We start from the raw sequence: 288,358 nt of genomic DNA on the forward strand, positions 1-288,358 counted from the left end.
TGCCACCAAGAGTGGGGATATAATAGGCAAGATCCGAAGGGCAGGCAGTTATGGGAAGATTTTCACGAATTAAACCTCACCCTGCAGACAGACTCTGGCTGCCCGACGAGGGTGGGAAACAGTGTGAGCAAAGACACAACCCCAGACTTAACATTTACCAAAAACATAGAGGAGCTTAGGTGGAACAACACAGAGCTCAACTTTGGAAGCGATCATTACGTCCTCGAAATAACGCTTAAACGGGGAGTCAAAGTAAGACGACAAAAGATCATCAGCGCAATCGAATGGGAGAAATTCAGACAAATTAGGGAATCTGCCAACATGGACCAAAATATTGAAAATATCGACGATTGGGCAGAAACCCTCATGCACCACGTTAAATCCGCTACCATTACCCTAGAGGGGGACGATGCACCGAAAACAGTCGACAGGAAACTCCTACACATGTGGGAAGCAAAAAAAGGTATGGAAAGACGCCTCCGGTGTCAGAGATGGAACCGAAACCTAAGGCGAAAAATAGCCAGGCACAATAAGGAAATTGAGGATTATGCAATTAAACACTGCGAGCAAAACTGGTGTAACAGGTGCGATGAAATGGAGGGCAACATGAGCCTTTCAAAGACGTGGAGCCTGCTACGATATCTTCTTAATCCCGACAGTTCGAAAACACAGTCAAACACAACAATAGCAAAGGCAAGACACGCGTTCGAGGGGACTGACGCGGAGCTAATAACTACCTCATCAAACATGTGGCTTGAGAGGCAGGTCAATACAGTCTGAGTCTAACCGACATGTGGCGCGTACTGTTTTGCAATATTGCTGTGGCGCTTACGAGCACTTGGCGCTGCTGCAAATTGACGTGGCAAAGGCGTTTGATCGTGTCTCATCCATTCCTTTTTTTTTCTTTACGACTGGATACTTTTTCTGCTCACTTATGTCGAATGCAGTGCTTGCTCGCTCGACCATATGCAGCTTTCGTGAAAAAAAAAAAAAAAAAAAAAAAGAGAAGAAGAAAAGACTGAAACAGTGACAGCGCGCTTGTTTCAGTTTTCACCCACAGTGACAACAACAGGTCGTTAACCTTAATCCTTTGCTTTTTGAGGAAGATTCACCGCACGGTCGTAACTGATTTTTCCGTGCCGTGAAGCATCCACAAGATGTGACGGGACCATTTGCGAAGAGGCACCACTAGCTGCTACTGCTGCGTACTGCAAAAAGCGCCTTGCACTGATGATTCTGGTAAACATAGGTTGTAATAGTGTAGTTTTTATATGCATTGATGTGACATTGTACCTATGTGTAAAAGTGAAATATAAAGCAAAATGTCTGAATGTGTTTTATCCCAGTGAAATCAGAACCGAAACTGAATGCACTCAGTGTTTTTCATTTCTTCAATACTGTTGTTAAAGTGCTGGGCCCCGTCACTTTAGGGATCGAGCCTCGGCTTAGCCATTGCGAAACAAGCGTTTTGGGTATAGTGAACTAGTTTCGGTAGGGACTCTAGTTTCGGGGTAGCGCGGCTGGAAACGCTGATTAATCATATGACGTCACAGACAACGTCATAGGTCACGTGATATTTTATGACGTCATGTTTGGATAAAGGGCGCACGTGTTTTCTTTAGACTGTCCCTGGATTCCCCATGCTTTTCAGAGCGCCCGGACGCGACCCGGCGGCATGGCCGGCGGTGTCGGCGGCGCGCCGCAAGCAAACGGCAGCTGCCCAGCCGATGGCCGTCGGCGGAGAGGCGCGAGGCCTAGCTTGCGTGCGATGCGGACACCGTGGAAACGGCAGCGACGTCAAATAACATATGCACGCTTCGAGCCGCGAAGAGGTTTCCGAACCAGCTTGTCACACCACACGAATTGCCGGGGAAATCACAGTTTAATTGCTTTTCCTTTATCTAGATCTGTGTGAGACCTTTCGGCGACAAAAACAATCCAGGTTCGCCAACAGGTTCGCCAACCTGTTCGTAGGCCGGCCGGGCGAATTTTCCTGTGACAACTGTACACCATTTTTGCGGTGATTCCGCTCTTCTGCACATTTCGTATATTTCAAAACGTTTCCTTGCAAAATAGTTTTCTCGGAGCGACGTCTTTCAGGCGCGCAGGCTCTCGGCAACGGTCGGGCCGTCCCGATATAATTCGGTGTTTTAACCAGAAATGCGCTTGGTGACCGCTCTTATTGGCTAAAAAGGGCCTAATTTCCTCACTCCAAACTAATGCACCGGCGAATGCATATGATGCCGGCCGGCAACACCGCGGCGCCGGCGCTATTATAAGCACATCCTAGCTGCAAAGGCTAGCTGGTCGATAACTGTAGGGGGCAAAAAAAAAAAAAAAAAAAAGCCTTGAAGACAAAGGGAATAGAGATACGATACTAGGTCATTCAACTCTACAAATTTTTAAGGTCAGAATTGGGATGCTGGGAGTGATATGTTGATTAGGAAAAAAAACTAAATAAGCTTTAGTATTATTTAGTAATACTACAGATGACCTCTCACTGTTTTGGTTACCCTGTTGCCAAAAACAATTAGGTGCCTAATGAATATCCTATTTTCATTTGGGCTATGATTATTATAAAACTATGTAAGTCATTTCACATTGATCAGGGCTTGTTTTAGATTGTTTAATAAAGCAAATCCCCATCTTGCACTTAGAGCATAATGCCTTTGTACCTCAAATAAAGTTGATGGAGCATATCATAAAGTCGCAATTAATACAACCGGATTTCAGAACATTCAGCCTCAGGATTTCAGGCTAACAAGAAGAAATGTTGTACATTGTTACTAAGGAGGTCATGTTATATTTGGGTAACTATAGGGGCATTATAAGATATGTACTTTTTAAGTAATACAGAACTTTGCGTAGCCTTTAGAAAACATGAAAATATTGCAGTGTATATCACATGAAGAGTAATGACATTGTATGTTTTGTAAGTGCCAGCATATGTTTGCTGTCAAATTGAGATCCATGTGATGCATGCATCTTTTAATGACTTAGTGCTTGTTCTAATGCAACGCATGGACCATTTCAGCTTTTCATGCCTTCGCATGTCTAATATGTAATAAACAGCGTCTTACGTCTTCTGCATTTCTTTCACGGCAACAAGTTTTGCATCTGTCATATGTGTCAATTGTGATTTTTAACTGAACCAGTAGCCTGAAACAGACTGCTGACTGCCATCACAAATTTGTTTGTTATATATTCAAACACTGCATTTATTTTTGTTCATAAGAACATGGAAATGCTTTAATAACTTTCATTGCCTTGAGTAAATATTTGTCATTCGTTACATTGATTGCTTGCAGTCCAGAAATTCTTCACATTCTTATTTGGCTGTACCTTACACTTACAAACACCTATAAAGTTATATATGTGCTACACTATTTTTCCTTCAATTTAGTATCTCTTTCACACAACATCAGAGTTAAAAGACAATTATTTATCAAACAGCACTTGTGAATATATCCAAGTGGACACTTTTTAATTGCAGAATGATGGCATAATGCAATGAAGAATAATTGTTAATATGGTCCACCACTTCAGTTTGCAAAAGACTTATGAAAGAGAAAGGTAGCATGCACTATAGCCAATTTTTAACAAAATTTTCTGGGCATATGCCACCTTTTATGCAACTAATATGCCAACAGCAAAAAAAAAAACTTTCTTATACATTACTAAGGTGCAAAGATGAGTAAAACAAGTATTTGCTGAATTTCAGGCTGTCCAGACATTGTGGGATTGCTTTTCAGGATATAAAAAGGCATTTTTTTAGTATAAAGGAGGGGTTAGAAACCTTGCTGTCTCTATAGGGGTGTGTGGACTGCACCGGGTGCAATGCTCAGGGAAGTGTGGCTGAGAATGGGGGGGTGGGGGGGGGGGAGGGTCAGAATGCAAAGAGAAATGAGTAGGCATGGATGCTTTTTTAGGAAGTGCAGTTAGAGAAATATATGCAAGACAATTCACATGCTGCAATACTGTGGGCCTTAAGTTCTTTTCTTCAAGAGAATGCTTTCTCTCTTTTGTTGCTGTAAGAGAAGGTTGTTGTTAAAATGAGAGATACAAGTCAGTCCATCATGAAATCAAACCTGACGACCCCCACTGTTACTCCGCTGCTGAAGACCAATGAGACTAAATGTATTCTGTTAGTTAGCAAGGCATCACTGCTCATTGGTAACTTTTTTATTTGCATGGAGGCTACAGTAGTCTGTGACATTGCTTTTCTATGTTGCTTGCACCTATAGCATGCAGTACCTGAAGCAGTAAATGCTGCACAACTTCATTTGCAGACAAAGCAACTATACCTTCACAAAGTGATGGCAAACTTGGATGATTTAAAGCTCTTTCTCAAAGATGATGTGTGGCCGCAGTGTGTAACGCTATTAGCAGAAATACATAAAATCAATTGAGCTCAGGATATCAGTAGACAGGCCCCAGAAGTTAAAAAAGAGTATGGCAGGGGAATGTGTCTGAGGTTCAGGGTTTTCATTGCAGGAAGAAAATAAAAGGGGTGATGCTTGACTGCACTGGTAGATTTTATGCCGAGCTCTGCATTAAATCAAAAGCGACTTTAGAAGCCGCAGAATATATCTGGTCCTCTTGAAGTGAAGAAATTTCTTTATTCTACTGAGGAACCTCTCAAGCTTTAAAGTATGTATTCCGAAGCTTACATCCTTCTACGACAAGCTGTCTGATAGAGCACATTTCATAGAAATTCATTGGCTGAGGAGACACCTCAAATTAAAGTGGCAAGCATTGAACTCGAAGAGGCCAAAGTTGGGCAGCATTGGAGTTCCCCAGATTGAGATTTTCTAGAGCCTCTCCCCAGCCTGCAGCTATTCCTAATATATGAGTGTCTGTTGTATCCTGTAAGAGGAGGAGGTTGTACCCTATGAGGAGGAGGACCTATGATGAATCAGTGCACGCTTTCAGATCTTGCATTATCATCTCTCGAAGGTGAGCTGGCAAAAAACATTGATTTTGACAAGCCGAGTAGCAGCTTTGAAGCCTTAAAGACCGGAAAATGAAAATGCTGGCATTTCGGGTTTTTTTTTTCTTTATGCTCTTTAGAATCAATACCCGCTTTCAAAACAAGATTTATAATATCTGAAATTAGTTGCTCAAAGCAAGATGACTTCAGTGTTTCCCGCTTTTTGTACACAAGCAATTTCTATAATCGATCGAGGGGTATGCTTATTTCATTTGTGCGGCAGGCTTAATTATGCACTTGTCCCTCTGCAAACTTTGTCCTTTACAGCGTAGTCGTTGAAGGCCTCAATTATGACTGCTTGTTTGTTTTTGTAACTTCGGTTCTTTTCTGTGTGTTCGAGTTGTCCTTTCGCTATTAGCATATGCTTACTTCTCAAATGGCATTTCTATGCCCATATTTGCATGTAAACGCTCAGTCTAACATTCTAGCTGGTTCGTATTTACTTTATTTTTGTCACTGTGGCCAATGTAATTGCAGTTGTCTTGTGCATGTTCAAAGCTTTCAACAGTCCTTATGAAGAGTTTGTGGAAGCATAAAAAATATGAACTGCAATACAGCACATTGGCCAGTTCTCGAGGCTTTTGCTGGCACTGCGCTATGCCTGATGTAAATGAAATAGTTCACAATGGCACCGTGGTATAATCCTGGTCGCATCTGCCAGTTTGCCACTCTTTAGTTACTGTGCGTGTTACCAAGTATTTCTACACGCTCAAAGTTTGCAATTCTTGTGGTTTTTATATGCCCTTTTATTTGTGTGGTCCCAATCTAGAAATTCATCTGTCAAAAACCTCTATTTAGTTCTTCACAAATGCGCCTTTCTTAAGAAAAGAAAAAATATGACATGCCCCTCGTAATATAGCTTATTATCAGTTGTGAGGTATGCTTGTTATGATGAAGCCTTAAGAAATGAAGGAAAAAAATGCCTCGGCTTGCACCATGTTGTGCGATACGAAAAACGAACTTCCCCCATCGAAGAAAGCCTTGACGAAAAAGTAGGTGATGGTATTGCGCTCAGGTGTGTTCATGAGAAGAGGGGGGGGGGGGGGGGGGGGGGGTGCCCCGCGTTATTGAACCGGATGTCGCAGACCTACGCCATTGGGGATTAGAGACAGAGTGCTTTCATGGGATACAGAAGAACGAATACAACCGGTCATGGAGACTGCAAACATGCACCTTATCTGCACTTGTGCCCTCATTTTTTGTGTTCTTTCTAAGTTGTCAACCCTCAACAGGTAGCAAGGCGTGCATGCAACGGGTACCTTATACGCATTAACGTTGATCCCAGTTGAATTCCAGTTGGGGATCCATTGTTATCCAACTGGTATGAACTGGAAGTTTGTTCCTTAAACCAGTTACACCAGTTATAATTTTTGCCTGGGTTGTTTGTCAGTGTTGTTCAAATTACTGCCTATGAAGCAATACAATTTTACAAAAAAACAATGGTTGTGACCCACCTCATGCATTTATTTTTTCGTTTTGAAAATGTTTCAAGCTACAATAATTGCCATGTCGCTTTGCGTAAAAGAAGCTATAGCTTTTTGCAGGAATGGTTTTAGAGTGTGCTAAAGGAAGTGTAAAGAAAGATGGAATAGTGACATGTGGCCTCTTTTATGCCTGATGTGTTTGTGCTGCACATGAAGTGAAAAGATATCTCTGTTGGTTAACGGCTTTGCAATCAGTGGATTAGTCATGCAGTGTTGCATGACAGACCACCGAAGGCCCAATACATCCTACAAAAGACTAAAAATGAGAAAACATGACGATGAAGCTGAAGGCCCATGGTCTGCCAGGAAACAATGGGGTGGCTCTGAGGACTTTTATATTGGCAGTAGTAATTAGGATGGCAGTCCTCTGCTTTGTGGCTCTTCACTTTGCAGTGACAACATTGGTGTATACTGCACTAACACCTACTGTAGTTTTGCCCATGCTGTCAGTTATTCTGAGAGCTGCGGCAGTGAGCATCAGCCAGTGCTCTTTAAGTTTCAAGTGTTCATTTGTAAAAGGTGTGTTCTAGATCCTGCTAATGAGTCTTGCATTATCCAATTGAGTTTCCACAATTTACACTTTCTCTAGAAGCCCTCATTCCATTTAGGCATCTTTTCATTCTTTCCAATTAGAATTTTCAGCCCTAACTGAATTTCCATAATCAAATGTCTTCCAGTTTCCAGATGACCTCCCAGCTGGAATAAGTACTTAGTCCCAACTGCATAGTTTTAACTCTCTGTAAACAAGCAATCTATTTTCATTATAGGCTGCTAAGTTATGGTCATCTTACAGGTAAGAATTGTTATTCCTAATGAACATCCAACCTGAATAGACAATTGTTATGCATGGTGAAACTGAAATCCAAACTACATTTCAATGATGCATTGTGTGTGTGTGCTGGCTACGATGTTAAAGGAAGCTGGTGCATTTCGCTCCCTAGTAAGAATACACCCAAACATATTAGATTTCAATAGGCTTTGCAGTTAAAAATTTTGCAACTAATTTCAAAGTCCAATCTGGAGTCAATGATTTCAATTTGAGCATTATAGATAGTCTCGAGAGCTTAAATTAAATGTTTCAGAGAGCAACTCATGCACTTAGGTCCTGGACCCATTTACAAAGGAGCAGCAGACGTTAGCTGCAGAGTAGGATAAAAAAAATTACACATTTAAAAAAAAGTGAAAGAATTAGAGACCCTGTGTCTAGAAGATCTATTAATGTGAAAGTATTACTTCACTATGTTCACAGATTTCTGCCCGCAGACCGCGTCCGCATCCGCAGAACGTGTCTGCAAAGTAATGTCCGCACAGTTGTGAGTAATTGAAAAGTGGCACTAGAGGTTAATGAGTGGTGTCAATCGATGGAGGGTGATGTAATGTTGCAGCAGCATCCATTCTTTTGCATTGCTCCAATGCAGATTCTGCAGTGCTCTTTAACTTTTGCAACATTTCTGATTTTACAGCCCTAAAAAGTGTATTCATAGCTGTTTTCACAATTTCAGGAATACCTGTTTAAGTTCACTCAGTGAGACCATTAGATTTTTTATTGATTGCAGGTTGCACCGAGTGTGAAAGTGCGGAGAAATCAGAGGTCGGAGTTTTGAGTTAAAAACGGAGTGGCTCTAAATTGCAGCAGTGCCATCGAGTAAAGAAAGCTTTTACTGTCCTGCCAAAAAAATAGTAAACATGCAACAAGTGGTACTCATAGTTAAAGATAATTATACTGCATTCTGCAAGGAGGTGTCATGTCATCAACCAGTGGTCAATATCGGTTATGTGAGAAACACACATTTAATTTACTGACAATTATCATTTTATTAATATTTGCTCTTATGGTGCTTGCCCACATAAAACTGCAATACCTTATCTGTGTGGACTTGCATAATTAAAGGCAAGGACAGTACCACATCAAGATAAAGCTCACTTACTGAAGAAATCTTTTTTTTTTTTTTGCAGTGTTGCTTATATGAATTTCCTATCTCAAATGAAAAAAATTCACACTAAGACTTATGCGAGTTTCTACAAGGTCAATATTTTTTATTATAGATCGGTAGCCATCTCTTACATCATTTTCTTATTTCAGGCTCAAAACAAAATAGTTTTTCTGTGTTTATTTCTTCATGAAATTGGACCAGGCAAACGAGTTTTCAAGTAAATAATTTCAATTAAAACAGTCTCATTGAGATCAAAGCCAGTAATAAACACACTATTATCAGCATACACGATGAACTGAACACTGTTGTCAATATGAATTATGTCATTTATGTACAAATTCAGCAAAAGTGTGCCTAATATTCTTCATTGAGGTACGAAACAAAATATATAAAGGATGATTTGTTTTTGTTACTCTGATTTCTTGAATGGGACTTGATTCAATTATTTCCAATACCTTTGCGAGTGCTGGTAATTCAAGAAAATATCTCTACGAACGTGTGCTCCATGCTCTAGCAGATTTCATAGAGTTCCCTGATAGAATATTGAGCATTAGCATTGCATGACATGTTAATTGGATGTGAAGCATGTTTGTTTGATGTTCACAAATGCATGCCATTTCCGTAATTTCGACTCTCTTAATTGTATGAAATGTTGGCACAGAGCTGAACTGTTGCCATTGAATTGGACTCCAAATTGTTGACTGGGGGCCAATATCCAAGTTGGAAATGGTCATTTCTGATTTTGATTTGGCCTCAACTGTTTCGTTAAACTTGGAACAAAGCCATACTGCCGCGGTGCAATCCATCGCTACGTACGTGGTTCGGCCAGAGCAGCTCTTTAGACTCAGTGACAGACACAGAGACCAATGACAATTTTTATTTAAGGAACATATCAACAAAAGTTAACTGAAAACATGGCAACCGCTCACCCCATGTATGGTTACTATACAAAGGCACACTGCACTTGAACCTTGTCTAAGACGCCTAGCGCGTCGGATGCTTTCGTAAAAAAAAAAAAAAAAAAAAAGAAAAAGAAAAGAGAAAAAAAAAAGAAAAACACGGCGTTGTACATGACCTCAAATCCTGGTGCGTACTCTTCTGTTTTTTCCCGTGCTCTCGAGTTGTGATCCTTGGATGGCGACTGTAACCTTCGAAATGTGATGCATTTATAAAAAAAAATAACAACGGCACAAAGCCACGCTGTATATTGTAGCCTATCGCGAGGCCTATAGTTTGTCGTCACTGCAGCACTGGAGAGAACGACGCTGGCCACGTGCTAGCTGCAGCAGCTGTGGAATGCACGAGGTAAGTGGGAATTAAGCAGTACAGTACTTTATAAAGCAATATTCAAGACGATTGTGCAGTTATTTAAAATGTCGATACTTCCATTAACATCGCTGAACAAAGCCGCACCACACTTAGAATACTCTAGCTGTTAACCCTGTTGTATAGGCTTAGTTAGCGTTCGTCGCGGCAGCAGAGTGACGCTTGCCACGTGTTCTGCAGCTATTGCACGAAGACTCGGAAGAATGCGTGAGGGAAGCAGGTAATAAGCACTGTAGCACTTTATTAAATCAAATTTGACACGATTACGCATGCGTGTATTTACGTATAAGCTGGTAAAGAGGCCTAGCGCGCAAGTTTTTTGGTGGCCGCGGCGATTGATACGAAGCCACGTGCAACATAGAGAGGGAAGAGGAGTACGGGATGTACAGGTCTGCGGGTGGCCCTGAAAAGGGCCGTTTGGACAACGCCCTGCACTCGTCCGTGGCCCTTTGCCGTGCACCGTGGTGCACTACGTCGTACACAGCGCCTGGTTATGCTGCCCTGGATGCTGTAGCGATGCTTCCACTGTTGACATTTACGAGGGTTGCGGCGATGATCTTGGAGAGCTGATCGATGCCGCGATCTCTGACATGGGCTGCTGCGTACAAAGAAAATCCTCGGCCTCTTCGCAGCATACAGGAAACGGTGCTGTAAACGAGTAGGAAAACGTTGCATTACGAACATAGCGATTTGATGAATGCTCAACATATGACAAAACTATCGACAAAGAAATCTGCGTTCTTGCACCTCAATCAGGGTTGAGAATGCGCACGGCAGACGTGCGCCTCAGCATAGCAGTCAGGCAGCGGTTAGTTGCTGACGGCGGATGTTTTCGTGGAGGTCTCCATAGCCGTGGCCCATGATTTTTATTTTATTTTTTTTTTTGAACACGAGGAGCATCCATGCCACGAGCTGCTGCTGCATGAGGCCTTGGAAGCACGTGGGGAGGGACAAGCGACCCATATAAATAAGCAAAATGCGAGACAATTTTGCGCAATTTATACTTACCTTCACGGTGCTTGCGATCTCCCGCAGGTCGTCGCCATTATAAACGTCATTCCGCCCAACGTACAGCACGGATCGGCGTGCCGAAAGCGCTTTCACGTAAACGCGCAGGCCCGCCATCGTCGCAAGATGCTCTCATGCAGTTAATGCTATTTGCTTTTTGCCACTACAAAACTGCATGTTTGTGCATGGGCGCGCGTGTGTGCAAATAACTCATGCGCAGGTACTCAATATATTTGCGGCCCCGCATAAGGTCAGTACTTTTGCACGTTTTCATTGTAGTGAGGAAGCAAACAATCCCTGCAGCGCACTGCGAAGAGGCAGACTCGCGACTCGAAGTCCCTGCGTCGCTTCGCCAGACCACCGGAAGAAAGAGAACGAAAGCAAACGATTGCGAACGCACAGAACCTGCGCTCACTCTTTCCCCGGGGGAGGAAAATTCTGTTTTAACGCGATAGCGTTAAGGGCCCCGTGTCGCAGAAAAGTTGGTGTCGTTGTCGTCGGCGGCCGCCGTCCCACGTCGTCCTGCGTTGGCCGTGAGCGAAAAATCCCAGAAGCATTAATAAATAAAAACGAGTAGGAAAAATCATCGACCTGGGGAATCGAACGTGGGCATCCGGGGTGCGAGAGAAGTGTATTGTGGCGTTTAATAATAATTATGAGCATGTAAATTACAGAATTAAAGAACACGCAGTGAAGCGAGTGGCAAATTACTTTTCCGCTGTACTTCCTCTTCGCTTGGCGTGCACGTAGCGCCATCATACATGTGGCGTGCGGAATAAAATAGACAGGGCATGGCCTCCCAGATCTTCATCACGCCGACTCGGATCGGCGTTGCCGACGAACTACGACTGCAACAAGTAATTACCAAACAGTCATGCTTTGAACAAGTTAACGAGTGTTGTATCATGTGAACTACGTCTTTGTGTCACTCAAAACCGCGACAAGCAAACGAGTAGACTGTGCGAACGGGGCGCGAAAACGCTGTCGCGTTCCATTCTTAAAGGCGAAGCGTAAGCATCCTCCAAATTTTTCTGCTGCCCATAGTCATGTCAGCACTGCTAATAATAATAATTGGTTCACACCCTTACATGTAATAGCTCCAACAAGGCTGCCGGAGCGCCGACTCCGCTCTTTGGAAGGGTGAAATTTTGCTACGTCATAGAAAGCTTGGTGGCGGATCCGATAGATGGCGCTAGTATTTATCACCGACTCTGCTGAAGCGTGCCGCCGCCGCGCCTCCGCTCCGGCGGTTCCGTGCTGCCGCCGCCTCTGTCGTCTGCTTCTTGTCGCTGAATATGTACCGCCTGCATCGCCGTGGGGAATATATCCCTTGAAAACGTGTTGTTTGCATCTTCGAGCTGCACTGAGGTGTCACCTGTTGCCTGCCTCATCACTGGAATATATCTCTTTCAGTCCCGTTGCGCTCACCTGCTTCACACAGCTCACCAATTTTCCCCTTGATTCGGAGCGCTCAATTGCTTTCGGTTCTTGATTTTTTTTTTTGAAATACGGTGGGAATAGAGGGTTTACAAAAGTACGTCTGGCAACCGTGAGCGGCACGCAGATCCCGCGCTGGCCGCCATATTTTGTTCGCTCCGTTCGCTTCGTGTCCGTCCGTCAGCGCTCGCCATTCTGTTCGCGCTTTTCACGTTCTAACCTAGAGTGCTGTGCTTGGACCTCTCTTCGGTCCCTGGCGGTTTCTGTTAGCGACGCCTAGAAGCATATTTTGGCAGCCGAGACGTGGCGGGGCCCACCGGCCGCGCTGCCGAGCGCAGTTACAAATTGCTCTACGAGTCGTGCATGGGCCCCTCGGCAATCCGCAGCGTCATCCCTATCCAGGTACAGTATCCAGAGTTCTGTAATGTGGATTTTTTTTTTGTCTGTGCGCCTTTGCTGTTTGCTTAAACGCCTATGAGAGATCATCGCGAGTTAGTTTGCTTGGTTTGCGCAATCACCGTCGCTCATCCCACTGGAAGATACTTGGTTGGTGAAATGAGCGAGGATGCATTTTATTTTATGATAAAAGAATCATGCGTAATTTGACGTAGGTTGGACTGGCGCTTAGCACTTTCCTTCCCATGCCGTCGACGCAGTAGTTGGCATTAGTCTCAGAAATAATCGGGGGCTGCGTAAAAAAAAAGTGTCATGGTAATTTGGGCTTCCAGTGATTGAATATTGATTGGTGTGTGATATTTGATGACGAGTTAATAAAATCTTTGTAATTAATTGATCAATTGATGAAATAAAGAAACGAAAAAAGGAAAAATTGGAAAGTAAGGATTTAAAGGTGTCAGAATGAAAAACCAGTGCTTGGTGATGCTAAGGAAGAAAATTTAGAATGTGTAATTGATTAATTGAAATAATTGAAGAATGTGTTCAAAAGCCGATTGTTGCTGACGCATGCGTATTGGTGTATAAAAATATAAAACGTCAAAAAAATAAAAATAAATAAAGAAATGATAGAAATATAACATAACATACGTAACAGAAATATAACATACATAACAATATATAACATACTACACTTGTGTGTAGTATGTTACTTTTGATGAATTCATATTTCACTGCATTGTATTATTTTCGCCCCTCCTGCTAGGGCCCAGTTAGGGCTTGCAGTAATTGGTTAAATAAAATAAATAAATAAATGAGCTAAAATATAACACGTGAAGAAAGTAAACATCGTGCCTGTGTGTCTATGAGAGAGAGAGAGACACTATCGTGTTATACCTTTAACGGCGGAGCTTAAGGGACCCCCTAATTTTTCTATAACGATATGATATAATATAAATCTAATTTTATGAACACAGCCAGTTGAACAAAGCACAAACACTTCGCAGTAATGTGAGTTGACTTTTCAAATTTCTTTTCGTTTCAGCCGAGTTCCTCCTCCTCCGGGTTCCTCGAAGCTTCCAATGTTAGCGCTTTCATACGAGATTACGCTTCAAATGTTTACTTTCTGACAAAGGGAATAAACAAGAAATCGACATATTTAAAAATTTCAGTGAATTTCAGGTAGCTCTGAATTAGCGAACCATCGGGTGACTCGAAAAAACACACAAAAGTGAAGCGCACGCTTTGTTATTTTATCAGCCGCGCTGGCAGGTATAAAACCTGAGCTGCGCGCTCTGGACGTCGACCGGTCGAAACGGGCTGCACGGGAGCATGTTACAACACACTAGTGGGATGTCATCTTTTCCTGCTTTTCTAGACGCCGCGGGTTTGGCAGTCGCTTGCTTTTGCAGCGTGAAACACGCACCTCGGGCGCACTAGACAACCGTATTGCTCTCTGCACCAAGCACTACCATTTCGTACGACTGTGAAAAGTAGTTTCGGTAATCATGTCCGTGTCTTAAATCCAATACACAATGGTAAATGCAATTTACGTACAAAATGTTTCAAAGAACGTATTGGCACAATAGCGTTCGTTATACATGCATTTCTCCTTCTCCCGTGTCCTCCATCGCAGCATAAGCTTATCCTTCAAGTTCGCAAGGCTCCATAGCGCGCAAAACAACCTTGCTGTTTTAGGTGATAGCACATTTTGTGAGCTAGCGCCCAGTAATAGGGACGTGCAGTAATGCTTTACATGATTCAAGTGACCCTTTTAAAGCCGATTAGGACTGCAAACGAACGGTAGAATACACGCGTATACCTTGATTCCGTGCGCGTCTACGACGGTACGCTGGCTGCAGAAGGGCACGCAACAACATGCTGGCATCATTCCGAATAGAGCGTGGAGCTAACAGCGACTGCTGTGATGTTAAAAGATGAAACAATCGCTTGTGAGCATTCCAATGCATCTTTCGGTGCATGCACGGGTTCTACGAATGCGCACGTTGACAGCGTACTCGATGGAAGGCGCGGGCGGACTGAGCAAAACATGGCCGCCGCGCACAGTTTGTTTCTTTCACTAGATGGCGCTAACTTTTGTAAAGCCTCTATTGTACCCTTGACAAGGTGAGCCCGTTTTTTTTTTTTTTTTTTCAATACGTGATACGTTTCTTTTACAGCTGCTGTAGTATTTTAGAGAAATTCATCCTTGAAATGCCGTGCACACATCCTGTGCTTTTGAGTTAATTCCTGGCCAATCTGGGGAATGTTCTGCTTCCATTGCTCAAAGAGCTTTGAACCAGTTGGCGGCCGAAACAAGGGGACTTTTTCGTTTCCTTTGCCGTTCGCTGAATTACATCCAACGACAGAACACTTGATCGCCTACCCTACCATCCGCATATAAAAAAAAGAAGCAGTGCACAGTACGCGCTCCTCACACGTATGTCTTGCTGTGTGCCGTTCCGTCTGCGTACTGGTGATCTCGTTGCGTGGTTTGTCGTCTGCATGCCCCTGTCGACTCATTCTCAGGAGAATACACAGACAACAAAAAAAAAAAAAAAAAACACTGGCGGAGCTTTATCTGAAAGTTTTACTTAAAAAAGATATATGTTGATGATGACTCCAATTCCACTTGTGCGTTTTCCGGCTAGCAGACGACGCGCAAAGCTTCCCCTCCCTCCGTCTGCTCTCCGCGCGTTGTACGCGACGCTCGCGCGGTCGCCTGGATCGAGCTCGGATGCATTTCGTTTCGCAACACTGTTGACAGCTGGCCCACATATTTGTCTCTTTCTGTAAGAAGGATTGGGGAGGAGGAAAGCGTGACCAAAGCCGCGTCGGCGAAGAAAGGGGAGCGGAGGGAGAGATAGTACAGTGCGATGCTGAGCGCCGGACGCGGACTCGGGGTTCGTGTAGCAAAATCGGCCTATGCTGAATGCATTGCAGCGCGCCAGTCTGCGCTCCTGTCTTATCTATCTTACTCCGTGGTTCACACGAACGGAAAGGCACAGTATCTGTCACACTTGTTCTGTGGACACCTGAACCGCGCCATTGGGGAAGGTGGGAGTGAAAGTGGAGAGAAAGCGGTGCTGTAATGGAGCGCTCCGGAGTAATTTCGACATCGCACAGCACATGAACGCCACCTCCCCACCGTAGTGGTGCAGCGGTAAGACGCCCGACTACTGTGCTGGAGTACCCGGGTTTGATCCCGACCGCTGGTGGCTGCGAGCTAGACACGTGTCAGCAGTGCTTGGAGCCATGGGTATGGTGCCTAGATACCATGGAGGAGTGGAGAAGACTGTGTTGGAGTAGCTAAGACCCATGGAGAGGACAAAAGAAACTGCCGCGAGCGCTTCCATAGGGAACCAAAGCTGGAGTTTGCTCCGCGACGCCAGCGCTCGGTTTCCAGCGGAGCAGAGAGGAACTACAAAACCTACGCGCATCCGCGCCCGCGCTGCGCGCGGCTGTCTGCTGAGTCTGCGCAGCCCGCTCGCTCGGGAGCGCGTGCTACAGGCAGCCGCACGTGCAAGCGGAGCGGGAGAAGGAGAGTGAGGACGAGGGGGGATGGTCGTGCGTCTGTGCGCGCAAAGCCGGCGCTCTTTGCCAGTGGTGTTTCTTATTTTTGCTTTTTTCTGTGCCCCGGCTGACATAGAGGCTGGCTGGAGGCACGCTCTTTATCGGCGCTTTCGAAAGTGAGAAATTATGATTAATTGATCGCCGCGGACATTGTTTTCAAAGAGCGCTTGTTGGCAGGCTCAGACAAAAAAAAATCATGAACGCGAGTTCGGTACTCGAAGGCAGAGGCAAGCGACAGGTATATTGAAGGACCTGAGGCGGCACCTCTTGATGTCTCTTCCATGTTGTTCACAGAATGAAGGGTGCAGCCTTCTCGTTGAGAATTGATACGCGTGTACACAGCGACGAGTGTTCCGGCCGCTGGTTGGGGAGCTTCTTTTCTATTTGTGACTGCTCACTTGAAAAGGGCCTATTCAACTCTTTGGGGACAGACGTTTTAGGCGATGCTGCCGGCGCCGTGGTGCCTGCTTTCGGCGCGTTTAGGACGCGTTCCCTACAAAGGCACAAAGCATGCCGCCTTACCCTTTGGTTCCTGCTGACAGCGGTCAGGAGGAGTTCGCTGCTGTGGCGCTGCCATCTGAAATCAATGACTTATCTACCTTTAACAATGAGAGGTTTCTTAACGACCTGGATCACTGACGAGAAGCCGAGGCATGCCATTTTTTCGGCAGTTTCCTCTCTCCGCGAGACGAACAGCGAGGAAATGCCTGACGACTTTTCATGCAGGCGGGGACATCTCTCCAAGTAAACCGTTGTCTTCTTAATTCCACAGCTACGCTGTGCAGTCCCTAGTTCAGTTATCTCCTCTAGCGAATGCGCAGTTTTGAGCTCCCGAAGCAGAATCGCGTATGAGGATAGATCGAACGATTGACGTATGTGTTTTTCCTTTATAAGCGCCGAGTGATGGCATTAATGACATATATCTGTTTCTTGAGGCCGACTTGGTTCTGCGATGGCTGCTGCGGCACGGCAGTTACAAACAGAGGTGCGAGATACCTAAAAAAAAACAAATACCGACAACCATCGTTTCAACACGAAAGAGAGAAGAGAGAAAAACACTTTCACGAGTTTTGCGAAAAAGCGCGCCGTCACTTTTTCATTGCAGTTTTTTTTTTCTTGCCCCCTTTGTTGAAGCGCGACGGCGGCCAGAACGCGGCAGGAGGAGGAGGGCGCTGACGCACATAGCGGCGCAGCGCCTCCTGCCTCGGGCTATAGTGTTCTAGAATTGAGAAGTGTGCCGTCTGCCGCCGGCGAGTTGGTCGTTTCAGCGATGACAGGAGAGAGGGCGCTGTGTGCAGAAAGATCGTAAAGTCCCTTGATAATTTGAAAGTAGCGACACTCTCCTCCGCGCCGCGCTTTCCTCCTCGATTCTCCTCGCGCGGCGGCGGCGAGCGCTGCGCACGACACGCTTTTTCCCCTTCACGCCCGCCGGCCGGCCGCAGCAGTGAGTGAAGCGCGAGCTTTTGGGCCAGGTCTGCGCTCCAGGAGTGCATAAAATTTTTGAAAAATTGCAAGAAAAGCATTGAGAATGCCGAAAGTAAAGTTCGTGAATTGATTGGTTTCTTCTTAGAACAGTTTGAATGGGGAATACTGATAAACAAAGCTTTCAGGCGAGTTCTGTGCTACAGACACTTTTTAAGTCTCATGATAAGGTTTTACTTTGTGCACTTAATCTAGTACTCCTCTGACTTTGTGTTTGTTTTTTTTAGAGCGTGAAATCTGTCACCGCGGTAAAACTTCAGAAAACGATCCAGGCTCGTGCTTTGAACTTCAAGATTAGAGAAGGTTAAAGCAGGACTTAGTCTATTTCGCTACTGTCAAGCTATCTCTCTAAGCATAGTATATGTCACGTGATCAACCATGAGATTGGATTATTGGTTAATTGTACATGTATTTCGATCAATTACTGGGCCAAATTAATTGATATTTAGTAAATTGCAATTAAAATCTAAATTTTAGCTGCAACATCGAACCGTATACCGTTGGAAAGCTTAGGCCAAGTGTAATGGCACTGTGCTAGTTAGCGATCCGCGATAATCTGCGTTCATTAGTTAATTTTGTATAAAACCAAATTTTGAGCTGTTCCTTGCTGCTTCGAGGCAAGGAACAGGTTTGCCACGGCAGTCTTGATATGATGCTGATGGAGGAATTAAATAATTTTATGAGTACGCGGCCCCTCACTGACTTCGCGTGTGGTTAAAAGACAGCAGGGTACACTGGGAGAAGTGGTGGGCCCTATTGCCGATAAACTGAAGTTCTGGGGCAAGCATGCTGTGGTCTCATGCGCTGTGTAAAAGAGCTTAATTTCACTGAACGCAACAATCAAATAAAAAAATTACAAGGTGCACATAGGTCTTCAACGTGCGGAAATGAGAAAGCATATAACTGCCAATTCATTAACTATCGCTATCCTATCTATCACTATATCTACTAATGCCAGAGACCTATCGTAACTGTCACTATCCGCAACGAACACTATCACCTCACTATCCGGGCCTATTACTATAATTTACTATTATTATCCGTAACAGTCACCATCATTACCTATCACTATTCATAACCATCACTATTTAATCTGATGCCGTCCCATGACCCATTGATATACTTCAATTTCCATTGACTTATGTTGTCAGTCATATCTCTATTATCTCATATCTGACGAGACAACTATACATTGACTTTTAATTCTTATACTTTCTTGTTTTCTAATAAATGAAGGTGGGAAAAGAGCAAGCCACAGAAATAACTGACTACTATCAGCGCGAGGTTCATGTCTCTGTCGAGGAGGCTTCCTTCTTCAGGACAGGTCGGTGAGAGAAAATTGATGGAACTGCGTTTGGCCTGTTCTTTTTTTCGAGTTCGTGTAATATTGGCGGCTCAAACTGGTCTTCAGTGAAATGTAGCTAGAACATAGAGCGACGAGATAATTACTCAGGCTAGGTGAAAAAAAAACATCTTCTTGCATACAATTGAAATGAGTAATATGTTACAGTGTTAACAATTGTTGCTCGCAAAATGTTCCCCTATTTTTACATAATAACTATAATCATTATTGATTGTTTAAGTTTCGTAAATACAGAAAATTGATGCAATGATTCCGGCTGATTTGACATCGATGGGATAACTTTTCTCGCAATAAATGAATACGCGGAATCGCGCTTTTTGAGCTTCAGCTTTCAAAGCGAAGGTAACCTGCCAACGCCTAGTAGTGATGGTCAAAGTGAAGCGTGTGTGATCATATGAACACCTCCTGCACATTGGCCGTATCCCTGATAAAACGAACGCATATTTTTTAACCCACGCGTGCGTCGAAGCAAGACACATTCAAGAATTGAAAAAAAAAAAATGCCGTACGACCTAACTAGTGCAATTACCCGCAATACCTCGGGTTTACTTGCCAAAGAGTTTTTCAGGGCCAGTATTCATTGCTCCCGAGTAACTGACGCACACTACAAGTACAAGCTGGAAAGGCTAGCTCCTCTACAAGCCCGAATTTTGATTTTTAGTGAAGGAAGCCAGGGATCCTAGCATAATCGCGACAAATGCAATCGAGAGACTGTAATTTTCCAGTTATCTCTGACAGCAAAAAGCAGATTATAGCGCCCTGTTTCTGACTGTACAGAAGTCGAAGCGTGTTAAATGATGGAGCCTTGGAGCCTCGCAGAATATTCAGCATGCTGCAGAGGACAACCTTATTTTTATACAATGAACATGCTGCCGCCGCAAAAATATTGAGGAGCAAGCAGGAATAAAAAAACGCAGCGTCAGGTGACGCGTTATTACGGGGAGTGAGAAAGGCACCCGACGTCGCAAACAACTCTGTTCTTTCTAGGAATAAACGTCTTTCGACTAATCTTGTGAATCCATTGACTCGTGCGCAAGCCGTCACGCTTGCCTTGAGATATCATGAATACCGCATAACCATCTTCATTCAGGCCGCTTGCTGCAGTTGTACGCGCAACAGCACGGCATAGAGCTTGCACGCTGCAATAAAAGCACAGCGCGCAATATTCGCTCGCCGAGACTAGGGGAAAAATGGCGCGAAGGAAAAAGAAAACACGAGGAAAACGCCGGACGCGCGTCGGTTTCCAAGGGCAACGGCAGGGAGACCAATCGTCGCTCAGGAAATCGGGCGGAGAGCCGGCCTTCAGCGAAGGGGCGCGCAAGGGGCGAGGAGGAGGCGAGGAGGTAGCGCGGCGGCGGCAAAGTTCTATCGTTGCTTTCAAAGTATCAAGGGGTTTTAAAAGATCGCAGTGAGCGTGGAGAAGACAGCTGGGTGAACCGCTTTCGTCACCGCTAGGGGCTTGCGAAACTCGATGAAGTCGTGAGCTCTGCTGTGTAGGGCCACCCAAGATAGACAGGTCACGGCAGAGAGTTCTGACAAAATGTGATTCACTGGAGAAGGTAATGGCAACCCACTCCAGTATTTCCTGCCAAGAAAACCCTATGGCCAGTCAACAGCCATGAAATTAGGAGACGCCTGCTTCTGGGAAAGAGAGCAATGGTTAGCCTTGACCGCCTAGTAAAGAGCAGAGACATTAGTCTGCCAACCAAGATCCGTATAACCCGTGCTATGGTCTTTCCAGTTGTGATGTCTGGATGCGAGAGTTGGACTGTGAAAAAGGCTGACTGCCGAAGAATTGACGCGTTTGAATTGTGGTGCTGGCGAAGACTCTTAAGAGTTCCTTGGACTGCCAGAAGATCAAATCAGTCGATATTGTCGACCATAAACCCTGACTGCTCATTGGAGGGTCAAATTCTAAAGTTAAAGCTCAGCTACTTTGGTCATCTGATGAGAAGAGAGGAGTCGCTGGAGAAAGATTTGATGTTGGGAAAGGTTGAGGGTCGCCGGAGAAGGGGTAGGCAGCGAACGCGATGGTTAGATGGCATTCTCGAGGCATTGCAGATGAAGCTATGTGATGTTAAGAAGATAGTGAGAGACCGGAAAGCGTGGCGTGACATGGTCCATAGGGTCACGAAGAGTCGGACACGACTGAACGCCTGAACTGAACTGAGTTCAATCGGACTCCGAAGGCGCGTAGCAATAAATTGTGTCGCTTGTCTAAATGTATTAAAACGGTTATGTTCATGAACAAAACAACTAGTTCCCTATAAAATAAGCGGCCGTCATCAGGGAACGGCAATACAAATACAGGCAATGTAAGATATAGATTACCGACGAACTGACAAGCAACGGCAAGATATATTTCCTGAACGTATTGGGTGCTTTATTTCTCGAACACTAGCGGGAGGTTCAATGACGAATGTCTAACGTATTTCTATGATCACGCAAATTTTTAATATTGAATGCAGCGGTTTATGCGGGCTAGACTGAAGTCTTCCATCGACGCTCGCACGTACTGAAAACGCAGTGAATGGTGTTTTAGGCTAGGCTAGCGTACTTTTTGCGCCACATGTAAATAGAGGTATGTAAAGATTGCTTGAAGACAGAAATTATGCCAGCGCTTACTGATGACTTTATTTAAATGTGGGCGAATACATATGAACTGGCAGTCCTACTCAAAACGAAATGAATGAATGGAGCACATAGCAATGATCGAAACCACATAATGGACGACGTGAAAAAAAAATAAAAATCGCGACTTAGTGCAAGAATATGGTACAAACGTATAAAACTGTACAGAACTATATAAGAATATTATGAACTGTACTAGGCCATGAATAAATTAGGCTGCTAAATTTGAAAACACACAAGAGAAAGGCAGAATGATTAAAATCCTCAAACACGATTACTTGCACCTCCTCGATCAGCTTTAGGTGCTTTACCTGCTCTGCTTTAGAGGTCTGCTCTTGGTTTAGCGACTTGGCATAAAAACGCAATCGCATGAGGACGTAGAACTTCACTATACCAAGTGTCATTTCTTTGTCATGAGTAGGGCAACCAAACTTAGAAATCGCTGCGCTTTGCAAAAACAAAGCAAATTCACGCATGTTATTTGCGTTAATCTTTCTTGAACTAAAAAAACAACCGTGAAAGACTCTTCCAGCGTGTGCACGAGCTTTGCAAGCTCCGAGGACGGATAAAGGAGACCTCCGTGGTCGAAGTTTGAGATAAATTGATTTTCTTCTTTTTGTGCCGAGCACGATTTACTTGAAATAAGATAAGCGGAGCAAGTAGTGCATTTTTTTTTTTACTTCTTCATGAACTTTCTAGCGACATATCCTGCAATATAAGCTATGAGGTGGCTAGAACTGTGCCTATGTGACGTATCTGTGGTCATCTGAAGGAAGGGAATTCAAAGTAGCTTCGACGTCCTCGAGCCTTCTCTCGTCAACCAAACGGTCAAGCTCACCAATAGGATTTGAAAGAAGCTGAGTAGGTCTCTCGCTTGTACGGCTAATTCCAAGTAAGGCATTTACAATTTCAGCATTACAATTTCCTGTCTTTGGGGGCTTCGCTAAGTTGTAAAATGCCAGGGCATTAACTGTCACTAAAAATTGAGCCGGCGTGGGATGATCGTTGCAGCCATTAAATTGCCTCACGATGCTGAAGAGGTTTTCTTGTTTGTCTTGGCTTAGTCTCGATGTGATAATGTATGTAAAACCGCATTTTGCAGATAAGTAGTCAACGGGGTCGACTGTGGACTGCAAAGTTACCAGAAGGCCTTCCGCGGTGCTGTTGCTTAGCAAACTATGCTTTGAGTCAACCATGCTTGGAGTGTATTTCGAGAAGGGAAGGGTTCGGACAGGGAAGACAGCAGAAAGAGCGCGCAATGAGCAAGAAGAAAGAACGAAAGGAAGGAAAAGAGCATTCAGTAAAAGAGGGGGGGGAGTCATACGAGACGGACGGAACTGTTACTGTGCTCTCTGCAAACATGTGTTTTCCTGCTTGACCAATCATCGCTCTTCGCCCAACAACGCGCCATAGTACAACAGCCAGAGAAGCAACGCGATGCAACAAAATTCACGCAGGAAACGAGCCGCAGAAGCAGACGCCCCAAGCGTTTCCTCTGCGGCGCGCGCGCTTGTGATGCGCTCCTATAGGGTGCCTCGATGCCCGCGCCTCCGCTCAGGGTGAGGACAGCTGCGTCGTCTGCTACGGCGGCCGCCATTCTCGCGCCCGCGGCATACAGGTTTCGTTCTCGTGGGGGGAGGTCTGCTCGCTTCTGGCTTGCCGCGGGCGCTTAAAGTAAGAAAAATAAGGAATATTCTGGTGCGCTTTTGTTTTACATGAGAATATAATACTTAATTTTGTTGGAGAGCCTGCCTTGTGCTTTTAAAAACAGGACAAGCAGCCAACATCAAGGCGTCGACAGTAACAATGAAAGCGGGTATGCAAGATATGCGCCAAATATGTCAGTGAAGCTCTCCTAGAATCTATCGCTAGAGTTCAAAACCTATCTCTTATGCACTGAACCCTTTGGTGCGTGGAAACAGCAACCCGTCCCAACATAAATTTGCGTCGTCAGGTCGCTTACTCGAGTGAAGCGACCATACTCCTAGAGAAGCAGAAGGAAAAAAAAAATCCTGAAAACGTTTATTTACCAAGGTTTGCGATAGATTCCGATGAAAGGAACCGTTACTAAGCAGAGAATCATGAAATAAAAAGTTTTGAGTCGCTTTTCAGTTAAATCTCGATGACGGTTATGACAAGGCGTATTCTGCATACCACCACGGGCATTGGCAGCCCTGTTGGTGTTATCATTCCTGCGCATGTTTAATGTCGAGAACAAAACGCTTGAAAAATGCCACAATCCACTGCGTGGAGGAGGGGGGGGGGGGGGTTGAACATTTATTTTAGATCACATCTCCCTCAATTGAAAGCATTTAATTCTGTTCACTTGTTTTGTAGTTAATTTCAAACTACTAAGTTTATTAGAACTGCTGGAACACATCGGGTGATTTCTGCCCAAGCTTCTTTGGCGTTCTTTATTAAATTTGTAGCTATGAATGTCCCAGTACAGGTGACTGCAATGGATGGGTAAGAAAACTGAGCAGACGCGGTCAATGACACAGCGTCTTGGTTTCGCACGTTCTGAAAAAAAAAAACGATTATCAGCAACGGTAATAAAATATAAGCACTCGCCTGTTCGTCTTGGTATACCTGGATGAAAACAAAAACTGTTACCCAAGCAAACATGAAATCGTTTATTCAGTGGTTATGAAAACACACAATAAAGTTACCAATATTTCTGCTTATGGGAACGCGACCATTATTGCACTTTTTCAAAGTAGACATCTATGTTAAATAGATGACTGTAATTGACGAAACAGTTGTGATTGCATATATACATAGATGCAGAATTCAGGTTTCGAAGCAAAACTTTCGCGGAACTTCATATTCCGGCTTGGTTACGCAAGGCTGACTCCAGCACAAGTTTTGCTTCCGTGGCCACTAGAATGAGGGCTCGGAATTTGGCGAAGATGAATTCGGAGCCTCACTCTGGCATACGCAGCAGTCAACATTTTTCTTATTCGCTCTTTGTGAGCCATGCAAGTCTTCACAAGGGGCTTGTCTATCTGTTCAAGATATGCGATCAAAGAACGAAGTGGCGACTTCATGGTGAAAAATGTGCCGGTACACCATGAATTGACGGCGGTAAAATGCTCTTCATAGTTTTTCAATGTTTTCATTACATCCCTGCTAGGATATACGAGGTTTTGTCCATCCCTGACGTACTCCTTGAGTGCAGTGAGGGAAGCATACTCATCGTCAGGGTTGCCAAGGAGAGCAGCCTTGCACTGCGCACAAGTTATGCATTTTAGAATTCCTTTCAAAATAAAACCGCCAAGGTAAAACAAGATACGGCACTCGGTTGACGTGAGCTCTTCAATGAACAGGATTTCCGAATCATTGATTTCATCGATTTCGTTTTCTGTACCTTCCTTCTTGGCGTGTGCAAGCAGATCGACAAGGTATTCCCGGTCGTCAAGCTCGTAACTTGTCGACCTAGGAGTGTGAAGAAAGTGGCTGACGCTGATGAGTCGAAGTGCGCACTTCAAGTCGTACGCAGTGGGCACTGGCTTCATGAGCCGCACCACAGAAAAAAGGTTTTCTAGGCAGTCTTGCAACAGCCTGCTCGTGAGAAGGAATTCATACCCTTCACTGCCAAGAAGCACATCTTGAAGGCGAAGGACAGCCGTTGTTGCAATTAGGACCCCTGCTTGCGATGGCTTCCACTGAGATCCAGTGCCCATTTTGAGTTCTCTGATCGTGTCTATTGCCATACGCAGTGTGTCTAAGGCGGCATGATATTTAGTCATGTTTCTGCGGCTTAGCGCCATGGTGGGATGACGCGCTGACATAAGGGCGTACCACCTAGAAACGAGGTCCATAAACCACGCTGTTGTTTCGGCCTCTGGCTCAATCACTCCTTTTATTAGGAACCGAATAGCTGGCGGGGCTTCGCGGAAGAGCTGGACAGCGACTCCAACTTTCATCTTGGTGAAGTGTCCACCACTAATGTGGTTTTCTGATAAATTTGGTGCTACCTTAAGTTCATTGGCAGCATCATAATCCAAGACGGCCTGTACATGCTCTAGTTTCACCTTCGAGGAAGGCAATCCGTTCTCGCTTACTGTATCATCACTCAGTGTGAAAACTTTAGAGCTTAGAAGCTGTCCTTTCAGGTTCTTAAGGACATGTGCTGGGTCAGAGATGAAAAAAGTTCCTTCCCATCTAGGGTTGGGTGGGGTATTGAGCACGAAGTTGTTGAATGGCGGTGACTCGAAAAGCCAAATTCTCTCCACATAGCGCGGTTTGCTGCACCCATGTCACAGGTGACTACCCGTACTCTTAGAGAAATCTGGCTGCATATCTGAACTATTTCCAGGACATATGTCTTGAGTACAGAGCCGTCCACGTGCCTACCAGTAAATTCATAGGCTATCACTTGCTTCCATCTTTGGTTTACCCCACCTAGCATAAAGACCAAAGCATGGTTGGCTGCCTCTTCAGGCTTCGAGGGCAAGGTCGTTCCTCCCAAAAGCACGTCTTCTCCACGGTCGAGTTCAAATCCGGGTGCTATCTCCATTTCATCTAGAAAGAGAACGCAGTCTTTTTCCACATCCTCCATTCCCTCTGCTTTGGACCTCATTACGTCGATCACTTCATGCAGGATACCTGGCAGAAACTTCAGGATCTCAATTCTTCTTGCTAACGTTCTGCTTGATGGGAGAGGGTAGCCAATCTTTCTGAGCGTTTCATACTCAGTGGTTCCACACGCAAATTTAATTTTTAGGCCTTGCTTTACTGTTTGCGCTGACCATGAATTGCCACGATTGTTGTTCCGAGAAAGGGCACGAATTTGGTCTTCATTTAAAAACTTCGTATTTCGTGAGAAATTAGCTGCCTCTTTCTGCAGCTTACGATTCTGCTTCTGTAGTTTTTTTACAGTGTTCTTAGATTCTCTGTGGTGTTGTTTCAGCTTATTATTGGCTGCTGTGAGATCTGCTATCTTCTTCCAAAGCTCTGCTGCCCCAGAATCAAAGGGTTGGGTCGCACGAGCCACTGCAGTTTCTTGAGGCCGTACATCCGTGGTGGTCGAAGTAAATTGCTCACTAGCATTGCTTTTTTCTGTAGCCACCAATGTCCCATTTATCACTCCGTCTGACGATGAATCTGCTGGAGGATCTTCTTGCGTATTTAAAGGAAGGACGTTTGTCACTTCTAGCGAAGAACCTTGTGCGGCAGCGTCATCACTAAATAATGCAGGCATGTGCACACTTCGGTCCCTCGGTGGTCTTCGCTCTTTAGGAAGTTCTGGAAGCATATAAATAAGGAAAAATAGCACATTACATATTTAAAATAGTGGTCCTTTTGCAAAACTCCGAAGTAAGCTTTTCTGCATTGCAAAGGACTCTTCACCATGGCGGCCCATCCTAAACGTCAGGTGCAGCTGTTTTTCACCCTCCTTCAAAAAAAGGAGTGGCTAGGCAAAACTGGTTCTAATCCCTTTATCCCGACAGCGTATCGTGTGAAGGAAAGGAACGCCGCATTGTTCAGACTATATATGTTTGCAGCATTCTACATTTTTCTGACTCCAAAGCTGGTTTGGCGGCCAAGGTGAAGGAATTTTGCTGTGCCAAGAAGCTGACCTCCAAAGTTTTGAAAAGGGTCCATAGAAGACGCGGCAGAAAATTTAACACGTATGCAAATCAACCACTTCATCACGTAAAATTTTCAAATGTAGACGACGAGGCGATAAGCAACATGGTAGCAAACACCAAGGTTAGGAGGTATCTGACCTTTGAATGGGAACACCGTTGGGACAGCATTGGGCTTGAGTTTTTTCCAACCGTCCGCGCGGTTTTGTTCGAAGCTCTTGTCTTCGAAATGAGCCTGCAGATGAATGTGTTATTGGAATTAGCCCCACATTGCCTGCTCGAGAATGAAAACAACAGCACGCAAGACAACAGCGTAGTCCAAATATATCAGTCGAATCAATCGAATGAGCTCCTTAATCTGCACATAACAACATATACTGTTTATCTCATTCACTGAATTAGTGCGGTGTCGTTGGGCGAAGCATAGGGCTAACAGGCAGCGCAAGCTACCCAACGCAGCATACGTGTCAAAAACTCAAAAAATCGTAAGTAAATGAATTCATGTTGGCTCCTAGACGACCCAGATGCAGAGTAATTGCCACAGCTTATGTGCCCTCGCTTGTGGTCGTGCTCTGTGCCTTGATTCGTGCCGGCCGCGGTTCTCTGACAAGCGCCTCGTAAAGGCAATTATTTTTTAATGAACAGAAGCGGCGAAAGCACGTTTGGTACGCATTCACGAGCTTAAACATTGTGTCATGCAATTTCGGATGCAAACAGGCAAGCAGCAGACAATGACCGGTTCGGCGCGGAAGCGTGCCTTTTTATTTACGCCGAGCAAGACGAATAGTGCGAAAATGACATCTGACCAATACAAATCTTGCACTACACTTAGCTGGCTAAACGCAAAAGCGGTAAATCGCAACAAAAACAGCACTGAACCAACATGCGGCACTTACACTACAGACACATGAGGAGCTCGTCGGTTGCCACTTGTCACGCTTGATCCGGACCAGCCACAGAAGCCTTCTTTTCGGGTCTCTGGGAAAATGAAACATCCTCCAACCATTTCTCGCATGGTTGGAGCATTGAGGAACACAACATCCAGGCATTGCACGGCGATGAAAGCCGCGCGAACGCAGGCACTTAGCAGTGACGCCCGCACGACAGCAGAGCGGCGAGGTCGGCGCGGGCAACACAATGGCGGAGGGAGCGCGCGAAAACAGTTTGAGGCGGCGTCGAGTGGTTCAAAGGGTGACCTCACCCTAAGCGGGGGCGCGCGCATCGAGGCACCCTAGCTCCTACGGCTGACAGCGCCATCTACGCTTTTCATCGCTCCGGCGACCACGTCGCTCCCATTGCCGCGCGCCGAAGACGGCACACTTCCCCAATTCTAGAGCACTATACTCGGGCTGTCGAGGCGAAGCAGCCACGTGAGCACAAGCGCGAGGCGCACGTGAACCAGTTCTGCTAGGAGCATCGGGCCACCTTCGGGCATCCAACGATCAAGCCTGAAAAACGTTGCATGCTCAGCGGAAGGCTTTTCCCCACGGCACTGGCCTGTTTGTGGCCATTGGATGTATCCAGTCTGAAAAACCCTGCATGCTCAGCTGAAGGCTTTTCCCCACGGCACTGGCTTGTTTGTGGATGTATCCAGCGGGCCTCATCGGCGATCTAAGCGCTCACCACCATGACGTGTCATGGCGTCGACAGACTACGGCACATCATCCAGCTTCCGACCACAGGTCCAGGGCCGTCCGTCACCACGCACGCCCGCCGTCTAAGCAAGGAGTCGGGCCTGATATGTCGGGCCTCGCTTACGCCAGGACAACGAAGCGACACCGTATCGTGGTCATCCCGGAGACCTCTCAGTTCCCGAGCAACAACCGAAGCTCCCCGTGCGCCACGTCACCTGAAAAAAATTACAAGCGAGGGCAGTGTCCTCATCAAGCGGCCCACCCAGGGAAGTACAGCCGCATCGTGTAACGACGAATGCATAGCCATATCCCCGACATGTGCCACGATAGACGGGAGAGGAAGCAGCAGCTTATTGTGGGAATTGCGCAACTTGACGCCGTACTATGGCTGCTGCACCTGTGCAAGTGCTTGCTGCTGGTATGGCGAGCATTACTGCGTGTTCGTGCATAGCACGATGCAGGTGCCCGCCTCGAAGAGCGAAGAGGCCACAGACTCCGGAAGTGAAATGGAACCCCGGGGGGTCCTGGCGGTGCAGCGCCGCTTCCGCAGCTGCCCGGAGGCCTTCACCGTCAGCCATCTGCAGAGGTTTATCCACCTGAAATGCAGCCTGGAGGCCCGGTACCAGGTTGACATACTGTATATGGATGACATACTTTACCAGGACTACTCCTTGATGGACATTGCCTAAATCTTTTCGCTCGTATAATTAAAGTAGTGTAATTGTGCTTCTCTTCTATTTCTTTCGATTGGTGTCTGAACACATTACTTCACCTAAAGTCGGACATATCTTTGTCTGAAAGCAACGGTCTGCTTACTACTGTGTATACGTGGAATCTTACCTGCACTCACCTATGGGGCTGAAACGTGGAGTTTAACGAGAGTTCTACTTATGCTGAGGACAACTCAGAGGGCTATGGAACGAAAAATGGTCGGTGTAACGTTAAGAGCTGGGAAGCGTGCAGAGTGGATCAAAGATATAACTAGAGTTAATGGCATTGTAGCGAAAATCAGGAAGAAATGGGCATGGGCAAGACGTGTAGTGCGAAGAGTAATGGTCACTTATGGTAACAAATTGGATTCCAAGGGAAGCGTAGCAGGGTGCGACAGGAAGTTAGGTGAGTGGATGACACAGGACCGGGTTGGAGTAATATCGGAGGTTTGCATATTGCCATTCCCCAAAAACTGCAGCTGCGGAAGTTGCGGGCAACTAACAAATAGAACACAACAAAAAGGAAGTCAATAAAGCTATATGTTTTGATGAGTATACAATGCAGTGCATAAATTAAAATGCATACGCGATAAAATAGTTAGCTGGATTTAAGTTGGATTTAAGTCCTCTGATCATTCCAGTTGCGTCCGTCGCACTCAGGAGTCTAATATAGGAAGTGAATTGGACACGGAGATTGCCCTGCAAGCTTTTTTACAATATGTCTGTCTCGCTCAGTAGGCCTTTCGGCAGGTGCTTTCTGCTCTTTAAAAAGAATTTCTCTTTCTGACTTTATGCACCAGGTTGACGCCAACGGGGCGTTATACGTTATATGTTGAGACTTTTGGCTGGATGGCGAATCATGGAGGCTTATCATTGCATATGCTTCAAATAATCAGAAACAGAGAGCAGCCTTTTCAGTGATATTGCACATCTCCTAGAATGCGATCGGTGTTTGGTATTAATGGGCGACTTCAACTGCATATATGCGACCCACATGACAGTGCTGGGCCATCAAAATAAGAGCCCTGGTATTTTATCATGTATCACTAAAAATGCATTTTAATTGATACTGGACTGTCATCCACATTCACATATATTAGAGGAGCTTCATATTCACGTTTTGATCATATTTACGTCTCCGCAGAACTTCTAAAACGGCACATTTTATGCAATGTCAGGCAGATTTCTTTCTCTGACCATTGCATGGACACGTGCGGATTGGGGAAAGTCCCTGTTCAAAGTTTCTGCCACAGTGGGCCCTATGATAATGCTTCGCCGTTAAACGAGAAAGACTTTGCACAGCGCCTGAGGACAGCTTTGGATTCTTGTTTCGTCTTGAGTCTGTCATCATCTGCAGCTTGGGAGTTGTTTAAGCAACAAGTTCGGAACATAGCTATAGAGGTTGGTTCAGTCAGGTCTTACTTCAAAAACGGTGAAGCGAAACAGCTGCTGCAGAGCCTTTGTAATTTGCATGAGCTTGAATGTGAGGCTCCTGGCTTATACACAAAGAAAATTGCTATTTAAAATGCCACTTTCAAACGTTCGATGCAGAGCGCTTTCGGGCGGCCCATGTGCGGTCCTGTAGCAATCGTGCTTTGCAGTCTGAGGAGCCAACTAGACAGGCATTGCTTGATGAGCGTCGCCATTGGCTGTCAAACATGTCTCTGAATTCTATTGTAGTGGTGCCTTGCTCACTAATCTGGTGCAATAGTAACCGAGTTTGAAAATAACTACTTGTCTTTTTTCTGCCACTACATCTAATGGTGATGACGTTCGTGGGGGGCACCTTGTTTCTATGATTAAGTCACTTTCTGAGGGTGAATATAAGGTGATAAGTGCTCCATTAACCTTAACTGAAGTGGAAGACGCAATTGACCGTTTGCCGTTTTCTAAAACTCTGGGTCCGGATGGTCTATGAGGTGAATTTTACAAGACATTCAATTCTACTCTCTTCCGTGTCCTAATCCAAATTTTTTAGACTAGTTTTGATCTGGGGTTTCTGCCAGTCTTTTACCAAAAGTCATATTGTGTTAATATGAAAATCTCTTGATAAAAAAAAACTCCGATTTGTGGATGGCTACAGGCTTATTATGGTTTCAAATGTGTTATAAGATTTTTGCTAAAATTTTCTCAAATCTGCTACAGATTGTAATGTCTACTTTGATTGGACCTCATCAAACATGTGGCTTGAGAGGCCGGTCAATACAGTCTAATCGACATGTGGCGCGTACTGTTTTGCAATATTGCAGTGACGCTTACGAGCAGTTGGCACTGCTGCAAATTGATGTGGCAAAGGCGTTTGATCGTGTCTCATTCATTCCTTTTTTCTGTCTTAAATCGTGCCAATCTTGGTTCAATTGTTTCTACTTGGATACACCTTTGTTACAAAGAATGTTGCGCATGATTGATTGTAAATGGATGTCTATCATGACCTGTGCCCATCGAGTCCTCAGTTAAAAAAGGAGGCCCGCTGTCCCTGCTCTTGTTTGCTCTATACATGGAGCCGCTTTGCATAAGTGTCATAAACAGCAGAGCAGTTAGTGGTTTTCGTATTATGGGTCACGAACTGAAGGTTTTAGCTTATCCAGATGACCTCGATTTTTCTGTGCTGACAAGCCAAGCATTGATGAGGTTATTCGTTTAACCGAGAACTTCAGTTTGGTGTCAGGTGCTCGAATCAACCAATCTAATGTTGAATTTGAATGGCAGGTTATAAGCACTTGGTCAGATCACAAATGCAGAGTGAATCACTCCGGCTAAGATCCCTTCTTTCACATTTGCCATTGGAATGTGTTCGCTCCCGCGTGTGAAGGCTAATTAATTTTTGCCATGTACTTCGTTACATAGCTGCCATCAAATGGGGTCCAACTGAGCGCTCCTTAATACGGCTTTACGAGACTGTTTGTTGGCTACATCCGGTACAGTCTTCCAATACTCTCTAGTATGAGCATTTCATGCTTGCGGACTTTAGAGAGCGTGCAATCGCAGGCACTGAAAATATGCCTTGGACTGCCTAGATGCACCTCTAACAAAGGCACAATTGAAGAGGCACATGCTCACCCAATATCCATATACTTGTCACACGAACCACTTCGTGTATATTTACGAGCACTTACAAGACACAGTTTTCACCCACTCAGCAAGATTCTGGATGAGAGTCCGGACTGCAGTTTTACAAGTGCACTCCGCTGCCATCAGTCGCAAGTACCGACAAGATATGCCCTCCCATATCGTCCCGCCCAACCACCATGGACGATGAATAAACCTTTGGTGCACCTTCGTGTTCCCGGAATACTTAAGAAATCAGTGGTGCCAATTAGTGGACTCAAACAACTTACTCTGGCGCGCATCTGGTCAGAATATCCTAATTATATTCACGTATACGCCGTTGGATCTGTGTCAGCACAGGCATCCACTGCAGCTGTGGTCATACCAACTCAGAAAACGACTCTGCATTTCCTTTTGGGACATACCTCTACATCAACCGCTGCTGAACTTGTAGCCATTCGGGAATCTATTTGCTACATATGTGGGGAACCACCTCAAAAATGGTGTATATTCACGGACTCAAAGACTGCATTACAAATTTTGGAAAACTTCTTACGCCACACTACCTATCAGTCCCTGGCACTAAACATTATGGAGCTTCTCACATCTGCCCAGCTGCAAGGCCACAGGATATTGTTTCAATGGATCCCTGCCCACTGCGGGCTCAATGGGAATGAACAGGCCGATGTTAGCGAAAAGCGCACTCATCAATGGCCTCGAAACAGCTGTGCCTTTTTCAAGAGCGAACACGACGTGCCATGTTACGAGTTGTATGAAGAATGCTACAGCAGCTTACTGGGCCCAGCCAGACGCCCGACACATTCGTCTAAGAAGGCTCGATCAAACATTAAAATTATATGTTCCGCGTGATATTCCGCGTCATCAGGCATGCTTACTACATAGACTTCGTTTAAACGTGGCTTTCACGCACAAGTACTTACATTTAATTGGACAGATAGACTCGTCGGAATGTTCAACTTGTGGCATCCCAGAGACTGTGGACCATATATTATTGGTGTGCCCAGCATATGCGTGCGAATAAAGTGCGCTAGCCGCTTCCTTGAAGCGTTTAGACAAGAGGCCTCTGTCGGAGGAACTGCTGCTGGGCGCTTGGCAGGACAAGGGGAAGGGTGTCCAGGCAGTGCGTGCTCTTTGCAGTTTTTTTGTCCGCCAGCGGACTTGATTCGCACTTGTAAAACAAGCTACTGTGTCTGTATATGTATTTCATATGCCTTCTCCCACATCGTCACCCATCATGACCTTCTTTCTTCTCTCCTCCCCTTCCCCAGTGCAGAGTAGCAGGCCAGATTTGAATTATTCCGGCCAACCTCTCTGCCTTTTCCTTTCAATAAATCCATCTATCTATCCCGCGGGACATGCACGTCGGTGGACATAAGCCAATCCGCGCGCACACTGGTTCTCGTGGCTATGGTAGTCGTGGCTCCGCTCTCTGCAATGCTCTGACTGTCAGTGTTGCCAGACTAAACAGCACCTGTTGCCAGACCAGGCTCAGTACAGTTCGCTGCTAATCAATGTAACCAGACAACGTCTCTTTCTTTCTCCTCTCAATTTTTTCATCTCTATCGCCCGCGGACATGCGCGTTGCTCGGAGCGGCGTCGCCTCTTTCTCCCTCTCTTACTTTTTGCATCCGTCCTTAATTCCCGCTCGCGATGTGCTCTTGCCAGCGGAGATGCACGCTTCTTGGAGCGACGGTAGCAAGGGGTGTATGTCGCCAGCGTACGCACGTGGAGTGTTCAAATGATCTAGCAGTGAGCGCTCGCGTGTTTTGTTCCAGCGCATCTTACCGCAAATACATGAGTGATATTCTGACCTGACATTTCCTTGCTCATTTATGTTGAATGCAGTGCTAGTGCGCTCTACCACGCCGTTTGCGTGATTAAAAATTGCGATAGCGCGCTTGTTTCGAGCCGGGGTGGCCTTCTGTTCCCAGGCTAAAAGCTGGAGCTATTTCGACTGCCAAACAAACGTGTTCTTTCGTCTTCCCAGCGTCTTCCACCTCTAAAAAAGCGAAACGAACAGCGCTGTGTAGTGTGTATTAATCCCCGAAGCACGTGGGTACGCCTGCCGAAATATGAAGCCAACAGCGACATTGGCGGCCCACTACAGCAAACACAAGTGTGCAGAATTACGACCGCGCACTTTTTCTGCTCACCTTATGTCGAATGTAGTGCTTGCTCGCTCGACCATATGCAGCTTTCGTGAAAAAAAAAAAGAAGAAGAAGAGATTGCGACAGTGACAGCGCACTTGTTTCAGAAGCTTCACCGCACGGTCGTAACTGATTATTCTTTGCATTGCAGTGAAGCATCCACATTATGTGACGGGGCCATTTGCGAAGAGGCACCACTGCTACTGCTGCGTACTGCAAAAAGTGCCGTGCACTGATGATTGTGTTAAACATAGGTAGTAATCAGTGTAGTTTTTATATGCATTGATGTGACATTGTACCCATGTGTAAAAATAAAATGTAAAGCAAAATGTCTGCAAATGTTTTATCCCAGTGAAATCGGAACCAAAACTAAATGCACTTGGGGGGGGGGGGGGGGGGGGTTCATTTCTTCAACGCCGTTGTTAAAGTGCTGGGCCCCGTCACTTTAGTCATCGAGCCTCGGCTTACCCTTTGCGCAGCGCTCGTCATGAAGTGTGCTGTGTTCAGCGTTCGTAAGCAACTCTAGTAGGGCGTTCGCTCGTGTAGCGCTGTCGAAATGCGATATTCCACGTAAAGGGCCATTTCGAGTCTTGCTAACTTATCAAACTTAGTGTGTGTGCTTGTGTATGCTGCGCTCATTCTGAAGGATGGGTGCTCTAGTTTGAAGGGATCGGAAGGAGGAGAGTTCTATTCAATGCGACTACAAGTTGGATCTGCCAAATTATGCAGCACTACTTTTGCTGAACTTGTATAAAGGCAAACAGCTGTCTGCATGACTACGCAGTTGTCTTTAGAGGTAAGCAATGCTTACAATCTGAATTTGAAGTTCGACGACATATTGTATCGTAATGCGCGCTAGTTTCCGTATTCCTGTGTGTGTTTTTGTGTTCGTGTCCGCCCGTGCTAGCTTAAATTTATAGTTGGTGGTCAATATAACAGCAGTGTTTTGTGACACAGGTACTCAGATCACTTTAAAAGCATGCACGTTTTTGGCTGTGTCTTTTGACTGCTGGATCAATCCAACCTAGGATTGCGATCCTGTTGGTATTACAAAAGTTAATTTCTCTGCGTCTGGATTTACGTTTCTCATCGCATGAATTTTTTTTTTTTTTTTTTTTTGTGCTCATCTTGTGTCTGGTTGCCTAGACTGTAGGCTCTTACATTTTGATTGCACCGGATTTGTTATTGGTTTTGTGCTCACTATGGTTTTGGACAGGCATTGACAGGTTTTTCTCAGCACGATGATCGTGCTGCCCAGACAAAGACAAGTCTCCTTGTCGAAATGTTGGCTTGGCTTGCAAACTCAGGCTTCCCTACAACATTTGCTCAGTGCTCTTTCATGCCTTAGACATCTTCTTTCTTTTGTTGTACCTTTGTTTTTATGGGTCACATAAAACGTTGAGTTACCTTTCTTTCTTTTTAAATCATTGCTTGAAACAGATTAATACAGTGCAGTATAGTGATAGGGGCAAGGAAGACTGATGCAAACACAGGAACAACGCAGTTTATAGACTTGAACCGGCTTATAGAGCCTCCAGTTCCAAGACAGTACAAAGAAAAGAAACAGCAAAACACATCATGCAACTGTTACTTTGTTGCTCCAGTCCTTCCCTCTAATGTTTAACATGCTCATGGGCATATAATAACAACCCTTTTCCGCTCAAGTGCATGGGCGGCATGGTAGCATACTTAAAAAATTTTGAAATGGCCTCAGCTTCTGCCATCAGTCTTGTGTTTGTGTCACAGCATTTGTGCAGAATAGCTGCTCTTTTAAAGGCAGGTTTGCATTTCTTACACTTGCTGCAGTGTTTGCTTACCTTACCCGACGTTCGATCTGTGTCTGAGTTTTCTTGAGTGACATATATCCTGCTCTCCGAGACCTCATTTCTCAAAGGTGGAGTTCAGGTATGTCGAAAGCAACTCCAAAAAACTTGATCTCCATCTTTGTTCATACAGTGTGAAGGTCATATTCTCTCTCAACGAAGTGGAATTTGTATTGGTAAATGCTTTGCGCCTGTCTTGAGTGATATATATGTCTCTCCAAGACTGCAAGTTTCAGGATCAGTGCACCAAGCGTGATGTAAGCCATGGTCTTTATGTTTAAGGATGCTGTCCTTGCAGTTCTGAATGATGTCAGTGGGGTGCTTTTAGACATAAGTGTCCCAAGTTGTAACCATGTTCACTGTCTGCCTTCAAATGTAAAGGTAACCATTCAGTGCCCAGCTGATGACCACATTAGGTGTCTGGATTTGTGCTTGCATTTTGGCCCCAAGCATGTATGCTGAGCCTGGGAGCTAAGGGGCAACAAGCCAGTTCTTGTGCATGCCTCGACACATTCGAAACTGGTAAAGAGACCTATAGTAAGTTGTTTCATGAGCGCTCTTGAAAACTCATGTGCACGCCAGCAGGAAGATGCATTTCAGAGCCAACTGCGCCGTTTTAAAGAAGCCAGGTGTTCAGCGAATCTTCTTTTCACTGCTGTAGCAGAGAGCTTTCTGCTATCAGGAAGCGACTTAAAGCAAACAACAGTTAAAGGAAGGTGTCTGTGATACTGTGTTTACAGACTGGGCAAAACGAGAGAAAGAAGATGGCTACACAGTATAAAAAAGCACTGAATAGGGGTTGAGGAGAAGCCTCAGTTTGCAAGCCGAGCCAATGTTTTGACAAGTGGACCTGTCTTTGTCTGGGTGCAGATGAAGACAAGTCTTCTTTTCGAAATGTTGACTCGGCTTGCGAACTGAAGCTCCCCGTCAAACCTTGTTCAGTGCTTTCATATTGTGTCTACATACTGTATCACACAACCTAAAAAAGATTGTAAAGAAAGCATGAACTGATGTTGTCTTCTTCGTGCCAAAGAAATGGAACCAGTGGTGCAAAAAAAGGTAATTCTGAGAGCATTGTAGAACCCGTCTGTGTGGCCAAACATTGCCCGTGTCAGCTAAACTGCAGAAAAAAAAAAAAAACAAGTATTTCACTTTCTTGTTAAGTGGAAATATGTATATCAGCCAGAGGGGCGTCTGAACAAAATTTTGCAGGAGGCTAGAAGGATCTGAAAGAGATCAACTTGGGTGAGCTCAGCCAAATTTGCAGAGTCTCTAAGAACTGCACACCTGCCCTTGGAAGAACAGCTGTTCTGTACAAAGACTATGACACCCCCACATGAGTAACAGCAAAAGCTCAGGCTTTTTCAAATTTCTTTGATAAGTGTGTCAGCACACCATCAGTGCACCTGACAAGAAGAGTTGTTTTGAGCACCCCCAAACATTTGAACCGAACAACTGCCCCACCCAGTGTAGGTGTGTAGGATGCATTTGAATTGGTTTTGCACCCCCCGCCCCCCAAAGAAAAAAATTCCTGCTGACGCTCATGTTATACCTCTGTCACAAGAGCAATCTCAATCTCCATTGAGTGAATGGCGATTGACATTTTCGGTGGTCATCGAGATGCACCACTGCCACAATGCGAATTTCAATGGTCATTGAGTAGTGAGCATGTGACCCGACAGATCAAGCCGTGGGTAACAACATCTAGTAAAAATATGAACTGAAATAGTATTAAACAAGGTGTATATCACACTAGTGCTCTTTTTGAATGAAAGTTCGTTCAGAGAAGGCTATTCAAATACCTCACAGCACGGCATAACCCACAGGCATTGCAGGCGAGCAACGCCGGAACGACGACGAATGATTTGCATTTGCCGCATCCATTTTGTGCCAGGATTCTGACACAGCTCCGTGGTTGATTTCGCTGCGTTCGTAGTTTCTATCGTTAAAAGCACATATGGGGCTCTTCTTTGTCTTATCTGTCGGAAAGCGTGGTAAAAGGCGAACATGAGCAAAACGCTGCAGCATGCTGCACTGCCATTTAAAAAAAATCGTCAGTTTGTTTACATCTGAACACCGCACATTATCTAGAGCGATCATTTTGACTCCCGAAAAACTAGTTAATGAACTGTTTAATCTATACTCCGTTTCATACATCAGGCGCAACGCAGCGAAAGCTACACAAGTAGTCCGCAAGAAAAGAGAAAGAAGCGTATCACTACGTGCTCGTTTCATGGCCGAGTGGTTTCTGCGGAAACGGGCTCTGTTCCGAGCATACACGTTTGCAATAACCTGCTTCACGTGCCTGGACATCTTCACAGTGTGGATCTTATAGAAAAAATCTGCTCAGATATCGCTGCGTTGCACTGCTTGAAGGTATGTGAAGGGCATCGTTGGCAGGGTTGCGAGGCAGCGAAAACGAGACACGAACGACAACGCGAGGCACCGAAAACATGACACGAACGAAAATGACAAACAAAACATACAAACTCACCGAATCCGATTTTTTCTCCTTAAAAAAAGGTGATTTTTGTGGAGTTGATGGCAAATACAAGATTTATTAAGCTTGCAGACAAAGCAACTGTTGCAAATTTGCAAGGTCGCAGCAGAGCACCAGAGTAAGATGACCAGCGTGGCAGGCTTCTCATTCTGAACAGCCCGTGCCAAGCTTGCGCTCCGAGCACGCGCTGTACATCTTTATTTTCCTCTAACACGGCTGGTAACGGTGATCTCAGCGCCTCCGCTTTATTCGCCGCGAGATCGACCTAGAGGTGGTGCCATCGTTACTCCGGTAGTGTGGATTGGCAGCCGGCGGCGCTCGCAGAAACGCACACTGCGTAGGTCTGCTTCCAAGTTTACGGCGGGTTTGTTGGCGATGAAAACATGTCTTGTGCAGTATTTCTGCAATATTGCCGAAAGAAATCCAAGGATTTCGCCAATGCAGCAGAAGAAGAGCGGATTTTAGGAAAACAAAGCACGCAACCACCAGTCTTCTAGATTTACTTTGCACGTTTCTTGCGTTGTAGCGCGCTCACGCGCCTAATGCTTGGGCCTGCCTAATGACAGCTTTTTCTTATCGACTTTTAAACAGTTTGCGCGTGTCTCATGCGAGTGAGACCGGCGAATTTAGTGTCAAGCCCACGCAGATACAAGGTTCGTGCTCTGACCTGCAGTAATTTAGATTTGAATCGAGAAAGCCTGGTCCATTATATCGTACTTCACTCGAGGATTAAGCAGGTTAAATGTAGCATTGGCAGCGCTTTGCATGGTGAGTTGCTTTAGACTGAGTGCACATCAACTCTGGCCCAGACAACCGCGTACAAGTATTCCCCAAAAATGAGATCACGCCGACACTATACAGGAAACCTCGCTGCACTGGAAAGCTGATTGTTCACGTGTACAGCGCTGAGTGGGTTGAATTTGCCTAGATGCTTTTTGCGGCCTCTGTCATAGAATGTGATAGTGTATTAATTCATGCGCCACTAACTGTAAATGATTTCCTGAAACCGAGGAAAGTATAAGGGATTTTTGATGTGTGTGATGTTATATAACGGTAAATTAGTAGTGTAATTATTTTGTTTTGCAATGCGAATAAATTTCACCATGTGAGAGAATTTTTACACACTTGACAGAATTTACAATAATCAGCGATTAATTTTCAGTAACGTTAAAGTGCAAGCTACGAATTACTCGCTGCGAAGACATTGTTATAAACTGCGCATGGGCACTGTCATGTTCTGGGAAGCAATTTTACAGGCTGAAAATTTCTCTATCACTAATTATTTAACGGACTAAATCTTATGCGAAGTAAAATATTAGGGTTGCTTCCAAAACAGATGCCGGATATAAAACTATTCCGAAAAAAATGGAGGCCATCTTATCATGCGTCTGTAAAAATGTATTTATCCCCGAACTAAACTCTGATATTTAAGCCCGCATGAAGCTGTTTTACTCCCCTTGTCAGAAATGACGAGTTTTGTCGGAAGACAGCACTTGGACGAAAAGGGATTATAATGATTATATTAGGCTACCAGTAAAGTACATTGATCTAGGTGTATTATGTAATATTTAGGGTAACAATTAGGTGCAGGGAATATGTTTACGAAACATTCGAGCATTTCTCTAAAGCAAAATGTGCTCACTAAAACGTTTACGGATGCACTGAAGCTTTAAAAAAAAAAAAAAAAAAGCATATTGGCCCGGGTTTAACGCATGAAAGCGGCATCGGCTATGACGGATGATTGCAGAGGCTGGTTTTGGTGTCGTTTTTTTTTTTTTTTTTTTTTTCATTATTAACACCACATTTACCACGTGAGATTGTTTATTGTGCAGTCAAATCCAACAGCAGGGGAACGCCTTTCGAAACGGTTGTGATTGAATCCCCCGTTCTCGAAATCAGCATTCGAGCACCCTTACCATTGAGACACTGCGACAGAGGTTTAAAAGCAAAAAAAATAAAGAGTACTCACACAACTCTATCGTGCATACAGACGGCATAGTAGGCATAGAGTGGTCTGTTCAAACTGCATTCTGCTATATAAAGCAGTCTGCGGTGGCATATGTTTTAGTAGCTGCGGTATTCCAAACAGAAACGGGAATATGCGATTTCTGATCGTTTGCATTAACTTTTATTGACGGAAACGACCTTTTTTGCTTTGACACGGCGGTAACGACAGTACCACTTCGTTTGAGACATTGCATTTCAAAGGATCTCATGCGCCAAAGACCGCGATGGATGATGTCCTTATCCAAGCATGACATGTTCGATACGGACAAGTATATATTTTTTTAATGAAGTGTGGGGTTATAGACTTCATATTTATTTTGCAAGAGGCATATAGGTAAGCAAAAGCTCACAGGAACTGCGAAACAAACAAAAACACTACTGTGCACTTCGCATGCGCGCGCGTAAATCACTGCGGGCTGGCACGCGACGCGAAAACTCATCCACACTGAGTAGGTTTCACCGCTGAGCCGCAAGGTGGCGACTCTGCTCGATCTTGAGGCCAATAGCATCGGCGGGCGCTATAGGACCCCCCCGCCTAGACGGAATGGCGAAATGTATGCGCCGACGAGGCACAGATGGGGGTGGAACGGCGGCCAGCAGGTCTGCAGATAAGCCGGAAACATCTGAGGAGAGCTCCTGGGGAGGTGTCCCGAGGTACGCGGGTTTGAGGCGATCTAGAGAGATGACCTCTTCATGACCATCCAGCAGGATTGTCGCCGACTTTGTCGTCCTGTTGAGGACGCGGTACAGGCCGTCGTATGAAGGGGTAAGAGGCGCCTTTACAGCGTCTCGTCTGAGAAACACATGCGTCGAGGAAGCAAGGTCTGGGTGCATGAAGACGATGGGCAGATGAGCGAGGCGGCACTGGGCGCGGATGCTGAAGACAGTCTTGTAGGCGATGAAGGTATTGTAGGGGCTGTGACGAGGGAGCCGAAGATACGAACAAGTCTCCGGGAAGCCGCAGGGATGTACCGAAGACGAGTTCAGCCGCCGAATAGCCAAAGTCACGACGCAGGACGGCACGTAGGCCTAGGAGCACCATAGGGGGGTGGTCGACCCAGTGCTCGCGATCTAGGCGCGCAGTGAGGGCAGCCTTGAGCTGGCGATGGAGCCGCACGACCATGCCGTTGGCACAGGGAAGGTATGATGTGGTGCGGCAGTGTTTAGTGCCGAGTAGCCGTGTGAGCGAAGTGAAGAGGGCACATTCGAATTGGCGGCTGCGATCCGTGGTAACAATGCCGGGGCAGCTGAAGCGGGAAACCCACGCTGAAACGAAAGCTCTGGCAACTGTTTGCGCAGTAATGTCCGGAATTGGAACGGCTTCGGGCCAACGGGTGAAGCGGTCAACCATCGTCAGAATATACTTGTAGCCCTTCTAGGGTGGAAGCGGTCCAACCAGGTCAGGATGAATATGGTCAAAGCGCGATCCAGGCGGCGGGAAAGACTGAGGGGGAGTCTTGGTATGGCGTGTAACTTTGGCGGACTGGCAAGGAAGGCACGAGCGGGCCCACTGGCAAACGTCGGTGTTAATGTTCGGCCAGACGTACCGCTGGGTAACGAGGCGCTGCGGGGCTCGAATGCTAGGATGGCAGATGTCGTGGAGGGAATGGAAAATGGCACGACGAAAGGCCTCCGGGATGAACGGTCACAGTAGGGCCGATGATATGTCGCATTAGAGCGATCCGGGTACAAACAGATGAGGCACGAGCTGCAGACCTCCTCGGGGGTGGACACGAAGGGCTTGCAGCTCAGGGTTTTCAAGCTGCGCCCGGGCCAGAGATTGCCAGTTCACAGCAGGGGAAGACACGCCGATGGTGGTAATGCGTGAAAGTGCGTCAGCTACCTCATTGTCGGTGCCTTTGATATGTCGAATATTGGTTGTGAACTCCGATATGTAGGCCAGCTGACGAAGTTCACGGGCGACATACTTCGAAGAGTTCGTGCGGAACACATACACCAGAGGCTTATGGTTCGTGAGAACGTAAAATGGCTGGCCCTCCAAGAAGTGGAGATAGTGCTGGATGGTGGAGTAGATGGCAAGCAGCTCACGGCCAAATACGCTGTAGTGAGTCTCGGCAGGCTGGAACTTCCGAGAGAAGAAACCCAATGGGTGCCACTTGTAGTCGATCTGCTGCTGGAGGACCGCACCAATGGCCACGCTAGAAGCATCCGCCATGATGCGAGTGGGCGCGGAAGTCCTAGGGTGGATGAGGACGACTGAATCGGCGAGGGCTTGTTTTGCAGCCGTGAAAGCGGCCTGAGCTTCGGGAGACCAGGAAATCGTGGAGGATGAGGACTTGGTGGTGCGAAGAAGGTCAGTCAGGGGGTGAAGAAGCTCGGCGCAGTGCAGAATAACACGGCGTGAAAAATTCACTCGGCCCAGGAACTCACGGAGCTTGCGTAGGGTAGTGGGTGCTGGAAAGTCCTTAACAGCCTGGACGTGAGAAGGCAATGGACGAATTCCCAGCACCGAGATGTGGTGGCCCAAGAATTCAAGCTCAGAAGAGCCAAAAACATATTTCTGGGCATTGACGACCAAACCAAACTCTTGGAAGGGTTGAAAGAGTTCCCGGAGGTGACGCTCATGATCCTGTGGAGAACAACTCGCGACGAGGATGTCGTCGATGTAGGCAAATACCGCCAGGAGTCCACGCGTCACTTCAGCAATGAACCTTTGGAAAGTTTAAGCTGCGTTGCGTAGCCCAAATGGCATGCGCACATACTCAAACAGTCCGAAGGGTGTAGTGATGGCCGTCTTCGGAATATCGGCCGGCTCAACAAGGATTTGGGGGTACGCCTTGACAAGGTCCACTTTACTAAAGATCTTGCAGCTTTCCAGATGTCCAGTGAAGTCTTGGATGTGTTGAAGGGGATAGCTGTCGTGGACTGTGTGAGCGTTGAGAGCCCGGTAGTCGCCCCACGGACGCCAGTCACCCGGTTCTTTCTTGGGCACCAGATGGAGTGGTGAGGCCCAAGCGCAGGAGGAAGGCCAATAATACCCAGCTGGAGCATGTGGTCGAATTCCCGTTTTGCAATAGCCAGATGCTATAGGGAACCTGCGCTGCCCAGGGGGCACGCTTAAAATCTGACACCCAGCGCCGCCTGGTTTCAAAATGAGCAAGCGTATAGTAGGACGGAGTACGCCGCTCGTCGTACCGTGGCTACGCCCATCGGCGGATCTGGAACTTTCTATTTCGTGCATAATGCTTTTATCGCAAGTTTATTGTTGTGAAGAACTTGGAGTTTTCTTTTTAATTGCTTGAAGGCGCCACCGGACCTCCTCAGTTGTATGCCAGCTTGGCGACGAGTCGAGGCGCTGCTGGAATATAGAAGCTAGAGAGTCACTGCGCGTAGGTTTGAAACGGTTGTGAGTTCAGTCTTTTTTTTTTTTTCTTGCTATTGGGCACTTGCAAAGTACAGCGTCTCTGCACTGTGAATTACGGGCACACTTTCTGGCAAATAATATTGTCCTGCTATGAAGCATCGCTAGTGGAGGGCAAATATATCACAGCAAAATGAAACGACCTCCCTGCTATATTAACATTCAGTACGATTTGGCAATACTGCGTGCGTTAAGAGCATTGAACACATGCAATAATTACCTACTGCCAATTTAAGGAGTAGTAATGATTCAACTAGCTTCGTGATGAGACAATTTATCAATTAAATTGGTGTCTCATGTGTCACGAAATATAATGCACTGTTATTAGGGTGATGCCGTTGAACACTTCTGTAGGAAAACAAAGGCCTGCAGTCGAATTTCGGCACTTGCCTATTTACGTCAACAAACGACATGCAACTGATGGGTTTATTTGTCTTTTGTTTATTCTTCGAAGCGAATAACACAGAGATCAGCTGGGAAGCATGCATCTAAAAGGCTCACGCTGCTAGCACTGTAAAACGTTAAGTGGCCGCAATTGTCCTGTTCATAAATGTTGGCCGGAAATTATCGGTGCCCTACAATATGAGAGCGTTGGGGAGAGTTGTCATACTTTAAATCTCCTTAGTCTAAACCCGTGCTCTCTATCTTAATAGCCAAGAATGAACTACATCGTAGGATGGGATTAGTATTGGGGATGGTTAATGCAGAAAAAAAAAAAAAAACAGTACGAACTTTAAACAACAAAGTTGCTATGCTTTGTTCCTTGCACAGGATGAAAACTGTAGCAGGCACCATTTAACGGTGGGATGTGTGCGGATACACTGACGTATCCTCCATCCCACTTTCTCGTTCCACCCGCCTCGTGCGCCGACTGCGACTGGAGATTGGCGTATCTATACTATTTCATGCCCAAATAAACGACTCGAGCACTCATGGTCAATTATCAGCATGTCATTCATGGTGAAGCAGCTAGATCGTGCAGCGCGATAGGCAAGTTCTGGATTGAATATGAAGAATATCTACATGTTAATTTGTAGGTGTGCTAAAACAAATATTGCATGAATGTTTTCAGCTGTACTTCAGCCAGCAGACTAAATCATCCAACTTAAAAACAAAAAAGTACTTTCTTTGACGCAATACGCCTTTTATTCGAAGCAAACAACGAACGAATTAATTCTCTAATTGTAGAGCTTTTTTAAATCAAAGCTCATTTACTGACGCATTGAAAAATTGTTGAACGGTCACTAGGTGAGTTGCGATAGTTTAATGCAGAAAGAAGTCTGAAGGCATGCCGGTGAAAGCATTACGCGACTCTGCAATTCCAACGAAATATTATGTATTCGGATAGGTTGCTAACTCTCTCGGTTTGTCATCTAGATGTTCGCATAATGCATATCAGGATGCCACTTACATTCGCCCTTTGTTGACTTTAAGTTGTCGTCCATCTTGCAAAGGCCCCACTCACGCCCAGTTCTAAAAGGCGCCCTTCACAAAATGTTCTCATCTGGTTGCGAAACTGATAAACGCAAATAAACAGAACTTTATATCTACAGGTGCAGACAGAAGTAAACGGAGCACGCTTTTAAGTTCAAATTAAAATCACGCTTTCTACACTGGTGATGAAAAAATATTTGTCCTAGTGAAAAGGCACTGACGTCTAGTACCGGATCGCACATACCACGACTGCCAATTTCAATTATGCAATGCATGAAAAATAATAGAAGAAAGAACAAAGCGTGCTCCGCTTACTTTTGTCTGCAGGGGTACGGTACGGCAGAAGCCACGTTACGAAGTGCAATGAGCAGCGCTCAAACGAGAAGCTCAACAATCCCCCGTACTTATCCAGTCTGCTGAATCGAGCTGAGTTCTACCACGGCTGTGTTTTGTACAGCTGCGGTGGAATAGAGTACAGAACAATCTTTTTATCATAACCGAGCGCTTCTAAACGCAGAATCATGCCTTTGGTTTCGCGATAAATTAGACGCTCTTCAGTGCCTCCAGCCGCGGCAGCTTCAGCCGTCCTAGCAAGGCAGTGGCACGACGGCCACCAGGCGGCGCTGGTGGTACGCGGAAAACTAAGCAGGGAACTCCTAAGCAGGAAACTCCTGTGGAACATATTAAAAGAAGAAAGTATCGGTTATGAGATAATAGAGTTCCTACAGGAAATATACCGGGATAAAGTAGAAATTACGTGGGAAAGGATAAGAAGTACGGAGGATGTCAAAGTATGCAAAGGATTAAGACAAGGCTGTCCTCTATCACCGGTGCTGTTCATGCTTTATATGATAAACCTGGAACGGAGGACACAAGACAGTAACCTAGGTTTTAACCTGTCATATAGATTAGGTGGAAAGGCGGTAGAGCAGCGCCTCCCTGGTTTGATCTATGCAGACGATATTGTGCTGCTAGCTGAGAGTCTGGAAGAATTGCAAACTCTAGTTAAGTATTGCGGAGACGAAGGGGGCGCTCTAGGCTTCAGTTTCAGCGCAATTAAGTCGGGTCTGATGATTTTCAACGGCTCAACTGATCAGGGTCTTAAAATACAAGGCCATGAAATACCCAGAGTAGAAGAATATAAATATCTGGGGGTATGGGTAAACAAAGGATTGGCATACATTGGAAAGCATGAGCAATCACTTAAGGCCAAAGGGCGAAGGAATGCTGGGATAATGAAGCATAGGGCAATGTGGGGAAACAACAGGTATGAGGTTTTGAGGGGTATTTGGAAAGGTATTATGGTGCCCGGACTTACTTTCGGAAATGCGGTTTTATGCCTAAAATCAGAGGTACAGTCGACATTAGAAACAAATCAGAGATCCGTTGGACGATTAGCACTAGGTGCCCACGGCAAAACTACAAATGAGGCGGTACAGGGAGATATAGGCTGGGCATCTTTCGAAATATGGGAAGCTCAGAGTAAAATATTATATGAGGAACGCCTGAGGAAATTGGACAGTAACAGATGGGCAGCTAAGGTATTTAAATACCTGTACCTAAAAAGCGTTGACTCACAATGGAGGAAAAAAACTAGGAAACTAACTAGTAAATATGCTAGTAACAAGGACGGAGAAATAAAGAGCATTAAGCAACAGGTGAAAAACACAGAAGGTAAAAATTGGATAAATTCGATGAAAAAAAAAAAAACAGAGTGTGGAATTATACCGAAAGTGGAAAATGCAGATCAGGAAGGAAGATTTCTTTGATAACTCAAGAGGCAGTGCCCTACTTTTTGAAGCTAGATCAGGGTGCCTTAGAACACGCAGCTACAAAAAGAAGTTTAACAATGGAGATGACGCATGTACTGTATGTGGAAACTCCAGTGAAACAATTGACCATATTATACTCTAATGCAATGGTATCCATCCGGAGGTTGATGCAGGCGCAATCACTGTTCCTGAAGCTCTGGGGTTTAGAGATAACAGTGGCCGGGTGAATAAACCGGCGGTGGAAACTAGCAAAAAACGGCTGGAAGATTGGTGGCTTAAAAGCAGAGAAGTGACATAATGTTAGTAATGTAGGAGCAAAATTTAATAAATAGAATGATGGTTTAGTTAACCATTCTAAATCAATAATTAAGATATATGGAGAAAAATGAGCATGGTAGCTACTGCTACCACCCCGTTTCAAAGGGGACGCTCCTATATTCCACCCATTCCACCACCATCCAAACTCCAGCGCAGGTTCCCTATACAACCATTATTTCCCCTCGTCAAGAGCAGGCACTATTTTTCATCACGGGTGCTGGGAGTGAAAACAAGGGCTTTAGCTTTTGCAGTGTTGCACTTGATGTATGAAACAGAGTATAGTGTCAATAATTTAATCCAGAACATTTTTGCTTTTTCTTTTTTATTTATTTTTTCTTTTTTTTTTTGGTTTTTCACCTTAGGGTGAATGTAGCGCTGCTCTCAGTGTTCCTTGGAATTCCAGTGGTTATTCTTGAACCTCTTCTGATTGTGTTCAAGTGTCATTGAAAACCGCTGTGTAAAAGTGGCCGATCCCCATCAAGTTCAATCTCCCATCGACTCAATGGGCATTGAAACTCTGCCCGTGTGACAGCAGTATTAGTGAGCGCCTTTTTTTGCATCTGTCTACTGCTATGCTGTATTCTGCTGTATCATGAACCAACATGCTAGGTAGTACATACTATTGATTGGAGCTGTTCAAATAGCTTCACCCCCATATATTTACCTTTATCTGCAGGCCAAATAGTGGTCAGAATTTCCTCATGTGGTGATTAGAACAGTATGTCCACTTTTCCTGACCATATAGACGTTACGTTTTACGAATGAAGTGTCCAATATGTGCATGGGTGAGGTTGCATTGTGGGTGGTGTTTCAACAAAACACATTGAATCAGTTGTACATGCGTGTCACTTTGTGCCCTTAAACAGTTCAAAGCTGTGAAATGGGGCCTGTGATTCAGCTCACAGGTAGATGGATGAAAGAGTGGACAAGTGAGATAACTTTTATGTATTGTTTCCTTTTTCAATTATTAAGCAAATACTGTTTTTCTTCTCTATGCCATTGTAATACCATATCAAACTTGCCATGATTACAACAAAACACAGTGGTTGCTTTTATTTTCAAATTTCAGTTTGAAGTGAAAAGGCTTGCGGCATTCACAATCATTTGAAGCTATTGTAAAGAGGAAGATGTACATTTGAAGATGAAGAAGGAGCGAGCTTCTGTGCACTGTCGCCAGTGACATCGCTATCGGTTTGTACTCTGGATCTGCTCGTACATGGACTGTTCCTGGCGTGCTTATAGATCGTGTCCCAGTACCTTTATTAAACCCCCATCCTACATTTGGTGAAGTCTTGGGTTAGAAACGTCGGTCCTGGAGCTCCATAGCCGCTCTATTCCTGCACTTGCCATTCCAGACGACGTTCAGCACCGAGGCATGCAGGTGGGTCCAAGTGTCATCTGTGCTGGCTCCCTTCGCCAGCGGGATCCGGCTATCTTCAGCGGGACTGATGAGCACGATGTCGAAGACTGGCTCACTTCTTACGAACGGGTGAGCCTCTACAATAAATGGGGCGACGAAACTAAATTGAACAACGTCATATTTTATCTCATAGGCATGGCAAACTTTTGATACCGTAACCATGAAAACGACATCCGTACATGGGCTTCATTTAAAACAACGCTCGTCAAAGTTTTTGTTCTTCCAGCTGTCAGGAAATTGCGCGCCGAGCAGTGCTTGCGTGAGCGGAAGCAGCAAGTCGGCGAAAGCTTTACAAGCTATATCGAAGATATCATCGACCTGAGCAAGTGTGTGGACGCGAATATGTCAGAGGCTGCAAAAATCAAACACGTCTTGATAGGTAGTGGCGATGACGCCTTTCAGATGTTTTCAGGACGCAACTTGCGTAATGTCAATGACGTCTTCACGCTCTGCCAGAGCTTCAAGGAGCTGTGCAAGCAGAGGGTGTTGACGCGTCAGCCCCAAGATCAGGTGAATCGCTTGCCGGACTGACACCTGAAGCCGACTACCCATTGTTGCTGCAGCAAATAAAGCATTTATTCGTGAAGAGGTGGCGCGTCAACTTTCCCTGCTTCCTAGCCCTCAAGAGCAGTCACACCATTTGGCCCTGGCATTGCGGCAGGCTATCGAAGAGCAGGTTGCTGAGGCGCTTTCACGTGTACATCCGCCATCAGTTGTCGCTGCAGCTCCTCTGACTTGCGCTGACGCTACTCCAAGACCTGTTGGCGCTCCTATGACCTACGACGATGTCACCCCAAGGCCTGTCGCCGGTCCTTTAACTTGTGCCGAAATGGTTGCAAGACCTCGGCCGCCAACTTACACTCTACCGTCAGTGCTTGTGCAAGCGCCAGCACCCTATTCTCGACCGGGTCCAAGACCACGCAATCCCTGGCGCACGACAGACAATCGGCCAATTTGCTACATTTGCGGGCTGGCTGGGCATATTTCTCTTTATTTCCGAAACCGTCTCCCGGTATCACCACCACCTACCCAAGGTTCCGAGTACTTGTCTTCGACGCCACACTATTCCGCGCCTACTGAGCCTCCTCCAGTAAGCCATCGTTTCTCACCAGACCGCTCAGCCAACTCCGACCGTCATTCACCGTCGCCGCGCCACCGCTCTATCTCTGATGTGACGTCGACCGAATGCTTCACATGAGGAAAACTAGAGGCCGCAGTTCCTGAGGCGAGAACTGCGACCCCGTCGAACTTTCCAAGTCCTCATCTATCGCCAGCCAATCTCATTGAAGTTTTCATCGAAGGTGTTTCTGTCATGGCCTTAATTGACACTGGTGCTGCGGTTTCGGTAATGGATACAAAACTTTGTAGCTCTTTAAAAAATGTGAAGACCCCAATTCCAGGACTTTCGTTGCGAACGGCCAGCGCTCAGCAAATCAAGCCTTTAGCAGCGTGCACCGCTCGAGTAGTGATCGAGAATAGCGTATATATAATGAAGTTCGTCGTGTTGCCAAGTTGCTCACAAGCTGTAATTTTAGGCTGGGATTTCCTGTCGCATCATGCTGCTATAATCGATTGTGCTCGCGCTGAAGTCTGATTTTCTACGCTGCCCAAGCCCGTGTCAGACAATGCTCCTTCTAGTCTATTTAAAGCCCTCGTCACCGAAGACATTGACATTCCTCCTCCTTCGTCCCTGCTTCTAAATATCACCTGTGTCTCTGTGTGCGATAAAACCGTCCTCTTCACGGCAGCACATGCATCTGGATCTGCTTGTACGTGGACTGTTCCTGTCGTGCTCATAGATCGCGTCCCAGTACCTTTAATAAACCCCCACCCTACACTATTTTTGACAGCATTTCATGAGGCTCAGTGTTGCTTTCTTTTTGAGAAAAGCATTCTTTGTTACCCATTTTGTAGCAGCTGTGGGTGCCAACATATAGCCTGTGATCAATAGTATACTAGACAAGTTGGCTTTCAATTATGCAGAGCAAACTAATCGCAGATAAAGAGAACTTTTCATTTCATTATTTTCTGTTCTCTAACTTTTGTGTCAGAAAAGAACTAAGAATTTAGAAGGTTCCACTGCGGTTTTCTGTAAGCAGGTCAATAAGAGGAAGCCGCTGATCAGCAATTATGAATCAGTTTGCAAACACACAAGATGCGTCTGAACTTTCTTGCTTTGGAAACTTCATGTGTGGTTGACCCCACATGGTGCTTTTCGAAGCAGAAATAGCTAGCTGGCTTTATTTTTGGAAAAATTGATACATAGTACATGTTTTTCTGCAAAAACTTGTTGTTCCTCTTGTTGAAGTAACCTCCATTGATAATATTAGCTGTAAGCATGCTATTTACGGACTTCAGATGCATGGCAGTAAGGCCCAGTACGTTTGCAATTTGACCTCCTTGATGATGTTTAACCCCTTAACCATTTCGGATGAGCTGCGCTCGTCCTTGCCAAGCCGTCCCCAAACCGTTTCGGACGACTATAGCTCGTCCTCGCTGAATAGGTTCTTCTCTTCAGCGTTTCGGACGAGCAGCGCTCGTTTGTGGCTTAGATGACATTTTGCTCGACAGATGGCAGCACTGACCTGATAATTTGATTTTTTTCTACCACATAAACGTCTTTTTCGTATGACAACATGGGTTTTAAAAGTGGCATCCGGTGGAGGCGACGCGTGCATTGCTGGCCCGTCTTCTCGGAAACGACGCTTTTCTTCGTCGTCATCTTCTTCGAACGATGGTGATTCAGACACTGAAGTGTACATTGTTTCAGGGAGCGAGGACGACAGTGATGACTTTGTGCTGAGCAGTTCTTTCGTATTGTGAGAAATAATAAAGTTCAATATGCTAATTTGACTTCATGTTTGCTTGAAAAATTTTTTAAAGATCGAATGCATGCTTTTTATTGCAATAATAACCGAAATCAGGAATAAAAAAAATAAGCAGTTTTGTTAAAAAATTCGTTGATATAACAAAACGGTGAAGGGGTTGAGTCTTATAAAAAGCAAAACAAGGTCGCGCAAAGCCAGAAAACAAAGAGCACAGAGTTTAAACTGAGGTTTATCAGTTTATGCATGGATAGTATGCGAAGGAGAATTGTTTTTGATGCATGAAAAACATCGCAAAAGAATATTCATTTACTGCCACATGCAGAGATATAAGGGTGAATAAATTAATGTTCATTATCATTCATACCAGAAGCAGGCTTGATTACAGCTCCAGTGTCAGATTTTTGAGATTGTAGACATATTTCTGGGACTTCAAATGACATACAGGCAGGAGACCAGGCAGTAGGTGACTATGGCATTGGCTCGAAGAATAGCAGGGGGGAGTTACTAGTTGAGTTTGCTGAGCGCAATAACTTAAGAATCATGAATACCTTCTATTCAGTTGGCATTTTCTTGCTACCCTTTTTATTTTCTGTGTCAGTAGATTCATAACCGCACACCATGCATCCTTCTTTGATTTATAACATGTGTTTCATGAGACCCACTCTTTTGTGGACAGGAAGTTTCCAACACATATTTAGCAATTATCTCTTCTGCCAATACATGAAGGCCTACCATTTTTGGGAATAATGGAAATGCCTCTTCCTTTATTACTGCTCATGGTGCCTTCAAAGGGTCTGCGGCTAAATGATTAGAGGAAAGAGATTGGGTCAAAGCCATTTTTAGAATTTTTTGCCTTTGAGACAATTTAAGCAAATGTTGGTTCAAGCGACTGTTTAAACAGCTTGTTTGATCGAAAAGCCGTCAGCATGGCAGTAGTGGTCTGTGTAGTATCAGAAATAATCGGGGGGCTGAGTAAAAAAAAACCATATAGTAATTTGTGGTTCTAGTAAATTGATTATATTTGTTTTGTAGTTGATGACAAGTTAATGAAACCATTGCAATTAATTGTTGAAGTGAAAAAATACGGAAAGGGGGTTCAGAGGTGTCAAATTTCCTAGAATGAAAAGCCAATGTTTGATGGTACTAATTAATGAAATTTAGTAATTGACAAATCAAATAATTGAAAAAATGAAAAATGCTTTCAAAGTCGTCAAACTTCTTGGAATGGAAAACAAATGTTTGGTAATGCTAAGTATTTCTGTAGAAAAGTAAAAATTATAAAAGAAAAATTTAGCAAAATAAAAGCAAAAAAGGAAATATTTGTGTGTGAGAGATGCTGTCACATCATACCTTGAATGGCTAATTTCTAGCATGGGCATAACCACCTGCTATCTACTGTTCGTACTGTGCTCTAAGGATGAATGTATAACTAATTCAAAATGTCAGTAAATAGCAGCTCTTTATAAACATATTCTACTTTGAAGCAAGCTATAGGGAACCAAAGCTGGAGTTTGCTCCGCGACGCCAGCGCTCGGTTTCCAGCGGAGCGGAGAGGAACTACAAAACCTACGCGCATCCGCGCCCGCGCTGCGCGTGGCTGTCTGCGGAGTCTGCGCAGCCCGCTCGCTCGGGAGCGCGTGCTACGTTCAGCCGCGCGTGCAAGCGGAGCGGGAGAAGGAGAGTGAGGACGAGGGGGGATGGTCGTGCGTCTGTGCGCACAAAGCCGGCGCTCTTTGCCAGTAAGATTTCTTAATTTTGCTTTTTTCTGTGCCCCGGCTGACATAGAGGCTGGCTGGAGGCATGTTTTTTATCGGTGCTTTTGAAAGCAAGAAATTATGCTTAATTGATCGCCGGACATTGTTTTCAAAGAGCGCTTGTTGGCAGGCTCAGACATACATAAAAAAAAAATGAACGCAAATTCGCTGCTTGAAGGCGGGAGGCAAACGACAGGTATCTTGAAGGACTTGAGGCGGCACCTCTTGATGCCTCTGTCCATGTACACAGAATGAAGGGTCCAGCCTTCGAGTGCTCCTTCCTTTCCCTTTGTGACTGGTCACTTGAAAGGGGCCTATTCAGCTCTTTGGGAACAAACGTTTTAGGCAATGCTGCCGGCGCCGTGGGGCCTGTTTTCGGCGCGTTTAGGATGCGTTCCCTACAAAGGCACAAAGCATGCCGCCTTACCCTTTGGTTCCTGCCGACACCGGCCAGGGGAAGTTCACTGCTGCGGCGCTGCCATCCGAAATCAATGACCTAGCTACCGTTAACGATGAGGGGTTTCTTAACGACCTGGGTCATTCCCCAGAAGCCGGGGCATGCCATTTTTGCGGCAGTTTCCTCTCCACGAGACGAACAGCGAGGAAATGTCTGACGACTTTCCATGCAGACAGGGACATCTCTCCACGGAAATCTTTGTCTTCTTAATTCCACTGTTACGCTGCGCAATTCCTAGTTCAGTTATCTCCTATAGCGAACGCGCAGTTTTGAGCTCCCGAAGCAGGATCGCGTATGAGGATAGGATGATTGACGTAAAGTGATCGCATTAATGACGAATATCTGTTTCTTGAGGCCGACCCGGTTCCACGATGGCTGCTTCAGCACCGCCAGTTAGAGAAGTACGACACACGAACAGTACGAGATATCCCCCCCCCCCCCCCAAAAAAAAAAAAGGAAAAAAAGAAAGGCCCACAACCATCCCGTTACCGTTTCCACACAAGCTTCGCGAAAAAAGTGCGCCGTCATTATTTTCCTTCTAGTTCTTTTCTTTCTTTCTTCTTCCCCCCTCATTGTTAGAGCGCGATGGTGGCCACAATGCGGCCGGAGGAGGAGAGAAACAACCGAGCGCGCGCGCGCGCGTAAACACTTGCTAGAAAGCAGCGCGGAGCAGACGACAACATGCTTTTCTATGCGGCGGCTAGCAGACGACGCGGCCAGGCTGCGCGCATAGAGTTTCTTACTCTTACCTAGAGGGAAAGCTGTGCTGCCGTCTATGGGCGTTTACATGGAGTTTCCAGACGGCCAGTTCAGCCACCATGGGCGCTCAAAGCATCATGGGCCGGAGAGCTACCGAGTGCAGAACTACAACTTTTGGCCAAAACTAATGAAAAGATAAACGTTGTTCTACCGTAAATAATGTCCTAAGATTGAATATTGTGACTAAAAATTGTAAAGAGAGAGAGAAACAGCATGTCAGTGTGATATTTATCCAATATAAGCGATGGCTCTTTCTCCTATTGGCTTAGTTTTGAGCAGCACAAATACCAATATTTCGCACTTAATAGGCAAACTTTGAAATAAAAAAACGTTATGAAAATATTTATGGTTGTGCCATCCCTTAAGGAAGTTTTTAGTGGCATTTCGGGAAACAGAAACCATTTATTGGCGACGTCTGCTTTTGCGCCTTCGCTACTATGGCTTTCGCGGTCTATGTACGCACCTTCAGATGATGATGATGACGAAAAAGAAACATCGCAGTAACGCCACTCCACGTACCCGAGAAAAACCGACTGTCCCGCAACAAGTAGCACACCGGCCCATGATTCTTAGCGCGCCCATGGTGGCTGAAGTGCAGCGCCCTCAGCTTTCCCTCTAGTTAGTGTAAGGAACTCTATGGCTGCGCGTAGATTTTGACGGGGTCTCCATGGAGGGCACTGACGCACAGAGCGGCGCAGCGCCCCCTGGCCCAGGTTTTCTTTCCTATCGAAGTCATCCTTTTTAATGCAGGTTCTGCTTTGAAGCCTTGCCTAGCTGCGACTGCTTCACACCCTCAATCCCACCGCCACTTATCTGGGTATGGCTGCTTTGGTGCTCCCAGTGACCATCTAAAAAGCATCTGAAGGTGGAGTGCATTCTCTGCATCCAGATTCGCCGCTTGGAGCCTGCCCCACCTACACAAGCCAGCGCTCTTCTGGGACTAATGGGGTATGCACCTACAATGAATGTGGCCATGCAATAGACTTCTTTAACATAGGTTTGTTACCTACCCTGCTCCAGTTGGGTCCAGATTAGTCATCCAATTTGTGGTTTTAATTTCTTGTTTCTTTGGCCTTTCTGATTGCTACCAAGAGTTTTATGACTCTCATACCTTTATTGCTTTGGTGCACATGGCGTATGTCTCTTGGTTGACCTGTCATGAGACAACTGACTGAAACCATGAGCGTGAAAGACAGCTCACCTGTATCCCTTAAGTCCATCTAAAGACCTTTATTGCAGCCACGATTCATACGGAATGCCATCCTAGCTTAACTTCTAATATATATAACACAAATTTGAAAATATCGTTGGCTATCAGCCAATCCATTCTTTCTAGAAGGTCGATACTACTGCAAAGAAGACATGACAACCAAACAAACGCATGTGGCACATGCAAAGCACAACTTTCAATATTTTTCTTATAAAGAAGCTACATTACTGCAGCACATATGTCACAAATATGGCAAAAGATGAATGCCTGCTTTATTCAATTGGCAGCCTGTTACTGGGTATAAGAAGACCGGATGCAATGTGTAATGGAGATGAGGTACCCCAAATTAAGCAGCTGCAGCATCATTTAAAAATTCATGAACTACCTAGAAAAAGCAGGTGACAGTAAAGTATGGAATGTCCATCGTAGCAAAATTGTCATAGAATAATTCAAAAGTATCAACAAGAAAATTGGCTTGTCAGCTGGGTAAAAAGTGTCCCAGCAAGGTAGATTGAAAGGTAACTGACACTAAAGCTACTTCAAGCAAAACAAACATTAAAAATGCCAATGCAAAAGCGTATTTATTTAGCTATTTATTTTGCGTGCCCTGTTGTAACGGGGAGCGACATCAATAAGGTCAAATGTGGCTGTCTTGGGTCTGTGCTCAAAAGTAAAGCTGAAACAGTGCTTAATTGCTCATAACATTTAGTTACATGATCTCAATTATTTCTTGCTAAAGCTTTTTTTTTTTTCTTCATGTGCCAGGATTGTTGCCTCTGTATAGAAGGTGCAATCTTTCATTGTTTTTATTCTTTCATGTTCATACAGTCTGCTGTCAAATTCACTTTCTCATTTGTCGAATGTATATGCAACCACAGGTAAGAGCAAGGCTGTACACAACGTTACTGGTGCATTCAATGTACAGTTCCTGATTTTCTTTTCACATATCTCTCACTTCTTGTGTAGGAGGGTACGGATTCTAAACAGTTGATTAGAGGTGGAAAAAAGATACCATCTGGGGCCCATCTTTATGTTGTGGGAAATGTAATAGAGATAAGGAACAAATTTCATGCAGTGTCTTACAGATGCATTGTTTGGACCCTCTGTTGGTTTCTTATACCTTCTACTGTAGACACACTGACATTGCAGAAGATGTGTTTTTTGGAAAGACCAGGATAAACTTCCTTTCAGCAGATAATTATTCTGGTTTTGAAACTGTCATTCATAAACTGTGGAAAGATTTTGGTCAGTATAGTTTTAAGAAAATTAGCAACTGTTCCACATTTTATCAGCTTTTAATGGAAGCTTTCATACAGATCGCTTTTTTGTTCACATTCCTTGAATAACACCTTTGAAGTCTAGCTTGAACTTCTTGAGAAAGTGGGTTACGCTCAGACATCATCTGCAGTGTTGCAGCATATCTTCTCCAAAAGGAAAAAGAAGCCAACCAGGTTTGAGGCTTGCAGTCTGAAGACAGTGCGTGAAATAAATCCTAATCTCCATGAAATTTCCCGCAATATGAAGATGCACAACAAATTTTATGCCAAGGTGCTTTCCTCAACTACTAAACTGCTGGTATTCTGTCCCATTTTGACCAAGATATGAGATATATGTGAAAAGAAAATGGTAGGTTGAAATACACCACTAAGGTTGTGCACAGCATTTTTCTGAGCTGCGGTTGTATACACATTGTACAAAGGGGGAAGTGTATCAACAGCAGGCTGTATGAAATGACTAGGCAACAGAAATATGAGATGGCACATTCCTAAAAAAAATCAAACCTCAATACAAAGCCTACAATTCTCGCTGGTGCCAAAGCTAAACCTTGGCAATAAATGATTGAAGCTTTTGATAGAATTCTGGGGATGTGTTTCCTCAGAACATAAATTAGCTTCCTCCGATGGGCACGTGTGATGGCTGTCATTGCTGTACTATATGCTTTTACAGCGACTTGGGCCTTGCTATGTGTATGGCAGAAAAGGTTGCATGCCAAGTCGGGGCATGAACTCTGTCGACTTTGTTCTTGCCTCACAACCAGACTTAACCCAGAGAAGCTCAGAGGCCACAATGCAATGCTATTCAATCTTTCCACTCCTATGCCAATGTTGTGACCACAAAGTATTTTGGGAGCTGGAAGCACATTAGTATGTGAGAAATAACATTGACTAGCAGATTTTCCAAGTGCAACTTCTGTTGGTCTCGGTTAGCAGCAGTAGTTGGTGTTAATAGACCTTCAGGAATAAAATGCCACTCTTTAGTATATATGTGCCCCTATTATGCATTGTCTGTGATGCAATGAGGCTTTAATTATCTGCCAGAAATTCGTTGCAGAATAAAACAACTTTTGTATGAAGTGAAAAACCATGCTTTTAATGACAAGGTTATCTCATATGCCTAAAAAAAAAATAAACTTTTGACTGTAATGCTCCGAAAGAAAATTTTTTCATCAGCACATGCTAGCCAACATTTGACGTAACTCTCAAAATTCTTGGATCTGCTAATCGCTGTTATGCACTCGTTTTCATTTTTTTTTTCACTAATCATTTTAATTTCTAATTTCTGTCTCACCGGCAAGCTACTTAATGAATACCCAATTTTTATGTGCTCATGGGCTGAACTAGATTTGCGTGATTACTTTTACCTAGGCCTCGTTTTCTCAGATGCTTGAGATTACTACTTTTCATGGTATCTGCGAACTCATGAACTTATTGCGAGCTCATGCATTATGTGCTGTTATTATAAACCTTAGCTGCTTAAAAGGGCTAAAATATGTTGACCAATTTTTAATTTTCAGCCAGCCCTTTATTTTTTTCCCTCAGACTCCTTGAAACTATGCAGAGTGGTGCCTAGAGCTGTTCGGATCCCTCAGTTATATATTTTTTTTAACATTTTGCATGGACAGCTTCAGGATATAATCTATTTACATGACTTTTCCCATCATAATTCTAACATTTCTTTTTTCTGTTAGCAGTTTCCATCCTGCGTGTGCAAAAAAATTCAACTGTGAATTCACAAGTTTTTCACCTGAGTTTTTCATTGTAGACTGATATTCTTTACATTGATTTCAAAACCTGTTAGCCATGTTCTTGATTCACTTTAGCTAAGCTGTGATGCATGTGCTTTGGTCAGGCATTATTATCATGGACTCATTTCTCATTGTCTGCTAATAGTACACTCCTGGTGTAGAGAATGGCATATTCCCTACTACACAGTTATTGGTGCAATATTCATATATGCCTTCAAGCCAAGTAGAGGTTATAAACTAGTGTTACAGATAAGTGTAAGGCTCTTTGATATCTGCCTAGTGAATTATATGTGCTACTTTTTTATTGCACTGGATATCACTACACTGTTTTACAATGCATTTATGAAATTATGAAACTAACAATACCATTTTTTCTGCTCTTTTCTAGCATGGCCATGTGGAAGAGTACAAGACACGACACATATCTTTTGCATTTCGTCTTTAGAAATAAAGACGTTTGTTATTTCACCTTGTTATTGCCCATGTGCATGTACTTGGATATGTCATGTGACACTTATCCTATAAAAATTCATGATTTGCAAATTACTGTTGGAAACAGGACACGCTTATATAATGTGTGCATGTACTCAGCAGCTTTTGTGGGGACAGGTGCTTCTGCTTAGTTACTGGAGGTTACATAATGTGTATGTGTATTGCATCTGTAATGAAGTGATTTGAGCTGGGCCAGAAACAACCTGCATTTTAACATGTGCACTGCATCTTGGGCCATTGGTGGGTCATGTCATTTATTGATACCATGTTGCCACAATACTGGATCATATGATGAAGCTTTTATGTAGATTGTATTGTGAGGTCTTTTTGTGTACCTCTCAATAAAATCTCCTACATCTTAATCATCATGCCCAGTATTTGTGGCTGCACAGCATGAATAAATTAGGTATGTGACTCACTGGTGACCAGCTATGTAGTGAACATGTTAATATTCAAGTCATTTCTCCTTCAGCTCAACTGACTGTTATGGAGGCAATACACATGCGTATAATGTAATCTTCAGTAACAAGAAAACCGAAGCATCTGTCTCCACAAAAACAAATTTTCTCCATTGCATGCTATACGAAGCCCTTCAGTACCAAGCATACAGAAATAGTTATACGAGGTCTACATTTCACATATTTAGTCTGTGAGCACATTGCGTAGCTTTCCAGGAACAATAAAACTGAAGCATCTGTCTTCAGAGAAACAATTTCGTTCTGTGGACACTGTGTGAAACCTCGATTACCAGGCACACAGAAATTGTATGATCTGCACATATGGTCCGTAATTAGCACACAGAAAACTCTTCGGCAACGCATTACCAGCAGGATTTTATGTGAAGCAGAGCTTTTTTTTATAGTGTGACTGCCCCAATACAAGCCTTTTCAGCGTATCCTTGGTTCAATAAAGAAGCAAAAAAATTGTGTTTTCACAATTTTATTGCGAAAGCAATATTACGCCCATCAACGGCCTTTTGCGTCACCATCTACGAGATGGACTACCAGGTCTAGTCGTCGGGCGATCCCGGATCGTGCCACGCCAGCCGACGATTCTCCCGCTAGAAGCGCTGCGCTTCCACTTTGAGTGACGGTATAAAAGAGGCGCGCTGCTCCTCGTTAGACGTTGTGGACAAGGAGAAATAAAGATTGCACCAGGTCACCGCTTTGCTTTCGCAACCTACCAAGCTTAACCAAAGCTAAGATCCAGTTAACTTTTTTTTTTATCATGAGCTTCGTTTATGTTTTATTCACAATGAATTTTACATTGCTCACCTGTTGGTAGAGTTGGTGCCAAAAAAAATTTTAATTTTCTTTAAGACGTATGTTTTGGGAAAATCAGTCTCAAAGTTGGCAAAAAACGATACTTTTATTAAATTGTGAGGTAAACTAAGCATAAAGGCCCTCAAGATATAAATACGTAACATCACTCTTTAAATGCACGAACTTCTCAGCTTATGGGCTGGTTTGGGCTGGTTTGGCCTGAGCGGCAGTGGAGGGAGTGCTGAAGATCTGCTGTGCGTGTGTACTTGGCTCAATCGGCCGTTTTGCACCTAAAATTTACGCCTTAATTATGTGAAACAAGTATATATATATATATATAATACGTAGTGACGCAAAATTGTTTGTCCATAAGATAAGTACCATCTTGTATAATTTCACAGCTTAATTCCAAACATCAACGTTAACATGCAAGATGCTCTCATGCAGTTGAAGTTATTTGCTTTTTACCACTAGAAAGCTGCATGTTTGTGGGCGCACGTGTGTGCAAATAACTCATCCGCAGGTACTCAATGTATTTGCGGCCCCGCATAAGGTCAGTATGTTAGCACGTTTTCATTGTAGTGAGGAAGCAAACAATCCCTGCAGCGCGCTGCGAAAAAGCAGACTCGCGACTCGAAGTTGCTGCTTCTGGTAGCATCACTGGAGACATAATTTCACTGCTGGTAAATATCAATGGGCTCCCCATATCAAAGAGTTCAACAAAACAGTTCTGGCCCATTTTAGCATGAGTTGCAGAGAATGGCAAGCTACAGCCATTTGTTATAGCTTTGTTTGTAGGCAGTGCAAAACCCGACAACGTGCAGGAGTACCTAGACGATTTCATTGTGGAGATGAGTACCCTGCAGACAGAAGGTATAACTGTAGGTGGACAAAAGAGCGCAGTGAAAATGCATGCATTCATTTGTGATGCGCCAGCGAGGGCATTTTTGAAGTGCATCAAGGGCCATGGTGGGTATTACAGTTGTGAGAAATGTACTCAGGAGGGAACCTTTTCTGCAAGCACCAGGAAAGTTATCCTCCCAGAAGTCGGGTGTCCACTAAGAACAAACGAATCATTCCGAAACCAACAGCAAAAAGAACACCATCACCAACAGTTTCCACTACTTGCTTTGCAAATTGGCGTGGTGAGGTATTTCCCACTCGAGTACATGCACCTTGTCTGTTTAGGTGCAATGAGGAGGCTTCTCCACTACTGGGTGCAGGGAGGGCCACACAAGGCATTGCTGCCGGCACGTCTTCAGATGGCCATTTCAGGAATCCTAATGGAGTTTCAAAAGTATGCACCTCAAGAAATGGCGCGCAAGCCCAGAAGCCTTTGTGAATTGGAAATATGGAAAGCCACGGAGTTCAGAAACTTCCTCTTCTACTTTGGTCCTGCAGTACTGAAGAACAACATTGAGAAGAACTACTACAATCACTTCATGCAGCTTAGTGTTGCACTGTCCATCCTGGCATGCCACAGACTTTGTCAATTAAAATTAAATGTAGCTGAGCACCTCCTAAGAGATTTTGTTATGGATGCTGAGAGCCTGTATGGTGAAGGAATTTATGTATATAACATACATTCCCTAGTGCACCTTCCTGCTGATGTGGAGAAATTTGGACATATTGATTCTTTTTCTACATTTCGTTTCGAGAACTTCTTGGGTGAACTGAAGCAAGACCTGAAGTCCGCAAACCGGCCACTCCAACAAATTGTCAAACGATTTTATGAGCGAAATCGGTTCCCCAGAGCATGTCCAGTTAGGCTAGCAAGTTTGCATAAGCCACGCAATTCAGGCACTACACCAACAATGTTCATCATCATCATCAGCCTGACTATACCCACTGCAGGGCGAAGGCCTCTCCCATATTTCTCCAATTAACCCGGTTCTGTGCTAGCTGCATCCACTTGACCCCTGCGAACTTAACCTCATTCGCCCACCTAACTTTCTGCCGTCCCCTGCTACGCTTTCCTTCCCTTGGAACCCAGTTTGTTGCCCTAAGCAACCATCGGTTATCCTCTCTTCGCACTACATGTCCTGCCTATGCCCATTTCTTCTTAATTTTCACTAGAATGTCAGTAACTTGAGTTATTTCTCTGACCCACTCTGCACACTTCCTATCTCAATGTTAATTACCCCTACCATTTTTCGTTCCATAGCCCTCTGAATTGTCCTCAACTTAAAGAACCCTCTTGGTTAGCCTCCACGTTTCAGCCCCATAGGTGAGTACAGGTAAGATGCAACTGTTGTATACGTTCCTCTTGAGCGATACCAGTGCCCTAAGCAACCATCGGTTATCCTCTCTTCGCACTACATGTCCTGCCTATGCCCATTTCTTCTTAATTTCCACTAGAATGTCAGTAACTTGAGTCATTTCTCTGACCCACTCTGCACACTTCCTATCTCTTAATGTTAATTACCCCTACCGTTTTTCGTTCCATAGCCCTCTGAGTTGTCCTCAACTTAAAGAACCCTCTTGGTTAGCCTCCACGTTTCAGCCCCATAGGCGAGTACAGGTAAGATGCAACTGTTGTATACGTTCCTCTTGAGCGATACCAGTAAGCTGCTAGTCATAATCTGCGAGTGCTTGCCAAATGCGCTCCATCCCAATCTTCTTGTTATTTCCTTTTCATGGTCCGGATCTGCGGTTACTACCTGTCCTAAGTAGACATATTCGCCTTCTACTTCCAGTGCTTCGCTACCTAACGTAAATTGCTGTTCCTTCCCGAGGCTGTTGAAGATTACATTAGTCTTCTGCATATTGATTTTTAAGCCTACCTTTCTACTTTTCCTATCTAGGTCATCAATCATTATTTGCAGTTCATCCCCCGAGTTACTTATCAAGGCAATGTCATCAGCAAATTGCAGATTACTGAGGTATTCTCCATCTACCCTTATCCCTTACTGCTCCCATTCCAAGTCTCTGAATACTTCCTCTAAGCAAGCTGTGAATAGTACTGGGGAGATCGTGTCTTCTTGCCTAACACCTTTCTTTATGGGAATTTTGTTACTTTCTTTATGCAGAACTATGATTGCTGTGCAGCCACTTTATCATCCAGCACTTTCACGTACGGCTCGTCTACCCCTTGATTTCGCAATGCCTGTATCACCGCCGAGGTTTCAACTGAGTCGTCAAATGCTTTTTCATAATCAATGAATGCTATGTATAAGGGCTGATTATATTTCGAGCATTTTTCTATCACCTGGTTGATGGTATGGATATGATCGATAGTAGAGTGTTTCCGAAAACCTGCTTGATCCTTTGCTTGATTGCAGTCTAAGGTTGTCCTGATTCTATTAGTTTCAATGTTCACTGGTGAACAATTTCGCAAAATTGTTCTCGCAGATATGGTTGTTGAAATTAATGCTGCTGATTCGTGCCTTCTCATGGAAGATGGCAATGTGGTTGTTGCAACAAATGTTCTGTCCCATGATGGAGACATTGTGATCTGTGGCAGATTTTTTACACAGCTCTCCAACTTCCACCAAGGCATTGCAGACACAACTGAACTCACTACAAGGCTTCTGGCCTCTCGCCCACGAATGCAGTGTGGCCCGTCAAGCAGGTCAGATCAAAGTGTGGCCGTTTTCTTTGTGGACATGGGTTTGTGGTCATGCCACTCCTGCACACGAATTAGTTTGGCCTCCATCTACTGTAAGGTGATTATATGCTCCATCTGAACATTACTGTCAGACACAATCAGAACAGACACAACTATTGTCTCCTTTAATGCTTCTCACATGCTGCATTATAGTTTCTAAATGACCAGCTAGGATAACTGCCACATATTGGAATATACTTCGCATCCTCCTGCCTCTTCTACCATCGACAGGAAGCAGCCTCAAAGGCAATGGTGAGGAGATTTTCCTGTGTGCAATGAAGAAAAATCAAAGCAGGCATTCATGCAAACGAGCTCCATGATGGTTGTCAATAGCAGCACCAGTAGCAGGATTTTGGCTGATGATTTCAATAATACAAAGACAGCTTCCACAAGGGGCCCCATGTGTCTAGCATTCCTTGGACAATATGGCTTCCATTTTCAATCATATCACCGAAAAAATTGTGCACCGGGCCAGGCAAGTTGCTGCAGATACTGGTAGCTCCTTTGCAGCAGCAGCACTGGGATTGGGCCTTGCACCTCTCGCACATATGATGTATATGACATTGTGCCATGATAATTACTCAGAAGATGGCACTCTCTACAACACAGGTAAATAGTATACTACTTTTCTGAAACCATTCCATGAATCACATTGCCAGAACTAAAAATGTTGATCCCGAAAAGCACAAAAAACACTCGGACAACAGCAAAAAGACTGACACAAGAGCACTAAAAACACATTGCAAAACACATTGCCACAACTTCTTGGTGACCTTAGGCTATCCAGGAAAAAGTTGCAGCCCCTTCTGCATGAAACGCTGCATATGTTAATGTGGGGACTGCTTCCCACAAAGAACTGCAGATTGTTTGCTCTCATATTGCAAAATTTGATGCTTATGGCACAGAAGCTCAGAAAATTTGGCATCTAAGCTAAACATCATTTCCTCTCTGTGCAGTTAGCCTCAGGCACATAAAAACCTCGTAAAATGCCACTGATGATACATGAAGAGTAGGGCATTTTTGTAGCTGAAGTACTACACAAGGGGCATAATAACTTGCCATGACCTGCTGAAGTATTCTCGTTAAATGATGCAGTGCGACAACCACTAGAAAACACGTTTTTGCAACTGGACTGCATTTACATGTTCAGGCATTGCTTATGTTAGGTTCCATACTTTCTTTCAATTCAAATAACATGCAGCTTACACAGTCTGTTATTTTCCTGTACTTGTTATCTTTTTCATTTACTTACATAATATTCACGTTCTCACAGTGGACCCATGAGCAAGAGGAGCAATAAATATTGCATCAAAGAAGCATAAAAAATGTAACAGTATACTTGAGAGGATAGCAAACACAACTCTTGGTATGCAAAATAATAATAGTAATAATAAAATTTATTATTTCCTTTTTCCAGTATAAATGCAGGCCTGCCAAAGCCTCCGGAGGCTTGAATGGCAGTGCCCGGCAGTAGCCAGCATATAAGCCATGCACCGAGCAGACATGCAAAAAAAAAAGCAACAAAAATTAAAAACGTTATGATCAAGCTATCAGCAATCCATTACTTCAAAGTAAATGCGGTTTCTTAATCAATTGTGAGGTTCCACTTATCTGTACAGTGGAGGTCACTGACCTAAGTAGGTTAAATCTAATGCTCTGTATAGCCTCACTGATTGAGTATGACACTCCAATCTTTCATTCTACACAGTTTTGGACCAAATTTTACTTTTGAGATGTTCTCAGTCATACACTTCACAGACTAACGACATCGCTACAATACCATCAGCTTGGGTGCATAAAAACAGCCTTGTGGCCACCTTTCAAGAGTTCGGCAGCAGTTTGCTTGCAGAGTCCTGTCAAGCACAGATAAGATATATAGACCGCTAAAAATGTCATTAATCAAAAATTACCTTTCTGCTATTTGAGAAGGTAACACTACACAAAACTTCCCAGCTTTAGCTTCTTATTTCACGAGCAGCCTGGCAGTGACCAGTCAGTGACCTGAGAATGAGAGCAGCCCAGCCCAAGAGTGGCAACACGAAGGTGCACAGATATAATTCCATTTGAGATTAGACACGCAAATGCTATGGTAAAATGAGCACACAGTGCACTAGCACATATGCCAAGGCATTACAGCTTGTACCTGACACCACCAGGCTAGAGTAACAACAGCTGCATAATATTGCTTCTGAGCACTTATTGAAACTACAAAATGTTCTGAATTTGCACAACAGCACTTTGACAAGTTAAGATGAGAAAAAAAGCAAATTTGGGTGCATGATAGCCTCAGGTGCAGCTTGACCTTTGGACTTTGGTGCATGCACCTGTATGTTAAATTTTGTTGTACGCTACTGTGTATTGTGTAGGCAAAGTGCTGCATTGCTGTAACATTTAGTATGGCTAATATTTAACACTTTGTCACTGGAACTATTTACAAGAGCCACTACAATAAACAATTTTAATAAACTGTGCTTTTATGCCTGTATTTTGTTTTCTGCTTTGTTTTTGCATCTTATATGCATATAATGTCAAACATGGCTATATACTGCTACTGGCTTTTTGTTTGCAGTTCAGTTCAGTTCAGTTCAGGCGTTCAGTCGTGTCCGACTCTTCGTGACCCTATGGACCATGTCACGCCACGCTTTCCGGTCTCTCACTATCTTCTTAACATCACATAGCTTCATCTGCAATGCCTCGAGAATGCCATCTAACCATCGCGTTCGCTGCCTACCCCTTCTCCGGCGACCCTCAACCTTTCCCAACATCAAATCTTTCTCCAGCCACTCCTCTCTTCTTGTCAGATGACCAAAGTAGCTGAGCTTTAACTTTAGAATTTGACCCTCCAATGAGCAGTCAGGGTTTATGGTCGACAATATTGACTGATTTGATCTTCTGGCAGTCCAAGGAACTCTTAAGAGTCTTCGCCAGCACCACAATTCAAACGCGTCAATTCTTCGGCGGTCAGCCTTTTTCACAGTCCAACTCTCGCATCCATACATCACAACTGGAAAGACCATAGCACGGGTTACACGGATCTTGGTTGGCAGACTAATGTCTCTGCTCTTTACTAGGCGGTCAAGGCTAACCATTGCTCTCTTTCCCTGAAGCAGGCGTCTCCTAATTTCATGGCTGCAGTCTCCTTCCGAGGTAATCTTGGCGCCCAAGAACAGAAAATCTGTCACAGCTTCCACTTCTTGTCCATTGATGCTCCAGGACTTGATAGGGCAAGACGCCATGATCTTCGTCTTTTTAATGTTCAGTTTAAGCCCAAACTTCTCACTCTCTTCTTGTACGCGCATCAGAAGTCTCTTGAGATCCAATTCACTTTCTGCCATTAAAGTGGTATCATCCGCATATCTAAGGTTGTTGATGCGTTTTCCAGCGATCTTCACTCCAGCTGAAGACTCGTCCAGACCGGCCTTCCTCATGATGCACTCTGCATATAGGTTAAATAGGCAGGGCGACAGTATGCAGCCTTGCCTCACCCCTTTCTCAATCGGAAACCAATCAGTAAGACCATGCCCAGTTCTGACTGTGGCCTCTTGCCCTTCATAAAGGTTCCTGAGGAGACAGATGAGGTGAATTGGAACACCCATCTCTTGGAGAGCTTGCCACAATCTGCTGTGATCTACGCAGTCAAACGCTTTCGCATAATCAATAAAGCAGAAGTAAATGGGTTTCTGGAACTCTCTTGCTTTTTCCATGATCCAGCGAAGGTTGGCAATTTGGTCTCTAGTTCCTCTGCCCTTGCGAAACCCAGCTTGCACGTCCGGAAGCTCCCGATCCACATACTGCTGCAGCCTACCTCGCAGGATTTTTAACATCACCTTGCTAGCATGCGAAATAAGCGCAATCGTGCGGTAGTTGGAACAATCTTTGGCACTGCCTTTCTTTGGAATGGGGATGTAAACTGACCTCCTCCAATCCTGTGGCCACTGCAGGGTTGTCCAAATCTTTTGACATAATGTATGCAGTGTGTTAACAGCGTCGTGGTTGAGGTTTTGAAGCAACTCAGCTGGAATACCATCAATTCCGCTAGCTTTGTTCTTAGCAAGGCTGGCTAAGGCCCATTCAACTTCACTCTTCAGGATGCCCGGCTCGAGATCAGTAATCACAACCGTCCTATGTTGGGTTTGCACATCCGGGTCCTTCTTGTACAGTTCTTCTGTGTATTCCTGCCACCTCTTCTTTATCTCTGAGGCTTCAGTGAGGTCCTTGCCTCGTTTGTCCTTTATCACGCCCAGCTTAGCACAGAAGCTTCCTTTGATATCTTTGATTGTCTTATACAGAGCTCTTGTGTTCCTTAATTGGCTGTTGTCCTGAACTGCTTGACACTGTATGTTCAAGAAGGCATTCTTATCTCTCCTTGCTATTTTCTGAAAATCCGCATTGAGAACCTTGTATCTTTCTCTTTCCCCCATACCTTTTGCCATCCTCCTTTCCTCAGCTATTTGCAAAGCCTCTTCAGATAACCAGTTTGCTTTTTTGCATTTCTTTTGCTTTGGAACTACCTTAGTAGCAACTTCTTGTATTATATCACGAACATCAGTCCACATCTCTTCGGGCTCTTTGTCTTCTAGATCTAATTCTTGAAATCGATTGCTCACTTCCACAGCATATTCTAATGGAATCTGATCCAGATCATACCTGAAAGGCCTTCTAGTTTTCTGCGTTTTCCTCAATCGAAGCTTAATTTTGGCAACAAGAAGCTGATGATCGGTGCCACAATCGGCCCCAGGCCTTGTTTTTACTGCTTGTATAGCGCTTCTCCATCTCTGCCGGCAAATAATATAATCGATCTGATTCCTGTACAGACCGTCCGGTGAAATCCATGTGTACAGGCGCCTCTTGTGCTGTCGAAAATGAGTATTCGCTATGGTCAGGTTGTTTTCTTGACAGAACTCTACTAGCCTCTGCCCAGCTTCATTTGGCTCACCAAGACCGAACTTGCCTGTAATTCCGGATATTTCTTCACTCCCGACCTTAGCATTCCAGTCTCCTATGAGAAAAACGACGTCTGATGATGGGGTGCGGTCTAAAAGGCATTGTAGGTCCGCATAAAATCTCTCAACGTCAGCTTCTTCAGCAGCAGTGGTCGGTGCATAGACTTGGATAACTGTTATGTTGAAAGGGTGACCTTGGATCCGAAGTGAAATCATTCGGTCGTTTTTGGGGTTGTACCCTAGCACTGCTTTGCCCATTCTTCTGTTTACTATGAGAGCGACCCCATTCCTTCTTTCCGATTCGTGCCCACAATAAAAGACATAATGGTCGCCGGAGTTAAATTCTCCCATTCCGGTCCACTTGAGCTCGCTGATACCCAAGATATCAATGTTCAATCTGTCCATTTCTCGCTTGACGATATCCAGTTTACCTTGCGTCATAGATCTTACATTCCATGTTGCTATGTGATATATCTCCTTGCAACATCGGACTTTCCGGTCGCTTCCCGACACATCCACAACTGAGCGTCCTTTTGCTGTTTGCAGACAGCTATGAAATCGCACGCAGGCGGGCTTTAAGAGCTGAAGATCAATCGGACCTGACATCAGAACCGGAAGCAGGGAAAAGGACTCGGCGACCACCAAAGCAACTCGAGGATTTCACTTCAGATAGTGACACGTCACAATACGACAGCAGCCATGCATCCAACGATGACTGCACACAGTTCCTTACGCAGCCTCCAAAGCCGCCAACACCAAAAAACAATCAGGCTCACTTACTGCACTATGATGCAAATTTAAATTATAAGTTTGTCAGTTAGGGCTTAAAGTCAGGGGGTCTTGGGGGGATCTGATGAGACCCCCTCACCAATATTTGAGAGCAATTGGCCCATAATTTGTATTGAGGGTACTTTTTTTAAGTGCTTATACGTTATATTCGTGGCTTTATTTTTCCTCATTAAGCAGTATGCAAAGTCATCCCTCACATTATATCCACGGTCGCTTTACATTCGAGTAAATACTTAGACATAAATGCATTACTGAGGCATAAATGAAGTTCGTTAATAATTTTATAAATGCAGCTAGTATCCTTTACATTTCGAACTTGGTTGCAATTAATAAAGTTATTACTTATACTGTACGTGCAGATCATATCTCTCAAGCAGCTCCGCCCTCTGGATCTGCTTGTAAACGAGGGAGACCTAGTATGGTCTCTAAACAAGACTCATCCATGCGAGACAGGTAAGTAGACACTTCTGTTTTATTGAAGTAACAAAATACACAGTTTCAAAAGCAAGCAGGGACATTTTTTTTTTTTTTTTTTTCATATGAATTGTACGGTTCTGTTACTCTTACTGAATTTGCTTTCACTCAGAACAACTGGCAGTCTAGTTAGCAGTGAACAAAATCATACATATTTCCATTTTACTAAAACGGCAGCTGTACAGCTATGTTTCTATATAACAGCATGTGCATGATATCTTACAATACTGCAAGTATTCCTAAAGGTCAGTGCTTTGTACTCATACTAAATTATTTTTTTCTGTGCCTAGTGCCTTCATGGTAAGCACAGGAAACCATATAATTTTTGTTTTTATTGAGGTCATCAAAATTAGATTATCATGCAGACAACAGTGAAATTAGAGAATATTGATTGCTTACATAAATTAATACTTGCCTAAAAATTGAAGTACAGTAGATTGCTTAGAATGTGAGCATGACAGCAGTGACAAAAAGAAACATTTGTCCTAATTCATAATTGGTTTACACATACCGTCCCTGTCTATATATGTTACATTTTAATTTGCTTCAAATTTTTCTGAAACTTACAGATCACAAACTTGTAGTAGTCAGCTTTTCTCTCTATCAATTTTAGCAGTCTTATATAGCCCTAAGCATTCTATTTTCTAGCTCTGGTCAAAATTCTCCAGGAGCTCGAGCTAATCAAGGTGGAGCAAGCACGACAGGCAGCTGTACTTGCAAAAATAGCTGCTAAGGTCATCAGTGAGCCACAGACCGCAGATATGTTTGCGCCGGATGACATGCCTGTTTACCCAGTGAAGACACAGGAAGAGCTTGATATCCTGGAAGCAAGCACGAAAGATACAGCAACCTTTGCTGCACTAGTAAGTCAAATATCCTCTTCTCCCCCCCCCCCCCCCCCATCTTACTCTTACTCAAAAATAATAGAAGGATTTGACATATTTGCATTCTTGGTTGCTTTATTACTTTCAGGTGAAGGCTCTGGGCCAAATTGGTGGAACAGATGTTGCCAGTACAACAAGGCGGGTGTTCAGAAAATTATTTTCTGATGATGTTGCCGTTCAGTACAACTGGACAGGAAGGAAAGAAAAGAGCAGAAAATCTGGCCATCATTCGCATTGTATTTGGTAAGAGTATACCTGGACTTCATTGGCATTTTTTTTCTGTAGAAACAGCTGTATACGTGAGATTGGTGGTCCTGATCATTGAAAACGTTGCTTCCAGCTGCTGTCCGTGCAACCCGCAGTGCAACAGACGAGATGGCACGAGCACTTGCTGACTGGCTGCACTTTAGCAACTCGCGGCTCACTGTAGCCAAGGCAAGTAACAATCACTTTTGCATGCATGCTAACATGACAGTATTTAAGAAGCAAACAGTTTAGAATATTCATATATATTGTTCTATTGTTCTCACATTTTCAAGTTCCTGGTGCACAAGTTTCACTTGTCATTTCTTTTTGCAGAACAATTACCAGCATTTGCACTTTTTGTCATTACCAGATGTTACCTAAAACTCACACTTGCTCTTCAGAGAAAAATCACATTTGCTGACAGCCCACCATGCTTAGATGTTACATGTTCGGCATTACAGGTCAATTGCATGGAAGTACAGCAAATGAAAGTTTGGTATCCGCTTCTCACTTGCTTGCATCTGTTTCGGTGTCTGCAGTGTGATTTGGCCACTGCAAAATACTGCACGTCTGCTTCCACCTGTATGTTCTGCTGTATGAGGAAAACTCTGAATGTTTTTTGTCCTCAGTAGAATGATAGCTGTGCCTTTTACAATTCTGGCTATTTTTCACAACAAGAGACATTTTCATTGCTGATAAGTTCACAGTGAAAATTAGCATATTCAGATTCTGATTCACACCTGTTTTTAACTTGCACTTGAATGCTTTTGGTGAACGTGCAGTTTTTTTTTTTGCAGCTGGACTTTTAGATGAAAAGAATATATTGCTGTGCTCCTTTCTATCTTTAAGCATGCATCGATACAAATATACATATACCCAGCATCTACCTAACTTGCAAAGCGTTTTGTAATGTGCAGTTTTGGTGGACGGCGGTTTTGCTCCGTGTTGTCTGGCCTTTTTTTTCTCGGCTACATGGCTCCGTCGAAAATAATGCTCATCATCTCAGCTCATTCGTGCTGCTGCTATAAAGACATAAAATATACTTAAACTATCATGCTGCAAAGCGTTTTCCAATGATTGTAATTATATGCAAATTAGAAAATGGTCTTCAAGAATGGAGTATTGTCAATTTTTGTCATAAGGGAGAAATTAAATTATATAGTTAAGAACTGGATTGCATAACACAGCACTTGCAATAAAAAAAAAAATACAGGATAGAGAGAAAGTTCAACCGTCACTTGTATTCTCCCAAGAAATTGCCAGAAATAGCGAATTTATTATTCTGCTTTAAGCAATCATCAACAATGCCAACAAGCAGAAAACGACTTTATAAGCATTTAGAAGGCTTTGGATATTGCATATTTTAAAATGTAACTAAATTCAGCAGATACTAAATCGAACTTTGTTGCCTAGTTCTTTAGGGGAAGCCGTGCACTTCTATAGAATGACAACATGCATTCAGTTATATATTTACTTTTATATCTTACTCTGCATAGTGCAATACATTTTACTTGGGATTCTTTTTAGGAGAATTTGATAAATATCGAAGATCCAGTAGTTTCTTACATTCGAGTCAAAGTTGTCCATTTATTTACAATTTCAAATTTTGGTTGATTTCAAAATATTATAGAAAAGAAGAAACAATTCTAGAGCTTCCAATTTTTGCAGAAATAGAGAACTAGTCCTGAAAAATAAGAAGTTTCAGCTGAAACACTTCATTAAGTCATGCCAGAATGTAGGGCTCAATATTGATAATCTTCAAAACCAGCCCTCAGTTTTATATACTTATTTTTATAATGTTAAACAATATAATGCAGCACTTCTTTAGGCCGTAATACTTTTGAGGTAATGATGATTCTTAATTGAGAAGGATGTTCATGAAAATTGATGGTTTTTTTAAATTGGAATCAGAGTTGCGCTTTTTTGCTGTTTTTGAATCTTGGGCAAATTTTCTCCATTGTACAGAACACACCTAGCAGTCCAAGGCTCCCAACTTTCCTTGAAATGAAGGAAATTATCTGAACAAAAAATAAAAAACATACCCGTATTCAAGTTAAAAATTGACTGATTTGTAGCTCGGTTCTTCAGAAGCAATATTTGCAATTTCTTACTGCTTTGCTTTACATATAAATCGACTTCTACTTTCGCTTTTTGCTAAATCAACTGCAAGAACAAAACATGTTTTTAATAACTCCCATAAGCAAGTTTCATAGATTTAGTGGGCAAGAAAGAATAGGTAATGAAATTTCAGTATGCTAGCAACAGATCTCCAAACTTGGAACCTTTTGAAACGGCAGAAACGTTTTCCACCTGTAGTGATATATGATTTTTTTCCGAGAAACATACACCATATCCTGCAAAACTGAACCCCATTTTTTTTGTGTTGAGACATTTACCCGCTACATATAAAAATTTAATATAAAACAAAGCATGGTCATGGGACCTCGATTAGTGTTCTTATATCTGAACACACCCATTATATATATATATAAATATAAATACATCGGCGCGTTGTTTTTCCTTCCGCTTTGCATTTAATGTTCTTTATTCCAATAATCACCCTAAGACAAATTCCTGTAATTGTTAACAGTATAAACATAAAAAAAAAGAAACCCAGCGTTTGCCTTGCACCCGTAGACTGTTCGCTCCTTTTATTATATATATATATATATCATATAATCTTGTCATGCAGCTCACTTAAGATGATGTTGTTATAATGCTTTGGCTCTGATAATAAGGAGCAGATTTTTTTACCCAAATACATACTCTTTCTTGGCCATGACAAATGCATCACAAGCTAATTTTGCTGCTCCAATGCTTTATGCTGTGCTAAGGTGAACTTCAATCTTTCAACCACTGAGAGAATAAAATATTAGCCTGAACCTGCTCAAACCACAAAAAGCAGTACTGCTTAGCAGTGTAACTTAGAGCCATGGTTGAATTGATGCATAAGTACATATAAGAATCAAGATTGTCACGTTGCTGGCATCATTCTTTTTTTCTACGGATGAAAAAGGTGTGATCCAAAGGTGCACGTCCAGTACCAGAGGGTTTTCTGCCTGCTGCCATTCTTCAAAATGACTTATTTTTTCAGTCAGTAAGGCTTGTGTATATATTTTGTATACTATATGTTCTTGTTTGTATAACTTACAGAAAATTATTATATTATTATATTATAGCCTGTAGTGTATCAGTTCACATGTCTACTTACTCATAAGCATTTTTGCACACTTCTTAGTTCAGTACCTACTGTTCAGTACAACAGCATATTGCACCTAGTTCTTCATTTACAAATGATTCATCAATAAAAGATTTCACAGTATTCCCTGCAGAATCGACTGAATATACAGAAAATTATTATATTATTATATTATAGCCTGTAGTGTATCAGTTCACATGTCTACTTACTCATAAGCATTTTTGCACACTTCTTAGTTCAGTACATACTGTTCAGTAAAACAGCATATTGCACCTAGTTCTTCATTTGCAAATGATTCATCAATAAAAGATTTCACAGTATTCCCTGCAGAATCGACTGAATATACTTGAAATAATTGCATGCAGTTTGGTGTGCCTATTAATGTTCTGGTATTATGAACAGGGTCTGCTAGTGCCTTGATATATGCTGCAAATAGGTATCAGTATGGAAGTCCTCCAATTGTTGGTAAGGTACTAAGGTATAGTATATGCTTACGACGATCTTGAACGATTTCCAACTTTTCCCAGTTAAGCGTTTCATTAACATTTTCTTAAGGTTAGAGAAAATTTCATAAAGCTTCAGATAAGTAGTGTGACTGTTGTTTGACTGTCTTTTAAGCATTTCACTAACATTTTAAGTGCTTAGACAAAAATTCATTGAGGTTTCGGGTAAGTAGTGCGACTGTTGTTCGACTGTTTTTTAAGCGTTTATTCATTACTTTAGCATAATGTTTTCCTCATGTTACATATACGCAGTAAAAGTATTTGAGTTGTTAGGCAAATATTATAGGAATGTTTATTAGTAACATATGGGAATGCTACAAAAAATGACAACTACCTTTTTATAACGTTAGGTTCAAACAAATATGTAACGTTATGATAACGTTTCTGTGCTACCTGGGTAAGTGTAGACAGGGACTGCACCTTTCCTTTCTATATAAACCAATTTGTACTATGTATAAGAAAAAAATATGAATCTTGACCTGGTTAGGTGTAAATGTCCACAATTCCATGGAGTCCACTCAAAATCATAAGGCTCCTTCCTTTCCCCAAAACCTAATTTAAATAAAAATTATGAAAAAAAAAACCGCGGATTGAAAAGCGGGTGTTAAACAGGCTATCGCTGCAACACTCAGCTTTCGCTTATCACTAGGTTCAAGCCATCATTAAACCCCCATAATTTTTTATAAATCAATTGATAGAGCTCTGTAAACTTTCTGCAAAGCGACTCCATTCGCGTGCTTTCCTTCAGTATGGTAGTGTTGCCACAAACAAAACGAGATGACGCCCCCATCGCGGCAGACGATGCAGATATTCAACTTCTGATCGGACCAGACAAGTATTGCAAACCAAACTTTGTATAATAAAATACTGCCGACAAAATGCCATTTCTGTGCAAAATTTTAGCTCTGAGGATTCGATGGTGTAGCTGGGAGAAGCAATGTACGGCACACGTATAATTGCACAATGCGCTGTAGTGCTGAACCGCCAAGCAAAACCATATTCCAAACTTTCCCACATATTCATCAGTTTAGGCGTGGTTAAACCCCGGCTAGTATTTGCTTGGGGTAGTGGCCCTGGCCATAGTTCGAACCAAGACCTTCGAATAGACCCGCAAGGACGCTACGTATGCACGCTCGCAGCATCCATCGAAAGAACCACCGCGCGTACGCTGGTCACGTGCGCAGTCTGCGCGGTGCGCTCTCTCTGCATTACCTGCCACATGAGTCTCCTCTGCGCATGCCTGGCCGTTGCCTAGCAACGGAGACGCGAAGCGCGGGAACAGATGCGTGCCTTATATGGCCATATGCCAATCAACGATCAATCACTAATTTCTAATAAATTAGTAATTACTCATTATAGTGCCAGCAGCTTAATTATTTAATTACTTTTTAAGGCCACGCACCCGGTAAAATAAACCACACAACAGTAAACGTAGAACTGCGAAGATACAAGGAGCACGACCTCGTCGTTACCAAGCAGAATAATTCACCATGTCCTCGAATATGAGACCGTCTGTGCGCAGTGATATGTTAGCAAGAAATAAAACTACAGATATATTCTGAATCCTTATACTCAATGGTCAGCAGCCTGCCCTCATTCTATTGCACTCTCGTTATACCACTGTAAAGAAATAAAGCGCAAAACAGCCGATGTGCCAGTAGATTTGGTAAGGAAACAGGCCAATTTGCCTTCGGCCTGCCAGTGTTAAAGTGATCAGCGCGGCTGCTGGTGATGTCTTAATTTTTATCTTTTGTTCGAATTGCTTTGCGCACTCACGCGCAGAACGAGCCTTGGGTGAATTGGAGTCGTACTCGCGCTATACATATGCGCTTGCGGGCGCTACTTTGAGGAGACGCAGCCGCTATCGTCTCCCTTCATTCTAGAACACTACACCTCCACAGCCGGACTCAAGCGGCGCCGCCCCGCGTACATCGCCGCTAAAGCCCCTTCGCCGTCGCCGTCGAGTCCGGCAAGCTCTCCGACTTCGCGTTGAGCAGGAGAAATGAGAACGAAAAAGAGCAAGAAAAGCGCGCGTTTCCGTTGCTAGGCAACGACAAGGCATGCGCAGAGCAGACCCATGGCCGCGCATGGCATAGAGTTAATACAAAGACTTTGTATTAACTCTATGGCGCATGGTCCGCGCCGTCCGCGCGATTCAGATCCACCGGTGAGCAACATGGCGCCTAAAGCTAAGTTCCTGGACGGTGAGACTGAATTATTCATTGATATACTGCTTTACTCGCCAGCGTGAATAGTTGTCAATCCACTCAGATTAACTAACATAACGTTGCAGTCCTCTTGAGGCTGATTTTGGTCGCGAACTATGTGGCTACTTGTATGCTGTCTTTGTTTGCATGTGCGACAGCGATATACGTTCGCATGTCGTATATGCCCGAAACGGTTTTTTTTAAAGTAGTAATAATGAGCATCTTATCCTGGTGTATAGCTGATCGTAAAGGACGCTTTGATTTACTTTTAGGTGAACGAGTACTATGTTATCACGGGCCGCTTCTGTACGAGGCTAAGGTGAGCTGTTTTGACATGTGTAACGCGTTCAATTTCTTTGTTCAGCAGTCACATTTTTTCGTTTTCGTTCGTTTACTTTTATTCTAGTGCATAAAAGCCCAGGTTAAAGACAAGCAGACCAAGTATTTCATCCACTACAGTGGTTGGAATAAGAAGTAAGTGTTTTTACGCGCGTTCGGTCGACTGGTCTTTGGCTGGTCTTTGTCCCCACACAGTGGTTGGAATAAGAAGTGTTTCCACGTGCATTCGGTCAACTGGCCTTTGTGACCGTTGTTTTTGTTCTTTTACAAGGTTTTCAATTTTACATTTGACATGTGGCTGCTCTATTAAGGTGGAGAATGGAAAATTGAACTTATCACGCTACATGTATTTATTTGGTATGTTCACGACGCAGTTGGGACGAGTGGGTTCCGGAGAGTAGGGTCCTGAAGTTCAGCGATGCCAACCTTCAGAAACAAAAGGACCTCGAGAGGGCGCATTTGTAAGTTTTTTTTTTCTTTTCATTTCTTGTGTGCGTGCGGCATTCACATATTGGCTCTTGCACCTTCATTTTTTTTTTTTTTTTTTTTTTTTTACTTGTCAGCGAATGTTCGTGCATGCTTGGCGGATTCGGTGTAGCGCTGAATTGAGCAATGGATGCACGCAGGTGCCACTGTTCAACGCTGTTCTGTTTACTTTTGTTTATTTTTCTGCTTCTGCTCGATAGTGCAGCGCTGCTAACAGGCACCTGCTTCTGCACACCCTGTAAGGTTGCCATAGGTGTGCTTCTCAATGCCTCAGTGTTTCACATTCCGCAGCTGACTTCAGGTAAAAAAAAAAAAAAATTAGTACAAAGGAAGTGACAGTTCATGTTGCCATTTAACCACTTGAAGACCGTCAACAAGGTGTCTCTAAACTTCTCAGTTGGCTGGATTATAGATTTGTCAGGGGCACAAGGGCTGAAAATTAGGTTTATGTAAGTAAAAAAATAAATATAGCAACAATAGTGGCAAACCTTGGGTATAAATAACCATTTCTGCTTCTTTTTTTTTTTTAGCACTTGCACGTGGTTAGGGCGCTCGGCTACTGTGCCTAAGGATGCGAGGTCGAATCCCTGCTCCGGCGGCCACTTTTTGATGGAGGCAAAAAGCAAGGCGCCTATGAGCTGTGTGATGGCAGTGCACATTAAAGAACTCTAGGTGGTCAAAATTTCCGGAGCCCTCCGCTACAGCGTCTCTCATAGCCAGAGTCGTTTTGGGACGTTAAACCCCATACACTAATCCAACTGAACGAAACTCAACTTGTCATGGCAATATGCAACAACTGAGAATGCTCAACAAGATTTGATGATTCTTTGTACTACAGTGATTGCATATTGTCAGTGCGGCTGTCACTGAGCCTCATTTGCACTTGGCATTAGTACCAATTTTTCTGTGAAAATGGGTGCACACGTAATAAACTTTACTCTGCCCCTATGAAATTGTCCAGAAAGACGCTTCAGACACGCTACACTTTATTGTGTGCTGCTTTTGCTTATTTTTCAATATTTCAGGCTCAGTCCTACCTATCCAGTGTCCCTAATTGCAGCAGTGCTATATTATGATGAGTGTGCCTGAACACTAGCTTTTGCTTCATGCGTTAATGTCATAGTTGAGCTAATTAGTATGTATCTATTTTTACCAAGCGTAAAAAATGCATCCTTTCATTATGCTGCCAGTTCTTCAGGTTGATGGCATGAGCAATTGGTTAGTATCCTACACATCTCAAGCAGAGACCACATTCAGACATCAGAAGGTCACAGTCAGACATCAGCTGTTTGGAACTGAAGGCACTTAGGTTATGGTTGCAGGTTCTATCTACATGAGTGAGCAAATAGAAAACATGCACTGCTAGGCTTGCATGACGCCATGTGAATTTAAAAGAATTATGCTTAAGAGTTCTTGACCCAATGTATGCAAAGAGACCAAGCCTTGTGTTCACCTTGTGGTTGTGGCTGGCCGTCTGAACAACATCTGGCTTGCGGGTCACAGGAGACTGTTGCTGTAAACCATTCAATAAAATTGCATGGCGTCTTTTATTAGAAAGCTGCATTGATAAAAGCTGTATGACATGTAGCTAAGCAGTGATTGTGAACTGAGGTGAATGGTAAAACTGTCTGGCTTGGAATCTGAAGATGCCCTATGAGTATGCTAGAAATGCAAGAGGCACTGTTATTTGGATGATGCTAGCTATGGTAGTGACTATAAGAAGCTACAGGAGGTCCTTCAGTCTGACCACGCTCCCATGTCAGCATGAGCACAATCATTTCTTCACACTGGCTCACGTAATGTCAAGTCCACTACAGGGTACCCACTCTGTACTGACTGTTGCAACAGTTAACAGGAATCTTGAAATTCTTCTTTCGAGTAAAGCACTTTTGTATTAGCGCACATATGGCATATGACTGTTTTATCTTTTTCAATACCCGTTTGGATAGTGTACTTGCCTGATTCAATCAGAAATTTTTAAAAATCTGTTGTGTGCAGCATCAAATCAATGTCTCAAAACAAGTAGCTTTTGCATCGTTGATATCAATGGGGCCATCCAGTGCATATCCATGAAACAAACTTTTTTATTCCAGCAGCCATGAACTGAACTTGTTGACTTTCAGGCCAATTTGTGCAAACAATTTTTTTCTGAGCTTAATATTGTAAAACAGTTAAGAAAGTACTTAAATAAGCTGCTCACACAGCACCCCTAATTATTGGACCTTCAAAGGTGAAACAATAGTTCCATGGATAGTCTGTCACTCGATGGCGTCACAGGTGTCAGCTATGCAGAATGGAAGTGCTGCCCCATTTGCTCCATTCTGCTACAATCCGCTTTCCCTGCTTCAAAACTGCTCCATACCTGCTGCTTGCGGTGTTTTACTATCAAATTTTAGTTCAATATGGGAACAATGGCAGCGCACTGGTGGCAGAGGTATAACACATCTTGCACTGAGCTTAATACAAACAAAAGGTTCAAAAGCTAAGGGAGCATAAAGCATAATAAATATTTGTTCGTAAGTAAATTTAATATGATCCGCAAACAACTCAATGTAATTGTGAAAAAATGCACAGTGCATCCGACATAACACGTCCCAGCCTTTTGAATCACCGGTGGAAAGAAGCAAGGGGCACAAGCGAAGCAAGTAGTGCATACTACGAACCGTTAGGAAATTTGTTTGGCTGCGAAAGCTACACAGGTTCTTTTGCTGTATAAAACAAGCTGGTACTCCACAATCGTGCCTGCTTATCAATGACAAGCTTGCCAGGCCTTTGTCATACAAAAGCATATTTGAAGCGTTGTGAGGTGCTGTGCCAGAAATACCCATCACTAGAAACCTTCTCAAGAGTGTTGGAAAGCCATGCAGGACATATTGCCAAGATGTTCAAACTGAACCATTGCTCAAGCGAAAACGTGAGGTTTTGACAGGAGGCAGTGAAGGAAAGAAGGTGAAGGATGAAAGCCTACCATTCAGTGCCCTTTATCCTCTGAAGACACTGCTGACAAGTGCTTGGGATCAGTGCAGATGTAGAATAAGGAAGGATATGCACAAAAAATGTCGGGCCCATTGATGTGAACTCTAGTGGCGCTGGTTATATCAAAGTGGTAGACTCCATGTTTGAATCTATCAAGTCAAAATAGGCAAAATCATTAGATCAAACTTGGTGTTCGGTTATGAAGCGCATAAGCAAGCATCCCGTTTGCTGGAAGTCTGTTCCGAATTGTTGCTTAGGTCAGCCTATGTTCGAAGCATCTTTAAATGTTTGGGCTGTTTGTCTTGTCTTCTCAGTGGTGGTTGTCTAGTTAAAAGCATTGGAATCGGATTGGGGATTTTGTATGTCAGGAAAAGAAAACTGCAGTTATCAAATGCACTTGAGCTGAAATCAGCTCCAAAATGCAGTTAGAATGCTCCAAAACTTCTCTTTTACTTCTCCAAAACTGCTCCAAAATGGCATTATTACTGCTCCCTAAGCTGCTCCAAAATGCTCGAGCCTGCATCCCTGGCTATGTGAAAGCTGATTGTTTTGGGTTGTCGATGCTGCATACAACGCAAATGTCAAATTATTTGGATTGAACCAGGCAAGTACACCATCATCCACACTGCACATCAGATTTCAGCCTGAATAAGTACATGGTTTACCCGATATATTTTGCGGTTCGCATATAGCATTTCAGCAGTCTATATACATCCACCTCCCATATTCTTTGTGGAGCTCCCTGTGTGGGTGAATGTTGCATCAGCGCTGTTCGGCGCTGTGATATAACCGCATTAAGTGTTGCTGTTTATTGGCTACTCTGTGCCATTGCTTGACAGTCTTCATCAGCTGCATTGCATCAAGGAACTCATTTTCATCTTTTTGGGGGCTACTCGTACAGGACATGTAGGGAAACTGCCTAAATTAATTACTAGTGCTCCAAGTTGGAAACTCGCCACAGTGGCATATACATTTTTAGTGACTGTAGTCAGTGAACTGTTCAAGTTTTTTTTCGGTGCTATTGAAGCATTAGAGCAGAATGTCTTAGTGGCTTTATTTTTGAGACGGAACTGGTGAGAAGGTAGTTCCCCATGCACGCAACATGAATGGCAGGCCCAGCAAGAACGTTTTGCCGATTTAGTTGGTGTAGTGTGCACGGCCTCAAATGCACACAACCTGTAATCAAAGTTCTGTGCAGCAGCAGCAGTGTGCTGCGGTTCCTGTAGCACATCCTTTGAGGCAGATGGAAATCACAATTTGTGTCAGCTATGTGGACTGTACACGTTGCCTCCTCTTTGACGATGGCACGGCAGCCATCAGCAGACTCCGTCACAGTTCTCGGACTCGCTCGCTTGTAAATTTCCAAATTCTACATTTTCATAGGTTGGTGCACATTAGTTTTGAGGTGTATCGAGACACATAAGCCTTTTATTAGATAACCTTAAATATATGTGCCGTAAACCCACGAAGGCATTCATGCAGCGCACACTGCTTTAGCATATTCATAGTTGCTTTACAGGTCAGTGTTTTGCAGATGAATGTTTCAAGGTATCTGTTCTGCTCCACACACGCTTAGTCATGTACTTTTTCAAGATTGTCACGGATTATCTGTGGCCAGGCGAGCAAGACTGCGGGAGGTCACATGGGTTTAACTGGTGCAGTCAGCTGCAGCATGTGTGAGAGTGACCACATGCATGGCAGGTAATGCGCCAGCTGCTAGAATTCCTTGCGGATGATGTCGGGAGAAGGCATCCTATCTGCTTGCACATGCTGCTCTGCATCATGCAGTGGCTGACCACTGTTTCATACCGAGCCGGTGCTCATATAGCGTAAGGTTAAACCTGTTGCATGTTCTGCTTTGCTTTTGCTTTGATTGCATGGGCCATGCCAAAATTGTTCACCCAGCCTGATTTAGTGGTTGATTTGCTTGAGCTCTAATCGCTCGGCAACAGTACGCAGCATGTCGTATGCTGGCTTAGCAAGGTTCCCATTTTTTTTTTTTTTAATAATTCCCACTTTTTAGTTTTATATCATTATGCAGGCCCCCTAGTATTATGGGGGCAAGGTGCAATAATGCATGAATAATGGCTGTTTTGAAAGGGAATTCATCACCCAGTGTGCTTGTGCTGCCTTGTGGGTCATTGCTATGTTTTAGAGCGCAGCTCTTATGTGCCTGTTGTTGCCATTGTTGTCCGTGTAACCGAGCGAAAGAGAGTTACGAGCCAAAGAAAATTTCTCGGAAGAGAAAGAAGAGCCGAGTGCTCTCATAGCTCTTTCTTTTCTTTTGAGAAATTTTCGTTGGCTAGTGAGAAAAATAAAGTGTGCTTTGTAACTGCACATGCATACATACAAGCATCTCAAATTCTTTGCCTCACATTGCAGAAATGATCAACTAGCTGCTCTCAGATTTCATGTTAAGGAATATCGTAATTGTCCTTGATACTTTTTTACTGTCCCTCAACAGTGCTTTGTAGCACTTATGTGTGGCAAGTCATCTATAAATGATGTGCGCTGCAACGTGATGGTGACAAGGATTGGTTTATAAACAAAGGGCTTCAGGCTTTGAAGCTACATGTGCGCAGTCTTGGTAACGGCTTTATTTATCAATACTACAATCCCCCAAGGGATTATTGCGGGTGGGTACATGAATACAGAATAAGATAATTTACAAGTACAGGTGTCAGAAATTTAAAGAAGATCGGACATGAAGTGTAAGCTTGGCAGGAATGCAATAGTTATGTATGCAAACACACAAGAGCCTTGTCTTGTTTTAGAACAGTAAAGGAAGTGTGGGAACTGAAGGATTGATTGTTGTATTGCAGGTGAGCTGTGTGCTAAGTGTGGTGATATTTGGTGGGTTGTGTGCTTACATTCTCTACTTGATGGGGATTGCGTGTCTGCCGCTGCCTAAGTTTCAGTGTGTTGCCGCCAGCAGGCACTGAGCGAGAGTCCTTTCAGCAACTTCTGAAGGTGGAGTGCGTGACAGGGAACATCATTCTGTTGTCATTAGTGTGGTGGCCTGTGTTGCGTCAGCTTTCATTGTTTGGGGCACTCTCACCCACAGTTTGTGTGTATGTGTTTGTTTCTTGGATGACTCAGGTCTGCCGCATCTCAATCACACTCAGCTGTGTAAGTACCAGCCTTCTACCTATCACTCAGTTCTGGCCATAAGTGTGCAAGAGTGTGCTGTTGCCTGCTACTGTGGCTGGGCTCTCCCCTGTGCTGTTTATCATATGTTGTGCACTCAGTCACCACTTGTAGGACTTGTATATACAACCGTGCCTCTTTAACATGGACACATTGGTTTCCAATCAAACTGTTCATAATGCGAGTCGTCCATAGCAACGAATCTTAAAGAAATATATTAGTCTGATGGAGTAGATTTATAATATAGGAATAATTACTCATTGACATCCACCCAAACACAGTCATATGGCTACAAAAACAAGCTATAATGACTATATATAAATATATATATATAAATATACTATATGATATATTAAAAAGCTGTAATTACTGTCCGCTTTTGTTGATAGTGGTGGGCACTGAAGTTGAATCTAGTCATAAAATGGGGAACTACAAGCTAATTATCTTGGCCACCTTTATGCTTGAAATAAAGTAGCGTATCTTGACGAGTCTAGTCGTATATAGATATACTTCATAACGTCTCATGGATAAATGACGACTTGTATTACAACTGTTCGCATCCCACAAGCTGCTGCATGATATCAGCACTCAGTAGGCTGAAAGCTGCTTAATTTGGCATTCTACTCCACACAAGCTGCTGTGAGAATTTTCTTTTCAGCCATTCATGTAATACAGAGAATGGTAATGTGCATCAGCTAGCTAGGCAACTTCACTCTGTTTGCATGAAACCAGGAAAGGGGCATTACTTAGTGATTGGCACTTGCTAAATGCATTCAAGTGGAAGATACTCAAGGTACCGAAGTGTACATTTTGGGCGGGGAAATATAGAATTGGTTCTCATTTCTGTCTACATTAACGCAACAAAACTACACGGGCCCCAGTGATATGTGTGCATTTTTCCCTTGTCCATTGTCTGGACAGAGAGTTTCCCTATTAGCGAGGTGCAAATACGTTGAACAAGTTTGGTCCTCAGAGATATTGCCCATAATTCGAGTCGTCCATATTAATGATGGTCATATTAACGAGGCACGACTGTACATGTATATTAGTCATTAATCTGGTGTTGCATTTTGATTACATTTCTTTCATCATTAGAAGTGCCTCCTCTGACTTGCTTTTTGAGAGAAGAGTGCATTCACAAGAACGAGGGCAAAGCAGGAAACAAAGATGCAGTGTGATGGCTAGTCATTGAACAAGCATCAGCAATATTTCATTTGCTGCTTTTGGTTTTGCTGTAGTTCCCATCATGCTGGTGGTGCAAAAAGGGAACACAAACCCTAGGCTCAATAGGTCTCTTCTTTAATGGAAAATAGCTTAGGGCTGGCTGCTTTAAGAGACGGCATGCGAAACATTATTTTTGTCTCGCAGAGATAAACCTGTGCACTTCATATGTTCTCAGGAGAAAGTGCCTTTTGCAATGCTTGCATTACATGTAGCTTCTTTCAAAATTTTTATTTCACTTCCTGATGGGGTCAATGGTGCTGTCGCAAAGGATGTTCGGGTTGCTTTGGGACCATAGTAAATAGTAACACTATGCAGAAATGCTTTTCTAGAGGATAAATTTATATAATTACGCAAAGTGCACTGAAGGTAGCATAGTGATGCTGAACTTCGCTTTTGAAGCAAATGCTGAGTGCATGAAGCCTTTAGTGGCACTTAAGGGAAAAGGGCAGTTCATGCCTGAGCAGTGTGGGCATGTGTTTACAGGTCGTCATAAATTATTCCTGTTGTTTTTCTTCGTCTTGAGCTAGGTATTGCTTCATCTAGCTCTACTTGGTAGCTCTACAGTACAGTTCTTAGTACATACTGCTTCGCAGTTGGTAACACCCGATCAAAAATTATTTTTGAGACAGAATGGATGCGTGCTTCCTTAACAAAGACTTGGTTCTATCTCATACTGTTTGCTAACTTCTTACACTGCTAGTCCTTATGGCATCGTCAACCGAAACCGATCACTGTGTTTAGTATGTGTGCACAACTGTCAATACATAATCGGTGACTGGCAGTTGTAGGGAAGAAATTCTCTAGAGGCTATAGGCAGGCATTTTCTGGAGGGAGGTGCATCTGGCCATTTCTTTAACAGTATGGTGTATCAACAACTGGCCATCTTAACAGCACCTCACCACAGTACTGAGCGTCGAAACCATTGACTGTGCCTGCACAGAAGGCTTCGCCTGCCACAAGTATATTTGGCCAGTCTCTTCCTGGGAGCACGACTTACTGCCGATTTTCTTGATGTGCAGCTTCCTATACGAGCTGAGATAGCAGAGGTGCGCGGAACTAATTTTTTTTTTTGGCATATGTAGGCCATATTTTGCCATTTCAGTCATATTAGGTCATATAGGTGTTAACTTTGCCTTGCATGTGCATGTGTCATGGGGACACGTGCCTGTGTGCACAATTGTGAGCCCTAATTGCTTTGTCAATTCAGTACGGCTCCCCAGCTACATGCCAGTACATTATAGACTTCCTCGGCCAGGTGGCAGTAATTAATACACAGTTGTAGGGGTGTTGTCATCAGTGGTGCATTTGTAGTGCATTTTACAGCAAGGTTGAAGCGAGTGACGTGCATGAAACCAAATCAGGCAGCTGCTTTCTTCATATTCGCTGCTCTTTATGTTCTTCCTCACGATGCAGCTGTCATTGCCAAAGGAATGAGAGGGAAGAATGAGGCCACGCCTGTGTCGGGCCAATAAGACGAGCCTAGCGGGCAGCTGTCACTTTAGGAAGAAACTTGTGCTCATATGCTTATTGCTGGTTCTGCCACTGGGTATCGTAGTAAGGTGCTGTTAAGACAATGAGTCAATACTCACATGATAGTATTAAAGAATTTGGAGGGTGCACATCTAGCATGCTTCAAGGGGTGTGAAAAACTTAAAGGCACTGTTTTTCTTTGTAGCCTTGAATGTACATCACCAAACTTCTTGTTGTAATACAGTCCTTGCATATCTTTGTTATGCCGCCGGGGTGGCGCAGTGGTTAGGGCGCTCGACTACTGTTCCCAAGGGTGCGGGATCGAATCCCGGCCCCGGCGGCCACTTTTCGATGGAGGCGAAAAGCAAGGCGCCCGTGTGCTGTGCGATGTCAGTGCATGTTAAAGAACCCCAGGTGGTCAAAATTTCCGGAGTCCTCCATTACGGCGTCTCTCATAGCCTGAGTCGCTTCGGGACGTTAAACCCCACAAACCAAACCATATCTTTGTTTTTGTAAGTGTTGCGTATATACATTTTCTTTTTTTTAGAGATGAGCAGCATTTGGCTGCAGCTAGGTGCGCTAGTCTGAAATTTATGTTCTGTAACAACACCTGATCACAGGAGTATGTCTGCTTTTACATTGGGCAGCTGAAAGCTTATGTTCACTCGAGCACTATGTGTACTTTCAGGAAAGGAAAAAAGACCAAAGGCACTAAGTCAAAGAAGGAAGTGGACAAGGAGCGCTCAGCTCCATCCCAGACTCAGAAGCAAAAAGGTGTGTATGCTTTTCTGCAAACATTTTTTTAAAAACGAATTTACCCTGCCTACAGTGATATCAGTGACTGGCAGTTGTGACAAATTTACTGACATGCTTTCTGAAGTGCATTTCTGCTCTTATTACATGTCACTAAAATATAAACAGTATTTCACAGAATGGTATACTTGACATTAGTCTAAGATGGAGGAAAAAAAAACTGGGATGGGCGTGTCACTTGGTGTCATTGGAAGCTACCACTTCTGCTTATCAGCCCAAGCATAACTTGTGCTGATGTAAAAATTGGTTAACACTGACAACATTTAATCTGATAAAGATGCATGGAAAGTGCCCAATTGACAAATGTAGTGTCAAATGGAAGAATGCCATCATTATAATTTAGGTGGATGACTGGTGTAGCAAAAATAATTAGGTCCTAAAATTGACCCTTCTGGTGCATTGCTGTCAAGTTCCGCACACGGGAGAATTTTTCACAATAGCTCCATATTACTCGTTACTAGGGGATTTACATTAACCACCCAAAATACTTGCCTGCCACATTGGCTCGGTGAATTTGGCTGCTAAGTTTAAGGTCACAGGATCAAATTCTCACATTAGTGGCAATATTTTGATGGAGTTGAAATGCAGAAACAACTGCATTCTGTATTATATCAGTGCACGGTAATGGACACTGAGGACAGGCAGAAGTTGGCCTGTATCGATGGGACACTGCATTCCAATCTCAATGATACCTCTCTAATTCCTCCTCCTCCAGGGGGTAGCACTGCTGCACCATTTGAGCCATTTTGATACACACATTTTGATACACTGTGTTCTGCGATACACAGTTTTCTGCATTAAATTTGCAGAAATTATTCCCGTTTGCACCAGAAAGGTCAGACAAGCACAACACTTCTTTTTTGCCAGGCGTATCATGTCTTCCAGAAGTGTAAGAACACTCAAAATAGTTAGCAGTAGTGATTGCTATTCCATTCGTACCGCACTTAGTGCATATATTCGATCAATCTGGATATTCGGAAAGTTCTAAATTTTTCATATGTCCGAACTCGTGGCCAATGATCGCAGATTCCAACAGCGTTCATTGGTTGCAGCATTTCACAACTGTTGCGTCAGTGAACTGGCTCATCTTTCACTGGCTCTGGTTAAGCGAGAAAGCGATGCTTTGACCGCATTGAGAGCAGGGGCGGCGGCATGAGTGGGTGAGATGTGGTGCAGCGTGGCAAATCATAGCGTCGAGCTACGGTGCAGTCAACGAGTAAGGATGAGCAGCAAAGAGGGAAAACGGGTGCCAGTATTTCGATCATTTTCGATCACTGTACCGCGAGAGACGCGCCACCTGCGGAACATGTCTTGGGAACATTGCGGAACGGCTAAAGCACTTACACATGCACTCCTGTGGTCACTTGGTAGCTACCACTTTAATCCAGTTTTACTAAATTCTGTCAATTCAACCTTTGTTAATTTGGACTAGGAGTGCGGTCCACACACATGTAAGTCTGGCGTGGGACAGCTCGTGCTTCCAGATATGGGCGAGCTCGCACAGGTCAATTTAGACTAGGTAGGGGGTTGAATTGAAGTATGACTCGCACAGCCAGCAGTCACCGATGTAGTTGTCCCGAATCCAAATTCAATTTGATGGAACAGTGGTGCGCAGGCACTCGTCCATGCTATGGCAGGCATGATGACGATCGGAGTTCCCCAATTCCAATGTACAGCTCATTGGCATAGTTCTGGTTTTATCTTCACGCTATCCCTTGGCTGCGATCAGGCGTGTGCATCGCCTAGTCGGGCTGTTTTGGAGGCTCCTTTGCGTGTCACTAGCCTTAAATTTTTATTTTAGTATGGCGTCACGTGTTCTAACACCTGCGCATATTCCCCTCGCTTGTATTCAGTCTGTGCATTTAAGTATCTTCAAAGCGCGACAGGGCCGTTTTGTAAGCAGGCGCCACTTCTACTCCCATTGCATTGCGAAGAAGCAGGTTTGACTGCATGCCCTCCAGTTGCTCCAAAATGCTGATATTGCTGCAACGGAACGATTACATCTCTGCTGCATAGCTGCTCCAGGATGCACATTTTCTGCTACAAATTTGCTTCAAAACGCATACTTTCCTGCTCCAAGAGCTGCTCCAAAACCTTTTTCTCTCATCACCTGTACACCTGTTTCTCTCAAGAATGAAGCTGGGATAAGCTAGAGAAGACTAGAAAATGAAATGCAGGCATTGCTATCGCTGTCGAATTTTGCAGGAAAAATGTGTTGCTTTAACACTGATTTCTGGACACTGATCCCAGAGGCTGTGCTACACCATCATTCACTTTGAAAGTGCAGCAGCTTATCCTTTTCAAAGGACAGCAAGAGTCTGAATTGACTGGCAAGAAGATTTTGCTATCTTGTTTTCTTGGTGATAAATGTCTTTTGCTGCCGGTGAAATGACAAAATAGCCAAAAGGAGCCGGAGAATCAGTTTTTCCTGAGAGCAGCAGTTGGATGGGGTTGTCCTCACAGTGCCCCTGGTAATGAGTAAAGATGCCAAACTTTGGTTGCATCTTTTCCTCTTTGCAGTGAGGCTTAAGATTCAGCCATACTTATAAGAATTTGACTATCACTCAGACTGCATTTGTAGTATCGCAAGTTTTGTAGCGAAGGGTCGTACCTGATGCATTAAAAAAAATGCTACCAAAGTGGCCTTTATTTCTTTAAAAGCCCATTGTGCATGTTTACTTTTCAAACTAGAGCCCATCATACTGCTTTATAAGCTCCCCAGATTGGTCATTCCTGACACAGCTATTTACTGTGGGTAGGCAGCACAGAGACTGAATAATACAAATACCGTATTTACTCGCATAATGATCGCACTTTTTTTTTTTAAAATACTGACGCAGATTTCGGGGTGCGATCATTACGCGGGGTAAATTTTCTACAAAAAATTTTCGAGCACCGAAAACGCGAACAAGTTGCAGGTCAGACATCTTAGAACATATATCTCGATTACAACCAAAAATAAAAGCTGAGTAAGGCTTACCTTCGCAATAAACACGCACATTAAGCATCACATGGAGTGCACAATGCCCATTTATTTTTTTTCGTCAGTACTCTAATCAAAGTCTGAATCCTCGCCATCCTCGCTTTCACTGCTGCACGACTCATCGGAAACGGCAGTGTCGTCGCTGGGAGCATCTTCACAATTCCGCAGGAAGTCATCTTCCGTTCCATCCAAAGCGTTAGATATGCCCGTCTTCTTAAAACTCTTAGCCACTACCTCGTCGGGGATACTGCTCCACGCTTCTGTGATCCACGAGCACAGCATCACCACGGATGGCCTTCTAATCTTTCCGCTCGGCGTCAAATCATGCTGGCCCATCGCCATCCACTCAGCATAAAGTCGTCGAACGTTGTCCTTGAACGGTTTGTTCAAAGACACGTCGAGAGGCTGCAGCAGCGAAGTCAGGCCGCCAGGAATGACTGCAATGTCCGTGCGCAGCTCTTTCAGCTTGGCACGCATGCTGTCCACAAGGTGACCCCTAAAACTGTCCAAAACCAGAAGCGAGGGAAGCAGAAATGCTCCTGGTCTTCTTCCCCAAACAGTCTTGATCCAGTCGACCATCAGGTCTGCAGTCATCCACCCTTTCATCTGTGCACGTATATGGATGCCACGGGGAAAGTTTCCCTTCGGAATAGTCTTCCGTTTGAAGATCACGTATGGTGGCAGCTTCCGCCCGTCGGCCGTCACAGCAAGCATGACTGTGCATCGCTGTTTTTCTGCGCCAGACGTCTTCACGAGGATGCTCCGAGCACCCTTCTCGTTCACAGTTGTATTCCAGGGCATGTCGCACTTCAGTGGAGTTTGATCGGCGTTTCCAATTTGCGACATGAGGGCAGCCGCATTTTTCGCGAAGCCTAGTGACGAAGTGATGGAAGTCTATCACTTTGCTTTCATACGCGGCTGGGAGCCGCTGGCACAACGACGTCCGCCGCCTCAGGGAAAGTCCATTCCGTCGCATAAAGCGAGTAGTCCAACCGGAGCTAGCACGGAAATCCTTTGCGGCGATTCCCAGCTTCCTGGCAGTTGTGCGCGCCTGCGTCTGTATCATTTCTAATGACACTGCACAACCATCCTTGCGCAGGTCCCTCACGTATCCTAGGACCGCCTACTCAACACGAGGGAACTTGCCTGTTTAGGGTCCACGGAAAGCCCGCCGTGTCTTGTTCGTAGCCATCAGCTTCTCGCGCTGCTTCTTCCAATAGCGTATCCTCATTTCGTCCACGCCGAAATGCCTACCAGCAGCGCGGTTGCCATGCTCCAGTGCATAGTCGACAGCCTTGAGCTTGAACGCGGCGGTGTAACTGGCATACCGCCCCATGGTGAAATGGCGTAAACTCGCACAAAAACACAAAGCACGCTACGACGCTGCCGAATTGCAAAATGGCGAATGCCGCAAAGCATGGAATCATGGGAACTCCAACGTTACTAGACTAGGTTGGGAACTCGTCGGAATGCATTCGCTGCGGGATGACTGCAGATCAACCACCAGGCGGCTCCATGTTCGGGGTGCGATCATTACGCGGGAAATTTAAAAAATGGAATTTTGACCTCAAAATTCAGGGGTGCGATCATTATGCGAGTAAATACGGTAGCGACCGAGGCATCAGAGGTGATAGGTCGGCATTTTCATCCTTGATCCTTGGCAAGAGAGAAAAGAGATCCATCTAGGCATATATACACACACCCCGCCACCGGTTTGGGGCAGAGCATACCTTGTGACTGGTGTTCAAACTTTTCACCCTGCCACGTTGGATTAGTTGTTAGGTCACTCGACTGCTGATTCCAAAGATGCAGGATCAATCTCAGCTGTAATGGCCGCATTTCAATGGGAGTAAAATTCAAGGCACCCACATACTGTGTGATGTCTGTGCATGTTCAAAGAACTCCAGGTGGTCGAAATGTCTGGAGACTGCCGCTCCAGCGCCCCTCATAGCCGATGTCACTTTGGGATGCAAGCTTTACAAACTGCCGTGATTGGTTGATCACTGAGCATAAAGTAAGTTTCATTTTCAAAGCTGTGTCGTGCGCTTGTCATGCTTCTTTCACTTTAGTTGCTTTTCCTAGCAGCACAAACGTGTGCATCGAATGACCGTGTAGTCTGCCAGGAGTACACTGACTGGCGGTTAATGCCTCCTATATTTTATTATGCAGCAATATTTTCAACTCATCCGACCAGAAAAGCGTCACACTCACGCTAATTCATGTCAGCATTTTGGTGCCTCGTTCTTTGTGCAGCATTCAGGGTGGTGTCGTACCATTTCGCTTCCCATTTTGCATCCGTCTGCAAGTCGAGTCTATAGGGATTAGAACCAACGGCATAGTGCACCTCCAATTGTGTGCCGCTTATTGTAAGCATAGGTGTCCACCGAAAAGTGAGGTAGGTGTTGCGCCTTCCTTTCCACAAAAGCCAAATCAACTAAAGATGGTGAACACTTTTCCAAGCTCTGTGCTGGTCTGTCAACGCAAAAGGACCTAAAAGGCGGTACCGAAGGCACGTCTGCTCTTAAGGCGAAGTTTAAGCGTCTTCCCAATTTTGTTGAAGGTCTGCACATTTTTTGGGGGGAATCATGGGAGCTTGGAGATGCTCTTCAGTCCGCGCACTAGTGGGAAGCACACATCTTTCAATAACGGGCAAATTCACAGCACCTCCTCGTTCGATATAGCAGCTGTGTGACCACACTTTTTGTTGTACCAGAGCTGCAGCACCATGGGCCTGATAAATATTTTGACTGTAGCTCCATCTTCGCTTTTAATAACAGAGTATTTATTGTATTGTAAGTGGGCTTCACTATATTACTATGTGTGGATTAGTGCCCAGAATTTGTCTACAGCTGCTAATTTATCAAAACTTTTCTCATCCTGATTGCCCCGCCACAGTGGTGCAGTGGTACTGTGCTGAAGTGCCCAGGTTCGAGGCCGACTGCCGACGGCTGAGTTTTGATGTAGGCGAAACGGAATGGCATCCGCGTGCTGTGCGGTGTCAGTGCCTGTTAAAGAACCCCAGGTGGTCGAAATTTTCAGTCCTCCACTACGGCGCCTCTCATAGCCAGAGTTGCTTTAGGATGTTAAACCCTACAAACCATACCAAACCAAACCTTTTCTCATCCTGGTTCAATTTCAGGAGCACTTTGGCATCAAAGAAAGGTGTAATATAATCAGTGCTTCTTCACTTGCTTTTTTATTTTGTCTTGAGGACAGCTGGCTTTATTGTCATAGTTATGGATGAAAATATCTCTGAAGCAGCGATTATTTTCCAGCTTGTTCCTGTTTCACGTGACTTATACTAGCCTCCAATGCCATAGCAGTCATGTGGCTGTTAAAACTGAAACAGCGTGATAGAAAGAATTCTGTTACAGTTGAATCCCGCTATAACGAAATTCACGGTGCACGAAAAAAAATTCGTTCTCGCGGAACTTCGTTATCGCAAAAATTTGACGTGAAACGCAGAAAGAATTGCCCAAGCAGCAGCAAAGGCGTTTAATGCCAAAAATCTGTAAGCTTGGTTTGCTTACGCTTCACGGCGAGCAACGCCGTCACGCGATTTTCGCACTCGGTCAGCAAACCCATTGCAACATCGTCGTCTCGGACAGCAACGAAATTCCTGATGACATCAAAAGCGTCCATCACCTGTATGGCGGTTGCCGCAGCCGGCGCTTCCTGTACGTCGTCGTCTTCTTCATCGGAAGAGTCCTTATCATTCCGGGCAGCTTTTATGATCTGCTCATCACTCACATCTTCGTGAACAACAACACAAGCGTCAGCGCCGATGTATTCGTCGAGCTCGAGATTAGGCGGCACGGTTCCTATTTCTCCCAGCGTTTTCCAGGCGGCCGCGATCCCCGGAGCCGGTGACGCCTCTTCGTTGTCGTCTGTAACGCATGGTGTTAGGCCAGCAGAGTGTACGGGTCGACCTTCGGCAAATCCGGCGTGCCTGAAACAGTTCACAATTACTGAGCACCCCAGTGTGCTCCAGGCAGCAGACATAATCTGCAGTGCCACCTACAAGTCCACCTTCGTGTCTCGGCCGGTTTCAGTGTTAAAAAGCAGCCGCTGAATTAACCTCCCGCGGTAAGCGCGCTTCAGGCTAAGAATCACGCCCTGATCGAGAGGCTGTAAGACAGACGTGCAATTGGGAGGGAAAAACCTCAGCTCCGTGTTAGTGAGCTTGACTTCGTCGGAGTGATGCGCTGAACAATTGTCCAAAAGCAAGCAAACTTTACGGCCCTGCCGCTTCATGTCGCGGTTGAATGCCATCATCCACTCGGTGAAAATAGCGCGGGTCATCCATGACTTGTTGTTCGCCTTGTACTGCACAGGTAGGCTACGAGTTCCCTTAAAACAGCGCGGCTTGGCACTTTTGCCTATGACTAACGGCGGACGCTTGTCCGAGCCATCCATGTTTGTGCAAAGCAGCACTGTGATGCGTTTTTTGCTGTGTTTGCCGCCGTGACAGCGCTGCCCCTTGAAGTCGAGCGTCCTAGTCGGCAACATCTCGTAGAATAGCCCGGTCTCGTCGGCGTTGTAAATGTCTGCAGGCGCGAAGTTGCTTAAAATTCCGGCCATGTTACTCGCCTTCCAAGCAGCTGCTCCGTCCACGTCTGCTGACATTGACTCGCCGCACAACACTTTTCCAACGATGTTATGGCGGGCCTTGAAACGGTTTAGCCAGCCAATGCTGGCTTTAAAATCATCAATGCCAAGTAGGCATGCATAGTTCAAGGCTTTCTGCTGGACGATGCTTCCGGACAGGGGGACGTTGCTGGCTCGTGCTTCCACAAACCACGCATGCACTGCTTTGTCCAACTCTTCATGGAGGGGCCGCGTCACCTTTTTGTGCTTCGAGGATGTGCCTGAAGCAAGTGCCATTCTCACGCTGTCCTTATTGCCTAGAATCGTTGACAGCGAACTTGCAGGAATTCCGAAGTCTTCAGCAATTGCCGCTTTCTTCCTTCCGCTTTCTGCTTGGGCGATTATTTGAGCTTTTTGCTCAAGGGAAAGAGTTTTGCGTTTTTTCACTTGCGTTGCCATCGTGTCCTGTGGATGAAAACTCGTCGTTGTCGAAGAGAAAGGCAGCGAGTGAACAACGCGACCACGACACAAAGCCAAAATGGCGGAACTGCAATCACGTGATTTCATACTTAATGTGGCTTTGGATTTGACTTGGACTTCTCGCCAATAAAACTAGTTTCGGTTTCGATTTTGAACGCGAAAATTTCGTTGAAGCGGAAACGCTCTGCAAAAATGGTTCGTTGTGCAGAGAAATTTAGGCCATTAATTCTTATAGGATACTCGCGGGGAATAAAAAATTATTCGTTGTGGCGGTATTCGTTGTGGCGGGATTCAACTGTATTTGTGAGGAAGAAAACAGACAGCCAAATATTAGGTGCCTAAACTGCTTTAAAATCCGTGGTGGTCAGAATTATCCTGGAGCCCTAAACTATGGATTATCTCAGTCCATGTGTTACTGTGGAACATTAGTTAGCACCCAACAACAATCATAATTTGCATTTCGGCTACATATACTAGTTCTTTTACTCATGCTATTTCAGCCACCCTGTCTCACAATAGGCTGCAAGAGAAGTCATTGCAAGCAGTTGAACATTCTATTTTATAGCATTCATTGTGTTAGTGATGTGCTTCTGTTTCCACCAGCACAAAAAATCTATTTTAATTTCTCCTTCTAGGGACTATAAGAATTGTTCGAATTAATCGAAAGTTCGAATTAGTGAATAGGCCTAAAAAACTTTCTTAAACTGTTTGCATCTCAGTAATTTTACCTAATGAACATCTGTACAATGGCTGCCTGCATTTGAGAAGAAAGCCAAATGAGTATGACAGTTTCTCTCAGTCTCTTCGGGTGCTTTGTGCACACTGTCGAGAATGTCATAGAATTGCTGTAAAATCGTGCAGGCTTCCATTACTCTCTTTGCAGTGCGGCGCTGTAGCAGTGGTGCTTCTTTGCAAACTGCCGCCTTTTAAGGACACTTTGCTCTGTGAACTGTGGACAGCATGTGACTAGCATGCAGTTTCAGCATGTTGGAAGCAGCACGTGGATGCAGGCAAAAAGAATAGGCATAAACGTCAAAGCAGCGTGACGCCATCTCAAAACAAAAATAAAGGACCAGTGACGCACGAAGCACCTTCCAAAACTGTGTGACCGGCTGATGCATGCCCGCGATGGCAGCCATGGGATGGCACGAGGTTAAGGATAGAGCCACCAAAGCTATGCAGCTGAGCTGTATTTCAGAAATGGGGAGCTTCTGATTGTCGTTGTGCCTGCAATAGCATGAATGAAGTGGGGGGGCACCACTTTTCTATGCAATTCAGGTTCAGGGTGGTCTGTTTCAGTGGTCAGCGACTACTCAGGCCATACCTCAGCATGGTCCCCTATATGAATTATCCGGTGTGAGCCTGCCTATGTTTGAAATAATGAATGTCTAACGCCATAGTTTCCACTGTTCAGTGTGAGGGCTTGTTCCAGGAACCCCTGAATTCCACCACCAAAACATTGCAACTGAGCTGTATTTCGGAAATAGGGGGCTTCTGATCGTCTAACCTGCCATTGCATGAATGAACTGCGCAGGCACTACTTTTTATATAGACACACTATCTATGTTTTTTATGCACTACTTTTCTATGCAATCCAGGTTTGGGAAGGTCTGTTTCAGTGATCGTTAATCACAAAGGTCACATCTCAGTGTGACCTGCTCATATGAAGTCTTCAATATGAGCCTGCCTATGTCTGATTGAGCGAGCATTCAATGCCATAGATGCCAACGTTTTCAATATGAGGGCTCGTGAAACCCCTGGATTTCGCAGAACTTAAGTAGAAGAGTAGTGGGACAAGAGACAGGGGCAGCGCTCAAAGTGAAAAGTGAAACTGCATGTAGCGCACGGTGGTGGTCAGCCAATGGCTGTATTGTGAGAAGTCTAGATGGCCATAATATGGTGTTGATGACCTCACTCAACCTCACTGGTTGTGGTCTCCTGAGGTGACCTTACCTCAATTTTTCATACAGCGCTAGTGATTTCACTCAACCTCATCCCAAATTCGTTTGCGAGGTTGAGGGCAGATGCTCGACCTCAAAGGACAAAAAAAAAAAGTAAAGCCAGCAAATGGGTTATGCACTAAAAACTGATGAAAATTCATCTGTCTAGAATTTTAAGATAATACCATTATAACTACTTATTACGACAGTAATCTTGGCTGTGTTCAGGGTGTTTCGGAGAATTTTACATTATTGGTGCATCACATTAGACTAGGACGAGAGGAGGCACAGACAACACTGTGTCTGTCTGTCTCCCCTCTCGTACTCGTCTTAACGCGCTGCACAGATATTGTCTAACCAACGTGCCCAAGCGTTCACCTTGGCGGTTTCGGAGAACTTGAGCCTAAAAAGCGGGACACTGTTCCTGGGTAAAGTTAAATGCATATTGCCATTACGTGGCACTACTCATAATATTATTTATAATTAGTTGTATAATTAAGAGTAATGACTCACTTTTTTATATGTTCCTTCTAGGATGTGATGCGCCTTGTTAAAGGTTCACTGAAAGGGGTCACCAAGAAGGGTAAACAATGCCATAACACTGATAGGCATTGAACCACCCATCACTCTCCTGCAAAAATTTTCGATCTAGCTTCTGCAACACCAGAGATATCGGCGATTAAAAATGACCCGTCCAGTTTTCCCTCTCAACTCGTACGCCGAAGGGAGCCATAAAAATAAAGAATACAAGCAAGTTCAAAGCTCCGCTCAGACATACGTCACTTCGACGAACTTCCGGTTGCAGCGCGCTCGCTCGCTGGCGTACTAGCGTCAACCCGTCCTCGCTCGCACACGCCTGAGGAGTTCGCCAGTTCGCGCAGAGACTGTTAGGGTAACCACGGGTTCGCGGTTACACTATGTTACACGGCGGACCAAACCATGGTTACACCACTAACCGCGGTTACCGCAAACAGAGCTTGACGACCTCGGTTTGCGTCGTTAACCGAGGTTATGACGGCGTCTGTTGATGGAAGCTACTTGTCTGCGCCCGAGTGCGCGAAACCTACCAGCGGGTCTGCTTCACAAAGTTATTCATTTGCCCACTGTATCACGTTTAAAGATCGATGTATAGATTATGGCGCCGCCCGACGTCTTCGATTACGGCCGACAGCGCAGCGACTGCGTACTGAAGCCTTGTCTTGCCTGCAGTATCGTTTGAACGGCTTGTTGCTGAGCAGAACGTGAAAACATACGCGGCCTTAGCTATGAAAGTACAAGAGTATGCAATGCTTGCAGCACGGGATGCCGCGAGCAGGCTGAGGTACGTTACACAATTACCGCGGGGGTGGGGCGCGCGAACGACGGCGCCGTGCGTGACCGTCCCTAGTCGTCACTAGGCCTAAATTGTTTCGCTTCGAAGCTGCGGCAGTCGACGCTTTGGAACATGATCAACACTGTCGTAAATCGTGTACTTATGAGACTGCCTTATAGTGAATGCTATCCTGCCATAGTAAAATAATTATAGGATTAACTGACGACGCATTAATCGCAGAGCTGGTACGAGCAGATCGGATCAGCCGAAATGCACCAGCGGCAGCTGGCTTGAGCAGAAACTAGCTTGTATCACGGCTATCGCTCTTACCAGCAATTTGCTGCTGGTCAGCGATCCTCACAAGGGCTTCATACTTGATATTCGGCTCAGTATTCCAGACGCCAACAAATTTTAGCACGCTTTATTTCGGACATCGGTGCTAACGATCCGCCGTGTCATTCGCGAACGGTATGCGGGAGGAGGGGCCACAGCGGCAGTGTTTACGGCGGTCGAGGAGGTGCTGCCATCATGCGGTGCTTGACCGTGCTGTTGACGCCTCGTCGGACGACACTCCGGTACTCCTGAAACAACGTTATATAAATAAGATATTTGTAAATGCAGCTTCGTTCTGCCGATCTCTGCATCGCTTCGGTTGTTGTACTTAATAGGCAATGGCCACCTAACCGATAAGGGCGGCGAGCTGTGTAACAGCCCGCACAGAGTTCGAGCAGCGCACGAGCAGACGACTTTCGCAGCTACCGGAAGTGTGTCCGTGACGTCATGGTTGCAGTGGCCGCAGCGAATGGCAGCTTCTAGCAAGCCTTGCCAGTCAACTCACCCGTGACGTCCCGCGTTAAGGAAATAGTTCCATGCGACACCGCCAAGCGACATTCTCTCTGCCCGCGATTTTTAAAAATTAATAAATCGCTGGCTTTGTTCCAAGGAGTTATACTTTGCGTTAATGCTCAAAAGGTTGTGTTCTACACACTGAACACGTTTATCAGTGGCTTCTTGGGGGCCGTTTTCATGGGCCTTTAAGCTAGCTTTATATGGTCAAGGAACAGCCAATACAATTTTTTCTATCAGTATATTACCCATGAGGCCCTTTTTCTGGCATTTAAGAAAAGCCCACAGAATACGAAAAAGAAAGGATCTGACCGTACACACTTTGTTGATTCAAAAAGTTTTTCACTGTTAAGCAATACGGTAGTAAGAGAGCAATCATAGTTTCTTAACAAGTTATTAAGCGCTTCATAAATCACGAGGACACAGGAAGAAATAAACTGGATGGGTAGAGCTAGCACTAACTAGCCCTGCAACATGTTTTTTAAGAGAGCAATCACTTAATTTTTTTTTTTTTTTTTCATATTTAACACATTTTCTTAACATGCTGGAACCACATGTGGGATATATTGGTGGAAGAAATTCTGTCTGCATTTCCTTAGCTCCCTCTACTAGTTAGCAAATCGTATTTGACTAAAGCAAATAAAAATGCATGATTGATTTTAACCAATTATCTAATTAACCAGAGTTTAAAATAGTGTTAAGAGCACTACAAGGCAGGAAGCAATGGGTTGTTTGTTGCATCCAGCTGTGGTGAAGTGCTTTTTTTTTAAAGCCTTGGTTCAAGCTGCATGAAATACTCTGTATGCAATGTGTAATGCAGATTTGCTTTTTATCGTGCATGGTATGGGGTTTTGGCAGGCTTGGCACGATTTGCATGTGGAAGAGCCTGCAACTCCTGTGGGGAAGGCCCTGCATATAGTTTGGTCAATAGACCCCTTTCGTAAATGTTAAGTCAGCTTCACCTCTATGCTGCATTCCCTTCTAATGGCGGAACAGCAATGTATTGAAACATTATATTATGGCCATAATTCATATCATTTATGCATCAGAACATATTCGCATAATTGCTCTATTACCACTACATGCATCTGTGTAGAAGCAACATGCGATTTCAAGTCTATATCGCTATTTTTCTGACGGCCAGTGACGCCATGTTTGGGGAAAGAAGCAGCGTGGGAAAGCCTACTTAACGATTTTTGCAAGGGGTCCATCATGCGCTGCTATAATGCCTTACGTATTCAATATTCTTGACGATGACACTGCCACATTTTTATGGTGCAAGAACCCTCGAGAAAATATGATTTACAGCTTTCCAGTATGCATATTTCTGGAGAACAGAAATTAGTTTATTTTTTATTATTATTTTTTAACGTATTATTATAGAAGCCCAATCGTCAATCTTAGTGGGGTGGACACGTGCCACCTTCCTCTGTTGGTGCACAAAGAAGCCACTAGCTACCTTCTATGGTTGGCAGGTAGAAAAGTAGGGAGAGAGATAGCTCCCTCTCCCCATTGTAGGGAAAGAGAGTTTAGTCGAGAAAAAAATTTGCTAACAGCGTAAGGTTAAGGCTGGTCCTCTGCGAAGCAGCTTGCTAGCCTAACTCCTACGATGTGAGCTAATTGTTGGTTAGACTAACAGTGAACGAAATGCAATGAGTGGTAACAGGGCTCTTTCCAAGAAGACTGTGCTGTAAGCTTAGGCTGAATTTAACACTCCAGAAGCACCCAAAGTTTGGACCTCCTAAATGGGGAAACTGAGCTCCACAGAGTGGCCCTGGTCACCATGGTGGTGCACTTGGAACTACAGTTCGGAAGGAGTGCTCGTCAGTGTAAGCTATGGTAACTGCACAAGGCCTTGACCTCAAAAGCCAGCCTCAGCGAGAGACAACCTTACTCAGCCTCAAACTCACGCATGGGGTTGAGATCCGATTTCCTGACCTCACTCAAAAACTCAAAGAATCTTCCCTTGTGGCCGACCTCCATGAGGTTGAAGTCGTTTTAAGGCTGAGATCGAAACCCAATGAGATTGTCCACCTCTGGTCGGCATAGGTCTCGGTGAAAACTGTGAAGGTTCAAAAGAGCCATGCTAGTCCTTTTTGGAGAGGTAGTCGGGCACAGTATACTCATTTTACAACATCAAAACCACTTTTCTTATTTTGTATTTTTGACTATCTAATCCACTTACTACGGACTTGATGAACGAACATAATCAGCGCGGTGGTCAGGGCTCAACTGTTAAAGAGTATTTCTTTCATTGGATAGATAAAAGAGGTTTTAGTTTTCTGTGCAAGTGTTAGGTTGAAAGATTGAGAAGAATTACTACTGCACTGCAAACAGGACATAGAGTATGTAACCCTCATGGTGCATTGCTCTCTGTCTCGTTTGTGTTGTGCTTGCAGTTCCTTTATTTAGCGTATTGTAACTGCAAACCCCCACATCTTCAGCTCAGTAAATAATGAGCTGAATCCAAACACAGTGGATAGTACTTCGTTTTCATTACTTGTTTGGTCTGCCAGCGCTTCCTCTATTTTCTATGCCAGACACATTGTGCACTTTGCAGAGGGAGCGACTTGCATGCTTAGTTCAGCTAGCTGATGCTCTGTGTTACCTGTGGCCAAGTTTGGGTCTGCTGGCCGCTGTTAGAGTTTGTCCGCTTTCTGTCGTGTGGTGCTATTCAGCTGGTGTTCTCCCCTACAGATATGTAGTGCAAGTGCGAAGGCTGGCTGATGGTGAAGAGTATGAAAAGATAGGGGAATGAGCTTTGGATTGACTGTATCTGTTCCACATTGTAAGATGGAGAAGGCGCGGGCTGTGCTCTAGGACGTGCACAGAATGTGTATTATGCTTTCGAACTGGGAAAAGGAGCAGGGAATTTCAGTAAAAAAAGAGAAAAAAAAAGGATTATGATGGCACTGTATCCAAACTGAAGCTGTGTGATGGCCAAAGTATACCTAATTTGCCGTTTTTATTCCTTTTTATTGGCTTCAAAGATATGCTTGCAAAATGCAGGTATTAATAAGCGTTAGCTGCACGTGTGTTTTGAACTTGTGTTGCCCGTACAACTGCAGGCACCGCAGCGTCATCTTCAGCCACCACCCAACAGCAGGGTACTACTAGTCAAACCACAGAGGCAGCTGGGGAAACCCAACGAAAGAAACGAAACCGCCAAGAGCCCCTAAATGCGCCGGTAATTTTTTTTATGTGCTGCATGAATGTAACAAGAGCTTTTTCAAGGACACAAGGTATTATTCTTTTCAAGTGGCCGGTTTGCCGCATTTCCAGTATGAAGCGGTGCCATTTTAGGCAGCTGGCAGTGCCCCAATTTATTTCAAGCCACCCATGCATGGCTTTACTTTTCTTGTAGGAGGGCTTCCCAGCCGAGGTCACCGTGAAGGTACCAGAGGAGCTCAAACCTTGGCTTGTCGATGACTGGCACCTCATCACTTGGCAGAAAAAGGTACGCTTAGCAATGATTATACATATTTAAGACCAAACGACGCTTGCTTTTCGAATATGCCTCAAATAATGCAGTCATACATTAGCAGTTCAAACTGCAAACTTTCATTTGTGCAGGCATAGTAGTGTGTGTTATCTTACTCTAAAGAAGTATTTTGTACAAGACTGCTTCTTTGCTTTGTTTGTTGAAAAAAAATTTACACTGAGTTCATTTGATATGCATCTATTGTTTTTGGGATTCTCACAGCCTATTCTCATGCATGCAATGTCCAGTTCAGAGCTGCACTTGAAGGGGCCTCGATTTTGTTGCACGGAGATCCAAGTTGAAAGTAGTAATTTCTCATGATAAATTAGGAAATTTTGCTTGTGCTGTTGGGTATGCCATCCAGTTATTGCAGCATTTTAAAACACAGTGCACTCTTGCTGAGAACTTGGTCTTCCAACATGCAAAAGGTGTGATAATATTTGGTAGGTTTGCCATAGGCAAAATGTAAAAAGCTAGCCACCTTATATAAAGTTACTGACTTACTAGACAAGTTAGTGTCAGTGACATTGATCCCACATTTTGATGTGAAACAAGTGGGGCAGCTGTAATATGACTGCTAAGTGAAAGAGGCAGATGTCACTGCATTTTTACCCACACATTGCTTCAGAATGTGGCGCATATAGATTAGAGCATCAGTTGCACATCTTAGTGCTTTGGCTATCGTTTGTGCTTTGGGGGTGTTAATGCAAATCTTTCATATTGCGCTAAACCATTTCTTGAATGCAATTTGTTCTTTTGGTACATTCCATTTCATGAATTCATCACAGAGTTGAAGATGCAGCTAACAAAGAAAACAAGCACAATTTGTTGCATTGTTGTACAGGACATACTGAGAAAAAGAATTCTGGGAAAATAGCATTTGAAACGAAAAGCACGTTGCCTTTGTTTGTTATTGTGCAATTACAGGCGTAAAACTATAAATAGGGGTTGGACTTTTCGGTTAAAACCGAAAAACGCCGATAAAGGTACGCCGAAGGCATTTTAAAAGATTCGGTTTAAACCGAAAAAGGTCAGTACCTTTTCATGCATGCCGCGAGCTCTCGAAGATGGGAGAACATTACATTTGGATCGTTGGTTTAAGCACAGCGGTTGAGGATTTTGAGGCATTGTTCATGGCTTCAAAAATAGGGAAAGAATGGCAGCAGTGTTTCCCGACCCTCATAAACATATCAAGAGTCCAAGGAGGGGTGCCTGCAGCAAGGCGGTCACTTCGAGGGGCGGAGGACAGACCAGAGCATTTGCAGCGCAAGTGCTTTCAGGAAATCTCGAAGAAAAAACCCGCCAGTTTCTTGCCATGTGACACTTCTCAGACACAAGCCGAGAGAAGCGCATTTGTTTTTGAAGCGATTTGGTTTATCCAAAAATTTGATCGTAATGAATAATTCAGTTACTCCTTTGTCTAATGGTGGATTTGTTTTACAGTTTTGTCATAACGCTAATTTTCATCGAGACAAGAGCATTTTCTTCCAGGAACTTAGCTGTATATATGACCAACTGTACATTAAATAAAAGTGCAAAGAACAACATGCAAGAAAAAAAATCTAAAATGAACACTACGCCTCTTATCTCACCAGAAAAAAAACTTTCTTCAGCAGAAAATAATATTAACCGAAAAAAAAAAAACGGAAGTTGTGTTTACAAATAAGCACCGAAAAAAGTCACCCAAATGCTTTGAAAATAAAAAACCAAAAACTTCAACCCCTAACTATAAACAGCACATTCGAAGTTAAAGGCTGTAGTTTGCACTGAGAAGGGCTTGTTAGCCTTCCTTCCGCATTTCTTTCTGCACCCGCTGAAACCGGCTTACATGGAATGGTCTCCCATGGCATGTGTGCTTTTATTTTTTAGTCTTGTGCGTAGAAGCAGCTAGGTCAAAAGGTTACGTGTTCTTTTTTCTGGTGCCTATACCTTCACTTATGGCGCCGAGTGATCGATTTCATATAATTGCTTTACGAAATGGCTTTCGCTATTGAAACAAAGGCCACTTGCCTCATGACACATTCACCCTCCTTTGCTTGTTGTAGGCCATGCGAACAGAAAATGAATAAATAATTGGGCTCTATGCATGTCAACAGCTTTACGTGAGCATCCCTCATAGCCTGAGTTGCTTTGAGACATCAGCTTTTTCCTTACTGTTGGGGAAAATGACCGCTTTTTATGGGTTTTAGGTTGTTTTTTGTGCAAAAGTTATTAGACTTAATATTTTATGTAACACATAAAAAGGAGGCTGCAGAAATGTGTTATTTATTCAAGTTTGAACAAAATCTTTGTTGAAACACAATTTTAATTGCCAAAAGGAAGACTTTTACAGAAAAAAATGAGCGAAACTTCTAAACAAAAAAAGTAATAAACTTGCTCAAAAAGTAGAGGAAGAAAGAGACGTGACAACAGGATACCTCTGCTTTTTCCGCAAATGTATTACTTTTTTAGTGTGAACCAACTCGCCCAGACAAAAGTACTTATTAAAACTTGCAAAGCTACACGTGTACCTGAGAAGAAGAAAAAAAAGGGGGAAAATCTTTCTGGTATATACAAAATGTTTGCCCTCTTATTGACCACTATCTGTGAATAAACAAGAGCTCCAAGTTAGATAGTTTTGTTGGCACAAAATAATAACTGCACGCGCAAAATGAGGCCAACTACTAAAACGAAACTGGTGCGCATATTGCGATGTTCCAGCCTGGTTTTCATTGTCGTCACTTTGAAAAATTTATTCCGACAGTAAATATCAGAATGTTCATACTCTCTGCTACTTGGGGTGTCGATAAAAACAACCGCAGTCTAGGCGAAGTCACAAGATTTGCTATGTTTTCAAGCTAGCCTTTCCTGTTCATGACTTGGATACTACCGCACCGTTGGAAGGCAGTCGGGAAGTGACGCCTCGAGGAAAAAAAAGAGAACATTGAAAATGAAGCTTCAGTTGTGTTATGGGCTAGGTGGTTCAGTGTCCATAAGCAAAACGGATAGTTCCGAAAATGGCATGAAAGTCACTGTTAGTGGACTAATGGCTGTACCGTGTCTTCCGAGTGCATTCGAAAAATGGTGCCATGAAAAAAAAAACGCACAAAAACAGCACACTGCATTGTAACTTAAACTTCAGTTGTCTGATTGCGTGCCAAATGCCGCAGTGTATCCCTACACAACGTGAAAGGCTCCTCAATTTTCGCGCGAATTTATCGTTTATTAAGGTAACGATACTCGATGGGTCGGTAAGGAAAGTTAAATCAAACCAGCTTTTTTTTGGCTACAGGGGCAGAGTGTTTGTATGTGTGACATCCCAGCTGTAAGTATGATGGATAGAACAAGAGGTGGGAGCATCGAAGTGCCAGAAAGGTAACACCAATCCGGGACGATGCTGCACTGCTCTTGACAGAAGAGAGACTCCTTTGTGCCACTGAGATTTTGCTATCTTAGCCAGTGCTGTCTTGTTTTTGAAACTTCTTTCAGTGCCTAAAGAGTGTTCTAAAGAAGTGATCAAGTCTCTATGAAGTTAGCAATGGGTCTATTCTGCAATTAGGCCTGCTTATCGTGTGGTTGACCGTTAGCATAGCACACAGGTCTGCTTCTTTTGGACAACGCAGCTTAAAGAATGACAAAAGATCTTGCATGCTGGCAGTTCTTTGAGTGGTAATTGTGCCATTTTTAACAGTTAAACTACTATAGGCAGCTCTTTATATTCACGCATTGCCTGTTGCATGGCTGGAGTAACGAATCGCGAGATGCTCACCAAATAAATGTGAAATGAAATTATTTTCTCTAATTACTGTTTGTTTCGGCACGTAAGGATATTTACTAAGGCTAGAAAACGCAAACAAAATATTGGTATGCAATCACTCATCTTCACTGTGCAAAAATTGAGCTGGTTTAAGTAACACCTAAAAAATAATGCTCCTTCCCTCTCCATCAACTCTGTGCGCGCTGACATGCCCTGTCCCGCCCACGTCACTTGGGCGTGCACCCAGACAGCAGAGTTGACATCAGTGGCAAAGGGTGGCTAAGAACATGCGGTGAGGTGTTAATTTTATTGGTTGCAAAAAGCAAATTTTTTTTTAAACTAAATTTTAAGACGCACATAGAACATTTAAATTTGACTCCAATACTCACAAAGGCCACCTCCACAGATCTGTCGCATCAGTTTATGACCATAAATATCTTTTCAGGGTCTTAATGAGAGCAGTGCATTTTTCTGTTCTATAAACGAAGCATCACTCCGAGCTTAAGAAAGCACATTCTATTTGCCAGTACTAAATTTTTTCAAAGAGCTTGGTGCCGAGTGATGGCTGTTTTCACTGGGGAAAAACGGAGAAACTTTTTTTTTTTTTTTTTTTTAGTACATTATGGCGCACAAATCTAGGTAAAAATAGCTCACAGAAAATTTTGTGTAACCTATCACTTTGCGCATTTTATAGACATAAAAAAAAAACGATATGGTGTGTACAGTGAATTTAAAGTTTAAGTCATATGTGGGTGAATAATTTAGGGTCGGACGGGAGAAAGCAGATGGCGACACAGTATGAAAGAGCACTGGACAAGGGTTGAGGGGGAGCCACAGTTTGCAAGTTGAGCCAGCGTTTCGACGAGGGGACTTGTCTTCGTCTGGGCAGCGCGATCGTCACTGGCGGGGGATTAAATAAACTCTTGCTTCCTAAGAAACACCAGGGAAAGGGGGGGGGGGGGGGGGAGAGAGAGAAAAATGTTTCCTTCCATATGAAATTCTGAGCCTGGAACCAATGATCCAATTGCTTGAAAAAGAAACTAAAAGCAGCAGCAGCAGGAAGAATACAATGCGGGGTGGATAGTAAGTCAGCACCTAAAGCAGGTTCGATGCTGACACGCCTTTCTCGAAAGAGGACAGGCATTTCAAAGGGTCCTGATAAAGAATGCAGCTGCAGGAGAATAATTATCAAGAGTTTTCTCCAAGGAGGGGAGAAGGACAAAGAAACAGAATAATAACAAATGAAGTGAGCCATACCTGCCACACCTTACATTATCTGAAGAAAAGGATTCAAGGGGGAGCCAAAGTAAGTGATAAGAAGGAAACTTTTCGAAAAACACCTGCAGCTTATGCTATTGCGGAGGGAGGGGGGATAGAGTATACATGTGCTGTGAGCAAACTGTACAATTCAAGCTATACAGAATTATTTTCCTGACTAGTTATGGCACAGAGGGATTATATTTAAGGGATTCTAATGTTCCTTTCGAGATATTTATTCCTGCTGATTCCACTGTTATGGACTAGATATATGCCTCTCTATTTTCTATCCCTTGAAGATTTAAAGCCCGATTGGAGAATAATTTCATTTCATCAAACTTACTGTCTTTCTGATTGAAATGCTGGGAAACTGCTTTTGGGAGATTTTTGCCTGTGTCTGCTGGATAACATTAATTGCTCTGTCTCTCCGATTGATTTTTTATGACAGAATGAGCATTCTAGAAGGTAGATAACATTTGGCAATGTGCAATTAAACCCCGATTTTATGTGGAAAGTGAAATTGCAGTACTTCAGACCATGCTGTCTTTTTGTGGATGTTTGCATGTCTTACATCTGGGTCGAGAGCAAGGATGTGCTTGTTTTCGAGTTCAACACAAACCTCGGAGACATTCTAGTGTACATTTTACATTTGTATGGTACCCTTGGTGCCTCCAGGAATATTTTCTTCGGGAGTTTGTTAGACGTTAGCATGGAATGGTATTTCTGCAGAATATTGTTTATGCTTGAAAAGGCATCGGTGTATTTCGTTACAAAAGATGGTTTGCATTCAGTGTTGGCTTTTGGTCGATTCGTGAGTGCATCAGTGTGGTTTAAAATGGTTGCTTTCTTGAGGCCACTTAAAGGGGTCACAAGGACAGTTTCTGTGAATTACTGTTGCTTTCATTGAATGTAGTACTTCGTTCAAGTAATCATTATCATTGCTACATATTCTTCTAAGCCGTGTCGCCTGTTCTACAAATATTCTTTGCTTACTGTGTCTCGGATGATGAGCGCCACGATCAAAAGTACTGCAAGTGATTTCGCTTTTCACATAAAACCAAGGTTTAATGGCACATCGTCAAATGTTATCTACTTTCTAGAATGCTCTTTACAATATGTACATTGGAGAAACAATGCAATCAATGAACATAAGGCTAAATGGTCATTGAGCCATCCATAATCCCATAATTTTCGTGTAATGGAGCTAGTAAAGCTTTTGCTGTAAAGGTGATGACGTCACACTGGAGTCACTTGATTCAGGATCATCAGCAGCAAATAATGCTAATACTTTTGCATTTCTCCACTAAAACAGAACTCGGTGGCGCCTTAATTTTTTGCAAAACATTAGGGTTGTCGATAAAATGGTATAGTGAAAACTTAACACACCCTGTGTTTTTGTTCGCACAACTTGTAGCAAGCAAACAAAGGTGAACTCATTGTGAAGCAATTGGCTTTCACCTCGACTGTATCGAAGTGCTTGTTGCCATAAAAGCCAGCTTAGAGGCAGCTCCTACATTTTGGGCCAAATTTTAGAAGTCTTTTTTTAGCTCAGTGAGGATGCCTAAGAGCAGTGTGTCATCTTTTGGTCATGTTTTAAGTATGCCCTGAATGAGGGTACGCCACTGTTAAGGTATTGTTGAGGTAACGAGCCTTATAAAATTCAGCCCTTTGTCCTCATATCTCTACATCATACCGGTAAATATACCTTGGTTGTGTCTCTAGAAAATGAAAAATTTCATTTTAGAGAAGCAAGTAAACAACCTAATTAACCATTGCGTTTGTGTGCAGCTTGTTCAGCTGCCTTGTAAACTCACGGTGGACCAGATTTTTGCTGATTATGTGCAAGAAAGGACTTCAGCAAATGGCATCTCACCTAATAAGTGAGTAGCTTTGTATTGTGCTTGAAGATATTTCTATTTACGTTCCTGTTGAAATAAAAACGGACAAAACCGGTGATTGCAAAAATGTGTCTGTCAATTCATTGCATTTTGCTTTTCTTGCAGGGGAAAGAGTGTAGTTATCGAGGTGACAAATGGCCTGAAGGAATACTTCAATCTTATGCTGGGAAGCCAGTTGTTGTACAACTTTGAGCGACCGCAGTATGACGATGTAAGTCTACACTTCACGAAAGTCTGTGCATCTGGGAGTGCCTAAAAATGAGAACGCTATTGTAGGACATTGTAAAATATTTTCAGGATAAATATGCTGTTTGGGCATTGAGCAGCTTTATTGAATGCAGTGCTGTGCCAGATGTTCTCTCGTTATGCATTCTTGTAGAGGCATTTGGCTTAATAGCTTCTTGTTAAAAGTATGCTCATGCAGCAGTCTTAACTGGCATATGTTTTTCACAGATTCTGAATGATAACCCAGACACACCCATGTCAGGAATATATGGTGCCACTCACTTGCTGCGCCTCTTTGGTAAGTTGCATACTTGGACATTATGGGCACTTTCTCAGTATTTTTAAATTTGAACAGATGTTACAGTCATTGTGGCAGTTAACTCCATGGCTAAAGTGAAATGTGGCAGTAGGCTGTCATTAATTTTAACTGGTATAATCAAGCCAAGAAGGTATTTACGATGCAACAAATCATGAATACCTTCTCGAGCAAACAGGAGATACGAAGTGGACATGGAAAAGCCCGAAAGGGGAGACAAACTTCATATCAGGTTCTAACCCTGGCATTGTACAGTATGTGGGGGTAATCGGAAAAGTAAGATGTAGTGACCACAGGATGGCAAGGTCTTAAATTAGTCCAGGTTTGAAGAAGGAAAAGTGCAGACCAGTATGAAAGGAATTTATCAGTAAATTAGCTGTGAGAGGGATGGTAAAAGAACTCTATCTTGCTACAGAACTTTCAGCTTTAACCAAGGAAGGCTACATTAGTCTGGAAGCATTGAGCGATAATTTCAGAGATATTACTTAGTGCACGATGGAAGTTGGCGGTAGGCTAGACACAGTCCCAGTAAACTACCTAAGCAGACAAAAGACGTGATTAAGAAACGCTGAAGCAAGAAAGCCTCCAAACCAGTGGGTAAGATGAAACTGGCTGGGCTATCAGAGCTAACCAGTAAGCGTAAAGCGTCTGACATAAGGAAGTATAGTATGGAGAGGATCGAGCATGCTCTAAAAAACGATGGTAGCCTGAAAGCGGCGGAAAATAAACTAGGCATACGCAAATATCAGATGTATGTGCTAAGGGACAAGGCGGGCAATGTCTTTAATATTAGGGATAAGGTAGCCAAAGTGCCCAAGGAGTCCTGGGCTGATTTGTGTAGTAGTCAAAGTAATCAGGGTGATAATGGGATTGGCGGTGCTGAGCGGCACTGAGACGTTCCGCCAAAGTGAAGGGAGAGGTCAAGAAAGCTTTAACAGCTATGAAAAGAATGAAAGCAACTGGGGAAGTTAACAGCAGATTTATTGAAGGACGATCGGGATGTTTTGCTAGAAAAATTGGCTACCCATACTGTCTCTAACTATTGTAATGTTTATTTCCTCCAACATCCGCAAGGGTGCGGCCTTATCAGTTTGCTTGTAACACGCAGAGTGATGTAGGCAATGGCAACAACTAATGTCCATTCATTTTCACCTTTCTGCATTTGTCGCCTATGGCATTGTCTCCGTTCAGTGACAGTATGCAATTCCTCTTGACATCAATGATATTGGAATCTTGAAAAAATACTAACATTCTTTTAATCCATAAGAAAGGGTATGCTAAGGACTTGAAAAATTAGACTGATCAGCTATCTGTTACGTACAGGGTATTTACTAAGGTAATTGCTATTAGAATCAGGGCAACATTAGACTGATCAGCCAAAGGATCAGACAGGTTTTTAAATGGGTACTCTTCTATTGATCATGTCAATGCTCTGTATATAACCAGCCCTTATACATAGCAGTCATTGATTACGAGAAAGCATTTGAATCACCTTAGAAAACCTGAAAACCTCAGAAGTTATGCAGGCATTGCTAAATCAATGTGTAGATGAGCTATATATGGAAGTACTGGAAGATATCTGTAGTGGTTGCACAGCAACCATAGTCATCCATAAAGTAAGTAATAAAATTCCTATAAAGACAAGTGTTAGGCAAGGAGACGCTTGCTTAGAGGAAGTATTTTGAGACTTGGAATGGGAGCAGTTAGAGACAAGGGTTGATGGAGAATACCTCTAATCTGCGATTTGCTGATGACATTGTCTCGCTAAGTTCAGGGGATAGGTTGCAGAGAATGATTGATAACCTAGACAGGAAAAGCAGAAAGTTAGGCTTACAAATCAATATGCAGAAGACTAAGGTAATGTTCAACAGCCTCGGGAAGGAACAGCAGTTCACAATAGGTAGAGGAGCACTGGAAGTTGTAGGCGAATATGTCTACTTAGGACAGGTAGTAACAGCAGATCCAGACCATGAAAAGGAAATAAAAATAAGAATGAAATGGAGCGCATTTGGCAAGCACTCGCAGGTTATGACTAGCAGCTTACCGTTATTGCACAAGAGGAAAGTATACAACAGTTGCATTTTACCTGTACTCACCTGTGGGGCTGAAACATGGAGGCTTATGAAAAGGGTTCAACTTAGGGGTTCTACTCTGCGTTGTCCTCAAGGACAATTCTTTGGAACAGAAAATGGTAGGTGTAACATTATTAAATAGGAAGCGTGGATGGTGGATTAGGGAACGAACTCATTTTAGTGACATTTAGTGGAAATCAAGAAGAAATAGGCATGGGCAGGATATGTAATATGAAAGGAGGATAACCATGGGTCAGTAAGGATAATGAAATAGATTCCTGGTAACACTTCCCTTCAAGTAAAAGCAGAGGAAAGAATATAGCTTATAGCATTTATTTAGCTCAAAGGGAACCTGATATGAAAGTGATGCAGTAAGTGTCCCGTACGTCGGGGGTTATTGAGCAGCATTAGCTTGAATCTACCACTCCAAAGCAGCATTCACTTGTAAGAAATGAGTGCATGTGAGGGTGTGTCACTCTCTCTAAAGTGTTTAGGTGCATTGCAGGCAGTGTGCAGAATAAAAAAAAAAAAAGAATCTTCTCTCTCTTTTGCTGTCTCTGCTTGAATCTCCTGTTGACATACCCAAATTGGCTGGTTAACCCTTTAACTGTTTTTTGCCGTACGAATACTGTTGAACGCTGATTTCAACGGTACAATCACACACCATGGGCGAGATTCGTGGTTTCGGTTATCTTTTTGCGATCGCAACCGAAGCGCGAAATTTGACTTGTCTTTGCTGGGACTCTTGCTTTTTCAAGGAGGTGCTCCTGCAACCTTCAGCAACTTATAAAAAACTGTTACAAAATTGCTCGTGCTACAATTTTGTGGGGGAAAAAATTCCATTTGTGACCTTCAGTGTCACGAGTGGTTTCCGGTGGCTCGCCCGCGTGTGATCGCAACGGAAGTGCCAAAGTTGATTTCTGTCTTTGCCAGGAGCCCTCCGGCCCGGGGAAACTGATCTTTATCTTCATTGAGACTCTCGGCTTATCAACCCTCACTGAGTGTCATTGCTGTCTGGTTTAGTTAGCTTGTGGCAGTTTGTGTGCAGAGTAGCACTGCGTTACAGCGGCACATACTGCATTCTCTTTTGACAGCGACAGTGATGACTCTGATGACAGGGCAGTATTGAAATTGTTCATCGTTTTCATTGATGCTATGCATATAATAATCTCTATAGTTTTGCCTATTCAAACTTTGCCAGTTTTGTTTGTTTGAAATCGACAATAAAGAAATTTGACACTGGGGGTGAATTGTTTTCGGAATATTCGACACTCAAAGGGGTAATTACTGCAGTGTAGTCTCTTAATTTGCATTGCTTGTGCGGGTGAAGGACGTGCAGTGTTATGTAAGGGGAGAGCTGGAGACATCAGTGGAATGAGTCCATGAATGCTCTATGTCTGAGAAAAAATGTGCGGGTAACAGGAGAATCATGCTATCAGCTTTCAGCAGTAGTTCAGAGTGGTCACGACACATTTTCTTTCTTTTCAGTCAAGATTGGCGGTGTGCTGTCCTATACAAAATTGGATGAAAAGTGCATTCAGATTTTGCAGGCCGAGACTCGCGAATTTCTCACGTGAGTAATGTGCCCGTAACAGGGCTTCCATATAGGGTCTTGTGTGTGTGCCATGGTGGAAGCAGCTCTTGTTAATTTAGTAGGTTTTGTATCACTGCATTATTTAGATGCAGATGCACTTTGGAGGGTAAAAATTTCAGGTAGACCTTTATTTTGGGGAGTAGAGTTTCTTGTACTTTCCTTTGAATTTTCATATTTAAATAGATCCCTCAATCAGTTTTTGTTAAGAGACAATTAACCCAGGTACACTCATGCAACACAGCTGACTCCTTGTCTAAGTTTTGTTCCATATCAGTGTCCTTTTTTGTAGCAATAGGTCAAGAACCAGGAAGGAGTGACTTCTCTTGAATAGAAAATGTTCCTGTAGTTTCATCACACAGGAATGTGACGACAGTGGCTGAAACGACGGGGACATTTTGAATTCCCAGTCAAGAGGAGGCACTCCTTGGTTCCTGACATACAGTCGAACCCGGATATATCGAATTTTGGTTATATCGAACTCGCGGAATATCCCCTTGAAAATCCCATGTAAAAGTATAGGAAAGCCGTGTCCTATATCGAACTCAATTTCACCGGTCGTTCAATATATCGAACTCCGCACCACACACTGGAAAGTGCCTTCCCCAAAGACGATCGCATCACCCTTGGCCTTTTGCCGCGTGAAGTTTTTAAGCCACGCGCGGAAGGAATAAGGGGGGACAGTTCGTCGACTGCTGGTCTAGGGCAGCGTCGCGCCCATTCCCCAAAGGCGTGCACATCTCCGGTTATTGTTTCCCGTCTGCCAACCCGTGAAGACGTTTGCAAGCCATGTGTGTGAATGAACCAGAGAGAACTGGTGGGAACGAGAGGGGAAAAACGTGATAGAGCGAAGCATTCTTTTGCCGAGCTATCTCTTTCTCTCTCTCGGCCTTCATTCGCAGTAGCACGTGCTACGCATGCGCCAAGCCAGCTCAGCCCGTTTTCAGGCAGAAGGTCTGGCGCTTTCTTCAGCGTGTGTTGGGAACCCTCTGCGCGCGGCGACTGACGTGGCTATGTCACCTGCGGACGTTGAAAAGCGGCAGATCTCTCTCTCTCTCTCTTTTTGCGAGAGTCCATTCCATTCTTATCACTGTGCTGTACGTGCGGCGTAGCGTAAGATATGGTGGCTGCGAATGTTAAGAAGCTGCCTTTTTTTTTTTGCGGGAGGAGTCGTTTATCTTGGTATGTATGAATCAACAAAAGCACGCGGTCAGCTGTGATCATGACACTGGTTTTTGACATTTTTCGCTTCAAACAGCATTTAACTACACCACCCTATCAAGTGCTTCTGTTGCCTGCAGCTAGAAGTAGTAATGGCTATGGGCACCATGCAGAAACCCAGGGGGCAGCACTTGTGGCGAACAGGCAGTGCCACGAGTGGTACCAGAGAATTTTTGTAGTGGGCGCCAAGGCAGGGCGCACGTTTAAAAGAGGCGGGCGGCCGTGGGGATGAAATCGTGATCCGCGTAGCGAAATGATGGCAGTTTCGGCCAGCTGGAGTGATGTCGCGAAGCATGAGCAATGCAGGAGCTACACAACACAAGACAGAGACAGGGATGAGCCCTGGCTGCCCTCTGGGCGTTTATTTGAATGCGCCATTCCCGTTGATTACTCTCTGTATTGTATTGGTACTCATTTAAGGGGAGACGCGGGTTTTGAAAGTCGAAAAATCGCGAAAAAGTCGGCTTTTCAAAAAGTACATGTCTCGGCTGTATATGTTATAAACTACCTTTCCTATAATTATAAACGCCTAATTCATCGTGGAACTGCTTTAAATTGAATATACAACTGGGCGCGGCAGACTTAGAGTCGCGAGCGAACGGCAAAAGTACCTAAACTTCGTTCGCGCGCCATTTCTCTGCCGCTGAACCGAGCGCCCCCATCTTGGTCTTGTTTTGTTTGTGAATGCTTGCCCTTTTCCATATTGCCTTCGCCGGCGGCGTCCGCGGCGTAGCAGAAGCATGGCTCACTTGGGATTGGGGGCCTCACAGGGATTGTTGAGCTTCCCGCGTCTCGAATTCGGGCTGTAATTGGACAAAGCGCGCCCTCCGTGAGAACGCGGGGGATCGCGCGACTGCTATTGGCTGCTGCGCGCGCTGACGTGGTGGCCCCTCCCCGGCACGTCGTCTGCTCCGGCTGCCTACTGAGCTGGTGTTCTTTGTGCACTCGCTGAATCGCTTCATGCTTCACCATTTTGAGATCACCATGATCATCGCTCGTTACGAATTCTGGTGGCGTGTTTTGAACGGTTATGTGCACTTTGTGGATTATTGCACGGTCGGCCACGATGCACGCTAAGAAGTTCAAAACACTGCATACGTCGTCGTTCTGCGAATGCCGTCCGAATCGCGAAGTTAGCGAAAAGCGTTGCCAACGGGCGCAGAGACGCTTCTATTAGTGCTGCGTCTGCTACATCACTACTAGATCGACTGCACTACCACTTCCAACTGCGTATCTTTCGCGTCAACGTAAGGAGCCGCCGTTTGAAGCGTGCCTGCTGTACTGACCATATCAACCTCGGCGATCTCAGCCTCCCATATCTCGTCTGTCATCGCAAGCGATAACGCGTCGTCAGCGTCGTCCGCTGTTCGAATGAAAATGCACTTTCCGAGGGAATCGGGGAGGTGGAGGCACAACGTGCTGCAGTGAAAAACAAACTTTAGACTTGAAAATGCTGTTTTAAACTTCAAGGGCCATTTTCTCAGAATGAATTTTTTTCATGGTATGGTTGCTTGTTCCCGCAGTATTTCTGGAACCGCTAATCGGATTCTCACCTGGTTTTTTTTATTGTGTGCCTGAATAAATTTCCGAGGGCAAGACAAGCTCATTTTTTCAAATTATTGAGTCTGGAATTTATAATAAACAATCAAAATTAGGCTAATGCAAATCCAATTAGTGGCACTAACCTCAATGCACTGCTAAAATTTTTCGGCAGGGAAATTAAAAAAAAAAGGGCTCTGTCTTGCCCTGCGGTACCTATTCAGGAACCTTCATAATGAATTTCATAGTGCCAACACATTTTGCAAGTTCACCAGGCTTGGAACAAGGAACCCATGTGAACCATTCTGATATACTTCTCTAACTTGAGTACCAATGTGCGCAGCTCCATGAAACTTTGCAGTTATTCAAATGGCTGTGCCATGAGTCTACCCTGAAAATTTCATTCAATTATCTCAAGAAACAACAAAGTTGGCATTCAAAGGTAGCCTCCCCCTTAAGCTATTGTAGACAGTGAAATATAGACCACAGGACACCTAAAATAAAAATTATGCAATGATCAACTGCATCCACAAGCATGGCCCACTGGGCGCGCACGGTGGTCCCAGTAGACATACGTTCCATTTGTCGGGCACGCCAATTGGCACCATGCATGTAGTGCTGATGCCTTTGAGTTGCCCCAATTTCTTTTATTTTTTTTATAAGTTGAGAAAGGCTGCTAACACAGGTGAAGGTAGTGTGTCCTCTTTCGAAAACACTAGAAACGGAAGACGACTAAAGGAGAAGCGCGCATAGTTGGAAAAGGCCGAGCGAATAACGAGGGGGGGGGGGGGGGGGACAGTGAAGACATAGAAAAATAAAAAGCATTTGTGGAGAACACCCCTCCCTTCACGTGTGGTACAGCTTCACAAAGGCCAGCCTCAAACACTCAAAGCTGGATTTGTTGAGAAAAAAAAAAAAAGGAAAGCTGCGGGGAATTGAGTGGCCGAGAAAGAATGAATATGGGAGAATAGGAATGAATTAAGCTGGAACCGAAGAGGAGAAAAAAGCCTGAAAAAAGAAATAATAAACAACATGAAAAGCCTGAAAACTCGAGAACGATTACCGGGGCTTGACAATGCCGCAGGTGCTTATATTACGCAGAAGACTTGAAAACCTTTAGTTGCTTTTCTGGTGAGGCGGTTGCACTTTTCTCGACGATAAAGGAAAGGATGGCAGATTCACACAGATCACTGTCCACGCGGTGCTCGTGCACGCGGTTGCTGATACAGCGACAGCAATGAGAATTGAAAACTCCAATACAGCACGCACAACAAGCAACCTACTGTTCCCAATACACATGCATGTTTTCTTCGCTGTCAAACATGTCGGAATTGTAGCATGCCTACTTTTCTCTTTCGTTGAAAAATAACCCTGCCTGAAATCCCAGCTTGAATACTTTTTTTTTTTTTAAACGATCCCGGGGTGGAAGTGCTGCTCCATTCTGTTCCGAACTGCTTTTCCTGCTTCATCCGGCTCAAAAATGCAATACTGCTCCAAAACTGCTCCAAACCAGCTGCCTCGATGTTCTACCGTCAAATTTAGCAGAACATGGATTTTTGATGCACAAGAGGTTATTTGATAGTTCCTCAAAAATATGTGATGTGATGCAATTTGATTAAGTACTACTGAGAAGCACATCGAGGCAGCGACATGCTGTTAGTTTCATGTACACGCTCTAGGGGCCGTTTTAGTAGAACAAAGGCTGGACAATGATGGCACGGTAACTTTCTCCAAGCCTTTTGAATTGTCAGGAGTGAGAGAACTGAGCAAAGCAGTCATGGCGGGGTTGATCTCAAACCATTGGGAAAGTTGTCCGACAACACAAAACAACTCAAGTTGTTCTAAGGGTTCAGCTGTGAAAACAATCGGTACTTCAACTGCACCTCTTTGTAGTACCAAGAGTGCCAAGCTTACATCAGATAAAAGCATACTTGAAGCATAAAGGGGAAGGGAAGGATGGCAAGAAAAAAACGTCAGGCTGGGAGACGGAGAAGGGAAGTATAGCAGCATAAGCGTGGAAGGAAAGGGTGTAGAGGAAAAAAAAAGGAACAAGCTGAGAGGGAGGGAAAAATAAGGAAAGCAAAAAAAGTTGCCAAGACAAATTCGTGAAACTCAGCGCAAGACATAGTAAATGCGCAATTAAAATGCGCCATTCCCGTTGATTACTCTGTATTGTACTGGTACTCATTTAATCTATTGTAGACAGTGAAATATAGACCACCAGGACACCTAAAATAGAAATTATGCAATGATCAACTGCATCCACAAACGCAGCCCACTGGGCGCGCACGGCGGTTTACAAGTTGAGAAAGGCTGCTAACGCAGGTGAAGGTAGTGTGTCCTCTTTTGGAAAAAATGCTTTGCGGAAAATCTGGACGCAGCAAGTCCGGGCATGATTGCCAGCTCACTGCTCGTTGGACGGCAGCGATCCACTCTCTTCTCTTCGTAAAGCTTATTTGGGTACAGAAAAATATTTTATCAGGCCAGTGAAAGTGTGTGCAACAGCAACAACCCAGGGACTGCAATCTAGGAATTCATTTGTGACCATAGAATGCCGCGAATCAAAAGAACGAATGCGACGGTGTTTTGCACTCGATGGTAGTGTGCTACACAACAGTTTACAACGGCGGGAAATGAATGGAGTGTGTTCCAAGTATTTGTGCGCAAAGTTTGCAGAGTTACATGTTTGCATACATTTTAGGTATTGAGATAGAGACAGATCTGCCTAGCTGGTAGCGATTCATTCGTGGCAAAATGAAAATGAAAGCCCAAAACGGCACATCACGATCACAGGCACACACTCATTGAACATCCGATCACAGGTAATAAGAAAATTATTGGTCTATTACCACGTGTTACACCCTTAAAGATTGGCCTAGTAAATCGTGCACCAGACATTAGAGCTTGGACAGTGTTAAGAACATCAAATTTTTCTTGGTACATTGTACTCTTTTTTTTCTCCCGCCTAACTCAATTTGCAATTGCCAGCATCTGTGCCTTCTTGTGACTTGGATCGGTGCAAGTACAGTAGTATACTTTTTTCATAAATTCAACCCCCGTTAATTAAAAAAAATTGAATAATTCGAACTATGACCGTGCTCTCAACTGAAACCCACGCAAGTCTAAGGCGTCGGACAGTCTGGCCTCATTGGAAGTGGGTCTCCTCTAGTGGTTCGAGCACAGGTGCAGAGGGAAATAAAGATTGAGAGAGAGAAAGCAGCTGGCGGCCTGCTTTGCACATTATTTTATACAAAGGGGAGAAATATTATTAAATGTGGTTTTTCACATCGATCTGAAAAAAAGTCACCTCAACGCTGTTCCTGTATACTCGACAATATTTATGTAGAACAGTTCAAAGTGAAACCAAGCGGCGGCACTTTTAACATATGTAGTATGATATATGAAACCACTATTTTGTAGTGCTCTTGACATCGAGGATAAAGGTAGCATTTCTGACTTTTCGGACCCTCTAGGGAACGCAAAAACGTCTGAAAATTCAGGCAGTCCGAAAAAATGAATGCATGAAAAAGACGTACCATTTTACAAATATTTCTTGGATTAAAACAGTCAAGGACGAGGTATTAGGCTTCCGAAAAACCAAAGCATGAAAAAGAACCGTTCAAAAACTATGCAGCCGACAGCCTGTTATGCATGTGTCGTCACGGCAGCCAGCGTTATTGCTGCAGTGTCTTAAAAAACTTGTCAATCCTTGTTTGGACGGCATTCCGCTTCCATGCGATCATATTCGCCTCGATCTGAGCAAGAGTCATGTCAGCGCTGTACACCGATGAAAGCGTGAGCAATGCTCACGTCAACTCTGCGCTCGTAGGCAGCGCAGACGTTGGCTCCTCATTCTCAACATCGGAGTCTTCCGAATCCTCCACGACCTGACGGACTAGCTCCTCATCGGTCAGTTCTGCACAGAAGTCGAGCTCGTTGTCAGCGTCGACAAACTATTCAAGTTATTTCTGTCAATATGGAAACCTCAGCAGAGCGGAGGTCGTTGATCGCGTCGTCCATGGGCCATGTCAATCACGTTGTCACATTAAGGCAAGTCTGCTGCTTCTGCGGTGAGTGCGAAGCCCGCGTGGCGAAATCCACATCAGTCGGCGATCGTCTGCTCATTACCTCTTTAATAATGGCAGCTTTCTTCTCCATCGTTAACCGGCGGTATTGTTTTCCGCGCTTCGATGCCATCGCCGAAGACGGAGTGGGGGCCATCGTATGCAAGCAAAATCCTCTTGTTGCGAAGTGTCGAAGCACCTAGGCCTAGCGTCGCACACTTGACAATACGTAGCACGTAGCAAAACCATGCACCAGCTTAGCGAAACACCATGTGGTCTGCGATGAGTCTGCACAACGAAAAGGCGAAACGGTCGCAGCATTGACAGCGCTTCCGGAAACTCTGGAAGAGGCGCATAGCCAGAGTGGCCAGACCAAATCGGTGTGTGACGGCTAGGTACGGCTAGTTGTTCAAAGCTGTGACATGGTACGCAGACTGGGAGATAGCCAAAATGGCGGCTTTGTATGACGCAGTTGCGGTTTCAGACCTTGCGTCGCGTCAAAAAGCAAAAAAAATTTGAATGGCGCTGGGTTCGAGCGTCTGAAATTTCAGATTCCCTTATACATTGATTTATGGGGCTCGTGGCGGTGCCGCGAAGACGTCCGGAATGTCGGGCGTGTCCGAAAATTCGGTCGTTGACTGTAGACCCAATGGGCTGGTGTGTGAACTAGTGTAAATATAATGTTTGCAAATAAATATTCTTTAAGAACAGTTTATGGTAGAAGTATTAAAGTCCACCAAGTGTGAAAAAATAATAAGCGAATAAATTGTTCTACAAGTGAACGCAACGAAATTTAGCAAAAAATATATAAAAACAGCAAGGTTGGTGTGCTTGACAAATAATAAGTACAACCTCTCAATTGTTCAATAATATCATATGAGCATCAACAGCTCTGAGTCAGCACCTTAACACGGTGAAAATGGTGAGAGTTGGTGCGTGTACAGAAATTACATCAGTTGTAGCCTTTTACATAGTGCAGCCAACATTTCAATTTCATATGTCTTGTGTTTTAGAAAACATTAAAACTGAAACTTTGGCAATTTTCGAAACGATACACAAATGTTTCAACCACCGCTTCAAGAATAAAAAATGGTTGCCTGCTCCGAATACATGCAAAACATGCTAAGCGAAGCACTTGATGAAGCCATGAAAAACTAGGGAAGCTGGGTTGTCATCTCGTATGGAAACACCCTCACACAGTTGTTCATTACATAAAATCACTGCGATACAAACGGTTTTTATCAGTTGTTTTTTCAGGCCCATTCGATGATTCGAACTTTTGGTTCATTCGAACACCTTTTGTGGTCCCTTGAAGGAGTTTAGCGCAAAACCAAGAGAACTGTATACACATGTTTGTCACTTTATTTTGACTGCCGTCAGGATCTTTTGTGGTTTCAGTGTGAAGGTTCGACCTCCTCTGGCACCCACACCAACCAACCAAGCTTATGTCACGCTTTTGCCCCCTTCCCTCGCTTTACAGGGCCCTGCAGTGCAGTGAGGGCAAACGTCAGGCCCCATAACCACAAAGTAGTCTTGGCCCGTGCACTCTTGCCATCTTGTTCTCGAGGGTATTGCATTTCGGTACCCCCTGGGTTAGAGGACCAAGCCCCTTGAACTGTCTATGGGTGCACCTGAGCACCAACTCTTGTCACTTTTGATGTTTCAATCACCGGGATGTAGTGCTTGGCAGTTGCAGGCCAATGTTGCACCATGTCTCCTGTGAGTGCTCGCGCTCGGGTGTGTTTCGAAAATTGGCCATTTGGGGCTCTAGCCAGCCAACCCAGTACATTGCCGCCTTGGTCATCGGGCAAGAGGCTCAGCTGCCCCACCATCATGGCTGTTTTGTTTACAGGGCAACTGCATGGCAGCTCCTTTACCCGCAAGTATCAGTACCGCGAAATTGTGGTGCCTTTATTGTGAGTTTGTGGCACAGGCACACTAGTTGTTCCCTACATTGCGGCCAACATGCTTGCACTTAAGAAATCCAAAGACACGTGGGGTACTTTCACACGTGCACACAGATTTTCTGAGCATCTCCAGTTGCGCTTGTTGTGTACCTTTCTCGTCCTTGTTTCGTGTGTGCGCAGTATACCTTGAAGATCACCAGTTAAAATGGGTCTTGGGGCCACTTGGCTGTTTCGCTGCATTTGGATACCTAGCTTATGGGCCAACAAGCCAGAAGCACACTGCACCAAAAATTCACCCTTTTCGTCTTTCAAACGAGGAAACCTCATGTGTGGTTCTGCATCCCTCTCTCCCCTCATTTTATTAAAACAGTCATCCTCTCCTGTATCTGCAACCCACTTCTAATTCTTTGTGAACTTTACCCATTCACTTGCTACCCTGCGCAGCACTGTTTCCATGCCCCAGATGGTTTTTCGGTCCCTGTTATCTCTATACCTTTGAAAGAGTGAAAGACATGTTTTGGATTGAGGCGATGTTTTAAAATTCCTCAGGTAGAGAAGGGACATCATAGCTGGGCAGAGGGTATGGAAGAAGAAAAGGAACAAGCAGAGAGGAGGAAAAAAACAAATGAAAGACAGCACAGAAAAAAAAGCACAAAACAAGTTTATGGAAGTACAGTCCCCGACCGACTTTTTGAACGCAGCAGGACCCAGGAAGTGGTCCGAATAATCTAACAGTCCGAAAAATCCGTAAGCTTAAGAAAAAAAATTCTGCGAAAAATCGATTTCCAAAATCATGAACTTTGCCACTCCCCTTGTTTTGTTTATATTTCGATAACAGGGAGTCGTAGCATAGCGCGACCCGCTGCTGCTTTCAAGCGCCACCCGTGAACACATGCTTATCCTGGCGGCAGGCCTGCATGCTGCTAGGAAGCTTGCAGCTCCCCCAAGGCAGTCACTACATGCACAGTGGTGCTTCGCTTAAGTGAATTGTGCTAAGCTACTATAACCACTACAATCAAATCTCGATATAACATATCACACGGGACCGCGTGAAATCCTTCGTTATTTTGAAATATCGTAGTAATGAAATATTTGTAGTTACAGGCCAGTGGTGAAGCCAAGGTATGAACCTTGGCAGTAGGCGTGTGAGTAGAAAGCAAAACTTCAAGTGAAAATATTGCGCTAACTTCAAAACTGATTTATTTGAAGGAATGAGTTATTTTCTTGTGAAGCGTGCAGCACACATTACCACACACCTCATTACACCACAACACATACACCTTCCACTTAACGTAACACTCAACGGGTACGTGATTGCACCGAGCTATGAAAGTATGGACTTTGTCCACGCACCGAAAAACATAAGAGTTCAATATGACCTTATCTTCAGTGTTCCCCGAAATTTGAAAATCTTGTCTCCGTCTTTCAAAATGATCGCAGCGGTCGATCTGTAGTGGCAGATTCGCTTTTTCCCTGCGTCGATTTCTTGCAGCGAAAGCTGCTCACTTATCTTCTTAGCACCTTTGCTGGATGCAATCATCATCAGATCTCGCACACACTTCGCAATAAGATAATCCATGACAAAAAATGCACCTTCCTGCATGCGCGAATGACCGACCTGCTAACGACACATAACACCATACACAACACAAGGACAAAATTAAGGTCACTAGGCCTGCTGGCTACTGTATATTAAACCACAGCTTTGTGGTGGCACTAAGAGCTGGCACTAAATATGCCGATGATGATAGCTACAGTCCACAGAACATACGTTTCACGCAAAAGTTCCAAGCTGTAGCGCTGCTAATTTTAGCCGAATTCGTAATACTGATGTTCCTAGATGATGGAAGAAAAAATTGAATATGTACGTTATTCTGAAATATATGCCATACTGAAATTCGTAATTTTGAAATATTTTTCAAGTGGTTGCAAAAATTATGAATGCAGAAGATCGTGGTGCATCTTTCTTGTTTTTGTCCTTTGGTAAGAATGTTTAACAAGGAACCCTGAGTCAGACCCAAGACTGAAGTAGTTTCAGGATTCCAGACATGATTGCAGGCTCACTGCCCCAAAGGGATAAGAATGATCTAACATTCGTTGCGCAAATTTCCTTCATATGCCTTGTTTAGGGACGCTGTTCTTTTGGCCGTTACCTTTTATGTGGCGACTGCAAGTGTGTATTATTGCAGATTGCACCACAGCAGCTCGCGTTACTGCATAATGCTGCCAGTACCGAGAATGAAGGAAATTGTGTAATATTTACTCGGGCAGCTTCGTAGTGTCTCTGCGGATAGACAGGCATAAGGAACTAGCATACGTGATGGCCATATTTGTTGTGCTCCCGTTCCTTAGGGCAAATAAAAACTTAAGCTAGGGCTTGGTGCATTTAGCAGGAGTCCTCTGGTAGTGCTCAGAATCATAGAAAATGTGGCCGTCATGCACGTCATTTAAGATTTGGGTGGCTGTACCTGTGGCTTGATGTCTAGAAAGTGCTGAAATTCATTGATTTCATCAAGAATATTGTTCTCTCAAATACCATCAAGTGCTGCCAAATAAAGATCATTGTTTAATATATCTGTGGCAACAGGGCCAGCATCCCTATTCGTATGTTTATTTTTGCTCTCCAACACAGAACGAAAAGAGTGACAAAGCTTCGATTGCACCTTTTTATTGTCCTTAGAGCAAGCCCGTTTTCATGGGTTTTATAACAGACCTTTTCCCCAAATTTGTGTGCGTACGTTTAAGACTAGCGTCTGTAATAATGAAAATTTTTAGCTGAAAATCTGGCTTCATTATAATGAGGTTTGACTATATAAAAACTATTTCAAATGAAATATTACAACACCTGTTGAACTGTAGGTGGTTTAAGTGAGCAGAAATGCTAACTATTAGAAACATCACAGGCAGGTTTGTGCAAGTCTTCTAGTGTTGTGGACAGATGGGTGGAGGAAATTTGCGGACAAAGTGAGGAGAAAATGTAGCCTTAAATTTATTGCTACATTAAGTGTTCACAGTCCCCTATGCCTTCCACAGCCTCAAAGATGTGGCATTTTCTAAACGTGTAATGAGCCCTGCAACTTCCCTAGTCATATCTTCTCAAGGTACCTGTGTAACAGTGCTGGGTTTTGTTGGTGGTAATTAGAAGCCATATTGCTTGATGTTACAAACTGCATTGTGTTTGTTCTAGGTACATGGCCAAGAACTCGTCTAATCTGTTCGATCCCAAAGAGTATGCTACAGCATCTTCGGACTACCAGCAGAAAGCCACCTGAAGTTTTGGCTTCTCCTGCTGCACAACTTTCATTTGTTGAATCCCTTCTCATCTGCAGCAAGGGAATGCAGTGTTTTTGTATTGCGTTTTCAGTTTTCTGTCTGAATTTATTGTGATAGTTTTAAGAGTTTGACAAGAACAATAAATGTGCGGCTTGCATAAGGTCTGCAAGCCAGTGTTCAGTTTAATGCCTTGTTCTCCAGTTTTTTTAAAGCAGGAGTTTTCTAACTGGATTCTACAGGACCCTGAGGTTCATTGGAGTGCTTCTTGCTGGTCCCTTAGCACTTGAATCCATGCATGGCTCAACCAATACATTTTTCTTTACCCACTTTGCATTGAATAATTACATGAATTGTTCATTGAAGACTTTTTCACTGTAAGACCAGTCATTACTCATTAATTTTTGGGCATTTCTTGATGTGCCGTGTGTCTGCACATACCTTTTCACAGGCACACCTGGCACCAGGGCATGAGAGTTGGAAAGCATAGGGTTCCTCAATGCCTTTTAAAACCCATTCAAATTCCCCAAAATTGCCCAAGTCTGTCGAGAACCCCTGCTCAAAAGTGGCTGAAATGGTTGCCACTGCATGGAACTCCACATGTTCATTATAAAAACTGGCCATAAATTGCTTGTTTGGCCCTATTTACATGAATGTTTGCGTGCTCAATTATGTGCATGCTAATTTCCAGGTTAATCTGTGGTGCAATATGGAAAAACATTTCTCAGTAGTAGTCGATGCATGTTTAGAGAAAGCCCAACATAAACATCAGCTGTTTTTCTACAGACGTGTACGCAACTGTGCTTTTGACAAAAGAACCTATACTCTGCCAGGCAGGCATTCTTGCAGAATACTCTGTATTGATCCCTGGACAATTCTTATCAGTCTAGGTGTATTCAAGTTTATGGTCATTGGTCTGCATGGTTGTATTGTGCATTAGTGCCAGGCGGTGCCCTTCCTCAATGTGGTGCACATGACACTAGCTAAAGATTCCGGGCAAGTCTGACTGCTTTCAAACAGACCAAAGTGGATGCTGCTGCCACACCAGCTACACAGCCAGTTATGACTATGTAGCCATGGTTATTTCTTTCTCAACATGTTCACTATTGTAAATGAATATGGGCTCCTCGTGGGGCTCCAGAGCAATGGTGTCCGAGGACTTCATGTGTCTTGGCTTGGCTCCTAAACTACTAAAAAAAGGGCTTTAAAATCCGAGTGTGTGGCTCAAAACAGTTTACTTGCTCCAGCAGGCTGCCGAGTTCTTTTAAACGAGACCAAATGCAATGTCACCCATTTAGTGGTCTTTATAGAAATTGATTTTCTGCCTCTTGCTGGGCACGTTGAAGTCTGTTTGACAGCAGAAAGCACATATATAGCCCGCAAATTTTTTCTGCCACTTGTTTGTGATGTCATACTGTTCATTGCTTTCTTCCGTTTTGTTGTCTTCCAAAAACTGCTTACTTGCTCTGGAAAGCCGGTGACTCAAGGAACTATTGTGAGAAGCGTGTCGTCGCGTCATTTTCAATTCTGCGTTCATGGAGAAGCGTGCACAATGTGTTGCAATTCCATCACATCAAATAAAAATATTTATAAATATCTGTGAAACTCGCGTTGGGTCGCTGGCTTCCCTGACAACGGATTTTGCGCCGACCACTAAACTCAGTGCGCCGGCTCCGCCGTAAAGTAGTACGCTGCGGCAGTGTCCAAGGTGTACCGTGATCCGGGATGCAATTCGCGCTGTAATTTGATCCCGCGGTGTCGTCATCGGGCAGCGTGGTTGAGTTCCCTGCACATCTAACAAGGCGGCACGCTTGTGGCCGGCGTCATCTGGTTTTTGTTCCACACCCGTTTCTTACTGCTTCCAAAGAAAGGCTCGTTGCGTGTACGGTTACAATCTACTGTTTTCCGGCATCTCGATCGCAAGGGAAAACTGCACAAAGCGCTGAATCGAAACACGAGCGCAGACGCGCACGAAGCGGCAGCGAACGCAAAGAAAAAAAAAATGACGCGTTGATTATGCCAGCCAATGGGGGATACAACGGCGCGCGGGAATTTCGATGATGATGACTGATTTTAATGGCGCAAGGGCGACTCAGGCCAAAGAGCGCCAAACTCAAGGTTAACGGTGTATTCAAGTTTATATAATGGAATAGTCGTGATTTTTCATGAAGGGATAAAAAACAGTGGTGTATAGGGCCTAAAAATGTATTCGCTCTGTAATATCGCTAAAAACAATGGTGTATAGGGCCTAAAATTCATTTGCAATATATAATGAATGCGCAATGTATAAGTAGATGTATTAAAAGATCTCATCCGTCCTCTCAAGGAGGAGCGGGCTGAGACCCACGTCGATAAGAAATTTCATGTAAAAAGCCTACTTGTGATAAAAATTTAAGCACCTGTTTTAAAGAAAACATTGGGTTGTCGCCAATAAAAATGGATGGGTGTGCAGGTATTTGATGAGTGAACAAGGAGGGAAAATGATGTCTTCTTTCTGGTTCCAGTTGTGCACATATGATTAAAACATGAATGACAGTGAGTCGATCACCACATCTCGAGCAGTGTGGTGCAGGAGAGTTGGTTAAAAGATATGTATGGGTTATGTATGTGTGGCCAATTCTCAGCCTGCACAGGGCTACTTCTTTAAATCTGTCTTGTTTTTCTGTGGTGTACCTGCCTATTTTTGCCTTTATTGTGTGTAGTTTATTTTCTGATGCTGCGTCCCATTCCTCTTGCCATTGTTGTCGAATGATGTTTTTTATGTGTGGTTTGAGGTCATGATAAGTTATCTTATCAATGTCTGTGTCATTTCGAAGGGCAGCTGAAGCAGCTAGCCTATCAGCTGCCTCATTACCAGGTATACAGCGGTGGCCTGGCACCCAACACAGTGTAATTTTAATTTCTTGTTCATGGGCAAACATAAGGGTGTTATAAAGAGAGTTCAGGACTGGGTTCTTATTTTGCCATTTCCAAAAGGATAGGGACATTAAAACACTGAGGGAGTCTGTGTAGATGATCGACGTCTGTATTTTATTTTCTATAATGTGTCTCACAGCTAAAAGGATACCATGGCATTCAGCGGTAAATATACTAGTATGTCTGTTCAGGGTTTTTGACTGAAAACTGTGGTCCATGTGCTGCACAGGAGACTTGAGCAGACTTCGAAGCATCAGTGTAATATTCATCACAAGTGTACTTCTCCTGAAGTGACATGAAGTGCTGCTGTATGGCAATAGGGGATGCATGTTTGCCCACTTCAAGAAACGACAGGTCGCAATTAACACCGTGCATTTCCCAAGGAGCAATTAGGTCTTTTATAGAAGTTGTATGAAGACTGGTAACCGAAACATTCAGATATTCAATGTGCGTGGCAACTCTGATTGGATATGGTGGTGTTAGAGATGGTTTTTTTGAGAAAAGTGCTGTGCCAGTTTTGTCAAGCAGGAGCCGACGACATGGATGGTCCAGTTGGCATAGTACCTTCATAGCATAAGTTAGAGAAGTAAATTGCCTCCTTCGTTGCAGTGACCATCGGTTCGCCTCGACATAGAGGCTAGCAATTGGGCTAGTTCGGAAAGCGCCCGTAGCGAGGCGAAGGCCGAGGTGGTGCACGGGATCGAGCAATTTTAGCGCAGAGGATGATGCTGACCCATAAACCATCGAGCAATAGTCAATGCGTGATAGAACTACACTATCCAGAAGGTTCAGAAGGCAGTCGCGGTCTGTGCCCCATGACCGGTGAGAGAGAATTTTTAGCAAATTCATCGCTTTGAGACACTTCAGTCGCAACTGTTTTATGTGGGGAATGAAGGAAAGTTTTTCGTCAACAACTACGCCAAGAAATTTATGTTCTTTTTTAAAGGCAAGGCTCTGGCCATTCAGTGTAATGTTGGGGTCAGGCCTGATGCCACGCTGCTTAGAGAAAATTACACAAACACTCTTTCTAGAGTTAAATTTAAACCCATTGTCATCAGCCCACCTGGACAATTTGTTTACACCTAGCTGAATTTGTCGTTCACAGATGGCCAAGTTGCAAGATTTGAAGCTTATCTGGACGTCATCAACATATACAGAACAAGAAATAGTTTTTGGCAGCACGCTTTTTAAAGAGTTCATTTTGACTACAAAAAGTGTGCAACTGAGAACACCACCTTGAGGGACACCATTTTCTTGAATGTACTGCTTTGAATATGCATTGCCAACACGAACTTTTAAGGTCCGTTCAGACAAGTAACTTCGAATTGTGCTCAACATGTTTCCTGTGATGCCAAGAGAGAAGAGGTCGCGGATGATACCATAGCGCCAAGTGGTATCATATGCTTTTTCAAGATCGAAAAAGACGGATAAACAATGTTGTTTATGTACAAAAGCATCCCTTGCATAAGACTCGAAGGCAATAAGCTGATCAGCCGTTGATCGCCCAGCTCTAAAACCAGCTTGGTTTTGATAAAGAAGACCATTGTATTCAAGGAAATGGAGAAGGCGACGATTTACCATTTTCTCAAAAAGCTTGCATAGACAGCTGGTTAGTGCGATAGGCCGATAACTAGCAGCAAGTGTGGGTTCTTTTCCGGGTTTTAATATTGGGATGATGATCGCTTCCTTCCATGCTTTAGGAAAGCGTCCTGTGGCCCATACTTTATTATACAGGTAGAGTAGGGTTTCAACAGTGTTCACATGCAGATGCCTGAGCATTCCATATGTGATCCTGTCAGGACCTGGTGCTGTGTTACCACATGTGTCTAGTGCAATCTTCAGCTCCTGCATGGTGAATGGGCTATTGTATCCTCCTGAGGATGGCCTTTTATCATGTATGTGCTTCCTCTCCTCTCTTGCCTTGTGCCGCAAAAAGGAATCTGTATAGTGTGCTGAGCTGAATATGTATTCAAAGTGTTGCCCTAGTGTGTCTGCTTGATGTTCAAGAGAGTCGCCACTGGTGCTGACAAGGGGCGTTGGGATTGTGCTATATCCTTTAAGTGCTCTTATCCTGTTGTGAACTTTGTGTGCGTCAGAATAGGAGTTCACTGAAGAAAGGAATGATGACCAGCTTTCTCGCTTGGAGATGCGTCGAATACGCCTGCCATTTGCCTTTGCACGCTTAAAGGCTATTAGGTTTTCGACTGTGGGGTATCGGCGTAGTTTCGACCATGCCCTGTTTTGAGTTTCACGAGCAGTCTTACATTCTGCATTCCACCAGGGTCTTCGTTTATTTCGTGGCTTACTTGACGTCTGTGGAATGTATTTTTCTGCTGCCTCTATGATGTGCAGCGTGATTAAGCGTTGAGTTTCATCAACGCCTAAGTCAGTAACTGATGAACTGGCCAATGATGAGTGTTCCCTGAACATCTTCCAGTTGGCTGCATTTTCTTTGAATTTTCTGGGATTCGACACATTTTCATTTCCGTTCCCAGTATATTTTATTAAGATCGGAAAATGGTCACTTCCGTATAGATTGTTAATGACAGTCCACTCTGTAGCTGCCAGGAACATCGAGGAGCCAATGGCTAGATCTATGGATGTGTAAGAGTTATAAGCTATATTGTAGTAAGTTGGCTGTTTCGTGTTTAGTAAGCATGATCCCGAGGACAATAAGAATTTTTCGATTAGAACACCTCGGGAGTCCGTTCTTGTACATCCCCATAATGGGTGGTGAGCATTAAAGTCTCCGACCAGCAACCAAGGTTCCGGAAGTTGATCAATCAATTTTTCAAAACTTTCGCTACTTAGCTTATAAGTTGGAGCAATATACAGGGAACATACGGTTGTTATTTTGCCATAAACTAAGTTTCTGATTGCCACTGCCTCTGTGTTGAGTGAGATGTTTCGAGAGGGGATTGATTTTTGTGTTACAATGGCAACGCCACCAGAGGAGTGGGAGCTGCCTTGCCTGTCGTTCCTGAATGCATTATATTGTCACGGTGTGAAGTCTGATCAGAAGTCACCGCGGGACACAGGAGTAACAGAAGTCACAGTGCGGCAGGAAACTAGCAGGCCCGCTTCGACAGAAGAACTTCAGTTTCTTCGCCTCGAGGAGACGAACGTCGGTTTCTTCACCTCGAGGAGGCACACGCTCGCGATCAGCACAGAGGGAAAATAAAGAATGCAGCGTGTCATTGCCCCCCGGGTACAAGAAGCATCGTCCCGATGCTGGGAGTGTGGGTAGAGATAAAGAAAAAACCATTGCACGAAGGGCAATTGCTCGCGCACAGAAAGAGTCAACACTATCGGTCGTAATACGGTTTCAGGCGGACCACGTGGACCACGTCCGGGAGCGTGGAGCGTCGGGACTTTTTAAATCCATCAGGAACAACCTCATAGTTTAGGTCCCCAACTTGGCTTACCACTTTGTACGGGCCAAAGTAACGACACAGCAGTTTCTCGCTGAGGCCTCGTCGACGTACAGGAAACCAAACCCAGACGCGGTCTCCAGCTGTGTACCGGGCGTCACGGTGTCGGAGGTTGTATCGCTGGGCATCGCGGCGTTGCTGATTCTGAATTCGCAGCCTGGCCAGCTGACGGGCCTCTTCGGCGAGGTGCAGAAAGGTGTGAACATCTGGTTGTTGGTTGCCGTCGTCTAGATGTGGTAACATGGCATCAAGCATTGTGGTCACTTCGCGGCCATGGACCAGACGGAAAGGTGTCATGTTCGTTGTTTCCTGGACCGCTGTATTGTATGCAAAGGTAACGTACGGGAGCACTTCATCCCACGTTTTGTGCTCTACGTCGACGTACATTGAGAGCATGTCAGCGAGTGTTTTGTTCAAGCGTTCGGTCAAGCCGTTCGTTTGAGGATGGTAAGGTGTTGCTTTCCTGTGTTCAGTATGACTGTGAATTAAAATCTGCTGCAGCAATTCGGCTGTAAATGCGGCTCCTCTGTCAGTAATCAAAATCTCCGGTGCGCCATGGCGCAGGACAACGCAAAACTTTGCAACCTCTAAGGCAGTACCGTTGGGTAGAGCGGAGGTTTCCGCGTATCGTGTAAGGTAATCCGTGGCAATAATGACCCACCGGTTACCGGAGTGTGAAAGGGGAAATGGTCCCAGCATGTCCATGCCAATCTGCTGGAAAGGCCTCGACGGTGGGTCTATTGGCTTCAAGAGTCCGGTGGGCTTAGTCGGCGGCACCTTACGACGCTGACAGTTGCGACACGTTTTCACATAGTGTGAAACGTCTGAGTTAAGTCGAGGCCAGTAGTACTTTTCCTTGAGCCTTGCAAGCGTGCGCGTGACTCCCAAATGTCCAGAGGTTGGTTCATCGTGGCAAGCTTGTAAGATTTCATCACGTAGACACATAGGTACAACAATCAGGTACGGCGTTTGGCTGGCGGAAAAGTTTTTCTTCATGAGGACACCATTGCGCACACATAACGATGACAGAGCACGCTTGAAAGCTCTCGGAGCGGTTGTACATGCACCGTTTAGATAGTCCATGATGTGACGAAGTTCGGGATCTGCAGATTGTCTTTCAGCGAGGTACTCTGTGCTGATGGCATTTAGCAGTATGGCCTCATCAGGAATTTCATCTGCGGGGGGATCTACAGGGGCCCGTGAGAGGCAGTCTGCGTCCGAATGCTGACGGCCAGATTTGTATGTGACAGTTATGTCGAATTCCTGTAATCGTAGACTCCATCTTACAAGACGGGTTGAAGGGTCCTTTAGGGTTGCAAGCCAGCATAGGGCATGGTGGTCAGTTACTAACTTGAATGGTTTCCCGTAAAGGTACGGCCGGAACTTCGATGTCGCCCACACAATGGCTAGACATTCTTTCTCTGTTGCGGAATAGTTCGCTTCCGCTTTAGACAGACAGCGACTGGCGTAAGCGATTACACGTTCTTGGCCGCCCTGGATTTGAACTAGAACGGCGCCCAGGCCTATGTTGCTTGCATCGGTGTGAAGCTCCGTGTCGGCGTTTTCGTCGAAGTGAGCCAATATGGGAGGTGTTTGTAGGCGGCGTTGAAGCTCTTTGAATGCTTGTTCCTGTGGTGCGTTCCAAGTGAAAGGCGTGTCTGTCTTTGTCAGACGTGTTAGGGGCTCGGCGAGTCGAGCGAAATCTTTGACGTAGCGCCGGTAGTAGGCACATAAGCCAAGAAATCGTCGAACAGCTTTCTGGTCTTTGGGCGGAGGGAAGTTGGCAATAGCTGTCGTTTTCTCTGGATCCGGCAGGACACCAGCGTGGCTTACGACGTGCCCCAAGAACTTGAGCTCCGTATAAGCAAAATGACATTTCTCGTTCTTTAACGTAAGGCCAGAGGATGTTATGGCTTGCAAAACAGTTTCAAGGCGCCGAAGGTGCTCCTCGAACGTTGGAGCGAAGACCACAACGTCGTCAAGGTAAACGAGACATGTCTGCCACTTGAGATCTGCAAGTACGGTGTCCATAAGCCGTTGGAAAGTAGCCGGAGCAGAGCAGAGACCAAAGGGCATAGCCTTGAACTCGTAGAGCCCATCCGGAGTAATAAACGCCGTTTTCTCGCGGTCCCTCTCATCTACCTCTATTTGCCAGTATCCGGATTTCAAATCCATTGAAGAGAAATATTTCGCGGAGCAGAGACGATCCAAAGCATCGTCGATACGTGGCAGGGGATAGACGTCTTTCTTTGTAACTTTGTTTAGCCGGCGGTAATCCACCCAAAACCTCAGCGTACCATCCTTTTTCTTCACGAGAACGACAGGTGCAGCCCATGGACTCCGCGAGGGCTGGATGACATCGTCGCGAAGCATCTCTTTCACTTGGCGGGTGATAGCGGCGCGTTCAGTCGGAGACACTCGGTAAGGTGACTGTCTGAGAGGTGGCACGGTATCATCCGTAATAATGCGATGCTTGGCGAGATCGGTTCTGCCAACACGTGAAGAGTTGGAGAAGGTCGCCCGATAGCGCTGGAGGAGCTGGTTCACTTGGCGATGCTGCAGTTGAGAAAGTGCAGGGTTAATGTCGAAGTGTAAATCGGTGGTAGGCCTCTCCATTTCGGTAAATGACAGCGTCGCAAGTCCAGAGGCTTTTCGAACATGCGTGATACCGCAAATATGGGCCACTACAGTCCCACTGCTTAAATGCTGGTGCTCACCGCCAAAATTTGTGAGTAGGACGTCTGCTTTGCCGTCTTCGAGGCGAACGACTCCTCTGGCTACAGCAAGACTGCGTTCGAAAAGTAAGATCTGTTTACTCTCCACGACACCTTCAAAGTTTCGCAGTGTATTCGCAGCCACAGACGTCATCACGCTGGAACGGGGCGGAATAGTGACGTGATCATCAAGGATGTGCAGTGCTGTCGGTCGCTCTGAAGCACTGTGTATTGCGTTCTCAGTCGATAAGGTCACTGACTTAGTCTGCAGGTCGATAACGGCTCCATTCTCTGCTAAGAAATCCATGCCAAGGATGACGTCGCGGGAACACTGGACAAGTACGACGAAGGTTGCTAAGTACGTTTCTTCTTGCACAGTTACCCTAGAAGTGCAGGTATCGGTCGGCGTTATCAAGTGGCCTCCGGCGGTACGAATTTGTGGGCCTGTCCAGGGTGTAGTCACCTTTTTCAGAGTGGCGGCGAAAGGCCCACTCATCACAGAATAATCGGCGCCGGTATCCACAAGCGCTGTCACGTCGGTTCCGTCCACTGAAATGTTCAGGTCGGCGGTTACGGCTGTGGTGTTACCGGAACGTCGCGGGGTCCGGTCACGGCTGCGGTGTGGTACTAGCTGATTTCGTGTCGTCGGAGAACTGGAGCGCCGAGGCAGCGGATCATTGTGGGGCGCGTCGTGTCGTCGTAAAACGGAGTGGTCATCCGGTTGCAGCGGTGGAGGAGCTTGAGAATTTCGTCGATGAGCAACCTTCCCTCCAAAGGTTGCCGCGTCTAGTTTTCCCGATGGGGGCTAGGGGAGCGGACCCGCGTCAGGCCGGCATTACCACGTGTCTGCGAGGAGTATTGGCCCGGTGAAGGCGACCGCGAGTAGTCATAGGGCGTTCCGGATGATTCAGCCAGGTACGCGTCAATGGCAGGGGGTCGTTCACCACGCTGTTGCAGTTTCTGGTCGTCGCCCCAGCGATTGTACTGGGCTACTCGCTCAAATTTATCTAGCCAGTCTTCCGGGTCGTCGCCGGGAAAGGCTTGGAAGATGGGTATCTCCCGCGGCTGCTGCAACACGAAGGAGGGGGCAGTGGTGTCTACCTGCGTCATTACGGGTGGTTGTGTTGTCTCCGAAGGTGGTGCTGGAGAAGATGATGGCGGCCTCGCAGTACGAGAAAATTGTAGAGGCGCGAATTCATGATCAAGCCCTCGAAGCCGTCGGCTACTCTGATGGGTAGGCGTAATCTCGATGGTAGGAGATCCTTGAGGGCTGGAGTCTCGGCTGGTTGGAGGTGTTCGGAGCATGGGTTGCGTTACCCAGCACTTCCACCAGATGTCACGGTGTGAAGTCTCTGATCAGAAGTCACCGCGGGACACAGGAGTAACAGAAGTCACAGTGCGGCAGGAAACTAGCAGGCCCGCTTCGACAGAAGAACTTCAGTTTCTTCGCCTCGAGGAGACGAACGTCGGTTTCTTCGCCTCGAGGAGGCACACGCTCGCGATCAGCACAGAGGGAAAATAAAGAATGCAGCGTGTCATTATTACTTAAGGAAATTTGAGTCTGCTGGTTTTAAATGGGTTTCTTGCAGACAAAGTATGTTTGGTTGATAGTCCGCAAGAATTTCATATATATCGTCTAAATTTTTAAAGAGTCCTCGGCAGTTCCAATAAATGAGGAGCGCCATAATTAAAAGTTATTTAAGGGACAAGTTTAAATTTAGGTTTGTAGGTCCTTGGGACCTGTTATTGGGACTTTTCCCTTTCTTTTTCGCTCCAGTGAGCTTTGCCGCCTAGGCAGCTGGGGTGAAGAAGTTGTGTCCATCGCATCTTCAGATGCGGTGGACGACTGTGCAGAAAGCACAGGATTGTCAGTTTTAGGCCTCGACTCATGGGTCGAGGCCTTTGGGCCGGCTGACCTGGGGGTCCGCGCAGCCAGCTTTGCGGGTGGTGGTGGAGTAGCGCTAGCTGACTCCACCGAGGGCGCAGGTGGCGCTGCCCTGGAAGAACTGTGTGCTTCCTGGGCAGGTGCCGACGACCGCTGTGATGCCGCGCCCTGCTGCGTCACAACGGAGTAGTGTGGCTTTTGAGGAAGAGAAAGCCGCTTTCGTGCCTCTCCGTATGATATGTTTTCGGTGACTTTCAGTGTAATTATTTCTTTTTCTTTTTTCCAGTATGGGCATGAGCGTGAATAAGCTGGGTGGTTGCCTTCACAGTTTGAGCAGAGAAGCAGCTGTTCTTCGCAGTTGTCTGTAGGGTGTTCGTGCGAGGCACACTTTGCACATGTGAGTTGGCCACGGCAACTCTGAGAGCCATGGCCATATTTCTGACATTTGAAGCAACGGCGTGGGTTAGGGATGTAGGGCCTCAGTTTTATCTTTGTGTAGCCTACTTCAACAGATTCTGGGAGAGTGCTTGCAGCAAAGGTGAGTACAATGTGCTTTGTTTCTATCATCTCGTCTGATCTTTATCCGGTAAACATCTTTGACATTTTGTTCCTTCAGGCCTTCAAGAAGTTCTTGTTCACTCACGTACTAAGGTCATCATCAGAGATGACTCCTCGGGCAGTGTTTAGTGATCGGTGCGGGCTAATCTGTACCGGTATTTCTCCAAATGATTCGACTGCACTTAGCTTCTGATACTGATGATTGTACATTAATTCTACTAACAGGTCACCGTTTCCAAGTTTCTTTATCTTATAGCCCTGGCCAATGGCCTCAGTCAACGTTCGGGAAACAACAAATGGGGACACAAGTCGTGCAGTGATTTCCTCGTGGTCACTGTGGACCACGTGGAAACGAGGAAAGTTGTTTATGTTCTTTGAGAAGAACATGGTGGTCTCGGTGCGCCCCCTTTTAGAAGGAGGACGATCGGGGTTAAGGAGTTTAGATGCCATAAAAAAGTGTATTGTTCGGCTGCAGTGCCAGCCACCCACCATGGAGCCCAACGAGGGGACGGGACAGAAATTGTCAATTCCTGCCCACGCCAGCTGTACACCGTAACTATAACCCAATATGGCGTAACTCAGGGTAGCTAGCCACACAAGGTTAACCCTCGCCGCCTGGAAGCAGGAAGAAATGAAGAAGGTAAGAGAGGACAGGACAGTTCTAAGAAAGAAAATAGGAAAGTGAAAGATGGAGGGGAGAACAGGAAAAGGCGGCTGCCGATTTCCCCCGGGTGGGTCAGCCCGGAGGTGCCGTCTATGGGAAGCGTGGGCCAAAGTGGTGTGTTGCCTCCGCCGAGGGGCCTCAAAGGTCCAAACACTCGGCATCGGCTCAACCACCAGGATCCCCTTTTCCCCAGACACGACGATGCCACGCACGGCTAAGCGTGGGTGCTCGGGGTCCGTGGTGTCGCACAAAACACACAAACACCTGCTTTAACAGGTGCCCCCTGCGGGGGGCGGGAATTTCGAACATAGTAATAATTTGTTCGCAGGAAGGGAAAGACGCAGTATCTGTCACTTGTTTCTGTGGACACCTGAACCGCGCCGTTAAGGAAGGTTGGAGGGTGGGAGTGGAAGTATAAAGAGGAGTCTTAGTGGAGGGCTATGGAATAATTTCGACCACCTGGGGATCTTGAACGTGCGCTGAAATCACACAGCACACGGACGCCTCTTCGTTTCGCCTCCATCGAAACGCAGCCGCCGCGGTTGTGGTAGACGTAGCCGGTATAACAAGCAAAACTGTTTATTTATACATCAGGTAATGTAGCCCGTTTTCGCTCTGCTTGGCGCCATCGCCCATGCCGGGGTCTCCCGGAGGTCCGCCTGGTTAGCTTGCCGCTTGGGGCGCTGTCGTCAGTGGCGCCCACAACAGCGGTCAGGATCGAACCCGGCTACTCCGGCACAGTAGTCGAGCGTCTTACCACTGTTATCTACCACTGCACCACCACGGCGGGGCGGAATTTCGAACAAAGGGGGGCATTTCGTGGCTGCCGTGACATTTTGAAAGCAGATTTTTGTCGCATTTCGTGACCGAATTCAGCGTTGATAAACTGAGTGCAGGTGCTCGAAAGGATAAAAGTTCCGAAAACGATATTTTCTCAAAATCGATTTTTGACCATTTTCGACCGTTCTAAAACTCGGTCTCCCCTTAACTCTACGGCTGTTATCTAAGGATTTTCGCTGCTGCAAGTCTCCTAATTTTAAGGGGAAAGCTATTAATGGCTCATACTGTCGTCGATAAAAGCTATCCGCGCGAGCGGCGCACCTGATTGGTCGACAGAGAAGTGACGTCATCAGCCGCCAAATTCGAAGCGACCAACCAGACATCTCATCTTGTCTAGCATTTGCTAGGTAGACTGGAGCAAACGCAAGATGAGACGTCTGGTTGGTCGCTTCGAATTTGGCGGCTGGTGACGTCACTTCCAATCAGAATCTCTAGGCATATGGAAACCAAGGAACTCTGGCCAGTGGAGATTGTAGGGTACAGGCCGGGATTAGACGCACAGGATGTCGTGCTCAGATTAAAGCACGACATCATGAACGCTCCCGAGGACGATGCATCATATAGAGCCATCCCGGGACTTGATCTCTCTAAGGCATTTGATAATGTTGAGCATAGAGTGGTTCTCGAAGGCCTCAACTCGGCTGGAGTGGGAAGCAAGGGCTTCAACTATGTCAAAGATTTCCTCACCTGCAGGAAAACCGAAGTTAGCTTCTTGGGACTTAGGTCAGAGCCCATCAGTACCGGGGGCAGGGGAACGCCCCAGGAATCTGTCCTCTCCCCGTTACTCTTCAATTTTGCAATGAAAGATCTCTCATCCCATCTTAATAAGATAGAAGGTATCAAACATAGCATCTATGCAGACGATATAACAATCTGGACCGATGGAGGCTCCAGCGCCGATATATCGCATAGGCTGCAGGAAGAGGCGTATATAGTTGAAAACTACGCCCTAGAGAGAGGACTATCTTGCTCTCCTCACAAATCTGAACTTTTCTCATTGTGCAGCAAAGCATATCTAACCAGAAAATCCCACCTACCGCACCTACACAAACCAGTGGAGGTATACGTGAGAGGGAGGAAGGTACTGAGAGTCAGCACCGTTAGGATCCTGGGGTATTTCCTACAGCAGAATAGGAAAAACACCACCATCCTGAAAAAGCTTCGGACGTATGTCGACCAGGTAACGGGGATATTCAGGCGAATCTCTCAGGAACAAAGGCATCAGAGAACACTGCCTAATAAAACTGCTTCGTGCCTTTGTAATCAGCAGGGTAGCTTATGCCACACCCTTTCTCATTCTCAATCATGGTGAAGTAGAGAAGTTAGAGAAAATGATCAGCATGTCATTCAAAAGGCATTTAGGCATCCTCTCCCCAACTCGCTGACAGAAGCTTCTAGCTATGTTAATGCATAATACCTGGGAAGAGATTGCTAAAGCGGTCAGGGAGGCCCAGATTTGACGGCTCAACTCCACTGTAGTTGGCCGAAAAATACTACAAGAACTACAGCTTCAGTCAGGTGAGCCACCCTGTGTCGCTGAACTCCTGGAGCTTGAGACGCGGAAACTATTCAAAATTGTACAGATCCCTAAGAATATCCACCCGATTCATGACAAGGAACGAAGACAGCTTAGAGCAAAATTTATTCAAAGCAAACTAATAAACGACCCTCCTGAGGAATCAGCCTATTGCGATGCTGCCTGCGGGCTAGAAAGGGCCGCGGTCATAGCAGTGGTAGATGGGAACCACTCCCAGAAAGTAATTGGATCCATTAATACGCGTAACGCTTTAATAGCTGAAGAGGCTGCGATAGCGCTAGCATGTACAGGCACTAAAGCCAAAACTATCCTTTCAGATAATAAGGCGGCTGTTAGGAACTTCGGCAAAGGCCTAATTTCCAAGCAGGCGGCCAGTCTACTGAGAAAGCACCCGCTAAACCGGGAGGTTTCAGTCATCTGGGTTCCAGCTCACGAGGGTCTACCAGGCAATGAGGCTGCCCATCGCCTCGCTCGAGATGTATACACCCGAGCGGCCATAGAGATCCCGCTACTCGGAGACAAAGACCCCCTCATCACCTACAAGGAACTCTATGAGACTCCCAGACTAAACAAAAGGATCTATCCACCACCAGATAGGTTCCTAATACCCTCAGAATACAGGGCCTGACGAAAAATTCAGGCAAATCGTTTCTTTCCTTATGTTACTCTGCATAATGAGTTGACAGGGGACCCAGAGGCTTGCAATCTCTCAAACGTACCTCTCAGTCAAAATCATCTAATCTGGCAATACCCAGATTCTCCGGGATCTAAAAAAAGTGATCCCCTTGATCAATTACCCGGAAGTCCTACGTCCGCAGCCCAAATGCGGATGAACAAAAGAGCGTCTATACGCCTGGCGGAGGAGGCTTACTCCAAGACCTTCTCTGCGGCCACAGCGCAGGAGAGCCGGCAATGAGACCCTCCCCCTGGCTGAGCCACTGTCCCAAGGTCCATGTCGGTGTAATTAAAGTCTTCTCACTCACTCATATTTAGCGTTCCTGTCATCTGCAATCCCACACTTTAACGCTCGCCAAGGAACGCCACGCGACAGGAGCAACGGTGTACTGTCCAAACGCACACTTGTCGGAGAAAGTGTGACATGCTGCGCCTTTCCTTTCCTGTAAACCGATAATTATATGTAGCACTGTAACGAACGCCAATAAAACGCAAACAATTAGAGGCAAAATGATGGAGAGGAAGGGCAGGCTTTCGTCATTCTCTTCTTAAGAGGCATCTAAGAGACCCTCTAATTTTTTGTTTTCCACGTGACTGCGCATTTAATTATCAACAATCTGAAAGTTTGCAACTTAGACGCAGTTTCCTTTAATGGCCGCGGGTGCGGCCACTATTATGCACTTAGGGTGCCTCGCATCGAGGCACCCTATATACACCCGAATTTTGGCCAGTCAAAATCGCCGTTTTTTTTATGCATGAGGCATTTCATGCATGAGGAAGTTCCGGAACTCTTATCAGAGAGCTCTATTGAGGCTGGCATCAGTGCGCTTTTAATTTTCACTGAACTTTTGACGTTTTTTACCGGCCACTAACTCTAATGACAGTCTTTCATTATTGTAAATTGCAGAATATGATTAATAAATAGCTTTTTGTTGGGAATTATTCGTCTATGGTCATTACCATCAGCAGCTACAGTTTTCAGCCTCTTCACTCCTCACGGAATTAGAACTGAATTAATCAGGGAAAACCTGGAAAAGCCAGGGATTTTGAAAATAGTGGTTTGTTAGACACCCTATTAGAATAAGGAAATCCGGTTTTAATGGCAAATAATGCAGTCGCATCTACCTCTCTCAAGCGTAGTTTCGTTTTCGTGCCTTGCGACAGTTGCGACAGCGTTCTGGCCAGAGGCGGGTTAAAAAAATCGGGGGCAAGTCTACAGCACATGCATGTAGACTTCCCCTTGGCAGTCCATACCCACTACCACACTACTATTTTATACCCGAGGTTTCATTTTAACTACGCCAAATTAAGAAAGAAGGCGCGATCAATGTGATAGTAATATAGAGCAGGAACGCAGCTATTAATTAACATTCAAACGTGAAGAGAGCAAGGGACTAGTCCGGGGCACAGCTGTGACGCGGCCTTTTTGCTCTCCTTTAAAGTGGGAAAAAAAGTTATGGAACTATTTTAAAGATGGGCGATGGTGATGGTGGCATCGGAAAAGGAAAATATTCCTCCTGATGACTTCTATTGCTGCCGTTATTTTATTTTTTGCGCCCCCCCCCCCTACACCCCTCTTCTCCCACCGCCACGACACGGATAGGTTGAAGGAAAATTAAAAACTCTTCCCCAATCCATAAGCAAATGCATATCGCCTAACAAGAAAGGGACCTCCCCATGGAACGCTGCGCTGCTCTACCAAGTGCCCGCAGGCGCCCCTCTCTCGAAGTTCCATTATCAGTGGTTACACAAGGAAGCGGGATAGAATGCTCTCGAAATTAATTCTCTGGGCCGCAGCCTTCATAGCCTCCCCCTTAGTCCAGCCCTGATTAGGCTCATCAGACGGCTTGAAGTGCGGAGAAAATGATACGCTGGAACTAGAATATTTGCGTCCCAGTTCGAATGACGCCCGTCTGGGCTGGAATCTCACAGCCGGTGTTCTGCCTTCAAGCGTCGCGAGGAAGTACGAAAAAGGTGGTACATCAAACGTTGCAGCCTAAGTTGTGCTCATTTTTGTTTCCTACGCCATCTTGTCACATTTTGCAGCAACGTGCTTCGCTGTACCATTCCGATGTGTAGACCGCTTACAACGTAATCGTTTATAGCGCGGGACCGGTTATATAACGTGGTTTTTGCCGGCCACAGGTCTACCTCCCGTAAAACTCGATATTAAGTCATACCTCTCATTTTGTGGTCGCGTAAAGCGGAATACCGTTTATAGTGCGCTTCGAAATCCGCTCGGGGATAGTGCCGAACAGCAAATGCCCTTCCCTGCGCTGAACCGGGCTTCTCTGCTTGGCACAGCACATAGCACCACGTGATCAGGGCGCGACAAAAGTGTGCGCTCCGCGGCCGCCGCTCGTTTCCTCTCCAGTCTCCACGCGTTGCTCCCGTTTCCTGATGACGAGCTAGGCCGACCGCTGCTGTGCGAGAAATCATTGACGACTGCTAAGCTCGGCAGCAACGCTCTAGGTGACCTAAATGAAAACCGAATGCGCTCACTGTGAAGAGTCGTTGCTCTTTATTCCACATGGTGTGAGTATGCCAATCTATAGTCCCCACTTTCCTCTCCATCCCACCCCCACAGAAGAAGCTTTGGAGGCCTTCCTCCTTGGGTGCTCGTCGGTCGGGGCCCAAGAGGCGGCTGGCACTTGCAACGGCCCGGACTGGGGCTGCTGACCAACTGAGGCCGGCGTTCACCATCTTCGCTGGCTCGCGTCCTCTTGATGCAACAAGTAAAAAGTTTCACGAGCAAGCAAGCTCCTGTCTTGCACAGGGCTGCGCAATAGCTATTTTCCCTCTGTCGTTCTCTCGCTTTTCATCTTTCCGTGTATCTGGGTCGCACTATGTTTTCTTGACATGCCATCACTCGTACATCGCTCGTTTTGTGGCAGCCGCGACCTACGTTATATGCAGTCAACGCTGTATCTGACAGCCCTACAGTGCCTCACGATTCAGTATGTTGGAACAGTTCTGAATGCTTTGGGGACTGTTTATGATGAAGACTTCCGGACCATTTGAGGACGTCCTCGGGACGTTTGGTATTTTCCGGATAGTTCGTTCACGTCATTGAAACAGACCCCCCCCCCCCCCTTTTGCCCGTCTCTGCAAGGCGCGTCGAGTAATCATAGGGTGGACTTCCGTCGAGGTGTACGAGGACCTGCATGTACCGTGCGCATTTTGTGCACAGTATGGGCACGCTTTGAAGAAGTGTAAGCTGAGGAATGACCCTTCGAAGGCGCGTTGCACCCGTTGTGCGGGGCCGCATGCCTTGCAGCTTGCCCGAGTTCCATCCGGGATCCCAACGTTACGTGTGCCCTTTGTGCTGCCGCCGGTCGCCCATCAAATCACCATGCGGGACACTTGTCGTGCTGTATTTTCAATGAACTCTCGGACAAGATCCGCGCGCGAACTAAGTATGGGCCGTGCACGGAACACACGCACAGCGAAAATGGCACACAATAAGGAGACGCGTCGGTCTGCAGCCTCCGGCATCACAGTCTGGCAATGGAACTGTCGTAGCTTCAGACGAAAAAGGGCATCACTACAATTTTACATTCAGAACCACGCAACTACTCCGGATGTCATAGCCCTGCAGTAAACAGGCTGCTGGCCCACTTTGACCGGATACAATACCACCTCCCTATCTGCACGCACTGCGATTCTCGTCAAAAACACTCTCACAGCCACAGACCATACACTCAGCAATCAAGTAATTGAGCATACGCTCACTGAACTACTTCCGCCTACACCAGACGCCCCCAGCCTTTTCATAACGAACGTTTACGACACACCGCGAGCCAAAGGACACGGCTTCGTCACATTTCTGGCCGACATCAAACGAATATCTGGCTCACATACACTGATAGTAGGCGATTTCAACGCCAGACACACAGCCTGGGGATACCTTAAAAACACTCCCAAGAGCACACCTCTGTACAACGCTTTTGTGCAACACTCCCTCACCCTCATCACGGACCCCAACGCCCCTACCCGAATCGGCACTAGCACCACCAGAGACATGCACTACCCCAGACATTACACTAACCAATATTCGCTCTCCCATTTTCTACAATGTACTACCAGACACACTGGGCAGCGACCATTATACTATTCAAACTTAACTGCAATATGACGCAAAACAATTCACATCCAAGACCCATGCAGTATCTCACTAATTGGAAAGAATTTCGTGAGCAATTAGCAGTAGTCACTCCCGAGGACAGCGATCTCTCACTGGACGCCTGGGTAGACAAGTTCCAGTCTGCTCTCAAATGCACCACTAAACACATCAAAAACACTCCGCAAGCGCCCGAAATTGATCCTCATCTTCTGCATCTCTGGGTGCGTTCCAATACCCCCTAGTACGTCTACTGTTACGTTTGGGGTCGCGTGGGCCTGGGTAACGTACCGCGGCCAGCAGTTATTACGTGTGGCGCGCGGCCCCTCGGTAGCGTTGGCCTGGTGGCTCCGTGGACGGCGGACGGCATGAACGGTTCCAGTAAAGACGAGGCGTCTTTTAACGAAACAACCTTTACTGCAACATCATGAAGAAACGGGCAGTGAAGCTGACCCGGAGAGATTACAGACACTCTCACACAGCTGGTGTCTAGCATCGCGCCAACGGCGCGTCAAAGTAGTCTCTATCTCAGCGGAGTGGGCCGCTGCTTTTTATAGTTTTTCCAGTTCACGGGGAAAGGGTAAACCCTCACAGGAAAGGGAGAGCAAAACATGTTGGTTCACGACGAATGACTCAATCGCAGGTGTTCCGACCTCATCTCCTCCACCTCCTGCAGACAGGAGAGGGCGACGCACTTTCCCTCGAGCTCCAGGCTTGGCCAGCTTTTGCACACACACGCACGCACACACATTTGGCGCGTGGCAGGAACACGCTGAGACTTGTCGACGGGAGGAAGCGTTGCGCGGCCGATGAACGGCGTCGAAATGGCCGATCCGCTCGCGGTTCTGCCTGTTGCTATGCGGTGGCCGCGTCAGCTGTCCCACTTGTCGGTGGGGAAACGTAACACTACTTAGACGGCTACGCGGGCAGCCGCCATCTTGGGGCGCGTTCCAATTCTCGCGAAGTCAACATCGATGCAGACTATTTGCTGTCTAAACATGGCGGACAGTGCGCGGTTCGCGCTGAGCGAGTCGTACGTGCGGTGGTTACAGTGGTTGCAGTAGCTGTACGGTGGTCGTGCTCTTTGCGAACGCCGGAGGATGCATATGAACGATCTTTCAAACGTAAGTTGTTACGTCAATGTGTGCGCTAGCTAGAGGCTAATTTAGCTGTCTTTATGGTCGTGAGATTCTGTATCGCGCTCTAAAAGGAAAGCGTGCGTTGGATGCTGTTGGTCTTCTTTAACTTGACCACGAGTTTCTTCAGTCTTGATGTTATCGACGTACTCGTCGCTTTCTGGGCACCTCGCCGGGAGTCAGGACGGCTGCTGTACGGCGCACGTATGTGTTTCTATCTTGCTGTAGTAGCCGTGGCAAACTCTTCCGCGGATTTTCAGTTATTCTCGGAAGAACGAACTCACCTGACGATGCCGGCTTGTTGCGCAGGGATTTTTTGTGCTTGTATATTATTAAAACGAGTTGCTATTTTTTGGTTTCCTCGTCTAGTGACTGTACAAACGACAGGTGTAACGGCAAAGTTTTTCGTTTGCTGTAGCCGGTTATCACCTTTCGTCCGTAATCCTCTCAAGTTTACAGTATTTTGCATGTTTTCATTCTTACAGCTGTGTGAATGAGACATCTGAGAAGCATCTTCAACATCAGTAATAAAAAAGTAAAAACGGACTAACATTCTTTTCCGTCAATTCGTGAGCGGGCCGATTGCGTGAGAAGTCTGTCTGCTAAAAGTTAACAGATTAATAGTCTGCGTTGTGGCGATTACGCATGCAATAATTTTGCTGCAAAAAATCTGCGAACCATTACAGACATGATTTTCACCTGCATTGTCGTAAAGCTTTAAAGAAAACAGCGTTATAATAGTTATTCAAACGTTTTAGTTCAACCTTTATGCCGCGAGGTGACGCCAGGCGTAGACAGGTAGACGCGTTCCAATACTCGAACCTGTAGACGTCTACGAAGCAGTCTTGCTAGACGTCTAAGAATTGGAACGCACCATCTGGGAGACAAGGCGATGCCTCGTTAAGAGATGGAAAACACAACGACACAACAGAAAACTCCGCCTCCGAATCGCACGTATTACCACCGAGGCCATAGAGTATGCAGCCAATCTGGCAAAATCCAACTGGCGAAACCTCTGCAGCAGCCTTCAGGGTACTTTAGGCACACGAAAAACTTGGAATATTCTCCGAACCCTGCTCGACCCCACAACCACCAAACAGCAGACAGTCGTCAACACGCACCGCCCATTCACACTACAGCACAACAAGGCACAGACGCCCTTCAATACCTCACACAGCTATACATTTCGCCCCCCCCTCCCCTTCCACCTTCTTCCACGCCCCCATCCCCTCCCCCACCTAACCCAAGGTTGGATGAGGACATAACCACCGCGGAGGTACGGGCCACCCTCGCTCACATCACTTGTAGCACCGCACCCGGGCACGACCAAATTACAAACTCCTTCGAAACCTCGATGATACATCTCTCTCTCAACTCAGCTTACTACAACCAACACTGGAGGGAGGGCACTTTACCAGCCTCTTGGAAACACGCTGCAATCAACTTCATTCCTAAGCCCGGAAAACCCCTTTCCTTAGACAACCTATGCTCCATTTCTCTCACAAGTTGTCTTGGCAAACTATGAACACGTAATCCTTAACGGCTTCAACCTGAACTCGAATCTACCGCCTTTTTTGCTCACTCTCAATTACGCTTCCGCCCACATCTCTGCACCCAAGACATTCTACTGCACCTGAAAGAGACCGCCCTAAACAATACCCTCCATAAACATGCCACACGGGCCATACGTGCACTTGATATACAAAAGGCATTTGACAACGTGAGCCATGACCACATTCTGTCTACCCTTGCCACAACTAAATGCGGGCTACGCATCTGGCGCTACGTTCAGGCATTCCTAACCAAACGCACGGCTCATATCACACTCGGGTCCTACACCTCTCCGATCATTTATTTACCCAACCGAGGCACACCGCTGGGCTCAGTCCTCTCACCCATCCTCTTTAACATCGCCCCAACTCCCTTAGCCCGGATACTCGAAACTATACCTGACCTTCAGCACGCAATATACGCAGACGACATCACACTATGGACTACTAAGGGTTGCCCTGGCCAAGTTGAACATACTTTGCAACTAGCTACATATGCCATCCACACATATACACAGGTTATATATAGGTCTTGCGTGTGCACCGCAGAAATCTGAGCTCCTAGTCCTAGTCTGAGCTCCAACCATCACCGTGCTCCTTGACAACGCTCCGATTCCCAAAGTATCTCGGCTCCGACTGCTGGATCTCCACATTCAGCAGGACACGAGCCACCCACACCATACACCACTTGCAGCGCCAAATCAACCAGATCGCACGTCTCATTCGTCGCATTTCTAGCCGCAATCATGTCCTCAAGGAAAAAGACAGACTCGTAGACGCCCTTATCGTTAGTCGACTAGCCTACCACTTCCCATACCACCACATCACCAAAACACAACTCAATAAACTTAACGTCCTACACCGCTCAGCCGTTAAAGCTGCCCTCCATTTACCCCGTCATACCAGTACGATAAGGCTCCTTCAATTAGGCACACATAACAATGTTGAGGAGATCATAGAGGCGCACCTGTCCAGCCAACAACGTCGACTCCGCACAACACCTACAGGCACTCATCTCCTGCGCTCAATGGGCTGCAATACCCCTGATGCCTCACCTCAAACTCATATAGCCATTCCTCCGCATCTGCGGAACCTCCTGGGGTTCAAACCCCTCCCACGAAATATGAATCCCGAACACCACAAAGGCCGTCGCGCAGCCCGTGCCTCATTTTTCCAAGCAGTATACTTTACACGCCAGGACATCATCTACACGGATGCTTCACACAATACGAACATTCCTCACATCTGCACTGCTGTGTTCACGGACATTCACCGCTCGACGTTCAATGCCGCCTCCATCCACTGCACTAGCATCGCCGAGGCCGAATGCTTGGCCATTACACTCGCTATTGCACACATCAGTCAGTTGCAGACTCAGCACACCATAAATGCACAGACTCCCAAACAGCATACAGATATCTCCTGCGAGGAACCCTCCCACTCCATCTGCTAAAATATTATCTACTCTACCTACCCCTCCCGATCACATCACCATCACATGGGTTCCTGGGCACGAGGACATCCTCTGAAATGAGCGCGCTCATGCGTTTGCCCGAGAACTAAGCTTCCGGGTGCCGATGGATGGCCTCCCCAAACCTTCATTATACACCCCGATCGAACCTTTTGACTACACTACAATCGTTCACTATTATCGTCGTTGCCGTGCCACGTACCCGCCACCACATCACACGCTTTCTGACATCGACAGCACATACTGGCTACAACTCCAGACACATTCGTTCCCATCTCCTCAATTTGCCCACATCTCTCACCCCACGGACTTCCCACCATACTGTACCACATGCAATGCCACCCCACCCACCCTCTACCATTACTTATGGGAATGCCCACATCCCATCCGCGTTCCTCTTGTCAAACACCCCACCCCCTCCTCCAGGAGGCTGCCCTTCTAGCCACGCAACCTGCAGATCAGTTGTGGCTTTTTTTCCTCTTCCTCCTCTTTTTCTGGGAAGTGTTCGGTTAGATTTCGAAGAAGTGGACGCAGGTACAACCTGCAGTGGCCAGGCGGCGCCAGTGGAGCGTAAGTGAAACGCAGCGTTCAGCGCCGCCGACGGCGCTGAGTAATATGAGGCGGCCGGAGCGGTCGGGTTGCATTCGCGCTGTACGGCGGGAAGCATCTCTGGTCTCATTTTCTGTGGTTTTAAGGCAATCGAATGTCTTCTGAGGTACTTCCGAAGAATGTTAGTAGGACTTCCGAACACATACTGGCGAAAGGAAACCGCCGGTATTAAAAGAATGGTAATGTTTACAACGTGAACGGTGTCGACGTCACTGCGAAGTGCGCGCCGCTTGCGACGGAACAACCGCGCGCGCAAGGTTGAATTTCAAGCGAGTGAACGTTTTTTTTTTTGTAACTGTTTTTTGCCTCAGGGCATGTCAGAAATGTGATGATGAATTAAGAAATGATTAAATGAATGGAGAATGATGGCTGATGTAAACGGAGGTTTTCATTTACCTATTACGTTCACACCTCATACCCAAACATTGAAAGTGCAGAGATGAGAAGGGATTGATCGTCGTTTCTCTCTTTTTTGTTCTTGCTGTTTGATTACAGCAGCATAATTTCCTCACGGTTTCGCTTTACAGTTTAAGTTTAATACCACGACGAAAGCTTTTGCTCGTGGTGCACTTTTTGACAGTTGGGTTGGCTTGTGGGGTTTAACGTCCAAAAGCGACTCAGGCTATGAGAGACGCCGTAATGGAGGACTCCGGAAATTTCGACCACATGGGGTGACACCTTTCGACAGTGCCGCGGAGGTTACAGGAAGGCAGTTGCGGTTCCCGCTACGGATGTCGTGGCGATTGCAAGCACTGTGCAGTTGTAGCGTGCGTCATCAACGAAAACAGGCATGCATTTTGTACCTACGCACCTCAAGTTTGGAGAAAGCCGGTGGGAAATGCTGGCACTCAACGACAAAGCTTCCGTAAATGAGGTCGTTAGAGTTAGGATTTTTGATGTTGCTACTAATTATCGTCCGGGACAAGTAACTCTTGAGCAGCTTGAGCGGTCGGTGCAAGAAATGTTTGGCGCGGAACGATAGAACGAAGTTCCATGCTCTGCATACAAAGTATCACGGGCCTCCACGCTCCGCCAGTTAACTTTTTCAGCACCTTAGAACTAATTTACAGATAAATATGCTTATCCAAATCTGTAACTGGAAGTTTTGAACATATTTTGGCTTTAAGGTTCCGAATAGACACCGCATTAGAAATCCGGTTCACAAGACACACGAGCATTTTTTTTTATTTTTTTTTATTTCGCCTCCGAAAATGCGGAAGAAATTTGATGCTGCGGCTGCGTGACTTTGGTGCTTTTCTGGACGTTACGTCCTTCAAAAGAACAACGACACAATCCTGCACAGTATATACCAGCACACGACAGAGTTTACAGCGCGGAGCGCGTGCTGAGGAGAGTGCCCCAACCAGCGTGCGGCTCCCCGAGCCAGAAGTTTATACCGTTTCCTCAGCTCAAAGGGCAATAGTCTTATTTTAGCTCCTTGGCGTCTATACGCCACAGGCCCCATAACAAAACAAGTTTCAGTTGCATTACTCTCTCACAGCCACTGTCTACTTCTCTCATCATTTTCCCCAGGTTCTTTCCAGCAAGCGGTACGCTTGGGTTTCCTTCGTTATTGTGGCAGTCTTCCTCGCCGCCCCTGCGCTTATATTCTTGTTCGCATCCGTAGTAGTCGAAGCATCGCACGAGACCACCGGAGCCACTAAATTAGTAAATCACACTCAATACGATAGCAAAACACGAACGCAGAATAAACACAGCGGCCACAACATACACGGCGTCTGCTTCTGCGCCGTCTCATTGTTAGCTCCCGTCGACCACCAGGTGGTGCCATATGTATCAGCAAACTCCATTGCAGGTTGCCTATCGTATTGTATACGGGATTTAACGTGTCAAAGGCGTCATGGGCCGTAAGGGATACCGCATTGAAGGGCTTCGGATTAATTTCGACCACATGGCGATCTTTTACATGTATTGGCATCGAAAATTATCGAAAATTACTCGAGCTCCTGGTGTTTCGCCTTCATTGTGCCGCGGCTGCGGCAGCCGGGATTAAACTCGCACTCTTAATGGGTTCAGCTTTCGTGCGCACAAATCCCTGATCATCTAGACACCCCGACTTTGCTCAGTATAGACAGAGGTGTAACCAGTATAGCCGCAATATAATGAGCATGGGAGTTGTAAGAGGGAGAGAATGTTTCGTCCTGTTTTCGTCCTGTAGCATTCGTTCGCATTGACATGGCTACAAGGATTTATGGTGGTTTAAAAAACAAGCGCATACTTCATAAACACTGGGTTTATACGAAAATTCCGTCGAAAAATGCTGCCGTGAAGTATTGGTTAATTCTAACGATCTGTCGCTGGGAGCCGGGTACTGGTGAGTGCCAACAGCATGACAGTAAAAAGCATCAGATTAAGTATGTCCGTATTAGAGCCCATTGTACACTTGTCAGCGTAGTTAAAACAATACAGTACAGTCGCCATTACCGCCAGCTATTGTACAAGCACATAGGATCTTGCAACGTTTATTACAGTCGTCAGGGCCAGGAGAATTAGTGGAAAATGACCAAGGGTCGCCCGTTTATAACGTGAGAGCACGCGGGAGTGATGTAATAATACTGTACTAATAAACACCTGCAAGTACACCGAAGACCATATTGATGTACTAATACTGTACTAATAAATACCTGTAAGTAGAGCGAATACCATAGCAACTCCGTTAATGCCTGCTGTTAGTTCACAGGCGCATCCATCATATCAGACGTACATGTTGGCCTTAGAATTGGGTAACCATGTACGAATTAAAAGAGAATATTAAAAATTAAATTAAAACTGAAGACTGGTCCCAAGTCAAAACGTCATTAAACTTTATTTTGTTTTGAAGCGAAAACTTCCCTACGGTAGGTAGTTCTAGCCGTCGGGTATGCAAGAAAGGGGAACCCAAGGATTGGGACCCCCAAGAAAATACCGTGCCGTAGCGTAACGTTCGAGCCGACCGGAGAGATTTAGAATAGGGGTTTTCCCGACGCAGCGGAGCGGGGCTTGCGTTCGTCGATTGCAGCGCCCTGACGGTAAACCGTGAAAGCATTTAAATATATAAAAGCCAAAACAACGCTATCTTATTAAACAGAAACTGCTGTCATTGTACAAAAATATCCTAAAAATACCAGTTATATAATCTGTTTTCTTCAGACAATACGAAATCGACCAATCTTAATCAATCCAGGCTGAGCCGGGAAACCTCATTTGAACCTTCCGCGCTTTCCGACGCCTGGTCCCCATGGCAACCACACGATGCGAACTCGCTAAGCCTAGCAGCTCGGTAAATCCGGAAGCAATCGGACGATATGGGGCGTTTTATCGCTTAAATTTGGTGGTGCGGGCATCATGAGACATAGCACAAGCTTCGTTGGCCTTTCGTTTGCCGTGAACGCGTGACACCATGCAGCGGTAACGACGAATGTGTGCCGAGGCGAGCGGCCGCTGCTTGGCCGGACGCCGCCATGTTCCCCGACCCTATCCGGCCATAGGGTCCACGCTATTTCGCTGAGATAGGGTCGCCGTCGTACGCTGACCCAAAAACCCAAGGCCCGCTTGGGTTCTGCGCATGCGTACTCGCGCCCCGCTATTACCCTATCCCCCTAACCGATAGGGTCCTCCTATTCTAAAACTCCCGAACCACATGGCAGCGTTTCTCTGGAACCGCGTCAGCGCTCAGCGCGCGCCGGAGCGGGCGACCAAACACACGACGGCGTACGAACTGACGTCTGCAAGCCAAGGCATCGGGAAATCATCCTATTCAGCGACGGCGGGAACTTACTGGAGAAGGGGGGGGGGGGGGGGAGGCAAGGGGAACAAAGGCGCAGGCATGGGAGCGGACAAAAGAGGTGCTCTCGCTTCCGCAGAAACGAGTTGCGCCTGTGGGGTACTGTGGGGGTGGGTTCTGCAGCTGCCCATGCGTGGCTTGTCATTGGTCCCCACCTGCGAAGCATTTCCGACGTTGACGCTGAGATCTGGCACAGCCAGATACCTCCTGCGTCTTTCAGCGTCGCCTCGCTTTCAGCGTCGCCTCCGGCCGAGACGCTGACGCGGCGCCGAAGAAACGCTGCATGCCATGTGGTTCGGCCTTTAGAGGTCACACTTGTGTTAAGCTTAGTGGTCGTTCTTTGAATTTGGGGTATGGTCACGTAGGCCACCATGTAGCCCGTGACCATTGTCAAGGTCAAAGGCAAGGTCACGCAGTGTGACGTGGAAGTAGAGGGCGCTAGATGGACGAAGCAACCTATAAACATAGCTGTCGTGTGGACTGCGCTGAGGCTTGCCGCATAAAGGCAGCTCGTATAGCACGCTAAACATCATCTGAAACTGCTGAAAAGTGTTTCCGCTGCCTCGGTGGGAAACAAACTCGCTATATGCGCCCCGTTCTCGCCCACTCTTTTCTTTCCGGACCTCTTTCTCTCCACGGCGAGCAAATCGGAAGCGTAGGTCCGTTGACTGACACGAAGGCGAAGCTGTGTGTGCTTGTCGAGTTCCAGCGGGTGTTTGGTTTAGCGCCGCATAAAGATAAAACCAATTAAAAACGTTGGAATCAATTAAGATGAAGCCAAGTGAAACTATGTCTCACAATGCGTTTAATGCCAGCTTATCAATGAGCGTAGCCATGCACATGAAGCTTTCGCTTCCCTCCAGGGTTAGCCAAACCTACCCAATTTTTTCCAGCATGTGTCACCTACTTTATAAGTATAATAGTACCTGGTATTTCAGCGAGCACTTTCAAAAATTACTAAAGATAGTTCGAAAAAACCAGAAGCAAAGTCTAAGGCCGGGCGGAAAACTTACTCTGCGTAATTTAATTGTCTAGCTAATTAACAAACCCACTAATTAAGTTTTAATTATTGCAGCTGGGTGGTTAGTCTCAATAGGAAGTTCCAAGCCGTGAACAAGGCGATGCCATATCAGTTTTCGAACCGAAGAAAAACTCTAAAGCCCTGCAACTCGATGAAATCAAGATGCTTTTGTTTTTTTCGTACGAAACCGAAAGTGCAAGAACTGCGCAGATGGGTACAGATGTTCGATGATGAGATTTTGCAGTAGCTACTGCGCCAAACTCGAACTGCCTGCTCTACTGTGACGCGTCATGCACTTTATTTCGCCCCGTCAAATATAACAACCACGCTGTTCGCAATGACACTTCCACGAAGCTGCAACGCTAAATATTGTCCAGCGGTGAGCAAAAGTGGTATACGACACTTAGCTGGTGGCGAAGCTCGGGAAAATTTCAACATCAGCATAGCAAAAGCTATCTGGGATCATGGGAACCATGAGAACATTGTAGTTAAGCTAGCATTAAATAACACGAGAGTATGCAATGCCATAGCTCAAATGCTTTTCGCAGAGCTGTGCGTACTCGCTAATATCAATAATATTTTTCGGAAAACAAGTTCCAGTCCCTGACGTAAAAGGTAGGAATGCTTTGGGAGAAAGTGTTGAGCCTGTATGGTGATGTAAATGCGACATACCGATCCGACTAAAGCCTTCGAAAATTCTTAACTATAGGATGGTCGAACAAGAAAAGGTAGCTTTTCAGGACGCTCATAATTTTAGAAACTCAAGTGATTGGCTAGGGCATTAACTAAATTTTCCTAATTAGTATTTGAGCTCCGTCTGCTCGTAAGTTGAAGCCGATCGCGAATTATAGCCGTAGCGAAGACGATATTGACGTTAATGTGCAGAAAGTTCCTGTCACGTCCACGACCACCGTTAGCCGGTTACATTTGGATACGAGTGCCAATTGCAAGCTCTTGCTCATCGTTCTTGAACATGCTGCACGTTTGCCTCGAAGCTAAAAACTACAGCTGACTTTATTTTTTTTTGGCGCCGGATTTTGAGTCGTTTGTGAATGCAGCGGAGCGTAAGAGTTGTGAATGGCCGCTCCCGCCAGCGTGGGCACGTATACATTGATGGGAGGCAAATTTCATGCTTCAGCCGCGTCCACGGTTGATTATGATATATGACGACGAGGTAGCGAGGATGCCTCCCGATCACCTGTCCTGAGTTAAGAGGGCGAATAAAACCCGAACGACCAGTCCAGAACAGTGGTAGCGTCTCGGTTACTTTCTTTGGGCCTGTTTTGCTCAACTCGGCGACCGCTTCTAATTCAATAGAGCACTTACGTTACCGATGTTTCCGCATCATCTGTACAAGACCAGATACGGCGTACCCAGCTATATATAGGATGCACAGTGATTACATTCTATCCAGGTAAGTAAGCTAGAGTTTTGAGTTTCTTTTTTCATGTTTGAAAGTATTTGCGATTGAATAAGCAGACATTTGCTTGCAAATTCGATAGTACTTCCTTACCCCCCCCCCCCCCCCTTTTTGTTTTTTATACAAGCATATCTCTGCGTTTTTTTTTATTACTTTTAGAGGCCTGTATTGTTAAAACGTAATCTTAACGTTTCACTCACTTTATTTTGATATTTGATTTTGAACCTTGTATAGTACTTAGACCAAAACATTTTAACCAAAGGCCACAAAATATTGCCATTTTCCTCTTGGCAGGACAAAAGTTGAAAGGAAGAATCTCCGAAGTATTGCAAGACGAGTAAATCTGGCTCATTTTACCGTACAGAACAACACATCGCCTGAAGTGCGCAGGTAGGGCGGCTGCTGCCACCTGTCTGTGCAAACACAGCGTGGTGACATGTTGCTGCTTTTCATTTCGAACTGCCTATGCTATTGCGCCGTGACATGCACGTTCTTTTGCTTCGACGCTCAAAGAAAAAGCATGCTCATTGCCAAAATAAATTTCCGACCAGTCACAACGGAGCAGCGAGAGGTAGCGCTCGATCTCCAACGAGAGCCTGGGAGAGCAGCGAAAGTTGATCGACAGCCGGGCCGAGATCGCCGCAGCGGTGGCATGGGCCCTGGGCTAAGGGTTTCCCATCCGCGACTAAATGTTCCGGGCCAAAATGAAAATGTTTCGTCTCCTCCGTCACTGCTTCGAGAGCGACAAAGCAAGGGAAAGCGTACGCCGGACGGTTCGTGCCTTGCCTCATTCTTTCAGTTTTGTGCGGGGAGAAATGACCAGGCTTCCTTGCGCTACCGAGGTTTTGAACGATGTTTCAGAAATAGATATGACATTCTCTTCTCTCCACGAACTCGCTATTGACCCTAACCACCAGTCTGGGCTAATTGAATAATTTGTTACTAGATTTTAGTTTAGACCGTTGCTTTAAAAATTTCTGCTGCACGCTGCGGTTGACAGTGTGACCCACAAAATGTTTATGATGAGTTTCCAGGCGGCGCCGAGTCATGTGCGTGCCGAAGGGCGCGCTCGGAGAAAACGCTCGAGGCCAGGCACGGCGGGTTTGCAAGATAGCCATGCAGGGGGTATGATGAGGGGCCTGAGTCCTGCGGCGGAGCAACGAAGGAACAACCGGTTTCTGGTGTTTACCACGGATATGCTTGCAATCGCTCTCTATCGTCCCTGGCCTGCCCGAGAGAGAGTGGCCGCTTATGAGAGGGCGGGAGCGAAGACTGGCACTCGCTTCGCTTTTCCATGGGATGGAGGCGCCGGATGAACACGCGCCAAACCGGGAGGCACGTGTCGGAAAGCTGCACTGAAAAAAGTTCGCCGGACAGTACGCGGAAGTGAGGAGTTCGAGTGGATTAATATGGCGTGGCTGAGGGCAACGTAGCTGAATACTTCTAGGCACTCTAGTAGCTGGTTATAATAATATTGGCTCAGGGGACGGCTGTTGACACAATTTGACTGAAATGAATGTATTCTAGCAAATTAATGATGTGTTCAATTTGTGTTGCAAGCTTCTGCACCTTTGTGGCTTGCCGGCATATCACGGACACGCGCGTTCCAGTGGCGAATTTTTGGGCTAGTTGGTTCCACATGGATCCCTTCGCTTCACACACTGAAAGCGGACCCGAACAGGCAGAGAGACCCCAACTGCGCTGACCGCAACTGAACAATTACAAACCTCCCGAAATGCACCCGTACGAAGTTTCCAGCACTACTGCACTTGCCTCACCGTCGTCAGTTGTTCAGTTGCAGACATTGAAGCCTTACAAAGCAGTTGCAACACAGTTTTGGTAGGCGTCTGTCCGTCTGTTGGTAGGTGTCTGTGTCGATTACGCGACCTAGGGCGGCAATTAAATGATCCCGCCTTATGGCGGTAGGGTAGTGCCCTCTAGTTGGGACAGAAAGAGTTGCGAAGGAAAGAGCGTGTTCAAGTACGCCGAGCTTCCCGGGAAGAGGAGGAGAGTACATGAGCAACCACGGCATAGTTGGCATTTGCGGCTACGTTCCGCGTTCCGGCGCGGACTTCGAAAGGCATCACCACACCGCCGCTGCTGCAGTACATTTGTTTGTTGAAAATGGTGGTCTGAAACCAGTTTGCGTTGCTTGAAGTTTCAGTTTTGTGCCGCCATCTGTGAGTTCGCGGAGAATTGCCGCGCGGACGTGACTCGATCGGTGGGAATCCCCTTCGTTCTGCGCGGTGCTGTGCTCGGTACGCGATGAACCCGAACTGGGGTAGGTGATTTCATAGCATTCGCATGTGTACTGTTTGTTATTTAGAGACATAACAGTCCAGCTCGCTACGCATGACATGAGAGCCTGCTCGTATTGCACCCTGAACATACTGGCAGCGCTGTTTTCAGAGGCTGTTAACGTGTCAGGCACGTGCGAAGGACTCGGGTCCGGCCTTGAATAATGTATTCTTGTCTCTCGCTCCGCCGCTTTCCCACACCCACTGTAACTTACTCAGTTTTCATTTCCGCTCAATTGAATATTTTTAGCTACGGAACTTCCTTGAAAACTTTAGCTTCTGAACATTTCGAACTGCTCCTGAATTCTGCATCAAAATTTTTCGTTCACGGCCTACAACGACGGCGATGCTGAATTCACCGCGACACGAGGCCCTTAGCGACATCTTATTAAAGTTTGGTGAATTCGGCCGTTGAAGAGATTTGCCTTTCTATCACTTAAAGCTATGTCGAGGTGTTCATAGGTTGTAAATGACGAACGCCTTTCTCATGGGGCTACGGTTAAAATTAGTGTTCTCTTCGCATTTGAGCTGAACTAAGAATGAAAACAGAGGCGCAGCTCGTAACCTTAATCAGTAAACGCATTCTGTTCTGTGGCGTTTGCAAAGCCTTCTGAGATCTCTGCGCTTAGCAGAACTGCACGGCTGACGCTAGCGTCTCAGATAAGGCGATATACTGCCCTATGGGGCAGCATTCAAACATGCGATGAGCATACCTTCATGAAAAAAAAAAAAAAAAAAAAAAAGACCTTTGCAGGGAGCACCAATTTTGCGAACCGTAAGCTCGAGGGAATGCTGAACCGTGCATGCTTCATTCTTGGTATAATAATTATTAGTTCAGTTCAGTCGTTCAGTCGTGTCCGACTCTTCGTGACCCTATGGACCATGTCACGCCACGCTTTCCGGTCTCTCGCTATCTTCCTAACATCACATAACTTCTTCTGCAGGGCTTTGAGGATGCCATCTAACCATCGCGTTTGCTGCCTACCCCTTCTCCGGCGACCCTCAATCTTTCCCAACATCAAATCTTTCTCCAGCGACTCCTCTCTTCTCATGAGATGCCAAAGTAGCTGAGCTTTAATTTTACAATTTGACCCTCCAATGAGCAGTCAGGGTTACTGGTCGACAATATCGACTGATTTGATCTTCTGGCAGTCCAAGGAACTCTCAAGAGTCTTCGCCAGCACTACAATTCAAACGCGTCAATTCTTCGGCGGTCAACCTTTTTCACAGTCCAACTCTCGCATCCATACATCACAACTGGAAAGACCATAGCACGAATTATACGGATCTTGGTTGGCAGACTAATGTCTTTGCTCTTTACTAGGTGGGCAAGGCTAACCATTGCTCTCTTTTTAGCAAATATTATGTTAGTGTTGTCTGCAGTTCAGTTCAGGCGTTCAGTCGTGTCCGACTCTTCGTGACCCTATGGACCATGTCACGCCACGCTTTCCGGTCTCTCACTATCTTCTTAACATCACATAACTTCATCTGCAGTGCCTCGAGGATGCCATCTAACCATCGCATTCGCTGCCTACCCCTTCTCCGGCGACCCTCAACCTTTCCCAACATCAAATCTTTCTCCAGCGACTCCTCTCTTCCACCAGGGATAATAAAGTGAAGATAGGATTTATAAAAACATTCTTGCAACAGAGCGCCTCGGGTGACAAAAATTACAAGTAGCTTGCAATACATGAAAGTGCTTAGTGTCCGGTGGAAGACCGGCCACGTAAGTAGCAAGGTGAGGTGAGACGGCTCGATTTGAAATTTTGACTGTTGGTAGCATTTCCCTCAGTTGCGTTCATCCTCGTCATGCAGTGTGGTCGGCCCCTAAAGCCGTAGCCTTCATGCCCACGATCATGTGGGTTCGTTCCAATGGTGGCAACATCCCGGACAATGCCGTGCCCGGAGGCGAGGATGGCGGCGAGAAGACATTCATCGGTCGAGCGGAACACAACGGAGATCTGATCCCAGGCAAGGTAGTGCCTTCCCACGGCTGCTGCTACGTGTCCTACGCCGGCGGCGAGCACCGCTACGAAAGCTATGAAGTGAGCAGCGTTTCAGTATGGAGTCCATCTCTCCCAATCAACTTTTCGTGCCTGTCTGCATGTTCTGGTGCTTGTCTGCGCCAATACATGTCTGTACATGTAGAGTATTCACTTAAAGTTCGCCAATGAATAAAAAGATACCGAAGTAAGCATGCGTGACAAATGTAAAGCGCTAGCCACAATCGTTATTATAATGATCTACAATTGACCTTTTTTTTTTGTTGTTGCACTTCCTTTTTGTTAGCAAGTGTAATAGAAAAAACCAGCTGAAGAAAACCGCAGGAAGCCCTGGGGGGCCGGATCTTCAACGCTTCTTGCCAGTCAATAGCAGAGGTGGGCAACCTCATGAGGTAGACCTCAACCTCAAAATGACCTCTACCTCACGGAGTGAGGTAAGGTTGAGGTGAGGTCGGCGACAGCTAGAAATGTTTTGAGTTAGGTCACGAAATTGGACCTCTACCTCACGCGTGAGTTTGAGGTTGAGTGAGGTCGTCATTGTGTGAGGTCGAAATGGTGAGGTCCAGGCTTTTTGCTGTTGCCGCGGCTTTCTTCGAAGAGCGCCCCTTTTGACGCGGAGCTCGAGCGTACTGCCGCGGTGTGCCCGCCGACTCTCGGTGTTTGGTTACCCCCAAATCGGACGACCGGATGCGGAAGCCCCTGCCCAGCTTTCGGCATTCCACCGTAATGTCCGCAGCCCGAGACCGCTTCCCTCTGGTCTAATTGGAAGGAGATTTTTTTTTTACTTCACGAACTCCTCATGTCCCCCGCCAGCCACCCCCGTTTCCTCTGACTTGTTTGTGCCGATGCTTGCGGCAGGCTCAAACACTCAGGAGCGCGCAAAGCACATAACTCATTCTGACCCGCGGTGCTTTTGTCGGATGCCGCAAACAAACAAACAAACTAAAAAGCGAAGCAAATTGTCGTTTGCGCATACGGGGTGAAGCAGAACTGTTTGTCGTGTGCATGCATGCCCGTTTCCAGGTGCTGACGTCACGGCTGCTGCCTTACATTGGATGAAGGATCCCGCTGTACATTACACGGAAACTTAGCAGAAAATGGTGCAGCGAAATTGCTAGAGAACGTGATACTGACATAAAAAAAGGCAAACATGAACAAACCAGAAAAACCGGCACACTACCGTCTGGGCAATTAATCTAAGTCCTTCCTTTCGAATTGTACGCCATCGTTCTATATTCCGGTCCTGTAAATTTATATTCTTATAATCTCCAGAATAACCTCTATTTGGCCTTGTGCTGCTTGTTCCTTCTAACAGATTCATAGGTGGCCCCGAACCACTGCAATGGGATGAAGATGCTAGCGTTCCTTATATAACCAATATATCGGTGAAACATGCAAGAGGCTGAAACGGACGGCACAGCTTATAAGACGCAGCTGGTATACAGGAAAGAAGCCTGCGCAAGTTAAAAATTTGCCTAGATAGAACAGAAAAAAGAATTATATGGGGCTTGCATGCAGTAAATCCCCAATGAAAAAAAAAAAAAAAAGTTTTTGCACCGCTAAGGCCCTTTGTTTCTCTCTCAAATTCTAGTGAAAATAAGCAATGAAAGAGAAAGGAGGAGAGTAAGGGATTCCTAACTTCATAATTTCAGGTCTCTCTTGAAATCTCTTATTTAGGCGCAGAAAAAAAAGGAAGAGAAAAGCGTTCTTCTAATGTTTTTATGAGCTAAAAAGTATTGAGATGGTTTCCGGCTCAACAATTTGGTGTCTAGACGGATGAATTGGTGTGTCAAACTGAGCGTGTCTCTTTTGTGCTGCCGTCTGCTAGAGACCGACAAATCTATCGGATGAAAATTTTTGTGGTCAGATGTTTGAATAATAATTTCAGATATTCAGATATAATTTCAATAATAGATATATGTGAATGAAACGAATTACATGCTAGCACTCAGGAATGCAGTACTAAGTCGATATCTCAAGCCTTCTATACGCTCTGGGAAGCGCAGTTCTCTTCTGGTTTTAATGTGCGACATTTTTTATTACTTTCGTCAACATGGTATTTCTTTATATATATTTCCTTGTATGATATTTACGTTCGTGCACTGCCGAACAGAAAACAGACTTCTTCCCTCACATTTGGCTCTTTCTTTGGCATCTTTTCAGAGGCCCATAGCACAACCCTCCTTTCCACTTACCGGCGCGGTCATTTAGTTTTTATTTATTTATTTTTTTGAAACTATTGGAAAGTGCGATGTAGTCTCTGAAAGCGGAGCTAACACGCATATGCCACTGCCTTTGGTGTGTATTGGTGACAATTCGGCATTCACCGCATGAGCAAAACCAGATGCCTAGAGACGGACGGCGAAGGGAAGCGCGTGCACAGCAGGGAGCGCGGTACCTCTGGGCTGCTTGCTCGCCTCCTTTCTGTTGTTCTCGTCTTTATTTTACGTTTATGTGCTGTAACTATACGACGCTAACAGGGAAACAATTACTCTCGATGTACCTACGGTGCATGCGGCGAAGCAGCTTCGGAGACACCACGGTGCAATGTATTAGTTCAGTCTTTAAAGGAAAACAAGTGAATACCACAAACAAACTCGTCCCAGACTTGTTGGCGAAATGGTATCCAGTATTCTGTTCGAACGTACAAGTATTTATGTCGTTTTCTTTTTCTCTTTTTTTTTTTTTTTTTTTTTTTTTGAGGTGGGTGGGAGTTGTACATTTTGATCCGGCGAAATTTGACGGGCGAGCCGATGTTCGCAACAGCAAAGTGGTTCATGTTTAACCCTCTTTTCTAGCAGGTCCGACCCTTGTAATTTTTTAATGCAAGCGTGGTGTTCAAAGAAGCAATTTTGCCAATTCTCGCAATACGCCACAGGATCACAAAATTATAAACAAACACCTAGGAGTGGCCGGTTGGGACCTCATACCATAAACAGCATTCCTCTGCAATTTTCTGAAGGTTTACTCGGCGTTGGCAGAGTTTTATGATTATTTGGAGTGTTGCTATCTTTTCCTCTTTTGTTTTGTTGGGGATTTACTCTTCACGACAAGTCGTTTCATGAGTGGCTGTTATGGAAAATTCGTGCCCCGCTAATATGACATCCGTCAATATGGACGACCCGAATTATAGACAGTTTTTCTGGGGGCGAAACGTTTTCAATGTCTTTATCCCTCGCTAATAAGGAAACTCGCTGTCTGAGCAATGGACAGGGGAAGAATGCACACAGCCCACTCGGCCCATGCATTTTTGTCTCGTTAATATGGACATCGTTAGAAAAAGCAGGGGAGTCCGAACGCAAGTTAAAAAAGGGTGCGCAGGCCGGGAACCTATGCGACAGCCGATACAGCCGGATGCCTGAACGAGTCCTGAGGAGTTGGAAAGCACCAAAGCGGGCGTGTCGTCGTTTTAGGAGGGGAGGGGGGGGGGGCAAGAGCGGAAAGGAAGGGAGGAGGAGAAAAGGATGGTGGATGACAGGGATCGTACACAGCAAACCGAGTGCCAGCTAACTAAGAAAGACCCCAAAAGGAGGGAACCGGGAGATTTCTGGGTGCAGCGGCAGCGCCGCAACGAAAGGCCGCAGTCGGGAAAACAGCAACATGTGGTCGCAATAAATTCTGTTAAACGTGAACAGAGAGGCCGGTAAAAGCGTAAGAAAGAAATAATAGGAAGAAAGACAAGCGCCAAAAGTGGGGGTGGGAACTGAAGTTTTTCTATCCCAGAACGCAAAGTGTGTTCCATGAAGCCGTTAACGCTTTTCGGCCAGGGTTAAGATACACTCACGAAGTAAAGCGACAAAAGAAAGCAACAAGCATGCAACTAGGACCGGGCGTCCCGTCCTGGACGCCCTTCCTTCTCATGCTTCTGGTTTTCGTCACTGTTGCGCTGCCGAACTGCCACATTTTGCACCCCGGGCGGTCCCCAGGTCGGTTTTGCCTTGAGTCAGGGATGCGGCCTTGACAACGTCTGAGCTCTTCGTAGTCGGCTAGCCGTCGTTCTAAACTGTACTTCAGCTTGCAGTGTTTGTTTCATAGGAACACATGCAAACGGCACAGGAAAGGGCTGTTCGATACCTCTACCAACTTGACTCTCTCGCTTCCTTACATAAACAGTACAAGGCAAAAAAGAGAATCAGAAGAACGGAAAGACAGGGAGGTTAACTAGGCAAAAAGAGTGCAAAGAATCAGGAGCCTGTAACCCTCAACTTTCAGTCTGACTTTTGGCATGGCGGGAGTTAAACGCAAAAGAACGGAGCTGAACTTAGGCGCGAAGCGGGAAATCTGTGAATACAAGCGGCAAAAGCCATCTCAGTCAATCCAAGCCGTGAGGGACTGAACCCAAGTTTAACTAGGCCTCCGCCTCGCCAGGTCCACGGTAGCATCTCTACTAGATGACTCCGATAAATGGTTCAACGTCGGAATCGCAGCGTCAGCCACAGTCCGACAGCGCCAAGCACAGTTCGAAGAAATGGAGTCATCCTTGTTAATGTGGTTCGGGAATGTGCGCGCGAATGGTGCTGTCGTGAGCGACGAAATGCTTAAAAAAATGCTCGCTGCGTCGGCAACATTATTGGGTGCGTACCGTTCTTTCTCCTCCGTCTTGATAGGTTTTACCTGTGATGACTTACGGAATTTTTGTTCAGTAAAACAGGGGGATGTTTACTGAGAAATATTATTCTACGCTCTGTCAAGGCATTACTGACTTCACCTACTCAAGAGGATGGCTGACAAGGTTTAAGAACAGACATGACGTTTCGGGTGGACGGATTCATGGAGAAGGGGGTAGCATCGACAGCTCGGCTGTTTTTAATTACAAATTTAATTAAAAAAGCAGGCATAATTTATAAATGTTTTCTGAATTATATACTTTTCGTTTTTATTCATGACTCGTCATTATGGATGACTCGCTTTATGGACAGTTTTGGTCGGAAACCAAAGCGTCCATACTAACGAGGCACGACTGTATTCCTTTTTTTTTTTCCCTAATTTAATATATTCGCTCGCAAGACAATGCACAGTGTATTAAAAAAAAAAAGCTTGGCAATCATCAATTGTTTTTTCGAGTTAAGAAAAAGAGCATATCGTCACTATTGTCATCGTCACTAAGGTCAACAGCATTTGTCTTCAGTATGTAGTAAGAACTGGTTTGTTTTATTTCTAATACGAATCTTATTCACGTGGGTCGAATGGGATAAACTCTGTATTGCACTATAGGCCTATGCGTAGTAACGTGGTACCCATGTAGGCCTTAGAATGAAACCGACCACAAAAGGGTAGGCGAGGAGTGGGAAAGGATTGCCACTTTGGTGCAGAGTTGGACATGTAGTCTCCAGAGTTTTTCTGCTTTTATCCGGGATATTATTTGTATAAAATTAAGAGTAAAATACAGCCTTCATACGACAAAATTCTGGCTTACCTATATATTCCAAGATTACTGAGAAATGTATATTTGCTTTAAGTGACGGTTTAATTTAATGATTCTTTTATTTATTTATTATTATTATTATTATTATTATTATTATTATTATTATTATTATTATTATTATTATTATTATTATTATTATTATTATTATTATTATTATTATTATTATTATTATTATTATTATTATTATTATTATTATTATTATTAAGGTAGAGCGCCCGACCTCAACCTCACATTTTGAGTTTGAGGTGAGGTTGAGTGAGGTTGCCAAATATCTTGAGTTTGAGGTGAGGTCGAGGTTTTTGAGGTCAAATGCCCACCTCTGGTCAATAGCTTATCTGATAGCCATCGCTGAACTATAATTAAGCGCTTATCACCATGCAGGTCAAGACGGGGCCACCTGTGAAGCTTTCGCTGTGTTGTAACCCTTGTAACTAAGGCTTAAAGTCTGGGGGTTTTCGGGGTCCGAGACCCTCCCCCCCCCCCCCCCCCCCCACTAAATTTTTAAGAAGGGTCTGAGTCCCCCTGCGCTCGAATGTATAAGGACTGCGTGAAAACGAAGCAGGCTGCCAGTTTTTATTTTTGTCAGTGGTTTTCATATACTTCTGTACCATTCCCGCAATTTCGCGGTGAATTTTATATGAACCTTTAACATATTTTCTAAAACCTAAGACCGAACAATAATTTCTCCCATTTGTAAAAAATAATGTACGAAGCACCAGTCGCTTTCTTTCTCTCTCCCTATCTATTTCCCTTTCCACCTGTACTCGAATCACTAGAGACCCCCTTTCGATGGAGCCAGACTTTAGGCATTGCTTGCAACTATTGCCTTCGTGTTCTGGAGTTTCACAAATTATTCCTGTATGAGAAATGGGGTCCCTGTAAGACGGAGGCTGGACATGGGCTCATCCTCCTTAAGACGCGTCCTTAGGACACTGACCGCAAGTGATTTTAATTACTGAAAGTCAGGGCATGTTTACGCGAAGCGGCATTTGTCGATAAGTATGCTACATCCGTTTTAGTATGGTTCAGCTGCAACACATTTTCAGTGATGCCTATACTGTGTACCTCTATCCTTCAGCAGGCATTTTATTTAAAATGCTTGCATTAGTGCCAGTGCCGCTGACGTTGCGCCTTTTTTCGACAGGTCCTGGTGTTTGACGGCGCCTCGGAGCACTGGGTCGAGAGTTCTGGCGGCTCCGTTCCAGACAGAGCCGTCGAGGGCGGCCGAACTTCCTCAGGCGAGAAGCTCTACGTCGGCCGCACCCACCACGAAGGCACGGTGACCGTGGGAAAGATTCAACCGACCCACGCGTGCCTCTACATCCCTTACGGCGGTTGCGAGCACCGCTACTCGGGCTATGAGGCTCTGGCCCTGCAGTAGTGATTCTGAGAGAACCACGGGTAGGTAGGTTTGTGGGGTTTAACGTCCCAAAGCGACTCAGGCTATGAGAGACGCCGTAGTGGAGGACTCCGGAAATTTCGACCACCTGGGGTTCTTTAACGTGCACTGACATCGCACAGCACACGGGCGCCTTGCTTTTCGCCTCCATCGAAAAGCGGCCGCTGAGGCCGGGATTCGATCCCGCATCCTTGGGAACAGTAGTCGAGCGCCGTAACCACTGCGCCACCCCGGCGGGGCGAGAACCACGGGAGAATCGTATGTGAGCAGAGGCATTGTGTCTTCATGCAGCGAAGAAACAAGGAAGATGAGGGAAGTATACCTCAGCTAGATGGCGCTACTATAGCTCCCAAATTAGGGTGCCTTGATGTATTTCGCTTCCGCTCGAGGCACCCTATCCCAAATGCGCGGAGTCTTTACGAATTGTGACGTTATAGCCTCTCCTGTTTTTCCTCTCTCATAAAAGAGCGGACATAGGGGATGCCATCCGTTACCAAGGAACTATATCAGAGAATCACTGACGACAGGCGTCTTGACAGAGGACGAGGAGGAGAAAAAAACAACAAAACAAACGTTACTGAAATGACAGTTTCTCTGGCGGTACCTTAGGAAAATAACTGTGCAGGAGCCTGTTGGCCTCTGCTTTTTGCCCAACTAGACTAACAGCCTCAGTTGGTTTAGCGACACGCCGTAAGGGATTCTCATCAAAGTACGCGGGTGTTTTCGTCTCCGTCAAAATGCGGCCGCCGCTTTGCAGTTCGAACCGGACAACTAGTGCTCCATTTGCCGAACACCACCGCCGCTGAGCCTTCTGTGAGGGACGACCGGCTAGCGGCATCTTTGCATCGCATTAGTAAACTTTACAAAAACAAGCTGTCATTTTTCTTTACTCTCATAGCTGCACAACGTGGGCTTCCTTGTTGGTCAGGCAATAGAACTGCTGCACCTGAGGTGCTCTAAACATACGCCACGGACAAAGTCTGTTCAGAGCCTTTGCCGGTTTGCATAAAGTGCTACTCACCGCCTACATTTTGTCCTCGGAACGGTAGAGTTCAGAAGTCGATAAAGGTGCCCGTGAGCCCTCGCAGGCGCATCGCTGGTCCCGAGTAACTTTGGGCAGCATGGTGGTACATTGTGGCCCGCCCATGCACATTACGCTGCGTTGAAAAAGCAAACCCAAAGTTAACTTCTAGAACAATCCTTACCATCGATTCTCGATGCCGATCGCATCCATTACAGTCAAAAATACAAAAACAATAATACGCCGCAGTTCTTTTATGTAAAGCTGACCGAATGAAAGCGGCGAAGTCGAGTAGAGCCTATCTACGACGTTTGTGAGTTTCCCAGCCCACATAACCAAAAGCAGGGGGGAGCAAGGACAAGCAGCCAGCAGCAGCCAAATGCTTTGAACCAAAAAAAAAAAAAAAAAGTTGGAAGTTTTGATACTGCGAAAATGCGAAGATATTCAACTGCATACATCTACAACAGTGCACAGGCACATATTACACTGCCACAGTGCTTAAATGGTCCTACGGCCTAAGCATATCAACACGTGAGTATAAGAGAGGATCACATTTCAACACAGAAAACAACAGGACAAGCAGTCGGGTTAGTTGGTGTTGATCCATGATTGACAGCGCTTAGCCACATGGACAGAGAAAAGAACACATAAAGAACGACGACACAGGCGCTGAACTTGAACTTCATTCTGGAATCACCGATACTCTGCTTATATATATATACACCCAAAAAAGCATCGACTAGTGGCCATTTTTGACACTCGTGTCAACAAAAAAGTAACTTGACAAAAATAAAAAATTAAATATAGCACCGGAAGTGATAAACACAAAGTGTGAGTACAAACAAAATGTGAGTAGAAAATAGGCAAGTCATTATTTAAGCCGCCAACACGTGGAACAGTAGAATAATGAGAGCAAAGGAATTTCCATAAAATGATCCAGGAACATAACTAAAATCAACGAGCACACAAACCAAGCACGGTTGTATAAGGACAGATGTAGTGTGAGCAAAAAAAAAACGCAAACGAGATAGAAAAAAGGGTAACAGGGTAAAACTAACAATGAACACAGCTAAAGTGATGAGATGAAGCGCACTAAAAAGAGAAATGACGCATGAACAGCAAAGATGATCCCGAGCTCTCTACTTCCGGGTAGCCGTCGAGCCCCTCGAACACTGGGCATACGACGAGAGTCTGCAAAATTACGGGGAAATCATCGACCATTATAAATTGGGACGTAGCCTGGTATCCCCGCCAGATGTTAGCCTAATAATAGAGAAGCTGTCGCGTGGAGGCGGCTGAAACTTATACGTTCATGAACCCGGTCTGGGCGTTTCACGCGCTACCAGACCTTAGGGACAAGGATCTGTGCAAACACTGTGGGGCGAGAGGGACCCTCGACCACATAATTTGGGAGTGCCCACAAATTCCAGGGATAGGACAAAATATTACAAGTAGAGTAGCCTGGGATACCCTGCTGCGAAGCGCGGACCCTGCGATCCAGTACCGCACCGTCCATCTGGCGGAAGAGGCGGCAACAAGCCAAGGGCTATACAAGGGCTGCCATCATCATCATCATCAGCCTGACTATACCCACTGCAGGGCGAAGGCCTCTCCCATATTTCTCCACTTAACCCGGTTCTGTGCTAGCTGCATCCACTTGACCCCTGCGAACTTCTTAATCTCATCCGCCCACCTAACTTTCTGCCGCCCCCTGCTACGCTTTCCTTCCCTTGGAATCCAGTTTGTTACCCTAAGCGACCATCGGTTATCCTCTCTTCGCACTACATGTCCTGCCCATGTCCATTTCTTCTTAATTTCCACTAGAATATCGGTAACTTGAGTTATTTCTCTGACCCGCTCTGCACGTTTTCTATCTCTTAATGTTACCCCTACCATTTTTCGTTCCATTGCCCTCTGGGTTGTCCTCAACTCTCTTGGTTAGCCTCCACGTTTCAGCGCCTTAGGTGAGTACAGGTAAGATGCAACTGTTATATACTTTCCTCTTTAGCGATACCGGTAAGCTGCTAGTCATAATCTGCGAGTGCTTGCCAAATGCGCTCCATCCCAATCTTATTCTTGTTATTTCGTTTTCATGGTCCGGATCTGCGGTTACTACCTGTCCTAAGTAGACATATTCGCCTACTACTTCCAGTGCTGCGCTGCCTAATGTAAACTGCTGTTCCTTCCCGAGGCTGTTGAACATTACCTTAGTCTTCTGCATACTGATTTTCAGGCCTACCTTTCTACTTTTCCTGTCTAGGTTATCAATCATTATTTGCAGTTCATCCCCCGAGTTGCTTAGCAAGGCAATGTCATCAGCAAATCGCAGATTACTGAGGTATTCTCCATCTACCCTTATCCCTAACTGCTCCCATTCCAAGTCTCTGAATACTTCCTCTAAGCAAGCTGTGAATAGTACTGGGGAGATTGTGTCTCCTTGCCTAACACCTTTCTTTATGGGAATTGTGTTACTTTCTTTATGCAGAACTATGGTTGCTGTGCAGCCACTATATATATCTTCCAGCCCTTTCACGTACGGCTCGTCTACCCCCTGATTTCGCAATGCCTGCATCACCGCCGAGATTTCAACTGAGTCAAATGCTTTGTCGTAATTAATGAATGATATATGTATAAGGGCTGGTTATATTCCGAGCATTTTTCTATAACCTGATTGATGGTATGGATATGATCGATAGTAGAGTACCGTTTCCGAAAACCTGCTTGATCCTTTGCTTGATTGCAGTCTAAGGTTGTCCTGATTCTATTAGCGATTACCTTAGTAAATACCTTGTACGTAACAGACAGTAAGCTGATTGGTCTAATTTTTAAGGTCCTTAGAGTCCCCTTTCTTATGAATGAGGATAATGTTTGCATTCTTCCATGGTTCCGGTACCGTCGGTGACACCAGGCACTGCGTATAAAGGGTGGCCAGTTTTTCTAGCACGATATCCCCCCCGTCCTTCAGCAAATCTGTAGTTATCTGATCCTCTCCAGCTGATTTCCCCCTTTTCATAGTTTCTAATGCTTTCTTGACCTCGTCCTTCGTCACTGGTGGAACGTCTGACTTTTTCCCTACCGCCAATCTCGTTACGGTCCTGACTACTTTGGCTACTGTAGAGATCTGTATAAAACTCCTCGGCTACTTTGACTACCTTGTCCATATTCGTAATGACGTTGCCCGCCTTGTCCCTTATCGCATACATCTGGTTTTTGCCTATGTCCAATTTCTTCTTTACCGCTTTAAGGCTTCCCCCGTTCTTTACAGCATGTTCAATTTTCTCCATGTTATACTTCCTTATATCGGCCACCTTGCCCTTATTGATTAGCTTTGATATCTCGGCCAATTCGATCCGGTCTGTTGGATTGGAAGCTTTCATACTCTGACGTTTCTTAATCAAATCTTTCGTCTCCTTAGACAGCTTGCCGATATCCTCTCTCACTATCCTACCGCCTACTTCTACCGCACATTCAGTAATGATATCTCTGAAATTATTGTTCATTGCTTCTAGGGTAATGTCGCCATCCTCGGTTAGAGCTGAATACCTATTCTGTAGCGAGATCCTGAACTCTTCTGCCCTCTCCCTCACCGCTAATTCGTTGATGGGTTTCTTTCTTACTAATCTGTTGCGTTCCTTCTTCAGATTTAGGCTAATTCGGGACCTCCTGTGGTCACTGCATCGCACTTTCCCGATTAGCTCTACATCTTGCATGATGGCGGGGGTTGAACACATTATGAAGTTGATTTCATTTTTAGTCTTCCCGTTCGGACTTTTCCATGTCCATTTCCGGTTCTTCCGTTCGCTGAAGAAGGTATTCATGATTCGTAAGTTATTGCGCTCTGCAAACTCAACTAGTAACTCCCCCCTGCTATTCCTAGAACCAATGCCATAGTCACCTACTGCCAGGTCGCCTGCCTGCTTTTCCCCTACCTTGGCATTGAAGTCGCCCATTAGTACAGTATACTGCGTCTTTACTTTTCGCATTGCCGATTCTACATCTTCGTAGGAGCTTTCAATTGCCATGGTCATCATAACTACATGTAGGTGCATAGGCCTGTACAACCTTCACTTTATGCCGCTTATTAAGCCTAATTACGATGCCTGCCACCCTCTCATTAATAGTATAGAATTCATCTATATTACCCGCTATATACTTATTGACAAGGAAACCTACTCCTAGTTGTCGCCTCTCTGGTAAACCTCGATAATATAGTACATGCCCATCCTTCAGTACAGTATATGCCTCATTCGGCCTCCTAACCTCGCTAAGCCCTATGACATCCCATTTCATACCCTCTAGTTCCTGTAAGAGCACTGCTAAACTAGCTTCACTAGCTAGGGTTCTAGCATTAAACGTTGCCAGGGTCATTTTCCAATGGCGGCCTGTTCAGCCGTCATTGGAAATTGGAAAGGACTGCCTGCCAGCCTCTAATCCGCGGGCGCATGACTCCGTCTTCCCCGGCACGCGTGCCGGGGGCGGGGAAGAGGACGCCCATTTCCGATGAAATTAAAAGTTGTGCAACCAACCAACCAAGCCAACAACTAGCATGGCTAAACGAAGAAGATGAGGAGCACTACATAACTAAAACAGGCAAAAGAAGGAAACGTGCATGAGCAACACGGATGAAGTCAACAATTAACATAGCTAAACGATGAAGATGGGGTGCATAAAACCTAGCGGGAAAGATAAAATATCAACAAGAGAATCACAAAAGTATGAAAGTAAAACCAGGCTAGATCAATTACATCCAGAAAGAAAGGCAATTTATTTTTCCGAGAGTGAAACGGATGGTGTGCTTAACAATCACCCTTAAGCCTCAAAATCTTGGCGGCTTGCACTATTCCACGTGTCAGCTTATACCGGTGCGTTTTTAACACTTTCTTTTTTTCGAAAATTGGGTCGCATGGCTTCTTTGAGTCACAGTTCTGGAAGTGGACTGGCAGATTCTTGAGGGGTGTACAGTCGAGCGCGATTTGAAGGTTATCGCGCGAGCGTCGACCGGGAACACGAACAGCGCCATGGTCCAGAATTCTCTGCCGAGGCGAGGCAGGTATTAGGCCAGCTTCCCTCACTCTTTTTGCTGTTCCTTTAGCAGCCGTCACTCCCTGCTGGGACATCACTTTTTTTTTTCTTTTGGTTCTGCGAACAGGCAGTGATCGTTGTGCGCATGACGTATTCTTCGGTATTATCTGAAATTGGACACTTTATCGCAACAAATGAAAAGCTTAGAATAGAGAGAAAGGGCGGTGAGTTTGTCACGGGGGTGATGGTTGTTGTATGGAACAGCGAACGAGGTAGAGAAGAGTGCGAAATCATGATTTTTCCTGTTCCAAACCCGTCCGCCAGGCCTGCAGAGTGCAAGGCTGGTCGACGCTCGCGCGATAACCTTCAAATCGCGCTCGACTGTACCTGTCATTTTTATGTTAGCCTTTCATTGATGCATCGGCCCGTTTGACCGATGTATACCTTACGACAAGACAAGTGGATGGAGTACACAATGCTTTCCGCGCATTCTGCTAAGGGTTTTCTGTGCCGCATGGTGTAGCCTCTGTTTCGTTTTTCTTTTTCATTTACGATCCGACAAAGCTGCGATAGGCGCTCGAGGGCAGAAAAGAACGTCAACTCCTGCTTCTTAAGGTTGTGGGAATTTTAGTGCTTGTAAGGAATAACTGCAACCTTATGGCGTAGCCTCCGCGCTTTAGCAAGTGGTTCACTTTTTTTGCGCCTGGTGCATTTCAGCACTTTTTCTGCGACAGTGGAGATGAGTTGCAACGGGTACCCTGACTGCGTGAGCCTACATACCTGGTTCGAAAAGTTTTCTTGCAATTTATGCTCGCATGACTTGTTCAATGCGTTAACAAGGGCGGACTGGATGACCTTTCTTTTGACCAGCTTTGAGTGAGCAGAGTCGTATGGTAGGAAGGGCGTGTTACCCCTTGGTTCAAATTTCCAGCACACGTGACTGGGTGTAAAGAATATTATCAATTCCAGGAAGCGCATGGAATCATTGTCCGGCATTTCGTGCGTTAATTCGAGGGGTGCCAGCGTATTCTTGATGTATATAAGGAAAGTATCGGTGATTCTAGAATAAAGTTGAAGTTCAGCACCTTTGTCGTCGTTTTTTGTGTGTTCTTTTCTCTGTCTGTGTGGCTAAACGTTGTCAATCATAGAAAACAATAACAGTGAAATGTTTTGGTAGCACTCGCAATGGAAAATAAGACAAAATGCGTTTAACTATTTGCTTCTTTGGATCCTCTTTGAGAGGACTTGATCGAATCCCTATAAAACGTCCATAAATGAAAAGAGCAGTGTGGATCACATTTTTTTTTTCAAACGAAAATAAACATATTCGCAAAGCATGCGGTAGGGCATCACGAACACCCCATGGCGGAAAACGAGCACATTAATTCTCCCGCGTTTTTTTTTTCTTTTCTTTTTTTGAAAGAAGGGGCACAGAGTTATTACCACTGGTAAATGGGGTAAGATTGTGTAAGCTTGTCCAAAAGGGCTACGCAGTTGCGATCTCGGTTGTACCGGGTGGAAAGTTATTTCTATAGGACCCTTCGAAGGGTGCAAATCCCCGTTTTACTCCCTTCTCACTTTTTTTTCTTAGGCCATAGAAATTGGACAGGTCCGGTTACCCGTACCCGATAAAGGCATGCCGCTGAGACGTCTCTTCGATGCTATTCAAAATAGCCGTGCTAAACTTAGCAAAGCTCTTAACTTGCGAAGACTTCACCTTTTATGCGGACGACGTAACCTAATGGGCTACGAAGGTATCCTTTGCTCAGAAGGAAGAAGCTCTGCAATTGAGCAACTGTAAACCTAGTCGAGGAATCATCCGGCTAGAGCGGTCTTCAATGCTTAAAGGGAAATTCTAACTTTGCAGGCTACTCAGAATTATAAGCATCCGGGAGAAATTGAACTCTATACCTTGAAGGCTACGCCTTCCGGTGTAAGGGTTTGGAAACCATGGCTCACCCATCGAAGCGACACAAGTTAAAACAAGAGCAGAAGTAATTATTCACTGAAAACAAGGAAATAAAGCGCCCGCCGCCTCCGTGGGGCTGTCGAAATAAAAACACTAACACGGCCGTAGTAGTCAATCTTGAGAAGCATAGAATAATAGGGCTCATGCGCCCGGACAAGCACTCACATTGCTGGTAGTCCAAATAGGCGACGCACCTGTTCCTTCGCCGAAATGAAAAGTCCCCCTTGCGCGCTTGCTCAGCGTACAATGGTGAGCAGCCTTGCGCCGACAGTGCTCCGCGGAGCAAGTCAGCGTCATCTAACGTTAGGGCCTGGGTTGGAGTTATGCGTCCCGTGCGCATGCGTGGCCAAAATAAAGCGGTGCTTGCTTGCGTGTTCACTGCCTCATTTCCGCTCAGTGCTTGCGCATCATGCCGCCAGGTACGCGCTTTATACGTAACACCGGCCGGAAAACCAACGCTTTTCGCACGAATCATGAAGCGTCTGGGCAAGAAAGTGCAAGTCATATCTCGTGCTCGCTCAGCTCAAAAGCAAGTGATAACGGATGGTCGTGCGTTTCAGACACGCACCAGGCTAAGAGGTCGAGAATTGGACCTTGCTGGTTGTGTAATGCGTTGCAGGAGTAATGTTTAGTCACGTCTTTGCATTGGCCTATCAGCTTCACGGGACACCGCATTTGGCATCCGTACAGATTAGGAACTTGACATCCTCCAAGAGAAAATCACCGGGGCGGCGAGCGCTGTGTATGTATGAACGCGCGTTAGTGCGCTAATGCTCGCGCTTGCTTATCTGGCCGTTTTGATACACTCGAGGAACACTGCGGCATCGCGACGCGCTGGCGACCGTTACAGCCTCACTACAGTGAACTAGAATATTGGGTAGTGTGCTCACAGGCGCCGCTCGAGGTGTCCCCGCCGGTGTCGACAGGGAGCGGCGGTGCGCGGCGGCGCGCGGTGGCGCTGCGCGCGTCTCCACGGTAGGTGCCTCGAAGCGCGCGCGCTCCGCGGGTAAAAGTGGTAAAAGCCAGTGCCGCGCTCGGCCGGTGTCGCAGTAGCCGCGCCGACAAATTGAAATATTACCGCGACATTTGCGTGAGTTTTGTTGAAATGGCTAAGCGGACCTTGAATTGAACTTTATATCTGCGCTGTGCACATGTTCAAACAACGTTAATCCATGAGCATGGCTCGTTGGGACGTTCACGTAGTGTATGTCACTCGTGCCTGCATTGTTTCACTGGAAAGAAGTCATAATGCACTGCATATTCGGGGGTTATACAGCTCTTTCCATTAATGCTTAACGTCAATAGTAATAGCATGAGATTCATGCCAGGGATAAACGAGGAATGAAGGAGTGTCGGCCGCAACAACTGTTTATATTCAGAAACACCCAAGCTGCAACAAAGGGACATGGAGATGACAAGTAGAATGAATGCATGTAATTCTGACAAAGTAAAAAGGAAGATGCATTATTTACAATTCGCGTTTTTCGCAGAACAGGAGGCGCACCACAAGGTTTTCAAACAGCATTAACAGCTACGGCATACTTATTTGGAGACATAAAGTCACTGCTTTATGAAACATATATTGTAACATATTGTTGAATTGCTGTAACCGCTGAACGAGGGCACCGAGAGAGCTGCAACAGGAGCGGGCGGGCACTTCTACCTCGTCCCATTTCGTTCCTTCTTCTAGCTCTAATGCACGTGTCAATATGTACCAGATTTGTCACCGCTGCATATATTTATGTTCACGCATTTTGCCGCTTATTTCCTTCACTTGTTCCAGCACTTCACAGCAGCGTTAGCAATGGCTTAGTTTCAGGTGTTTCGCCCGCTCTCGTTTTTCTGCCTTTATTAATTAACCCCTTTCACATAGAAGTGCAGTAGGGTGACTAAATAAAACCTTATTACTTCTTCAGATAGACCTTCTGCGTGAACGGGGCAGCCAACTTCTTTATGCAGTTATTTCTAACCACTTTCAAAATATCAAGAATACTTTTAGAATCTGTTCGTTTGGGGCCGATTCCTACTCTTCTGTTGTGACGGGTATATCGGGCAGACTGTTTTGTTTTCTTGGGCCCATGAGTTACAACACCAGTGGGTTTCCTCTTTCTTTATTGTCTTGCTTTCGGTATCTTTTTTGAAAGATAGGCCGGCAGATTCGGCAATAGCGTCGGTGCGGCATTGGGGGATAATGCTGGCTTCCCACGATCCCATGAGGGATGCGGACTTCTCCGTTCACAATATGAACATAGCCCCGTAGAACGAAACGAGGTTCGAAATGAATTGCTCACAAACAGCACACCTACACAGCTCTTATCCAGCCGCTTGTCCGAGTGACGGAGGTTGATCTCCCACTGCTTCCTTAGAGCGTCATAGAAAACTCTGGGAGTGTTTAAAGATACGGTATGTGTTGTTTTTTTAACTGCTCTTTCACATGGAGTCAATAGGATTTTGAAAAACATCGCTACAAGCGTCCTGTACATGCCACCGGAGAATTTGCCTAGCAGTGTCTTTAGAACAGCCGGGTTGCCTTCTTTAGACAATCTTTTTAAACAAATTGTAGAACTAAAATATTTTTGGAGCAGTGCATACAGGCACATAAACACGAAACTGGTACCGCTGAGACATGTTCCTCGTTATCTTAAACCGAGAGTCCGCATTCATTACGGTAAAGCAACAAGACGCTATTATGTTCCAGCCATCTTCAACGAACTACCGGACGACGTATTTTCTTTGACTACTCGCAAAACATTCAGAATCAAGCGTTAGAGAACATATATGTACTGATGTTATCAGTGCATTTTTAATAGTGTGTTGTGCCAAACGTTTTTTTTTTTTTTTGCCCCTGATGGAGTTCTGATGTGGCGCGAAGATTGCAGCGGCTGCCGGTTGTCGCCGCACAAGCCCGCTTGTGGCTTCGGCGCTTCCGTATGTGTATGTTGTTCTAATTATCCTAAATTAAGATTGCTATTATTATTATTATTATTATTATTATTATTATTATTATTATTATTATTATTATTATTAGCAGTCTGTCCCAGTGAAGTAACCGGTTAGTACAGGCCACTTGTCCGCTTACCCCATCATGTGCGAAAGAAAAGCACGAAGAGTTCTGATCTCCAGGCAGAACACGCATACACCGACTCACGTTGTGTAGTCAACACTCACTTTCGACGGGAGCTTAAACAAGAGCCTGAACTGTCCTTTACTGAGCAAACGCTTGAATTGACCTCCGAAAGCGCTAAAAAACATGCGCACAGCAGAGCAATAACGAAACCACAAATGCACGCAACACAGTGACAAATTGAACCGGCTGACAGCGACGGGCGGAGCAAAATCCTACCGTGAAGTCTACCGTAACGCCACCTGGTGCCGGCGCCGCGAAGCAGACGCCTGTAGACGTACGCGGGGCCTCCGCTCCCCGTACAGCCGCCGCGGAGTGAGCACACTACCCAATATTCTAGTTCACTGTAGCCTCACAAATGCAGGCAGCGTGGCCATGGCGGAAGTAGAATGGTGGCGAAGGCTGGGCCCAAAAGCGGTTCAGCGGTACCGCAGCATAGCCACAGGTCGGGGGGCCAACCACTCAGATTAAGAAATTATACTACTACAAATTAAAAAGTATCAATCAACATAAAAAGAATAGGCATTTTGATAACTTCACTTGTGAATTAGGTAAGGTATTTTATAAATACATTCTTAATTTTTTTTTAAATCTTGCAACACTCTTATCGCCCCACCCCCTTGATTGTATCGGTCAGGAGGCGCTGCCAGAGGTAACCAAGGCAACGGAGATAACGAAGCTGACGAAGCACGAAACGGTTTCTTATCGCTGTCTGCTACTCGTCTGCTGTGGTGCGGGCCTTGGTGCGCCCGGGAAAGCGTAATTTAGTTCGCAAGTCTTAAAACGTCCCTTTTGCGAAGATTTCGACGTTCTTGCTGGTCGCTGCTCTGTCGCCGTTTGGAGAGTTTAATATCCCCTGCAGCAGTGGTTTTTTGCTTTCGTCCCCTTCGTGGTGCGGGCAGTTCGAAGTCTTTTTGCACCATTGTATTGCGCTTAGCGTTTTATCGCAAGATGAGCCCGCAGAGTGAGGAACCGATGCTCTGTGGCACGTTGCGACAGCGTGGAATCAACCGTCGGTGTCTTACCGCTTCCCGGCTGACTTTCACCGGTGAGCAGATCTGGAGGTTGCGCACAGACTCAATGTATGCTCTAATGCTCCTGTGTTAAGCACGTTTGTTGATGCTAAAGCTGTCTGGACTGGTGCAACCTTGAAAACTGCTGTATACTTTCTGCCGAAGCATTTAAATGTGAAGAGTGATCTCAGTGCTCTTTGCTCCACGTATGTTTTGATGCACCTACTAATTCATGGCATTTTTATTGCAACTGCAGCTGTCATGGCTTTGTTTTCTGTGCATGCATGTTTCGTTCTGTGGCAGGCACTTCAAATCTTTTCCATGCCTCGGCTGTGATCATTGAGATGATTAGCCCACTTAAACAGCGCTACTGTTAGTGCTGTCTGCGACATGTATTTTTTTTTTGTGATTTGTTGCTGTATTTTATTGGTTGATGCAATAAACCATGGATATGAAAACCATAATTGTTCACTTGGTTGCGAACTCGGCACGACTGCCCCGTTGCACCAGTGTTTCTGGACCGCACCTTACTGTGCTGAGGGACAAAGTAAATGGCCAAAGTACTTGCATGGCTTGCTGTGCGGTGGGTGAATCGCAGTCAGAACTGTTATGTTTAGGCACACTGTCCGTTTCAGCAGCAGGCCACTTGCCGGGCACACTGGCAGAGTTTACTTGCAATTCATAACAGCTCAGGTGGTCCGGACAGGGTTCTCCTATGAAACGCTATATTCGTGATTGATGCATCATATCATTGTGCCTTTTTTAACGGCTAGAGAAAAAAAAAAACAAAACAGCTTGAACACTTAGACAAGTCGCCGATGTTATCTTAGCCTCCGAGATACGAAGTTTCTAAGTTCGGCCTGACTGTCGCAGCATGCCACGGGGCGGCTCAAAACAAGATAAACACTACGCGAACTGCCTCGTGAGGTCGGCGGTCAACGCCCCGCTGTCGTAAAGCGCGGCCACCACCGTCATATTGCTGGTGTTTCTGCCCTGGACGGGGAAGAGGTTTGAAGGAGGCATCTTTATACAACCGTACAAAAGCGCTCTGTGCCAGGATTTGCTACCTGCCCAAGTGTTGCTATGTTCTCGAAAACCTATCAACACTTCATCGGACACCAAAGTGGTGAAAGATAAGGAAATCATTACAAAAGAGACTATAATCATCATCAATATCAAGGGCCTCACCGATTGGTGATCGATTGCGTAAATGTGAGATTTGTAACCTTCATTATGAGTCTTCGTTATTTGCTTGGCGGTGTCCTGAATCCTACATTGAGTCTTTTTTTTTTCTTGTGTCTACAAGGACTTTCATGATGTGTCATCCATGGTAGCGCCATTTCTATAGTGGACAATAAGCATGTGTTGAAAGCCATGCACGGCTGATCGCAGCAAGTCTCTGTGTCTAACACTGTTTTCGTCTCTATTTTGTCACCTACGTTGCCATGCAGTGCCCTCCTTTCTTACTATTCACCATAACCTTTAATTTACCCCGGTCTGTCTTTCCTTATAATGCCGTCATTAAATGTATGAAATCGGTTCTTAAAGTGAAATCAACCGCTTCAAAACCTGGTGCATGTTCGCAGATTTATGGCCGTAATCAACTTGCTGTATTGGACAACCAGCATTTTCATGCTATGTTTTTGCCGCGCTTCTGCAAAAAGTCATTACCGTTTCACAATACACGCTTATTCAGTTCCGACCATCTGTTCATATGCCTCATAAACCAATATATATATATATATATATATATATATATATATATATATATATGTATATATATATATATATATATATATATATATATATTCTTTTTTTTTACGAGCTCCTGGGATGACCCAGGCAACGCAATCGCAAGGTTCCCGTCAAGTCTATGCCTTATTCAATTTTACAAGCCAACTGTTCCAGGCGCTTCTTTTTAAATCAGTTGTCGATTCATTCATTAATTTTGCTGGCTAACTACTGTTGTTTTCCTAGCTTATCAAATGCACAGATAGTCTGGAACAAAGTAAGTGTTCAAACCTCTGACGTCCTACAAGCTTCCTTCCCTCCCCGGTCACTTTTGCTCGTACGCAAACTTATACGCACCGCGATGAGGTATGCGGGTCTGGTTCTCGGATAGCTAAAAAGAAATCGTTCGTTTTTGTTCCATACAAAATGCACAAACAATTATACGATATTATGTGAAAAACCTGCCTCAGCTATATTTGTGATGCATTTCGGTCCTATATCGATCCCGTTGCGTATTTGAACTATATTATTTTACCACCGTTTTTTTTTTTTCCTTTTTTTTTTTTTTTTTACGTTGCTGCGTAGGCTTCTGCGTGGAATCTGAAGGGCGGGAGGGAAAAGTAGAGAGGGTGGTGGAGGCATTATGGAGGTTGAAGGTGGATGGCTGGTGATGGATGAAGCTGCGTTATGAAGGAGGAAGTAGATGTGGGCAAAGGAGGGTGGGTAGCGGGTGGAGGCCTACTAGAGGATTGCGGTGGCGTTACGCAACAGACGGGCAAATTTTACCAAGTTAGGGTAGTAATGCGTTAAAAAAAGGAAACAAGGGTAAATTGACATAATTTCGGAGAGTTGAGCGTTATATTCTAACGTCGGTGAGCGTTCAGTGGGTGGCTTGAAGTAGTTACGATTCCTCCGTTCTCGTTTAATAAAATTAAATTGTTTAATAAGAATCCGTATCACTTTTGAAAACAAGGCAAGACGATCTCAACAAACGTACATTGTTCTATAGGTCTGAGCGGAGGCACTTAGCTAAATACCTTGCGTTTATGACACATTACTAACTCTTAAACTTCATTTTTTTTTTTTTTTAGGAAACGATTATTTAAAGTTCCTTGATGTACAGCTATTAGATACCAATGTCCAAGACATCAGCGTACTACAGACTGTACTAGCTTGAGTTAAATTGCTATTCGTTTCGATACATTATGATGATCGTCACCATATTACTAAAGATAAAAGCATGTGCATACCGTTCTTTGCGAGGTGTCTGGCCGTGCCATTTTCTATTTTGGATCGATTTGGCCCTCTGGCACTGCTTAGTTGACGAAGGCGCGGCTTTCAAGCGTTGGTGGAAAGCGACTGGATCACTCGACCATTAGCTACTGCATCTCAGCGTTGACTGCATGACGTAACCAGTGGTTAGCCGATGTATGCGGCGATAGTGGCGACGGCTATCGCCTACGGCGGGAACCGCAGTCTCATGATTTATGTGGCTGGGTTCTCGCTGTTCTAGTCTGATACTGCTGTCATGCTGGCCCAACCAATGTCAGATGGGCCACAAGGAGCGAAATAGGAAATGGAACACTAGAAATTACTGCCCCTGGTCCAGTTAAAAGGAAGACTGTTAAATAGACGAAAAACGAGGAAAGGGAGGCGTCGTTGGGCCTTCATCTGCTAGTCCTTCGACTGTTTGACTAGGTCCTTCGTAATCAAAGGAAAGAAAATCTGAGCGTTAAGCTAATGAATGAACCAGGGCCCTGTCAAGCCGTCTCTCTGGCGCACAACTCGAGCCCATGTTCAATCTTATTATTTTTTTTATTTATTGATCAAGCACTGTATTGAAACGGCACGCCCATAAGCAGAATACGCCGGCTTCTCCAACGTCAGATCCTCGTCAAACTTTGCCACAGCGTTGCGTCTTCTTGGTACTATTGCCCGCAGTGGTGGTTATCTTAACTTCCCTCTCCTACTTCTTATCTTAGGCGCCTCTATTTATGCGAGCCGTTGTGCCGGTCTGTATCACTCCTGTCTTCCTACGGTGCCCTTCGGCTGAGACACAATGGCCTACGGAGGTGAGTGCTGAAACTTCTCATTCTGAGCGCTTGCGTGTGCAGTCACATGAGTTTCACGCTGATTTCTTTTCTTTTTTTTTTCATACTAGTAACAGCCGGAATAGATGAAAAATGAAAGGATTCAGCTTTGCAGGTTACGAAATTGGACGTGCGATGTCAGCGGACAGTAATGAACACCAAGTAGTCTGATTATTTCGAATCCCGCCACTGTAGCGTCCATTTGCCCCCATGTGTAGCTGCAAGACGTGGCATTACCTACCATGCCGCATAATGCCGATATTTAGAGTGTAAGGCACGCCAAAGGCACCTCGACGGCAGAAATAATATTCTAGTTCACTGTAGCAGAACGAAGGTCGGTGGGAAGGGATCATGTATGCTTAGTTTTAACTTCTAGAGGCTGGCTTGTGGGGCAGCAAAATCTCATTCCTACATTAGTTTGAAATTCTGCATTTCCCCTTAACGTGTGTCCGAATAATACGACTCGAGTCTCGAGTGTAACCTGTATTCCCTCTACCTAAACGGCAGACAGCTTTTGTTGTGCTATCACAGCACCAGCGTCCCCTTTTATCTGCGCTCAGCAACCGAGTTGTCTCGACTACAGCACTGAGTTCACCGCAGACACCATCAACTGCAACCTTACAAGCGTATGTTCTCACACGCTGCCAGTCAAGCAACGAAACTGACGAAAAGCTCTATCGCAAGCCTCTGTGCGCGCTCTTGAAAGCAAGGGGTGGAATGCTGAGTGAAATGAAGAGTGGCCGCATCGGCAATTCTTATCACTATTCGTTTGTGTAGATTTCCCAGCCGGTATCGGCTGAGTGATATCGCCCTTGGCTACTGAGCCAATCCTCACCTTGACTCCACATCAGCGTATTCTCCGGTCACGTCGGCTCCGAAGTGCGTGGCCGGCGTTGCTCAGTGCGATAAAGCACTTTATCCTGAACAAGCTTCTGCGGGACTTTTTCTTTCCAGTCCTCTTTCTATTCTTCCAACATTTATGGCGAAATCCAATCGGTGACTAGGGAGTCTAGGGACCACGCCTTCTCGACCCAGTCAAAACTTAGTAGCTAAATAGCCCATTGAAGCGCCACTTCGGTTTCGTGGAGGAAGGAAACTTGTTCTGGGTCGCTCATTGTAATTCGCCATTAGTGTGGCTTTGTTCTTGTTCCACCTACCACTCTGCTCAATACCTTTTATTTCCGCCGGCGGCAGTTTTCGAGGCGGCATTGTTGGAATAAACCACTATTACTATGTTCCCGTCTACTCGCTTATCCTATGTTTGTTGTGCTGTGTATATTAAAAAAAAAATTACTTTAGGCAACTACGATCACGTGGCGAGTAGCGAAATGAAATTGTTTCCATAAGAAAATAATTTAGGTTGCAAAAACAATTTTGTTCCGCACTCAAAACAGGGCGAATGCTACTCGGTTATTAGTAGCTGTGCTGTCCAAATTGTGTGCTCGCTATGGGCACGCCTACGCTTTAATATACTGTGCTAAATCAAATAGTGGTGAATAGCAGCACGACTATTAGGAAACAAACAAGAACGCTTTCTTACCACAGTGAACTTCACGGCACAGTTTTTCCACGGCACAGCCTTTGTCCACGCTGAATTTTGAGCCAAGTCCGACGGAAACTTGTACACTTGCGTTTTGGATCCATTGGCATAGTTAGAGCGACAGTTTAACGCACAACACAGCCCAGACATTGTAGATACCTTGCTCGCAAGCACCTATGCAGCACGGATAGGCACTATAGCACGGATTTGGAACACAGCAAACACAGGCTGAAAACACGCACACTCAGGCCGAGTCGTTCTTGCGTACGCTTGCGCTCGGCGCTGCCGATCTATCCCCAGATCTCCCTGTCGTGACGTAGGACTAGTGGAAAGGGGGGCTTGCGCTGTTCTTCTCTAGGTGGTGTTGGCTGTACACGTGGCATTCACACGCTGTTATCGCGGCACTCAAATGCAGTGCTTCCGCTGTGACCTGCGATGACGCGAGGGTGAGGGCATGAAAGTGGACGTTAACAGTGCATCGTGATGCGAACCGAGTCGGAAGCGAGTAGGCAGTTTCTGCTTCACAAGCACTGGCATACCGCGGACAGCAATGACTGACTATTACTCTCGCAAGTTTTCCAATTGCAATCGACTAGCAGTCCATGACACCGCACTGCCCTCTGAATTGTCATGGTATAGCTTTTGTTGAAAGCGATGCCAGTTGTGCGTGCGGTGGAATATACCTACATGCCGTTATGAAACTGATAAGCGCCTCTGGAAGCTAAACCACGATGCCCGATAATACAAAGATGTCATCTCAAACCTCATGCTGCTGTAAGTGACGTCATGCTCTCGATAAAAATCGGGAACGCGGCATTGCGCGGCTCTTGCAAGAACGCGCAGCCTACAGCGCCGCCTCTTAGTGCCGTTGCACTTTGAACACATGCGGCTATAGCTGTTTTTGCTAGCATGCGCACTCCGCGCAAGCTCCATTTTTATGGGTTCGTTTGACTGTGTAATAGAGCCACACTCGTTGGCAATAGATATATGACGTGGGGCGATAGAGTGGTGTGAGATAAAAGGTGCACTCACAGGACTGCCGAGCGGTGTGCATGCCCTGTAAGAATGAATTGAGTAGCTGCGCCGAACTGTCAAACTTCTCGGTTTTATTTTTGATCATTATGTAGAACTAGCCGAAAAAGGAAATGTGCCCAGATTTTTTTTTTTTTTTCTCGCGACGGTCGGCTAAAAACATTCACGTAGGCGATGCATGGTAGAAGAACAAATGGTAGCGTAACTCCCATAGAAGCCTGCGTGTCGACTCTGAGCGAGGCTTTAGTTTCCCAGTGCCCCCTGCGAACTGTGAGGCACAACAAACACGTGACGTTACTTGTGACGTCACAGTGACGTACTTTTGGCGGGGAATTTGTCTTTTTACTTATGAACGAAAAACAAGGCCAACAACGACGGAGGCAGAACGATGCTCGGATAAGGCAGAAAAATGGACACCGTAACTGTTCAGTCAACTTTACTTGACATGGATTTCTACTGTAAAGTTTTACGTTAACTGAAATGTTACGGCATCTTTAACCACCTTATCATAGCATCGTTCTGCCTCCGTCGTCGTTAGCCTAGTCTTTCGTCGCGCGTCATGTAAACGCATTCTGGGGCTTATTTCTTCGGGCACGTTTGTGAACAAGGGCCTTCAAGTGAATTCGGCAAGCACATGGATAGAACCACATGGCTTGAGGCATTTCACTAAGGGCATAAATGAGTGAAGCTGCGCTGCACAGAAAGCCAGGCTTTATTAATTCACGATTACTTACATAGACGCTTCACGACAATGAAATCTAAGTGTAGGAGAGCGACCACCGCTCATTCGTCACGGTATTCATAAACTCCTCGTGATAACAAAATGACCTGAGCGTAGGTCTCCAAACGAGACGCGGTGAGATTATAAAAGGGTAAAAGATCTTGCTAACAAACAAAGTATACATATCAGCGTCAAAGAACAACAAAAACAAACGAACGGAATAACTAACGCTAGCACTAGAACGCTAACCTGTAAGAGCTTAGGTAAGCAATTCAAATTGGGATTGCTAGTATTTAGAAGTTAATGCGTCTGAGAAGTGAAAATATCTACGATATAGCTTCGCTCCAATAAATCTTGCCCTGTTCATGATTCTCATATTTTACTCGCGCTTCATTTGCCACTGAAAGGAGTCAATGTGAGGTTACAAATTTACAACTTAAGCATTTAACATGTTCATGAGAAAGATCCCATTGACAATAGGAACATCACTGTAATAACAGCTAAAGCACGTTCAGCGAACGTTGGTGCGGTAATACGACGCAGTAAGCAAAACACGCAGCAAGGGGAGCGGAACGGAAGGCTTTGAGCAATGCGACACGCTTCTTGGGGGCAATAAAATCTCACCTTCACCGCTCAATTAAAACATGCAGCGATACGCCGCTCATGCAGACGTGTATCCGTAAAACAAGCCACCACTTTTGCGACGTGCCTGGGAGGCCGAGCCGAGCCGCCGAGCTGTGACGCAGCATTGTCCCATCGTCCGGAAATGCGCACATGCAGCGGCAATCAGTTTCTCATCGAGCACAGACAGTCTTCGCCTTGCAGCAAAGCTCTACCAAAACCAGCAGAATGAAATACTGACTGTTTGTTACAGATAACCCACTCTGTACGCAGCACGCAACGATGAACGTTGAACCGGGGCCGACGACGCACCCATTCTGCGGATGAAAAAAGCTTTGGTCTGAACAGTCTGAACCATATCTGAGCTTTGGGCAACTACGCAGCAGATAATAAGTGGCCGAGAGAGGCCGTTAGAAACAAGTTAAAATATTATTAAAAACGTGACACGTTTTTTCTTACGTAAGAAACAAAAACGGCATTCATTCCTGAGCGCGAATATTATGTTTACTTTCTAGTTCTTAGGAGTTCTGGCAGATCTTATTTTCTGTGCGCTAGTAATTTGCCTCACAGTTCGCAGGAGCCCTCATCATCGAGTTGATGCCGCTGGCAGTAGGCAGCTGCACGCGTTTTCTTCCGAGTTGCGCGACCAGTTGTACATTGACCTTGGGCGATGCCGTCAAATCTCGGTACGTTCTCCTTGGCGGCTAGAGAGAGCCACCAGATTATCGCTCTCGACACGCACGCCATCGTAGCCCTTCATGTATTCATCTTTGTTATCAGCTATTGCACAGTATTGCGGACAGCAGGCGGCGCGCGTGCGCTGGCTGGGAGTGAATCCACTGGTCTAACAGCCGCAGCCTCACGAATCACGCACGTGTCATTTAGTCTCAGTGCCCGAGGCTGCACTCTTGCGCAGATCGACATGCATTTTCACATTCATGAATAGCATTAGTGAACAAAGTATAGTATCAGAATCTCACCACGAAAATAAAGCGAGCATTGAGGGCGGATGACGGCTGTTGTCCAAAGCATTTGTCTTGCGTCCCTTTATCCGCGAGTTCTTAAGTTCCGTATAGGGGTGATGACAGTTCGCCCCAATTCCGCGCTTTCTCTTCGATTAAAACAGTATCGCGAAACTCTAAAGTTCACAAAAAGTCAAGTCGAACTCGGTGCGAGTATTTCCACGTTCGCTCGTTTTTATGAACGTGGCCACACCTTGCAGCGCATACCTACCGGCCCGTGTGCGAGTGGGTCATATGCTTCGAGAACCGTATCCCCTACAACGCGGTACCCGGCGGTGAGGACAGTGGCGAGACCATCTACATCGGCCGCGCCGTGCACAACGGCGAAGTGGTACCAGGCAAGGTGGTGCCTTCGCACAGCTGCTGTTACGTGGCCTACGATGGAGCCGAGCACAGCCACAAGGAGTACCAGGTGCGCGGACAACCATGCGTCCAGTCCAGTTTCTCCGAACTATTCTGGTCTCTAAATAACAGCTCACGAGGAACGTTTTCAAGTTCCATGACTCTTCTACATAACAGACACAGCAACTGAACACATTTCTTTTCATTTACAGACACTGCAGCCCACGAGGAATTTTAGCGAAAGGGAATATAAGACAGCATAAAAATTACCCCCAGGCAACAGAACTAAGTGAACAAAAAATACACTGCCAGAGCTTTCTTCTGGTGATGGGATGGGAACACACTCTTCCGAGAGTTTGGATTTCCACGAGTACAACAGCTCTACTACGCGGCTTCGAAGTGAGCCTGTTGGGCGCTTTCGCCATTGACTGAGATTGGACGTATCTATTTACCCGATCGCGCAAAGATTTTAGATAAGTGGCATGCTACACACAGTTAAACAAAATGAATAAAGAGGTGCAGTGAGATAGTCTGCCCTGATTATATAATGTTGGCCAAAAAATTGCGGAAACATTTGCATCTGCTACCCCTAGGGTGAGTGATCAACGCTAGCCAGCTCACGAAATAATTAACACGGATAAGGCCACGCATGACCGCCACGAACACTCAACTGCCATTGAATAAACACACGTGGTTGCAGTATCGTGTGAATTATTGGGAGTATTTGCGGCTGATGGCAAGCGTTAGCGCCTCCGGTTCAAATTTGGTTGCCCCAAGTTGGCCTTGGCGGCGGGATAGAGTCAGGGAATGGGCAGTGGGGTGTCCGAGCCGTCAGCTTTGTTCATAATATACGAGTTTGTGAAATGCAGCTGAGCTGGAAATCTTAGGGCAAGATGATTAAGATGGAAGACGATAACACTGGGCAGCCTTGATAATACAAACTAAAAAAGGGCCAAAAACTGGCTTCATTGAATGGATGTCCGATCGGGGTCTATTTATACAAGTCATGTTGACGGGGCTAAATCGTCATAAATATGAATACACCTGTAGTTAAGGATAACGAGGGGCCACTCGTTTGATGTACTGATATGCAGGGTTGTTCGATTGTAATTGCACAAAATAGGTCGTTTATTGCAGGTAAGAATTGTAAAGTGTTTTGAAGACAAACTTTGCTTATAAGATCATTTTTCACTGTGCGCTCTGTCGCAGGCTCTGATATCGGAGGGCACCCCGTTTGCCTGGGTGCCGGCCTCTGACGGCGTACTTCCCTCGGGTGCCGTCCAGGGCGGCATCAGTGCCTCCGGCGAGCCTCTCTACATTGGCCGCACCTACCACGAAGGCACGCTGACCATCGGCAAGATACAGCCCTCCCGCCGCTGCCTCTCCATTCCGTACGGAGGCGAGGAGCACTGCTACTCTGACTACGAGGTGCTGGTCGTCCAGACGGTCAATTTTTGATTCCACCCCACTCTCGCTTAACAGCCACGACCACACACTGACGCGTCGTGAGAGTTGTTGCTACTCCTGTCCACGGCTAAACCTGGAACTTTGTGATCTCGTTTTACATTCCCGTGACAATAAAGCATACTGAGACGGTGTCTTTTTTATTTGACCTGAAAGAAAATAATTAGCTCTTGGGCACACGAGGAACAAATACTCTTACGGACAACTTCCGCGACTCTTATATTTAAGAAGCGCAGATGGTACTCGTAAGTGACAACGTCACAGTAGGGGAATTCATCTGGCTTCCTACTTTGGTAACTGCTAAGGGGTTGTGTTGTCGCGCAGCGAAAGCTGAGTGGATGTGACAGTCAATCAGGTAGGTGCTTTGGAAGAGTCTGGCACTCGACAAAGAATTGGACAGTGTCAGGCTGCATTTCAGACTTCATTTTGGAACGGTATACGTACGTACATCTCTGGAATTTCCAGAAACATTTTTCGGCCGGCAAGGGCAGCTGCATATATGATGGGGATGTTGCTGGAGCTGCTCGAGAGAAATAGTGTCCCAGGCATAAGCTTTAGCTTCTTTTCACGATTACGTCCCGTTTAATAGCACAAAATATTTGTGCTCTTTGGTATTAACAATAATTTCGCTTCACCGCCATCAAGACAGCTTTTTCTGCTCTAAATATAGAACCCGAAACTCGCCTCCCTCCTGACATTTGCAAAATCGAATTAGAATTTAACGTTTTTTAACCATTTATTACTATCAGCATACATTAAGTCCACAGAGGCTTTTCTGCTGTTTCGTTTATTGGTGATTATACTTTACAATACCTGCTTCCAACTTTCTTTTCATGCTTATCACAGATATAGCAAATATCACCGCGGGGTTGAAAAAGAGGCCTGTCTCATAAGTTGCTTAGATTTCTTGTCCACGCATCGTGGACTTCGTTGCTCCGGGTAATCTGCCTATCTTATCGGGCCAAGGGTTTCCCCTGACGTCATCTGCAAGGGGCGCTAGAAGCGCTAGCAAATGCCGCGGCATCCGCCATGTTCGTGAATGGTAGATCCGGTAGAGCGCTTAATTGCAACACCGCAGCCGGCCATGGCTTGCTAATATCTGTGATGTAAAACCCGTGACTGCCCTTCTCGTCTCATCACAGACAATTTCCATGCTTTCCTCAGAAACGCGTGACTGAGTGGGTATACGTCCGTGGACTGCGTGAATCAGAAAAGAATGGATGAGTTAAAGAGGTTCGACTCTGAAAACGGCGACTTCGTGCCAGTACAGAATGAAATGCGGCGTACGGCACCACTGCCGCGCGTCTAATTAACCGATATTCAGGCTTCTCTTGTGCAAAGCCTAATTTTTGTGACAGACAACGCAATTAAACAGTACAAATACATAAAAGCGTGCAGTTCTTTTCTTTTCTTTTTTTTTTTTTTTTTTTTGCGTGCGGACTTCCCGAGAGCCACACGTGAGAATTTCTAACTTTTCAGCAATCATAAGGACCTTCAAACACCAATTAGGTTTCACTATGTCGATCCCAGATATATCGAACTTGAAGAGGATCGAAAAATAGTTCAATATATCGATAATTCTATATATAAAATACGCCAGAGACGAGCTACTCTCACACAGAAGCGTTTGTATGGTGCGCCCAAGCTAGCGTACCGCTTCCCGTAGCGTTGTGCTGCACGTCGGCGTACGAGAAGCCCACAGCTCGCCTCGGCAGTGGCGAACCGCGTGGGCGTACCCTAAAGCCCCTGTAGCGTACCCGCGCGCCGAGTGTCACCTCGTACCAGTCTCCAAAAAGAGAGCGCACCCTCACGTGCCATATGGGAGAATAGAATGACAATTTTCGCGCACCTAGCGCCGAGAGCTGAACAGCACGTGGGCCGTTGAGGTTGGGGCTCATGTCAAAGCTGCTGCGGAAAGTGCTTTTGTAGACGCCACCGTTAATCGTAAGAAGAGTAATTCTTTTACGGGCACACTATAACCACTATTCTACCTCAGTTAAAATCGAGTACAGGTGATTTCTCCCTTCCCGTCAGCAGCGAAGCAGGCCACGCGACAAACAACGCAGACCTTGGTTAGCTTCACTGCATAAAAGCCGATGCATTGAACTCTGGCTTTTTCGCATGGCAGCAGTGTCGCGTTGAAAACAAGCACAGCAAACAGAAGGCCACTTTGAAGCGCACTCGGCGTTTTTCTCATCAAGCGGTTTCACAATGTTAGCGCCTTCAGGAGGAGCCCGAGGTTGAGCAGTTGACCCTGCACCGCGCTTGCAAAATGATCGTAAGGGCGCCATTAGGACAAGCCCACCTCTCAGGGGCGTGGCCCGGTTTGAGGTTTGATATCACGAATATTCCGCTGGGTGGTAGCTCGATATATGCGAGTGCGAGTCCTACACTTTTGCACAAGATTTTCAAGGGGATATTCTTGGAAATCGATGTAAGATATCATTCGATATATCTGTATTCGATATATCCGGGATTGACTGTAAAACACGCACACAATCATCGGCGTGAGTAGCCGTCGTATCGGGAACCCGGACCATTGCTTAGCTGGGCGTATTTACGGCCGTCTCTAAACGATTTGTGCCATTTGAGCAGCCGCTGTCAGCACACTGCATCCTTGCCTTGATCATGACCAGTGACTCGGTAGGCGACTTCCCGTCACCACGTATCGTTGTTCGTACGTTCGCTCCAGATTCATTGACGCATCTATGAAACAGGGGTACACCCACTCCTTTTAGTCTATTCGAAGCCGATGTCGAGATGTCGCGATCGAGATCAAGGAAAAAGGAGGTACCGCCCCCTGTGGCATGCCACTAGTGCCCATGTGGATGGGGTTGGAACACGTGTCGCCCACTCAGATTAGCAGTTGGCGATCTTGCAGCAATTCCCTGGTGCGGTAATAGGTGCGGGGCTTGCACTGCTTGCTGTTGAGGTTGTCCTAGATTCACAGCGCCTTACGTTATCATATTCCCACTTTAAGTCTGCACCAGAATGGAGCGGGAACATCGTTTACGGTCGGAGTCGACGACCACATGTCTGTTTGCAGGATGACATCTTGGGTTAATAATTTTCTTTCGAAGCAGAACATACGCTGGGCCAGGCGGTTGTTCTTGTCTGTGTAACGGGAGAAGTGGAGTTGTACCGCTTTCTTCACGAGTTTAAGCGCGCATGATATGGGGGAATACGCTCTGATTAGCAATGTAAATTTCCCTTCAGGGTTTCGGAATGAAGGTCAGGTCTACTATCTTTTATTATTGCAGTGAGAAGCACCAACACCTGTTTATAATTGTGTGAGATTCTGGGGTGTTCCATTGTTGAGGACTGCGACGAGGCCTACGGAGACCATGTGGCTTGGGGCAGTGCGCCCAGTCGCCTGGCCTGTAGAGTGTCATTAATGCGGCTTGTGTTTCATTGATGTCAAAGTCGCGGTCGAGATATGTGTTGTAGTGGCCTCCGTAATCTGTAGGGCAATCAACTAGCCTTGCGAGGGGCGGGGGTAGGCGTCGTCAAGGGTGTCGATTAAATTTTCGTCCGTCCTTTGGAAGGATTTGAGGACCTTTCTGAGCTTATGTTGCTGCTCTCGTCGGAATTTTGAGAGGGTCTATTAGGAATTTGAAGAGGTTCGGATACAGGTTGATCTGGTTCCAAGGCTTCACATGAGCTGGTTGTGCTCCTAAACCAGTTGCTTGAAGCTAGTGCCTAAGCATAGTCTGTCACTTTTTGTGTGTGTGCTTTTTTTTTTTTTTGCTGTTTACGTTCTATGTTTCCTTTAGAGGTGTTGCTTTTTCCACCGCCAATTGATGCTTCGGCTGGTGTCTCGGAGATGGAGAAGGTTATTATCTGTGCGTGGAGTGCCCGACGATGTTTGCAATGTGTGGGTGAATTTTCTCCTGTCTGGTGCTGGTGAGCGGCCTGCGGGACCATGTTTTGAAGTTTTCAAATTTTACGTTCAGGGTCTGGGTCTCCGCTGCACGGAACTGCGCACAATAAATGGTGCGTGCTTGCTGCCGGCGAGTGTGGTGCTTGATAGAGGCGAGGCTAACGTTGAGTAGGTAATAATCGCTTCCCAGAGTTTCCTCCGTATTGTGCCACGGTGGCAGATGATGCGTGGGCTTTTCATTTTTGCAGCGGGAAGTCATTACACGAAGACCCGACATTTTAGAACTAAAATTATACGAAAGTTTTTTTTACGGCTTTTTACTTAATTTTCACAGTTTTGATCTCGATATTATGCCTCTCTGTTCTTCGAATATGCCTCATAATAAGACCCATTGTGCGATACTTTCTGTTGCATATGACCAGTTATTTCCCTTCAAAAATGCCAAGAAAAACTGTCACTTCTACCTCAAACTGACATGATTTATCAGAAAAAGAAGACGAAAATTTTCGTAATAAAAAATATTCGACGAAAAAAAGAAACGGAAGCTGCGACTTAAAATAAGCAAAATATATATATATATATATATATATATATATATATATATATATATATATATATATATATATATATATATATATATATATATATATATATATATATATATATATATATATATATATATGCCGCTAACTTCTATGACACAGAAACTTTGCCTTTGTCTTTGTCGACATTGGCTCTGCCATGCGCCGGCAATAAGTGTGACCACAAAAATTGTCAGGAGCTGAATTTCATGCAGCACGAAGTGCAGGCATGAAATTCAGCTCCTGACAATCTAGCAATCGATTCCTAAAGGATCCAAGCGTCGTGGACCGTCATTTTCAATTACATTTTATCGAGCCAGCAGGCGAAGAGCCTTGATTCTGAGAAATACCACGAATTACTAAAAAATAAGTTAATTTGGCGTTCCCACCGCTGCGTGGTCAATGAAATGACTGAAATCTACATTATACTCAAGCAAGAAAACAAACAAGTCAAAGCAGGTGAATAGATTTTAATTGCATTTCCCTGCTTTCAAAAACAATTTTACGCTTTTGGCCGAATATCCGACGTGCCGAATAGCTTTTAGATTTTGTACACTGGCTTCCTAAACCAGGTTACTGCCGATAAGCTAGAATCGCTCTGCCTCAATTTTGAAAGGCGCCTTTGATTAGTTACTTCTTTGTAGCTTTACGCTTTCCTCGGGTGCTGGCATGAGACTTGGAACGTCCCCGTGTCTTCCTCCCCTTCTTCGGGGCGCTGCTTTGGGAGGACTCACTGGTGGAATGGTGACGGCGCTTTGCTCCGTGCTTGCGCCCACCGGAGCGCCTTGACGATGGAGAACGGGACCTACGGTGCCTCGTCCCAGCCCGTTTTCCTGCTCGAGTGCCGCGGGAGGAACTGGATCCCGATCGACGATGAGAACGGGAGCGCCTCCTCCTGCCACCGCTGCTTCGGGATCTTTTGCGGCTTCTCGCCGAGTGTTTCCTGTCTCCAGCAGGTTCCCGCGACATGCTGCGTGGTCGACGGCGGCTCCCACTTCGCCGGCCAGTTTTAACGGTTGTAACCGAAGATGGACTTGAAGAGATGCTTGGGGGATGCGCCTTTCGACGGCCAGCGCTGGCCTTCTTTTCAGGGGGCGACTGCTCTAACTGGTTGCTGTATGGTGAGTCAGCTGCCTTTTTCGTCAAACGGCCCTCGGCAACACGGCCTACCATCTTAAATGGTGACTTGTGTTTAGGCTCAGCATTTGCTTCCTCGGTAGTTTTCTTCGCTCGACCCAGTGTAGGCCTGCCAACGAAGGTCGTTGCTGTATCAGCGGGCGAGTCGACCCCGACGGGGGCTGTCTTGGCCGCATTGCGTGCTCGCCTTTGCTTGGGCTCCCTGGTGTCGCTTGCCGCCGGACTCCGACTCCGCTTCTCGGCTTTCTGTGAACTTTTGCGGGCGTCGCTGTCCATGCTGTCGTCAGGTGAACCTCTACCGGTGAAGTGGGCTCCAAGCGGTCTGTTCGGTCGAAGCTTAAGCCAGTCAGGTCGCGATGTCTGCTCAGCAATTCCCGGAAAGCCTTTTACTCGAGTGCGTCTCAGAGGGGCTTCCCAACGGAGGACAGCCGTGGCCACTGGAGGTCTTTACGGCGGGCCCCAGGCTCCTCAGTCATGATGAGGCGCTCCCTCGTTGATGCATACCGGGGATCGGCAAATCTCTTGGCCAGCCGACGCCAGACGCCAGGGAAGAGGGGCGGACCGGTAAACGCCCGGCGGAGCGTTCCAGATGATGTCGGGCAGGGTTCTGCTGCGCGTGGTAGCACGCGGGAGCTGCTGCCTTTCTCGTGCTCTTCGTCTTCTTCTAGCCCTTGTGCTATGGCGTCTGGAAATGGCTAGATTACCGAAACAATCAAAATGCTGATATCAGCATGCTTAACCAAGCGCTTTCCACATCCCGAAACAAACTAATGCTGAATAAAAGCACCAAGTTCCGACAGTCCCCCGAAAAAAAAAATAGCTGAAAATTTATTTTCACCTGCGGATTTGAGAGAAAAAGGTGCCTTGGAAGAGACCCAGTACAAACAACGCAAATGCAGCTTGTGTGCTTTGGCGTACCCTGGCCATTCCCTTACCGTGCGTATGAGCCATTACGACTGATATCATCATCATCATCATTATCATCATCATCATCAACATCATCATCTTCTTCTTCTTCCTCCTCCTCTTCTTCTTTTCTTCTTCTTCTTGTTCTGGGCACACAAAACTTTCCTGCTGGTTATACGCCACTTACGCGAGGAGCTATACCGGTTTCCTGTACAGGACAAGTCCTTTTCTTATCGACCTAAATGCCATTTCACGAGTTTTTTTCGTCAGTTAATTATCCACTGACTGCACCATTCATTTCATCCAGCTCTGATGCCGCGTTTGTTGCTTGTTGATTTGATATGCTGTTCTACAGAACAAAATAACTGATACTTCTTTTCATGTAAGTCGTGAACAAAAGTGACATCTATACAACACTCAGCCGGTGGCGGAGCTCGAAAAAGCTGCATCCCAACTTTATCTAGCAACATCTATCTAAGATCGAGACAATAGTGGCGGTGCCCCTTTTTATCCACGTGCATGTGCAGATGTCGCTGTCGCTAGACGAGCACTGTCACCGGCTGAGTGTTGTATACCACATTTGCTCACAACTGTACGTAGAGCATTAACAGTTGTCGGGAACTTCAAGCGGACAGCGTGTAGCAGGTTTATTGTGCAGTGCAGAGAGGGAGCAGTGTCCCCCATTTGCTGTACAACACAAACAGAATAGGGCACAAAAAAGGCTGCAAGCAATCGTACTGCAGAAGTTTTAGTTGTTAATTACAAACTGCCAGCATAGATGTCGTTAAGGCTTTCCGTACCTCTTTTTAGAGGAGGTGTTTGAAGTTGTTGAGAAGACGGCATGGGCATCGAATTTTGACCATCATATGAGAGTTCTATATGGGTGACACACACACACACACACACACACACACACACACACACACACACACACACACACACACACACACACACACACACACACACACACACACACACACACACACACACACACACACACACACACACACACACACACACACACACACACACACACGCACGCACGCACGCACGCACGCACGCACGCACACACACACACACACACACACACACACACACACACACACGCACACACGCACGCACGCACGCACGCACACACACACACACGCACGCACGCACACACACACACACACACACACACACACACACACACACACACACACACACACACACACACACACACACACACACACACACACACACACACACACACACACACACACGCGCGCGCGCGCGCGCACGATGCTTGTGCGAATGAGACATCATTGCACGCACATGCATGCTTTCCGGTGTCCTAGCTATTTACACAAGCGTTAAAGAATAAACTATTTGAGAAGTAGGCCAAGGAAACCAGTTGCATGTAGCTGCCAACTGTTACTTGCAACGCAGGCAATATTTTTCCTTGCAATTATTATATAGAGTAAATTTTCCTGGATCATCATATATTGAATTCAAACTACAAATGAGATTTGGAAAATTGGGGAGCACCGTCATAAATTACCCTTCCGTTATCCGCAATAAGGAAAACCCCACGCTATTACATATATATATATATATATATATATATATATATATATATATATATATATATATATATATATGTAATAGCGCATTCGCATAACTATGAAAATGACGCTCTCAACCATGGAGTCATGCCACAAACGTAAGGCTCTTGCCGCGAGCGATACACAAACGGAAGACATACACGCACAGATCGCGCGCGCCTCGAAGCCCAGGGAGTCTTCTTTCAAGGCCGTATCCAGTCACTGGAGGAGCATATTGAGAACTCCTTTCGCACCCTCAGCTCTCAGTTTGCTTTACAGCTAGGATCTCTTGGTAAGGCAATCGATTCCCTCTGCAAACATGAAGGCATTACTCCACTCCCGGTTCAGACGCCAAATCTCTCAGCGACCTCCCCTCCCAACCTAATCATGGCGGCTCGCTCGGGTAATCCTACCACCTGTTAATGGAATTGCAGGGGTTCGCGCGCAAGAGTGCGTTTCTTTAGCAGTCTTTACCGCGAGCGACTCCCATGAAATCTTTGCCCTTCAAGAAGCAGCGAAACACGCGAAATTGGCTGGATATCGGGCTTACACATCCGGAAGAGCAAACGCCCAGATGGCTACTCTGGTTAAGCGAAACCTTACGGCTTTCTTGCATAAGCTAGACTCCACTTTCCCAGACCATATCCTTCTCGAAATTCTCCTCCGACCTTCTCGTGCGACCAGGCAATGCCTTTTGGTGCTCAACGTCTAGAGCCAACCCCGATCAAAAAAGGCCGTCTTCGGGCCACTTTTCCTCCGAGTACAGCAGCTAGCGCGAGGGCAGCCTCTAATTATTCTGGGTGATGTCAACGCTCCGCATCAAGCATGGGGTTACCACTACAATACGCACCAAGTCCAAGTGCTTTGGGACGATTGGCACACGCTCCATCTGAACCTCTTAACGGATATCAACCAACCTACTCGGAAAGGAACGGGAGTCTCCCAGAACACCACCCCGGATCTCACCTTTACGGGACCGGGGATCGCAGTTACCTGGTGCAATGCTCGGAAAACATTCGGCAGCGACCACTACGTTCTGGGTATTTTCATGCAGGAGCCTACTCGACAACGTACGCCTCCAGCTAATGTGGTCAACTGGGACTGCTTTCGCGCCAAGCGCGAAGAGCAAGGCTCTTCCCAAGCTATCACAGACATCGCCGCTTGGTCAACCGACATCCTCAAACAAGTTGCAGATGTCACTGCTGAAGTAGCTGTGGAGGACGCCGTACCAAACTTCGACAGATATTATGCCCAGCTGTTGGACCGCAAGCGCAAGCTGGAGGCCCTAATGCAAACTCGCTCGCAAGTGGGATGGGGATTTTCGAAGACGGCTCGCCCGAGTGCATACTAACGTCGAGAATTATGCCGCAGATCTCACACGCCAGAACTGGCACAATATATGTGACCAGACGGATAAGGCTCCTAACACCAGAAGCGCTGGAAACTACTCCGTCACATCCTCAACCCTGAAGGGAGCAAGTTCCAAGTTTGCCAGGAGCTCCAGCGTATCTTCCACCAATTTACTGGCACCTCAGACGCCCTCAAACAAGAGCTAGTAGACACTTACATCCGCCCGGGACCAGTGATATCTCACCCTCCTTATCAGGGGAAGGAAAACGTCCGTTTAGATGCTCCCATCACTTTACCGGAGGTACGAGCCGATCTCAATCGTCTCAAGACAAACTCAGCTGCAGGGCCTGACCGGATATTTAACCGTATGCTTTAGAACCTCAACGACGACTTGGTTGATGCGCTCACAGACTTTCTGAAAAAATGCTGGGAGCGGGGAGCCACCCCGCAAGAGTGGAAATGAGCCAACCTCGTTCTCATTCCCAAGCCGGGCAAACCACCTACTCTCTCGAACCTCCGCCCCATTTCTCTCACGCCCTGCGTAGAAAAACTATTGGAGCATGTAATTCAGACCCGTCTTCTTCGTTACCTAGAAAAAAACATCCCCTATTCCCAGACCCAACGTTTGGTTTTCGACTGCACCTTGCGGCCCCAGACATCATGCATCATGCTCTTGCTCAAGCATCAGAAGTTGACACACAGCACTTTCGACACCAAAGTCATAGTTGGTCTAGACGTCGCTAAGACCTTGAAAATGTACGGCATGAAGCCATTCTGCAGAACCTCCAGACCCTAGGGGTGGAACAATTGACGTATGCATATATACGCGACTTTATCACGAACCGCACGGTGCAATTCGACACCGGTCCAGGAGATTCTTCCACCATCTCTCTTGGGAGCCGGGGTACACCCCAAGGCTCGGTGCTTTCACCACTCCTGTTCATTATTGCGCTGCTTGGCCTACCCAAGCTTTTGGCAGACATTCCCCACTTGCACCACAGTCTCTACGCCGATATCACTCTGTGGACTACACATGGCATGGACGGCCAGATCAAGGAGACTCTGCAGACAGCCATATCGATCGTGTTGGTACCTACCTGGCCACAGTCGGCTTATCCTGCTCGGTCACCAAGTCTGAATACATTATTGTCCCGACCTCGGGTGGACGCTCATTATCACCTCTGGCATCCTTCAATCTGCAAGTAGAGCCCCCCCCCCCCCCCCCCCATACCCCGTACCGACCGAATCCGCATCCTAGGCCTTAATCTACAAGATAACGGAGGTAACGCCCCTACTCTTCAGCGAATAGATCAATCTGTAATCCAGATCAGCCGCCTGCTCAAGAGAGTCGCCAGCAAGCATAAGGGCATGCGCGAATCTAACCTTTTGAGCCTCGTGCAATCCTTCGTTTATACGCGAATTGCCTACGTCGCCCCTTACCTTCGCCTCACGCGAACAGATCGGGAGCGACTGGAGGCATCACTACGCAAGGCATACAATAAGACAGCATTGGGTCTACCCATGTCTACTTCCACCACCAAACTGATGACCCTCGGGATCCCCAACACAGTCGACGAGCTGATTGAAGCGACGTTAACTTCCCAATATGAGTTCCTCTCGCTGACACATGCGGCCGCGCAGTGCTGCGCCAGGTAGGAATCAGGCTCCCCTCTGAGGGCACCTTCTACGTATATGGACCTCACGCCTGAGAAGAGACTCAGTCTTTGTATACCTCCACTTCCCAAACGTATGCATCCAGAGTATCATACAGAGCGCAGAGCCGATCGAGCCTGCTAACTCCAGAAACGCTGTGCCGGTCGACCCGATGTTATGTACGCAGATGCCTCCCACCACCCCCTTCGCCCCGCTATGGTTGAGGTTGCATTGGCCGCGCACAGAAACTGGCATAATTCCTGCAGCGTCCTCAACACTGATACCACCGCGGAAGAGGTTGCCATCGCGTTAGCTCTGCCGACCCCTTCACCAAAGTAGTTAGCGATTCTCAACAAGCAATTCGTAACTTCGATGCAGGTCGTATATCCAGACAGGCAGACACTACCCTCCGATCTCTCCCCGTACCGTCTACACCTCGTCTTCTCATATGGGCCTCAGCCCAAGAGGCGCTCAGCGGGAACGTACAGGCGTATGCTATAGCCCGAGAACTCAACTATCGGGCGGAGCGCCTGCCGCTTGCTCTGACACTCCCCAAGGCAGCCATTCACGCCTTGTTACATACAAGGACATCCTCCAGCATTATCGGCTCGAACGGTGTATACCCCCCTGCACACCGGGAACTATCCCGGCGCGAGGCCGTCCATTGGCGCAAAATACAAACAGGAACCTTTCCAAATCCATGGCTATATAGCAAATATTTACCAAATCTTATTGCACCTCCACATAAACATTGCTCACAACCGGCCACATTCATTCACATGACGTGGACATGTACTCAACACAACGCAGACAATTCAGCTACAGTGGATGCGTGGGAGTCCCTCCTGCGTACCACCGAGCTCGCACAAAAGCGCTAGCTCATTTTGCTCGCATTGGAGGCCGCAGAGTCCCAAGGGATCCCTGCTGACCTCCTCTAAGCAGTGCAATCAGTCTTTCGGCTGGTTTCCCTATTTTTGGGAGTAAATAAAAAGCTTATCATTATCACCATCATACAGTATCTAAAAATTAAATAGTAAGAAAATGCAGTAAACGAAACCACCTGCGGCCGTGGCTCCACGCTTCCGTTCCAGTGGCTGGCCGATATCTAAATTACTGTTTTTGTTTTTATCGCTTTTGCAAAAATTTCCTTTTGTGCTGAAATGTTTTCATCGTATAAGTTTTCTGAAACTGGTAGAAACGAATCGCAGTTTCGTCGCTTAGCTCCGCACCCACGACAAAGCGTGATTCCCCGAGAAGATCTTGCCCAAAGATAAACTTGTGGAGATGTTATTCCGCGCAACGATTTGGCAGGCTGTCATTGCCAGCGTTACAGGCAGCCAGTGTACGAAACTGAGGCAGGCTACGAAATTAAAAAAAAACAAACAAAAAAAACAAACAAAAACAAAACAAAAAAGAAATGGGTCAAACTCCCAATGACAAAAGCGGAAAGGATGCTTTATTACAGAATCAATTAGTACTGAAATATAGGCCCGAGCGTTACCGTCACTGAGACTACTGTCCTGCTACCGCACCTTGCTACAGGTGTTTCGCTGCTTCTACGAGGGAAAAATCCAAAGCAACACGAGTTTTCATTACGTTTTTGCGATCGTATTATCCGGACCCAATTGAAAATACGATTGTATCAGCCGTACGAAAATGTATTGCCCCTATAGGGCAATGCATTGAACTGTACGTGTGATGCAGAAAAACAAATTAAACAAAATCGCGTCAACGAAATTTTACTCTCTCTCTCTCTCTTTGTGCCTGTGAAACCTAGACCTCCTTTCATGAGCATATTGATACACGAACTGAAGTAGATTATGCGCAAGTTTTTTTTTGTTTTTTTTTTAATCGATCCCTCCCTGTGGGAACATCGTTATAAAATTATAACCAGATCAATTTAGGCTTTATGTGTGTTATCAAATGCACCTTTGAGGAGTACAAAAGTATAGAAGAACGAAATTTATTCAGTGCCTAAACAAAATAAGAACAAACTCTTAAGGCCTGTCCTCCACTCAAAAACAGTTCTGGAGTCCCTGCACTCCCGCGAAAGTCATACGGCACGTCCGCATAAAAACCGCGAAGCTATTCCTTTTGCCCCAGCTTTGAGGCGCGAGTCGCACAGCTCGAGGAAAGAGCATCCAGCCACGAGGGGTTAACGTCGTGCTAGTTTCTCAAGCCATGGTAACACCTACACGTCGTACGCTGTAGGGCCGCTCGATCCAAGTATCCAATCTGCTTGATCGGTCGGCGTTCTGTCAACTGCTTGTATGACTACAACTCGTATGAGAGAAGAGAGTATGGACAAGGTAGATATACCTTGATATGGACGCGACACAGCGCTGAAGACCGTCACCAACTTGCCCAACAAACTTGTTTTGTCCAAATCAACTTTGTGCAGCAAAATGCTGGTGGCGCCTTGCTTACGAGTCAATCATGGCAGCAAGTGATCTGGTTGTCTACTAAGGTACAGCGCCGACGACCGAGAAGGCACTCCCATGCAGTGTTGTCAGAACTTCCTGCAAAAAAAAAAGAGATATACTGAACTTTTTTTTTCGTAAAAAGATATTCAGCCCTACAAAAAGACACGGACACTGGAAGAAAACAGAGGACGGGCGCTGACTCCAACTAATTTTATTGAAACAGATTCATCCCACATTTGTACACCAATCAGTGAAAGAGAGCGCATGCGTATAGGAAATTACTTGCCAGATTAAGAAGGGTAGATACATTCTATCGTCTCTTTAATAATCTATAATCAGTGTCTCGTAGGGAGAGTGATGTGCTGATGCACATGTCACCCCTTTCCTTGATAAAAAAACGCTCCTGACAATTCAGGAAGGAGGAAGTAGTTGTTCTGTGTCGGAACGCTACTTATATCTCTGCACTCTTTTTTTTTTTTCGGAATTTGAGCAATATATAGGGAGGTGCCGCTTCCTTTCGCTACGGCAATGGACGAGGAGACCACTGGGCCTCTTTTAGCAACCAGTTGGTCGGCAGCAGTCGCCCAGAGGAGGAGAGTGTATACCATCCAAGTGACTCAGGTAGCCAGGACATTGATGCGTCCTCGGCGCTCAGTGACGGCTCCTCGACCGACGACGACGGGTTCGTACCGGTTGTCACTAAAAAAGCAAAACGCCGACGGCGCCAACAAGCCGCCAAGTCGTCCTCATCGAGCACAGCTACGGTCATCACGGCACAAAATGTACCGGCACATACGGCCTTATTTGTACCGCAAAATGAGACGGAGAACATGCATCTAAAGAGGCAAGCTACCTCCATGTATCTGGAGAGCCTCGTACCGGAGGCCATCAGAGGCGTGAGGATAAATCCTTACTAAAATATCCTTGCCATTGATGTCGCTGAGCGAAGCGCACTCGACAAATTAGCCGCAGTAACCAACCTCGGCACTATCAGCGTTCGTCCTCTTAGTTTCCAAGCCAGCGGGACCACGGCTGGCGTCATTTACATTGTTGACATTGGCATCAGTGACGCTGACTTACATCAGCTGATCAAGCCGATGACTGATAGCATTACCATAGTCCAAGTGCAGCGCCTTGGAAAGTCAACATGCATCAAACTTATGTTCAAGGGTGACTGCATACCAGCGCATGTCAAGGTCGGGAACTTTCGACATTCAGTTCGACCATTCATGCCTAAACCATTACAATGCAGGAAATGCATGAATATAGGCCACGTAAGCGCTGATTGCAGCAACCCCATCGTGTGCCCCAGATGTTCAGAGGCACACAGCGCTGATGTCTGCCGAGCGAACGCCTTGAAGTGTGCCAACTGCAGGGGCCCCCATGACTCATCCTCGCGAGACTGCCCTCGGCTAAAGACTGAGAGGGCAGTACTGAGGCAAATGGTGCGAGATCATTCCGCGCACAGGGAAGCTACTGCAAAGGTGCGACGGCGTCGCTCGCACCGAAAACAATCGACAAAGAAGGCAACCATGCCGTTGAACAGAAGGCTCCAAGTGCTACTATCATCATCATCAGCCTGACTATACCCACTGCAGGGCGAAGGCCTCTCCCATATTTCTACACTTAACCCGGTTCTGTGCTATCTGCATCCACTTGACCCCTGCGAACTTCTTAACCTCATCCGCCCACCTAACTTTCTGCCGCCCCCTGCTACGCTTTCCTTCCCTTGGAATCCAGTTTGTTACCCTAAGCGACCATCGGTTATCCTCTCTTCGCACTACATGTCCTGCCCATGCCCATTTCTTCTTCTTAATTTCCACTAGAATGTCGGTAACCTGAGTTATTTCTCTGACCCACTCTGCACGCTTCCTATCTCTTAATGTTACCCCTACCATTTTTTGTCCCATAGCCCCCTGGGTTGTCCACAACTTAAGAAGAACTCTCTTGGTTCTACTATATGACAAGCCAAGTGCTACTATGGCTTGTCCAACTCCGCCACCACCTACAGTAAACGCAGAAATCCCACCTTCTAGTGATGCTAGACCTGGAGCCTGTCAAACCTCTTGGCCATCACTACTGAAACCTTCTATGCGCACTAGGCCAGAAACGTTGCTGCCATCCAAACGTCCAACACCTCTAATTGAGCCAGTGCAACGACAGGACTCTGACAGCAGCCAAGATCTGCAAGTGATCGTTATGCTCACGTCCCTGATGAATGCCATGTGCAGTTTGCTGACGAGCCTGAACACGCCAGCTGCAAACAACGCTCTGCAAGTACTGGACGCACTACATCCAGTTCTTGCGGCCTGTTGTGCCGGTGAGGTTATCCCACAGTAGCCCACAGTCAACAGGGTTGTGCCAAGGAGTTGGTAACGCAGCGCTCGTCACCTGTTTCGTGAACGAGGGCTGTCAGCTCCCTGGGCGGTAGCGATGAATCCGAGTCGGCGCTGGTGAGATGACGAAAAAGCTTTATACACTATTTACAGGCATTTACACTACGAGTTCGGCTCTGGGGCTGAAACCTAACATAGCCATACGCGACTGTCCTCGCGCAGCGACGGCCGGGGAGATTCCGCCACGTCCGCTCTCTCTGGGGGCGAACTGCTCCCGATGGACGCTAGTGACGAACTCACACTCGGAGTCTCGAATGTAAGCACTTGAGTCTCCGCAAACCGAGAAACCGTTTACGCTCAAATGGTCCAATCCGACTGCAGCACTTTCGCAGGGCCAATGGGAGAGCTTGCTGCGCTCTTGCTTCAAATATGCCGGGGGCGAGAATGGGGTCCACCGCCAGGGCCACGGCGCCGAGCTGTCTGGATGCTCAGCTCATGTTCAAACACGTCGCTTCTCTCCCCTTGGCACGGCTCGCATCCAGTGCACCGGTATTTGCAGAGAAGTATCCGGATTTTGTGGAGGAGGCGTTCGCCGGAGAAGTTTGGCGTCCGGCTGAATTTCTGGGCGGCTTTGGCCGGGCACAACGGGCCTTAAAAAATTAGGCACCATGGTTCCCCCGGACTTACCTCTTCACAAAAAAGTCAAGCAAGCTTTTATTTTTCAGTGGAATTCACATACACTGGTATACAGGTATACACTGGTATACAGGAAAAAGCCTGCACATGTTAACCATTTGCCGAGATAGAAGAGACAAAAAAAAATATATGGGGCTTGTATGCAGTAAAGCGCAATGAAAAAAAAAACGATTTCGCTCCGCTAAGGCCCTTTATTTCTCTCTGAAATTCTAGTGCAATCAAGCAATGCAGGAGGAAGGAGGAGAGTAAGGGATTCTTAACTTCATAATATCAGGTTTCTCTTGAAATGTTTTATTCAGGCGCAGAAAAAAAAAAAGAGAAAAGCGTTCTCCTACATGTTTTTATGAGCTAGAAAGTACTGAGATGGTTTCCGGCTCGACATTTTGGTGTCTAGACGGACGAATTGGTGTGGCGAACTGAACGTGTCTGTTTTGTGCTCCCGCCTGCTCGAGACGGACAAATCAATCGGATGAAAATTGTTGTGGCCAGATGTCGGAATAATTTTTTGAGATTTATGTTTTTTTCTTTAAAAATCAATTTAGATGTACGTGATATGAAGCCAATTACATGCTAGCACTGAGGAATGCAGTATTAAGTCGATGTCTCAAACCTTCTATACGCTCTGGGAAGCGCAGTTCTCTTCTGGTTTTAGTGTGCGATATTTGTTATTACTTTCGTCAACATGGTATTTATTTATATATATTTTCTTGTATGCCAATTAAGTTCGTACACTGCCGAAAAGAGAACAGGCTTCTCCCTCACATTAGGCTCTTTCTTTGGCATCTTTTCAGAGGCCCATAGCACAACCCTCCTTTCCACTTACCCGTGCGGTCATTTAGTTTTTCTCTTTTTCTTTTGCAAGTATTGGAAAGCGCGATCTAGTCTCTGAAAGCGGAGCTGGCACACATACGCCACTGCCTTTTGGTGTGTATTGGTGACAGTTCGGCATTCACCGCATGAGCAAAACCAGATGCCTACAGACGGACGGCGAAGGGAGGAGCGCGTGCACAGCGGGGGGCGTGGTCCCTCCGGGCTGCTTGCTCGCCTCCTTTCTGTTGTTCTTGTCTTTATTTTACGTTTATGTGCTGTAACTATACGACACTAACGGGGAAGCGGTTTCTCTAGATTTACCTACGGTGCATGCGTCGAAGCAGCTTCGGAGACACCACCGTGCAATTATTAGTTCAGTCTTCAAAGGAAAACAAGTGAATACCGCAAAGAAGCTCGTCTCAGAATTGTTGGCGAAATGGCATCCAGTATTCGGTCCGGACGAGCAAGTATTTATATCGTGTGTGTGTGTATTTTTTGTTTTTAGGCGGGCGGCAGTTGGACATTTTGCTCCAGCGAAATTTGACGGGCGAGCCGATGTTCGCGACAGCAAAGTGGTTCACGTTTAACCCTTTTTCCTAGCAGTTCCAACCCTTGTAATTTTTTAATGTAAGCGTGGTGTTCGAAGAAGCAATTTCGCCAGTTCTTGCAATACGCCACGGGATCACAGAATTATAAACTAACGCCCAGGAGTGGCCGGTTGTGACCTCATAAGATAAACAGCATTCCTCTTCGAAATTTTCTGAAGGTTTATTCGGCGTTGGCCGCGTTTTATGATTAATTGGTGTTTTGCTGTCTTTTCCTCTATTGTCTGTTTTGTTGGGGATTTAGTCTTCACAAGTCGTTTCATGAGTGGCTATCATAGAAAATGTGTGCCCCGTTAATATGACATCCGTTAATATGGAGGACCCGAATTATGGACAGTTTTTCTAGGGGCGAAGATTTTTCAATGTATTTAAGTCTCGTTAATATAGATACTCGCTCTCTGAACAATGGAGATGGGATGAATGCACACAGCCTATTCGGCCCATGTATTTTTGTCTCGTTAATATGGACATTGTTTGAAAAAAAGCAGGGGAGTCCGAACGCAAGTTAAAGAAGGGGGCGTAGGTTGGGAACCTATGCGACAGCCGATACGGTCGGATGCCTGAACGAGTCCTGTGGAGTTGGAAAGAACCAAAGCGGGCGTGTCGTCGTTTTAGGAAGGAAGGGGGAGGGGGGGGGGGGGGGGGGCAAGAGCGGAAAAGAAGGGAAGAGGAGGAGAAAAGTTGGGTGGTCGACAGGGATCGTACACAGCAAACCGAAGGTCAGCTAACTAAGAAAGACCCCAAAAGGAGGGAACCGGGAGATTTCTGGGTGCAACGGCAGCGCCGCAACTAGAGGCTGCAGTGGGGAGAACAGCAACATGTGGTCGCAATAAATTCTGCTGAACGTGAACAGAAGAGAGGCCAGTAAAAGCGTAAGAAAGAAATAATAAGAAGAAAGACAAGCGCCAAAATTGGGTGGGAACTGAAGTTTTTCTATCCCAGAACACAAAGTGTGTTCCATGAAGCCGTTAACGCTTTTCGGTCAGGGTAAAGACACACTCACGAAGTAGAGCGACAAAAGAAACGTGACGACCACGCAAACAGGACCGGGCGTCCCGTCCTGGACGCCCTTCCTTCTCATGTTCCTGGTTTTCGTCACTGTTGCGCTGCCGAACTACCGCATTTTGCACCACAGCGATCCGCATGTCGGCTTCGCCTTGAATCAACGATGCGGCCTTGACAAGGTCTGAGCTCTTCGTAGTCGGCTAGCCGTCGTTCTAAACTGTACTTCAGCTTGCAGTGTTTGTTTCATAGGAACACGTGCAAACGGCACAGGAAAGGGCTGTTTGATAGCCCTCTGTATAGTAGCCTGCCAACTTGACTCCCTCGCTTCCTTACAAAAACAGTACAAGGCAAGAAAGAGAATCAGAAGAACGGAAAGTTAGGGAGGTTATCTAGGGAAAAAGAGTGCAAAGAAGCAGGAGCCTGTAACTCTGAACTTAGTCTGACTTTTGGCATGGTGGGAGTTAAACGCAAAAGAATGGAGCTGAACTTAGGCGCGAAGCGGGAAATCTGTGAATACAAGCGGCAAAAGCAATCTCAGTCAATCCAAGCCGTGAAAGACTGGACCCAAGTTCAACTAGGCCTCAGCCTCGCCAGGTCCACGGTAGCATCTCTACTAGATGACTCCGATAAATGGTTCAACGTCGGAATCGCAGCGTCAGCCACAGTCCGACAGCGCCAAGCACAGTTCGAAGAAATGGAGTCATCCTTGTTAATGTGGTTCGGGAATGTGCGCGCGAATGGTGCTGTCGTGAGCGACGAAATGCTTCAAGAGAAGGCTCGCTGCCTCGGCAACATTATCGGTGCTTCCTCCCCTCCGTCTTGATAGGTTTTACCTGTGATGACTTACGAAATTTTTGTTCAGTAAAACAGGGAGATGTTTACTGAGAAATATTATTCTACGCTCTGTCTAGGCGTTACTGACTTCAGCTACTCAAGAGGATGGTTGACAAGGTTTAAGAATAGACATGACGTTTCGGGTCAACGGATTTATGGAGAAGAGGGTAGCATCGACATCTCGGCTGTGTTTATATACCCAAATTCATTATAACAGCAGCCATTAATTACAAATTTTTTCTCAATTACATACTTTTCGTTTTTATTCATGACTCGTTATTATGGATGACTCGCTTTATGGACAGTTTTGGTCGGAAACGAAAGCTTCCATACTAACGAGGCACGACTGTATTCATATTTTTTTCAATTTAATGTATTCTGTCGCAAAACAATTACAGTGTATTAAAAAAAAAAAAGCTCGGCAATCATCAATTTTTTTTTCGAATTAAGAAAAAGAGCAAGGATGAAAGCATGGGCGCGTTGGTGTCGGTTTTCTTGCCTCATAGCGCTAAACAGACAGGGACACAGCCAAACATACGGGACAGGCCATAAAACAAAAGCGCCCGTCCCGTGTGTCTCGCTGTGTCCCTGTCTGTTTAGGGCTATGTGGCAAGAAAAGAAAAAGAGCATATCGTATTGTAGTCGTCGTCACTAGGGTCAACAGCATTTGTCTTTTCATTTTATAGTAAGAACTGGCTTGTTTTATTTCTAATACGAATCTTATTCACGTGGGTCAGATAGGATAAACTCTTTGTATTGCATTATAGGCCTATGCGTAGCAACGTGGTACCCATGTAGGCCTTAGATTGAAACCGACCACAAAAGGGTAGGCGAGGAGGGGGACAGGATTGCCACTTTAGTGCAGAGTTGGACATGTAGTGTCCAGAGCTTCTCTGCTTTTATCCAGGTTAATAATTGTAGTATAAAATTAGGAGTAAAATACAGCCTTCATACGACAAAATTCTGGCTAGCCTATATATACCCCAGGATTACCGAGAAATGTATATTTGCTTTAGGTTACGGTTTAATTTATTGATTCTTTTTTTTTTTGAGGTCGAGCGCCCGACCTCAACCTCACATTTAGAGTTTGAGGTGAGGTTGAGTGAGGTCGCCAATAGTCACCTAAAAAGTGAGGTGAGGTCGCCTGGTGGACCTCAACCTCAATTGATGAGGTTGAGGTTGAGTGAGGTCGCCAAATACTTTTTGAGTTTGAGGTGAGGTCGAGGTTTTTGAGGTCAAATACCCACCTCTGGTCTCATCCAAGGCAAATTTTTTTCTCACATCAGCAGGTGAAAAGAAATATTTCCCTAGCTTTCTATGTTGTTGATTTTTTTTTTTTTTTTTTTGGGGGGGGGGGGGGACTGTCTGAACTTGGTGTTTTTATTCAGCATTAGTTTGTTTACGGGATCTTTAAAACGCTTGGTTACACATGGTGATCAGAGAATTTGACTGTTTCGGTATTCTGCCATTTGCAGACGTCATTGCACAAGGGCTAGAGGAAGACGAAGTGCACGAGGAAGGCAGCGGCTCCCGCTTGCTGCCACGCGCAGCAGAACCCTGCCCGGCATCGTCTGGAACGCTCGGCCGGGCGTATTCCGGTCCGCCCTTCCTCCCCGGCGTCTGGCGTCGCCTGGCCAAGAGATTTGCCAATCCCCGGTATGCATCTACGAGGGAACGGGCTGGCATGACTGAGGAGCCTGGGGCTCACGACCTCCAGCGGCAACGGCTGTCATACGTTGGGAGGCCCCTCCGACACGCACTCGAGTCAGAGGCTTTACGGGCATAGCTGAGCAGACATCGAGACCTAACTGGCCTAGGCTTCGTCCAGACAGACCCTTTGGAGCCTAATTAATCGGTCGAGGATCACCTGGCGACAGCATGGACAGCGATGCCCGCGATAGTTCACAGAAAGCCGAGAAGCGGAGTCGGAGCCCGGCGGCAAGCGACACCAGGGAGCCCAAGCAAAGGCGAGCACGCAATGCGGCCAAGACAGCCCCCGTCGGGATCGACTCGCCGGCTGATGCAGGAAAGGCATCCGTTGACATGCCTACACTGGGTCGACCGAAGAAAACTACCAAGGAAGCAACTGCTGAGCCTAAACGCAAGTCACCACTGAAGATGGCTGGCCGTGTTGCTAAGGGACGCTTGACAAAAAAGGCAGCGGACTCACCAGACAGCAACCAGTCAGAGCTTTCGCCCCCTGAAGGAAATGCCAACGCTGTGCATCGAATGGCGCATTCACCAAGCACCTCTTCAGGTCCCTCCTCGGCTGCTACCGTCAAGAGTGGCCGGCGAAGTGGGAGCCGGCGTCGACCACGCAGCATGTCCCGGGAACCTGCTGGAGCCAGAAAACTCTCAGCGAGAAGCCGCAGAAGTTCGCGTAGCAGCGGTGGCAGCAGGAGGCGTTCCCGTTCCCATCGCCGATCGGGATCCAGTTCATCCCGCGGCAGTCGGGCAGGAAAGCGGTCTGGGATGAGGCGCCGCCGGTCCCATTCTCGATCGTCAAGGCGCTCCGGCGGACGCAAGCACGGAGCAAAGCGCCGTCACCATTCCACCAGTATGTCCTCCCAGAGCAGCGCCCCGAAGAAGGGGAGGAAGAAACGGGGACGTTCCAAGTCTCATGCCAGCAGCCGCGGAAAGCGTAAAGCTACAAAGAAGTAACTAACCAAAGGCGCCTTTCAAAATTGAGGCAGAGCGATTCTAGCTTATTGGCAGTAACCTGGTTTATGAAGCCAGTGTACAAAATCCAAAAGCTACTCGGCACGTCGGATATTCGGCCAAAAGCGTAAAATTGTTTTTGAAAGCAGTGAATTGCAATAAAAATCTATTCACCTGCTTTCACTTGTTTGTTTTCTTGCGTGAGTATAATATACACTTCGGTCATTTCATTGACCAAGCGGCGGTGGGAATGCCAAATTAACTTATATTTCAGCACTTTGTGCAATTTCTCCGCGGCAACTGTCGTCGATAAATGTAATTAAAATTGACGGTCCACGGTGGTTCTTGGAGTCTATTGTCAGCAGGAGTTTCTATTCCCAGATTGTCAGGAGCCGGATTTCATGTATGCACTTCGCGGCCACATTTCTCCTTCTTCTTCTTCTTCTTCCTTGATATTTGGCGCATACCCACGAAGGGAGATTGGCCAGGGTTCAGTGTGGACTGCCAAATGTCCTACACAAACTGAATTTGTGTATTAAAGTAATTGACAACTAAACAAAAACATACGATTTAAAATCACAAAAGTTATTGAAAAAAAAATATGAAGCAAAAATTTGGAATTTTGTAATTTTGAGGACAATTAGCAATGGAATCTGTCAGTAGCTATGATGTAGTTATGTAAGTACTGACCAATTTGAGGCAACGCAAATCCTTTCGCACTCGCACCGAAGGAGAGTAGAAGCGTGACCGACAATGTAAATCCCAAGCGTGCAATTGGAGTTTCTAAATGCACCCTCCCCTGATGTGAAAACCTTCGGCAAGCGAGAAGGAAGGGATCAATATTTTCAATTTCACCGCAAGCCTCACAAAGGTTTGTGGGGCTGATCCCGCATCTACATAAATAAAGATTTAGGCGAGGAATCCTGCATCTCAGGAGAGCCATCGTTGTCTCACACTGCCGTGATTTACCTGAACGAACTTTCCATGAGTATCTGAGATGCTGGTATTCGGCTGTAGATAGCAGAGGATCATTGCATGAAGCGGCTAGGTATTGATATCGCTGGAAACGGGACTTTCCGAAAATGCTGATATTAGGGATGATACATGAAACAGATGCATCAAGAGCTGATTTAGCCAGGAAATCGGCCGCTTCGTTCTGGAAAATACCGCTGTGACCGGGGACCCAGATGAAGCGTATTTCTTTCACCCACCCCGGTATGAAATACATTAGTGAGCGGCTCAACAGAGCATCCCGTGCTGACTCCAGTGACAATAAAACAGAAAGAGAGTCTGATATTTTGATTGACTGCAGGGAATTTTTAGTAGTGCTAGACCAATTGCCATAAACTCTGCTAGAAATATCGGTGTGTAATCCGGGACACGCACCGAAAAACTCCAGGAAAGAGACTCGGAAAAAATTCCAATCGCTGCTTTGTGCGCCCTCACAGACGCATCAGTAGCAATTACAGTATGATCAGGGAACTTTTCAAGGTATTGTGAGCCCTCCACGGATCTTCTTTCATTTGTACATACCATGAGCTTCTTCCTCTTGTATATACCATCATCATCGTCCCGCGGCGCCGGCTCCGGCGCGCGCTTGGGTTTTCTCCATCAGATTAAACGCTGACACGATATACCTTGCCTTGCCGTCTGGACCTGGCCTTCTTTCACAGTATTCACATAGGAGACTGGATATTAGACTTGAGGGTAAGTGCTTCACATTAGATGGAAATATAGAATCATAATTTATATCCACAAAGGACGTTGAGCAACCAATATGACATATAGTAGCAAGGTCCACACCAATGTTTGCTAAAATGCTCTGCGTGAAAACAACCTGGGGCTTGCAGACCCTTGGCCACTGGTGAGTGAAAAAGAGGGCGGGATTTGACACAAAAATAGGTATAGCCATATCTGGAGTAGCCTCAAATGATCGCAAGAATGATCTGACATTTAGAAGCCGGAAACGGGAGTTAAGGTCCGGAATGCGGGCCTCCAAGTACCCAACAGTGGTAGAGACTGACTGTGGAAGCCCTAGGCAGAGGCGCAGCGCCCGTCTTTCTAAAAGCAGCAAAGGATGCAGCTTATATTTTGGACACACAGAAAAAAGAATGCAGCCAAAATTCCAGAATCGGTCTCACATAGGCTTTGTACAAAAGCAGAAGAGTATCTCGACGCATACCAAATTTCCTGTTACTTATCCGTATCAGCCTACCAAGGACACGCTCACCTTTCCGAACATTAGACGATGTGAAGCCTCCAATCCATACTAGCATCATACGTGATGCCTAAATACCGCACTGATTCCACTTGAGGTAAGACATCTGAGCGGTAGTTTAACGAAATATATAAGGGTGTTATGGTTTTAAAAACTAGCACACTACTTTTGGACACATTTAAAACCAATTTAATTTTGTCCAACCAGACCTCAAGTGCATTTAGGTAAGCCTGTAGTGAACGATATAGGTCATGAATATCTTTTGCAGAGGCGAAGAATGCTATGTCATCTGCATATACATATACAGTGACATCAGGGTGAACCGGAATATCGCACATTAATATATTAAAAAGGAGTGGGGAGAGCACAGAGCCCTGAGGCACCCCTCTTGTCTGTGCATAGCTGTCTGAGATTAATGAGCCATCAGTGCAAAAGAATTCTCGTCCTTTTCAAAAATTCCCTGATCCACGCATAAATGTAGAACGGAGGACGTAATAATGACAACTTGTTAAGTAGAATTGAATGTTCAATGCTGTCATAGGCCTTAGCAATATCGAGCGTCCCTAATCCTGATACCTCCTTGTTGTACATTGCAAGGCGAATCCTGCTTTCTAAATCTACATGTGCAGACCATATTGAGCATCCACTGCGGAAACCAATCTGGGAAGAACTCAAAGCATTAACCTCTGAGATATGCTTTGTGAGGTGGCCATACACAATTATTTCTATTAATTTTACTAGATTCGAAGTCAAAGCTATCGGCCGAATGTTTTCAACATGAAATCCTTTCCAGGGTCTTTCAAGAGCAATATAATTTTTGCCACTTTCCAGACGTGCGGCAGCCATGCAGATTCTAATGATTCATTAACCAGATCCAGGAGATCCTGAGTGAATTCATTTGCTAAAATTTTGAGCATACCTACCGTAACCCCGTCCCAACCTGGTGCCGAGTTTTTAATGGAAGAAATCATAGATAGGAGTTCTGACCTTTCAACCTCAACATAGTCTGAGCAGGAAACGGGAGCGTGCAAGGGAACTCTGCACTGCTCCTGGAAACGTAATGCTAGCCCTTGTGCAATTTGTTCCAACTCATCCTTTGCCTCCTGTGGAGACAACACTACTGAACTTAATGACTGAGAAAGGTGAGAGTTTCTATTTCCGTGAAACGATACAAAGCCTTCCTGTGCTTAGGGTTTGACAAATAAGTATTTAAATTTTCGTTGTACTCGTCCTTTGCCTGCGCTATGGCTTTTTTAAATGACGCCGAACAAAATTTGTAGTTTATCCAGTTTACTGGGTTCTGGTTGTAAGAAAGGCTTTTCCATGCTGCTTTCCTACGGCGGAAGGCTTTCTCACGCGCGTCATTCCACCATGGGGATGGCGACTTATTGTTTACTGCTGACCGCACAGTGAACTGGGAATCCACAGTAGCATTCGCAATTGAGGAAAATACCTTTTGTGCTTTGTCGGTCCTACATGAACAAAGGTTTGATTTGAGGGAGGAGCGTAGCGAAGCTGCATATTTGGCGTTGTTTACTAGTTTACGGTCAAAAGTGCTATCTCGTGTTGTGCTCATCATGATGGTAAATGTTATTGGAAAGTGGTCACTAGATGTACCACTGTCTACTGTTGACCATCCTCCTATACCTATCCCACCTGCTGCCAGGGATAAATCGATGACAGACCGCGAATTTCCGCGCATGAAGGTTATAGCCCGAGAATTGCAGCAGCGCACAGCATTTGCCGACATCCACGTCCATAACAGCTGTCCACATGCGCCGGAGTAGTTAACCCAAAGAGTATGGTGCGAGTTAAAATCACCTGCAATAACGACCCTATTAGAATTTGTAAGTAGTCTGTCAAAATAGTCTGTGCTACGTACACCTGTGGGGCAGTAGACGTTAGCAACTGTGACAGGGCCACAATGCGGCAAAGTGATAACTACAGCCAAAATCTCACACTCAGGATTCATTATTGTTTTGCTTATTTTTGCCCGGCGACATAAATTTGACGATATCAAAGTTAATAGAGAGATATAGCGTATTGTTACCGTGTTTAGGTTACAGTTTATCGTGTTACCATACAGCGAACTTTCCGGTTAGCGTTGCAAAACGCAGAACGCGTTTATAGCACAGCGTTTTCACCGTATCGGCAGTTTCGCAGTTACCGGCGCCAGTTTCGTAGTTACCGTAGTGAAAAGTTAGAAGAAAAAGTGATGATGATGACAGTGACCCCGAAACATAAAAGTGCTACAAAAATTATGCGTCAAAAAACTTTGCGGGGGAGAGCAGTGGTTTCTTGCAAAAGCACTATGTCTGGCTTATGTGTTGAAAGGAGAAGATATAAATTTGGAAGTGAAGAAACAATAGAGCGACAATTCCACTGCAGAACATGTATACCTGCCATGTTTACTTACCTAAAATTAAGGCCGCAGCAGTCTCTTTTAACACATCGGTTTGCTGTAAAACTTTGGAAGGCGCTTTTTTAGTTTTGGTATGGGAAATGGAGGACTTAGAGGGTGAGGTTGAAGCACGGCGCTTCTGAGTAGGGCATGCCATCTCAACATCATTAGAGCAAATACCTTTGCGAGAAAGGCTTACATGGACACTGTCGATCAGAGGTGGGCAACCTCATGAGGTCGACCTCAACCTCAAAATGACCTCAACCTCACGGAGTGAGGTGAGGTTGAGGTGAGGTCGGTGACAGCTCCAACTTTTTTGAGGGAGGTCACGAAATTGGGCCTCAACCTCACGCGTGCGTTTGAGGTTGAGTGAGGTCGTCATTGTGTGAGGTCGAAATTGTGAGGTCCAGGCTTTTTGCTGTTGCCGCGGCTTTCTTCGAAGGGCGCCCCTTTTGACGCGGAGCTCGAGCGTACTGCCGCGGTGTGCCCGCCGACTCTCGGTGTTTGGTTACCCCCCGTTCGGACGACCGGATGCCGCAGCCCCTGCCCAGCTTTCGGAATTCCACCGTAATGTCCGCAGCCCGAGGACGCTTCCCTCTGGTCTACTTGGAAGAAGATATTTTTTTTTTTTACTTCACGAACTCCTCACGCCCCCCGCCAGCCACCACCGTTTGCTCTGACGTGTTTTGCCGATGCTTGCCGCAGGCTCAAACACCCAGGAGCGCGCAGAGCACATAACTCACGTTGACCTGCGGTGCTTTTGTCCGATGCCGCAAAGAAACCAGCAAACTAAAAAGCGAAGCAAATTGTCTTTGCGCAGACGGCGCGGACTAGAACCGTGTCTTGTGCGTGCCCGTTTCCAGGCGCTAACGTCACGGCTGCTGCCTTACATTCGATAAAGGACCCCGCTGTACATTACACGGAAACTTAACAGAAAATGATGCAGCGAAATTGTTAGGGGACGTGATACTTACAGATAAAAAAAAAACATGAACAAACCAGAAAAACCGACACAATACCATCTGGGCATTTTATCGAAGTCCTCCCTTTCGAATTGTACGTTATCGTTCTATATTCCGGTCCTGTAAATTTATATTCTTGTATTCTCCAGAACAACCTCTTTTTGGTCTTGCGCTGCTTGTTTCTTCTAACAGATTCACAGGTGAGAAAAGTGCTAGTGTAGCGGTAAAACATGCAACAGGATGAAATGGACGGCACAGCTTATAAGACGCAACTGGTATACAGGAAAAAGCCTGCACATGTTAACCATTTGCCGAGATAGAAGAGACAAAAAAATATATGGGGCTTGTATGCAGTAAAGCGCAATGAAAAAAAATGATTTCGCTCCGCTAAGGCCCTTTATTTCCCTCTGAAATTCTAGTGCAATCAAGCAATGCAGGAGGAAGGAGGGGAGTAAGGGATTCATAACTTCATAATATCAGGTTTCTCTTGAAATGTTTTATTCAGTAGCAGAAAACAAAAAGAGAAAAGCGTTCTCCTACATGTTTTTATGAGCTCTAAAGTACTGAGATGGTTTCCGGCTCGACATTTTGGTGTCTAGACGGACGAATTGGTGTGGCGAACTGAACGTGTCTGTTTTGTGCTCCCGCCTGCTCGAGACGGACAAATCAATCGGATGAAAATTGTTGTGGCCAGATGTCGGAATAATTTTTTGATATATTTGTTTTTTTCTTTAAAAATCAATTTTGATGTACGTGATATGAAGCTAATTACATGCTAGCACTGAGGAATGCAGTATTAAGTCGATGTCTCAAACCTTCTATACGCTCTGGGAAGCGCAGTTCTCTTCTGGTTTTAGTGTGCGATATTTGTTATTACTTTCGTCAACATGGTATTTATTTATATATATTTTCTTGTATGTCAATTAAGTTCGTACACTGCCGAAAAGAGAACAGGCTTCTCCCTCACATTAGGCTCTTTCTTTGGCATCTTTTCAGAGGCCCATAGCCCAACCCTCCTTTCCACTTACCCGTGCGGTCATTTGGTTTTTTTCTTTTTCTTTTGCAAGTATTGGAAAGCGCGATCTAGTCTCTGAAAGCGGAGCTGGCACATATACGCCACTGCCTTTTGGTGTGTATTGGTGACAGTTCGGCATTCACCGCATGAGCACAATCAGATGCCTACAGACGGACGGCGAAGGGAGGAGCGCGTGCACAGCGGGGGGCGCGGTCCCTCCGGGCTGCTTGCTCGCCTCCTTTCTGTTGTTCTTGTCTTTATTTTACGTTTATGTGCTGTAACTATACGACACTAACGGGGAAACGGTTTCTCTAGATTCACCTACGGTGCATGCGGCGAAGCAGCTTCGGAGACACCACCGTGCAATTATTAGTTCAGTCTTCAAAGGAAAACAAGTTAATACCGCAAAGAAGCTCGTCTCAGAATTGTTGGCGAAATGGCATCCAGTATTCGGTCCGGACGTACAAGTATTTATATCGTGTGTGTGTGTGTGTGTTTTGTTTTTAGGCGGGCGGCAGTTGGACATTTTGCTCCGGCGAAATTTGACGGGCGAGCCGATGTTCGCGACAGCAAAGTGGTTCACGTTTAACCTTTTTTCCTAGCAGTTCCGACCCTTGTAATTTTTTAATGTAAGCGTGGTGTTCGAAGAAGCGATTTCACCAATTATTGCAATACGCCACGGGATCACAGAATTATAAACTAACGCCCAGGAGTGGCCGGTTGGGACCTCATAACGGTCTTCGTGTAACGGGTTCAGGCTGCTGGAATGAAAAGATAACCACACACCACCTGACAAAGAGGCAATATACGGAGGTAACCATAGAAATCGAAAACTACCTAATTCACATTAGCCGTACCTCTAGCAAGCAACACACATGTTGGCGGCAAGCTCGCACCAAATTATGGACGCTGTTCATGCTGCGGAGATCCAAAACCTCACCGTAAAATTTGAAAACTACGAAACATGGCCCAAAGGGCTTGTCATCGACACAAGATCGGAGAAAACTCCACACGCACACTGCAAACATGGGAAGACAGACCACCAGCAGATAACCTTCTCCTTCCAGACGCCATGTCCGCGGAAAAAGCAACGTTTCAACCAGAAACGTAAATCGAAATATCAAACCTCACGCAGAAGGCACAAGCCTATGCTTAGGCGTAACTCAAAACAATTGGCTCATGAAATAATTCGACCATACTGGCAGTCAAATGTCCTGATAGATTGTCGAAACTTCCGAGGATAGCATAAAAAAGGTCCTCAATTCCTTTCAAGGTAGGGACGCAAAATTAATCGACACCCTTGACGATGCCTGCCTGTTCAACTCTGAAGGTAATCGATTACCCTACAGTTTACGGCTGCGGCTACAAAATAGATTTCGGCAGATATTTCAACACCAGTGATATACAAGTCGTACTCATGACAATGCGCAGTAGCTCTGCCCAGGATTTACATAAGATTACTGTAGGCCTCCTCGCTAACTTAGCTATGTAAACCCCAAAATTTAATTATATATATATATATAATAGAGCGAAGGGTACGCTTCATTTAAAGAAACATTTTATTAGACTCGACGTTTCGATCGGAGACCGATCTTTCTCAAGAGTGAATCTTCTTGGATAGTGTTGCGGCTTTTTAAGCATTTGGACATAGACCACACCTGGGTAGGGAAACAAAACGTGGGAGACAGAGGAAAGAGACAGATACAGTAGGGAAGGATGATGTCCAGGTGTGCCATCGCAGGTGCATCGCAGGTGCTGGACAGGCCTGTCGAACTGCGCTGACACAGGTGCCTGGATGCATAGTCTCTGCTGCGAAAGAATGCGGGCTATTTTCACTCTTCCTGGCCACGACGGCCGAAGAGTGGGAGTAGGGGAAAAAAAATGAATAAATAAATAAAAAAAATAAATAAAAAAAAGAAAAAGGGGGGGGGGGGGGATGGAGGTGGATAAGGAAAGGTGTTAGCTTAAAAAAAAAAAAAAAAGTGTCGGAAGCAAGCGAAAGAAAACAGAAAGGGGGGAGGGCGGTAGGAGGTAAGTGGCTCTGACAAGACCAGAACACACCAACACTTTGGTATTCAAAAAAGGTGATGACCTCAGACGACTTGGCCAGGTGTGCACATTTCCTGTGTTCGTGACATCGGAAGAGAGGACAGGACCCCGTGGTTTTCGTTTAAGCCCTATTGTAGAGTATTAAATTTAAAAATGAAATATGATTCTCGTTGTTCGCGCTCACGAGTGTTTTTGAAGCCACTCTGTAATATTGTGACTTTAAGATTATCGAACTCATGTCCCTCCTTGCGAAGGTGCTTCGAAAGGGGGAGGTTGGGAAGGGTTTGAGCGTGCGAGCGGTGGTTATTAAATCTCAATCGGAAGGAATTATCTGTTTGGCCAATGTACTGCATACCACAGTCACCACACTCGAGCATGTAAACAACATTGCTAGAATCACAATTTAAATCTTCTCGTATAAAATGTTTGAAGTTTGAGTGGGTGCTTTTAGCTAGTGCTGTGGATTGCATGTGTTTACAGATTTGACATCGGCTTTTTCCGCATGACGTGCAACCCAAAGGTCTCGGTTTATTGACAGTTGAGTGGACAACGTGGTTTTGTAAATTCTTTGGTCTTCTGTATGTTACCTGAGGAGCAGTCGAGAATATTTTGGAAAGTCGTTGACTTTGTTCTATGATATTGAAATGTTTTTTAAGGATTTTGTTAATATTTGGGATATTGTCTGCGAAGGTTAGAATGAGATTACAGTGTTGTGGTGTTGGCTGTGATTCCGCAAGGGTGTGATGACGATTACTTATTTCAGCCTTTTTTGTGGCATCTTCGATGATAGAGGGCGGGTAGTGTTGTTTCTCTAGTGTTGCTCGCATGCGATTAGCATTTTCTTGAAAATCTATGAATTTTGAGCAAATACGTTTGAATCTGATAGCTTGCGAGTATGGGATTGAAGTCTTGCAGTGGCGTGGATGGCAGCTTTTGAAGTGAAGGTATTGTTGTCTGTCTGTGGGTTTTTTTGTAAACGCTAGTGATTAATGCGCCCCCTTCAACTCGAACCAGAACATCTAAGAAGTTGATTTTACTAGTTGAGTAGGTGTGTGTGAAAGAGATGCTAGGGTGTATGTTGTTGAATGAGGCGATAAACTTTACGAGTTCGTCCTCTGTTTCGGTCCAAATCATGAATATGTCATCCAGAAAGCGTTTGTAAAAAATTGGTTTGATTGCACATGAGGACAGAAAGTCGGACTCAATTTTGCTCATAAATATGTTTGCGTAATTTGGAGCCATTTCGGTGCCCATAGCTGTACCACTAGTTTGAAGATAGTATGAGTTGTTGAATTCAAAAGTGTTAAGTTTAAGGACCAGATTGGCTAGTGTCTCGATGGTACTTGGACTAGGAGAGTCTAAAATTTATATTTCTCGTATGCTCCGATCATGGCCTGGATTCCGTCGTCATGTGGGATGTTAGTGTAAAGTGACACCACGTCAAGGGTGACTAGAAAAGCGCCATGAGGGAAGGTAATATTGGATAATTCTCTCAGGAAATGATTGGTGTCGCGTATGTAAGATGGATGTTTCGGAGGTATGTGTTTGATTAGGGAATCGATATAATCTGAAATTGGCTCTGTGAGTGTGCCGATACCGGAAACAATAGGTCGCCCTGGATAATTCTCTTTGTGTATTTTCGGGAGCATATAGAAGCGCCCCGCTGAGGCATTTTTTGGCGTCAGTGCCTTACTTACACGTAGGGGTAATTCACCTTCATCGGTTAGTTTAGTCAGAGTTTTTCCTATGATGCTCCGGTGTTCAGCGGTGGGGTTCGATGAGAGTTTCTTATAGAATTTTGGGTTATTGAGTTGACGGTTGCCCTCCTGAATGTAATCGTCTTTGTCTAAAATGACTATACCTCCACCTTTGTCGGCGGGTTTAATAACAATGTCAGTTCGTTTGCCGAGTGAGCCTAATGCATTACGTTCTTTCCTTGTGAGGTTAGGTGGGCCAGATCTGCGTGTCCCAAAGGCCTGAAGAATATCCCCTTGTACTGCTTTTATATACATGTCAAGATATTTTTCCCTACCAGGTTTGGGCGTCCACGGTTCCTGAGGTCGGGGGAAGTGCGGATTACTCGAGTTTGGTTTATCGAAAAAGTATTCACGTAGTCTAAGATTTCGAGAAAAGTTATCCAGATCTTTGAATAATTGAAATTCATTATACTTTCTATTACTTGGACAGAATTTTAGGCCGCGTGACAAAAGGGACTTTTCATTGGAGGTGAGTTGAGAGTTTGAGAGGTTAATCATAATTTCTGGAAGGTGTGGTTCCTCGGGTGTTTGGTCTAATGTGGTTAGGTGTTCGGTTACGGTTTTGAGGTTCTCGTTGGATGGGTGTATGTGGCTCCCTGGTTGTATTTCTTTTGTAGGGTCTATGTTTGCATCAACAATTATGTTATTCCGGGAGAACTTTTTAAGTTTCTTTGTCCAAATTTGCTCAATTTTGCAAGACTGGAAGACCTCAAGCTCGGTTGCCTGTGATGTTGAAAGCAACATGTTGTGACGCGCCCGCCTCTCCTCGAAGTTTAATGATGCCAACGTTTGTTCGAAGTGCTCAATTGCTATTTTCAAAAGTTTAAAAGATGCCCCGAGTAGTTCTTTGGTCCATGCTAGTCGATGGGATTCCGAAAGGTTATTCATCGATGGGGTTAGAGATAGAGTAAGTCCTCTCGGTACAATTTCCGATTTCAGATATATTCGAAGGGATTTTACGTGGAGCTCGTGCCTGATTCTTTTGTCTATTATTTTTCTTAACTTTAAAAAATTTCGAGAGTGTATGCTTCAGCCGTTGGGCTGAGCCACAGCGTCGTCTGAGGTCATACCTTTGTTTTGGCGTGGTGGCTTCATCCCCGAAGCACTGCATGGTGACTGATGCTTGCTGGGATCCAAGTGCCGGCCCCATTGGTGCCGACATTGGAGCCATCCGTGGTCCCGGGGTTTTCGGCGTGGCAGCCGGCGACGTGTCGCCCTTCCCCATGGGCGTCGGCAGTAGGGACGGGCAGTTCGATGTAGAGCTTGGGTGCCGGAGTGTGGTGTCTCGTGCTGCAACACTTTGTTTCGGTGTAGCGGCGCTCTCTGGACGGTCGTTTTCATGGAAGGAGGCTGTTGGTGTCCCGTTGGGTCTCTTGGAGTGGGCGTGTTGACGTCATTTCCGATGTCCTGAATGGTGGATGAAGCTTGCTGGGATCCAAGTGTTGCAGCTGAGAGTGGATCCATCCGGGATCGGGGCCGCGTCGAAGTGGAGACCGGGGATGTACCGCCTTGCACAGCAGGCGTCGGTAGTAGGGACGGGCGGTTTGATGATGGGCAGGTGGGGTTATTCGGTGTGGGATTTCCTGTTGTTCTGGATGGTTTGGCGGCGGCTGGAGGCGCAGTGAAATGTGGTGATCTTGGAGTTGGCAGCAGAGCTTGGCGAAGGGGCGTTTTCGTGAGTGTAGTGTAGCCTGAACCACTTGGTGGAGACGCTGCCAGCCGGCCTTCCAGTCGATGGCAGACTTCACAGATCGCTTCCGCGCCGAGTTCTTGCCGCCCGATTACGAACGCCGGATGCTTGAGGAGCTAGCGTTGCGCACACAGCACCCAGAGGAGAGCCTCCTCGAGTATGTACGCGCAATGCAGGAGCTCTACAAGAGGGCAGATCCCACGGCAACCGATCTTGAACAGGTCGCGCGCGTGATGAGGCAATGCCATCCGCGCTTCAAGCCGTATTTGCGGGGACGTGGTTTTGCAAACCTCGAGGCCCTAGCACAGGAAGCGAAGGTAGTACAGGCGGATTTACTCGCTGAATTGCGCTACCAGCCACCCCCCAGGCCAGCCGAATCGCTAGAGCCGCGATGCGCCTGGGCCGGAGGCCAAGACTCCGCGCCGCGCGCCAGGGGCGCAGACGTAATGACGATTGGGCAGGAAAGGCCAGCGGAAGGCTCCGATATTCCTCGCGCTCTTGACCCGTACGCGTTCGAGCAGCGGCGTCGAGCTGGGCTCGCCAGCGACGTCCGCATAGGCGCGGAGAGAGGGGAAATACGTCCCCAACCGCTTCGTGGAACGCGGCATCCCCTGACCGCGCGGCAGGTGAACGATCGGCTTTGCTGGAATTGCAACCAGCCGGGCCACGTGGCACGAGAGTGTCAAGCAAGGCGTACAGGTAGCAACCCGGTTCGCAACCGACGCTATAACCTAAGGCCAAGGTAGTGCACTACTTTGTCTAACGTCTTTGCTTCTTTCAGAATGCATTCTGATAAGATTTTGCAGCAGCCAGATGAACTACCGTCGCTGGGGCGGGAAACCGCACCCAGCGCATGGTTCAAGGAGGGGCCACTTAAACAGGGGGTACCCCCCTAGTTTGTAGTGGTTGGTGGCCCATCATCGTGACCAGCGCGGCCATGCTGGCCGTCTTCAACGAGTTGGATTGGAGCCCGCTGCCCAGGCCTGGAGTACAGGCCTCAGGAAGCCAGGTGTGCCCGTGGCGGAAACGCCTGCTGCAATGTACATCCAGCAAGGCGCCACGTGGAGAGGGGTCAGCGATGTAGAATAGCAGCTCAGGGCCGCTGCCAGGCGTATCCGTGGCCGAGCCCAGCTGCGCTGTGACCCCGAGGATGTGGCCGCTGCCGGAGAGGGACCAGCCGGAACAGTCCCGCCATGCCTGCTGCTTCCACGGACCAGCTGAGATGGCATGGCATCCCGCCAGAGCCTGGCGACAAGGCTTCATATTTTACGCCGACCCGGGCTCGGACATGGACATGGCCCGGCTGTTGGCGGAGCCCGGGTCGGACGCTGAGGGGGGGGAAGATGTAGGGCTCGTGGCGCGCCGCGCTTTCGAAGGCCGCGCCACTTCCCAATGCTCCCTGCGCGCGTGCCTGTTTCCCTCTCCCCGCTCGCGCGGGGATAACCGGTCCCGCGCGAGGGGGCTATAAAAGAAGGCACGCGCCGCCGCCTCGCCTCTTCTTGGTCCCTGGCGCTTCCTGGTCCCTGGCTCGTCGCTCCCGCTTCCCTCCCGGCTCTCCACGGAAACGACCCGCAGCCACCCGGACGACGACCCCGGACGGCCTCGACGACTCCCGCGCGTAACGTGAGATAAAGAATGTTTGTTACACGGCCCACTGTGTGTTTTGTCGTGCGCACGCCTCGGGCAGAGGAATCGCCCACACAGTAAAGTATGGAATGTCCATCGTAGCAAAATTGTCATAGAATAATTCAAAAGTATCAACAAGAAAATTGGCTTGTCAGCTGGGTAAAAAGTGTCCCAGCAAGGTAGATTGAAAGGTAACTGACACTAAAGCTACTTCAAGCAAAACAAACATTAAAAATGCCAATGCAAAAGCGTATTTATTTAGCTATTTATTTTGCGTGCCCTGTTGTAACGGGGAGCGACATCAATAAGGTCAAATGTGGCTGTCTTGGGTCTGTGCTCAAAAGTAAAGCTGAAACAGTGCTTAATTGCTCATAACATTTAGTTACATGATCTCAATTATTTCTTGCTAAAGCTTTTTTTTTTTTCTTCATGTGCCAGGATTGTTGCCTCTGTATAGAAGGTGCAATCTTTCATTGTTTTTATTCTTTCATGTTCATACAGTCTGCTGTCAAATTCACTTTCTCATTTGTCGAATGTATATGCAACCACAGGTAAGAGCAAGGCTGTACACAACGTTACTGGTGCATTCAATGTACAGTTCCTGATTTTCTTTTCACATATCTCTCACTTCTTGTGTAGGAGGGTACGGATTCTAAACAGTTGATTAGAGGTGGAAAAAAGATACCATCTGGGGCCCATCTTTATGTTGTGGGAAATGTAATAGAGATAAGGAACAAATTTCATGCAGTGTCTTACAGATGCATTGTTTGGACCCTCTGTTGGTTTCTTATACCTTCTACTGTAGACACACTGACATTGCAGAAGATGTGTTTTTTGGAAAGACCAGGATAAACTTCCTTTCAGCAGATAATTATTCTGGTTTTGAAACTGTCATTCATAAACTGTGGAAAGATTTTGGTCAGTATAGTTTTAAGAAAATTAGCAACTGTTCCACATTTTATCAGCTTTTAATGGAAGCTTTCATACAGATCGCTTTTTTGTTCACATTCCTTGAATAACACCTTTGAAGTCTAGCTTGAACTTCTTGAGAAAGTGGGTTACGCTCAGACATCATCTGCAGTGTTGCAGCATATCTTCTCCAAAAGGAAAAAGAAGCCAACCAGGTTTGAGGCTTGCAGTCTGAAGACAGTGCGTGAAATAAATCCTAATCTCCATGAAATTTCCCGCAATATGAAGATGCACAACAAATTTTATGCCAAGGTGCTTTCCTCAACTACTAAACTGCTGGTATTCTGTCCCATTTTGACCAAGATATGAGATATATGTGAAAAGAAAATGGTAGGTTGAAATACACCACTAAGGTTGTGCACAGCATTTTTCTGAGCTGCGGTTGTATACACATTGTACAAAGGGGGAAGTGTATCAACAGCAGGCTGTATGAAATGACTAGGCAACAGAAATATGAGATGGCACATTCCTAAAAAAAATCAAACCTCAATACAAAGCCTACAATTCTCGCTGGTGCCAAAGCTAAACCTTGGCAATAAATGATTGAAGCTTTTGATAGAATTCTGGGGATGTGTTTCCTCAGAACATAAATTAGCTTCCTCCGATGGGCACGTGTGATGGCTGTCATTGCTGTACTATATGCTTTTACAGCGACTTGGGCCTTGCTATGTGTATGGCAGAAAAGGTTGCATGCCAAGTCGGGGCATGAACTCTGTCGACTTTGTTCTTGCCTCACAACCAGACTTAACCCAGAGAAGCTCAGAGGCCACAATGCAATGCTATTCAATCTTTCCACTCCTATGCCAATGTTGTGACCACAAAGTATTTTGGGAGCTGGAAGCACATTAGTATGTGAGAAATAACATTGACTAGCAGATTTTCCAAGTGCAACTTCTGTTGGTCTCGGTTAGCAGCAGTAGTTGGTGTTAATAGACCTTCAGGAATAAAATGCCACTCTTTAGTATATATGTGCCCCTATTATGCATTGTCTGTGATGCAATGAGGCTTTAATTATCTGCCAGAAATTCGTTGCAGAATAAAACAACTTTTGTATGAAGTGAAAAACCATGCTTTTAATGACAAGGTTATCTCATATGCCTAAAAAAAAAATAAACTTTTGACTGTAATGCTCCGAAAGAAAATTTTTTCATCAGCACATGCTAGCCAACATTTGACGTAACTCTCAAAATTCTTGGATCTGCTAATCGCTGTTATGCACTCGTTTTCATTTTTTTTTTCACTAATCATTTTAATTTCTAATTTCTGTCTCACCGGCAAGCTACTTAATGAATACCCAATTTTTATGTGCTCATGGGCTGAACTAGATTTGCGTGATTACTTTTACCTAGGCCTCGTTTTCTCAGATGCTTGAGATTACTACTTTTCATGGTATCTGCGAACTCATGAACTTATTGCGAGCTCATGCATTATGTGCTGTTATTATAAACCTTAGCTGCTTAAAAGGGCTAAAATATGTTGACCAATTTTTAATTTTCAGCCAGCCCTTTATTTTTTTCCCTCAGACTCCTTGAAACTATGCAGAGTGGTGCCTAGAGCTGTTCGGATCCCTCAGTTATATATTTTTTTTAACATTTTGCATGGACAGCTTCAGGATATAATCTATTTACATGACTTTTCCCATCATAATTCTAACATTTCTTTTTTCTGTTAGCAGTTTCCATCCTGCGTGTGCAAAAAAATTCAACTGTGAATTCACAAGTTTTTCACCTGAGTTTTTCATTGTAGACTGATATTCTTTACATTGATTTCAAAACCTGTTAGCCATGTTCTTGATTCACTTTAGCTAAGCTGTGATGCATGTGCTTTGGTCAGGCATTATTATCATGGACTCATTTCTCATTGTCTGCTAATAGTACACTCCTGGTGTAGAGAATGGCATATTCCCTACTACACAGTTATTGGTGCAATATTCATATATGCCTTCAAGCCAAGTAGAGGTTATAAACTAGTGTTACAGATAAGTGTAAGGCTCTTTGATATCTGCCTAGTGAATTATATGTGCTACTTTTTTATTGCACTGGATATCACTACACTGTTTTACAATGCATTTATGAAATTATGAAACTAACAATACCATTTTTTCTGCTCTTTTCTAGCATGGCCATGTGGAAGAGTACAAGACACGACACATATCTTTTGCATTTCGTCTTTAGAAATAAAGACGTTTGTTATTTCACCTTGTTATTGCCCATGTGCATGTACTTGGATATGTCATGTGACACTTATCCTATAAAAATTCATGATTTGCAAATTACTGTTGGAAACAGGACACGCTTATATAATGTGTGCATGTACTCAGCAGCTTTTGTGGGGACAGGTGCTTCTGCTTAGTTACTGGAGGTTACATAATGTGTATGTGTATTGCATCTGTAATGAAGTGATTTGAGCTGGGCCAGAAACAACCTGCATTTTAACATGTGCACTGCATCTTGGGCCATTGGTGGGTCATGTCATTTATTGATACCATGTTGCCACAATACTGGATCATATGATGAAGCTTTTATGTAGATTGTATTGTGAGGTCTTTTTGTGTACCTCTCAATAAAATCTCCTACATCTTAATCATCATGCCCAGTATTTGTGGCTGCACAGCATGAATAAATTAGGTATGTGACTCACTGGTGACCAGCTATGTAGTGAACATGTTAATATTCAAGTCATTTCTCCTTCAGCTCAACTGACTGTTATGGAGGCAATACACATGCGTATAATGTAATCTTCAGTAACAAGAAAACCGAAGCATCTGTCTCCACAAAAACAAATTTTCTCCATTGCATGCTATACGAAGCCCTTCAGTACCAAGCATACAGAAATAGTTATACGAGGTCTACATTTCACATATTTAGTCTGTGAGCACATTGCGTAGCTTTCCAGGAACAATAAAACTGAAGCATCTGTCTTCAGAGAAACAATTTCGTTCTGTGGACACTGTGTGAAACCTCGATTACCAGGCACACAGAAATTGTATGATCTGCACATATGGTCCGTAATTAGCACACAGAAAACTCTTCGGCAACGCATTACCAGCAGGATTTTATGTGAAGCAGAGCTTTTTTTTATAGTGTGACTGCCCCAATACAAGCCTTTTCAGCGTATCCTTGGTTCAATAAAGAAGCAAAAAAATTGTGTTTTCACAATTTTATTGCGAAAGCAATATTACGCCCATCAACGGCCTTTTGCGTCACCATCTACGAGATGGACTACCAGGTCTAGTCGTCGGGCGATCCCGGATCGTGCCACGCCAGCCGACGATTCTCCCGCTAGAAGCGCTGCGCTTCCACTTTGAGTGACGGTATAAAAGAGGCGCGCTGCTCCTCGTTAGACGTTGTGGACAAGGAGAAATAAAGATTGCACCAGGTCACCGCTTTGCTTTCGCAACCTACCAAGCTTAACCAAAGCTAAGATCCAGTTAACTTTTTTTTTTATCATGAGCTTCGTTTATGTTTTATTCACAATGAATTTTACATTGCTCACCTGTTGGTAGAGTTGGTGCCAAAAAAAATTTTAATTTTCTTTAAGACGTATGTTTTGGGAAAATCAGTCTCAAAGTTGGCAAAAAACGATACTTTTATTAAATTGTGAGGTAAACTAAGCATAAAGGCCCTCAAGATATAAATACGTAACATCACTCTTTAAATGCACGAACTTCTCAGCTTATGGGCTGGTTTGGGCTGGTTTGGCCTGAGCGGCAGTGGAGGGAGTGCTGAAGATCTGCTGTGCGTGTGTACTTGGCTCAATCGGCCGTTTTGCACCTAAAATTTACGCCTTAATTATGTGAAACAAGTATATATATATATATATATAATACGTAGTGACGCAAAATTGTTTGTCCATAAGATAAGTACCATCTTGTATAATTTCACAGCTTAATTCCAAACATCAACGTTAACATGCAAGATGCTCTCATGCAGTTGAAGTTATTTGCTTTTTACCACTAGAAAGCTGCATGTTTGTGGGCGCACGTGTGTGCAAATAACTCATCCGCAGGTACTCAATGTATTTGCGGCCCCGCATAAGGTCAGTATGTTAGCACGTTTTCATTGTAGTGAGGAAGCAAACAATCCCTGCAGCGCGCTGCGAAAAAGCAGACTCGCGACTCGAAGTTGCTGCTTCTGGTAGCATCACTGGAGACATAATTTCACTGCTGGTAAATATCAATGGGCTCCCCATATCAAAGAGTTCAACAAAACAGTTCTGGCCCATTTTAGCATGAGTTGCAGAGAATGGCAAGCTACAGCCATTTGTTATAGCTTTGTTTGTAGGCAGTGCAAAACCCGACAACGTGCAGGAGTACCTAGACGATTTCATTGTGGAGATGAGTACCCTGCAGACAGAAGGTATAACTGTAGGTGGACAAAAGAGCGCAGTGAAAATGCATGCATTCATTTGTGATGCGCCAGCGAGGGCATTTTTGAAGTGCATCAAGGGCCATGGTGGGTATTACAGTTGTGAGAAATGTACTCAGGAGGGAACCTTTTCTGCAAGCACCAGGAAAGTTATCCTCCCAGAAGTCGGGTGTCCACTAAGAACAAACGAATCATTCCGAAACCAACAGCAAAAAGAACACCATCACCAACAGTTTCCACTACTTGCTTTGCAAATTGGCGTGGTGAGGTATTTCCCACTCGAGTACATGCACCTTGTCTGTTTAGGTGCAATGAGGAGGCTTCTCCACTACTGGGTGCAGGGAGGGCCACACAAGGCATTGCTGCCGGCACGTCTTCAGATGGCCATTTCAGGAATCCTAATGGAGTTTCAAAAGTATGCACCTCAAGAAATGGCGCGCAAGCCCAGAAGCCTTTGTGAATTGGAAATATGGAAAGCCACGGAGTTCAGAAACTTCCTCTTCTACTTTGGTCCTGCAGTACTGAAGAACAACATTGAGAAGAACTACTACAATCACTTCATGCAGCTTAGTGTTGCACTGTCCATCCTGGCATGCCACAGACTTTGTCAATTAAAATTAAATGTAGCTGAGCACCTCCTAAGAGATTTTGTTATGGATGCTGAGAGCCTGTATGGTGAAGGAATTTATGTATATAACATACATTCCCTAGTGCACCTTCCTGCTGATGTGGAGAAATTTGGACATATTGATTCTTTTTCTACATTTCGTTTCGAGAACTTCTTGGGTGAACTGAAGCAAGACCTGAAGTCCGCAAACCGGCCACTCCAACAAATTGTCAAACGATTTTATGAGCGAAATCGGTTCCCCAGAGCATGTCCAGTTAGGCTAGCAAGTTTGCATAAGCCACGCAATTCAGGCACTACACCAACAATGTTCATCATCATCATCAGCCTGACTATACCCACTGCAGGGCGAAGGCCTCTCCCATATTTCTCCAATTAACCCGGTTCTGTGCTAGCTGCATCCACTTGACCCCTGCGAACTTAACCTCATTCGCCCACCTAACTTTCTGCCGTCCCCTGCTACGCTTTCCTTCCCTTGGAACCCAGTTTGTTGCCCTAAGCAACCATCGGTTATCCTCTCTTCGCACTACATGTCCTGCCTATGCCCATTTCTTCTTAATTTTCACTAGAATGTCAGTAACTTGAGTTATTTCTCTGACCCACTCTGCACACTTCCTATCTCAATGTTAATTACCCCTACCATTTTTCGTTCCATAGCCCTCTGAGTTGTCCTCAACTTAAAGAACCCTCTTGGTTAGCCTCCACGTTTCAGCCCCATAGGTGAGTACAGGTAAGATGCAACTGTTGTATACGTTCCTCTTGAGCGATACCAGTGCCCTAAGCAACCATCGGTTATCCTCTCTTCGCACTACATGTCCTGCCTATGCCCATTTCTTCTTAATTTCCACTAGAATGTCAGTAACTTGAGTCATTTCTCTGACCCACTCTGCACACTTCCTATCTCTTAATGTTAATTACCCCTACCGTTTTTCGTTCCATAGCCCTCTGAGTTGTCCTCAACTTAAAGAACCCTCTTGGTTAGCCTCCACGTTTCAGCCCCATAGGCGAGTACAGGTAAGATGCAACTGTTGTATACGTTCCTCTTGAGCGATACCAGTAAGCTGCTAGTCATAATCTGCGAGTGCTTGCCAAATGCGCTCCATCCCAATCTTCTTGTTATTTCCTTTTCATGGTCCGGATCTGCGGTTACTACCTGTCCTAAGTAGACATATTCGCCTTCTACTTCCAGTGCTTCGCTACCTAACGTAAATTGCTGTTCCTTCCCGAGGCTGTTGAAGATTACATTAGTCTTCTGCATATTGATTTTTAAGCCTACCTTTCTACTTTTCCTATCTAGGTCATCAATCATTATTTGCAGTTCATCCCCCGAGTTACTTATCAAGGCAATGTCATCAGCAAATTGCAGATTACTGAGGTATTCTCCATCTACCCTTATCCCTTACTGCTCCCATTCCAAGTCTCTGAATACTTCCTCTAAGCAAGCTGTGAATAGTACTGGGGAGATCGTGTCTTCTTGCCTAACACCTTTCTTTATGGGAATTTTGTTACTTTCTTTATGCAGAACTATGATTGCTGTGCAGCCACTTTATCATCCAGCACTTTCACGTACGGCTCGTCTACCCCTTGATTTCGCAATGCCTGTATCACTGCCGAGGTTTCAACTGAGTCGTCAAATGCTTTTTCGTAATCAATGAATGCTATGTATAAGGGCTGATTATATTTCGAGCATTTTTCTATCACCTGGTTGATGGTATGGATATGATCGATAGTAGAGTGTTTCCGAAAACCTGCTTGATCCTTTGCTTGATTGCAGTCTAAGGTTGTCCTGATTCTATTAGTTTCAATGTTCACTGGTGAACAATTTCGCAAAATTGTTCTCGCAGATATGGTTGTTGAAATTAATGCTGCTGATTCGTGCCTTCTCATGGAAGATGGCAATGTGGTTGTTGCAACAAATGTTCTGTCCCATGATGGAGACATTGTGATCTGTGGCAGATTTTTTACACAGCTCTCCAACTTCCACCAAGGCATTGCAGACACAACTGAACTCACTACAAGGCTTCTGGCCTCTCGCCCACGAATGCAGTGTGGCCCGTCAAGCAGGTCAGATCAAAGTGTGGCCGTTTTCTTTGTGGACATGGGTTTGTGGTCATGCCACTCCTGCACACGAATTAGTTTGGCCTCCATCTACTGTAAGGTGATTATATGCTCCATCTGAACATTACTGTCAGACACAATCAGAACAGACACAACTATTGTCTCCTTTAATGCTTCTCACATGCTGCATTATAGTTTCTAAATGACCAGCTAGGATAACTGCCACATATTGGAATATACTTCGCATCCTCCTGCCTCTTCTACCATCGACAGGAAGCAGCCTCAAAGGCAATGGTGAGGAGATTTTCCTGTGTGCAATGAAGAAAAATCAAAGCAGGCATTCATGCAAACGAGCTCCATGATGGTTGTCAATAGCAGCACCAGTAGCAGGATTTTGGCTGATGATTTCAATAATACAAAGACAGCTTCCACAAGGGGCCCCATGTGTCTAGCATTCCTTGGACAATATGGCTTCCATTTTCAATCATATCACCGAAAAAATTGTGCACCGGGCCAGGCAAGTTGCTGCAGATACTGGTAGCTCCTTTGCAGCAGCAGCACTGGGATTGGGCCTTGCACCTCTCGCACATATGATGTATATGACATTGTGCCATGATAATTACTCAGAAGATGGCACTCTCTACAACACAGGTAAATAGTATACTACTTTTCTGAAACCATTCCATGAATCACATTGCCAGAACTAAAAATGTTGATCCCGAAAAGCACAAAAAACACTCGGACAACAGCAAAAAGACTGACACAAGAGCACTAAAAACACATTGCAAAACACATTGCCACAACTTCTTGGTGACCTTAGGCTATCCAGGAAAAAGTTGCAGCCCCTTCTGCATGAAACGCTGCATATGTTAATGTGGGGACTGCTTCCCACAAAGAACTGCAGATTGTTTGCTCTCATATTGCAAAATTTGATGCTTATGGCACAGAAGCTCAGAAAATTTGGCATCTAAGCTAAACATCATTTCCTCTCTGTGCAGTTAGCCTCAGGCACATAAAAACCTCGTAAAATGCCACTGATGATACATGAAGAGTAGGGCATTTTTGTAGCTGAAGTACTACACAAGGGGCATAATAACTTGCCATGACCTGCTGAAGTATTCTCGTTAAATGATGCAGTGCGACAACCACTAGAAAACACGTTTTTGCAACTGGACTGCATTTACATGTTCAGGCATTGCTTATGTTAGGTTCCATACTTTCTTTCAATTCAAATAACATGCAGCTTACACAGTCTGTTATTTTCCTGTACTTGTTATCTTTTTCATTTACTTACATAATATTCACGTTCTCACAGTGGACCCATGAGCAAGAGGAGCAATAAATATTGCATCAAAGAAGCATAAAAAATGTAACAGTATACTTGAGAGGATAGCAAACACAACTCTTGGTATGCAAAATAATAATAGTAATAATAAAATTTATTATTTCCTTTTTCCAGTATAAATGCAGGCCTGCCAAAGCCTCCGGAGGCTTGAATGGCAGTGCCCGGCAGTAGCCAGCATATAAGCCATGCACCGAGCAGACATGCAAAAAAAAAAGCAACAAAAATTAAAAACGTTATGATCAAGCTATCAGCAATCCATTACTTCAAAGTAAATGCGGTTTCTTAATCAATTGTGAGGTTCCACTTATCTGTACAGTGGAGGTCACTGACCTAAGTAGGTTAAATCTAATGCTCTGTATAGCCTCACTGATTGAGTATGACACTCCAATCTTTCATTCTACACAGTTTTGGACCAAATTTTACTTTTGAGATGTTCTCAGTCATACACTTCACAGACTAACGACATCGCTACAATACCATCAGCTTGGGTGCATAAAAACAGCCTTGTGGCCACCTTTCAAGAGTTCGGCAGCAGTTTGCTTGCAGAGTCCTGTCAAGCACAGATAAGATATATAGACCGCTAAAAATGTCATTAATCAAAAATTACCTTTCTGCTATTTGAGAAGGTAACACTACACAAAACTTCCCAGCTTTAGCTTCTTATTTCACGAGCAGCCTGGCAGTGACCAGTCAGTGACCTGAGAATGAGAGCAGCCCAGCCCAAGAGTGGCAACACGAAGGTGCACAGATATAATTCCATTTGAGATTAGACACGCAAATGCTATGGTAAAATGAGCACACAGTGCACTAGCACATATGCCAAGGCATTACAGCTTGTACCTGACACCACCAGGCTAGAGTAACAACAGCTGCATAATATTGCTTCTGAGCACTTATTGAAACTACAAAATGTTCTGAATTTGCACAACAGCACTTTGACAAGTTAAGATGAGAAAAAAAGCAAATTTGGGTGCATGATAGCCTCAGGTGCAGCTTGACCTTTGGACTTTGGTGCATGCACCTGTATGTTAAATTTTGTTGTACGCTACTGTGTATTGTGTAGGCAAAGTGCTGCATTGCTGTAACATTTAGTATGGCTAATATTTAACACTTTGTCACTGGAACTATTTACAAGAGCCACTACAATAAACAATTTTAATAAACTGTGCTTTTATGCCTGTATTTTGTTTTCTGCTTTGTTTTTGCATCTTATATGCATATAATGTCAAACATGGCTATATACTGCTACTGGCTTTTTGTTTGCAGTTCAGTTCAGTTCAGTTCAGGCGTTCAGTCGTGTCCGACTCTTCGTGACCCTATGGACCATGTCACGCCACGCTTTCCGGTCTCTCACTATCTTCTTAACATCACATAGCTTCATCTGCAATGCCTCGAGAATGCCATCTAACCATCGCGTTCGCTGCCTACCCCTTCTCCGGCGACCCTCAACCTTTCCCAACATCAAATCTTTCTCCAGCCACTCCTCTCTTCTTGTCAGATGACCAAAGTAGCTGAGCTTTAACTTTAGAATTTGACCCTCCAATGAGCAGTCAGGGTTTATGGTCGACAATATTGACTGATTTGATCTTCTGGCAGTCCAAGGAACTCTTAAGAGTCTTCGCCAGCACCACAATTCAAACGCGTCAATTCTTCGGCGGTCAGCCTTTTTCACAGTCCAACTCTCGCATCCATACATCACAACTGGAAAGACCATAGCACGGGTTACACGGATCTTGGTTGGCAGACTAATGTCTCTGCTCTTTACTAGGCGGTCAAGGCTAACCATTGCTCTCTTTCCCTGAAGCAGGCGTCTCCTAATTTCATGGCTGCAGTCTCCTTCCGAGGTAATCTTGGCGCCCAAGAACAGAAAATCTGTCACAGCTTCCACTTCTTGTCCATTGATGCTCCAGGACTTGATAGGGCAAGACGCCATGATCTTCGTCTTTTTAATGTTCAGTTTAAGCCCAAACTTCTCACTCTCTTCTTGTACGCGCATCAGAAGTCTCTTGAGATCCAATTCACTTTCTGCCATTAAAGTGGTATCATCCGCATATCTAAGGTTGTTGATGCGTTTTCCAGCGATCTTCACTCCAGCTGAAGACTCGTCCAGACCGGCCTTCCTCATGATGCACTCTGCATATAGGTTAAATAGGCAGGGCGACAGTATGCAGCCTTGCCTCACCCCTTTCTCAATCGGAAACCAATCAGTAAGACCATGCCCAGTTCTGACTGTGGCCTCTTGCCCTTCATAAAGGTTCCTGAGGAGACAGATGAGGTGAATTGGAACACCCATCTCTTGGAGAGCTTGCCACAATCTGCTGTGATCTACGCAGTCAAACGCTTTCGCATAATCAATAAAGCAGAAGTAAATGGGTTTCTGGAACTCTCTTGCTTTTTCCATGATCCAGCGAAGGTTGGCAATTTGGTCTCTAGTTCCTCTGCCCTTGCGAAACCCAGCTTGCATGTCCGGAAGCTCCCGATCCACATACTGCTGCAGCCTACCTCGCAGGATTTTTAACATCACCTTGCTAGCATGCGAAATAAGCGCAATCGTGCGGTAGTTGGAACAATCTTTGGCACTGCCTTTCTTTGGAATGGGGATGTAAACTGACCTCCTCCAATCCTGTGGCCACTGCAGGGTTGTCCAAATCTTTTGACATAATGTATGCAGTGTGTTAACAGCGTCGTGGTTGAGGTTTTGAAGCAACTCAGCTGGAATACCATCAATTCCGCTAGCTTTGTTCTTAGCAAGGCTGGCTAAGGCCCATTCAACTTCACTCTTCAGGATGCCCGGCTCGAGATCAGTAATCACAACCGTCCTATGTTGGGTTTGCACATCCGAGTCCTTCTTGTACAGTTCTTCTGTGTATTCCTGCCACCTCTTCTTTATCTCTGAGGCTTCAGTGAGGTCCTTGCCTCGTTTGTCCTTTATCACGCCCAGCTTAGCACAGAAGCTTCCTTTGATATCTTTGATTGTCTTATACAGAGCTCTTGTGTTCCTTAATTGGCTGTTGTCCTGAACTGCTTGACACTGTATGTTCAAGAAGGCATTCTTATCTCTCCTTGCTATTTTCTGAAAATCCGCATTGAGAACCTTGTATCTTTCTCTTTCCCCCATACCTTTTGCCATCCTCCTTTCCTCAGCTATTTGCAAAGCCTCTTCAGATAACCAGTTTGCTTTTTTGCATTTCTTTTGCTTTGGAACTACCTTAGTAGCAACTTCTTGTATTATATCACGAACATCAGTCCACATCTCTTCGGGCTCTTTGTCTTCTAGATCTAATTCTTGAAATCGATTGCTCACTTCCACAGCATATTCTAATGGAATCTGATCCAGATCATACCTGAAAGGCCTTCTAGTTTTCTGCGTTTTCCTCAATCGAAGCTTAATTTTGGCAACAAGAAGCTGATGATCGGTGCCACAATCGGCCCCAGGCCTTGTTTTTACTGCTTGTATAGCGCTTCTCCATCTCTGCCGGCAAATAATATAATCGATCTGATTCCTGTACAGACCGTCCGGTGAAATCCATGTGTACAGGCGCCTCTTGTGCTGTCGAAAATGAGTATTCGCTATGGTCAGGTTGTTTTCTTGACAGAACTCTACTAGCCTCTGCCCAGCTTCATTTGGCTCACCAAGACCGAACTTGCCTGTAATTCCGGATATTTCTTCACTCCCGACCTTAGCATTCCAGTCTCCTATGAGAAAAACGACGTCTGATGATGGGGTGCGGTCTAAAAGGCATTGTAGGTCCGCATAAAATCTCTCAACGTCAGCTTCTTCAGCAGCAGTGGTCGGTGCATAGACTTGGATAACTGTTATGTTGAAAGGGTGACCTTGGATCCGAAGTGAAATCATTCGGTCGTTTTTGGGGTTGTACCCTAGCACTGCTTTGCCCATTCTTCTGTTTACTATGAGAGCGACCCCATTCCTTCTTTCCGATTCGTGCCCACAATAAAAGACATAATGGTCGCCGGAGTTAAATTCTCCCATTCCGGTCCACTTGAGCTCGCTGATACCCAAGATATCAATGTTCAATCTGTCCATTTCTCGCTTGACGATATCCAGTTTACCTTGCGTCATAGATCTTACATTCCATGTTGCTATGTGATATATCTCCTTGCAACATCGGACTTTCCGGTCGCTTCCCGACACATCCACAACTGAGCGTCCTTTTGCTGTTTGCAGACAGCTATGAAATCGCACGCAGGCGGGCTTTAAGAGCTGAAGATCAATCGGACCTGACATCAGAACCGGAAGCAGGGAAAAGGACTCGGCGACCACCAAAGCAACTCGAGGATTTCACTTCAGATAGTGACACGTCACAATACGACAGCAGCCATGCATCCAACGATGACTGCACACAGTTCCTTACGCAGCCTCCAAAGCCGCCAACACCAAAAAACAATCAGGCTCACTTACTGCACTATGATGCAAATTTAAATTATAAGTTTGTCAGTTAGGGCTTAAAGTCAGGGGGTCTTGGGGGGATCTGATGAGACCCCCTCACCAATATTTGAGAGCAGTTGGCCCATAATTTGTATTGAGGGTACTTTTTTTAAGTGCTTATACGTTATATTCGTGGCTTTATTTTTCCTCATTAAGCAGTATGCAAAGTCATCCCTCACATTATATCCACGGTCGCTTTACATTCGAGTAAATACTTAGACATAAATGCATTACTGAGGCATAAATGAAGTTCGTTAATAATTTTATAAATGCAGCTAGTATCCTTTACATTTCGAACTTGGTTGCAATTAATAAAGTTATTACTTATACTGTACGTGCAGATCATATCTCTCAAGCAGCTCCGCCCTCTGGATCTGCTTGTAAACGAGGGAGACCTAGTATGGTCTCTAAACAAGACTCATCCATGCGAGACAGGTAAGTAGGCACTTCTGTTTTATTGAAGTAACAAAATACACAGTTTCAAAAGCAAGCAGGGACATTTTTTTTTTTTTTTTTTTTCATATGAATTGTACGGTTCTGTTACTCTTACTGAATTTGCTTTCACTCAGAACAACTGGCAGTCTAGTTAGCAGTGAACAAAATCATACATATTTCCATTTTACTAAAACGGCAGCTGTACAGCTATGTTTCTATATAACAGCATGTGCATGATATCTTACAATACTGCAAGTATTCCTAAAGGTCAGTGCTTTGTACTCATACTAAATTATTTTTTTCTGTACCTAGTGCCTTCATGGTAAGCACAGGAAACCATATAATTTTTGTTTTTATTGAGGTCATCAAAATTAGATTATCATGCAGACAACAGTGAAATTAGAGAATATTGATTGCTTACATAAATTAATACTTGCCTAAAAATTGAAGTACAGTAGATTGCTTAGAATGTGAGCATGACAGCAGTGACAAAAAGAAACATTTGTCCTAGTTCATAATTGGTTTACACATACCGTCCCTGTCTATATATGTTACATTTTAATTTGCTTCAAATTTTTCTGAAACTTACAGATCACAAACTTGTAGTAGTCAGCTTTTCTCTCTATCAATTTTAGCAGTCTTATATAGCCCTAAGCATTCTATTTTCTAGCTCTGGTCAAAATTCTCCAGGAGCTCGAGCTAATCAAGGTGGAGCAAGCACGACAGGCAGCTGTACTTGCAAAAATAGCTGCTAAGGTCATCAGTGAGCCACAGACCGCAGATATGTTTGCGCCGGATGACATGTGTGTTTACCCAGTGAAGACACAGGAAGAGCTTGATATCCTGGAAGCAAGCACGAAAGATACAGCAACCTTTGCTGCACTAGTAAGTCAAATATCCTCTTCTCCCCCCCCCCCCCCCCATCTTACTCTTACTCAAAAATAATAGAAGGATTTGACATATTTGCATTCTTGGTTGCTTTATTACTTTCAGGTGAAGGCTCTGGGCCAAATTGGTGGAACAGATGTTGCCAGTACAACAAGGCGGGTGTTCAGAAAATTATTTTCTGATGATGTTGCCGTTCAGTACAACTGGACAGGAAGGAAAGAAAAGAGCAGAAAATCTGGCCATCATTCGCATTGTATTTGGTAAGAGTATACCTGGACTTCATTGGCATTTTTTTTCTGTAGAAACAGCTGTATACGTGAGATTGGTGGTCCTGATCATTGAAAACGTTGCTTCCAGCTGCTGTCCGTGCAACCCGCAGTGCAACAGACGAGATGGCACGAGCACTTGCTGACTGGCTGCACTTTAGCAACTCGCGGCTCACTGTAGCCAAGGCAAGTAAAAATCACTTTTGCATGCATGCTAACATGACAGTATTTAAGAAGCAAACAGTTTAGAATATTCATATATATTGTTCTATTGTTCTCACATTTTCAAGTTCCTGGTGCGCAAGTTTCACTTGTCATTTCTTTTTGCAGAACAATTACCAGCATTTGCACTTTTTGCCATTACCAGATGTTACCTAAAACTCACACTTGCTCTTCAGAGAAAAATCACATTTGCTGACAGCCCACCATGCTTAGATGTTACATGTTCGGCATTACAGGTCAATTGCATGGAAGTACAGCAAATGAAAGTTTGGTATCCGCTTCTCACTTGCTTGCATCTGTTTCGGTGTCTGCAGTGTGATTTGGCCACTGCAAAATACTGCACGTCTGCTTCCACCTGTATGTTCTGCTGTATGAGGAAAACTCTGAATGTTTTTTGTCCTCAGTAGAATGATAGCTGTGCCTTTTACAATTCTGGCTATTTTTCACAACAAGAGACATTTTCATTGCTGATAAGTTCACAGTGAAAATTAGCATATTCAGATTCTGATTCACACCTGTTTTTAACTTGCACTTGAATGCTTTTGGTGAACGTGCAGTTTTTTTTTTTGCAGCTGGACTTTTAGATGAAAAGAATATATTGCTGTGCTCCTTTCTATCTTTAAGCATGCATCGATACAAATATACATATACCCAGCATCTACCTAACTTGCAAAGCGTTTTGTAATGTGCAGTTTTGGTGGACGGCGGTTTTGCTCCGTGTTGTCTGGCCTTTTTTTTCTCGGCTACATGGCTCCGTCGAAAATAATGCTCATCATCTCAGCTCATTCGTGCTGCTGCTATAAAGACATAAAATATACTTAAACTATCATGCTGCAAAGCGTTTTCCAATGATTGTAATTATATGCAAATTAGAAAATGGTCTTCAAGAATGGAGTATTGTCAATTTTTGTCATAAGGGAGAAATTAAATTATATAGTTAAGAACTGGATTGCATAACACAGCACTTGCAATAAAAAAAAAAATACAGGATAGAGAGAAAGTTCAACCGTCACTTGTATTCTCCCAAGAAATTGCCAGAAATAGCGAATTTATTATTCTGCTTTAAGCAATCATCAACAATGCCAACAAGCAGAAAACGACTTTATAAGCATTTAGAAGGCTTTGGATATTGCATATTTTAAAATGTAACTAAATTCAGCAGATACTAAATCGAACTTTGTTGCCTAGTTCTTTAGGGGAAGCCGTGCACTTCTATAGAATGACAACATGCATTCAGTTATATATTTACTTTTATATCTTACTCTGCATAGTGCAATACATTTTACTTGGGATTCTTTTTAGGAGAATTTGATAAATATCGAAGATCCAGTAGTTTCTTACATTCGAGTCAAAGTTGTCCATTTATTTACAATTTCAAATTTTGGTTGATTTCAAAATATTATAGAAAAGAAGAAACAATTCTAGAGCTTCCAATTTTTGCAGAAATAGAGAACTAGTCCTGAAAAATAAGAAGTTTCAGCTGAAACACTTCATTAAGTCATGCCAGAATGTAGGGCTCAATATTGATAATCTTCAAAACCAGCCCTCAGTTTTATATACTTATTTTTATAATGTTAAACAATATAATGCAGCACTTCTTTAGGCCGTAATACTTTTGAGGTAATGATGATTCTTAATTGAGAAGGATGTTCATGAAAATTGATGGTTTTTTTAAATTGGAATCAGAGTTGCGCTTTTTTGCCGTTTTTGAATCTTGGGCAAATTTTCTCCATTGTACAGAACACACCTAGCAGTCCAAGGCTCCCAACTTTCCTTGAAATGAAGGAAATTATCTGAACAAAAAATAAAAAACATACCCGTATTCAAGTTAAAAATTGACTGATTTGTAGCTCGGTTCTTCAGGAGCAATATTTGCAATTTCTTACTGCTTTGCTTTACATATAAATCGACTTCTACTTTCGCTTTTTGCTAAATCAACTGCAAGAACAAAACATGTTTTTAATAACTCCCATAAGCAAGTTTCATAGATTTAGTGGGCAAGAAAGAATAGGTAATGAAATTTCAGTATGCTAGCAACAGATCTCCAAACTTGGAACCTTTTGAAACGGCAGAAACGTTTTCCACCTGTAGTGATATATGATTTTTTTCCGAGAAACATACACCATATCCTGCAAAACTGAACCCCATTTTTTTTGTGTTGAGACATTTACCCGCTACATATAAAAATTTAATATAAAACAAAGCATGGTCATGGGACCTCGATTAGTGTTCTTATATCTGAACACACCCATTATATATATATATAAATATAAATACATCGGCGCGTTGTTTTTCCTTCCGCTTTGCATTTAATGTTCTTTATTCCAATAATCACCCTAAGACAAATTCCTGTAATTGTTAACAGTATAAACATAAAAAAAAAGAAACCCAGCGTTTGCCTTGCACCCGTAGACTGTTCGCTCCTTTTATTATATATATATATATATCATATAATCTTGTCATGCAGCTCACTTAAGATGATGTTGTTATAATGCTTTGGCTCTGATAATAAGGAGCAGATTTTTTTACCCAAATACATACTCTTTCTTGGCCATGACAAATGCATCACAAGCTAATTTTGCTGCTCCAATGCTTTATGCTGTGCTAAGGTGAACTTCAATCTTTCAACCACTGAGAGAATAAAATATTAGCCTGAACCTGCTCAAACCACAAAAAGCAGTACTGCTTAGCAGTGTAACTTAGAGCCATGGTTGAATTGATGCATAAGTACATATAAGAATCAAGATTGTCACGTTGCTGGCATCATTCTTTTTTTCTACGGATGAAAAAGGTGTGATCCAAAGGTGCACGTCCAGTACCAGAGGGTTTTCTGCCTGCTGCCATTCTTCAAAATGACTTATTTTTTCAGTCAGTAAGGCTTGTGTATATATTTTGTATACTATATGTTCTTGTTTGTATAACTTACAGAAAATTATTATATTATTATATTATAGCCTGTAGTGTATCAGTTCACATGTCTACTTACTCATAAGCATTTTTGCACACTTCTTAGTTCAGTACCTACTGTTCAGTACAACAGCATATTGCACCTAGTTCTTCATTTACAAATGATTCATCAATAAAAGATTTCACAGTATTCCCTGCAGAATCGACTGAATATACAGAAAATTATTATATTATTATATTATAGCCTGTAGTGTATCAGTTCACATGTCTACTTACTCATAAGCATTTTTGCACACTTCTTAGTTCAGTACATACTGTTCAGTAAAACAGCATATTGCACCTAGTTCTTCATTTGCAAATGATTCATCAATAAAAGATTTCACAGTATTCCCTGCAGAATCGACTGAATATACTTGAAATAATTGCATGCAGTTTGGTGTGCCGATTAATGTTCTGGTATTATGAACAGGGTCTGCTAGTGCCTTGATATATGCTGCAAATAGGTATCAGTATGGAAGTCCTCCAATTGTTGGTAAGGTACTAAGGTATAGTATATGCTTACGACGATCTTGAACGATTTCCAACTTTTCCCAGTTAAGCGTTTCATTAACATTTTCTTAAGGTTAGAGAAAATTTCATAAAGTTTCAGATAAGTAGTGTGACTGTTGTTTGACTGTCTTTTAAGCATTTCACTAACATTTTAAGTGCTTAGACAAAAATTCATTGAGGTTTCGGGTAAGTAGTGCGACTGTTGTTCGACTGTTTTTTAAGCGTTTATTCATTACTTTAGCATAATGTTTTCCTCATGTTACATATACGCAGTAAAAGTATTTGAGTTGTTAGGCAAATATTATAGGAATGTTTATTAGTAACATATGGGAATGCTACAAAAAATGACAACTACCTTTTTATAACGTTAGGTTCAAACAAATATGTAACGTTATGATAACGTTTCTGTGCTACCTGGGTAAGTGTAGACAGGGACTGCACCTTTCCTTTCTATATAAACCAATTTGTACTATGTATAAGAAAAAAATATGAATCTTGACCTGGGTGTAAATGTCCACAATTCCATGGAGTCCACTCAAAATCATAAGGCTCCTTCCTTTCCCCAAAACCTAATTTAAATAAAAATTATGAAAAAAAAAAACCGCGGATTGAAAAGCGGGTGTTAAACAGGCTATCGCTGCAACACTCAGCTTTCGCTTATCACTAGGTTCAAGCCATCATTAAACCCCCATAATTTTTTATAAATCAATTGATAGAGCTCTGTAAACTTTCTGCAAAGCGACTCCATTCGCGTGCTTTCCTTCAGTATGGTAGTGTTGCCACAAACAAAACGAGATGACGCCCCCATCGCGGCAGACGATGCAGATATTCAACTTCTGATCGGACCAGACAAGTATTGCAAACCAAACTTTGTATAATAAAATACTGCCGACAAAATGCCATTTCTGTGCAAAATTTTAGCTCTGAGGATTCGATGGTGTAGCTGGGAGAAGCAATGTACGGCACACGTATAATTGCACAATGCGCTGTAGTGCTGAACCGCCAAGCAAAACCATATTCCAAACTTTCCCACATATTCATCAGTTTAGGCGTGGTTAAACCCCGGCTAGTATTTGCTTGGGGTAGTGGCCCTGGCCATAGTTCGAACCAAGACCTTCGAATAGACCCGCAAGGACGCTACGTATGCACGCTCGCAGCATCCATCGAAAGAACCACCGCGCGTACGCTGGTCACGTGCGCAGTCTGCGCGTACGCTGGTCACGTGCGCAGTCTGCGCGGTGCGCTCTCTCTGCATTACCTGCCACATGAGTCTCCTCTGCGCATGCCTGGCCGTTGCCTAGCAACGGAGACGCGAAGCGCGGGAACAGATGCGTGCCTTATATGACCATATGCCAATCAACGATCAATCACTAATTTCTAATAAATTAGTAATTACTCATTATAGTGCCAGCAGCTTAATTATTTAATTACTTTTTAAGGCCACGCACCCGGTAAAATAAACCACACAACAGTAAACGTAGAACTGCGAAGATACAAGGAGCACGACCTCGTCGTTACCAAGCAGAATAATTCACCATGTCCTCGAATATGAGACCGTCTGTGCGCAGTGATATGTTAGCAAGAAATAAAACTACAGATATATTCTGAATCCTTATACTCAATGGTCAGCAGCCTGCCCTCATTCTATTGCACTCTCGTTATACCACTGTAAAGAAATAAAGCGCAAAACAGCCGATGTGCCAGTAGATTTGGTAAGGAAACAGGCCAATTTGCCTTCGGCCTGCCAGTGTTAAAGTGATCAGCGCGGCTGCTGGTGATGTCTTAATTTTTATCTTTTGTTCGAATTGCTTTGCGCACTCACGCGCAGAACGAGCCTTGGGTGAATTGGAGTCGTACTCGCGCTATACATATGCGCTTGCGGGCGCTACTTTGAGGAGACGCAGCCGCTATCGTCTCCCTTCATTCTAGAACACTACACCTCCACAGCCGGACTCAAGCGGCGCCGCCCCGCGTACATCGCCGCTAAAGCCCCTTCGCCGTCGCCGTCGAGTCCGGCAAGCTCTCCTGTACTTCGCGTTGAGCAGGAGAAATGAGAACGAAAAAGAGCAAGAAAAGCGCGCGTTTCCGTTGCTAGGCAACGACAAGGCATGCGCAGAGCAGACCCATGGCCGCGCATGGTCCGCGCCGTCCGCGCGATTCAGATCCACCGGTGAGCAACATGGCGCCTAAAGCTAAGTTCCTGGACGGTGAGACTGAATTATTCATTGATATACTGCTTTACTCGCCAGCGTGAATAGTTGTCAATCCACTCAGATTAACTAACATAACGTTGCAGTCCTCTTGAGGCTGATTTTGGTCGCGAACTATGTGGCTACTTGTATGCTGTCTTTGTTTGCATGTGCGACAGCGATATACGTTCGCATGTCGTATATGCCCGAAACGGTTTTTTTTAAAGTAGTAATAATGAGCATCTTATCCTGGTGTATAGCTGATCGTAAAGGACGCTTTGCTTTACTTTTAGGTGAACGAGTACTATGTTATCACGGGCCGCTTCTGTACGAGGCTAAGGTGAGCTGTTTTGACATGTGTAACGCGTTCAATTTCTTTGTTCAGCAGTCACATTTTTTCGTTTTCGTTCGTTTACTTTTATTCTAGTGCATAAAAGCCCAGGTTAAAGACAAGCAGACCAAGTATTTCATCCACTACAGTGGTTGGAATAAGAAGTAAGTGTTTTTACGCGCGTTCGGTCGACTGGTCTTTGGCTGGTCTTTGTCCCCACACAGTGGTTGGAATAAGAAGTGTTTCCACGTGCATTCGGTCAACTGGCCTTTGTGACCGTTGTTTTTGTTCTTTTACAAGGTTTTCAATTTTACATTTGACATGTGGCTGCTCTATTAAGGTGGAGAATGGAAAATTGAACTTATCACGCTACATGTATTTATTTGGTATGTTCACGACGCAGTTGGGACGAGTGGGTTCCGGAGAGTAGGGTCCTGAAGTTCAGCGATGCCAACCTTCAGAAACAAAAGGACCTCGAGAGGGCGCATTTGTAAGTTTTTTTTTCTTTTCATTTCTTGTGTGCGTGCGGCATTCACATATTGGCTCTTGCACCTTCATTTTTTTTTTTTTTTTTTTACTTGTCAGCGAATGTTCGTGCATGCTTGGCGGATTCGGTGTAGCGCTGAATTGAGCAATGGATGCACGCAGGTGCCACTGTTCAACGCTGTTCTGTTTACTTTTGTTTATTTTTCTGCTTCTGCTCGATAGTGCAGCGCTGCTAACAGGCACCTGCTTCTGCACACCCTGTAAGGTTGCCATAGGTGTGCTTCTCAATGCCTCAGTGTTTCACATTCCGCAGCTGACTTCAGGTAAAAAAAAAAAAAAATTAGTACAAAGGAAGTGACAGTTCATGTTGCCATTTAACCACTTGAAGACCGTCAACAAGGTGTCTCTAAACTTCTCAGTTGGCTGGATTATAGATTTGTCAGGGGCACAAGGGCTGAAAATTAGGTTTATGTAAGTAAAAAAATAAATATAGCAACAATAGTGGCAAACCTTGGGTATAAATAACCATTTCTGCTTCTTTTTTTTTTTAGCACTTGCACGTGGTTAGGGCGCTCGGCTACTGTGCCTAAGGATGCGAGGTCGAATCCCTGCTCCGGCGGCCACTTTTTGATGGAGGCAAAAAGCAAGGCGCCTATGAGCTGTGTGATGGCAGTGCACATTAAAGAACTCTAGGTGGTCAAAATTTCCGGAGCCCTCCGCTACAGCGTCTCTCATAGCCAGAGTCGTTTTGGGACGTTAAACCCCATACACTAATCCAACTGAACGAAACTCAACTTGTCATGGCAATATGCAACAACTGAGAATGCTCAACAAGATTTGATGATTCTTTGTACTACAGTGATTGCATATTGTCAGTGCGGCTGTCACTGAGCCTCATTTGCACTTGGCATTAGTACCAATTTTTCTGTGAAAATGGGTGCACACGTAATAAACTTTACTCTGCCCCTATGAAATTGTCCAGAAAGACGCTTCAGACACGCTACACTTTATTGTGTGCTGCTTTTGCTTATTTTTCAATATTTCAGGCTCAGTCCTACCTATCCAGTGTCCCTAATTGCAGCAGTGCTATATTATGATGAGTGTGCCTGAACACTAGCTTTTGCTTCATGCGTTAATGTCATAGTTGAGCTAATTAGTATGTATCTATTTTTACCAAGCGTAAAAAATGCATCCTTTCATTATGCTGCCAGTTCTTCAGGTTGATGGCATGAGCAATTGGTTAGTATCCTACACATCTCAAGCAGAGACCACATTCAGACATCAGAAGGTCACAGTCAGACATCAGCTGTTTGGAACTGAAGGCACTTAGGTTATGGTTGCAGGTTCTATCTACATGAGTGAGCAAATAGAAAACATGCACTGCTAGGCTTGCATGACGCCATGTGAATTTAAAAGAATTATGCTTAAGAGTTCTTGACCCAATGTATGCAAAGAGACCAAGCCTTGTGTTCACCTTGTGGTTGTGGCTGGCCGTCTGAACAACATCTGGCTTGCGGGTCACAGGAGACTGTTGCTGTAAACCATTCAATAAAATTGCATGGCGTCTTTTATTAGAAAGCTGCATTGATAAAAGCTGTATGACATGTAGCTAAGCAGTGATTGTGAACTGAGGTGAATGGTAAAACTGTCTGGCTTGGAATCTGAAGATGCCCTATGAGTATGCTAGAAATGCAAGAGGCACTGTTATTTGGATGATGCTAGCTATGGTAGTGACTATAAGAAGCTACAGGAGGTCCTTCAGTCTGACCACGCTCCCATGTCAGCATGAGCACAATCATTTCTTCACACTGGCTCACGTAATGTCAAGTCCACTACAGGGTACCCACTCTGTACTGACTGTTGCAACAGTTAACAGGAATCTTGAAATTCTTCTTTCGAGTAAAGCACTTTTGTATTAGCGCACATATGGCATATGACTGTTTTATCTTTTTCAATACCCGTTTGGATAGTGTACTTGCCTGATTCAATCAGAAATTTTTAAAAATCTGTGTTGTGTGCAGCATCAAATCAATGTCCCAAAACAAGTAGCTTTTGCATCGTTGATATCAATGGGGCCATCCAGTGCATATCCATGAAACAAACTTTTTTATTCCAGCAGCCATGAACTGAACTTGTTGACTTTCAGGCCAATTTGTGCAAACAATTTTTTTCTGAGCTTAATATTGTAAAACAGTTAAGAAAGTACTCAAATAAGCTGCTCACACAGCACCCCTAATTATTGGACCTTCAAAGGTGAAACAATAGTTCCATGGATAGTCTGTCACTCGATGGCGTCACAGGTGTCAGCTATGCAGAATGGAAGTGCTGCCCCATTTGCTCCATTCTGCTACAATCCGCTTTCCCTGCTTCAAAACTGCTCCATACCTGCTGCTTGCGGTGTTTTACTATCAAATTTTAGTTCAATATGGGAACAATGGCAGCGCACTGGTGGCAGAGGTATAACACATCTTGCACTGAGCTTAATACAAACAAAAGGTTCAAAAGCTAAGGGAGCATAAAGCATAATAAATATTTGTTCGTAAGTAAATTTAATATGATCCGCAAACAACTCAATGTAATTGTGAAAAAATGCACAGTGCATCCGACATAACACGTCCCAGCCTTTTGAATCACCGGTGGAAAGAAGCAAGGGGCACAAGCGAAGCAAGTAGTGCATACTACGAACCGTTAGGAAATTTGTTTGGCTGCGAAAGCTACACAGGTTCTTTTGCTGTATAAAACAAGCTGGTACTCCACAATCGTGCCTGCTTATCAATGACAAGCTTGCCAGGCCTTTGTCATACAAAAGCATATTTGAAGCGTTGTGAGGTGCTGTGCCAGAAATACCCATCACTAGAAACCTTCTCAAGAGTGTTGGAAAGCCATGCAGGACATATTGCCAAGATGTTCAAACTGAACCATTGCTCAAGCGAAAACGTGAGGTTTTGACAGGAGGCAGTGAAGGAAAGAAGGTGAAGGATGAAAGCCTACCATTCAGTGCCCTTTATCCTCTGAAGACACTGCTGACAAGTGCTTGGGATCAGTGCAGATGTAGAATAAGGAAGGATATGCACAAAAAATGTCGGGCCCATTGATGTGAACTCTAGTGGCGCTGGTTATATCAAAGTGGTAGACTCCATGTTTGAATCTATCAAGTCAAAATAGGCAAAATCATTAGATCAAACTTGGTGTTCGGTTATGAAGCGCATAAGCAAGCATCCCGTTTGCTGGAAGTCTGTTCCGAATTGTTGCTTAGGTCAGCCTATGTTCGAAGCATCTTTAAATGTTTGGGCTGTTTGTCTTGTCTTCTCAGTGGTGGTTGTCTAGTTAAAAGCATTGGAATCGGATTGGGGATTTTGTATGTCAGGAAAAGAAAACTGCAGTTATCAAATGCACTTGAGCTGAAATCAGCTCCAAAATGCAGTTAGAATGCTCCAAAACTTCTCTTTTACTTCTCCAAAACTGCTCCAAAATGGCATTATTACTGCTCCCTAAGCTGCTCCAAAATGCTCGAGCCTGCATCCCTGGCTATGTGAAAGCTGATTGTTTTGGGTTGTCGATGCTGCATACAACGCAAATGTCAAATTATTTGGATTGAACCAGGCAAGTACACCATCATCCACACTGCACATCAGATTTCAGCCTGAATAAGTACATGGTTTACCCGATATATTTTGCGGTTCGCATATAGCATTTCAGCAGTCTATATACATCCACCTCCCATATTCTTTGTGGAGCTCCCTGTGTGGGTGAATGTTGCATCAGCGCTGTTCGGCGCTGTGATATAACCGCATTAAGTGTTGCTGTTTATTGGCTACTCTGTGCCATTGCTTGACAGTCTTCATCAGCTGCATTGCATCAAGGAACTCATTTTCATCTTTTTGGGGGCTACTCGTACAGGACATGTAGGGAAACTGCCTAAATTAATTACTAGTGCTCCAAGTTGGAAACTCGCCACAGTGGCATATACATTTTTAGTGACTGTAGTCAGTGAACTGTTCAAGTTTTTTTTCGGTGCTATTGAAGCATTAGAGCAGAATGTCTTAGTGGCTTTATTTTTGAGACGGAACTGGTGAGAAGGTAGTTCCCCATGCACGCAACATGAATGGCAGGCCCAGCAAGAACGTTTTGCCGATTTAGTTGGTGTAGTGTGCACGGCCTCAAATGCACACAACCTGTAATCAAAGTTCTGTGCAGCAGCAGCAGTGTGCTGCGGTTCCTGTAGCACATCCTTTGAGGCAGATGGAAATCACAATTTGTGTCAGCTATGTGGACTGTACACGTTGCCTCCTCTTTGACGATGGCACGGCAGCCATCAGCAGACTCCGTCACAGTTCTCGGACTCGCTCGCTTGTAAATTTCCAAATTCTACATTTTCATAGGTTGGTGCACATTAGTTTTGAGGTGTATCGAGACACATAAGCCTTTTATTAGATAACCTTAAATATATGTGCCGTAAACCCACGAAGGCATTCATGCAGCGCACACTGCTTTAGCATATTCATAGTTGCTTTACAGGTCAGTGTTTTGCAGATGAATGTTTCAAGGTATCTGTTCTGCTCCACACACGCTTAGTCATGTACTTTTTCAAGATTGTCACGGATTATCTGTGGCCAGGCGAGCAAGACTGCGGGAGGTCACATGGGTTTAACTGGTGCAGTCAGCTGCAGCATGTGTGAGAGTGACCACATGCATGGCAGGTAATGCGCCAGCTGCTAGAATTCCTTGCGGATGATGTCGGGAGAAGGCATCCTATCTGCTTGCACATGCTGCTCTGCATCATGCAGTGGCTGACCACTGTTTCATACCGAGCCGGTGCTCATATAGCGTAAGGTTAAACCTGTTGCATGTTCTGCTTTGCTTTTGCTTTGATTGCATGGGCCATGCCAAAATTGTTCACCCAGCCTGATTTAGTGGTTGATTTGCTTGAGCTCTAATCGCTCGGCAACAGTACGCAGCATGTCGTATGCTGGCTTAGCAAGGTTCCCATTTTTTTTTTTTTTAATAATTCCCACTTTTTAGTTTTATATCATTATGCAGGCCCCCTAGTATTATGGGGGCAAGGTGCAATAATGCATGAATAATGGCTGTTTTGAAAGGGAATTCATCACCCAGTGTGCTTGTGCTGCCTTGTGGGTCATTGCTATGTTTTAGAGCGCAGCTCTTATGTGCCTGTTGTTGCCATTGTTGTCCGTGTAACCGAGCGAAAGAGAGTTACGAGCCAAAGAAAATTTCTCGGAAGAGAAAGAAGAGCCGAGTGCTCTCATAGCTCTTTCTTTTCTTTTGAGAAATTTTCGTTGGCTAGTGAGAAAAATAAAGTGTGCTTTGTAACTGCACATGCATACATACAAGCATCTCAAATTCTTTGCCTCACATTGCAGAAATGATCAACTAGCTGCTCTCAGATTTCATGTTAAGGAATATCGTAATTGTCCTTGATACTTTTTTACTGTCCCTCAACAGTGCTTTGTAGCACTTATGTGTGGCAAGTCATCTATAAATGATGTGCGCTGCAACGTGATGGTGACAAGGATTGGTTTATAAACAAAGGGCTTCAGGCTTTGAAGCTACATGTGCGTAGTCTTGGTAACGGCTTTATTTATCAATACTACAATCCCCCAAGGGATTATTGCGGGTGGGTACATGAATACAGAATAAGATAATTTACAAGTACAGGTGTCAGAAATTTAAAGAAGATCGGACATGAAGTGTAAGCTTGGCAGGAATGCAATAGTTATGTATGCAAACACACAAGAGCCTTGTCTTGTTTTAGAACAGTAAAGGAAGTGTGGGAACTGAAGGATTGATTGTTGTATTGCAGGTGAGCTGTGTGCTAAGTGTGGTGATATTTGGTGGGTTGTGTGCTTACATTCTCTACTTGATGGGGATTGCGTGTCTGCCGCTGCCTAAGTTTCAGTGTGTTGCCGCCAGCAGGCACTGAGCGAGAGTCCTTTCAGCAACTTCTGAAGGTGGAGTGCGTGACAGGGAACATCATTCTGTTGTCATTAGTGTGGTGGCCTGTGTTGCGTCAGCTTTCATTGTTTGGGGCACTCTCACCCACAGTTTGTGTGTATGTGTTTGTTTCTTGGATGACTCAGGTCTGCCGCATCTCAATCACACTCAGCTGTGTAAGTACCAGCCTTCTACCTATCACTCAGTTCTGGCCATAAGTGTGCAAGAGTGTGCTGTTGCCTGCTACTGTGGCTGGGCTCTCCCCTGTGCTGTTTATCATATGTTGTGCACTCAGTCACCACTTGTAGGACTTGTATATACAACCGTGCCTCTTTAACATGGACACATTGGTTTCCAATCAAACTGTTCATAATGCGAGTCGTCCATAGCAACGAATCTTAAAGAAATATATTAGTCTGATGGAGTAGATTTATAATATAGGAATAATTACTCATTGACATCCACCCAAACACAGTCATATGGCTACAAAAACAAGCTATAATGACTATATATAAATATATATATATAAATATACTATATGATATATTAAAAAGCTGTAATTACTGTCCGCTTTTGTTGATAGTGGTGGGCACTGAAGTTGAATCTAGTCATAAAATGGGGAACTACAAGCTAATTATCTTGGCCACCTTTATGCTTGAAATAAAGTAGCGTATCTTGACGAGTCTAGTCGTATATAGATATACTTCATAACGTCTCATGGATAAATGACGACTTGTATTACAACTGTTCGCATCCCACAAGCTGCTGCATGATATCAGCACTCAGTAGGCTGAAAGCTGCTTAATTTGGCATTCTACTCCACACAAGCTGCTGTGAGAATTTTCTTTTCAGCCATTCATGTAATACAGAGAATGGTAATGTGCATCAGCTAGCTAGGCAACTTCACTCTGTTTGCATGAAACCAGGAAAGGGGCATTACTTAGTGATTGGCACTTGCTAAATGCATTCAAGTGGAAGATACTCAAGGTACCGAAGTGTACATTTTGGGCGGGGAAATATAGAATTGGTTCTCATTTCTGTCTACATTAACGCAACAAAACTACACGGGCCCCAGTGATATGTGTGCATTTTTCCCTTGTCCATTGTCTGGACAGAGAGTTTCCCTATTAGCGAGGTGCAAATACGTTGAACAAGTTTGGTCCTCAGAGATATTGCCCATAATTCGAGTCGTCCATATTAATGATGGTCATATTAACGAGGCATGACTGTACATGTATATTAGTCATTAATCTGGTGTTGCATTTTGATTACATTTCTTTCATCATTAGAAGTGCCTCCTCTGACTTGCTTTTTGAGAGAAGAGTGCATTCACAAGAACGAGGGCAAAGCAGGAAACAAAGATGCAGTGTGATGGCTAGTCATTGAACAAGCATCAGCAATATTTCATTTGCTGCTTTTGGTTTTGCTGTAGTTCCCATCATGCTGGTGGTGCAAAAAGGGAACACAAACCCTAGGCTCAATAGGTCTCTTCTTTAATGGAAAATAGCTTAGGGCTGGCTGCTTTAAGAGACGGCATGCGAAACATTATTTTTGTCTCGCAGAGATAAACCTGTGCACTTCATATGTTCTCAGGAGAAAGTGCCTTTTGCAATGCTTGCATTACATGTAGCTTCTTTCAAAATTTTTATTTCACTTCCTGATGGGGTCAATGGTGCTGTCGCAAAGGATGTTCGGGTTGCTTTGGGACCATAGTAAATAGTAACACTATGCAGAAATGCTTTTCTAGAGGATAAATTTATATAATTACGCAAAGTGCACTGAAGGTAGCATAGTGATGCTGAACTTCGCTTTTGAAGCAAATGCTGAGTGCATGAAGCCTTTAGTGGCACTTAAGGGAAAAGGGCAGTTCATGCCTGAGCAGTGTGGGCATGTGTTTACAGGTCGTCATAAATTATTCCTGTTGTTTTTCTTCGTCTTGAGCTAGGTATTGCTTCATCTAGCTCTACTTTGTAGCTCTACAGTACAGTTCTTAGTACATACTGCTTCGCAGTTGGTAACACCCGATCAAAAATTATTTTTGAGACAGAATGGATGCGTGCTTCCTTAACAAAGACTTGGTTCTATCTCATACTGTTTGCTAACTTCTTACACTGCTAGTCCTTATGGCATCGTGAACCGAAACCGATCACTGTGTTTAGTATGTGTGCACAACTGTCAATACATAATCGGTGACTGGCAGTTGTAGGGAAGAAATTCTCTAGAGGCTATAGGCAGGCATTTTCTGGAGGGAGGTGCATCTGGCCATTTCTTTAACAGTATGGTGTATCAACAACTGGCCATCTTAACAGCACCTCACCACAGTACTGAGCGTCGAAACCATTGACTGTGCCTGCACAGAAGGCTTCGCCTGCCACAAGTATATTTGGCCAGTCTCTTCCTGGGAGCACGACTTACTGCCGATTTTCTTGATGTGCAGCTTCCTATACGAGCTGAGATAGCAGAGGTGCGCGGAACTAATTTTTTTTTTTTGCATATGTAGGCCATATTTTGCCATTTCAGTCATATTAGGTCATATAGGTGTTAACTTTGCCTTGCATGTGCATGTGTCATGGGGACACGTGCCTGTGTGCACAATTGTGAGCCCTAATTGCTTTGTCAATTCAGTACGGCTCCCCAGCTACATGCCAGTACATTATAGACTTCCTCGGCCAGGTGGCAGTAATTAATACACAGTTGTAGGGGTGTTGTCATCAGTGGTGCATTTGTAGTGCATTTTACAGCAAGGTTGAAGCGAGTGACGTGCATGAAACCAAATCAGGCAGCTGCTTTCTTCATATTCGCTGCTCTTTATGTTCTTCCTCACGATGCAGCTGTCATTGCCAAAGGAATGAGAGGGAAGAATGAGGCCACGCCTGTGTCGGGCCAATAAGACGAGCCTAGCGGGCAGCTGTCACTTTAGGAAGAAACTTGTGCTCATATGCTTATTGCTGGTTCTGCCACTGGGTATCGTAGTAAGGTGCTGTTAAGACAATGAGTCAATACTCACATGATAGTATTAAAGAATTTGGAGGGTGCACATCTAGCATGCTTCAAGGGGTGTGAAAAACTTAAAGGCACTGTTTTTCTTTGTAGCCTTGAATGTACATCACCAAACTTCTTGTTGTAATACAGTCTTTGCATATCTTTGTTATGCCGCCGGGGTGGCGCAGTGGTTAGGGCGCTCGACTACTGTTCCCAAGGGTGCGGGATCGAATCCCGGCCCCGGCGGCCACTTTTCGATGGAGGCGAAAAGCAAGGCGCCCGTGTGCTGTGCGATGTCAGTGCATGTTAAAGAACCCCAGGTGGTCAAAATTTCCGGAGTCCTCCATTACGGCGTCTCTCATAGCCTGAGTCGCTTCGGGACGTTAAACCCCACAAACCAAACCATATCTTTGTTTTTGTAAGTGTTGCGTATATACATTTTCTTTTTTTTAGAGATGAGCAGCATTTGGCTGCAGCTAGGTGCGCTAGTCTGAAATTTATGTTCTGTAACAACACCTGATCACAGGAGTATGTCTGCTTTTACATTGGGCAGCTGAAAGCTTATGTTCACTCGAGCACTATGTGTACTTTCAGGAAAGGAAAAAAGACCAAAGGCACTAAGTCAAAGAAGGAAGTGGACAAGGAGCGCTCAGCTCCATCGCAGACTCAGAAGCAAAAAGGTGTGTATGCTTTTCTGCAAACATTTTTTTAAAAACGAATTTACCCTGCCTACAGTGATATCAGTGACTGGCAGTTGTGACAAATTTACTGACATGCTTTCTGAAGTGCATTTCTGCTCTTATTACATGTCACTAAAATATAAACAGTATTTCACAGAATGGTATACTTGACATTAGTCTAAGATGGAGGAAAAAAAAACTGGGATGGGCGTGTCACTTGGTGTCATTGGAAGCTACCACTTCTGCTTATCAGCCCAAGCATAACTTGTGCTGATGTAAAAATTGGTTAACACTGACAACATTTAATCTGATAAAGATGCATGGAAAGTGCCCAATTGACAAATGTAGTGTCAAATGGAAGAATGCCATCATTATAATTTAGGTGGATGACTGGTGTAGCAAAAATAATTAGGTCCTAAAATTGACCCTTCTGGTGCATTGCTGTCAAGTTCCGCACACGGGAGAATTTTTCACAATAGCTCCATATTACTCGTTACTAGGGGATTTACATTAACCACCCAAAATACTTGCCTGCCACATTGGCTCGGTGAATTTGGCTGCTAAGTTTAAGGTCACAGGATCAAATTCTCACATTAGTGGCAATATTTTGATGGAGTTGAAATGCAGAAACAACTGCATTCTGTATTATATCAGTGCACGGTAATGGACACTGAGGACAGGCAGAAGTTGGCCTGTATCGATGGGACACTGCATTCCAATCTCAATGATACCTCTCTAATTCCTCCTCCTCCAGGGGGTAGCACTGCTGCACCATTTGAGCCATTTTGATACACACATTTTGATACACTGTGTTCTGCGATACACAGTTTTCTGCATTAAATTTGCAGAAATTATTCCCGTTTGCACCAGAAAGGTCAGACAAGCACAACACTTCTTTTTTGCCAGGCGTATCATGTCTTCCAGAAGTGTAAGAACACTCAAAATAGTTAGCAGTAGTGATTGCTATTCCATTCGTACCGCACTTAGTGCATATATTCGATCAATCTGGATATTCGGAAAGTTCTAAATTTTTCATGTGTCCGAACTCGTGGCCAATGATCGCAGATTCCAACAGCGTTCATTGGTTGCAGCATTTCACAACTGTTGCGTCAGTGAACTGGCTCATCTTTCACTGGCTCTGGTTAAGCGAGAAAGCGATGCTTTGACCGCATTGAGAGCAGGGGCGGCGGCATGAGTGGGTGAGATGTGGTGCAGCGTGGCAAATCATAGCGTCGAGCTACGGTGCAGTCAACGAGTAAGGATGAGCAGCAAAGAGGGAAAACGGGTGCCAGTATTTCGATCATTTTCGATCACTGTACCGCGAGAGACGCGCCACCTGCGGAACATGTCTTGGGAACATTGCGGAACGGCTAAAGCACTTACACATGCACTCCTGTGGTCACTTGGTAGCTACCACTTTAATCCAGTTTTACTAAATTCTGTCAATTCAACCTTTGTTAATTTGGACTAGGAGTGCGGTCCACACACATGTAAGTCTGGCGTGGGACAGCTCGTGCTTCCAGATATGGGCGAGCTCGCACAGGTCAATTTAGACTAGGTAGGGGGTTGAATTGAAGTATGACTCGCACAGCCAGCAGTCACCGATGTAGTTGTCCCGAATCCAAATTCAATTTGATGGAACAGTGGTGCGCAGGCACTCGTCCATGCTATGGCAGGCATGATGACGATCGGAGTTCCCCAATTCCAATGTACAGCTCATTGGCATAGTTCTGGTTTTATCTTCACGCTATCCCTTGGCTGCGATCAGGCGTGTGCATCGCCTAGTCGGGCTGTTTTGGAGGCTCCTTTGCGTGTCACTAGCCTTAAATTTTTATTTTAGTATGGCGTCACGTGTTCTAACACCTGCGCATATTCCCCTCGCTTGTATTCAGTCTGTGCATTTAAGTATCTTCAAAGCGCGACAGGGCCGTTTTGTAAGCAGGCGCCACTTCTACTCCCATTGCATTGCGAAGAAGCAGGTTTGACTGCATGCCCTCCAGTTGCTCCAAAATGCTGATATTGCTGCAACGGAACGATTACATCTCTGCTGCATAGCTGCTCCAGGATGCACATTTTCTGCTACAAATTTGCTTCAAAACGCATACTTTCCTGCTCCAATAGCTGCTCCAAAACCTTTTTCTCTCATCACCTGTACACCTGTTTCTCTCAAGAATGAAGCTGGGATAAGCTAGAGAAGACTAGAAAATGAAATGCAGGCATTGCTATCGCTGTCGAATTTTGCAGGAAAAATGTGTTGCTTTAACACTGATTTCTGGACACTGATCCCAGAGGCTGTGCTACACCATCATTCACTTTGAAAGTGCAGCAGCTTATCCTTTTCAAAGGACAGCAAGAGTCTGAATTGACTGGCAAGAAGATTTTGCTATCTTGTTTTCTTGGTGATAAATGTCTTTTGCTGCCGGTGAAATGACAAAATAGCCAAAAGGAGCCGGAGAATCAGTTTTTCCTGAGAGCAGCAGTTGGATGGGGTTGTCCTCACAGTGCCCCTGGTAATGAGTAAAGATGCCAAACTTTGGTTGCATCTTTTCCTCTTTGCAGTGAGGCTTAAGATTCAGCCATACTTATAAGAATTTGACTATCACTCAGACTGCATTTGTAGTATCGCAAGTTTTGTAGCGAAGGGTCGTACCTGATGCATTAAAAAAAATGCTACCAAAGTGGCCTTTATTTCTTTAAAAGCCCATTGTGCATGTTTACTTTTCAAACTAGAGCCCATCATACTGCTTTATAAGCTCCCCAGATTGGTCATTCCTGACACAGCTATTTACTGTGGGTAGGCAGCACAGAGACTGAATAATACAAATACCGTATTTACTCGCATAATGATCGCACTTTTTTTTTTTAAATACTGACGCAGATTTCGGGGTGCGATCATTACGCGGGGTAAATTTTCTACAAAAAATTTTCGAGCACCGAAAACGCGAACAAGTTGCAGGTCAGACATCTTAGAACATATATCTCGATTACAACCAAAAATAAAAGCTGAGTAAGACTTACCTTCGCAATAAACACGCACATTAAGCATCACATGGAGTGCACAATGCCCATTTATTTTTTTTCGTCAGTACTCTAATCAAAGTCTGAATCCTCGCCATCCTCGCTTTCACTGCTGCACGACTCATCGGAAACGGCAGTGTCGTCGCTGGGAGCATCTTCACAATTCCGTAGGAAGTCATCTTCCGTTCCATCCAAAGCGTTAGATATGCCTGTCTTCTTAAAACTCTTAGCCACTACCTCGTCGGGGATACTGCTCCACGCTTCTGTGATCCACGAGCACAGCATCACCACGGATGGCCTTCTAATCTTTCCGCTCGGCGTCAAATCATGCTGGCCCATCGCCATCCACTCAGCATAAAGTCGTCGAACGTTGTCCTTGAACGGTTTGTTCAAAGACACGTCGAGAGGCTGCAGCAGCGAAGTCAGGCCGCCAGGAATGACTGCAATGTCCGTGCGCAGCTCTTTCAGCTTGGCACGCATGCTGTCCACAAGGTGACCCCTAAAACTGTCCAAAACCAGAAGCGAGGGAAGCAGAAATGCTCCTGGTCTTCTTCCCCAAACAGTCTTGATCCAGTCGACCATCAGGTCTGCAGTCATCCACCCTTTCATCTGTGCACGTATATGGATGCCACGGGGAAAGTTTCCCTTCGGAATAGTCTTCCGTTTGAAGATCACGTATGGTGGCAGCTTCCGCCCGTCGGCCGTCACAGCAAGCATGACTGTGCATCGCTGTTTTTCTGCGCCAGACGTCTTCACGAGGATGCTCCGAGCACCCTACTCGTTCACAGTTGTATTCCAGGGCATGTCGCACGTCAGTGGAGTTTGATCGGCGTTTCCAATTTGCGACATGAGGGCAGCCGCATTTTTCGCGAAGCCTAGTGACGAAGTGATGGAAGTCTATCACTTTGCTTTCATACGCGGCTGGGAGCCGCTGGCACAACGACGTCCGCCGCCTCAGGGAAAGTCCATTCCGTCGCATAAAGCGAGTCGTCCAACCGGAGCTAGCGCGGAAATCCTTTGCGGCGATTCCCAGCTTCCTGGCAGTTGTGCGCGCCTGCGTCTGTATCATTTCTAATGACACTGCACAACCATCCTTGCGCAGGTCCCTCACGTATCCTAGGACCGCCTCCTCAACACGAGGGAACTTGCCTGTTTTGGGTCCACGGAAAGCCCGCCGTGTCTTGTTCGTAGCCATCAGCTTCTCGCGCTGCTTCTTCCAATAGCGTATCCTCATTTCGTCCACGCCGAAATGCCTACCAGCAGCGCGGTTGCCATGCTCCAGTGCATAGTCGACAGCCTTGAGCTTGAACGCGGCGGTGTAACTGGCATACCGCCCCATGGTGAAATGGCGTAAACTCGCACAAAAACACAAAGCACGCTACGACGCTGCCGAATTGCAAAATGGCGAATGCCGCAAAGCATGGAATCATGGGAACTCCAACGTTACTAGACTAGGTTGGGAACTCGTCGGAATGCATTCGCTGCGGGATGACTGCAGATCAACCACCAGGCGGCTCCATGTTCGGGGTGCGATCATTACGCGGGAAATTTAAAAAATGGAATTTTGACCTCAAAATTCAGGGGTGCGATCATTAGAGGCATCAGAGGTGATAGGTCGGCATTTTCATCCTTGATCCTTGGCAAGAGAGAAAAGAGATCCATCTAGGCATATATACACACACCCCGCCACCGGTTTGGGGCAGAGCATACCTTGTGACTGGTGTTCAAACTTTTCACCCTGCCGCGTTGGATTAGTTGTTAGGTCACTCGACTGCTGATTCCAAAGATGCAGGATCAATCTCAGCTGTAATGGCCGCATTTCAATGGGGGTAAAATTCAAGGCACCCACATACTGTGTGATGTCTGTGCATGTTCAAAGAACTCCAGGTGGTCGAAATGTCTGGAGACTGCCGCTCCAGCGCCCCTCATAGCCGATGTCACTTTGGGATGCAAGCTTTACAAACTGCCGTGATTGGTTGATCACTGAGCATAAAGTAAGTTTCATTTTCAAAGCTGTGTCGTGCGCTTGTCATGCTTCTTTCACTTTAGTTGCTTTTCCTAGCAGCACAAACGTGTGCATCGAATGACCGTGTAGTCTGCCAGGAGTACACTGACTGGCGGTTAATGCCTCCTATATTTTATTATGCAGCAATATTTTCAACTCATCCGACCAGAAAAGCGTCACACTCACGCTAATTCATGTCAGCATTTTGGTGCCTCGTTCTTTGTGCAGCATTCAGGGTGGTGTCGTACCATTTCGCTTCCCATTTTGCATCCGTCTGCAAGTCGAGTCTATAGGGATTAGAACCAACGGCATAGTGCACCTCCAATTGTGTGCCGCTTATTGTAAGCATAGGTGTCCACCGAGAAGTGAGGTAGGTGTTGCGCCTTCCTTTCCACAAAAGCCAAATCAACTAAAGATGGTGAACACTTTTCCAAGCTCTGTGCTGGTCTGTCAACGCAAAAGGACCTAAAAGGCGGTACCGAAGGCACGTCTGCTCTTAAGGCGAAGTTTAAGCGTCTTCCCAATTTTGTTGAAGGTCTGCACATTTTTTGGGGGGAATCATGGGAGCTTGGAGATGCTCTTCAGTCTGCGCACTAGTGGGAAGCACACATCTTTCAATAACGGGCAAATTCACAGCACCTCCTCGTTCGATATAGCAGCTGTGTGACCACACTTTTTGTTGTACCAGAGCTGCAGCACCATGGGCCTGATAAATATTTTGACTGTAGCTCCATCTTCGCTTTTAATAACAGAGTATTTATTGTATTGTAAGTGGGCTTCACTATATTACTATGTGTGGATTAGTGCCCAGAATTTGTCTACAGCTGCTAATTTATCAAAACTTTTCTCATCCTGATTGCCCCGCCACAGTGGTGCAGTGGTACTGTGCTGAAGTGCCCAGGTTCGAGGCCGACTGCCGACGGCTGAGTTTTGATGTAGGCGAAACGGAATGGCATCCGCGTGCTGTGCGGTGTCAGTGCCTGTTAAAGAACCCCAGGTGGTCGAAATTTTCAGTCCTCCACTACGGCGCCTCTCATAGCCAGAGTTGCTTTAGGATGTTAAACCCTACAAACCATACCAAACCAAACCTTTTCTCATCCTGGTTCAATTTCAGGAGCACTTTGGCATCAAAGAAAGGTGTAATATAATCAGTGCTTCTTCACTTGCTTTTTTATTTTGTCTTGAGGACAGCTGGCTTTATTGTCATAGTTATGGATGAAAATATCTCTGAAGCAGCGATTATTTTCCAGCTTGTTCCTGTTTCACGTGACTTATACTAGCCTCCAATGCCATAGCAGTCATGTGGCTGTTAAAACTGAAACAGCGTGATAGAAAGAATTCTGTTACAGTTGAATCCCGCTATAACGAAATTCACGGTGCACGAAAAAAAATTCGTTCTCGCGGAACTTCGTTATCGCAAAAATTTGACGTGAAACGCAGAAAGAATTGCCCAAGCAGCAGCAAAGGCGTTTAATGCCAAAAATCTGTAAGCTTGGTTTGCTTACGCTTCACGGCGAGCAACGCCGTCACGCGATTTTCGCACTCGGTCAGCAAACCCATTGCAACATCGTCGTCTCGGACAGCAACGAAATTCCTGATGACATCAAAAGCGTCCATCACCTGTATGGCGGTTGCCGCAGCCGGCGCTTCCTGTACGTCGTCGTCTTCTTCATCGGAAGAGTCCTTATCATTCCGGGCAGCTTTTATGATCTGCTCATCACTCACATCTTCGTGAACAACAACACAAGCGTCAGCGCCGATGTATTCGTCGAGCTCGAGATTAGGCGGCACGGTTCCTATTTCTCCCAGCGTTTTCCAGGCGGCCGCGATCCCCGGAGCCGGTGACGCCTCTTCGTTGTCGTCTGTAACGCATGGTGTTAGGCCAGCAGAGTGTACGGGTCGACCTTCGGCAAATCCGGCGTGCCTGAAACAGTTCACAATTACTGAGCACCCCAGTGTGCTCCAGGCAGCAGACATAATCTGCAGTGCCACCTACAAGTCCACCTTCGTGTCTCGGCCGGTTTCAGTGTTAAAAAGCAGCCGCTGAATTAACCTCCCGCGGTAAGCGCGCTTCAGGCTAAGAATCACGCCCTGATCGAGAGGCTGTAAGACAGACGTGCAATTGGGAGGGAAAAACCTCAGCTCCGTGTTAGTGAGCTTGACTTCGTCGGAGTGATGCGCTGAACAATTGTCCAAAAGCAAGCAAACTTTACGGCCCTGCCGCTTCATGTCGCGGTCGAATGCCATCATCCACTCGGTGAAAATAGCGCGGGTCATCCATGACTTGTTGTTCGCCTTGTACTGCACAGGTAGGCTACGAGTTCCCTTAAAACAGCGCGGCTTGGCACTTTTGCCTATGACTAACGGCGGACGCTTGTCCGAGCCATCCATGTTTGTGCAAAGCAGCACTGTGATGCGTTTTTTGCTGTGTTTGCCGCCGTGACAGCGCTGCCCCTTGAAGTCGAGCGTCCTAGCCGGCAACATCTCGTAGAATAGCCCGGTCTCGTCGGCGTTGTAAATGTCTGCAGGCGCGAAGTTGCTTAAAATTCCGGCCATGTTACTCGCCTTCCAAGCAGCTGCTCCGTCCACGTCTGCTGACATTGACTCGCCGCACAACACTTTTCCAACGATGTTATGGCGGGCCTTGAAACGGTTTAGCCAGCCAATGCTGGCTTTAAAATCATCAATGCCAAGTAGGCATGCATAGTTCAAGGCTTTCTGCTGGACGATGCTTCCGGACAGGGGGACGTTGCTGGCTCGTGCTTCCACAAACCACGCATGCACTGCTTTGTCCAACTCTTCATGGAGGGGCCGCGTCACCTTTTTGTGCTTCGAGGATGTGCCTGAAGCAAGTGCCATTCTCACGCTGTCCTTATTGCCTAGAATCGTTGACAGCGAACTTGCAGGAATTCCGAAGTCTTCAGCAATTGCCGCTTTCTTCCTTCCGCTTTCTGCTTGGGCGATTATTTGAGCTTTTTGCTCAAGGGAAAGAGTTTTGCGTTTTTTCACTTGCGTTGCCATCGTGTCCTGTGGATGAAAACTCGTCGTTGTCGAAGAGAAAGGCAGCGAGTGAACAACGCGACCACGACACAAAGCCAAAATGGCGGAACTGCAATCACGTGATTTCATACTTAATGTGGCTTTGGATTTGACTTGGACTTCTCGCCAATAAAACTAGTTTCGGTTTCGATTTTGAACGCGAAAATTTCGTTGAAGCGGAAACGCTCTGCAAAAATGGTTCGTTGTGCAGAGAAATTTAGGCCATTAATTCTTATAGGATACTCGCGGGGAATAAAAAATTATTCGTTGTCGCGGAAATTTCGTTGTGGCGGTATTCGTTGTGGCGGGATTCAACTGTATTTGTGAGGAAGAAAACAGACAGCCAAATATTAGGTGCCTAAACTGCTTTAAAATCCGTGGTGGTCAGAATTATCCTGGAGCCCTAAACTATGGATTATCTCAAAGTCCATGTGTTACTGTGGAACATTAGTTAGCACCCAACAACAATCATAATTTGCATTTCGGCTACATATACTAGTTCTTTTACTCATGCTATTTCAGCCACCCTGTCTCACAATAGGCTGCAAGAGAAGTCATTGCAAGCAGTTGAACATTCTATTTTATAGCATTCATTGTGTTAGTGATGTGCTTCTGCTTCCACCAGCACAAAAAATCTATTTTAATTTCTCCTTCTAGGGACTATAAGAATTGTTCGAATTAATCGAAAGTTTGAATTAGTGAATAGGCCTAAAAAACTTTCTTAAACTGTTTGCATCTCAGTAATTTTACCTAATGAACATCTGTACAATGGCTGCCTGCATTTGAGAAGAAAGCCAAATGAGTATGACAGTTTCTCTCAGTCTCTTCGGGTGCTTTGTGCACACTGTCGAGAATGTCATAGAATTGCTGTAAAATCGTGCAGGCTTCCATTACTCTCTTTGCAGTGCGGCGCTGTAGCAGTGGTGCTTCTTTGCAAACTGCCGCCTTTTAAGGACACTTTGCTCTGTGAACTGTGGACAGCATGTGACTAGCATGCAGTTTCAGCATGTTGGAAGCAGCACGTGGATGCAGGCAAAAAGAATAGGCATAAACGTCAAAGCAGCGTGACGCCATCTCAAAACAAAAATAAAGGACCAGTGACGCACGAAGCACCTTCCAAAACTGTGTGACCGGCTGATGCATGCCCGCGATGGCAGCCATGGGATGGCACGAGGTTAAGGATAGAGCCACCAAAGCTATGCAGCTGAGCTGTATTTCAGAAATGGGGAGCTTCCGATTGTCGTTGTGCCTGCAATAGCATGAATGAAGTGGGGGGGCACCACTTTTCTATGCAATTCAGGTTCAGGGTGGTCTGTTTCAGTGGTCAGCGACTACTCAGGCCATACCTCAGCATGGTCCCCTATATGAATTATCCGGTGTGAGCCTGCCTATGTTTGAAATAATGAATGTCTAACGCCATAGTTTCCACTGTTCAGTGTGACGGCTTGTTCCAGGAACCCCTGAATTCCACCACCAAAACATTGCAACTGAGCTGTATTTCGGAAATAGGGGGCTTCTGATCGTCTAACCTGCCATTGCATGAATGAACTGCGCAGGCACTACTTTTTATATAGACACACTATCTATGTTTTTTATGCACTACTTTTCTATGCAATCCAGGTTTGGGAAGGTCTGTTTCAGTGATCGTTAACCACAAAAGGTCACATCTCAGTGTGACCTGCTCATATGAAGTCTTCAATATGAGCCTGCCTATGTCTGATTGAGCGAGCATTCAATGCCATAGATGCCAACGTTTTCAATATGAGGGCTCGTGAAACCCCTGGATTTCGCAGAACTTAAGTAGAAGAGTAGTGGGACAAGAGACAGGGGCAGCGCTCAAAGTGAAAAGTGAAACTGCATGTAGCGCACGGTGGTGGTCAGCCAATGGCTGTATTGTGAGAAGTCTAGATGGCCATAATATGGTGTTGATGACCTCACTCAACCTCACTGGTTGTGGTCTCCTGAGGTGACCTTACCTCAATTTTTCATACAGCGCTAGTGATTTCACTCAACCTCATCCCAAATTCGTTTGCGAGGTTGAGGGCAGATGCTCGACCTCAAAGGACAAAAAAAAAAAGTAAAGCCAGCAAATGGGTTATGCACTAAAAACTGATGAAAATTCATCTGTCTAGAATTTTAAGATAATACCATTATAACTACTTATTACGACAGTAATCTTGGCTGTGTCCAGGGTGTTTCGGAGAATTTTACATTATTGGTGCATCACATTAGACTAGGACGAGAGGAGGCACAGACAACACTGTGTCTGTCTGTCTCCCCTCTCGTACTCGTCTTAACGCGCTGCACAGATATTGTCTAACCAACGTGCCCAAGCGTTCACCTTGGCGGTTTCGGAGAACTTGAGCCTAAAAAGCGGGACACTGTTCCTGGGTAAAGTTAAATGCATATTGCCATTACGTGGCACTACTCATAATATTATTTATAATTAGTTGTATAATTAAGAGTAATGACTCACTTTTTTATATGTTCCTTCTAGGATGTGATGCGCCTTGTTAAAGGTTCACTGAAAGGGGTCACCAAGAAGGGTAAACAATGCCATAACACTGATAGGCATTGAACCACCCATCATTCTCCTGCAAAAATTTTCGATCTAGCTTCTGCAACACCAGAGATATCGGCGATTAAAAATGACCCGTCCAGTTTTCCCTCTCAACTCGTACGCCGAAGGGAGCCATAAAAATAAAGAATACAAGCAAGTTCAAAGCTCCGCTCAGACATACGTCACTTCGACGAACTTCCGGTTGCAGCGCGCTCGCTCGCTGGCGTACTAGCGTCAACCCGTCCTCGCTCGCACACGCCTGAGGAGTTCGCCAGTTCGCGCAGAGACTGTTAGGGTAACCACGGGTTCGCGGTTACACTATGTTACACGGCGGACCAAACCATGGTTACACCACTAACCGCGGTTACCGCAAACAGAGCTTGACGACCTCGGTTTGCGTCGTTAACCGAGGTTATGACGGCGTCTGTTGATGGAAGCTACTTGTCTGCGCCCGAGTGCGCGAAACCTACCAGCGGGTCTGGTTCACAAAGTTATTCATTTGCCCACTGTATCACGTTTAAAGATCGATGTATAGATTATGGCGCCGCCCGACGTCTTCGATTACGGCCGACAGCGCAGCGACTGCGTACTGAAGCCTTGTCTTGCCTGCAGTATCGTTTGAACGGCTTGTTGCTGAGCAGAACGTGAAAACATACGCGGCCTTAGCTATGAAAGTACAAGAGTTTGCAATGCTTGCAGCACGGGATGCCGCGAGCAGGCTGAGGTACGTTACACAATTACCGCGGGGGTGGGGCGCGCGAACGACGGCGCCGTGCGTGACCGTCCCTAGTCGTCACTAGGCCTAAATTGTTTCGCTTCGAAGCTGCGGCAGTCGACGCTTTGGAACATGATCAACACTGTCGTAAATCGTGTACTTATGAGACTGCCTTATAGTGAATGCTATCCTGCCATAGTAAAATAATTATAGGATTAACTGACGACGCATTAATCGCAGAGCTGGTACGAGCAGATCGGATCAGCCGAAATGCACCAGCGGCAGCTGGCTTGAGCAGAAACTAGCTTGTATCACGGCTATCGCTCTTACCAGCAATTTGCTGCTGGTCAGCGATCCTCACAAGGGCTTCATACTTGATATTCGGCTCAGTATTCCAGACGCCAACAAATTTTAGCACGCTTTATTTCGGACATCGGTGCTAACGATCCGCCGTGTCATTCGCGAACGGTATGCGGGAGGAGGGGCCACAGCGGCAGTGTTTACGGCGGTCGAGGAGGTGCTGCCATCATGCGGTGCTTGACCGTGCTGTTGACGCCTCGTCGGACGACACTCCGGTACTCCTGAAACAACGTTATATAAATAAGATATTTGTAAATGCAGCTTCGTTCTGCCGATCCCTGCATCGCTTCGGTTGTTGTACTTAATAGGCAATGGCCACCTAACCGATAAGGGCGGCGAGCTGTGTAACAGCCCGCACAGAGTTCGAGCAGCGCACGAGCAGACGACTTTCGCAGCTACCGGAAGTGTGTCCGTGACGTCATGGTTGCAGTGGCCGCAGCGAATGGCAGCTTCTAGCAAGCCTTGCCAGTCAACTCACCCGTGACGTCCCGCGTTAAGGAAATAGTTCCATGCGACACCGCCAAGCGACATTCTCTCTGCCCGCGATTTTTAAAAATTAATAAATCGCTGGCTTTGTTCCAAGGAGTTATACTTTGCGTTAATGCTCAAAAGGTTGTGTTCTACACACTGAACACGTTTATCAGTGGCTTCTTGGGGGCCGTTTTCATGGGCCTTTAAGCTAGCTTTATATGGTCAAGGAACAGCCAATACAATTTTTTCTATCAGTATATTACCCATGAGGCCCTTTTTCTGGCATTTAAGAAAAGCCCACAGAATACGAAAAAGAAAGGATCTGACCGTACACACTTTGTTGATTCAAAAAGTTTTTCACTGTTAAGCAATACGGTAGTAAGAGAGCAATCATAGTTTCTTAACAAGTTATTAAGCGCTTCATAAATCACGAGGACACAGGAAGAAATAAACTGGATGGGTAGAGCTAGCACTAACTATCCCTGCAACATGTTTTTTAAGAGAGCAATCACTTAATTTTTTTTTTTTTTTCATATTTAACACATTTTCTTAACATGCTGGAACCACATGTGGGATATATTGGTGGAAGAAATTCTGTCTGCATTTCCTTAGCTCCCTCTACTAGTTAGCAAATCGTATTTGACTAAAGCAAATAAAAATGCATGATTGATTTTAACCAATTATCTAATTAACCAGAGTTTAAAATAGTGTTAAGAGCACTACAAGGCAGGAAGCAATGGGTTGTTTGTTGCATCCAGCTGTGGTGAAGTGCTTTTTTTTTAAAGCCTTGGTTCAAGCTGCATGAAATACTCTGTATGCAATATGTAATGCAGATTTGCTTTTTATCGTGCATGGTATGGGGTTTTGGCAGGCTTGGCACGATTTGCATGTGGAAGAGCCTGCAACTCCTGTGGGGAAGGCCCTGCATATAGTTTGGTCAATAGACCCCTTTCGTAAATGTTAAGTCAGCTTCACCTCTATGCTGCATTCCCTTCTAATGGCGGAACAGCAATGTATTGAAACATTATATTATGGCCATAATTCATATCATTTATGCATCAGAACATATTCGCATAATTGCTCTATTACCACTACATGCATCTGTGTAGAAGCAACATGCGATTTCAAGTCTATATCGCTATTTTTCTGACGGCCAGTGACGCCATGTTTGGGGAAAGAAGCAGCGTGGGAAAGCCTACTTAACGATTTTTGCAAGGGGTCCATCATGCGCTGCTATAATGCCTTACGTATTCAATATTCTTGACGATGACACTGCCACATTTTTATGGTGCAAGAACCCTCGAGAAAATATGATTTACAGCTTTCCAGTATGCATATTTCTGGAGAACAGAAATTAGTTTATTTTTTATTATTATTTTTTAACGTATTATTATAGAAGCCCAATCGTCAATCTTAGTGGGGTGGACACGTGCCACCTTCCTCTGTTGGTGCACAAAGAAGCCACTAGCTACCTTCTATGGTTGGCAGGTAGAAAAGTAGGGAGAGAGATAGCTCCCTCTCCCCATTGTAGGGAAAGAGAGTTTAGTCGAGAAAAAAATTTGCTAACAGCGTAAGGTTAAGGCTGGTCCTCTGCGAAGCAGCTTGCTAGCCTAACTCCTACGATGTGAGCTAATTGTTGGTTAGACTAACAGTGAACGAAATGCAATGAGTGGTAACAGGGCTCTTTCCAAGAAGACTGTGCTGTAAGCTTAGGCTGAATTTAACACTCCAGAAGCACCCAAAGTTTGGACCTCCTAAATGGGGAAACTGAGCTCCACAGAGTGGCCCTGGTCACCATGGTGGTGCACTTGGAACTACAGTTCGGAAGGAGTGCTCGTCAGTGTAAGCTATGGTAACTGCACAAGGCCTTGACCTCAAAAGCCAGCCTCAGCGAGAGACAACCTTACTCAGCCTCAAACTCACGCATGGGGTTGAGATCAGATTTCCTGACCTCACTCAAAAACTCAAAGAATCTTCCCTTGTGGCCGACCTCCATGAGGTTGAAGTCGTTTTAAGGCTGAGATCGAAACCCAATGAGATTGTCCACCTCTGGTCGGCATAGGTCTCGGTGAAAACTGTGAAGGTTCAAAAGAGCCATGCTAGTCCTTTTTGGAGAGGTAGTCGGGCACAGTATACTCATTTTACAACATCAAAACCACTTTTCTTATTTTGTATTTTTGACTATCTAATCCACTTACTACGGACTTGATGAACGAACATAATCAGCGCGGTGGTCAGGGCTCAACTGTTAAAGAGTATTTCTTTCATTGGATAGATAAAAGAGGTTTTAGTTTTCTGTGCAAGTGTTAGGTTGAAAGATTGAGAAGAATTACTACTGCACTGCAAACAGGACATAGAGTATGTAACCCTCATGGTGCATTGCTCTCTGTCTCGTTTGTGTTGTGCTTGCAGTTCCTTTATTTAGCGTATTGTAACTGCAAACCCCCACATCTTCAGCTCAGTAAATAATGAGCTGAATCCAAACACAGTGGATAGTACTTCGTTTTCATTACTTGTTTGGTCTGCCAGCGCTTCCTCTATTTTCTATGCCAGACACATTGTGCACTTTGCAGAGGGAGCGACTTGCATGCTTAGTTCAGCTAGCTGATGCTCTGTGTTACCTGTGGCCAAGTTTGGGTCTGCTGGCCGCTGTTAGAGTTTGTCCGCTTTCTGTCGTGTGGTGCTATTCAGCTGGTGTTCTCCCCTACAGATATGTAGTGCAAGTGCGAAGGCTGGCTGATGGTGAAGAGTATGAAAAGATAGGGGAATGAGCTTTGGATTGACTGTATCTGTTCCACATTGTAAGATGGAGAAGGCGCGGGCTGTGCTCTAGGACGTGCACAGAATGTGTATTATGCTTTCGAACTGGGAAAAGGAGCAGGGAATTTCAGTAAAAAAAGAGAAAAAAAAAAGGATTATGATGGCACTGTATCCAAACTGAAGCTGTGTGATGGCCAAAGTATACCTAATTTGCCGTTTTTATTCCTTTTTATTGGCTTCAAAGATATGCTTGCAAAATGCAGGTATTAATAAGCGTTAGCTGCACGTGTGTTTTGAACTTGTGTTGCCCGTACAACTGCAGGCACCGCAGCGTCATCTTCAGCCACCACCCAACAGCAGGGTACTACTAGTCAAACCACAGAGGCAGCTGGGGAAACCCAACGAAAGAAACGAAACCGCCAGGAGCCCCTAAATGCGCCGGTAATTTTTTTTATGTGCTGCATGAATGTAACAAGAGCTTTTTCAAGGACACAAGGTATTATTCTTTTCAAGTGGCCGGTTTGCCGCATTTCCAGTATGAAGCGTTGCCATTTTAGGCAGCTGGCAGTGCCCCAATTTATTTCAAGCCACCCATGCATGGCTTTACTTTTCTTGTAGGAGGGCTTCCCAGCCGAGGTCACCGTGAAGGTACCAGAGGAGCTCAAACCTTGGCTTGTCGATGACTGGCACCTCATCACTTGGCAGAAAAAGGTACGCTTAGCAATGATTATACATATTTAAGACCAAACGACGCTTGCTTTTCGAATATGCCTCAAATAATGCAGTCATACATTAGCAGTTCAAACTGCAAACTTTCATTTGTGCAGGCATAGTAGTGTGTGTTATCTTACTCTAAAGAAGTATTTTGTACAAGACTGCTTCTTTGCTTTGTTTGTTGAAAAAAAATTTACACTGAGTTCATTTGATATGCATCTATTGTTTTTGGGATTCTCACAGCCTATTCTCATGCATGCAATGTCCAGTTCAGAGCTGCACTTGAAGGGGCCTCGATTTTGTTGCACGGAGATCCAAGTTGAAAGTAGTAATTTCTCATGATAAATTAGGAAATTTTGCTTGTGCTGTTGGGTATGCCATCCAGTTATTGCAGCATTTTAAAACACAGTGCACTCTTGCTGAGAACTTGGTCTTCCAACATGCAAAAGGTGTGATAATATTTGGTAGGTTTGCCATAGGCAAAATGTAAAAAGCTAGCCACCTTATATAAAGTTACTGACTTACTAGACAAGTTAGTGTCAGTGACATTGATCCCACATTTTGATGTGAAACAAGTGGGGCAGCTGTAATATGACTGCTAAGTGAAAGAGGCAGATGTCACTGCATTTTTACCCACACATTGCTTCAGAATGTGGCGCATATAGATTAGAGCATCAGTTGCACATCTTAGTGCTTTGGCTATCGTTTGTGCTTTGGGGGTGTTAATGCAAATCTTTCATATTGCGCTAAACCATTTCTTGAATGCAATTTGTTCCTTTGGTACATTCCATTTCATGAATTCATCACAGAGTTGAAGATGCAGCTAACAAAGAAAACAAGCACAATTTGTTGCATTGTTGTACAGGACATACTGAGAAAAAGAATTCTGGGAAAATAGCATTTGAAACGAAAAGCACGTTGCCTTTGTTTGTTATTGTGCAATTACAGGCGTAAAACTATAAATAGGGGTTGGACTTTTCGGTTAAAACCGAAAAACGCCGATAAAGGTACGCCGAAGGCATTTTAAAAGATTCGGTTTAAACCGAAAAAGGTCAGTACCTTTTCATGCATGCCGCGAGCTCTCGAAGATGGGAGAACATTACATTTGGATCGTTGGTTTAAGCACAGCGGTTGAGGATTTTGAGGCATTGTTCATGGCTTCAAAAATAGGGAAAGAATGGCAGCAGTGTTTCCCGACCCTCATAAACATATCAAGAGTCCAAGGAGGGGTGCCTGCAGCAAGGCGGTCACTTCGAGGGGCGGAGGACAGACCAGAGCATTTGCAGCGCAAGTGCTTTCAGGAAATCTCGAAGAAAAAACCCGCCAGTTTCTTGCCATGTGACACTTCTCAGACACAAGCCGAGAGAAGCGCATTTGTTTTTGAAGCGATTTGGTTTATCCAAAAATTTGATCGTAATGAATAATTCAGTTACTCCTTTGTCTAATGGTGGATTTGTTTTACAGTTTTGTCATAACGCTAATTTTCATCGAGACAAGAGCATTTTCTTCCAGGAACTTAGCTGTATATATGACCAACTGTACATTAAATAAAAGTGCAAAGAACAACATGCAAGAAAAAAAATCTAAAATGAACACTACGCCTCTTATCTCACCAGAAAAAAAACTTTCTTCAGCAGAAAATAATATTAACCGAAAAAAAAAAAAAAACGGAAGTTGTGTTTACAAATAAGCACCGAAAAAAGTCACCCAAATGCTTTGAAAATAAAAAACCAAAAACTTCAACCCCTAACTATAAACAGCACATTCGAAGTTAAAGGCTGTAGTTTGCACTGAGAAGGGCTTGTTAGCCTTCCTTCCGCATTTCTTTCTGCACCCGCTGAAACCGGCTTACATGGAATGGTCTCCCATGGCATGTGTGCTTTTATTTTTTAGTCTTGTGCGTAGAAGCAGCTAGGTCAAAAGGTTACGTGTTCTTTTTTCTGGTGCCTATACCTTCACTTATGGCGCCGAGTGATCGATTTCATATAATTGCTTTACGAAATGGCTTTCGCTATTGAAACAAAGGCCACTTGCCTCATGACACATTCACCCTCCTTTGCTTGTTGTAGGCCATGCGAACAGAAAATGAATAAATAATTGGGCTCTATGCATGTCAACAGCTTTACTTGAGCATCCCTCATAGCCTGAGTTGCTTTGAGACATCAGCTTTTTCCTTACTGTTGGGGAAAATGACCGCTTTTTATGGGTTTTAGGTTGTTTTTTGTGCAAAAGTTATTAGACTTAATATTTTATGTAACACATAAAAAGGAGGCTGCAGAAATGTGTTATTTATTCAAGTTTGAACAAAATCTTTGTTGAAACACAATTTTAATTGCCAAAAGGAAGACTTTTACAGAAAAAAATGAGCGAAACTTCTAAACAAAAAAAGTAATAAACTTGCTCAAAAAGTAGAGGAAGAAAGAGACGTGACAACAGGATACCTCTGCTTTTTCCGCAAATGTATTACTTTTTTAGTGTGAACCAACTCGCCCAGACAAAAGTACTTATTAAAACTTGCAAAGCTACACGTGTACCTGAGAAGAAGAAAAAAAAGGGGGAAAATCTTTCTGGTATATACAAAATGTTTGCCCTCTTATTGACCACTATCTGTGAATAAACAAGAGCTCCAAGTTAGATAGTTTTGTTGGCACAAAATAATAACTGCACGCGCAAAATGAGGCCAACTACTAAAACGAAACTGGTGCGCATATTGCGATGTTCCAGCCTGGTTTTCATTGTCGTCACTTTGAAAAATTTATTCCGACAGTAAATATCAGAATGTTCATACTCTCTGCTACTTGGGGTGTCGATAAAAACAACCGCAGTCTAGGCGAAGTCACAAAATTTGCTATGTTTTCAAGCTAGCCTTTCCTGTTCATGACTTGGATACTACCGCACCGTTGGAAGGCAGTCGGGAAGTGACGCCTCGAGGAAAAAAAAGAGAACATTGAAAATGAAGCTTCAGTTGTGTTATGGGCTAGGTGGTTCAGTGTCCATAAGCAAAACGGATAGTTCCGAAAATGGCATGAAAGTCACTGTTAGTGGACTAATGGCTGTACCGTGTCTTCCGAGTGCATTCGAAAAATGGTGCCATGAAAAAAAAAACGCACAAAAACAGCACACTGCATTGTAACTTAAACTTCAGTTGTCTGATTGCGTGCCAAATGCCGCAGTGTATCCCTACACAACGTGAAAGGCTCCTCAATTTTCGCGCGAATTTATCGTTTATTAAGGTAACGATACTCGATGGGTCGGTAAGGAAAGTTAAATCAAACCAGCTTTTTTTTGGCTACAGGGGCAGAGTGTTTGTATGTGTGACATCCCAGCTGTAAGTATGATGGATAGAACAAGAGGTGGGAGCATCGAAGTGCCAGAAAGGTAACACCAATCCGGGACGATGCTGCACTGCTCTTGACAGAAGAGAGACTCCTTTGTGCCACTGAGATTTTGCTATCTTAGCCAGTGCTGTCTTGTTTTTGAAACTTCTTTCAGTGCCTAAAGAGTGTTCTAAAGAAGTGATCAAGTCTCTATGAAGTTAGCAATGGGTCTATTCTGCAATTAGGCCTGCTTATCGTGTGGTTGACCGTTAGCATAGCACACAGGTCTGCTTCTTTTGGACAACGCAGCTTAAAGAATGACAAAAGATCTTGCATGCTGGCAGTTCTTTGAGTGGTAATTGTGCCATTTTTAACAGTTAAACTACTATAGGCAGCTCTTTATATTCACGCATTGCCTGTTGCATGGCTGGAGTAACGAATCGCGAGATGCTCACCAAATAAATGTGAAATGAAATTATTTTCTCTAATTACTGTTTGTTTCGGCACGTAAGGATATTTACTAAGGCTAGAAAACGCAAACAAAATATTGGTATGCAATCACTCATCTTCACTGTGCAAAAATTGAGCTGGTTTAAGTAACACCTAAAAAATAATGCTCCTTCCCTCTCCATCAACTCTGTGCGCGCTGACATGCCCTGTCCCGCCCACGTCACTTGGGCGTGCACCCAGACAGCAGAGTTGACATCAGTGGCAAAGGGTGGCTAAGAACATGCGGTGAGGTGTTAATTTTATTGGTTGCAAAAAGCAAATTTTTTTTTAAACTAAATTTTAAGACGCACATAGAACATTTAAATTTGACTCCAATACTCACAAAGGCCACCTCCACAGATCTGTCGCATCAGTTTATGACCATAAATATCTTTTCAGGGTCTTAATGAGAGCAGTGCATTTTTCTGTTCTATAAACGAAGCATCACTCTGAGCTTAAGAAAGCACATTCTATTTGCCAGTACTAAATTTTTTCAAAGAGCTTGGTGCCGAGTGATGGCTGTTTTCACTGGGGAAAAACGGAGAAACTTTTTTTTTTTTTTTTTTTAGTACATTATGGCGCACAAATCTAGGCAAAAATAGCTCACAGAAAATTTTGTGTAACCTATCACTTTGCGCATTTTATAGACATAAAAAAAAAAAACGATATGGTGTGTACAGTGAATTTAAAGTTTAAGTCATATGTGGGTGAATAATTTAGGGTCGGACGGGAGAAAGCAGATGGCGACACAGTATGAAAGAGCACTGGACAAGGGTTGAGGGGGAGCCACAGTTTGCAAGTTGAGCCAGCGTTTCGACGAGGGGACTTGTCTTCGTCTGGGCAGCGCGATCGTCACTGGCGGGGGATTAAATAAACTCTTGCTTCCTAAGAAACACCAGGGAAAGGGGGGGGGGGGGGGGGGGAGAGAGAAAAATGTTTCCTTCCATATGAAATTCTGAGCCTGGAACCAATGATCCAATTGCTTGAAAAAGAAACTAAAAGCAGCAGCAGCAGGAAGAATACAATGCGGGGTGGATAGTAAGTCAGCACCTAAAGCAGGTTCGATGCTGACACGCCTTTCTCGAAAGAGGACAGGCATTTCAAAGGGTCCTGATAAAGAATGCAGCTGCAGGAGAATAATTATCAAGAGTTTTCTCCAAGGAGGGGAGAAGGACAAAGAAACAGAATAATAACAAATGAAGTGAGCCATACCTGCCACACCTTACATTATCTGAAGAAAAGGATTCAAGGGGGAGCCAAAGTAAGCGATAAGAAGGAAACTTTTCGAAAAACACCTGCAGCTTATGCTATTGCGGAGGGAGGGGGGATAGAGTATACATGTGCTGTGAGCAAACTGTACAATTCAAGCTATACAGAATTATTTTCCTGACTAGTTATGGCACAGAGGGAATATATTTAAGGGATTCTAATGTTCCTTTCGAGATATTTATTCCTGCTGATTCCACTGTTATGGACTAGATATATGCCTCTCTATTTTCTATCCCTTGAAGATTTAAAGCCCGATTGGAGAATAATTTCATTTCATCAAACTTACTGTCTTTCTGATTGAAATGCTGGGAAACTGCTTTTGGGAGATTTTTGCCTGTGTCTGCTGGATAACATTAATTGCTCTGTCTCTCCGATTGATTTTTTATGACAGAATGAGCATTCTAGAAGGTAGATAACATTTGGCAATGTGCAATTAAACCCCGATTTTATGTGGAAAGTGAAATTGCAGTACTTCAGACCATGCTGTCTTTTTGTGGATGTTTGCATGTCTTACATCTGGGTCGAGAGCAAGGATGTGCTTGTTTTCGAGTTTAACACAAACCTCGGAGACATTCTAGTGTACATTTTACATTTGTATGGTACCCTTGGTGCCTCCAGGAATATTTTCTTCGGGAGTTTGTTAGACGTTAGCATGGAATGGTATTTCTGCAGAATATTGTTTATGCTTGAAAAGGCATCGGTGTATTTCGTTACAAAAGATGGTTTGCATTCAGTGTTGGCTTTTGGTCGATTCGTGAGTGCATCAGTGTGGTTTAAAATGGTTGCTTTCTTGAGGCCACTTAAAGGGGTCACAAGGACAGTTTCTGTGAATTACTGTTGCTTTCATTGAATGTAGTACTTCGTTCAAGTAATCATTATCATTGCTACATATTCTTCTAAGCCGTGTCGCCTGTTCTACAAATATTCTTTGCTTACTGTGTCTCGGATGATGAGCGCCACGATCAAAAGTACTGCAAGTGATTTCGCTTTTCACATAAAACCAAGGTTTAATGGCACATCGTCAAATGTTATCTACTTTCTAGAATGCTCTTTACAATGTGTACATTGGAGAAACAATGCAATCAATGAACATAAGGCTAAATGGTCATTGAGCCATCCATAATCCCATAATTTTCGTGTAATGGAGCTAGTAAAGCTTTTGCTGTAAAGGTGATGACGTCACACTGGAGTCACTTGATTCAGGATCATCAGCAGCAAATAATGCTAATACTTTTGCATTTCTCCACTAAAACAGAACTCGGTGGCGCCTTAATTTTTTGCAAAACATTAGGGTTGTCGATAAAATGGTATAGTGAAAACTTAACACACCCTGTGTTTTTGTTCGCACAACTTGTAGCAAGCAAACAAAGGTGAACTCATTGTGAAGCAATTGGCTTTCACCTCGACTGTATCGAAGTGCTTGTTGCCATAAAAGCCAGCTTAGAGGCAGCTCCTACATTTTGGGCCAAATTTTAGAAGTCTTTTTTTAGCTCAGTGAGGATGCCTAAGAGCAGTGTGTCATCTTTTGGTCATGTTTTAAGTATGCCCTGAATGAGGGTACGCCACTGTTAAGGTATTGTTGAGGTAACGAGCCTTATAAAATTCAGCCCTTTGTCCTCATATCTCTACATCATACCGGTAAATATACCTTGGTTGTGTCTCTAGAAAATGAAAAATTTCATTTTAGAGAAGCAAGTAAACAACCTAATTAACCATTGCGTTTGTGTGCAGCTTGTTCAGCTGCCTTGTAAACTCACGGTGGACCAGATTTTTGCTGATTATGTGCAAGAAAGGACTTCAGCAAATGGCATCTCACCTAATAAGTGAGTAGCTTTGTATTGTGCTTGAAGATATTTCTATTTACGTTCCTGTTGAAATAAAAACGGACAAAACCGGTGATTGCAAAAATGTGTCTGTCAATTCATTGCATTTTGCTTTTCTTGCAGGGGAAAGAGTGTAGTTATCGAGGTGACAAATGGCCTGAAGGAATACTTCAATCTTATGCTGGGAAGCCAGTTGTTGTACAACTTTGAGCGACCGCAGTATGACGATGTAAGTCTACACTTCACGAAAGTCTGTGCATCTGGGAGTGCCTAAAAATGAGAACGCTATTGTAGGACATTGTAAAATATTTTCAGGATAAATATGCTGTTTGGGCATTGAGCAGCTTTATTGAATGCAGTGCTGTGCCAGATGTTCTCTCGTTATGCATTCTTGTAGAGGCATTTGGCTTAATAGCTTCTTGTTAAAAGTATGCTCATGCAGCAGTCTTGACTGGCATATGTTTTTCACAGATTCTGAATGATAACCCAGACACACCCATGTCAGGAATATATGGTGCCACTCACTTGCTGCGCCTCTTTGGTAAGTTGCATACTTGGACATTATGGGCACTTTCTCAGTATTTTTAAATTTGAACAGATGTTACAGTCATTGTGGCAGTTAACTCCATGGCTAAAGTGAAATGTGGCAGTAGGCTGTCATTAATTTTAACTGGTATAATCAAGCCAAGAAGGTATTTACGATGCAACAAATCATGAATACCTTCTCGAGCAAACAGGAGATACGAAGTGGACATGGAAAAGCCCGAAAGGGGAGACAAACTTCATATCAGGTTCTAACCCTGGCATTGTACAGTATGTGGGGGTAATCGGAAAAGTAAGATGTAGTGACCACAGGATGGCAAGGTCTTAAATTAGTCCAGGTTTGAAGAAGGAAAAGTGCAGACCAGTATGAAAGGAATTTATCAGTAAATTAGCTGTGAGAGGGATGGTAAAAGAACTCTATCTTGCTACAGAACTTTCAGCTTTAACCAAGGAAGGCTACATTAGTCTGGAAGCATTGAGCGATAATTTCAGAGATATTACTTAGTGCACGATGGAAGTTGGCGGTAGGCTAGACACAGTCCCAGTAAACTACCTAAGCAGACAAAAGACGTGATTAAGAAACGCTGAAGCAAGAAAGCCTCCAAACCAGTGGGTAAGATGAAACTGGCTGGGCTATCAGAGCTAACCAGTAAGCGTAAAGCGTCTGACATAAGGAAGTATAGTATGGAGAGGATCGAGCATGCTCTAAAAAACGATGGTAGCCTGAAAGCGGCGGAAAATAAACTAGGCATACGCAAATATCAGATGTATGTGCTAAGGGACAAGGCGGGCAATGTCTTTAATATTAGGGATAAGGTAGCCAAAGTGTCCAAGGAGTCCTGGGCTGATTTGTGTAGTAGTCAAAGTAATCAGGGTGATAATGGGATTGGCGGTGCTGAGCGGCACTGAGACGTTCCGCCAAAGTGAAGGGAGAGGTCAAGAAAGCTTTAACAGCTATGAAAAGAATGAAAGCAACTGGGGAAGTTAACAGCAGATTTATTGAAGGACGATCGGGATGTTTTGCTAGAAAAATTGGCTACCCATACTGTCTCTAACTACTGTAATGTTTATTTCCTCCAACATCCGCAAGGGTGCGGCCTTATCAGTTTGCTTGTAACACGCAGAGTGATGTAGGCAATGGCAACAACTAATGTCCATTCATTTTCACCTTTCTGCATTTGTCGCCTATGGCATTGTCTCCGTTCAGTGACAGTATGCAATTCCTCTTGACATCAATGATATTGGAATCTTGAAAAAATACTAACATTCTTTTAATCCATAAGAAAGGGTATGCTAAGGACTTGAAAAATTAGACTGATCAGCTATCTGTTACGTACAGGGTATTTACTAAGGTAATTGCTATTAGAATCAGGGCAACATTAGACTGATCAGCCAAAGGATCAGACAGGTTTTTAAATGGGTACTCTTCTATTGATCATGTCAATGCTCTGTATATAACCAGCCCTTATACATAGCAGTCATTGATTACGAGAAAGCATTTGAATCACCTTAGAAAACCTGAAAACCTCAGAAGTTATGCAGGCATTGCTAAATCAATGTGTAGATGAGCTATATATGGAAGTACTGGAAGATATCTGTAGTGGTTGCACAGCAACCATAGTCATCCATAAAGTAAGTAATAAAATTCCTATAAAGACAAGTGTTAGGCAAGGAGACGCTTGCTTAGAGGAAGTATTTTGAGACTTGGAATGGGAGCAGTTAGAGACAAGGGTTGATGGAGAATACCTCTAATCTGCGATTTGCTGATGACATTGTCTCGCTAAGTTCAGGGGATAGGTTGCAGAGAATGATTGATAACCTAGACAGGAAAAGCAGAAAGTTAGGCTTACAAATCAATATGCAGAAGACTAAGGTAATGTTCAACAGCCTCGGGAAGGAACAGCAGTTCACAATAGGTAGAGGAGCACTGGAAGTTGTAGGCGAATATGTCTACTTAGGACAGGTAGTAACAGCAGATCCAGACCATGAAAAGGAAATAAAAATAAGAATGAAATGGAGCGCATTTGGCAAGCACTCGCAGGTTATGACTAGCAGCTTACCGTTATTGCACAAGAGGAAAGTATACAACAGTTGCATTTTACCTGTACTCACCTGTGGGGCTGAAACATGGAGGCTTATGAAAAGGGTTCAACATAGGGGTTCTACTCTGCGTTGTCCTCAAGGACAATTCTTTGGAACAGAAAATGGTAGGTGTAACATTATTAAATAGGAAGCGTGGATGGTGGATTAGGGAACGAACTCATTTTAGTGACATTTAGTGGAAATCAAGAAGAAATAGGCATGGGCAGGATATGTAATATGAAAGGAGGATAACCATGGGTCAGTAAGGATAATGAAAGATTCCTGGTAACACTTCCCTTCAAGTAAAAGCAGAGGAAAGAATATAGCTTATAGCATTTATTTAGCTCAAAGGGAACCTGATATGAAAGTGATGCAGTAAGTGTCCCGTACGTCGGGGGTTATTGAGCAGCATTAGCTTGAATCTACCACTCCAAAGCAGCATTCACTTGTAAGAAATGAGTGCATGTGAGGGTGTGTCACTCTCTCTAAAGTGTTTAGGTGCATTGCAGGCAGTGTGCAGAATAAAAAAAAAAAAAGAATCTTCTCTCTCTTTTGCTGTCTCTGCTTGAATCTCCTGTTGACATACCCAAATTGGCTGGTTAACCCTTTAACTGTTTTTTGCCGTACGAATACTGTTGAACGCTGATTTCAACGGTACAATCACACACCATGGGCGAGATTCGTGGTTTCGGTTATCTTTTTGCGATCGCAACCGAAGCGCGAAATTTGGCTTGTCTTTGCTGGGACTCTTGCTTTTTCAAGGAGGTGCTCCTGCAACCTTCAGCAACTTATAAAAAACTGTTACAAAATTGCTCGTGCTACAATTTTGTGGGGGAAAAAATTCCATTTGTGACCTTCAGTGTCACGAGTGGTTTCCGGTGGCTCGCCCGCGTGTGATCGCAACGGAAGTGCCAAAGTTGATTTCTGTCTTTGCCAGGAGCCCTCCGGCCCGGGGAAACTGATCTTTATCTTCATTGAGACTCTCGGCTTATCAACCCTCACTGAGTGTCATTGCTGTCTGGTTTAGTTAGCTTGTGGCAGTTTGTGTGCAGAGTAGCACTGCGTTACAGCGGCACATACTGCATTCTCTTTTGACAGCGACAGTGATGACTCTGATGACAGGGCAGTATTGAAATTGTTCATCGTTTTCATTGATGCTATGCATATAATAATCTCTATAGTTTTGCCTATTCAAACTTTGCCAGTTTTGTTTGTTTGAAATCGACAATAAAGAAATTTGACACTGGGGGTGAATTGTTTTCGGAATATTCGACACTCAAAGGGGTAATTACTGCAGCGTAGTCTCTTAATTTGCATTGCTTGTGCGGGTGAAGGACGTGCAGTGTTATGTAAGGGGAGAGCTGGAGACATCAGTGGAATGAGTCCATGAATGCTCTATGTCTGAGAAAAAATGTGCGGGTAACAGGAGAATCATGCTATCAGCTTTCAGCAGTAGTTCAGAGTGGTCACGACACATTTTCTTTCTTTTCAGTCAAGATTGGCGGTATGCTGTCCTATACAAAATTGGATGAAAAGTGCATTCAGATTTTGCAGGCCGAGACTCGTGAATTTCTCACGTGAGTAATGTGCCCGTAACAGGGCTTCCATATAGGGTCTTGTGTGTGTGCCATGGTGGAAGCAGCTCTTGTTAATTTAGTAGGTTTTGTATCACTGCATTATTTAGATGCAGATGCACTTTGGAGGGTAAAAATTTCAGGTAGACCTTTATTTTGGGGAGTAGAGTTTCTTGTACTTTCCTTTGAATTTTCATATTTAAATAGATCCCTCAATCAGTTTTTGTTAACATAAAATCTCATTACAAGAGACACTCTGTTATAAAGGACACTTGAAAATGGTTTGGTAGGTTTTCCTATGTTTGCCACGTTTAACAGCATTGCACACAAGAGACACTGTTACTAAGGACAATTGCAGGTCCCTAAAGTGTATTCTTCACTATTTTTAAGAGACAATTAACCCAGGTACACTCATGCAACACAGCTGACTCGTACCAACTCGTATGTGCGGCAGTTTAGGTTTCCTTGTCTAAGTTTTGTTCCATATCAGTGTCCTTTTTTGTAGCAATAGGTCAAGAACCAGGAAGGAGTGACTTCTCTTGAATAGAAAATGTTCCTGTAGTTTCATCACACAGGAATGTGACGACAGTGGCTGAAACGACGGGGACATTTTGAATTCCCAGTCAAGAGGAGGCACTCCTTGGTTCCTGACATACAGTCGAACCCGGATATATCGAATTTTGGTTATATCGAACTCGCGGAATATCCCCTTGAAAATCCCATGTAAAAGTATAGGAAAGCCGTGTCCTATATCGAACTCAATTTCACCGGTCGTTCAATATATCGAACTCCGCACCACACACTGGAAAGTGCCTTCCCCAAAGACGATCGCATCACCCTTGGCCTTTTGCCGCGTGAAGTTTTTAAGCCACGCGCGGAAGGAATAAGAGGGGACAGTTCGGCGACTGCTGGTCTAGGGCAGCGTCGCGCCCATTCCCCAAAGGCGTGCACATCTCCGGTTATTGTTTCCCGTCTGCCAACCCGTGAAGACGTTTGCAAGCCATGTGTGTGAATGAACCAGAGAGAACTGGTGGGAACGAGAGGGGAAAAACGTGATAGAGCGAAGCATTCTTTTGCCGAGCTATCTCTTTCTCTCTCTCGGCCTTCATTCGCAGTAGCACGTGCTACGCATGCGCCAAGCCAGCTCAGCCCGTTTTCAGGCAGAAGGTCTGGCGCTTTCTTCAGCGTGTGTTGGGAACCCTCTGCGCGCGGCGACTGACGTGGCTATGTCACCTGCGGACGTTGAAAAGCGGCAGATCTCTCTCTCTCTCTCTTTTTTTGCGAGAGTCCATTCCATTCTTATCACTGTGCTGTACGTGCGGCGCAGCGTAAGATATGGTGGCTGCGAACGTTAAGAAGCTGCCTTTTTTTTTTTTGCGGGAGGAGTCGTTTATCTTTGTATGTATGAATCAACAAAAGCACGCGGTCAGCTGTGATCATGACACTGGTTTTTGACATTTTTCGCTTCAAACAGCATTTAACTACACCACCCTATCAAGTGCTTCTGTTGCCTGCAGCTAGAAGTAGTAATGGCTATGGGCACCATGCAGAAACCCAGGGGGCAGCACTTGTGGTGAACAGGCAGTGCCACGAGTGGTACCAGAGAATTTTTGTAGTGGGCGCCAAGGCAGGGCGCACGTTTAAAAGAGGCGGGCGGCCGTGGGGATGAAATCGTGATCCGCGTAGCGAAATGATGGCAGTTTCGGCCAGCTGGAGTGATGTCGCGAAGCATGAGCAATGCAGGAGCTACACAACACAAGACAGACAGGGATGAGCCCTGGCTGCCCTCTGGGCGTTTATTTGAATGCGCCATTCCCGTTGATTACTCTCTGTATTGTACTGGTACTCATTTAAGGGGAGACGCGGGTTTTGAAAGTCGAAAAATCGCGAAAAAGTCGGCTTTTCAAAAAGTACATGTCTCGGCTGTATATGTTATAAACTACCTTTCCTATAATTATAAACGCCTAATTCATCGTGGAACTGCTTTAAATTGAATATACAACTGGGCGCGGCAGCCTTAGAGTCGCGAGCGAACGGCAAAAGTACCTAAACTTCGTTCGCGCGCCATTTCTCTGCCGCTGAACCGAGCGCCGCCATCTTGGTCTTGTTTTGTTTGTGAATGCTTGCCCTTTTCCATATTGCCTTCGCCGGCGGCGTCCGCGGCGTAGCAGAAGCATGGCTCACTTGTGATTGGGGGCCTCACAGGGATTGTTGAGCTTCCCGCGTCTCGAATTCGGGCTGTAATTGGACAAAGCGCGCCCTCCGTGAGAACGCGGGGGATCGCGCGACTGCTATTGGCTGCTGCGCGCGCTGACGTGGTGGCCCCTCCCC

The 288,358-nt window shown here is 45.1% G+C and overlaps 6 protein-coding genes, 2 long non-coding RNA genes and 1 pseudogene across 19 annotated transcripts in view; 6 read left to right on the forward strand and 3 right to left on the reverse strand.

Moving 5' to 3' along the window:
• Positions 1-24,230: 24,230 nt before the first annotated feature.
• Positions 24,231-25,737, reverse strand: LOC146206140 (uncharacterized). The gene has a single exon (XM_084590767.1). The coding sequence runs from the start codon at positions 25,545-25,547 to the stop codon at positions 24,459-24,461; it is 1,089 nt and encodes a 362-aa protein (XP_084446893.1). The 5' UTR covers positions 25,548-25,737; the 3' UTR covers positions 24,231-24,458.
• Positions 24,231-28,520, reverse strand: LOC146206139 (uncharacterized). Its single transcript, XM_084590766.1, has 3 exons — positions 28,109-28,520; positions 27,354-27,447; positions 24,231-26,868 (listed from the first exon to the last, which is right to left on the reverse strand). Exons 1-3 carry the CDS (start codon positions 28,259-28,261, stop codon positions 25,733-25,735), a joined length of 1,383 nt encoding a protein of 460 aa, XP_084446892.1. The 5' UTR covers positions 28,262-28,520; the 3' UTR covers positions 24,231-25,732.
• A 6,692-nt stretch (positions 28,521-35,212) lies between these two features.
• On the forward strand, positions 35,213-230,820 carry LOC146206141 (uncharacterized). 7 transcript variants are annotated; one of them, XR_014704363.1, is made up of 4 exons: positions 35,213-35,569; positions 55,978-56,175; positions 226,746-227,582; positions 230,677-230,820. It is a non-coding gene; the product is annotated as an uncharacterized LOC146206141 (long non-coding RNA). The 7 variants fall into 7 exon arrangements; XR_014704361.1 differs by having other exon boundaries at positions 226,746-227,587; positions 230,677-230,812; XR_014704364.1 differs by lacking the exons at positions 226,746-227,582; positions 230,677-230,820 and adding exons at positions 49,079-49,200; positions 59,851-59,973 and having other exon boundaries at positions 49,365-56,175.
• On the forward strand, positions 77,926-127,437 carry LOC146206142 (mortality factor 4-like protein 1). Of its 2 annotated transcripts, XM_084590768.1 has the most exons (13): positions 77,926-78,065; positions 78,341-78,387; positions 78,475-78,542; positions 78,782-78,868; positions 84,969-84,998; positions 88,399-88,484; positions 103,740-103,858; positions 104,036-104,128; positions 110,934-111,025; positions 111,149-111,254; positions 111,497-111,566; positions 115,145-115,229; positions 127,166-127,437. In XM_084590768.1, exons 1-13 carry the CDS (start codon positions 77,939-77,941, stop codon positions 127,248-127,250), a joined length of 1,095 nt encoding a protein of 364 aa, XP_084446894.1. In that variant the 5' UTR covers positions 77,926-77,938; the 3' UTR covers positions 127,251-127,437. The 2 variants fall into 2 exon arrangements, with proteins under 2 accessions (XP_084446894.1, XP_084446895.1); XM_084590769.1 differs by lacking the exon at positions 84,969-84,998.
• LOC146206143 (pfs47 receptor-like) lies at positions 161,710-168,704 on the forward strand. Its single transcript, XM_084590776.1, has 2 exons — positions 161,710-161,921; positions 168,449-168,704. Exons 1-2 carry the CDS (start codon positions 161,721-161,723, stop codon positions 168,683-168,685), a joined length of 438 nt encoding a protein of 145 aa, XP_084446902.1. The 5' UTR covers positions 161,710-161,720; the 3' UTR covers positions 168,686-168,704.
• Positions 184,532-191,549, forward strand: LOC146206144 (pfs47 receptor-like). The gene is made up of 3 exons (XM_084590773.1): positions 184,532-184,655; positions 189,810-190,021; positions 191,161-191,549. The coding sequence occupies exons 1-3, from the start codon at positions 184,643-184,645 to the stop codon at positions 191,407-191,409; spliced, it is 474 nt and encodes a 157-aa protein (XP_084446899.1). The 5' UTR covers positions 184,532-184,642; the 3' UTR covers positions 191,410-191,549.
• Positions 230,821-231,775: 955 nt separating the features above from the next.
• LOC146206145 (uncharacterized) lies at positions 231,776-235,687 on the forward strand (annotated as a pseudogene).
• A 6,210-nt stretch (positions 235,688-241,897) lies between these two features.
• Positions 241,898-288,358, reverse strand: part of LOC146206146 (uncharacterized) — a 117,240-nt gene continuing 70,779 nt past the window's right edge. For 2 of the 4 annotated variants that reach the window (XR_014704367.1, XR_014704365.1), the window contains exon 3: positions 268,824-271,206. This is a non-coding gene — a long non-coding RNA (uncharacterized LOC146206146). Of the gene's footprint in view, positions 242,680-247,934; positions 251,209-268,823; positions 271,207-288,358 lie in introns of those variants that run through there. The other 2 variants (XR_014704368.1, XR_014704366.1) reach the window with 2 other exon arrangements.
• LOC146206147 (mortality factor 4-like protein 1) overlaps positions 248,765-288,358 on the forward strand; it is a 51,106-nt gene continuing 11,512 nt past the window's right edge. The window contains exons 1-12 of one of the 2 annotated variants that reach the window (XM_084590771.1): positions 248,765-248,875; positions 249,151-249,197; positions 249,285-249,352; positions 249,592-249,678; positions 255,773-255,802; positions 259,203-259,288; positions 274,539-274,657; positions 274,835-274,927; positions 281,737-281,828; positions 281,952-282,057; positions 282,300-282,369; positions 285,946-286,030. In XM_084590771.1, coding sequence (XP_084446897.1) covers positions 248,794-248,875; positions 249,151-249,197; positions 249,285-249,352; positions 249,592-249,678; positions 255,773-255,802; positions 259,203-259,288; positions 274,539-274,657; positions 274,835-274,927; positions 281,737-281,828; positions 281,952-282,057; positions 282,300-282,369; positions 285,946-286,030 — 965 coding nt within the window. In that variant the 5' untranslated portion in view covers positions 248,765-248,793. The remainder of the gene's footprint in view (positions 248,876-249,150; positions 249,198-249,284; positions 249,353-249,591; positions 249,679-255,772; positions 255,803-259,202; positions 259,289-274,538; positions 274,658-274,834; positions 274,928-281,736; positions 281,829-281,951; positions 282,058-282,299; positions 282,370-285,945; positions 286,031-288,358) is intronic. The other variant, XM_084590772.1, reaches the window with a different exon arrangement.

The sequence above is a fragment of the Amblyomma maculatum genome, chromosome 1, assembly GCF_055883805.1.
Source record: "Amblyomma maculatum isolate TAMU_Amacu chromosome 1, ASM5588380v1, whole genome shotgun sequence".
Lineage (NCBI taxonomy): Eukaryota > Metazoa > Arthropoda > Arachnida > Ixodida > Ixodidae > Amblyomma > Amblyomma maculatum.

Bases quoted from the DNA above. Each gene is read 5' to 3' on its own strand.
- LOC146206140 (XM_084590767.1), bottom strand. From the start codon at position 25,547: ATGAAAGTTGGAGTCGCTGTCCAGCTCTTCCGCGAAGCCCCGCCAGCT.
- LOC146206142 (XM_084590768.1), top strand. From the start codon at position 77,939: ATGGCCGCGCATGGCATAGAGTTAATACAAAGACTTTGTATTAACTCT. The intron at 84,999-88,398 runs GTAAGTACCAGC...GTGTACTTTCAG, and splicing joins TCTCAATCACACTCAGCTGT to GAAAGGAAAAAAGACCAAAG. The intron at 88,485-103,739 runs GTGTGTATGCTT...GTACAACTGCAG, and splicing joins CCAGACTCAGAAGCAAAAAG to GCACCGCAGCGTCATCTTCA.
- LOC146206143 (XM_084590776.1), top strand. From the start codon at position 161,721: ATGCCCACGATCATGTGGGTTCGTTCCAATGGTGGCAACATCCCGGAC. The intron at 161,922-168,448 runs GTGAGCAGCGTT...TTTTTTCGACAG, and splicing joins ACCGCTACGAAAGCTATGAA to GTCCTGGTGTTTGACGGCGC.
- LOC146206144 (XM_084590773.1), top strand. The intron at 190,022-191,160 runs GTGCGCGGACAA...GCTCTGTCGCAG, and splicing joins ACAGCCACAAGGAGTACCAG to GCTCTGATATCGGAGGGCAC.
- LOC146206139 (XM_084590766.1), bottom strand. From the start codon at position 28,261: ATGCCTGGATGTTGTGTTCCTCAATGCTCCAACCATGCGAGAAATGGT. The intron at 27,448-28,108 runs GTAAGTGCCGCA...ATTCATCTGCAG, and splicing joins GCTCCTCATGTGTCTGTAGT to GCTCATTTCGAAGACAAGAG. The intron at 26,869-27,353 runs GTCAGATACCTC...ATATGCTTCCAG, and splicing joins AACGGTGTTCCCATTCAAAG to AACTTCCTAAAGAGCGAAGA.